Source organism: Dasypus novemcinctus, chromosome 4 (genome assembly GCF_030445035.2).
Source record: "Dasypus novemcinctus isolate mDasNov1 chromosome 4, mDasNov1.1.hap2, whole genome shotgun sequence".
Taxonomy (NCBI): Eukaryota; Metazoa; Chordata; class Mammalia; order Cingulata; family Dasypodidae; genus Dasypus; species Dasypus novemcinctus.
In genome coordinates this window covers 92,743,875-93,032,232 of record NC_080676.1, presented here as the reverse complement: position 1 = coordinate 93,032,232, position 288,358 = coordinate 92,743,875, and the positions used below count along the sequence as shown (strand labels likewise).

Sequence of the window (288,358 nt, the reverse complement as noted above, 5' to 3'; positions counted from 1 at the left end):
AGCAGTTAGTCAGCAGTTGAGGTTGGGGTAAGAATAAGCATCTAGATCTGGTTTTCAGTCCAATGCTCTTCTATCAAGCAATTCTGCCTCTCTAATAATTTTCTCAGTGTTGTTATTCATCCCACTGATGAAACTTGGTGCTGTATTATCTGGGTTTAATCTGAAAGCACAATTTTGCCTACCTAAAGTTGTCCTAGAAACTAACTCGAAGTATTGAAAAACCTATTCCCTGTCCACACAGTTTTAATGATTCAGATTTCTTCTGCAAGCATAAGACCCTGGCTTGGTTTTAAATGTCAGAACTCTTCTGTATTTCATTTTCATTTTTAAAGGTTATTCTATTATAAGTGGGAGGAGAGAGAAAGCAGAGCAGCCTCTCTCTAGTAGTCATATTGTTTCTTTAATGCACTACCTCTTCCTCTAGGCCTCTTTATTTGCCATGCAGTCATATATTCAATTCTAAACAAACCCTAGTTTCTCATCTTACTGCATGATATTTATATCTACACATTTCCAAAAGAAAAGTGAAGGAAAAACTTGCCTCACCTAAACTATTCTCCTGCCCCCAAAGACTACCTTTCTGCTTGAAATAGCAATTCTAATGCGATAGACACTTTAATAGATAAAATGTCCTTTGTCCTTGCCAGAAAGGAACAGTCGGTCCCTGACCACTAGCTTATGGGGAAGGAAGAGAAATCAAATTTGAGTTCAGTCCTCATCTTGGACCAGCTGCCACTCATCCCAGTCCATCCTCCCTTTTCTCTTCTCTCTGGTTTTCTTCCTTCATATTTTGGGTCAAAGAATCAGGCCATTTCCTTACCGGCACATCTTCAGCTATATAGAGGGATGAGAGTAATATGGTTTAGCCTTTTTTAGGAGCAGAGTATTATTTTTATAAAGGTAAAAATCATTAGACCCTTTACTCTCTCCCCATTCATCTTTCTCTATTTTTAAAATACAAAGTGTCTCTTCCCTTCAAAGCATAAAGGAATTGTAGAGAAAAGGAAACTACGTTGAAGATCTAGGTTCCCGTTAGATGGCTGCATAACTCTGACTAGGCCACTGCTCTTTGGTAAATGGGAGTGATGGTCTCAGAAATTGAGGTTTTCAAGGTTCTTCACATACCACTTATGGAATCCCTTCATTGAAATTTTACTGTAAAACCATTAGGGGAAAACATGGAATTCTGATTGTATACAATGTAACTGTGATATTATGAAACAGCCATTGGGCAGTAGGCACTGCTTAAAGTTGATTATCTGAAGGAGGAAGAAACTTACTTTAAAATATCTAGATCTTTAAAATAATATAGCATGACAAGTATATTAGGGCTATTTCCTTGGGCTCAGTATCATGATGCTAAATTGCAGAGAAAAGCATGAAGAAGGAACAGGACCTTGAGGGAATTTGGACTTAAAAGATGGAGACTTAAGAGAAAGAATATTGTTCTTTTTTTCCCATCTCACCTAACCATAAAATAACCTAAATTCCTTTGCACTTGAATTTTAGACTCATCTCCTTCCCAGGACCACCCTTAGCAAAACTACAAAGTGTATATTATTTTATCATTTGCTTTTTTATATGAGAAGCAATTAGAATCTTGACATTTAACTTACCCACGAATTCATTTTCCTAAGAAGCCCATCAGTATGCATTTTGGAGACCTGGCTGCCCTCTGTACTGATTAGACCAAGCTTTTCTTTGGAAAGGACAGTGAGTGCCCCTTTTACCTCTCTGTGAGCACTGGGGTCAGCTTATGAGGAAGTGGACCTAGAGTGTAGCTCAGAAATCCAAGACGCAGCACCAGGGAAAACCTGAAACCAAATCTGGGCAAGCTACACAAATTAGTCATGAGTCCAAAGGCCATGGGCAGAGAAAGAGAACCCAAGTGTGAAGCAAAAGGGCAACTGGAACCTGGGGAAGCTAGATAAGAACTACAGGGCTCAAAGCATAAATAGTGCTGGGGTGAAGCATCTCTGGCTGGCATATTGCCTTCTCCATCTGTGCTAGTACTAATGCTCAGCTCCAAATCCATCCTTCCACATTCTGCTCTGTGATGTGGACCTACTGACTAAGTGTCTACTTTGCCAGCTGACTCCTTGCTGGGCTCAGCCTATAGATCATGCTAGAGTGAAACTGCAAGGCAGGAGGAGGGAGAAGGGGCATGTTCTTCCCACTACCTGCCAGCCTTGCCTCGACAATGGCCCTACCTACCATTTTTCTTACATTCCTCACATCAGCTTCATCATGCCTCTTCTGAGGCACCTGGTGTCCTTTCCACAGAAAACAGGGTTCCAGCTCCTTTTCCCAAGCTTCTAAATTCTAATAATCCCAACCTTTTCCCTTTGTTCCCCCAGCCTAGGGATGGCAGCTGCCTCTGCAGTTACTATTTCTGTATTACTTCAGTGTACGCTCTTGGCTTTTTTCAGTTCTCCAATATCTTTTTAGACAAATTCCTTACATTAAAATTCTCTCTGTTAAAATTCCTAGCATGACTTGGTTTTGCTGCCTGGACCCTGATTGAGACTGCAGCCTGATTGACTGTAGGGTTAATCTGTTTAGGATGATGTTATGGACAGAAATTGTTCCCCCAAGTGATTTGTTGATATTCTAATCTCTGCTACATCAGGACGTGAGCTTACTTGAAAAATGGTCATTACAGACGGAATTAAGCCATTTAAAATGAGTTCATACCAGAGTAGGATGTGCCCTTAATCCATACTGCCCTTAATCCAGTATACCTGATGTCCTTATGAGAAGAATTCATTTGGACACAGACAGAGGAGAGAAGGCCCTGTAACCGTGGTCGCAGAGAACTCTGTGGCTTCCTGGCAAGCTACCGCCAGAAGACGAAGAGAGGCATGGAACAGATTTGTACCTACCGTGCCCCATGGGTACCTCGATCGCAGACTTCTGGCCTCCAGAACTAGGAATTGAAGACAGGTGGGGAACCTACATTCCTCCCGTCCCTAACATGGACTGAGTGCCTACTCTGGAATTGAGCTGGAGGTGCTCATTTAATCCTAAGAGCCCAGTGATGTGGCCATTATCCCCACCTGACTTCTGGTAACTGAGATTCAAAGAAGTTATACCGTTTTCTGGGAGTCATGGTAGAACCCAATTTTAATTTAGATATGCTTGACCTTTAAAGCTCTTTGCCTTTCAACTTGCTGCCTGCTCTTCCTGCCTATTCCTGGCTTCCCTCCTTCCATTCTTCCTTCATCTATTCCTCCTTTCTCTGGGTTGGGAGTGGGGAGGTAGAAGAGTCCAGGGTAGCTAAAGAAGGGTTCTGTGATAAGCCCTGAGTTCCAGGTAAGAATGGACAAAAGATAGGATATAATGTTTGAGGTGAAAATGATTCCCTCCACAGTGAAAATAGCCAGGCCAGTTGTGCAGTTAGAGCTTCAATTTTAGCTCTTTCTTTTCTATTAATGTGAGCATTAAGGGCTATAAATTTCCCTTTCAGCACTGCTTTTATGGCAGGTGTTCATAACCAGGGATCCGTGAGCTTGAATTGAAATTCAAAACAACATTATTCTTGTGGGGACATGTTGGTGTGGGTGTGATATATTTATTAAATAATACACAGTATAGTGTGTATTTAGGAAGGGGTCCATGGTTTTCACCTGACTGGCAAAGTGGTCTGTGGAACAAAAAAGGGTTAAGAACCTCTGCCCTAGCATGAAGAAAGGTCAGGCATCAAGGAAAATTAGTTATCTTTAGTGTTACTAATACCCTGTATATGTAAGTACTTTAAAATGCACAGAACACTTCACAGTTTAAAAGCATTCTGTCATCTGATAAAATAACTCTGCAGGGTCATTTTCTGTGCTGACATTCAAGGCCTTGAAATTATGTTTCACTTTTCACTTCTCTTGCTGGGAAGCAGAGTCCATTGGTAGTCCACCTTTAGCAAGTGAGTTAGGACTTTGTGCCATCACAGCTGCAACTATTTTTCTTACTTTATCTGTGATTTTATTTCAACATATTTTATCTTACATCGTGTACATCTTTACAAATGTCCTCAAAACCTTTTGGGAAGAAGACAATATTTCTACCGCCTCCTCTACTTCCATATCTACTTTCATCTATAGCTCCATTTATACCTCAAGTACACTTTAATCTTTTAACCTATAATTTTATCCACATCTGTAAGGTAAAAGTGGGTAATCTAACCCTATTTTTGTAGTGTTCTGGTTGTGTGTTTGTAACCCAAATTTGCATATGAAAGCATAATTAGAAAGCCTTTAACATAAGACATTCACATCTGCTCTTCACTGACCACTGTGCTTCCATGAGAAAGCCTTGCCTTGCCAGACATACTCATGGACCTGTGATATAGAACCCAAAACTTAAAAAGTTATAACCCATCAAGAAAGCCCATTCATCACTTCGTTTTTTGGAAAGAAAATAAAAAAGTGAAATGTCAGAGTTATAATGTCAGGGCTGTTCAAAATGTCAAGTGTTTGTTGTTACACAGCCTGGCTGTCTGCTGTTCTGATCAAGCCTCCAACTGGTATAATAATTAAAGATGATGCATCACATTTTTGTGCACAACTGGACTCAGATCTATAACAAATCAGATGGAAACATTCTCATTGCCTAAGCTGAAATGTTCTCCTTTTACTACATAGTTTAAGACATCCTTCGGAGCAGAACATATTATTAATTCATGACAGAAGTCAGGGTAAGAAAGGAGAAAACAAGGGCAGATAAAAAAAGTTTCTCAAATAGACAAGAATGTAGTCATTTATAATATACAGATGTAACAAGAGTCAAAAGGCAGCAAACACATTTACCAAAGGCATGTTTAATCTAAGTAGAATGCTAAATGTGGAGATGATAACATCCCTGATCATTCAATTCTATTGCAGGTATGCAAGGAAATATACATGTAAGCTTTATTTTGAACTGATGGATATGAGAGCAAATCCTTTAGTTGAATCAACATGTTCTAATCTGCAGAGAGACGACTGATGTCCAGACAGAAAAGCAACACACAACTGCTTAGAGTTTCTATGGAAGTTCTGCTGGCTTTAAGATAAGTGCTGTGTTCATAAATCTATTCCAAGTATTTAAAAAACCTGCCATCAACAGCATGTCCATGGGGAAAATATCATTTCTTCTGTCCTGAAATTATGTGCTCCCTGAAAGCTGGGAACGGCATCCTCACAGGCACTTCATTTTCACCTTCCCTAGACCAGCCTTGCTGGTGCCTCTTCCAGCACCAGCTGCTTCCCATTAGAACTTAACTTTCAGTACATCGGAAAGGTCGAAGCTCTTGGTAACAAACTCTAGAAGACCCTGATCATTTCCTATGCCATTGATAAAGTGTCCTAAAATCAATTCTCAAGAATAATAAATGAACAATCAACAAAGGGCTCCTTCCATAATACTCACTGGCATTTACAATATTTTTTATGGATATTCTTCTTGTATATCCTTTCACCTCAAGCAGACTCTAAATTCTTTTAAGATCATTATGTCAAAAAGCATTCCGTGGTGGGTGACAGTGCCTACAAAGATGTTGAATATAGTCTTCTTTTTATTTTTAGTTGATAATTAGGACTTCCTTAAATTAATGGACCTGATATTCATACATACATTTACATCTCTATACAGTATTGTTTAGTTAAACTTTAAGTTTTAAACTATGGCCAAGGCATAGGAGCATAACAAGTCACCAGTTTCTGAGATCAGGAAGAAATGACAGTTTGCAAGGCTGTTTTCAATATTCTTCTTTCTGAGAAAATAATTCCAGAGACTGTTCAAAACTATGAGGAATCTACATCTATTCATTCCACATGTATTTGTCATTTGTTCTCCTCTCCTTTCACTGTTTTTGATCTCCAGATTTTGTCACCTTAACTTAGGCCTCGGGCCTATGCTGACCAGCCCAGTGCTATAAAACCATCACCTTATTCCCTAGTTACTGGCAGCCAGGCTTCCTCACTACCCTCATCTCACAACACAATTTTTCATCATCTTTGGTTTTTATAATAAATACACTTTATTGAAGGTTGTACTATTTTCAGGGGGAGGGGGATGGTTCTCTGTTGACTTAGTTGAACTGTAATGATAGGTGTGTTTAATTTAAGGGGCACAAATGCAGTTTCAGATGTCAAAAAGATTGTACACAGAAGGGTTTGTGGCTGGGGGAAAGTCAGCCAAAGTCGAGTACAGTCAATAGCTGGAGAAAGTGCACCCAAGGCAGAATGTCAGAGGTGACTAAAAGCAGGTGTTATTCCATTGCTGTACTTTTTAGTGAATAAAGACATGTGTCTAAAACACCACAACAAAGATGCAAATGAAAATAACATCATCTTCATATTCTCATAAGATATCTCCCTTGAACACCACAACAGTGATGCAAATGAAAATAACATCATCATCATATTCTCATAAGGTATCTCCCTTTTGGTTTCAACAGTTTTGGTGGTTTGGAGCTGTATGTACCCCAGGAAAATATATTTTTTAAAAAACAAACAATTTAATTCATTCTTGTGGTGTGCACCCATTGTAAGTAGAACTTTTGGTGAGGTTACTTCAGTTCAGGTGTGGCCCACCTCAGCCAGGATGGGCCTTGATCCTATTACTGGAGTCCGTTATAAGCAGAATGAAATGCAGACACAGAGAAAGCCATGGAGGATGCAGTCAGAAGCTGAACATTAACAGAACCTGGAAGAGAAGAGAGGCCAGGAGACATTTTCATGTTTCTTGCCATGTCACAAGGTACGAACAAGGACCACAGGCAGCCAGTCTCAGAAGGCCACCATTTTGGGGAAGAATGCATCATCTTGATGTTGCCTTGATTTGAATTTTCTCTTAGCCTCAAAACCATGAGCAAATCAATTCCCATATTTCAAGCCAAACTATTGCATGGTATTTGCTTCAACAGCCTAAGAAACTAAAACAATGGCAAAATACTAAAATACATCTTTCAGAAGTAAGTCTAAACCTTCTTCCTTATTTTTTCCCTTATGCCAGAGAAACCTGTACAAAACACCAGCTAACAGCAGGTTAGGAACAGAATCCCCTACATACCACAGGGAAAGTACAACCATGGAGTAAACTAAAGTAAGGAAGAATAAAAATAAAAAGTATGTGTGGGTCATACCTGGTGCGGGTGGTGTGGGGGATTAAATGACAAAAGTGTGACGGCCCTTTGCTAAATTTCCATCCCAAAAGATGTCTTCAAATGTCCAAGGGCTTGGAATGAGAAAAAGAGAGGTGGGGGTGGAAATGTGGGAGCTGAAGTCTATTTTGGCTGCCTAGTCATAACTGTTCCTTTATCGTTGGTGGTGATGAAATAAGCTCTATCAAAAGATGCTAGGGTGTGGCCACCATGAGAGTTGAAAAGCAACTCAGGATACTGTTTTGGAATAGAATAAAAAGATGGAATTCTTCCTATTTTTAATACTTTTCTCAAAATATTTGTGAATTCATGATTTTTTTCATGTTACACTATTTACTGTTAAAAAAAAAAATCTTTTCCAAATCAAGTCATTCTGTACCTACAGTAACCTAGAATTTTGCTTTTTCTAACTAGTCTGCTTCTTTTGACATTCCCTTACTCTTTTCCCTCTAGTGCTTAGTTTTCATTCATTTATTCGTGAAACACTTATTAAGCCCTAACTACATTTGCACTCCCACCACTGCCATGACCACTGTGGTGGGTACTCAGTAAACACATACTGACAAATTGCTTTCCTTCATCTGAAGTTCTTTAACATTGCTTCCTAATGCTTTTTAATTTGACTTTGGATTTTTGCCCAAACAAATTGAAAGGATGGTTTCTAGGTCTCCCTAGAAGGTATCACCTGAAAAGCTCCAGAAGCTTCCCATCAAAGAATCTACGACAAAGAGTGATGGCCAGTAAGAGATGCTTGAGCTAGGGCTCATGAGACTCAGAAGGGCTTAAAGTCATTGTTGAGCTTTAATTATTTTATTTTATATTTTTATATTTTTATTTAAATTTATATTTAAAGACATTTCTTTTTTTTAAGGCATAATTCAGGAATTTCACAATTTTATTTTCATATATTGAAATATCCATATATACACAATTTGTATCTATGTTATTTAAGGTTGTTTGCTGGGCTGACAGACATTCTCTACTCCTGGGGATCATGCAGTTTAGCATAACAGACACTCTTCCATCACTACTAATTTCAGCAGTTTCATGGGTGATAGGACAGCTACTCATGAATATTTCTCTAGTCTTGCTTTTGCATTCTAGTTATCCTGTTGATATTCCTGGATCATCCATTTCTTCCTACTAATATCTTATATATCCTTTAAAGTAAAGCAAAACATCCCCCACTCCCCACCCCCCCCCCAAAAAAAAACCCCACAAAATTTATTGCTCATGCCCATATTTGCATTGTGGCTCTTAAAAAAGGGAGCACAGTTTTAAAAGAAATCAGCTGATATAAAGGACATTTTTTCCCTCCCAGTTCTTCTAATTCTTCTTCATTAAAATTTCATGAAAATTTGTGCTGGGGCTGGGAAATTAGCAAAGATAGGGTAGGGGAGACTCAAATGAGCATGTTTGCACAGATGCTGGCAAGTAAAGGTTTTAAACAACACAGGTTTTGTATTCATGAGCAAGGTGGCACTAGAGACATTTAGCAGAATTTTACAGCAGAGTTTTAAAGCTCAGCCATTTCCTCCCTCATTTAGGGAAATGTGGTTCCCTCTTCTCTCAGGTAATTCCCAGTTTGATTTGGTGGGACCCTCTTGACTTTCCATAATGTTCGGGTCTAAAACCCTGGCCTTTTTTTTAGCCACTCAATAAAACACCTTCCTTGATGTTCTATTCTGTTTTACTAGAAATATCTTTTTGATAATCAGCCTCTTTCATTTCCTTTTTGGCCTCATTCTGTCTCTTTTTGCTTTTGTGGCTTATTATTAGGAGCTACTTAAGTCTTCCTTGTCCCAGTGGTATTTGGCTCTATGTTAAACTTATCTGCACACTTTCTACACTTGATGCTATGAACAGTATTTTATAAATCTTTCCAGATCATGTCAAGAACTACTTCTACCAGTGCACAGTAGAATGCAGATTGCTATTCCTTCAATAGTAAAGGCTGCAGAATCCCCTGCTTAATTATTTATCCTGACTTGTCTTCTTGTCCTCTCTGGTTTCATTTTTCAATAATATTGGATGTTTTGCTTCAGTTTTCTGTCTTTCTGATTCTCTTCAAGCTCTCCTTCCTTGATGTCCATTTTCATATGAAAAAACAACTAATTTGTCAAGTTGTAAAAATAATATATGCTTATGGTAAAAAAAAAATCAAACATTACATAAATGTATTATGTATGGAAAGAACACACCTCTGATGTCTGATGTCTCTGCCCACACCCCTCCACCCCGCCAATTCCATCTTCCGTAGATAATTAACTACTTAACTATTGCAAACAGATCTGTGTTTATAGTTCACGGAGTTCTCAATGAATATGTTTTTATATATGTGTATTTATACATATATTTTTATATATGTGTATTTATACATATATTTAAAGTATATGTATAAATTATATTAATTATAAATATAAATTAAATATAAATAATAAATTAAATATAAATATATGTTTAGTTTTCAAATTGTTTTCCTAAATGCCTTTCTTCCTACAGATAGCATTGCATCTTGTTCTTATTTCATCTTTCTTTTCTTCCTTTGCTTTTCTTAAGATACCTTCTTATAAGACACTTATTCACTTTACAGCTATTTATGGAGTACCTACTGTGTGCTAGAATGTGTAAGGGCATAGGAATATCAAAGTACATAAATCAAAAATAGTTCTTGTACTCGTGGAGCTTACAGCATTTTCATCTCATCTTTTTTTCATTTTAGCATCAACCCTATACCTCTCTTTCAATTAATCTTTTAACTTTGATTTGTTAACTACTATGGCCTGTGCACAGAGAACACTTCATAACTATTAGGTGTTATCCTGCCCCAACGGATTTGCAAACAATTTACTAAGTCAAACTAAGATTTTTATATATGTTCTAGAAGTTTCTCCAGTTGTATCTGTGTGTGCTGTGACCATCTTGATCTTTGGTTTCAATGTTTATTCGATGATAAGCTGTTTGCTTTTTATTTTGAGGTTTTTTATTTTTTAAACTGACATATAACCATGTTTCTGATAGATTTTAATCACATAGTTCTATATCTACCAACACTGATGTTTTTATAACAATGATAACCAATTAAAAATTGCATTAGAAGTATAGACAGGATTGTAAAAATGTGAATAGTCATTCTCCTTTGCTAATTTCTCCTTTACGCACAAATGAAACACTTTAGCCTTCTCTGTCAAATATTGGCAAAACCCTTTTGCACTTCTGCAAATATCAACCTCCTAAGTCTTTATTATTTTTTTCTTCTTTGTCTTCTGGTGCACTGGGCTTCTCTTTCCAACAGTACAATTTTTAGCAAGACTTTTTCTTCATACATGGAATGATTCAGCTGTCTCTTGATGAGATGGTATAACAGCATCCAATTACTTTTGTTTAAAAGCAAATTTCATCAGTTTTAGCTCTGTGTATACATTTGCTAAGCAGCAGTGATTCTTGTTATTCCAAAGTGCAAGTTATATATATTCAATTTACTTTGGTAAAAACCAATGATATGTTTACCTTATTTTTTTACTTCAAAATACAAGTTTTAATAAAAGGAAACAATTAGTGTGTCTAGTCTTATAAGAGATTCCAGAGAATATAATGGTCCCCCTTTATTCTGTTGCTGACATATCTTTCCAGGCCAAGGTACCACTTTCCCTAATTCCAGGTAACCTCAGGTATTTTCTGAGCACAGCAACTTCTCTCTTCAAATTCACATCTCTTCAACCCAACTCTTTATTTCTAGGTCCCTCCCAGCCACATCCCATATTTTATTGATTACTTATAATTTGCCATGGGAAAATTCTTTAGGTAGTAACTAAAAGTCCTGCATAATTTTCTTGTTTCCTGGAGCACATAATCTTGTCAAATCAGTAGAAACTTAGAATTTTCTTAAGAATACCATAATCCTCCTACTTCTCCAAGAGAGGTCGCTATTCTCCCACTTCCAGAAAGAGGAGAAGGTCCATGGATATTTCAAACATTCTTGACTTGCACTTTTGAAATTCGCTGAATAGACTTACGTCTTAAACATACATAGTCCCCATCTACTTCCAGAATACTCATCCTCTTACATCATTGATTTTATCCCTGGTTGAAATGGCTTATCTTCTCTGTTCTCATCTGACATCCCGAGGCACCTCTAAGATTAAAAAATGAAATATGAAAGCAAGTCTATTGCATTTCTCCTGTTTGATCATCACCTTTATCAGTTGCATATCCCAAATAAGGTTTTCATTGTCGTCATCATGCCCTCTACTCTCCCATTTCTCTGTTTCTTACAAGCTTTCAGATGAATTGAATTATTTCACTGTAGATCCAAATTTGAGTGACTACCCCAAATGGCTTTGATCTCATTGAACTAGTAAGTGAGCATACTGACTGGGTTCTTAAGTAAAGAGAAAGTTTAAAGCTATTGATAACATCTTCAAATTGTGTTTCTCGGAATTATTCTCTTGTCCAGTCCTTTGGTGTATTCATAAAGGTGACTTCATTTGAACTTACGAGACTCCTTTCCATTCCATCTTGCCACACTCAATATGGTTCTCTACTGACCTCTAGTGACACTTTAAGGACTGTCCCACACAGCTGGCAGGTTGATTCCTTGAAAGGTGTAATCTTTGATATTAACCATGGCTAGGATCCCAATGCCTCTCATTCTTTTTATCTTTATTAAATCATTTATTCACATCTTATTTCCCACAGTTTCTAACTTCCTGTCTTTCAAAGACCAATACTATATACACTGACTCAGTCTCAAGCCGGTTTGCTCATTGAGTAGTTTGCTGAGATCAAAACTCTCACTTCTCTTTGCTCCATCTTAGAATGTCTGTGCCTTCATCTTCAATTCTCTCTCTGAAGAAAAAGTGCACATACTCTAGGCTAAAGAGAGATCCATATTTTAGGGTATAAAGAGTAGATGGAGAAATGAGCAGAAAGAATAGAAATGTTGAAAAGAAAGAGACAATATGGAGGCAAGCCTAGACTATTACCAGAAATTTGTAGCAAAGGAAAGGGAAAAAAAAATCTGATACTATAAGAAGATAACCTATAATTGAAGAAAGGATTTCTATTGTAGAGAAAACTTGAGTTTATTTGTGAGTTATGGGAAACCTCAGGAAGAGAAGAAATGATTAATACAGCATGTCTCAGAGTAACAGCAGAAAGCCCTTCAACACATATTCCTCTCATTTTTCTTTCTTTGCATCTCTCCCTCCTCTTCATATATCCCAAAGTGCTAAACACCTGCATTGAATATAATTATGGTCAAAATATTTACTCAATTGAATTTTCCTGACTAGAGAACACTGGCCTGAACAAATTACGAAGCTCAAAATAATGTCACAAATAGGATTCTCTTGAAAGTTTCCTGCTTTCATCCAGATGGCACTCCCCACCAGCACCACCACCAAATTCTACTTTGTAAGAAAAGTGAGCTTGAAGAGAGTAGCTGCTTTACCATCACTGTTTATATCGATCTAAGGAAACACCATAGAACTCAAAGTTTGCCAGCTATTGAAGACTTGCACAGGCTGTAAAGAAAAATAAGAAAGTAAGTTTGGTGACATTTCTGCCTCAATTGTGAAAGAATTTTAGGATATGTTTAATGACATTTTTGCTATCTAACCTGTTCCATTTGTTAAAAATACATAAAGAGAAAAGATATATATCAGCTCTGGTTAATGAGTCTTAGAAATTAAATTAATTGAATACAGTCTAAAGCCCTATTTTATACAGCATAAAAGGATCCATTAAACACATTAGATAAAAGATACAAAGAGAACACTGCAGAAAAAAATTTTAACAGTCACAGTCATAAGAAGGATGGATGCAGACAACAAACAATTATCTCAATTTCAAATCAATTATTTTGGCTTTCATAGAGAACATAAAAGGATGACCATGGCTCTGTAAACACTTAATGCTTCCTTTTTGGCTTTTGCCACTGGCACTTCTGGTTCTTTGTGCCCTTTAGTAAAAATGATTGACTCGGAAGACAGATATGTTTAAAAGGACACTATATTTCTCTCACACACTCTGCCAGCATCTTTTCATTATTGAAATTGTTAGGGGACTCAGGGCAAATGACATTTCCAGACTTCCTAGAGGGAAGACTTACCTACCCCACCCCAAAGTGATTAAATTAAATGATACTGGGGGAGTCAGGGACAGGCTTAGGGGCCTCCTCCCAGATCTCACTTACCCTCTTCCTTTTCTTTTGTATGCAGATGTTTCAATATTTTTCCATTTCATAGCCTAGGAGACCTTTAAGTTTAATGGAATGACCTGAGGTCTGAAAATACCTTGAACCCCAAACCAGAAACAAGCAGTCCCAGCTGCTTACCAGGGCAGGAACTCTGCACAAAAGTTGCTTGATAGGGAAACAGATGTGGCTCAACCAATTGGGCTCCCATCTACCATGTAGGAGGTCCAGAGTTCAGTGCCCAGGGCCTCCTGGTGAGGGCAAGTTGGCCCACGCAGTGAACTGGCCCAGAGTGCCTGACCACGCTGGAATGCTGCCCTGTGCAGGAGTGGCCCCTGCTTGGGAATGCCACCCAGTGTGGGAAAGTCACCCCGTGCAGAAATGCCAGCCAATGCTGAGAGCCGACGCAGCAAGATGACTATATTAGTCAGCCAAAGGGGTGCTGATGCAAAATACCAGAAATTGGTTGGTTTTTATAAAGGGTACTTATTTGGGGTAGGAACTTACAGATAACAGGTCATAAAGCATAAGATACTTCCCTCACCAAAGTTTATTTTCACATGTTGGAGCAAGATGGCTGCCAACATCTGTGAGGGTTCAGGCTTCCTGGGTTCCTCTGGGCTCAGCTCCTCTGTTTCCTCCACAAGTCAGCTGTAGACTATGAGGCTCTTTAGGCTTTGCCTCGCTCCACAAGGTCAACTGTAGACTATCAGGCAAATGGCTCTGTCTCTTTCCCCAGGGCTCCAGCTTAAGACTTCAGCATCAAACTCCAGTATCAAAACTCCAGCATTAAGAACCCTCACCTCTGTCCTTTGCCATGCCTTTTATCTGTGAGTCCCCACCCACCAAGGGACATGGCCCAGTCAAAGCCCTAATCATAACTTAATCATGCCCAGGTACAGACCAGATTACAAACATAACCCAATATCTATTTTTGGAATTCATAACCATATCAAACTGTGACAATGATGCAACAAGAGACACAGAGGAGAGAAAACAAGAAGACATAGCAGAACAGGGAGTTGAGGTGGCACAAGAGAATAATCACCTCTCTCCCACTCTGGAAGGTCCCAGGATCAGTTCCCAGCTGCCTAATGAGAAGACAAGTAGACACAAAAGCTACACACAGCAAATGGACATAAAGAGCAGACAATGGGGGGAACAGAGGGCAGGGGAGAAACAAATAAAATAAAGCTTAAGAAAAAGAAAGTTGCTTGATATATGCTTTTTGCTCGGTGGCAGGGCCCCTTCCCCTTGGGTTATGAATACCCACTCTGGTAGTACAGGGTTTTTTGTGTGTGTTTTTGTGGGGTTTTTTTGCACCCTGTCCAATGCAAAGTGGGGCATGCAGAACTGCCATCTACCTACCCCCTGACCTAAGCAGTGGCCTCCCTGGGAGACTGGACATAATGAGCTCTCTTCCCCTACTCAATTGGACCCTATGTGCTGTGTAAGTAATAAAGCCACCATTTGTTGAATATTTCTGTTGTGCCTGAGCCAGGGTGCCCATGATGCATCATATAGCAATTTGCTCTACAAATGATCCAAATTTGACATAGAAATTCATAGTAAAGAGAGAGAGAGAATTAGTTATTTGAGAATTTGACATAACTATCTTGACTGAACCTGATGGGATCTTCAGAAAAACTGCTGGAAACATATTTCAATGATCTTAACTAAAAAGACAATTTGTCTGGCTTGTTCTCAAGCATTACTCTTCCTAAATTTAAGAATAATCATAATGCACATTGGCAAAGAATCACTCTTAATCTCAGCAGGTCCAGAGAAATATAGAGAAACACAGTAATAGTGACATATACATAAAGCAAATTTTCAGGGTTTTACAGTGCTTTGGCAGAGGCCCTAAAGACCTAGAAAATTTGGTAAAGCATCTAGTAGGCTGACACCCTACAGAGAGTGCTAGACCACACCTATAAATCCTAACAAAGATGTGAAATCTCTAGGATTTGTCCATCACTCTGTTCAGGAAAGCCAAGTGAAAGTGGAGGATTGACTGGAAGCTTGATGAAGACTGAGAGGGTAATATTTTTGGAAAGAGTTGTCAGTATACTCTCTGTTTTCCTTCTTTTAATAGGAGAAGGTCAGTGGTAGATGTACTGGAGGAAAGGTACAGATTCTTACTTCTCTATTTATTTATTTATTTATTTATTTATTTATTATATCTACTCTTTCTCCTCCATTTTGCTAATTCCAGTCTCTGATCACTCTGAGTAGAGCACAGGAAGGAAGGACATAAAAGGGAGCTGGAGATATTTATGTATATTCATACATATATGAATACATAATATGAATTATTTCAAGTCTATAAGACAGTAGCAAAAATAATACACCTCCCCCTCAGCTACCCAGATCCACCAATTTTAACATTTTGCCACATTTTCCATATCATTCTGACTATAATTTATCAATCAGTCCATCTATCATCTATTTTTGCACCATTTGAGAGCAGGTTTTATATATCCTGCTCCTTGAATACATAATACTTCCATATAGATTTCCTAAGAAAAGGGCATTCAATTATATAATCACCTTATGTACAGTTATCAAGTTCAAGAAATTTAACATTGATATAAAGCTTACTGCTTCTATTCCAGTTTCTTCATGACCCAATTATGCTTCTTTGAAACTTTTCTGCTCCATTATTAGATCTAATCCAAGATAAAGTATTGCATTTCATTGTCATTGTCATTTTCATTGCTCTCTCTTTTTTAATTGCAGAAACATACATTCAGCGTAAGTTTTCCCATATCAACCATTCCCAAGTATACCATTCAGTGTGATTAATCACATTCATGATGCTGTGCAACTTTCATCCATTACCAGAACTTTTCCATCACCTTCCAACAGAAACCCTATATCATTGTGCATTAACATCTCATTCTTCCTAATTTCACCTCTAATAATCTGTACTCTACCTTTGTGTCTATGAATTTGCATATTCTTGCTTTTTTAGACATTCTGTTCAAGTAGAATTATCAGTATCTGTCTCTTTGTGTCTGACTTATTTCACTCAACATGAAACCTTCAAGTTTCATCCATGTAGTGACATATATCAGAACTTCACTCCTTTTAAAGGTTGAGTAATATTCCATTGTGCACCATTGTCTTTACCCATTCACCTGCTGAAGAACACTTGGGTTACTTCCACCTTTTGGCTATTGTGAATAATGCTGCTGTGAACATTGGTGTTTTAGTTTGCCAAGGGGTTGCTGATGCAAAGTATCAGAAATGGTTGGCTTTTATAAAGGGATTTATTTGCAGTCAAAGCTTGTGGTTTTGAGGTCATGAAATATTCAAACTAAAGCACCATCAGAGGTGCCCTCTCTCCAAAGTATGCTACTTTGGATCCTGTTGTCCAGCCATGTGGCATATCAAGATAGCCACCAATCTCTGCTGAGGTCTCTTCCTCCCCTTCCAGACTCACATCTAAGTCCAGCTTCCGCAGCTCATCTGTGAGCAACCAGGCAAGGGCTTCTCTCTTTCTGGGCCTCCTCTAACAGTCTCAGCTGCTCCACTTTCTTCCTAAGTTCAGATACAAACTACCAGACATATGGCTCATCTCTCTCTGGGCCTTAGCTTTTTGAGCCTCTGGAGGCTTCTCTCCTTGCAGCTCAGCTGTGGGCAAAACTGGAGCACAGAGCAGGATCCAACATGGTGGCTTCCTTTTTCTGTGTCTCCATTTTTGTCAGTCCCAGCAAGAGGGCGGAGACTCAACCTGAGTCACACCTCACTGGAATAGTCCAATTGAAAGGGTCTCACATCCACAAGAATGGATTAGTTCACAAACAATCTCTTTTTGAGATTCATAAAATAGTTTAAACTGCCACAATTGGTATACAATTATCTGTCCAAATCTTATTTTCAATTATTTGGGGTATATACCTAGAAGTGGAATTGCTGGATCATATGGTAATCCTATGTTTAATTTCTGAGAAACTGCCACACTGTTTTCCACAGCAGCTATTCCATTTTACATTCCCACAATCAATGCACAAGGATTCCTATTTCTCTGCTTCCTTGACAGCACTTGTTACTTTCCTTTTTTTTTCCTCTGATAATAGCCATTCTGGTGGGTGTGAGATGGTATGTCATTGTGATTTTTATTGCAGTTCCCTAATGACTAATAATGTTAAGGATCTTTTCATAGACTTATTGGTCATTTGTGTATCTTCTTTAGAGAAAGGTCTACTTAAATCTTTCCCCCATTTTTTAATTGACTTGTTTTTCTGTTGGTGAGCTGTACCAGTTCCTTATATAATCTGGATACTAAACCCTTATCAGATATATGGTTAGCAATTATTTTCTCCCATTCCATTAGTTGTCTTTGCTAAATGTCCTTAGTGGCATAAAATTTTTTAATTTTTATGAAATCCAATTTATCTGTTTTTCTTGTGTTGCTTGTGCTTTCAGTATAAGTAAAAACCCATTGCCTAATATGACATCCTGAAGATAGTTTCCTTTGTTTTCTTCTATAAGTTATATACTTTTAGCTTTTATTATTCCACTTTGAGTTAATTTTTTCAATATGGTATGAGGCAGGGGTCCACTTTCATTCTTTTACATGTGGATATCCAATTTTCTCAGCAACTTTAATTGAAGAGTCTGTTCTTTCCACATTGAGTGGACTTGGCATCCTTGTTAAAACTCATTTGGCCATAGATGTATGCATTTGTTTCAGTGCTCTGAATTACATTCCATTGGTCAATATGTCTATCCTTATGCCAGTACTGTACTGTTTTTTTAATTACTATAGTTTTGAAATAAGTTTTAAAGTTGGGACATGGGAGTCCTCCAATTTTGTTCTTTTACAAAATAGTTTTGGCTATGTGGGTCCCTTCCCTTTCTATCTGAATTTGATGTTTAATTTTTTCATTTCTGCAAAGAAGGCCATTGGTGTTTTGATTGGGATTGCATTGAATCTGTAGGTTACTTTGGGTAGTGTTGCTATCTTAATGATATTATGTCTTTCAATTTATGAGCACAGAAGAATAACTTTTCATTTATTAAAGTTGTCTTTAGTTTCTCTCATTAATGATATGTAATTTTTGTGTACAAATCCTTTCCCTCCTTGCTTAAATTTATTTCCATTTGATTATTTTAATTGCTATTGTAAATGGAATTGTTTTCTTGACTTCCTCTTTTGGATGGTTCATTGCTGGTGTATAGAAACTCCACTGATTTTTGCATAGTGCTTTTACTCTGTCATTTTGCTGAATTCACTTATCAGTTCTAGGAGATTTATTATAGATTCTTCTGGATTTTCTATATATTGGATGCCATCTATGAATAAGGAAAGTTTTACTTCTTATTTTCCAATTTTGATGACTTTTATTTCTTTTTCTTGCCTAATTATTCTGGCTAACATTTCTATTACAATGTTTAATAGCAATGGCAATAAGAGGCATCTTTTTCTTGTTCCTGATCCTAGTGGAAAAGCTTTCACCATCGAGTATGATGTTAGCTATGGGTTTTCCACACACGCTATTTATCATCTTGATAAAGTTCCCTCTTATCCCTATATTTCTGAGTGTTTTTATTAAGAAAGAGTGCTAGATTTTGTGAAATGCCTTTTCTGTGTCAATTGAGATAATAATATAAGATTCTTTTTCTTTCATTCTGCTAACATGATGTATTACATTGATTTTCTCATGTTGAACTATGTTTGCAGTCTTGGATTAAAAACAGGAGAGCTCTTACATGGCAGGTATGTATGTTTATCTAGTGTCAGTACTCTCTGGACTGGTAGATGTTTAAGTCCACTCTTTCTCTGAGACCTCCATCTCTCCATTACTGAGACTCTTCCTCCTGCAATTTCCTAGGGATTGGTGAATTATCTCTGGAGACTCCTTCTATAGGCTCCACATCAGGTTGTCTCAAGAGAGGGACTATTGACATTTTGGACCAGACATTTCTTTTTTATGTAGAGCTGTCTAGTGCATTGTATGTAGCATGTTTGGCAGCATCCCTGGCCTCTGTGCCCTAGATGCTACTGGCACCACACTCCAGGTTTTGACAACCAAAACTTTCTCCAGACGACGGAGAACCACTGTCTCCATCTCTCTTCTTCTGAGGTTCTTTTAATGCTCATATTCACAAGATGTAAGACAGCACAACGTCACCTTTTTCTCAAAGCTGGTCCATACTGGATGCATGGAAAACACCCTAACACCATTTGTCTCAACAAATTCATATACTTCCAGAAGTATATCCCTCTACTCTGTTGCCAGAGTCTGTTTCTTTAGATTTCTCAGGCATGATGTCAACCCCATTCCATTGTGTTCCTCTTACTGCAAAGATATACTCATCTCAGTGGTCTCCTTAAATTGCCATATTGTTGAATTGAGGGCTCTCATCCAAGAAATCTTCTTCAAATATCCTCTCAAAAAACCAACTCTTGAACCTTTTATAGACTTGACATGAGATTAAGATTCTTATAAATGCCTCTCAAATTCTGCCAATATTTTAGTACTTTCCTTATAAATACTTGGATTCCTGGGCTGAGAATTTCATTTTAACATTCTGTTATATGTAGAAAGAAATTAGATTATTCAGTATGTACTATTCTTTACCCTATTGTTTTTTCATTTACAATTGCTTAGTAAGAATATTCACAGGCCACTAATTTTTAAATAAGTAGATATTCAATTTCATTAATTTATTTAAATATTTCTCCTTTTTTGAATATTCAGGTAGTTTCTTATTTTCCACTATTTTTAAAATATATGTTTTTGTTAGAAAAGTTGTAGGTTTACAGAAATATCATGGATAAAATACATAAATATAGAGTTCCCATATACCACCCTTTTACTAGCTTGCATTAGTGTGGGATATTTGTTATAATTCATGAAAGAACATTTTAATAATTGTGCAATTAACTATAGTCCATAGTTTACAATAGGGGTTCACTATGTTGTACAGTCCTGTATTGCTGCTTTTTCACATTTTTTTCTAGTAACATACATATGACCTAAAATTTCCCTATTTAACCACATTAACTTATAAGTCAGTGCTATTAATTATGGTCACAGTGTGTGCTACCATCACAAACATCCATTACCAAAACTTTACAATCAACCTAAACAGAAATTCTGAACAATTTAAGCATTAACTCCCCATTTCCTACCTCTAACCCAGCCACTGGTAACCTACATTCTAGATTCTGACTCCATGAGTTTATGTTAATTATTTCATATCAGTGAGATGATACAATATTTGTCCTTTTGTGTCTGGCTATTTCACTCAACATGATATCTTCAAGGTTCATCCATGTTGTCACTTCATCCTTTTTAATCCTTTTTTCATATATGTACAAAATTGCATTTACCCATTCATTGGTTGATTGACACTTGGGTTGCTTCCATCTTTTGGTGATTGTGAACAATGCTGCTATGAACATTGGTGTGAAAATACCTATTTGATTCCCTGCTTTCAGTTCTTTTAGGTATATACCTAGTAGTTTGATTGCCAGGTCATAAGGTAATTCTATATTTAGCTTTCTGAGAAACTGTCAAACTGTCTTCCACAATGACTGCACAATTTTACATTGCCACCAGCATTGAATGGCTATTTCTATTTCTCCACATCCTCTCCAACATTTGTAAGTTTCTGGGGTTTTCTTCTTTTTTTACTAGTAGCCCTTCTAGTGGGTGTGAAATAGGATCTTAATGTGGTTTTGATTTGCAGTTCCCTAATAGCGAATGATATTGAGCATCTTTTCATGTGCTTTTTTAGCCATTTGTATATCTTCTTTGGAGAAATGCCTATTCAAGTCATTTGTCCATTTTTTTTTAATTGGCTTGTTTGTATTTTCACTGTTGAGTTGTAGGATTTCGTTATATGTTCTGTATATTAAACCCTTATTGGACATGGTTTCCAAATATTTTCTCTCATTGAGTAGACTGTCTTTTCATGCTCATGACAAACTTCTTTGATACACAAAAACTTTTAATTTTGATAAGGTTCCATCAATCTACTATTTCTTTTGTTGCTTGTGATTTGGCTGTAAAGTCTAAGAAACCATTGCTAACATAAGATATATATATATTTAAAGATCTTTATTATTTATTTATTTCTCCCCACCCCCTTGTTGTTTGCACTTGCTGTGTCTGTTCATTTTCCTTGTTTCTTTAGGAGGCACTGGGAACCAAACCCAGGACCTCTGATGTGGGACAGAGGCACCTAATCACTTGAGCCACCTTCATTCCCTACTTTGTTGGGTCTCTCATTATGTTTTTCTTCTTGTGTCTCTTGGTATGTCATCTTGTTTCATCAGCTTGCCAGGCCTGCCCATCGCATCAACTTGCTATCTTCTTTAGAAGGCACTAGAACCGAACTAGGGACCTCCCATGTGGTAGGCAGGAGCTCAATCTGCTTCACCTAACACAAGATCTTGAAGATGCTTCCCTATGTTTTCTTCTAGGAGTTTTATAGTCCTGCAAAAGATATTTTACTACTTCACTTACCATGAGTAAGTAAGGAACTCACTCACCGTGAGTTCCTTTTAGTGAACAGAACCACTTTCATTAGCATTGTATAGCTTAAAATACTATTTTAATTTTTGCCCCATTTTTCCTCATACAACCAGAGTTATACAGCAATAAACCCAATAAACCCCTGAAAGTCAATAAATCCATACTATGGAAAGCAAGGTGGAAAGGGAAAACAAATACTAAAAAGAACAGATTTGTGGGTTTTTTTTTTTAACTCATCATTCATGGATATTTAAAAGCAATTTAATGCAACGTCTAAGTTTCAGCATAGAATTTTCCCTGGTGTTTCATTTTTTTAAAACAAACGTGTATAGATACAAGTATCTTTAATTTTATAGTTAAGTGCTTTCTTAGATAAAATATCTGTTTTTATTTTTGCTAATGATACACTTCAGGAATGCTGTGACAGAAGGCTGAGTCCTCAGCGCTGAGTCCCCAACAGTGGTTCTCTTCTTCTGAACATTGTTAGATGTCTCTTCACAGAGAGAATACCAGGTACCAGTTTTTAATGGAAGGGAAATATACCAAATAGATATATTATGCATTCATTTTTAGAAGGCCTAGTTGATCTTTTTGGTCTGCTAAACTCCAGGATTCCTGTTAAGTATGAGTCAAGTTTTATGAGCCTTTTTAAAATAAAGCTTTTGTTCTATTAGTTAATCTTGGAAAAGAATGTTTAAGGGTTGTGAACTTAGGTAGTTCCCTTTAACTATTTTCAATTGCTAAAATATTCAGTTGAAACAGAAAATTGTCTGTGACAATCTTAAGAATCATAACATCTCAAACCTTTCACGGCCAAATGTTCAGCTATCTTAAGAGTGGTGACCAGAATTGGGGAGGTGTGTGGTCCACTGTCTGCTATTTTCCCAAGTGAATTTAGATGCTGATGGTAACATATCCAGCCCAGGAAAATGTGCTGTCAACTGCCTTCTCTTTGGAATACTTGGTGATGTCAAATCCTATTTATAAAGCAGGATGCGACAAAATATTACTCTCCCTTAGAAATGAAGGGGTTTAGATGTATTGGTCTCTAAAGTACTATGTGATTGCTTTGGGTCTCAAGTTTTTGTGTCTTGTTCCACAAGTTTATAGGAAAAGTAACTGAGAAATTACCAGTAGGACTGGAGTATGAAGAAGAGCCTGTTTGGCTGGTTAGTGACTTTTTTAAAAAGAAGGGTTTTTTGGTTTTGTTTTGTTTTGTTTTTAATAAGAACCACAACCACTTGGATGTTGGAAGCTCATGTACTAATCATTATAGCATTGTCTTCAACATGTTACAGGTTGTTGTTGTGTTTTTTTCCTACAATGCAGATATTTTACTTCTATAATAAGAAAAAATATAACAAAACATTAAAAATTATTTGAATACATTTGGATACTATACCTTGTATGTTTAACAATTTCAGCAACTTTATCCTATTGGAAACTTTAATACTTCTTATAAGAGATAAAACTTCTGCTAACAGATGGAGAACTAGTTGCATCAGTCTCCTTTTAAGAAATTTGCCCAAGTATATAAAATATAACTGGCTTTACCTTTTTTCCCCATATGCTTTTCCTACTGCTCCATGATTTTTTTTACCTTCTTAGTCCCTAATAGATCTATGGCTGAAGTAAGAGTAGTATGTCATCATAGAGTGAAAAATTATTAAAATGACATCAAAGATATCACATATCCTGATTTGACAAGACAGAACCACTATTCTTCAGAAAAGGGATGGTCAGATGGGGTAGACAATAGCCAACCAGGGTCAATTCTGTTCCCAGGGCCTCCTCCTGGGTTTTTTTTTTTTTCCTCTCTTTATTTTATTTTGCATTAAAAAATATGAGGTCCCCATTAACCCCCACCCCCCTCACCCCACTCCTCCCACATCAACAACCTCTTTCATCATCATGGGACATTCCTTGCATTTGGTGAACACATTTTGGAGCACTGCGGCACCACATGGATAATGGTTTACATTGTAGTTTACATTCTCCCTGGTCTACCCAGTGGGCCATGGCAGGACACACAATGTCAAGCATCTGTCCCTGCAGCACCACCCAGGACAACTCCAAGTCCCGAAAATGCCCCAACATCACATCTCTTCTTCCCTCTCCCAACCCTCAGCAACTACCATGGCCACTTTCTCCACATCAAGGCTACAATTTCTTCCATTACTAATCACACTAGTTCCATAATAGAATCAGTAAGTGCACTCTAATCCATACTCTATTCCTCCATCCTGTGGACCCTGGGATGGTGATGTCCACTCTCCCTCTATATTGAGAGAGGGCTTAGATTCCATATGGATGATGGATGAAATTCTCCTGCTTGCAGTTGTAGGCATTCTTGGCTCCCTGGTGTGGTGGCTGACCTTCACCTCCCTGTTAGCTGGCCAGGGTAAGACCAATAAGCCAGAGGGTAGGATTTGAAAGTCTGCTCAGGCTCAAGGCCTGGCTGTCACATGGACAGCCCAGAGATTCAGGTCTCCTGAGTATACACCAACCCCAGCACCAACCACAGATCTGGTAAAAGTAACAAAAGAGGCATGTGTAGAAAGGTCACATCTGAGTCCAACTCCATCACACTTAGGAACACAAACTCCTAAGTAGGGCTAACTGACATGGCACTGAACTCCAGAGCTATCTGCCATGACCATAGAATCTGTGGGTCTCTGTAGCCCTCAGGAGAACCAAGCTCTTCCTGAGTTTTTAGTCCTGACCCAAACAATACAACTGTCCATTGAGTTACTGTTGATGTTTACCAAAGCATCAGAAAAGCACTCTCTCTCTGAAGACTGAGCTGGCTTGCTATGAAGTTGATCCTCCAGAGTATCCATAACAACCTTTCATTTGATGATGGTTTGTTTCATTTTATTGGTTCCATTTTAGTGATCACAGTTTTCGGTTTTACCTGCATGATGAATGACAGCTGACTAGATTGAGTAGTGTTGCTGTTAGAATATTTATTATTTTATGATTAGGTACAGTGAGTGGGTAGCCCTGAAGTGTTCCATTCCAGGCTCTGAAATCTATGCATAAACGCTACCAGGAGATGAGATTAAATATTTTCATTTTAAGGTTTTAAAATGGGCAACCCAGTTAATCTGCAGCCAAAGCCAATTATGGGTGAGGAAACCATTCTACCCAGACAAGTGTGACCTCTTTGAAAAGCTTCTGCAAAGAAAACATTTCCTGTTTAATTGCAGCTATCATAATTATGTAGTCAGGCAAATTAATCCTTACACTTCTCAGCCAACTCTTCTATTATCTTTTAAGATTTTATAGAAATTTTCATTGGAAAGGACTCAGGTATATGTGATTTAATAGCTTGTATTAATATTGGAGAGAGCTTTAGGTACCTGCTCAATTCTGTAAATCAGAAGAAAATATCAATCATTGTCTTCAGTTAATCTATAACTATCAAGGGCAGGAGAAGGGGAGAAGAATCATTGAGAAGCTAAGGAGATGTCCCTGACATGTTCGTGACTAGGAAGGGTACAACAGAAAAAGTACAAGGGATTTTCTTAGGGATGATATAGGAGAGTGCTGTTAATTTATGCTCCCCAGTGCAATAGAGTTAGACTCATTTATAGGTTCTCGATACATGGCTCTTCTGCCCCTTTTATTTGAACCTATAAATAGCATTATACTTGATAAATATATGTTCCAGAGACTTCAATCTTTGGTCCGTCCATGTGCCAATTTTGCCCTGAATTTCAGCAGAGTTGCAGCACCTACTCTCCAGTTCACTGGACTCACCCAGGACAACTAACAAGAAGATGATGATGGACAACACCCATCCCAAGGAATAGTGTCTGCAACTGCAAGCAAGATCGTTCCATCCATCTGCTCCATGGGATCAAGCCCCTCTCAACTAGAAGCAGAGTGGCCATCACCATCCCAAATGGACTAAAGTAGACTTATTATTATTCTACTATAGAGTTGTTATTATTCTAGCAATGGAAGAGCCCTTCTCATTGATATAAAGGCAGTGGCCACCAGAGTTTCTGAGGGATAGGAGAGGGAAGAATCAGTGTCATATGGTGGCAAAATAGAGACTCCTATTTCTATAGTTGAGTTACAGCTGCCCCTCCCTGAGGCACACAGAAATTTCTAGAGATGTCTGATATCTATTGACCTTGAGCCACAGTGAGGTTCCTGGACTAACTGCATCAGAATCATGAGGGTAATGAAACATGCAGATTCCTAGCCTCCCACCTCAAACACATTCAAAACCATAGGGGGTGGAACCCAAGGGTCTGCAGTATAATATGCTCCATAGATGCGTCTAATGTATACCAAGATTTGAGAACAACAGAGCTAGACTGTTTTTCTTATTCATGCCTTTCTTTATAGGCAGCTTTATCACATGGCCACCCCACTAAGTGATTTTGTAATTGTGATACATTCCAATTGAAGTTATGTAACTTCATGACTGATGAGAAAAACAATAACCTACATAGTTCAGTCTCAGATTATTGGCAGAATTATATGAATACGGTCCAGCAATCAAAATTAATTTCAAGATAATTGAATGTATTTACTTTACTTACATTTCTGGAACAAACCTAAGTTTCAAAAAATGTATAGATTACTTCATGACACCCCTTTCTCCTTCTATCTGCTTCTTCAAAGACACCTTGCAACTAAATCTTCATTAGTCTATATCCTACAGTTCCTTCAATGCCAGCCCTAGCAGAAAACATTTTATCCCCCTATCCCACCATCTTTATTTCATAATTTTGCATTATGGAATCCTATGGAATTAGTCTGACAATGACAGATTTCTCCTTTGAAACTGAGAGGAAAGACATAGAGCATGCAAAATCAGAACCCATTCTAGTGAGCCCCAGGGGAGGGGAGTTTGGAAGTTTGCATTCAAAATTAAGTTTAATCCCAATGCACTTACAGATTTATATTTCATATTCTAAAATGCAGTCAGTTATAGGGAAGAGTTAAACTGGAGTCAGAATAGATGCATGACAGCTTCCCAAGTTCTTAAAGGAGTTTGCCTCAAAAAATAGTCTATGAATCATTTTAAAGGGGGGAAAAAAGAGAGAGGAGAAAAGGAAATCTATAAAGGCCTCAAAGTTAAGCTTTCTCATGACCTCTCAAATGTATGACACTATACTGTACCTGGATCTTGTCTAGGTTCTTGACTATGCTGCAGAAATTAATTTCAAGAGCACGCTGTGTTAGTTAGGCTAGTAATTTATTAAAGTAGAGAGGGAAGAGAAATGGTAGAAAATAACAGAGCATGGGTCCCAGGTAGAGAGGAAGGGGCTGAAAAGTGATAAAGTGGGCTGATTTACAGACTACAATTTTCCATTAGAGATTATTATTTTTTTTACCTTTTTTTTTTATTGACTCTGTAATAATATTACATTAAAAATATATATATGGGAAACGGACTTTGGCCCAGTGGTTAGGGCGTCCGTCTACCACATGGGAGGTCCGCGGTTCAAGCCCCGGGCCTCCTTGACCCGTGTGGAGCTGGCCCATGCGCAGTGCTGATTCGCGCAAGGAGTGCCATGCTACACAGGGGTGTCCCCCGCGTAGGGGAGCCCCACGCGCAAGGAGTGCACCCATAGGGAGAGCCGCCCAGCGCGAAGGAGGGAGCAGCCTGCCGAGGAATGGCACCGCCCACACTTGCCGTGCCGCTGACGACAACAGAAGCGGACAAAGAAACAAGACGCAGCAAAAAGACACAGAAAACAGACAACCGGGGGAGAGGAGGGGAATTAAATAAATAAAAAATAAATCTTTAAAAAAAAAAAAAAAAAAATATATATATATATATGAGGTCCCATTCAACCCCACCACCCCCACCCCACCTCTCCCCCCCCCCAGCAACACTCATTCCCATCATCATGACACATCCATTGCATTTGGTAAGTACATCTTTGGGCACCTCTGCACCTCATGGTCAATGGTCCACATCATGGCCCATACTCTCCCCCATTCCATCCAGTGGGCCCTGTGAGGATTTACAATGTCCAGTGATTGCCCCTGAAGCACCATCCAGGGCAGCTCCATGTCCCAAAGACGCCTCCACCTCTCATCTCTTCCTGCCTTTCCCCATACCCATCAGCCACCATGTCCACTTTTCCCAATCCAATGCCACCTTTTCTATGTGGACATTGGATTGGTTGTGTCCATTGCACCTCTATGTCAAGAGGAGGCTCAGATTCCACATGGATGCTGGATGCAATCCTCCCACTTTCAGTTGTAATCACTCTAGGCTCCATGGTGTGGTGGTTGTCCTTCTTCAACTCCATCTTAGCTGAGTGTGGTGAGTCCAATAAATCAGATTGTAGATTATAACATTATAAATGCCCAGGTTTTACTTGCATGGCCATCATGGCAGGGGGGAAAATGATGAGAGCAGGGAGTGGAAGGCAGGAACAGGCATCAGGACAGGGCAAATGCAAGAGAGAGCAAGGAATTTTTTACTTTTGCTTTTTAAACCATTACTTATTCCATCCTTTTGCTAATGGCATGGGAGGAGTCCCAGCTGTTTGCTTCTTTGATTGATTACCCCACCCATCAATCCCCCAGGAGGGCCCAATTATAGTCGTTGGGGAATATCTTGGGCTTCTCTTGGCTTCCAGAGGAAATCTCATTCTGAAAAGCAGATTCTTGTGAGAGTGTTCCAGCAGCCATCTTGTGGGGGGCACCAAATGACACATGGACTTTTTGCTAGGTTCCAGATCCATCTACTGATTCCCTATTTTACTAGCCTGCTTCATTCCCTCTTCAGAGAGTTTACACCTTTATTCATTAAAGGTGTGCTGAAGGGAGATGGTCATTCTTCTGTAGCTACTTCCTGCTGGTTATGAGCAATCGGACCTACCTGACAAGGTGTAAAACCCTCCTGCTATTCTATCACAGTTGGAGGAAGATGAATCTGGCATCCTGGATGAAGATGGATGAAATCCGCATATGGCTAACAAGATGTCGCTTCTGGAAGTAATATACTTGATTAGAATTTTGAGCATATATGGCCCCACTAAGAGGATACTGGACCTCAAAAGTAGAAAAGACCAGGTGCCTGCAAAAGCTGCATTTTCCTGAAGTTGGTAGGAAACAGTATTTTTCCTTTAGTCATTTTATGCTATTGGTTAACTCTAGGGAGAGATTGCAATAGACAATGGGACTAGGTTTAAATTGCCAATCCCAGTTCCTAGGGTAGAGGAGAGGAATGAAAAGAAGAATTGGCCTTTTAGTTAAGCTACAAGAGAAGAAAACAGACAAGATTTTTAAAAGGGGTGTCTGGTTTGCCCTCTCCCTAGCAATAGGCATTTGGGCTAAAGTTAGAGGAACAACTGACTTTGACACAGACACTGCTTAGCTTTTTCTCTTGAAGGGGGATTTTAGGCCATCCAGTGACTGGCACATATATATCTCATCAGACGCATCTGGTGAGTCAGTACTTTCTTGGGTAGCTGTCTTCACTCTGGATAAGTGCACCAAGCTGGAAATTCCTTTATTTTAACAGTTGAGGGAGCGATCAGAACTACAGAGTAAAGGCTCTTCTATTTTGGCTCTTATTGAGAGTGAGGCTTGTTTTCTTGTCAACTTTTGATCAGAACCTGGTTTCCAGGTCCAAGGTGAGGAAAGGTTATCCATGGGCCATCTCAAAGGGGCTAAGCTGAAGTGGGTCTTAGCCACCTCATTTGCCATTTCCCTTATTGTGAGAAAATGCTTAGGCCTGGTAGGATGGCATATGGGTCTGTCAGTCCTCCCCAGGATGTGAGAGGGACAGGTTCTGGAACAAGGGTTAGGAGGGAGACCTGGGCTAAGCATGTTCAATAACTACTTAGAAAATGAACTTTACAAGAATTTTAACATGTTCAATATTTCTCTGCATTTGGTCTAGAATACAAAAGATATCACCATAATCATCAAGCAAATATCTACAATAGGATATAGGTACAGTACTTAATGCTAATTAATGCACTACTCAATGCATACGTTTTTCTTTGAGCTGCAATTAATAGATTTAAGTTCTAGGTTTGTAGTGCCTTACATGTTACCTCTCCATGGGACCAAGTCACAATGCCAATTGTGTTTAAGTTCTTCTCATAGTACTCTGGCCATCAATGTTCTACTTGGTATGTCCTTCACACAGCCAGCAAGCTGCAGCACCACTGACCTAGAGAGAAGCTAGGAAGATAGTTTCCAGTATTCCACCGGCCAGGTGCATAGTGCCCTTTGGCACTATGAAACAGTGCCAGTCTGGGGGGAGGATAGCCATTATACATTTGGCTATATTGAGCCATTGCTGGCTGCTACAAGAATTTGAAACTGCAATGTAGTTGCCACGAACTTAAGGAGCACAACCAGAAATGTAGTAGATACCTTTATTGTTTTAGGGCTCAGTGACCAACCTACCCATAATTCATATGGAGAGGCAATCTGCAGTATATTGAAGACCTGATTTGGATGTACAAGAGAGTTTGACAATGCTGAAGTTCATCTCTTGATTTTATACACTTTTTAAACACTTCCAATGCAATGTATAATATAATTTCAGTTATTATTCTTCCACTGTTTTATAATATAAAGGCATCTATAAATGATCTTAACTCTTAATTACAGTTTCTAGTAAGTTTTTACTTTAAGGCAAATTGGGTACCTTAATTAACTAAGCCAAAAGAATTTTACCAGTAACAACTTTGTGAAGTTTCTCTGCTTTTCTAGTAGTTGAATCAATTCCACTTGTGATTTATACATAAAACCCATGTGCAAGATAGTATTGAATAGAGGGTATATAAATATGTTTGGATGTTTGTTGGGTATTGACGTGGTGGGTAGAGTTTCACATGACAACTGAGGGAGTGCTGAGTTCCCATCCTGGGGAGCTCTGCCACACCCCCCAATGGAACAGCCCCCCAAATACAAGGGCAAAGACCAGTGAAGAAGGATGGTCCAATGTTGGGCCCTTGATATTGATAACTATGCTTATGAGCCTGTGTGCTTGAAATTTCAGTTTGGCCTAGAGCTGCAGGGTGCCTAAGAGTTACCTCCTAGGAGCCACCAAATTGTTCAAATGTGGCCACTGTCTAAGCCAAACTCAGCATATAAATGCATTACCTACCCCCCCCCCCAAGTGTGGGACAGGACTCCCAGGATGAGCATCCCTGATGCCAAGGGACTACTACCAAGCACCAGATTCTTGGTGATGCAACTAGAAAAAGACATTGAATAAAAGGGAGAAATGATAAAGACAAATGAGTTTATATGGCTAAGAGACTTCAAAATGAGTGGGAGGTCATCAGAGGGGTTGCACTTACACACATCTCAACAGGATCTCAGACAGCCAAAGTTGATACAACCCCAGATAGTGGTGTTCCTGAGGGCTATGGAGACACTCAGATTCTACACTTATGACAGATGGCTCTGGAGTTAAGTGCCTTGACAATGGGCCCTATTTTAGAATTTGTGCTCCTGAATGTGATGGAACTGGACTCAGATGTGACTTCTCTACACATGCTTCTTCTGTCACTTTTACTGAAACTGTGGTTGGCACTGGGGTTGGTATATGCTCAGGAGACTTGAATCTCTGGACTTCCCATATGCTATCTGGGCCCTGAGCCTCAACAGATTTGCAACACCTAATCTCTGGTTCGTTTGACTTACCCAGGTCAGTTAACAGGGAGGTGAGGACGGGTCAACCACTGCACCAAAGAACTAAGAGAGGCTACAGCTGCAAGCAGGAGAATCCCATCCATCAGCCATGTGGGATCTAATCCCCCTCTCAATTTAGAGGTGGAATGGGCATCACCATCCCACGGTCCTTAGGATAGAGGAATAAAATATGAATTAGAGTAGACTTACTGGTATTCCACTATAGAATTATTGTGACTCTAGCAATAGAAGAAATTATATCATTGATGAGGAGACAGAGGCCATGGGAGTTGCTGAAGGCAGGGAGAGGGTAAAAGAGGTGTGATATGGAGGCATTTTCAGGCCTTGGAGTTGTCCTGAATGATATTGCAGGGACAGATGCAGAACATTATATATCCTGCCATAATCCACTGAATGGACTAGAGAGAGTGTAAACTACAATGTAAACAATAATCCATGCTGTGTAGCAGTGCCCCAAGATGTATTCATCAAGTGCAATGAATGTACCACACTAATGCAAGAAGTTGTTGATGTGAGAGGAATGGAGAGTGTGAGGAGTGGGGTATATGGGAACCCATATTTTTTAATGTAACATTTTGTATGATCTATGTATCTTTAAATAAAAAAAGATGGTATTGACATTTAAAGGCTCATTTTTAGGTTACCTTTCACCATTATCCAATTTGTAACAGATGAACCCCAAATCTGATTTCCTAGCACAAGAAAACTGACAAAGTTAAACACAGATTTCAAAGTTGAACACAAAGTTCAGCACAGATTAAAATAAAAGAGAGAATTTGATACGCTTAGCATTTCTAGGAATTCTTTGATATTAATTGCTGGGATATGAGGTTTAGTAACCAGTCTGGATCTTGATTATCTTAAGCAACTGAGTTTAAGATAATGGAAGTTTGAGGGGTATTTCCTCATTTCTCTAAAGAGACATGATATGAGGTTTCTAGGCCCCAGATTTATCTATCCTCCTCTTTTACACAGGTTAAACTGGAATTCAGGGTCCTATACAGAGGCTGCTCCCAGCTATACTGTGGCTACATGGACCAGTAGGCAGAATTTCTTGATCTCTCAGAAGACACTCCTATGGGGACCATGCCCATTATTCTAGAAAGAACAAAGAAGCATTTTTTAGTTGACAGACCTGGCATTCCAGAGTCCAGATCTAACTAAAATGTTCACCACTCCAAATAATTTGGAGCTGATGCTTTGGTCTCAGCATCCTAAGAATTTAATCCAGAGCCCTGCCAATGGGTATTCCTGTGGCTGACCTAGGTCTTGGGGGATGCCTGAAAACTCCAAAGTTCAGACCAAAGTGCCCAAGATGGATTGGTGGGAGACATTGGAACAGTCATGCCAAATCAAAGCACCTGAGAAAAGTCTCAGGGGACATTTAGCTGCCCTCTGAATGGAAGAGCCCACAGCATGGGGGCCATTAAGAGTTTACTGCTCTGGTTCTCAGCACCTCTGCATTCCAGGGTCTGAGACTGACTGCTCTCTGAATCAAAGCACCCAAGGCTTCCTAGGTCTTGGGGGACATTAACAGTTACTTCTCTGGTTCCCACCATGCTGGGAATCATAGAGACCTTACCGCTGGGCGTTTCCAGATCCATTATGGACTTGGAAGACAGACTGAATACTTTGGATGGCTTCCAAGCCAAACACTGCTCCTTCTTAGAGAAGGGGCAGAAAATACTTCTTCCTATTCTTTCAGAGGTCTTAAGAGCACTCTTAGTTTCAGGACTTTACTGTCTGGTAGTTTCCCAGTTAGACCAGCCATCAAAAGGCCATTAAGTAATTAGAGACCAATTGTTCTAGTTAACAGGCCTTGGGGCCCTGAGGCAGTAACTTCCTTACTAGCAAAGGTATTTTCAGTTTTACAGTTTCTAAGACATTCCAAAGCATTTTAACACAAACCTGTAAAGAGAAATCCAGTAGCAAGAAGTAGGAAGGTAAGACATGGGTCATAGTTTAATTATGAAGGGAGCCCTGGCCTATGACTCTCCTAGGAAAGGGAACTTCCATGGCATCCATCTTTGGCCCTTCCCACTGCCGCCTTCCCACCCTGTCCCAGACCAGGTAGCTGAGTGTGGTCAATAGGAAGGCGGGACTGAAAAGGTGTGGACGTGTGGAGAGGTGCAAGCCCTGGGGTCTGAGTCATTCCCCAGGAGAGAGGGTAGGAGAAGGCAATGGTAGCTGGGCCTGAGGGCAAAGTCAATGGCTGCTAAATTGGCCTGAAAAAGCAGCTTTGCTGGGCCCAGAGTAAGGCCGGGGAACGAATGTCTTGGCAGGGCTCTGCTTTGAGTCCCTGCCTTGTGCCCCTGCCCTCCTGGCTGGGATCAGATCTCACAAGTCTCGACACACGGACCGGATGCAGAGTTCCCATGCCCCAGCCTCTTCACTCCCAGAATTACATCCTGTGGGGGCTTGTAGGTGAACCTGTTTAAAATGGATAAACAAAAGAGGGCATTAAACAGGCTGGAGGTCATAGTTTCACTCACCAATAACCTCCTGGGTGGCAGTGCCAAATATGTAACCCAATGTTGCCTAAGTTCTTGACTATGCTGCAGAAATGAATTTCAAGAGCATGTCAGGTTAGTTAAGCCAGTAATTTATTAAGGTAGGGAGGAAAGAAAAATGGGAGAAAATAACAGATCATGGGTCCCAGGTAGAGAGGAACGGGCTGAAAAGTGATAAAGCGAGCTGATTTACAGACTACAGTTTCCCATTTTAGATTATAAATGCCCAAGTTTTACTTTCATGGCCATCATGGCAGGGGAAAAAATGGCAAGAGCAGGGTATAGAAGGCAGGAACAGGCAAGAGAGCTTCACATTTGTTTTTTAAACCATTAATTATTCCGTCCTTTTGCTAATGGTATGGGAGGAGTCTCAGCTGTTTGCTGTTTTGACTGATTCCCCACCCACCAATTCCTCACCAATTCCTCAGGAGGGCCCAATGTTAAGGTCCTTGGGGAATATTCTGGAGGAAATCTCATTCTGAATGGCAGAATCTTGTGAGGGTCTTGGGCAGGGGGGCGGGGGGGTGGTGACCAATGACACGTGGCACGTGGACTTCCTGCCAGGGTCCAGATCCATCTATTGATTCCCTCTCTTCCTAGCCTACTTCAATATGGCACACCTTTTGCCTTTATAAGGATAGGATAAGAAGATGGAAACATATGAGGTTGATTTTTTATATCATTAAAGACATGAGACTTCAGAGGTCTAATATAATCCAAAATAAGGAAAACAAGATCCTGACCTGCCTCTGTCCAACAAACAAGTCCTAGGTGGGATAAATGGTCTCCAGGGAATGGTCTCCATGGTCTGCCATAAAAAACAATTGTTTTCAGGAATGACCAATTTGAAGTATAAGTAGAGAGTTAAATTATGTAGCTTATTATGTATATGAAATTAATTTCTTAATAAATTTGAAAAACTACCATTTTTTAAAATAATTAAAATTTAAATTTTTGTAAAATTAAAAGCTACCATTTTTTTAAAGGGTGGTAGGTGGGAAAAGTACTTTGCTAGTCCTTTTCCATGCATTATTTCTAAACCTAACTGTATCCCTGCAGGTAGCCTTATTATAATTTTACAAATGAGAAAATTAAGTTCAGAGAGGTTAAAAAAACTAAAGTAAACAAAACTAGGGTGAGGGTGAATCCAGGATTTAAACCTAGCCAGCCTAGCTCTAAGAATTTTATTCTTTGTACCATTCAACATTGCCTTCAAAACTTGTTACAACTGAATTCTTTCTAGAAGAGGCACCATCAACTTGAATAGACACATTAAATGCAAGTGTTATTTTGGATTCCTGTTTGTCAACTATTTGATAATAGGCACAATTGCATAAAATCAGGTAACTCAGGGTGCCTGAAGACTCCACCATGGAGCCCGCACACCAGTCATACCTGGTGCTGCCTGAGAAAATCTGGCTGGTGTACTCTAAGCTGCTTAGCTTCAGAAAGACTCAGGAGGCCCCCTGGAACCCACCCACACTCTACCCCCAAGCCATCTGGCTTAGTGGCAGGAAAGGTGTTCTTTCCCCACTTTCCTCTCCTGCTTCCTGGTGTCATTGATGACCACTTCCGCTATCAATCTTGAAATCCTTGGTCTACCCAGGCTGTGTGTGTGTGTCAGACTGAACAATCCTTGCATCCCTGCTTCCCTCTTTCCCTATCTCCTTACCCAGGAATTAGCCTCAAATGCCCATATATATAACAGTCCTTTCCCACCTAGAGTTTCTTCGCAACACTTACCCAGTTGTGCCTTCAAGACCTCATGCATCTCTCTTGGTCCTGCTTCAGCTGATTCTGGTCTGTCTCTCCACCCACACTCTTGACTAGAAATCCATAGGCTGCCTTGGCTGTGCAGCCTGACCGTACCTTGGTTCAACCTCACCACCTCCTGAGAACCTCACACTTGCATTATATTCGGTCCTGGCTCACTGTAGATATCACCTGATATGCTCAATATGACCCCACCAATGGTCCCTCTCTGTTTAACTGAGTGACCCCCAAGAAAACAGACACTGAAAGGTTATCTCCTAATATTTCAGAGACATCTGCTTTAGGGTTTTGTCTCACTGATGGAGTCATGAATTTATAAACTGGTTAATGACACTAGGGCAACTTGGTTTCATTTTCTAAATGAGAAATTGACTTTAACTGGTAGTAATCACAGTTGTAACAATAATTTTATTTATAGTGAGAACTGTTAGTATTGATGTAATACTTGATATACATATAAAGGTAAGCTTTGTACTTTACACTTACAAACTTGATTATTCTTATAACTGTCCTACACAGTATTTATCTGGAACCACAGCATTCGAGATTCTAGTAACATTAAGACAATAGAAATAGAGATGATTTTTACAACTAGTGATAAAGCTCTATTTGTTCTTGAGTATTACAGGCAAATAAAAAAATATTATTCCAGCAAAAATTCACCAAACTATAGGCCCAGATTAAAACTATTTCCTCACACAACACTAACTTTGGGAGACCTATCTGTGAAAAATTCACGAAGACATTTATTTGGTGTCTTCCTCCTTTTATATGTGACACTTTGCAATGACATTTACCAGCTCTGTAACGTATGAATTGAAATGTCTGTCTGAAAATGGTTGCTCATAAGGCAGAAATAAGGAAATTCAGAGACTTAGTATAAGCACATTATATGACTAACCAAAACTTGTCAGTGATGTTTAGTCTATATTTTAGAAACTGCAAATAAAATAGTCAATAAAGGGGCTGCCCCTGTCATGTAAAAACATAGCAATCTCTGGTAAAATTTGAAAATCTGTAAGGGTGTTGTGGAATTTAAGAGAAGTTCAATTAATTGTGTATAGAGAGGCCAGGACTCAGGAATGATTTTGAGAAGGAAAAAATGGTTTATTGACGGCCGGCCGGACTCGGGAGCTTTCTGTTTGAATCCCGAGCCCGGAACAAGATTTTCAAACGTCTTTTATACAGAGAGGAAAGGCCAAATCGTCCCTTTGTTTCAGTTCTCAATAGGCTTCAATTAGCATATATCTCTTCCACATCTTAGGTAAGCTTTTAGCAAGGACTCCAGACATTTTAGATAAGCCTTGGTTTTTGCATTTCCCCTAAATACTTAAAGTTTATAGCCCTTGCTTTGTTAAACATTTCCTGGGACTGGAGCCTGCTGGTCCCTAAGAGCAGGACTGCAGCCTCTTACCTTTTCACACCCACAAGTCAAACAACTTCGTTATCTCTGAAGAGACAAAGAGCCTTCCACCCATAGCCCACATCATTCCCCCCCTTTGTCAAAGTTTACTTGCTAAGCTTTGGCATAATTATTGTTGTAGCTATGAGGTGGATGACTGTTTGTTGTCTTGACTGATTATTTATCAGTCTTTAGTACAGCATCAAGGACCGTTTTTAGAAGTTTAGAACTTTTCATTCTGGACAGCAGAATCTTGGGCAGGGGCCTCCCGCAGTTATTCTGCTGCCACTGGCACTCACGTGGATTTCCAGTCAGGTTCCAGATCCATCTATTACTTTTATTTTACTCTTAAAGAGTTTACACCTTTAATTTAAAAGGGGTGCTGAAGGGAGACGATCTCTTTTCTGTAACTGCTTCCTGCTGGCCATGGGCTGTAGTCATTGCCTAATAAGGTGTAAAAACTCTTTAATTTATTCTAACTGGAGGAAGATGGATCTGGCATTCTGTACGAAGTTGGATGAAGTTTTCATATGGTTAATAAGATGTTCACTCTGAAAGAAACAAACTTAATTAAAAATTTGGAATACCCGTTTTTAAAAGAGGACACATTGGATTACAGAGATAGACAAGATTAGATGCCTATAAAGATGGCATTCCTTAAAAGCTGGTGGGAACAGCATATATATTCTTTTTTAAGTTATCCATCTTTAGAGAGAAATTGCAACAGACACTTAGCTTTGTCTGAAGACACATTCCAAGCTGTTCAATGATTGACACTCATTCGCTCTGTCAGATGCTCCTGGTGAACTGGCACTCCTTGGGCAACTGGCTTCACTCAGGATTAGAACACTAATTTGGAAATACTCTTAGTTTTCACCTGTGGGAGTGATCAGAACTACAGAATAAAGATTTTTACACCTTGGTTTTCATTGTACAATTTCTAGCAATTTTGACTTGTTCAATAGGTGACTCACCATCAGCAAGCAAGCCTCACTTTTGCTAACTGAGACTGGCTGAGACTGCCACCTTATTCTATAGACATGTTATTAACTGTTTAGAAAATGATTTTACCAGGAATTTAACATGTCTAATATACTTCTGCACTTGATCCAAAATAGAAAAGATAACATTACAATTATTAGGCATATATTTAGTACAGGATAAAAGTACAGCACTTAATATTAACTAATGTATTACTTAATGCATAAGGATTCAGAGTTGCCATTATTAGTTTTGAGTTTCAGGTTTGTAATACTTTACATGTTATCTCTCCATGAGAGCAGGCCATAATGCCAATTGTGTTTAAGTTTTACTTACAGTCTCCTGGTATCATGGCTCCACTTAGCATGTTCTTCAACGCAGTGAGCAAGTTGCAGCATCCTTCCAGTATTCCAGAGATTTTCCAGTATTCCACTAGCCTGGTGCATAGTGCTCTCTGGCACCATGGAACAGTGCCAGTCTGGAGGCGATATCCATTGTACACTTGGCTGTACCGAGTCATTATTGGCTGCAGGAGCTTGAAACTGCAATATAGTTTCCATCGACTTCAGGAGCAGAACCAGAGACTGATATAGCACATATTTTTAATTGAGGGGTCAGTGACCAGCCTAGCCAATAACTCACATGGAGAGGCCACCTGTAATGTATACAAGGCCTGGTTCGAATGCACAAGAGTTTGACAATGTTAAAGTTTATTCCTTGTTTTATATATATTTTAAACAACTTAACGCAATACATATATCAAATGACTATTTACTTACACAATTTTACTATGAAGATAACAGTAGGTGCTTTACTTTAGTAATAGAGGAAAAATATTATTTTTCATTGTTAGAATGAAAACAATTTTTCCAATAGAATCAAGACATTTTTATTATCATTTACTTAAATGTGTATTTTGCAGTGGCCTTCAGACAGGTTTATTATCATGGAGTTATTTCTGCTACCAATACCAATCTAAGTTTCTTTAGTTAACAATGACTTCTACAACTAGAACTATTTAAACATTTTCAGTTTGGAAGATGTTTTACAAACTCTTTATAATTGACTATAACCGCATTGACTAGACACCTCATGTTTAAATAAACTTACTAAATTACAATTACCAATGAAAGAAATTTACTCTCTATTTAAGAGAGCATATCTACAATCTTTTCCCTTTAGCCTAATTTCACCAATGTGAACTTACAATTTTCACTTACAATTTTCATTACTGTAAAGATTTTGTACATATGTTAATTTAGTTTATAAATTAACTATGGGAGATTACACTCAAGTTAAATAAAATTGAAACCATAATAGTTTATGCAAGGAATGTTCTCTTTTTCCCTTACAGGAAGCTAAAAACTTCTTTTCCTTAAGTTATGAAAATTATTAATTTAAAAGCATAACTGACTACCAGGTTTTAAAACACATGCATACTGACTTCCAGGTTTCAAAACACATTACACAATTACTTAATTTTTTAAAATCATAACCCAGGAAAGATCTCTCCATAGTTTTTATGGACTTTCCTTTACTTACTGAAATTTGTTAATAGAGCCACTAATTACCTTATTTTGTTGGAAAGAAATCTTCTGGAAGAAAATAAGGCTCACCAGATTGTGGAGAAGAAAATACTTTATTCTCAATCTTGCAAGAAGGGGCGCAGAGCCAGATATGGCTGGTGCCCCGAACAAAGAAAAATGACACAATTTATACCCCTAAGCCTAGCATGCAAGCTCTTCCTGTTTTTCCATAGATTGGATACTTCAGAAGTTACAGCTGAGATTTAACTTTCCCACGCAAAAGTTTGATTTAACTGCTTCTTCTATCACATTCCAACCATTTTAGTTTTTACCTGCTCCCCCCCTTTGTCAAATAAGGAATAGAATTTAGTGCTGAAATGGCACTGACTTAGCTCCTTCTTGGGCATCCTTCCACTGCCCATAGGACTGGCCTAAACTGGTCTCCTCCACTGCTGTCCAACCCGGGAGTGGGAGACTGAGGCAGCAGGCCGCCAGGTTACATCAACATTTTTCTTCTGTGAAAATTAACCTAATCTTTGTTTTGTTTTTTTCCAATTTATGGCTGACAAAGGTTTAAACTGGGAAATTACCAGGCAAACTGATTCTTAATTCCCTAGCCTAGTAGATAGGTTTAATCTGCCACACCTAGTCTTGCCTTAAAAGCTCTTGCAAAGAGGAGGCCCTTTCCCAATTGTTTCCATAATCAGATTTCTATGACTTTTTCATCCTGCTTAGTTCAATTTGGGCTTTAAGAATATTTATAAATATAACTGCATATTTAATTTTTAACAATTTGAGCAAATAGGCAGACATGAATAGTTTGACACAACAACATGACTTTAGTTACTTTAAACTTTTCAAAGACTTTTGAAACTCTTCTTAATTTGCACTATGACCATGCAGTTTACCACAAGAATTTTCTTTCTTACTAATGGATTGTAATAACCAAAATGTTCTCAATGCCTTAGCACCATTTTGTTTTAGAACTTTATATTTTACCTTGAAATTAGCAGAATTTTGGATAAGCAACAAGATTAGTTTTATATATATTTACTGAGGCTATTTGAAGCCTCAGGGAGACAGACTGCTTTCTCTCATGAATTGCCACTCTTAGAACACTGACCGTCAAGGCAGGAGACTTCTCCCCCTCCACCCCCCTTTTGGTTTTGGAGATAATAAAACTCCAGTGGTCATTTAACCTTATTCTATCAGGCAGCAATTTATTTAGTTTACACTTGAATTCATGAGAGAAAGGGTTACTAATACCAGAAGAGGAGACAGTGATGTCCCAGCTCTTCTCAATTATGAAATAACCACAGGCAAAGGCAAAGGGCGAGGTTAGGCCTGAAGCAACCATAAACAAAGGAAAGGTTAGTGTAGAATTTACACTTAAATAATAGTTTCAGGCTAAATTCACCCAGCTATAATCTCAGTTATTGTCTTTCCACTGTTTTACAATATAAATGCATTTATAAATGATTTTAACTCTTAGTTACAGTTTTTATTAATTTTTTTTAAAACCTATTAATTTTATAACACCTTTAAATACCTTTCATTCAACTTATAACATATTAAATGAACTTAACCATTACTTTAATTTTTCCTTTAAAGTGAAAGAATAAATCTCTTGCAGTTAGTTTGAAATAAAAGGCTACTTTTCAGGATTTGATTTCTAGAACATAAAATGTTCTTTTAAAAGAGGTAAGACTCTTCTTCAAACATTGAGGATATGATGAGGTTAAAGCACAAGAAGCTATTGATAAATGATTTTCTTTATATATTGATCTTACTCAATTTAATCATAAAAATTTCCCTTCCACAAACCTTCTACACTTTCAGTATTCATTCAGGTTCTGTCCCACACTCTACTCTTTCCAATAATCAATCATTTTATCTTAGGACAAAATCATCTTCTGTTGCCTTAACAATAAAAACACACTCCATATATCCCACATACTAAGTTACCAGGCAAACTTCTTGCAACATATAATTGCCATTAATACTAAACAAGTTTGTTAAAATAATGAACTTTTCTTCACTTTAAATACTTAGTAGCATGTAATACCAGAAACAGTTTTTTTGGAAGTAAGTTGGCAGGGGAGATTGGCTGCCGAATAAGTTTGTTATAAAATTGCCTTTTATTATTATTATTATCAATTCAGTTTTGTTAAATAATGACTTTCTGCAATTAGCCACTTAAATACCTTAAACAATGCTTTGTAAAACTTTTATAATTATTTATACCCTTAATACAAAGTTTACCTTCACAGAACACATTCTCTTACTTAAGGTTACTACAATACCTTCTAAGAACCTGAGCAGAATGCAAACGTATTTTGGCTTTGACACCCTAAGGAGGGAACTTTACTGCATTTATTCTGATTCTGCTTTTCACCTCCTTCACTTCCCCCCCTTCCAGGCAGTCGGGTGCACAACAAACAGGAATGCGGCTTATGAATAGAAGGGTGGACTCACTGGAAAGGGGCAAGCCGCTCCCCCCTTTCCAGCTTTCAGCCAAAATGGGCAGACAGAACCTACTCAAATTTGGCAACTCTCCCAGGGACCCAGCCACCCTGACTGGGACATTCCCAACAGACTTGGGTGCTTGGCTCGGACACAGATGGCCTCCAAGCCCCGGCAAAGGGCCAGACCAGAGACAAGACACCAGAACATGCACAAACATCTAGACTCCGCAAACATCCAGACTCCTCAGCTTTTGCCCCAGAATCATTTCACCCCCTTGCCAATGGCAAGGGAGGGCTCCAGCTCAGCTGTAATTCTACTTTACATAAGGACACAACTCCGACACTAACATTGAGCTGACACAGACAGAAGCACAAAGGTCACTAATCTGACCCACAAGTTATATATTTATTTTCACCACGGCTGCCCCCACAGCCATCACAAACCTCAGAACACTTAACATTTGGTATAAAGCAAATTCATTCACAAATTAGCACCATAACAAAAGATTTCAGCTAGACTTTTCCACTGTTTAAACTTTACACCCAGACCAAGCTCCACCAGAAAAGCCAATCCATTTTCCTGTAACCAAGTTTTGTTTTCCTTAATCTAGACCAATTTCCAGGATATTAGGACTCGAACCTATAAATACCCTTCCTATTAAAATCGAGACTCCACTCCTTTAGTGGATATAAGACCAGTACCAGATTCTAACATGCAGTTAGACAAACCCAAAACACCAGGGCTTTTCCCCGGTTTTCCTCCTTTTCCCAAGCCTAGAGAGAACGGCTTCCCCCCAGCCTTCTGGGGCTACTAGGGTTCTCTCGGGAGGTGATCAGCCTCCCCTTCCTAGCAATTAAAGCTAGGGCCTTCCAGACTGTGCTCACCCGGGGAGTCTTACCTTCTTCCCTGTTCGGAGCTCTTTTTCGTTCCCAGAATCTTTCTCTTCAGACCTTCCATTGCCCCTTGATTTTGTCGGGAAGATTCTGGTGGAGCCCACATCTTTTCTGGATTAAATTTAATCCAGGGGCGCCCAGATTTGGGGTTCACCCGAGTCCTCCCGGCTTCCTCGGGGATTTGGAAGGGGCAGCAAAATGCTACCGTCTCTGGCCTTCATTTATTGTCCCTTCGTGGTCGCCATTAATGTTGTGGAATTTAAGAGAAGTTCAATTAATTGTGTATAGAGAGGCCAGGACTCAGGAATGATTTTGAGAAGGAAAAAATGGTTTATTGACGGCCGGCCGGACTCGGGAGCTTTCTGTTTGAATCCCGAGCCCGGAACAAGATTTTCAAACGTCTTTTATACAGAGAGGAAAGGCCAAATCGTCCCTTTGTTTCAGTTCTCAATAGGCTTCAATTAGCATATATCTCTTCCACATCTTAGGTAAGCTTTTAGCAAGGACTCCAGACATTTTAGATAAGCCTTGGTTTTTGCATTTCCCCTAAATACTTAAAGTTTATAGCCCTTGCTTTGTTAAACATTTCCTGGGACTGGAGCCTGCTGGTCCCTAAGAGCAGGACTGCAGCCTCTTACCGTTTCACACCCACAAGTCAAACAACTTCGTTATCTCTGAAGAGACAAAGAGCCTTCCACCCATAGCCCACATCAAGGGTAATGTTGTATTAAAGAATTTTGACCTATCCCATTTTCACTTACAAATACATTTGCAGCCAACAGTCTCTATCAGGCGTGGAATTGCTGAAATGTCCTGAGAAGACTTGCCTCTGTAAGATTAGAAAGGTACTAGTGGTTTGGTAAATTGGTTCTTTAATATGATCTTAAGGCAGATCAGACACAGCTGTTCTTGACCGTGTCTGTACAAAATTTGGAGGTTAAGACAAAGTGCTTCTCATAATATTTACCAAACAAGCTCCTGCTTATTAACAGGTTTCCCTAACCATCTACCCCTAGAATGCAGCTAGCTCAGCAAGTATTCAGCCCCACTGTGAATTAGAAGCCAGTCTCATTTGAGTTTGCCTAAGGCTAGGTAATTGTCCAAGTTTGATCATTTCTGAAGGAGCTAACTACTGAAAACCTGGGGCAACTTGGCAGCTTATTGCAAGGAGCTTCCTGAAGTAACTAATGTGGGCTTCTCTTGTAAGCAACTGTTTCTGCAAATTGATATTACAATGGATAAAATAAAACCCAAGCTTACTAAATTCAGCCAGGCTGTCTACTAAAAATATTTTATTCTCATGTAAAAGCCCATATTCTTGTTCAACTGTGGAAGCAGAGAGATTCATTGATCACGTATTGAAAGCCAGGACTCAGGAATATTCTTTTTTTTTTTTTAAAGATTTTTCTCCCCCTTCCCCCACCTCCCATTGTCTGCTCTCTGTGTCCACTCACTGTGTGTTCTGTGTCTGCTTGCACCCTCCATGGCACCAGGAAACTGTGTCTCTTTTTTGTTGCATCATCTTGCTGCATCAGCTGTGTGTGTGTGTGTGGTGCCGCTCCTGGGCAGGCTGCACTTTTTTCACATGGGTGGCTTCCCTTGCAGGGCACGATCCTTGCATGTGGGGCATGGCACTCCTTGCTTGTGGCAGTGCTGTGTGTGGGCCAGCTTAACACACGGGTCAGGAGGCCCTGGGTATGGAACCCTGGACCCTCCCATATGATAGGTGGATGCTCTATCAGTTGAGCCATGTCAGCTTCCCAGGAATATTTTTGAGAAGGGAAAAAGATTTATTATGACCAGCTGGGTTCTAGAACTCCTGTTCAAAAACCCAAGCTCCCCACCTAACTTGTAGGTTGTTTTTATACAGAGAGCATGGGGGGTGGAGTTAGGGAGTGTTTGGCATGAAAAGTTAGGTTTTGGTTTCAGTTTTCAGAGCTTGGCTTTCCGGGAACTAGGCAGACTGGAGGGGTTGGCATGGTTACGAGAGGCAGGGCTGTAGTTCTTATTGTTTGCATGCACACATGGCTTATTCTGGAATTTTAAGTTTAGCAAGCTTACACACACAGGTCAGGTTATTCATGAAGAAACACATAGCCCACACACAGCCCATATCAGTTCCTTAATGAATAGATGAGGAGGTAGAAACTGGCAGAATTGATGAATAGATATAACTACATTACTTGCTTCACTGCTGTATTTTTAAAAAATAAGATTGTAATCGAAATGAGTACTTTGGGACCTAGAATCTCCTTTCTATTAATATATGTACCCATGTACATCGCTGTTTGGTGGGACCTAGAACCCAGTTTTCTGCCACTTACCCTGTGGTCTTTCTGGCATAGCATTGGTCTCAAATCCAGTTGCATATTAGTTCTACCTGGCAACTTAAAAAAAATAGTAAATTTTTTTTGATTCAGTTACCCTGAGGGGGAGGGAACCCAGCCACAGGTCTTTTTAATTGTGCCCTCAGGTACTTCTCCTGTGTAACCAGAATTGAGAATCATGCTACTCCGACACATTTTGTTAAATACATGAGCTTTAACAACTTAAGTTTAAGTATATGTGAGCAGGTGAATCTGAACAGTCTTTATCAGGTGAAGTGCTTTGAAAGGCTCAGCCAAAATGCTGATGCTTGATGGTATGTATGAAAATGCTTTGTAAATGATAAAATGCCAAACAAATGTGAGGTGTTTTATCACCACCAACAAATGCTTCCTGAGAGTTTCTTTGCTAGAAGCTCTGAGGTTACTAGCCTTGGTTTTTATCCTGAAGGGATTGCAGCTTAATGGTTTGCAATCTAATAGATCATCCTTTGTTTCCAGTAAATGTGTCCTGCAAGTAGCAACAGTAATTGCGGTCACCTTGTAGGCCAGATATCCTGACACAGTGTTAAAGGCTGCAGGGCAGTCAGGGGGTTAACAAACAGCAGCAATTAAGGTTCAAGTTAAAAGCCAGGTTGCCTGCTCAAATTTCTAAGGGCTCTCACACAAAGACAAGCTAAAGGAAGCAGATAACAAACAAAAGGTCACTTCTGAATTTCAAGCAAAACTGCCTATCCCTATATTCCCCCACCCACCCCACATGTGTCCTGGGTTAGACTAAAATGACAGTCAAAACTCTGAGATGATTCCCATTTAATTAATTTCATTCTGTGACTCACAACCTTTGCAAGGGACAAATATTGCCCCAAACAGCAAAAATGAATATCTAAAGCACTGGGATAAATTAAAGATGAGATGATGCAGAAAAGCAATTCCTGTAGGCACACCTTTTTATCAGGAGATATAATTAAAGCTTGGTAAAAAGTGTAATTGATCTTCACTGTTATCAAACCTGTGGGAACTGAGGTCAGAGAGTTCTTTCACCTACATTATATCATACCAGCTCAATGACAATGTAGGCAGCAAGGGTCTTCTTGTCCCAGTTTTGGAAATGAAGAATTTGAGACACAGAGAGGTTAAGGGAGCCTTGTCTAAGATTACTCACAGCAAATAAGGGTCAGAACGGGGACAGGAGCCCAGTTCTTCTGATTTCTCGTGAGGTCCTATTGATGGCTATAATTCACATTATGAAGAGGTTTACCAAAGAACTTTCTGAAAAATAGTAAGGAGTCCTGGTACATACAAATTTGATTTAAAAACAGATTTATAGCTAACCTACTGTCATATACATTGTGGTAGTTAGTCAAATCCCAGCACCTGGCACTTACTCTTACCATTTTTCCTACAAACAGGTTAAATATCCATGTTTCTGTGAGTTCAATCATCATTCCCTTGCTCATGATATTCCCAGAATTTATCTGAGGCTGCTCATTTGAAAGATAATGTTGCTTTAGCTGTTTAATTTCAGTGTTCAGTTGCATCCTAGTACTTAAATGACAACTGCTCTTCCCACTTACACTGTCACTCCACTTGTGGTTTGAATTCCAAATCCATAATCAGAGAAATCATTTTACTGTCCTTGATAAGACCTTGTAAGAGGCAAATCTTTAGACCTGTCTTGAAGACCCATTCCTTTTCCTCCGTTCCTCTTGCCATTGGTAATCCGACTTCTATTACTCTATTTCTGCCTCATTCCAGCCTTTTTGCATCTGACCAATGACTATTCTTAGAGCACTTTGGTCCAGTTTTAAGAGCTGACAAGGATGCTCTGAATGATGTCTAGTTGTGGCCTTGAGGAACATTCATTTCCCTTCACACCTATGATAGCAGCAAGAATATCAACCCAGAATGGGAGAGACCCAGGGCTGACTTTCTGCTCAGTCTCTCCAGGCCAGTTGCTGCAACTGGAAACCTCTGTGCTCTGAATACCTCATTTCTCAGCTATGATATGAGCTAAAACGAAATCCCAACAACAGGCTGGTTATCTTATGGAGAAGATATAGGTGAGGTATCTAAACCGTAGCCCCTAGTTATGATCCAGAGTAACCCCTTTCCAAAGAATAACCAGTTCCTCCTGGGCCCTACATGCCCACCTCTCCCCTACCTCCGTACATTAATTTCAGCTATTCTCTTCATTGAAATTCTACTTATCTTAAAGGTACAGGGTGCAACAGTTGGAGTCGGACTGCCAGAGTTCATATTCTGCTGTTGAGATCCACTGGAGTGATTTTAGGCAAATTTACTAAACCTCTGTTACTGAATTTTATTTAGATTCTTGGCTATGATGCAGAAATGAATTTCAAGAGCATACCAGGTGAGTTAGGCCCGTAATTTATTCAAGCAGGGAGGAATGAGAAATGGGAGAGATTATAAATGCCCAGGTTTACTTGCATGGCCATGTGGCAAAGGAAAAATAGCAAGAGTGGTGTGCAGAGGACAGGAATGGGCCCAGAGATGAGAGAGAAGGAGAGCAAGAGGGTTTAGGCCTAGCCATCTGCTATATAATTTATTATTCCACCCCTTTGCTAATGGCAAGGGAGGGGTTCCAGGCGTTTGCTGTTTTGATTGATTACCCCACCCATCAATTCCTCATGAGGGCTCAATGATAAAGTTATTGGGGAATATCCAGGAATTCTCTTGGCTTCCAGAAGTTTTTGTTCTGAATGGCAGGATCTTGGGGTTGGGGGGGTCTTCCAGCAGCCATCTTGGGGATTATTGATGTCCACGTGGACTCTCTGTCAGGTTCCAGATCCATCTACTGATTCCCTATCTTACTAGCCTGCTTCACCTCCCTGCCTTAGTTTCCTCATCTGTAAAATGGGAATGACAAAAATAACACCTACTCTATCATATTGTTGTGGAGAGTCTATGAGATAATAAATGTAAAGTACTTTCTGTAACTGGTTCAGAAGTGCTTGAAGAATGTTAGTTTTACTGGTAATAATCCAAATTCTTCACTTCTTTTAATACCCTAAAGTGCCTCAACTTCCCCAGAAAGCATTTCCCAACTAACTCCACCACTTAATTTTCTCTGCATCTTCTGATCCTGTCAATGTTTCTTGTATATATATAGCATAATCCTACCATAGTCTCTTATTTATACTGCCTTGTATTATTTTTGGTTATTTAATCTTGGCATAACTTTTCTTCTGAACGAGATTGTAAACTTGCTGGCAACACAGCAAATTTTTTTCTTCTACTTACAGATCTCCCCCTCTTCAACCCCACATACTCCTAAAATTTGAGTATGATTTTTCTGCCATTAACTCCTCTGCTGGGATGGGATTGAGAAGTTCTCCTGGTCACAACATCCAGCCTGCCTGTCTAGAAAGAGGCTGGACCATCAATCTCATTATAGGGACAGGGTTTTAAATCAGCTCTATAAACAATCTAGAGACTAGAGAATTAGTACAGTGCTTGTCCTCTCTTGATCTTTGATTTTTTATTTACTACTACTTATTTTTTCAGGACATATATAGCCATATGAGATTGCAAGCTCCTTGGAGGACAGGGATGAATTTCTACTCATTTTTGTTTCTACTTTCCTTCCACCATGCCTCCAGGTGCTCAATAAAAGTTTGCAAAACCAGCAGGATAATAATAGGTTGTGTTAATCATATACCTTGCTCCTGGTAATCCTTTCTATCCCCTACCTTCCCCACATTCAGTAAAGACATTCATTGCCTGAGAGATAAGTCACTGTAGGAGTAAAGTGGAAGTTCAGGGATCATTCCTAGCTCTTGAATTTCAATAGTTTAAGCCATTTAGGATTCAAAGCATAAAATTTATGCCAAAAACACAAGATTTGGAAGAATACACAATGAAGCCAATTTCTCCTGGTTACTCTCAAACTAGACAAAGTTTCTTCTAATGGGAAGTATGGAATAGGGGAAGGAAGAGAGAGTTGCAAGACATTTGGGGTGATGGGGCACTGCTTTGTGGGGGCCAAGAATCATTTGGAGGGATGGATAGTAGGAACTCCAAAGGAGGTTGGGCAGATGTAAGCAGAAACTCACCGAGTTCCCCTCTCCCTAGCATAGCTTGGGAGAAAAGTCTGTAAAGAGTACTTGGCCAGGCCAGACTGAGCCAGCCTAAGAAGCTCCCTAGCCTAAGAGTATAAAGAAGCTGAAAGGGAAACTGACACAGGAGGCTTCACTCTGCAGGGACAACCAAATCCTGACATAGGGTTCCTCACAGATGGGAGTAGCTTTGTTCAAGGCAGTGACCAGTGAGTGGGATATGCTGTGGTGACCTCTGAAACCACAGTGGAGGCCCAGCATTTCCCAGATAAAACCTCAGCACAAAACACCAAACTCATTGCCCTCATTTGAGCCCTACAACTTGTGCCTGAAACCAAGGTTAACATCTACACAGACTCCAAATATGCTTTCCTTACCCTGCACATGCATGGAGCGCTACACAAACAAAATGGACTCATTAACTTGGGAGGAAAGAATATTGAATATGGAACACAGATTCTAGAACTACTAGAAGCAGTTTGGGAGCCCATCAAAGTGGCCGTGATGCACTGCAAGGGACACCAGACAAGCCACAGCCCCAGCACTCAAGGAAATCAGAGAGCAGACACTGAAGAAAAAGAGTGGCACGGGATGGATCCCTATCTGAGGGCCTGACCGCTGCCCTCATTCCCCAACCTCCTAATTATCAGAAACTCCAGTATGCACTGCCTGCTCTCATCCCACAGCCTCTGAATCACCAGGAGCTGCAATATACTCTAGCCAACAGAGAGTGGATACTCTCTGAGAGTGGAACACAAGGAGCAAATGGGTGGTGGACACTGCCTGATAACAGAATAGTCATACTTCAAATATCAGCCTCACCTTTAGTTCAGGACTATCATGAAAACACACACTTGGGAAAAACCCATCTTAAAGAAGTGTTAGATTCTTCTACATCCCAAGTCTAGGCACTATCACGAGTGCCATATGCCAGTGGTGCATGACATGTGCAAAGAATAACCATGTCCAGAGACCCACAGGAACCCCAGGAGGCAATAGGCCTTTCAAGATCTAGTAGTTGATTTCACTGAAATGCCATGATCTGGAAACTACAAATACCTCCTGGTCCTCGTTCATACCTTTTCCAGCTGGATGGAAGCCTTCCCCACTCAGGCTGAAGAAGTAGCCAAAGTTCTGCTTAGGGAAATCATTCCTCAATGTGGGCTATCCATCTCAATTGGCTCTGACAACAGACCCGCCTTCATCTCTGAAATCACTCAAAGATTGCCAAAGCACTGTGCATCCTATGGAAACTGCACACCGCTTACCATCCTCAAAGCTCAGGGAAAGTAGAGTGTTCATTCAAAACTTGTTTGGTACTCAGACAAATACTTAAAACTCAAAAAACTAACAAAGACATTCCTTTTTGCATAAAAGCACCATTTGGCTCCCCACTCTTAAATCTTCTGTATAAAAAGGACCCAAAAATCCTATTCCAGGCTTGGCTTTTTGCACAGGAGTCCACCAGGCCCAGCCGGTCAAAAGAAATCTTCCTTCTCAGAGTTTTCTCTGTCCTGGCCTTCAATACCATGAATCACCTGACTTCTCTCTGCCACAACACTATACACTTATTGTTTATGTATGTTCATGTATGAATGATATACTTCAATAACATTTTATTTTTAAAAAGTGTGAGTGCTAAAATTGTCACTTCCTTTATTTTATTAATTCATTTAGTAAATATTTGTTCAATATCTACCACACATGCTCTGCACCGGGTGTCAGGTCTGGGGAAGCAAGTGGGATTCAAAGGGACCGTTAATCTTTTTATTCTCCCTATTTCTGCACTGTCAAATTTTCCACAAGGGTGTATTAATATACCACTTACAATAAAGGCAGATGTAAAGCAAACTGAGGATCTAAAAGAGGGGACTTGAATGCGAAGAGAGTGAGAGATGACTAGCAGTCCTGGGGTGCTCCTCTGCTCATGTCCACTCTGATTTGCCTGGATGTCAGCAGAGTGGACATAAGTCCAATTTTGTGCAATTTCTATGAGTAGAGCCCAGCTATAGGCTCATCATTAAATACAGGAAGCAAGCTAGGTTTTAAATATTTGGTAGTTTAATTTGGCTAAGGTGGGAGTATTTACACTATGGAAATCAAAAGTTACCAGGCCTTTTTTTTTTTCCACCAGAGAACCTGTTGTTAAACATGTTGTTAAGCATTTACTAGCACATCACAGTTTTTCCTTCATACTCCCACAACTGTAGGTTAAAACAAAAGTCAGAGTTTCATTTTAATGATAATGATAAACTTGTTTTCTGTATAACAACTGGTAACCAAACTTACTGACTTCCTTGTTTTTATGCATTTAGGAATTGTCTTATTATTATTGGGCTGACACCACTGAAAGAAAATACACTAAAAGTGAGACAATTAGACATTATATGCCTATGAAGTTTTTTGCCAAACAAAACCTGAGTCTGATCAAGCATTTGCTGCTACATATAGATGACATGAAGCCAGTTAAATAACACCCCAAGAAAACAATCAGCCAAATCTACAATAGAAGATATTCTACAGAACCAATGATCCACTTTTCCTAACAATAAGGAAAATTTGTCTGTAGACTTGGTATTAGATGTCATTAGGAATTATTGTTACTTTTCTTAGGTATGAAAGTATCATAGTATTTATGCTTTAAAAGTGTCCTTTTAACTAAATTGCTTAAAATATTTATTTAAGTAAGAAATGAAGTATTTCCAGGAGAAATGACATAATATCTGAGGCTCTTTTTCTGTGAAAAAAAAATTCCAGAAAAAACGTAGAGGGACATACAAAACAAAAATGGCCAAATTATGATAACTGTTGGCTAAAAAGGGTATATGAAACTTCATTAAACTATTTACTTTTACATACATGTGTAATTGTCATAATAAAATTAAGTTGTCTTAAATTCCAATAGTTTCCCTTTTTTTCCAAATGCTCCATCAGATTAGTTAACTCAGTTGATATTGTTTTCAAAATGCTAATGCATAACAGATAATCTATCAATATCTTTTTATTTTTTTAGATCTTCCTCCCAGAGTCCCTTCTTCCTTTCCAATCTGGATTAGCAGCTCATTGGACTCTTTAGCCTGTCCTTCCATGTGATGCTGGGACTGCTCTTTTCAGTTTTCCTTTTTGGATTCACTCTCTCCCTCTTTTTTGAATATATCCCCTCATTTTGCTGGAGTACCTGCTTCAGTAATTTTTTAGTTTGCCAAAGGCTGCCAATGCAATATACCAGAAATATGTCAGCTTTTAAAAATCAATTTTATTGATACATATTAAAAAGCATAAATATATCCAAAGTATACAATCAATGATATTTGGTATAATGTGATTACATTGTGTATTTATCAGTTCAATCATTATTAAAGCATTTTCATTATTCCAGCAATAATAATAAAAACAGCAAACAAACTCATTACCTTTCAATCTTTCTATGCTTCCCATGTCATACATAACTGCTATTCTGTTTCTGTCTCTTTAGTTTATTTGTATTTATATTTTGTAAAAACAGTCTTGTGTATGAAATATTACCCATATTTGTGTCTCACATGATGTTTCACAATGTTTTACAGCCCCATGTTACAGTTGTTTGTTTTCCTTTGAGTCATATGCATGTTCTTAAACTTTCCTTTCAACCACCATCATACCCATGTAATAGCTCTGCTAATTATAAACACTATGATATGCTTTCACCATTTCTATTTATTTCCAGAGATTTACATACAACCTTTTTACCAATTCTGCACAGATTAAACCTCTGCTTTCCATTCTCTACCCTCATTCTATGTTTTGGTTACCTAAATTCTAATTATTAACTCCATGAGTTTATACAATATATTTAGTTCATAATAACACAATCAAAAAATATTTGCCCTTTTGTGTACTTCAGGCTTATTCATGTTGTCATATGCTTCATGACTTCCTTTCCTGTTACAGCTGCATAATATTCCATCATGTGAATGCACCACATATTTTTTGTCCATTACTGGTTGGCAGACATCTGGGTTGTTTTCACCTTTTGTCAATTGTGGATAATGCTGCTATGAACATAGGCGTGCAAATTTCTGTTAATGTCCCTGCTTTCAGTTCTTCTGAGCAAATACGTAGGAGTGGGATTGTCAGATTATAAGGCAGACCTATATCTAACTTCCTGCGGAACTGCCAAACCGATTTCCATAGCATCCGCACCATTCTACATTCCTACCAACAGTGAATAAGCATTCCTATCACTGCACATCCTTTGCAACACTTGTAGTTTTCTGACTTTTTAATAGCGGCAGACTAATAGGTGTGAAATGGTATCTCACTGTGGTTTTTATTTGCATTTCCCTAATCGCTAGTGATGTTGAACATTTTTCATGTGGTTTTTCACCATTTGTATTTCTTGTATTTTTTCTTTGGACAATTGTCTATTCAAATCTTTTGTCCATTCCTTAATCAAGTAGTTTGTCTTTTTATTGTTGAGTTGTAGTATATTTTTATATATCATGGGTATTAAACCTTTATCAGATATGTAATTGCTAAATATTTTCTCCTATTGAGTTAGCTGCTCTTTCACCCTTTTGACAAAGACCTTTGAGGTGCAAAAGTGTTTAATCTGAGGATGTCACATTTTTCTATTTTTTCTTTTGTTTCTCATGCTTCATATACAAGGTTTAAGAAACTGTCATCTACCACAAGATCTTGAAGATGTTTTCCTATATTTTCTTCTAGAAGTTTTACAGTTATCACTTTTATATTTAGGCCCTTGATTCATCTTGACTTAATTTTTGTATAAAGTATGAGATAGGGGTCTTTCTTTTGGATACGGATATCAAGTTCTCCCAGCGCCATTTGTTAAATGAATTCTTCTGGCTCAGCTGGGTAGGCTTGAAAGCCTTGTCAAAAATCACTTGACCATAGATGTGAGGGTCTATTTCTGAGTTGTCAATTCAGTTCCATTGGTCATTCTGCCTGTCTTTATGCTGATACCATGCTATGCCACTGTAGCTAAGTAATATGGTTTAAAGTCAGAAAATGAGAGTCCTCCAACTTTGTTTTTTATTTTCTTTATTTTTTAAATATTACATTAAAAAAATGTGAGGTCCCCATATACCCTCCACCCCCCTCACCCCACACCTCCCCCCATAACAACATTCTCCTCCATCATCATGAGACATTCATTGCATTTGGTGACTCCATCTCCGAGCACCGCTGCATCTCATGGTCAATGGTCCACATCATAGCCCTCACTCTCCCACAGTCCACCCAGTGGGCCATGGGAGGACATACAGTGTCCGATAACTGTCCCTGCAGCACTACTTTGTTCTTTTTTAAGACATTTTTGGTTATTCTGGGCCCCTTACCTTTCCAAAAAATTTAATAATTGGCTTTTCCACTTCTGCACAAAAAAGCCTATTGTGATTTTTGAATCACAGATTGCACTGACTCTGTAAATCAGTTTGAGTAGAATTGACATTGTAGCAATATTTAGTCTTCCAATATTGAACATGGATTGCCCTTCCATTTATTTAAGTTTCTTTTAGCAATGTTTTGTAGTTTTATAAATACACGTCCTTTATGTCCTTGGTTAAGTTTATTCCTAAATATCTGATATTTTTAGTTACCATTAAAAATGAATTTTTTTCCTGATTTCCACCTCAGATTGTTCATCAGTAGTGTATAAAAACGCTATTGATTTTTGTATATTAATCTTTTATGCCACAAATTTGCTGAGCTTTTAGTAACTCTGTTGTGGCTTTTTCATGATTTTTTTAATATAAGATCATATCAGGGAATAGTTAAAGATTTATTTTTTTCTTTCCTATGTGGGTGCCTTATTTCTTTATGTAGCCTATTTGCTCTAGCTAGAAGTACTAGTACAATATTGAATAACAGTGGTGACAGTGGACATCCTTGTCTTGTTCCTGATCTCAGCAGGAAAGCTTCCAGGATTTTCACCATTGAGTACAATCCTAGCTGTAGGGTTTTCAAATATGCACTTTAACATATTGAGAAAGTGTCCTTCTATTCCTATATTTTGGAGTGTTTCATTTAAGAAAGTATACTTATTTTGTCAAATGCCTTTTCTGCATCAATTGACAGAATCATTTTATTTTTCTTCTTCAATTTATTGTGACTTATTACTCTAATTGATTTATCTTACGTTAAACCACCCTCATATACCTGGAATAAAAACCATTAGGTCATAGTTATCATTTTTTTAATGTGATTTTGGATTCAATATGCATGTATTTTATTAAGGATTTTTGCATCTATATTCACTAGAAATATTGGTCTGTAGTTTTCTGTTTTCATGGAATCTCTATCTGGTTTTAGTATTAGGGTGATGTTAGATTCGCAGAGTGAAATTGGTAGCAGTCTTTCCTGTTCAACTGTTTGAAAGAGCTTGAGCAAGACTGATACTAGATAATCTTTGAGTGATTGGTAGAATTTACTTCTAAAGCCATCTCTGGTCCTGGGCTTTTCATCTTCCAGTGGTATTTGATGACGGTTTCAATCTCCTTTCTTGTGATTGGTTTGTTGAGGTCTTCTATTTCTTCTAGGGTCAGTATACGTTGTTCATGTGTTTCGAGGAATTTGACTCCATTCCTTTGTCTAGGATTTTGGTATGCAGTTGTTCATAGTATCCTTTTATGGTCTCTCTTATATATGTGGGGTCAGTAATAATACTCCCTTCTCATTTATGATTTTATTTATTTGCATGTTTTTCTTTCTTTGTCAGTCTAGGTCAGGGGTTGTCAATTTTGTTGATCCTCTCAAAGAACCAACTTTTCATTTTGTTGATTCTATTAGTTTTTTGTTGTTGTTTTTTTTTTGTCTTTGATTTCATTTATTTCTGCTCTGTTCTCTATTTCTTCCCTTTGGCCTGGTTTGGGATTAGTTTGTTATTCTTTTTCTAGTTCCTTCAGGTGTGCAGTTAGATCTTCAATTTTAGTTCTTTCTTCTTTTTTAATGTAAGCATTAAGGGCTATAAATTTCCCTTTTGGCACTGCCTTTAAGGCAGGTGTTCTTAACCAGGGATCTCTGAGCTTGAATTGAAATTTTAAAAAAACTAAACATTATTCTTGTGGGAACATGTTGGTGCAGGTGTGATATATTTATGAAATAATACACACTATAGTGTGGACTTAGTAAGGGGTCTTTGGTTTTCACATGACTGGCAAAGTGGTCCATGGAACAAAAAGTTTAAGAACACCTGCTTTATGGTTCCCATCGGATTTGATATGTTGTGTTCTCATTTTCATTCATCTCAAGATGTTTCCTGATTTCTCTTGCTGTTTCTGCTTTGACCCACTGATTATTTAAGAGTGTGTTATTTAATCATATATTTATGAATTTTCTCTATTTCTGTCCATTATTGATTTCCAGTTTCATTCTGTTAGGATCAGAGAATGTGTTTTGTATATTCTGTCTTTTTACTTTTATTGAGACTTATTTTGTTACCCAACATATGTTCTCTCCAGGAGGAGGATCCCTGAGTATTTGAGAAGTTGTTCTGGGGTGTAATCCTCTATAAATGTCTATTCAGTCTAGTTCATTTAACTTATTATTCACACTCTCTGTTTAATTATTTATTCTCTTTCCAGATGTTTGATTCAATGCTGAGAGTTGCATATCAATGTCTCCAACTAATACTGTAGAGATGTCTATTTCTCCCTACGGTTTTGCCAGTGTGTACCTCATGTATCTTTTTTTTAAAATATAATAAATTTTATGTTCAAAGTGGTTTTAGATACAGAAAAGTTACATCCTTATCCCACATCATCCCCTATTTTTTTAAGTGTAGCATTATAATTTATTATGATGTATCTGTAAAATCCACTCATTTAAAAAATGCACGTTTTCAAAATGACTCACTTGTGGTAAGGACTAACCCACCTACAACAATAATTTGAAAAATAAAGCCATCATTGAGACATTTATCAGTACTTCACACATCTAACAAATACTAAAGGAGGAAACTACCATTATTATAACTTCATTAAAGCCAAAAACTTAAGCACAAATCAGAATTAAGAGAAACTTCAGAATGTTCACATTTGCATGCATTTTTGGCTGAACTTTCAAAGATTCCACATATAACAAAACCATAACTTTGAATCAAAATGAATATTAAAAACATTTAAGTCTTGTGACAAACTTACTCTACAGAAGCAAGGAAAACGGAGTGAATAGTAATAGCAGTATATTTCCAGGAGAGAAAGCAATCACTTATTTCCTTTATCATAAAACAAAAGTCAATGGGTCCACATTTTAGTAATACTGATCAAGTTATTTACTATTGAAGAATTTGCTTTTCAGCATAAGTCTTTAAAATGTATCCATCCATATAACTGAATTAAATTAAATTTATACATAAAAAATATTTTGCTCTGAATTCTAATCTTAAGTATAAACCATAACTTATCAAAGCACAGCCCAAACACTATACAATAATGCTACCATTTAGATATATATGCTTCATCTAAAAATCTTATCTTACAAACAGGAGTTTTGCTCTGTTACTCCAGAATAAATGTCCCTATGTTGAAAAGTTTAAATGATAATCAAAAAAGACAGATTCAAATAATTCATGCTATGCACTTTCTTTCATTGGGCTTTGATAAAAGCAGAGCCATCTGGTGTTGGAGCACCATCTACCTTCTCCATTATAGTCTCTACAGTCCCAGAAGCAGACACAATAACCAAGATTTAATTTGTTGAATCTGTCTTTTATTCTCAGCAGTAGCTGCACAAATAGCAACAATCTTATCACTTTCAAAGTCATAGCTAGGAATTGATTTTGGTGAGAAATCTGTTGCTTCTGGTGATGATTCACTCTTTTTAATCCTCTGAGCCATTTTCTGCTGTTCCTGGAGTGTTCTTGCCCAAGATAAATCTTCTTTCCATATTTCAGGGCTCACTGGATAGATGTTAAGGATTACTTGATAATTTCAAATTGGTATATCCATTTGTTCTTCAGCTCTCTGCTGTCAAATTCTTCAATTGTCTGTCTTCTTATCCTTTAGTTTACTCTTCCTAATAATCTTCATTTCTAAACTCATCACCAATCTCTCACCCCCTTTTTTTCCTTTCAGGTTGCAGCACCCCCTTTAGTATTTCCTGCAAATCTGGTCTTTTGATAACATATTCTATCAGTTTTTGTCTGTGAAGACTTTGAACTTACCCTCATTTTGGAAGAATAGCTTTGCCAGATACAGAATTCTTGGTTGGCAGTTTTTCTCTTTCAGTACCTTAAATATATCTCACCACCCTGGTTTACGTAGAGAGGTGGACATTTAATCTTATTGAGGTTCCCTTTTATGTAATACTTTGCTTTTCTCACTACTTTCAGAATCCTTTCTTTACTTCTGATATCATCATTCTGAATAGATGTCTTGGAATAGGTCCATTAAGATTTACTCTGTTTGTGGACATTTATGTTTTTCATAAGGATTAGGAAGTGTTCAGCCATTATTTACTCAAATATTCTTTTTCTTCCTCTTCTCCATTCTCTTCTCCTTTTGGGACACCAATAACACAGTTGTTTTGTGCCTTGTGTTTTGTGTTGTAATTCAGTTGGCTGAGACTGTGTTTCATTTTTTCCATTCTTTTCTCTTTCTGTTCTCCCGTGTTTTCCAGTTCAGAATCACTAATTCTGGCTTTAAGTAATTCAAAGCAAAAGCCACCCATCTCCCCTCCCTTTTCCCTTATAACACCTGACAGGAAGGAAGACGTCTGTTCCCCTCTCAGTCAGCTGCTGTGAGCCAGGTGTTTTACCCCACTTTAATATCTTGGGAGTGGGGGAGGGAAGCCATTCCTGGTTTGGTTACTCACATTTGTTATTTTGTATTCTCCTCTCTGTCCCTCACTCTCCTGGAAATTGTGCGGCTTTGCCCTATTTGTTGTTTTGTATTCTCCTCTGTCCCTCATTCTCCTGGAAATTGTGCAGCTCTGTCCTATTTGCTGACCCCCAAAGCAGGTCCATTGGAAAGATTTTGGCCCTTTCTGTATTGTTTTTGTGAGCTGGTTGAGCCATGCCTACCTACTCTGATGCCATCCTCTTGGAACCTCCAGTTCAGCTTTTATAATGGAAATTCATTAACACAAAACCTTATAGTTCCAAGGCTGTGACTATGTCCAAATTAAGACATCATCAAAAGATGTTTTCTCACCAAGTTGCACCTGTGGGTGATTTGGCACATGGTGATGTCATCTAAAGATGCTTTCCTTCAAAGCAGAGCCATGGGCAATCAAGCACAGGACAGGGCATAATGGCGTTCATCTTTCTCCTCTCCTCCAGGCCTGTGGCTAGTTCTGCTTAGGGCTGCTCCATCTTTGGCTTCTCTTTGTCATTGCAGCTTATTCTGTGAATATGGTTTTAGAGACCTCTGTTTATAAAGGACTCCAGTACGGGGATTAAGACCACCGTGAATGAGGTGGGCCACATCTTAAGTTAAGGTCCTAGTTACTAAAAGATCCTACTGACAATGAATCCACAACCACAGGGATAGATTAACTTTAAGAACATACCTCTCTGGGGTCCATACAGCTTCAAATCATCTCCAGTATTTCCCTAAGATAAAAGTGAATTAAAATTTTTTAATGTTTACATGTCTTTATTCTTTCCTCAGCTTTTATTTAACTTGGTACTATGTTCCTCAGAATTTTGGAGTCATCACTCCATTTACTTTATAGCTGCCAGTTTAGCTGCTAACAAGCTCAATGTAATTCTTATTCCCATTCTTTGATATGTTTCATATTATTTTTCCATTCTTGAAAATTTTAGGAACTTCCCTTTACCCCACTGTTATAAAATTCTTCAGAATGTGCCTATCTTGATCTATTACTGGTCATTGCACTGGGCGCCTGTAAGTGAGACTACAGTCTTTTAGCTCTGGCAAATTTTTTTCTAGTTAATTTTTTTTTTTTTTTTACATTGTTGTGGAACTTGTTTCTCTGGTTTACTTTGTTATAATCTTATAATTTCTCTGATCTCCTTTCTGAGGTTCTTATTAATAAGATATTAGACCTTTTAATCCAAGTACAAGGATTTTATTTGGAGAAACAACTGTATAATTGAATTACAAAAGGAATCAGGAAAAGCAGGCAAGCTGTCAGACCAGATGCAAGTCTTCACCTAGGTGAAGGTGAAACGGAAAAGGTTGGGTGAAAGTGTCTTAGACTCTCTTGCAATCTAAGGAATATTTGCAAAAGCCTCCAGGGAATCCTTAAGCTAAACTTGGCGGGCAAATGAGTCACCAATCTCTTAGGAATGAATCTGTCTTAATTTTTCTGGGGCTTTCTATCAGGGGAAGTTCAAGCCTTGGCAGCATGTACTCAGAGCAAACACAGGGATAGATTTTGTCAATTATGTTCCCAGGAGGTCTGAGAGTTGCATTCGTCATGACCTGCACATCCTTAAAGTAGGTTCTATCAATTATCACTGTAATAAATGGATGTGTTAATATACAAAAGGTATCTAAAGCAGCATCAGGCCCAAGAAGCACTCCCCAAGTGTTAGCTTTCATTTCTGAGTGCCAAGGAGAAGCCAACACAGGTGTGTGATTAGCCAAAGGAATTGCTATAAATTTTATACAATAAATTTCAGGATCTATTTACTTTTACTTTAGGTACTGTTCTAAAAGGCTTGATTAACTTGAGCACAAGTCAAAACTAGGTTAGAAATGGCTAATTAAAAAGAGACTGAAAGATTATTAGAATTAAATATCAGAAATCTGTGAAATGTGAGTTTAACAGCAGGGTAAGGGAAAGAGAAAAAAAAGCAATCACAATTACAAAAGTACATATTTTCAGGGTTTTTAACATTAGGAAACTTAGCCCCAGCAACTCCAATGGGGTATGGGTGTCTCATGGTATTTAATAAATGCTACAACTGATGTTTATAATGACTCAGATATTTTAAGAAAATGTTTAACTGATACTTTGAGGAGGCAGGAAACTATGAAATGCATTTTAGAATGATTTCTATCCAGAATAGTTATAAAGAAATTGCAGAAGAACTCCACAGAAAGAGTAAACTGCAGGGATTCTAAACAGCTGATGCTAGACAGTGCCTAATTCATGCTTGAAAACAAAGAACAATTGACAATAATACCCTAATAGAAATCCTTTCCCTACATTGCTAAGGGGATTAAAAATAGCTGTTAATTTTTTACAGGTTCAATTTTCCCAAGATCCAGGAAAACCAAATGCTTATTTTGGTTTTGGAAAAAGGTTTAAAGGACTGTACTAAATCCCATATATTCTGATGAACACCCAGTTGTTTGTAATTATGTTCAACTAATTATCCCTTCTTTCCCTTATACAATTTCCTACCCAGTTTTCTAAAGTCATCTATTTTCTATCTGCAGTATTTTTGCTCTTTCCTTCCCTTCTGGTCAATGTTTGCACATTTTGAAATATCCAGATGATCTACACAAAAAATAAGGTAAATATACAAGAAAAAAGCAGACAGAACTTGGACCTCACATTTCAGGTTATTTTTTGTCTTTTCTCTATTCCATCACATCCTCTTTTCTCCTCTCATCTTTATTGTTTGTTTTTTTTTCAAGAAATGAAATTAAATGCACTGCATCTTCTAAAGAAAAAGTAAATTCAAAACAAAGATGAATAACAATCTTTGGAAATTAACATTTATCTGAATTTAAAACTCTAAATTGTTTTGGTTTCCCCCAAACTAAGTTGGTCAAGTACAGAAAAAAAATATTATGAAGCATTCCAACTTTTGAGTTGAGTACAGGAAGCATGTTGGCAGCTTTGTATTGATTCTATCTGCCAATTTAGACACAATCACACTTTTAAAAGCAGATTCTTGTTAATTTGCTTTCCTATAAAATGTCACGAATGCATTAAATACTTTGAAAACAGTTTTTGTAAATCAATCTGCTCTTATCAGATTTATTTAAATGATAGCATTAGAATTCCATGCCGAGATTTAATATGTTTTTAAAAGAACTCCCTACATGCAGAACATTTCCAAGGCCTGAGAGGCTAGTTACCAATTATTTTCATGCCATCAGTGCCAAATGTATTTAATGATTTACTTCCCTGCAAGCTGCGGGTTCTCTGAAGACCTCCCCATTCAGTGTTTCATGTTTTACCTCAGGCTACTTTATAGGCAAAAATTGGGAAAAAATCCCAAACCTTAGCCAAATGAAAAATAAAAGGTCTTACTTTGTTCATGTCAAAGGCATCACAAACTTGATCAACATAGTACTGGCCTGTTGAATCAGACCTTGCAGACCAAGAGTGCCTTACATTCATGCAATTGTTTACAGACTGAGTGGATATCCCATCATAAATTTTCTGTACCACATGTAAATCTCTTTAGTAGGAATTGTTAGTGTGAAATAATTTTGTTTTGAGTGCACCAATGCAGATTTTTCAATATGCAATTTCCATTTCATAATTAAGAGTTAAATGATAGATATTTAATAAGGTCATAGGGAAAAAGTTAGAACTCATCTATTTATAAATATTACTTGAAACCATTAGAGCTGATGAGATTTCTTAAGCAGCATAAAAGAAAGAAGATGAAATAGAGAAGACTTGGCCCTGGGGATATTCACTTAGGAAATATGAGGCAAATTCATTAGAATCTTCAAAAAGCATTATATGGGAAATCCCTCTTCAGATCATTTTAAATATTAGCTAGAAGTATGCTCAGAAATATTGACTTCCTACCACCCTTAACAATTATTAATCACCAATTCTTAGATTTAAGGAAGAATGGAGACTGGCAGTGGCAAGGGAAGATAATGAATGTTTTCAAGAGGGCAAAAAATCCCCCGTAGAAGGGAAACCTTGGATAGATCAAGAATATAAGGATAAGCAATCCAGAAACTTTCTTCATTTATATTATGCTTTCTAAAAATTTGCATAATATTGCAAAGTTGCAGTGGTTAAAATGGCATGGTACTGGTGTAACAATAGACATATTGATCAAAGGAATCAAATTGAGAGTTCAGAAATAGACTCTCATGTCTATGGTCAATTGATTTTTGACAAGGTTGCCAAGTCCACCCAACTGGGACAGAAGAGTCTCCTCACCAAATAGTGCTGGGAGAACTGGATACCCATAGCTAAAAGAATGAGAACCCCTATCTCACACCTTATACAAAAATTAGCTTGAAATGGATTAAAGGGCTAAATATATTTGAACCAGGACCATAGCCCCTAGAAAAAAAATGTAGGGAAACAACTTCAAGATCTTTTGGTTGGTGGTGATTTCTGAGACCTTAAACCCAAAGCAAGAACAATGCAAGGAAAAATAAATAAATGTGATCTCTTTAAAATTGAATTATTTTGTGCTTCAAAGGACTTTGTCGACATGATGAAAAGACAGCCTAGTCAAGGGGAGAAAATATTTGGAAACCATATATCTGATAAAGAGCTTCTACAACTTAACAATAAAAAGACAAAAAACTGATTTAAAAAATTAGCAAAAGATTAAAAAATAACCAATCTGGAACTAAAAATGCCCAAAAATCACACTAAAAAATTTTCAACATCACTAGCTATTAGGGAATTGTAAATCAAAATTACAATGAGGTACTATTTTATACTTACTAGAATGTCCACCACTATAAAATAAAAAGAAAATTTCAAGTGTTGGATAGACAGTTTGGCAGGTCATCAGGGAGCTAAATATAGATCCCTCATGTGCTCTGGCAATGAGGTATATATTCCACTGCTAGGTATTTATGCAGAAGAATTGAAATCAGGAATGCAAACAGACATTTGCACATTGATTTTCATAGTCCATTATTCAAAATTGCCAAAAGATTCAAACAACCCAAGTATCCAACAACAGATGAATGGATAAACAAAATATTCATATGATGGAATATTATTTAGCTATAAGACGATATGAAGTCATGAATCACATGACAACAATCTTTCACAGTGACTGTACCATTCTACATTCCCACCAACAGTAAATAAGCATTCCTATCTCTCCACCTCTCTCCAACATTTACAGTTTTCTGACTTTTTATTAGTGGCCAGTCTAAAAGATGTGAAATGATATCTTACTGTAGTTTTGATTTACATTGCACTATTCACTAGTGATGTTGAACATTTTTTCATGTCTTTCTTAGTTGTTTGTGATTCTTCTTTGTCTTTTCAAGTCTTTCCCCCATTTTTTAATTGGATACTTTTTATTGTTGAGTTATATGATTTCTATATATCATGGATATTAAACTCTTATTGGATATGTGATTGACAATTATTTTCTTCCATTGACTTGGCTGCCTTTTCACCCTTTGGACAAAGTCCTTTGAGGTGCAAAAGTGTTGAATTTTGAGGAGGTCCCATTTATCTTTTTCTTTTTTTTTCTTTTTTTTGCTCATGCTTTGGGTGTAAATTTTAAGAAACTACTGCCTACCACCAGATCTTGAAGATGTTTTCCTACATTTTCTTCTAGGAGTTTTATGGTTGACACTTTTATACTTAGGTCTTTTTTTTAAATAGATTTTGTAAAAATATTACATTAAAAAAATATGAGGTCCCATTCAACCCCACCACCCCCACCGCACCCCTCCCCCCCCCTCCCCCCCCGAGCAACACTCACTCCCATCATCATGACACATCCATTGCATTTGGTAAATACATCTCTGGGTATCTCTGCACCTCATGGTCATTGGTCCACATCATGGCCCACACTCTCCCCCATTCCATCCAGTGAGCCCTGGGAGGATTTACAATGTCCAGTGATTGCCCCTGAAGCACCATCCAGGGCAACTCTAAGTCCCAAAGGCGCCTCCACATCTCATCTCTTCCTGCCATTCCCCATACTCATCAGCCACCATGTCCACTTTTCCCACTCCAATGCCACCTTTTCTCTGTGGTCCTTGGATTGGTTGTGTCCATTGCACCTCTATGTCAAGATGAGGCTCAGATTCCACATGGTTACTGGATGCAATCCTCCTGCTTTCAGTTGTAGGCACTCTAGGCTCCATGGTGTGGTGGTTGTCCTTCTTCAACTCCATCTAAGCTGAGTGAGGTGAGTCCAATAAATCAGATTGTAGGAGCTGGAGTCTGTTGAGGCTCAGGGCCTGGCTATCATATTGTCAGTAAAAAGATTCAATCCCCTAAATATATCTTAAACCCCAATACCAACTACAATTCCAGTAAAGTAGCATGATAGTCTTATGAAAAGAGATCCCCTCTGGGTCCAGTTTCATCACGCAGAAACACCAGCTCCAAAGAAGGGCCATCTGACATGGCAGTGAACCCTATCTGCCATGACCATAGAACCCATGGGTCCCTTTAGCCCTCAAAGGAACCAATACCTGGGGATTGTATCTACTTTATCTGTCTCTTAGACTCTGCTCAGTTGTGCATAAGGGCAATCCTTCTGACAGCCTCCAGACTCTTTTTTTTTTTGTAGAGACTCATAGCCATATAAACTAATTTCTCCTTTCTATTTCCCCCTTACATTAGATCAAACAGCATTTTAAAGTCATATTATTCTATGTAGACAGGGATATTCTACTGATCCACATCGAACCTTCAATTCAAGGTCATTTTCCAGTTGCATTATCAGTTGTTAGTTGATAGTGATCCCTCAGTGCCAGGGAGGCTCATCCCCGGGTGTCATGTCCCACGCTGGGGGGAAGGCATTGCATTTAGATGCTGAGTTAGGCTTCGAGACTGGCCACATTTGAGTAACATGAAGGCTGTCAGGAGGAAATTCCCAGGCACAGTGCTGCTCTAGGCCTTGTTCTTATTTCAGGCATATAGGCTCACAAGCATAGTCATTAGTATCAGGGGCTCACTGTTGGACCCTCATTCCTTCTCGGTCCTTGCCGCTGCACTTGGGTTTTTTTTTTTGTTGTTTTTTTTTTTATTGATATACTTAGGTCTTGATCCATTTTGAGTAAATTTTTGTATAAGGTATGACATAGGGGTCCTCTTTCTTTCTTTTGGATATGGCTATACACCAGTTGTTGAATAGACTGTTCTGGCCCAGTTGGGTAGGCAGGACAGCCTTGTCAAAAATCATTTGACAGTAGATGTGAAGGTCTATTTCTGAGTTGTCAATTTGGTTCCATTGGTCTGTCTGTCTTTATGCTATTTCCATGTTGTTTTTGCCACTGTAGCTAAGTAATATGCCTTAAAGTTAGAAAGTGAGGGTCCTCCAACTTCATTCTTTTCTGAAGACAGCTTTGGATATTTGGAGCCCCTTACCCTTCCAAATATATTTTGATTATTGGCTTTTCCATTTCTACAAAAAAAAGGGTACTGGGATTTTTATTGGGATTGCTTTGAATCTGTAAGTCAGTTTGGGTAAAATTTACATTATAATGATATTTAGTCTTCCAAATGATGAACAGGAAATGTTCTTCCTTTTACGGTAAGTCTTCTTCAGTTTCTTTGAGCAATATTTTTGTGGTTTTCTTTTTTTTTTTAAACTTATTTTTTATTTCTCTCCACTTTCCTGCCCATCTCCTCTCTCCCCCTCAGTTGTCTGCTCTCTATGTCCATTTACTGTGTGTTCTTCTGCATCCATTTGTATTCTTGTCAGTAGCACTGGGAATCTGTGTCTCTTTTTGTTGAGTCATCTTGCTGCATCAGCTCTGTGTGTGTATGGTGCCACTCCTGGGCAGGCTGCACTTTTTTCACACTGGGCGACTCTCCTTATGGGGTGCACTCCTTGCATGTGGGGTTCCCCTACTCAGGGGACATCCCTACATAGTATGGCACTCCTCGCATGCCTCAGCACTGTTTGTGGGCTATCTCATTACATGGGTCGGGAAGCCCTGGGTTTGAACCCTAGACCTCCCATGTGGTAGGCAGCTGCTCTATCCATTGAGTCAAATCCACTTCCCAGCCAAATCCACTTCCCTATTTTGTGGTTTTCTGAATACAGGTCCTTTATTCCATGTTTAAGTTTATTTCTAATGATTTGATTTTTTTAGTTTCTATAATAGAATTTTTTTCTGATTTCTTCCTCAGATTGCACATAGGTAGTGTATAAAAATGCTATGGATGCTTGCATATTAATCTTGTATCCCACCACTTAGATGAACTCATCTATTAGTTCTAGTAGCTTTGTTGTGAATTTTTCAGGATTTTCTAAATTTAGGATCATATATCAGTAAAAATGAAGATTTTTACCTTTTCCTTTCCTATTTGCTGGCCTTATTTCTTTAACTAGCCTAATTGCCCTAGCTGGAACTACTAGCACAATATTGAATAATGATGGTGAGCGGGTATCCTTCTCTTATTCCTGATTTCAGCAAGAAAGCTTTCCATCTTTCACCATTGAGTTGTAAATGCTAACTGTAGGTTTTTCATATATGCAATTTCCCATAGAGAGAAAGGTTCATTTGATTCTTGTCTTTTGGAGTGTTTTTTTTTTTTTTCAATCAAGACATGGTGCTATATTTTGTCAAATGCCTTTTCTGCATCAATCCAGAGGAGTGTGTGATTTTTCTTCTTCAATATATTAATATGGTTTATTACACTAACTTATTTTCTTGTGTTGAACCATCCTTGCATACCTGGGATAAAACCCACTTGATCATGGTGTATAATAATTTTAATGTGCTTTTGGATTCAGTTTGCAAGTATTTTGTTGAAGAATTTTGCATCTATATTCATTAGAAATATTGGACTATAATTTTCTTTTTTTTTTTAGTATCTTTATCTGGTCTTGGTATTAGGGTGATGTAAGCTTCATAAAATGATTTTGGTAACATTTTTTCCCATTCAATCCTTTGGAAGAGCTTGAGCAAGATTGGTAGAATTTATCTGTGAAGGTACATCACCTTTGGGAAGTTTTTGATGACTGTTTCAATCTCTTCCCTTGTGAATGGTTTGTTGAGGTCTTCTATTTTTCTTGGGTCAGTGTAGGTGGTTCATGTGTTTCTAGGAGTTTGTCCATCTCACCTACATTGTTTAGCTTTTTGGCATAAGATTATTCATAGAATCCTCTTATGATCTCTCTTATTTCTGAGGGGCCAGTAGTAAACTCCCCCCATCATTTATGATTTTATTTGCATCTTCTATCTTTTTTTCTTAGTCAATCTAGCTGAGGGTTTGTCAATTTTGGTGATCTTCTCAAAGAAACAACTTTTGTGTTTTTTAATTCTCTCTACTGTCTTTATTGTTCTAAATTTAATTTATTTCTGCATTGATCTTCACTATTTCTTTCTTTTTGCTTAGTTTGGGATTAGTTTGCTATTCTTTTTCTAGTTCCTCCAGTGTGCAGTTAGATCTTCAATTAGCTACCTTTGGGGTGTCCCATAAATTTTGATACATTGTGTTCTTATTTTCATTTGTCTCAAGATATTAGCTGGATTCTCTTGCTATTTCTTCAATGATTCACTGATTATTTAAGAGTGTGTTGTTTAATCTCCTTATATTTATGAATTTTCCTTTTTCTGTCCATTTTTTATTTCCAGCTTTATTCTGTTATCAGAGAAAGTGTTATATATAATTGCAGTCTTTTTAAATTTATTGAGACTTGTCTTGTGACCCAACATGTGGTCTCTCTTGGAGAAGGATCATAGGCACTTGAAAAAAAGAGTATATCCAGCTGTTTTGGGGTGCAATGCTCTATAGAAGTCTGTTAGGCCTAGTTCACTTATTATATTAGTCAAGCTCTGTTTATTTACCCTCTGTCCAGATGTTCTATCAAATACAGAGTATGGTGAATTATAGTCTCCAACTATCATTGTAGCGACATCTATTTTGCTCTTCAGCTTTGCCAGTGTGTGTCTTGTGTATCTTGGGACACTCAGGTTAAGTGCATGTGGTAGTTCGGTTTTGCTTATGAATTCCGAAAATAGATATCAGATTGTGTTTATAAACTGGTCTGTTCCTCTGTATTACATTGCATTAGATTAAAAGGTTTCATGTTAACTTTATTAAATCAAGATTAGGGGTTTCATTTGACCATGTCATTTGACATGGTTTCAGTCCCCACCATCCCCCATTGTGGGCTATATAAGTGGATACTCATCCAAAGACAGGGAAGTAAATACACAGAGAAGGAAAACACAGGGAATTTAATTTTGGATGCTGGAGCCCCAGGAAGAGAGCCTGATAGTTTGCAGCTGAAGAGACCAGAGCCCTGAACAGCTGAGAAAACTTGAAAAGAAACAAGCCCCCTGGAGAGAAATGAGGCTTACATCAGCCTACATATGAAATCAGAAGAAGCAGGGACCATGGAACCTTAGGAGGAAGAGGAAGGCTGAATCCTCATAGAGACCAGCAGCAATCTTGCTCGAAACATGGCAACAAACTTTGTGAAGGAAGTAAGTTACTCTTTATGCCCTTGTGACTGTAAGCTTCTACCCAAATAAATACCCTTTATAAAATCCAAAATATTTCTGGTATTTTGCTTTGGCATCCCTTTGACTGACTAATACAGTGTACAAATATTTAGTACAGTTATTTCTTCTTGGTGAATTGCCCCTTTCATTAATATATAGTGACCTTCTTCCCTTATAATAGTTTTGCATTTAAAATCTATTTTATCCAATATTAGTATTGCTCTTTTTTTATTATTATTTGCATGGAATATCTTTTCCAACCTTCCTTTTTAACCTGGTTGTGTCCTTACTTTTGAGGTGAGTCTCTTGTAGAGAGCATATAGAAGGCTCATACTTTTTTTTATCCATTCTATCAGTCTATGTTTTTTGGAGAGTTCAAGCTAGTAAGATGCAATGTTATTACTATAAAGATATTACTTCATCCATTTTGTCCTTTGGCTTTCTGGTGTAATATTGTACTATTGTCTGTCTTTTTACCCTTTAGTTTACCCTTTTTATTAATCTTCATTTCCAAACTCCTTTCCAAGTCTCCTGCCATTTAATGCCTTTCAAGCTGCAGCACTCCATTTAGGGTCTCTTGTAATGCTGGTCTTTTGGAACATTCTATTATTTTTTGTTTGTATGTGAAGACTTTGAATTTACCCTCATTCTTGAGGGACAGCTTTGCTGGATACAGAATTCTTGGCTGGCAGTTTTTCTCCTTCAATACCTTAAATACATCATATCACTTTCTTCTCTTCTCCATGGTTTCTGATGAGAGGTCAACAATTAATCTTTCTGAGGTTCCCTTGTATGTGATGCTTTGCTTTTCTCTTGCTGCTTTCAGAATCCTCTCTTTATCTCTGATTTTTGTCATTCTGAATAGATCTCACAGTAAGTTTATTTGGATTTATTCTGTTGGCATATGTTTTGTTTCTTCATTTTTGATGATGTTTATGTCTTTCACATGGGTTGTGAAGTTTTTGGTCATTATTTTCTCAAATATTCTATCTGCTCCTTTCCCATTCTCTTCTCCTTCTGGGACACAGTTAATGTGTATGTTTGTGCATTTGGCATTGTTATTCAATTCCCTGAGACTCTGTTCCATTTTATCCATTCTCTTCTCTTTCTATTTCCGTCTTTTCCAGTTCAGATGTTCTGTCTTTGAAATCATTAATTCTGTCTTCAAGTAACTCAAATCTGCTCTTACATGCCTCTAATGTACCTTTTTAGCTATTTATTTATTCCCCCCTTTAAGGCTTGCTCTTTTACTTTTGTTGCCTCTCTCTGTATCCATTTGCTGCACGTTTTTTCTGTATCTGCTTGTCTCCCTTTTGTTGTGTCATCTTGCTGTACCAGCTCTCCGTGGCACACAGGCCATTAGCTCTCCACAGTGCACAGGCCAGCTTTTGCCTTCACAAGGAGGCCCTGGGACATGAACCCAGAGCCTCCCATATGGCAGACAGGAGCCCAACTAATTGAGTCACAGCCACTTCCCTCAATGTACTTTTAAGCTCATCCATTCTTTCATTATCATATGGTCTGTTACTTTTCTTCGCAGGCTTTCAAACTGATCTTTATGCTCACCTAGTGGCTTCCTTTTTTTTTTTTTTTAAAAGATTTATTTATTTCTCTCCCCTTCTGCCCCCACCCCCGTTGTCTGCTCTCTGTGTCTATTTGCTGCGTCTTCTTTGTCCGCTTCTGTTGTTGTGAGTGGCACGGGAATCTGTTTTTGTTGCGTCATCTTGTTGTGTCAGCTCTCTGTGTGTGCGGCACCATTCCTGGGTAGGCTGCACTTTCTTTCGCGCTGGGCGGCTCTCCTTACGGGACGCACTCCTTTTGCTTGGGGCTCCTTTTGCTTGGGGCTCCCCTGCGTGGCAGGGCACTCCTTGCACACATCAGCACTGCGCATGGGCCAGCACCACACGGGTCAAGGAGGCCCAGGGTTTGAACCGCGGACCTCCCATGTGGTAGACAGACGCCCTAACCACTGGGCCAAGTCTGCCACCCCAGTGGCTTCTTAATATCCTTTTTTTCTTTAGTCATATTTTCTTTCAATTCATTGAATTGATTTAGGAGATTTGTGTGATTATTATTGATTGTCTTAAATCCTCTCTCTTCAGGGTATTTGGTTTGTTACTTTGGCTGGGCCACCTCTTCCTGTTTTCTAGTATGACTTGTAATATTTTGTTGATGCCTAGGTATCTGAATATGGTGATCTATTTACTCTGATGGCTAATCTCTCTCTTTTGCCTATTGTTGTTTTCCACAGCTCTTCTTTGATATTTGGTTTAATTTATTCTGTCTTTAAAACTGCCCAGCTTAAGTTATCAAAATCATGCAAAGACTCACTAATGTATGCAGATTTTCTCCCAGGAATAGGGACCAGAAAGGACCAAAAGCAGTTTTTCCGTGCAATTTCCAGACTGGCCAGCAGATTGTGCTTGGGTCTCATCAGCACACCTTTCCATAGAGGTGTTTCAAGCTTCATTTTCCTGTGTTTGGCCAGAGCCAAGATTCAAAGCAGACTCTGCTGGCAAAATTCACTAAAGAATAGCTCCCCAACTCCCCCTCCCTTTTCCTCTATAACAGCTGACAGGGAGGAAGATGCCTGTTCCCCTCTCAGTCAGCTGCAGTGTGCCAGGGGTTTTACCCCAGTTTAATATCTTGGGGGTGAGGAAGGAGAGCCCTTCCTGGCCACTATGGGGGTTTGGTTACTCACTTTTGTAGGTTTGGATTCTTCGTCTTTCTGTCTCTCAACATTCTGAGAGCTGTGAAGCACTGTCCTAATCTGCTGACAGCCAAAGCAAGTCCCTTGGATAGCTTTTGGCTTTCTCTGTTGTTTTTGTAAGAGTTGAGCCTTGCCTGCCTAATCTGATTCCATCTTCCCACAATCTAGAATCAATTTTAACAAATGTTCCACACCAATGCAAGGTGTTGGTGATGGTATCTTGTATGGGAATCCGGTACTTTATGCATGATTGTTCTGTAAACCCACAACTTCTCTAATAAAAAAATAAAAAATATTTTAAAATCTGCCTAATGATTACTTGTTGATGCAGGAGAAACTTTAAAATTATTACAAACAGTATGAAGATACTAATATTGGATACAATGCTGATACCCACAAATCAGAAGTTTTGCTATAAAAAACATTAACCAGTCATAAGATAATGGATAAGATGAATAAATCTAATTACAGTAAATATCAACAGAATTTTAGGATTTAGAACAAGACAAAGAATAAATCTAATTACAATAAAAATTATGTTTTAAGATGCATCTGAAGAAAATTTTAAAATGTTACTAAATAACAAATGGAGAGTTGAACATATGGAAAGGCATATGTTGATCATGGGGAGAAAGGCTATAAAAAATGTTAATTCTCTCTGTATTAAACTATAATGTCACCACATACCCAACCTAATCCAAATAAAGTTGGGGGGGCGAATAGAAAAATAACTCTAAGTTTGAATGAGATGTAATCATGCAAGGATAAAGAAGGAAATTCTGAAAACATGTAATTATTAAGTAATTATTAAGTATTAAACAACAAGGTCTGGCATGAGAAAAAATGGAACAATGTATGAAACAAAATAGAGATTTTTCAAATTAGACCTCAATACTGATAATTTAACATACAATAAAGGTGGCATTCAGATCAGTGGGGAAAATGTTGATTATTCTATTAATGATACTGGGCCAATACCATGGTTACCTGGCTAGACACTTACACACACAGTTGGGTTCCTAACCTATTTCTTACATAAAAATAAATTCTACATGGATTAAAAGTTTAACAATATAATTATTAAAATTATAAGAAACAAGGAAAATTTGCTTTATAGCTTTGGCATTGGAAAAGTCTCTCTAAATATGACTACAAAACCCAGAAGCCATAAAAGAAACAAAGTTAAATCAAAAAATTTCCACATGGCTCAAATCATAAAACAATGAAAATTATGATAAAATATTTGCAATACATTTCATATAAAAGGGATAATGACCCTAAAGTGAAAACAGTTCCTATAGATCATTAAGAAATATGCCCAGCATTGAAAAGAAAAATGGGCAAAGACAAAATTTTAAAATTCAAATATCGTTTAAACGTATGAAAAGATGCTTAATCTTATTCATAATAAAGGAATGCACATTTAAACTACAGGGATATATCACTTTTTACCTATTTGACCAGCAAAGAAATGAAGCCCTGGGTATGTGAGGTGTGAGGGAACAAGCAGTCTCATATATTGCTGTGCAAGTATATATTAAAAAAAAAAGATTTTATGGAGTGCTATTAGGCAGTAACTATTAACAATAAAATGTATACACCCTATGACTTGGCAATTCACCTGAAATTTATTCTAAAGATATTATTGCATATGTGTGAAATAGACATATTTACAAAAATATTCACTCTTCTATGTGTTAATACTCAAAAAGGTAGGGAAAACCAAATGCCCATTGATAAGGGGATGGTTAAATAATTTTTTTTTATTTTTATGGAATGGAAAAATAAGGAAGAATTAAAAATAATGTGGAAGTACTACATGTACTAACACTGAACTGGAATGATCTTCAAGGTATACTGGATATTTTTTTAAAAAGCAACAGTTTCTTTTGGATACTGATACATCCATATCTATACCTATACATTGATTTGTATGTTTTTATTTTCATTTGTCATTTTTAGATGGGTTCATAAGTAGTAAAAGTATGCAAGCACTCTTGGCCAGGGATGGGGGGTGGGGGGAGTAATTCAATGGTTAAAATACAAGAATGGGATTGAAGACTTACTTTTCACCATATTGTTTCACAGGTTCTGAATTTTGTGCTATGTACAGGACCATAAATTAAAATCACACAATTCTACAAACAAATACTAAATGTTTTATTGTTTTTGTCAAAAGTTGCAGACATTTCTAAATAAACAAAACACTTATCAAGAACAATGTGAAAATTATCTCACCCTAAAAGCCACATTTAAAACTAGAAACTTTAAATAATGTTATTTGAAAAAATAAAAAATAGAACACACCTTCTTATATAGATATATGTATATACATTTTTCTGGAGAGATTTGTTCTTTTTTATCATAACTCAGTAGCATAATTATCATGTAACCTGTATCTCAAAAAGTTTTTTCAGGATTTTTCTGCTTTACTCAGTATTGGCTGGAGTGGATAAAGGACAAGATATCTTTCAATGTATTACTTTATCAGTTCAAGTTTTAAGAAGAGATTATTCTGGAGCCTTTCCTATATTAATTTGGGAAACCACTGTTTTCAAGTTTTTACAATCTTTTAAGTAAAAACACAGTTTAGATGTCAATAATGTTTTCCTTTCCTTAGCAGTTCACACGTGAACTAGAGAACTCTAGAAAGTTTTTAAAAGAACAGGAAAATTTAGGAAATAGGATGGAAATATGTACATTGTAAACCAGTCTCCATTTCTAAAGTTTACAATTTTCTTAGTGTTAAACAGGATAAACTTTACAATAAAAAGGGAATTTTTTAAAAAAAATGAATCTTCCAATTTTCTTATTAGCATACTTTGAAAGGAAATGCCTTTTTCTTATTTAAATTTCAAGATACACCTTATTTTTTTTCTAAAGGGAGATTATGTCCCAGATCTATAGTCACTTTATTTAAAGTGTTCTGAAAAAGGAGATTATCTTCTTTAAGCAAAGCTTCTAAATAACTGTCAATCTCCTCCAGTTCACTTGCTGGACTACCCTGAAAAAGAGAAGCAAGAGTCATATCAGAGGAAGATACTACTGGTCTTTCTCATGTAATCTTGATTCATGCAGCAACAAAACCCACCCAGCATTTAAACAATGCTTTTAACCTTTCAAAATATTTTCACGTTTAATCTCATTTTATGTACCTAACAAGTGGTTAGAATCTTGGATCATTATTCTCTTTTCACTTCAGCATCTCCCATAACCCTTGGCCTGCTGCCCTCATCTATCCCCGGCTGTCAATTCTCCCTTTCCTCTTCTCCCCAGTTCCCTTCTGAGTTAATTCATAAATTTCCCCTGGGATTCTTGATCCTTGCAACAGCTATACATATGCTCCTTCTTAACTGATCTAAAGCTCACTTTCTCCGTCCCAACCAGAGCTCTCCAACTGAGCTGATGGTCATTAAATTTTAGGAAAGACCTTTCAGAAATAATCCCACCTTTATTATTATTGTTCCCAGTAAGTGTCTGACATCCATTACTAGCCTTTCCATCTCTTATCTTTTTCCATTAAATGTGCTTCGGCCTTGCTCCCTCAACCCCAGATTTGCTCTTGCCAGTCCTGTTCTATGGTGGTTTGAAACTATGTTCCCCAGAAAACCATGTTCTCAAAGCTAATCCATTCCTGTGGACATAAACCTATTTTAAGTAGGGCCTTTTGATTAAGTTACTTCAGTTAAGGCATGGTCCATGGTGGGTCTTAATCCTTTTACAGGTGTCCTTTATAAATGGGGTGAATAGAGAGAGAGAGATAAAGCTAAGGAAGCAAGAAGCTGAAGGCAGCAAAACCCGGAAGAGAAGGGAGAGACCAGCAGACTCCACCATGTGCCTTGCCATGTGACAGAGGAGCCCAGGGTCGCCAGCAACCAGTCTTCAGAGATAAAATATTACCTGGCAATGCCTTGATTTGGACATTTTTCTTAGCCTCAAAACTGGAATCTTGGAAGCTAATAAATTCTCATTATTAAGAGTCAACCCATTTATGGGAAATGGATGTGGCTCAAGCAACTACCACATAGGAGGTCCAGGGTTTGATGCCCAGGGCCTCCTGGTAAGGGCAAGCTGGCTCACAAGGCAAGCTGGCCCATGTGGAGTGCTGGCCCACACAGGAATGCGGCCCCGTGCAGGAGAGCCATCCTGTGTGGGAACGCCACCCAGTGTGGGAAAGTTGCCCAGCACGGGAAAGCCAGCTGATGCTGAGAGCTGGTGCAGCAAGATGACACAACAAGAGAAACAGAAGAGAGAAAATAAGAAGATGTAGCAGAACAGGGGAGCTGAGGTGGTGCAAGAGAGTAATCGCCTCTCTCCCCTCCAGAAAGTCCCAGGACTGGTTCCCGGAGCCACCTGAGAATCAAGCAGACACAGAGGAACACACAGTGAATGGACACAGAGAGCAGACAATGTGGGGGATGGGGGAAATAAATAAAATCTTTAAAAGAAATAAAAATAACAAGTCAACCCATTTTATTGTAGCTGCTTTTGGCAGCTGAGTAAAATAAACCATGTACCAAGACTGAAGCTTTTTACCTAGTCTCAGCTTTGTGAGTGGAGCTCTGTCAGGTTTCCACAATGTTGATATCTACCTGGATTTACAATGTTCACTGGCCCTCCCTGATGCTAGCTGCTTCTCAATCTGATCATACAGACTAATGCTCTAGCTATTACTCTCTGCCTGCCAGGCCAGACTTCCTCCTAGGACTTAAGGCTGATTCCATTCTCAGCTTCTTCAAGGGCCTACCCCACCCCATACGCTTCTGTTCCATCACATCTCACATCTCTGAGCTATTCCACTGCAGTTGCTCAGGCAATCAGCCAGTGGAAATGGGAATTTCAGATTGGGGGTAAGAGTAAATATACTTGAGCAACAGCCCTTAGAGTACCTCACCAGGGATACTACATAACAAAGAGCTCCATACTCTGCTCCCAAAGCCCTTCATCTTCCTACCAAACTCTGTGAATAAAGCAGATTAAACTAGTAAAATTACTCCAGTTACTATGGGGAAACCCAGGAATTTTACATAGAAGGAATAGTAAGTTATTTCATTTTAATTCTAGCCATACACAGACCATTTGTTGGGAGAGTCAATGTTTTTTATGATCTTTCTTGACAGTCTGCAGTATTCAGTTTCTCTGATACAGAATTTTTTATTTTCTTGTTGTTCTTGTTAGTGAAACACTTGTCATTGAAACTCTGCTATGTTCAGGCACCATTCAAGAACTTTTATACATAAAAATATTTGCCAACCTTTAGAGACACAAGAACCAAAAGGAACCCTGCATAAATACCACTCTTACAGCAATGAATAAACTAGAAATGGTATTGTAGATAGAAACACAAATAAAACCATTATTATGAAAATACTATGCCAACAGCACAAAGAATCTGATTTAAGATAAAAAAGAATAAAAGATTTAAAATATTCTTATATATACTTCAAAAGTTCATTTATTTTATTATTCCAATATCCTTATATGGAGAGTAAAGGCTAGGTTAAGTGACTTGTCCAAGGTTAATAAGTAAATGTTGATGTTAGGCTAGAAGGCAGCTGAGTTTTCTCTCCTATTACTACTCAAAGAAAATTTCATCACTCACCAGCTGAAACTTCTGTAGCACTAGAGTTAGTTTTACACGAAGATTCTTCAGTTTATCTTCAATACTTTTTCTCTTTTCTTCACATTGCCCCAGATAAATTTTGCAAACCGCTTCTTTTCTATTTGCATCAAAGGTAATTGACTGCATTTTTCTTTTTAGTCTTTTTTCATATTGGACCATATAAACATTCTGGATCTGGGAATGTTTTTAAAAGCAGTTTCAATCAATTTTTTTAAAAATATTACTTTTCCCTCTTAGAATCATAATGCAATTTCATTTCCCAATTCTCCTCATACATACCAAGTGACAAATCTGTTGTATAAGTTTAAGACATGTTAATACCCTGAAGGAAATTACAATTTGATGACAGGGAAAGAGAGAGGACTAAAATGTACAATATTCCAGTAACTATAATACAAGAAAGAGAGGAAGAGAGAGAGAGACACCAAGGTAGAATCGAAGGCTTTTACTTTGGAGTGAGGAATGAATCCAATAGAGGTTGAATTTATTCTCTCACAAGCGATACCAAATTAGAGCATAAAGGAGGCAGATGCCTGTGACCCTCTCTCCAGAGTACCAGTAGGTATGGTTTTTACTGGCAGATGATGTAGCATTATCTGTAATTCAAGTCTTGAGCATCTGGAAAGTACAGAGGCTACCATAAGAGAAAGCCCTATTCCTGTCACCTTCCACAGGTTCCTCATCTTGATGTAGAGAATATGGACAGTTGGGCACATAATTCTTGCTAAATCAAGGTTTCTGATTCCTGTCCAAGAGCTCATGCTGTGCCTGGGGCAAACCAATATTAGAAAGAGGCAATAGAGACGACAAATGCTTCCATCTCAAAATGACACAAACTACTTGTATCAACATTTCCAAAGGGTCAGGAGATTTCTGAGAAAAGAGATTCAGGGCAAATTCACCATTATAAGAATTTGCATGTTTGTGTCATAAGGAGGCTTCTGTGTTCTAATGTGACTGAGCAACCAGAAAAATTGTAAAGGGGTTTCATTTGCCTTCTGTGCCCACCCCATCCACTACCTTCAGCATACTCATTAAAGTGAGCAGGTCCTTCCCAGATTTTGCTCACTGTACTGACTTAATAAATTTCTCCTTTCTATGAAATCTTTCAGGGAAACAAACAAAATATCTTACACATAAGCAGCTCTGTTTAATAAGTATTCACTAGGTACTTCCTAAATTCAAGGCATGGAATTTAACTATAGGTTAACGATAAATGAATTACAGTCTTTGCCTTCAAGGAGCTTTTAGTCTACAGAAGGAGATAGTGCAAGGGTGCATATATTACATCCTACAAGAGAAAGTGTTTTGTGACCCCAAAGCAAGCCAGAAATATTGTGAGAGTTTAGAGGAGGTTGCTGATTCTCCTTTAAAATAAAGAACATTAAAACTCTGACTTACAGTGCTTGACTTGGATTTATATCAATGCTTGCCCTCCAATTATTTATGCTCTTAGTGTAATTTTGGGAGTATGTGGGAGGAGGGACCCAAATAGTACTTGATAGTGGCAAACACTGACTCCGTATAATAAATAATGTAGTCTATAAAAGTGAGACTATTGTAGGGTATATAGTTTGCCAAATAAAGAAATCGTCAATCTTTAGTCTTAAACTACCTAGAAGCATGAATGATACTCCAAGAATTAAGAGACTGAATTTTTGAACTGGCTCTGCCATTATCTCCTTAGTTCTAGGCCTTATTCAACTCTAGACTCGCTGGTCTTTGAGGAATACACCAAGGCCATTTCTGCCCAGGCCCTTTGCATTTGCTGCCTTCTCTGCTTGGTGAGCTTATCACCCAAATCTGCACAAAGCTCTCTTTGCCTCAGATCTCTGTCGCGGCAACACCTCTCTAGATATTCCTAGCCCATATAATCTGAAATAGCCTCCCTCTTCCCCAATACACACGCTGGTCTTGCATAATTATTTTATGGCACATCTCATTACATAGTTATATACATATTTATTTTTTATCATTATGTGATTTATGTGTTTTTCATCTTTTTCCCCCTCTAGAATGTAAAGTCCATGTGAGCAAGAATTTGGTCTTGCTGTATTTCCAAGACCTGGCACAGAATTAGCACTAAATAGTGGGGAGTTAGGAGAACAGATATGCAGATTCACAGCAAGGTGGATTCAAATCTAGGGGGAAATCAGTGAAATCCAGGCTACATTCTGAGTTCTTAAAGGGAAATCTACTTTTTTGTTGTTGTTGCTATTAATTAGAGAAGTTGTGAGTTTACAAAACAATCATGCGTACCATACAGGACTCCCATATGTCACCTCACCATCACTTTCATTTTTGTGGAACATTTTTTTACAAATGATGAAAGAACTTCGTCAAAATAGCACTGCTAATTACAGCTCATATCTTTCATTTGGCGCATTTTTCCCACAAACCACCCTATTCTTAACACCATGTATTAGTATTGTATGTTTGTTATAGTTCATGAGAGAACATCCTCATATTTGTACTCTTAACCACAGTCCATCATCCACCAAAGGGTTCACTATGTTATATGGTCCTATGCCTTGTACATTCTATCCAAAGCATACGCTCAGTGGCTCTCAATTTCATCACAGAGTTGTGCTGACATCACCTCAGTCATTTTCGAACATTTTCATTAGTTCAAAAACACACTCTTCCTCTCTTCTTGACCCTTAGAATTGATATAGTGTCTTCTCTGCCATTGCTGCAAAAATATTACAATATTACTCTGTAGGGGGAATCTACTTTTGAACCTCCTCAATTCGGCCTACAGGAAGTTGATGACTTACAGTTGAGGTAACACCCACTTCCTATAGGAAGCTTCTCAGATGTTTCCTATGGAGGCTTTAGTCACACCCAGGGAGTGACAGCTCCTAGGCCTTGGTGGTGGAGTACGGCAAATAATTCAACTCCTCTGGAATAAGGAAGACAGGTCACAGATACCTTGGATGCCAAGAGCCTCTTAATTTCAGAGCTCTAGAATTTTACAACTTTTTTATTATCCTGAATAATTGCCAGGAAACACTTTTTTAATGAATAATAACAAAAATAAAACCAACCCAAACAGATAAAATTAAGAAGAAATCAAACCATTCTAAAATACTTCAAAGAACATTGGGAAAAAACAGTACTGTCCACCAGCAATAAAAAGGAACGCATTATTGATATACTTGAATGGATCTCAAGGGCATTGTGCTGAATGAAAAAAAGTCTATCTCAATAGGACACACAATTTTTATTTTATTTTTCAACTTCAAATTTTCCTTTATTCTTTTTTTTTTTACAGTTTAATGATTATTTTATTTTTTATTTTTTCCTTTATTTTATTTTAATGTTACATTAAAAAAATATGAGGTTCCCATATGCCCCCCATCCCCCTCACCCCACTCCTCCCACATCAACAACCTCTTTCATCATTGTGGCATATTCATTGCATTTGGTGAATACATTTTGGAGCACTGCTGCACCATATGGGTAATGGTTTACATTGTAATTTACACTCTCCCCCAGTCCACCCAGTGGGCCATGGCAGGACATACAATGTCCAGCATCTGTCCCTGCAGTACCACCCAGAACAAACTCCAAGTCCTAAAAGTGCCCCCACAACATATCTCTTCTTCCCTCTTCCTACCCTCAGCAGCTACTGTGACCACTTTCTCCACATCAATGCTACAATTTCTTCCATTACTAATCACAATAGTTTCATGATAGAATACCAGTAAGTCTATTCTAATCCATACTCTATTCCTCCATCCTGTGGACCCAAGGGTGGTTATGTCCACTCCACCTCTATATCGAGAGGGGGCTTAGATTCCACATGGATATTGGATGCAATTCTCCTGCTTGCAGTTGTAGGCACTCTTGGCTCCCTGGTGTGGTGGTTGACCTTCTCTTGAAACAACATAATGATGGAAATGGTGAACAGATTCATGGTTGCCAGGAGTAAGGTGTATGTGGGTAGAGGGTGAGAGTTACTATAAAAGGGTAGCACGAGGAAGATCTTTGTGTTGAAGAGTGTTTTTTGTTTTGATTTTAGCAGTAATTACACAAATATGCATATGTGATAAAATGGTAGAACTGAACATGTGCATTTTACCAATTTTACTCTATGCTTTCTTTATATCATACTATAATTATGTAAGCTGTAAAAACTAAGAGCATTTGGGTGATAGGGATACAAGATCCCTACTATTTTTGGAACTTCCTTGAATCTAAAATTGCTTCAAAATTCAATTATTTTAATTAAAAAACATTGTTAATATAGTATGATACTAAGAATGTTTATCTAGCACACTACATTGAAAGTCACATTCTCTCAAAGTGCACCATTTCGTAACTAGTAAAATATATTTCCTTTAAACACTACCTGCTAGTTTCCTGGTTAGCCTTTCTTTCTCAGGCTAACATCTTCAGGGGGTTTCTTTAAAAGGCAGCAATTTTGACAACTTTTAAAGCTCAATGAAAAAGGACTTATACTTGCATTAACATTTTAATTAAGGGAAAGAGAGAACTGTAACAAGATGAGAGGCTTAGTTCTGCTGTTTAAACCTACTCTTATAAAGGTATTTGTGACAGATCAAAAATGGAAATCTTTCCAAACTCCATTAATTCAGAATGGAATTGTGGAATTAGGATTTGAAAGAATGTATAGTTAATGGAGATTTTAATTTTCTGCCTTGAATTATAAAAATCAGAGATGAGAAGCTTTGGAGTGCCAAAATTCTAACAAGTTTACAGAGTATAAAGAACGAACAGCAAGGTCTGTAGATTTTGTACCATACAAACAGGGGTGTGCATGTGTGTCTTTATGTGGGCAGGCACAAGAGCAGAAGCTAGCAACTTTGATTCAATGCACAAATATTAAGGCCCAGAGGAATTCATAGGGATACAAAAATTGATAAAGGAATATTCCTAACTATGGAGCCCATAATCTAGTTGGAGAGCAAATAAAATACAAGAAACCAATGTAATACATGGCAGAAAATTTAATAAATGCTAAAAGTTTTAAAGTTCTCTTGTAACATAGAGATGCCAAGATTAATTTTACATGGAGAGAGTGAGAAGGGCTTCATGTAGCATTGACCAGGCTCTGTATAGGATGGACAGGATTTCAAGAGGCCACTTGTAGGCTGAGTAAGGGGATAAAAGGGTATTTTGTAAGACTGCATGAACAAAGGTCCAGAAGCAGGCCAGCGTAGGCAGATTTGAGGAACTCTGGGAGGTCCATTTTGGATAGGGGAGACGACTTGTTAGAGAAAAGAATTAAATGTGGTGGTTGGATTCAGATGATGCAGGACCATCAAGTTGTCATGAATCATTTTGATAATATGATATAATGTTTACATAAATGCTAATGAGGTTGGGTAAGTAGTGCGTTGCTCTGTGCCTCCCCACAAGATGTTCAAGTGTGGGGAGCCACCCGCTGTGAGGTCTGTTTACAGCCTCCAACTACATGACGGAGTTCACAAATCTGCCCTGTCATTTCCTTATTCTTCTCCTCCCTGCTTCTTTGTTCTTCCCCTCCTGCCACTACTCAGGTGACCACAGCAATACGCATGTGCAAGGCGTGAAACTCCGCAGACCCGGTGCCAACTGTCGGCCAATCCCTTCCTTGGACGTCTGCCACCCACAAGACCAGCCTATCACCTATGTATACGTTCCCTTCCCTCTCTATATATCCCCGCGTTTTACTCCCCCAAAACGAGGCTTGATCAGAACCCTGTTTTGCCTCCATTCTTCTCTCAACTCCTGCCCCACCCCGCTTCTTCCCACAGGTCCCTGGACTTGCCCCCGCCGGCTCCGGCATTCAAGTACTAACATCCAGTACCTGTGAATGTGATCTTATTTGGAAACAAGGTCTTTGCAGATTTGATTAGTTAAGGATCATGAGATGAAATCATGCTGGATTTAGTGTGACCTCTAATTCCAATAACTAGCTCCTTCACAAGAGAAAGGAAAGGGAGATTAAGACACAGGAAGGGGAGAGGAGCAAGTGAAGATGAAGGCAGAGATTAAAGTTATGCTGCCACAAAGAGCCACCAGAAGCTGGAAGAGGCAAGGAAGGGTTTTCCACCAGAGCCCATGGAGTGAGTATGGCCCTGAGACACCTTGAATTTAGACTTCCACCTCCAAAACTATGAGAGAATATAATACTGCAGTCTTAAGCCACCCTGTTTGTGGTATTTTGTTATGGCATCCCTAGGAAACTTATAGAGTGACTAGAGAAGTCTATAATTTATTTAGGACCCTCTTGTGTTTTAAGTTATTAAAATACACACCTTAAAGCAAGTTAAATATATTTTCTTCTACACAGATTTCAGGAAAAACCATATATCAAAAGCTACCAACCATTCAGAACATCCTTAGGAGTAAGGCAGTTCCACTGTTAGGAATGTTGTGATTCCAAAGGGTCTTTGTTTTGCTGCAACATCTCAGTTCCAAGAGTAACTTACAGTCTCTTGACTATTTATCTTGCTTTGGTTTTTTGAAGTCTCCAAGCCCTGAACATTAAGAGGATTCTACTCTTCATCTATGCTAAGACTGTTCACACCAAATAAAATTGTGTCACTGATGTGGAGACAGTGGCCATGGGAGTCACTGAGGGCAGGGAGAGAGAAGAGGAGGTATGATACATGGGCATTTTGGAGACTTGCAGTTGTTCTGAATGATATTGCAGGGACAGATGCAGGACATTATAAATATCCTGCCATAACCCACTGAATGGTCTGGGGACAGTGTAAAATACAATGTAAATTATAGTTCATGCAGAGCAGCAGTCCTCTAAAACATATTCATCAAAAGCAATGAATGTGCCACACTGATGAAAGAGGTTGTTGATGTGGGAGAAGGGGGGTAGGATGGGAAGTGGGGAATAAGGGAACCTCTTATATTTTTTAATGTAATATTTTGTGTGATCTATGTATCTTTTTTTAAAAAAAAAGATGAAACATTGGAAAAAACAACAACAACAACAAAGCACTTATCTTATTTGGTCTGGCCTCCAAGATACAATATCCTAGCTCCATTACTTATGGTGTAGACATTGAGAAACTATCTTTTAGTTTATTCTTTAGTTTCCTTTTAGCTGACAGTTAAGTCTACAGACTACCCCTTTCAACCACAATAATCTAGTGTGTAACAGTGACTTCATGGTGAATGAAGATTGTGGCTAATAGTATAAATATAAGAATGTTCTTCTTTTACAAAGTGTTAAGAATATGGTGATATACAGGAAAATTACAGCTAAGTAACTTATGGATGATAACTAACAATAAATATTTTTGCAGCAATGGCAAAGAAGATATTATATCAATTTTAAGAGACAATTATAGGGGAGGAATAAAGGAAAATGGAATTTTTCCTTCTGGAGTAATGAAACATTCTAAAATTGACTGAGATGATGACAGCACAACTCTGTGATGGAAATGAGAGCCACTTAGTGTACACTCTGAATGGACTGTACAAAACATGGGGCTGCAAAACACAGGGAATCCAGCTGTGGAAGCTGGACGGTGGTTAACAGGACAAATATAAGAATGTTCTCTCGTGAACTATAACAAATGTATAATAATAATACAAGGTATTAATAGTTGGTTGGTTGGGGAAAATGTACCAAATGTAAGATATGGGCTATAATTAATAGCAATATTTTGATGATGCTATTTCATAGTTTGTAACAATTGTTTCACAACAATGCGAGGTGTTGGAGTGTGTGGGGGTAATATGTAGGAACCCTCTAGGATGATATGCATGCTTTTTTGTAAGTTCACAACTTTTACTATACACTTATTGTTTATGTGTGTTCATGTATGAATGATACACCTCAGTCAAATTTTATTTAAAAAAAGAAAAAAGTAAAAACTATCTTTTAGAAAAGGTTATGACAGTATGTGTACAAGCTCTTAGCATATTTTCAAGTTTTATAGTATATGGCTGGAAGTAGTGTTCCCTAGACAGTAAAGATCTGTAGAAGATTCAGGAGCCTTTCTAGCATTTCTTCAAGGGCTACCACAGACTTTCAGTTAGGATAATTCCTGAAGAACAGTACCCACTTTCCACATACACAGCCCACATAAAGATTCCACTGTCACTATCTCTCCTGCATACTCTTATCAAGTAATCTGAAGAGCTCTAACAGTAAAAAATAATTCTACACCAACAGGCTGAGAAGCTGTAGTACACCTCTTGCAAGGAATATGTGCAAACACTATGACAAGAATGAATCATTAATGTCTGGATAAGAATAAGATGGAAGACCACTGTGTAGTGCAAAGAGCTTTGGAGTGAGTGAGACAAATCTGGATTCCAATTCTGAATCTGCTACTTACTTGCAGTATGTCATGGCAATATAATCTTTCTGACTTTCCATTTCTTCATTACTAAAACAGAGATAGTGGAACTACCTCCCAAAGTTGTGAGAGTTAAATGAAGTAACATATATAAAAAACCTCATTTAATGCCTTTTTCCAATGGTTATCAATCCAAGATGAATTTCAATTCAGCTTTGCATTGGTTTACATTAATTTTATACTAATGAATTTACATCAACATCATTAATTGATGAAAATACTATTAGTGCTAGAAAAGGGTCAAAAATACATTCAAAGTAAACTTTGTCTTTTATTCCAGTTAGGAAATGCTGACAGATAAGGTCTTAAAGCTGAGACCATTCAATAAATGCTTTTCCAATAAAGCATTTTTCAGAAGACAAATAAATGCACTTTTCAGTTGAACAGTGATGGGAAACTAAGACATACAACTCCTTCATTTCCAGTTGCTTATACAGTCCAATAGGCACTCAGTCAGAAACATCAGAGGCAAACATATCAGCAAGTGTTTATAAATTTAGGCGCACCCTATAATTTGTATACTTGGTCATACAGCCTTTGGAAGAAACACTATGGTTTAGGTTCTAGTTTTCATCCCAAGTTTGCCTAGTGATGTGTCTTTTGAACATTTCCTTCACCATTCTATTTCAACTATACAACAAACATTCAAATTACTCCATTAATTACAAAAGATATGAGGCATTGCCCCTGATTACAGTTGTGTAAGTTGTGCTTTGCACAACTCCAGGGGGTGCAATTCACCTTCCAGTCATTATAAATTTGTATGTTATTTTGGTAATTTTCCAGAAGATGACAGTAATCATATGGAAAAAGATGCTAGTATGTGCGTTAATGATGGAGGTTTGAGAAAATGTGGGGAAAGTATCAACAAAGATCTAATATCTTATTATCCATCCTGGTGCCATGAAGAGTACTAGGCTCTATAATGAGTCTATGAACCTCAGTGGCTGTCCTGGCTCCAACACTAATTCCCTCTATCAGCTTGACCAAGTTCTTATCTTCTAACCTCAGTTCCCTTGAGTGTGAGATAAGCGAGTTGAGGGCATATGATTTGATATAGATGTTTCTCTAGTAAGACTGAAGGACACAATGGATGCTTTTTTTCCTAGGAAATCTTTAAGAACCAAATATACAGTATTATTTTATGACTGCTAAAAAAATCTATACAAAGGGAGAAAGGGGGACAATACCATTGTAATGAAATACTCCAAAATATTAATAGTGGTGATCTCGGGATGGCTTGGGACCATGGATGTTTTTTTAAATTACTTTTACTTTCTTATATTAACATTAAATACCTTATGATTACTTTTATAATTGAAAATTTATAAACTTAAAAGACTGTTGCTAGGATGCAAAAACAAAAACAAAAAACAAACCAGATGTATCAAATTATCTGAAATAATGTGAGATTTTAATCTACAAATAATTTTTGGTTTAGTCCAGTGTCTCAAGGATTCAGTGACTCTATTTATTAAAGATTTAAACATTCTGAATCTAAATGTTTCCTGTTCATAATATAGCCTTACTCTAAGCATTTCATAAGCTTTATATGAGAGAAGTATTTGCATTTTAAAAATCAAAAAGATATTGCTTTATGACACCTGATATGCAACACATTATTCTAAGTCTTGATAAATGAATGCAAATTTGATTCCCTTCCAAACCTAACATTTGGAAATATATATTATTTCTCCTTTGGAACACAGGATCATTTGGAATATAAATGACTACACTGAAAAGCAGCTTACCTGGTTGGAACACATTTTCAGATTTTTGTTTGTCTGCTCTGGGCATTGCTCCAACTGTTTTTGTAAGGATAATAAACAGGTTGTTAACTTTTAGAAAATGAGCTGTCTACAACATAGTTATAGCATGTAAGTATCTAGTATAGGAAAGCACCAATAGCCTAGAACTAGCCAACATTAGTCCTGCAGGTCTTTTAAGCCAGGGTTTAATTAAATTAATTAACTAAATTTTACCATACTGCATTCCAGAAATGATTAAGGCAGTTTACACAAATACATACAACATGTTTTTTGTTTTTTTTTAATCCACAGATGAAAATAAGGGGTGGGAGAAGGAAAATTAAATGGTAAAATACTAAACATTCAAGGAGAGATGATGTCAAAAAGGCAGCTGGAATCTGAATTTGTGGGACAGCAACGCCAGAGAAACAGACTGGGTGTAGTTGGCATATGGGATAGTGTTCAAAGACACAGCCCAGATGAGGTCTCCTAGAAACATCACTAAATAGAAGAGAGTGGTCCAGCAGCAAGTACTTAGACCTGCCATCATTTAGCAGCCAAACAGAAAAGGAGTTGACAGCAAAGAAGACAGAGAAAGAAGGGAAAGAAACAGGAAGTTGAGAAGAGGGGTATCATGAACACAACACAGAGAAAGTCCTTCAAGAAGCAGAAAGCAGTCGTTTGTGTTGAAGACTTCTGAGAGGTCAGATTAAGAACTATCAACAAGATATGTCAACATAGAGGTCACGGGAATCTTGACAAGAGCCGTCCCATTTAAGTAGTAGAGTGAGACTGGAGAGAAGGGATGAGGTGAAAAAGCAGGAGCCATGATTACTGATTAGAAAATATAAGCATTCACCTCAGATCAGACTGAGGAATATGGCACCTCTGTCAGGTTAATAATTTCGTGCTCTTTTCACTCTTTGCATGCTCTTTTCACTCTTTGCTCTTTGCATGTTTATCCCTCATTTCCACAGGAAACACCGAGCACGGGGGCAAAGAAGGATCAGTCCTGGGCTCCTGCCATCATGACAGGCTCTTCTCCACCATTATGAGCAGCTCTCTTGGCCTCAGGCCCGCCCACCTCACTCAGCTTTGTTACAGCCCTGCCCCCCGACGGTTGATCAACGTTTTTCTTCCAATCACATACAGTATTGTCCTTGAAAAAAGATTCAGTAAATACAATTTTCTTCACCTTTCCCAGTCAAGTTTTAAAGATTCTTAGAAGACTAGTACTCTGGGCACCTAAAGTGATCTACCAACTCCTCACTTCAGGGCCTCATAAAAGGAAATGTATCAAAAGTGGTATATCTAAGAAATAGAAGTTTTGTTTTTGGTGAGGGAAGGGAAGTCAGGGACTACATTCAGTTTCGTCTGATCTCTGAAAAGTTTATGTAAACCTTGGCCACAATGGTATCAAATGCATCTATATTCTGAGTCATCCATTTGGTACAAAGATCCCCATCGTCACTCACTTAAGCCATTCTAGGTCCTCTTAACAATAACACTTTCATTTTTCTTCACTGAAGATTAAATCTGTGCTATTGTCATTCCCTCAGAGTTCCAGAAAAGTCAGTTTACCTCACAACTTGCCACAAGTTGCTCCAGAGATGTATAGCCAAATTCTGATGGTAGCTGATACTCAGGAAAAAAATACAGAAGAATCTCCCTAGGAATATAAGCACAACAGAAATGGGGTTATTCTGGGACAAAAGCCATGGCATTTACCTGTCAGAACTGATGCCATCTCCTGAGTATTAAACAACCTGACAAAGATCAACACTCATGCTCCCAAATACTTTGTAATAGAAATAAATAGAAAGCTTAGACTGGGAGGACAGCATGGGGTATAGCTATAAAGGGGCAAAAGGCAAATCTTTGTGGTGGAAATGTTCTGTTTCTTGACTGTTATCAATGTCAATATCCTGTTGTGATACTGTTCTACAGTTTTACAAGATGTTACAATTGGGAGAAACTGGGTAAAAGATACATGGGATTTCTCTGAATGATTCCTTATAACTGGATATAAATGCATAAATTTCAAAATAAAAAGTTTAAGTAAAAAACAAGAAAGCATGGGCTCACAAGTTCCAGCAATCCATAGCAAGAAGTCCAGGGAAACCCTGAACCTAGTTGGGTGTTCTTCTGTGGAGAAGCCCTCTGCAGAGAACTCAGCCATTGCAACATTCACTGGGGGGAAACTGGCTAGCTACGAGTTTACTGACTTTTTTTCTGAAGAAAATCAAAGAGCTTATGCTCCAGAGTAACTCCTTTTATCAGTTCCTCCATGACTACTCTGAGAAATTATTCACATATCCTACTCTTTAAACAGCAGTGGCCACTGCTCTTACCAGTGCTTTATTTTGCCCAAAGACAGCAGTGGATCACCCCTCTACTATGACAACTTTCTCTAGGATTAATCACTTAAATGACACATATTTCATAACTGGAGGAATATAAAATCTAGATATTTATAACTACCACATCTTAAAAGTATACAGAGTGCTTTCGAGTTGAAATATTTCATGAACCTCATATTCTCCAAGTGACTTCAAAAATTTTTCCATTGTAAAATAATGTAGTACACCAAAGATAACACAGGTGTTTCTTATACAGTTATATTCCTAGTATTTTCAGTTTATTACAGTATTTTATCTGTATTAATATTTGATAGAGTTTCAAGAAGTTTCAAACCAAAATCTTAAAAATTCTCAGCATTGCACAAATATCAAAAATTTTAATCACCTTTCTTCTCTTCCCCACCCTCCCACAGATCTTGGAATTATTTGCCTGTCTAATAAGATGAGAGGACTGGAAGATTGGGGAGAAAGGGGCTTCCAGGTTTATGAGATGAGCAAAAATCAGAAGGTACAGAAAGAAAAGTTGCAACTGGAGTCCCTGGGAATGAAGGCCTGTGGTCAATCTTATGGCTGGTTTGGTGGGGCAAAAGTAGTGAGGGGTCTTTTACACAAACCACTTATTTCTCCCTACACCAAACTCCCCATCCCCCACCACGGAGTTGAAACCTTGCTGAGCATTGGTTCCTTCCGTGGAAGTCATACATTCTTTTGTGTTTAGATTTGGAGGAAATCAGCAATCCCTTAAGAATCTACTCCTAGAAAAACAATTAGGAAGGGGTGGCATTTGGTGGGGAGTGGGAGAGGGTGAAGGGGCAGATGAAGAGAGAACAAGTCTTAGCTTAGTTTAGATTATTCTCAATCTGTGGAATTTGTATTTCAAAATTTATACCAGACATTTCTCTAATCTGAATGTTCCACATTTTCATTTCCAAAAAGACAGAGATAGATAGATAGATATAGATAGAAAGATAGATAGATAGATAGATAGATAGATAGATATAGATAGACAGTACAGAGGGATAGGCAGATAAATACTATTTTAAAATTAAACGTAGTTTCATGTAAAGGTGTTGTTGAAATTGCAGTAGCTTTTTACCATTTTCTATTTTCTCAATAAACCCAATTTCATTAATTCTACAGGTATTCCTTCAACCCCTACTAAAATAGAGTCTTTACCTCATGGCACCTACAGCTTGCCATTGTGCCTCCATGCTAGGAACTCAATACATTCATATACATTAGGGAATTGAGTATTTTCCCGTGGCATGAGCCTTCTGGGTCAGATTCAACTACCCTTTATAAAATGCTGGAAATGTGCCAAGCACTGGTATTTGCTTTATGTTCTGAATTACATGTAATTCTCAAGGCAACTCTTCTATTGAGGAGTTAGTTCTATTTTAAATGTGTTCTCCTGATTCTTAAAGACCCCATGCCAACCATTAGGCCAAAGCAGGTTTACTGTGTCCTTTGTCTCTCTCTCTCAAAGACCTCAAGTATTGAGCCTTTTAGTGTACTTTCCTTAGAATTACTGATAAATGGTTTCTCCCTTGGGGATCCTGTCCCACAAGACTAATTAGAGTAAAGACAAATTATTCAGCTCCTTGCAATTTCCAAACACAAATGAAAAGGCCTCTAGATTAGATCCTCTAATTCATAAAGGGCCTTTCAAGGAGGTGAACAGGAAGCACTCAGGGCAAAACTATAGGGATAAACCAGTGTGCACTCACTGTATCCATTGAATCAAGTAGATACTGTGCTTTTGGGGGGAATCCCAACCAGTTTCAATGGAACTCTTAACTTGCCTAGGAATAGCCCTTCCATTCGAGCATTTAGTCACTACTCTATATCCTGGTTTGAAAATAAAATCAGGATTTTGTCTTTGTTTAATATTGTCTCTCTACTGAATAATTCAAGAAGTGAATATCCTAAACATCTTCCAGAGCTATTACCGGCATCCAGGTTGTAGGCCCTTGACTATTATGTCCCTTTAAACTGAATTCCTATAGAGTCCATGTCCATAGTTGCAAGTTTGAATTGGAAGTGTTTATAGATTCAGTGAGGTGAGCTAAAACACTAAATAAGCACTTTCTCTATAAATGATGGCCAAGATTTGGAAAATTCTAGATATGGACGATTTCCTTTCTACTCTATAGTCATATTTCTTTCTCAACAGGTATTTTTCACTGAGACAAATCACTTACTTGCCAGATGGGGCAAGAGTACATAGAGGTATGTGGTCATCCAGCTGTTCTTTTTACATAGTCACCTAATCAGTTAGTGCAGTACTATGAAAAGAGAAAAGAAAGCTTCCAATTTGAGATAGAACCAAACTTCCTTCTTCAATCCAGTGAAAGGGAAAGACTAGGATGAAATGGAAATGGCATGGTTCTGCTTTCTAAAACCAGGAATCAGCTAATGGTTTCTGAAAGACCTCAATTAATAGTATGTTTATTTTTGTGACTTTTTCTTTTGCTTCATCAACTGGCAACAACCTGAAAAAAGCTTACTTTCTTTTTGTTTGGTCATTCCTCAGAAAGTTAAATATGGAATTACCATATGATTCAGAAATTCTATTTCAAGGTATCTACCCAAAAGAATTGAAAGCAAGGATTCGAGCATATGTTTATAAACTAATGCTCATAGCAACATTATTCACAATAGTTAAAAGGCAGAAGCAGCACAAGTGTCCATTAAGAGATGAATGCATAAACATATGAGGTGCATGTCTGTGTGTATTTACACACACGCAATGAATATTATTCAACTGTAAATAAAAGAATATTACTGCTACATGCAACAACATTGATGAACCTTAAAGACAAAAGACTGTGTGAAATAAATCAGACAAAAAAGGACAAATGGGGGGGTGTGGGGAGTGGAGTATATGGGAACCTCTTATATTTTTTAATGTAACATTTTGTTTCATCTATGTATCTTTTAAAAAAAAGATAATAATGAAGTAAAATAAAAGGACAAATATAACATGATATTTATATGAAATAACTAGAATATGTAAATGCATGGATAGACAGTGGATTACACTTTACCAAAGGTGATGTGGGGAGGGAATAGGGAGTTACTGCTTGATGGGTATAGAGATTCTGTTTGCGGTGATAAAAATTTTTGGTAATGTATGGTTGTGATGGGAGCACACTACTTTGAATGTGATTAATATTACTGAATTGTACACATGAAAGTAGCTAAAAATGGGAGATTTTTTTGTTGTTTATATGCTACCGCAATAATTTTTTAAAAAATGACTTTCCTTTCAAAGATTATTTTTGTGTTTTTTTTAATGTAAGAAAACACAAAGCACTTACTTGTAGAGCTGAAATAAAAGAAGTTTGCCTTACTACGAAGTTTCCATATACAATAATAAACTGAAACAAGCTATTACATAGGTGGTTAAGAGCATGGACTGGGATGCCAGACTTCCAGGGTTCAAATCCTCGTTCTACTATTTAGACTGATGTAATGTTGGATAAACTATTTAACTTCTATGGGCCTCAGTTTTCTGGGGATAATAAGAATATCTATTTATAGGGTTGTTGTAAGATATAAGTGGATTAAATTAGGGATAATTCTTAATAAATATTTATTACTATTTTATTTTCATTATCGAAAGTGATTTAAATTTGACAATACTCCAATATTTAGGACCATCTGAAAAAGTTTAATAGTCCAGATACAGGTTTAGCTTACTTACCCTTTTACTTAACACAGTATGTGAAAATATTACACAACATTCAGCAATACTACTCACTGCTTTTTACATTAATCTCTTTCAATTTAAAGTATTCTTTCAATGTCTACTAACATATTTTAGATACAGTTTGAGAAACCCAATCTATTTTTAATGAAGTTACTATATTTAGGGAGTAAATAAATAAATGCACATAAAACAAAAAAATAGTATTAAGAGGGGAAGATGCTAAACTGAACATAATCAGGTAATTAAAATGGACAGTAAAAAGTACCTTTTCAATTAATTTATTCAATTAACATTAACTAAACAGACGTGGCCTGACCCTCCCTTGGCAATGTAAAAAGGGATAAGGGCTCTGTAATGTCCAAAGTACACAAAGTAGAGGGAATAATCTAAACATTTATAAGATCTTTCATCTCTTTACCATGTAATTACCAAGGTAAATATAGCTAACAATTCTGAATATAAAGAACAGTGTGCCCTTCATATTACACACAGCCAGCCACAACCCTTCCTTATGCCTTCAAGAATTTAAAGTCCAATAAGCACAAGGAATAACATGTGCAACAGATATAATAATATAGTGCAATATAGGAAGAAAAACATTATAATGAATATAAGAAATTTGTTTTCACTGGTGAAATGTGAGAAAACATATTACTTGTTGCTAAGGCAAAAGAGAAAACTGGTAAAATGAGGAGCATATTTTTTTTTGTTAAAGCCTTGTGTTCTACACAATTCTTTTGCCACTGAGTGAAAAATCACCACCACAAAAAATTCAAGGTGGCATAAAAAAGAGCTGATATATTAGTACATTCAATTTTCAGAGTCCTAAACTGATAATAATATAATGATTTCAAGCACTTAAGATTCCATGTGCTTATTAGGGAAATGGTTTCTGGGAAATTTGAATTTGCTCTTAGTGACTAATAATGAGAGTAGATGTACTTTAAAGTCTTAGTACACTCAATAAGATTATTCTTTATCAATCACATGTAACTAATTAAAATTAATAGAAATGTTACACTAAGAAGTAGAACAAAAATTAGCCACATAAAAATAAGGAAAATGGTGAACCTGAAAAGGAAAGTTTATTTAACTGGAAAAGAAGCTAAGTTATCTGTGCATCCAAATTCTGCTATAACATGCTCAGACAGGTCTCTCCAGCTTTTGCTAGCGTGGAGACTAAAGAAATATATAGATTTTGGTGGTTAAGAACATGGGATTCCAAATCAGGGAGCCTGGGCTTAAATCCCAGCCCTGACTTTAGTAGCTGCGCAACTGTCTATGTGACTTTCATAGTGTTACTTAGTTTCCCTAAGCTTCAGTTTCCTCATCTAAAAAATAAGGATGAGAATAACATAAACCTCATAAATTTTGTGGGAGTAAGGAACTAATATAAACAAAGACCTGAATGAATGCTTAAAATATAATGAAGGCTAAAAAGTGTTGGCTATTATTATCAAGAAGTACTGGCTCACTTGCAGCAATATCCCAATCACTGGAAACTTGTAGTCATACCCATGCATTTTTAATGATATTCACACATTTATTCAGATGTGTACAGGCACATACATATCTAATTTATTGCCTACTTCCATGTCTTAGTGACCAAGTAACTTGCCCAAGTCACAGAAACTGTTAAATACCAGGATTCCAATTTAAGGTCACCTGACTTCAAAACTGAGGACTTGAAATATGACACCCACCCAGATCACTGTGCTACTGGTCTTTTTCAATCTCATGATATCTGTACAACACTGAGGTATGACCTACTCTGTCCCACTCCCAGGCTAGAGTTTGATGAGACTTTCTACAAAGCACTGTTACTGAATTGATTACAGCTTTGGAAATATTTTGATGGAATGAACATATTTTGCATATAGAAAGAACATGTTTTTTGGGGGTCCAGAAGGTAAAATATGGAAAACATGTTCTAAAATCTAATCCACTCCTGTGGGTGTTAACTTATTGATGAGGCTATTTCAGTTAGAGTATAACCTATCTCATTCAGGATAGGACTTAAGTCTATTACTGGAGTCCTTTTTCTTTTATCTGGAGGTACTGGGGATTGAATCCAGAACCTCGTATGTGGAAAGCAGATACTCAAACACTGAGCTGCATCTGTTCCTACTGGAGTCCTTTATAAATGAAATGAATAGAGAGAGAGAGAAATGCCACAGAAGCAAGAAGCTGCAATTAACAAAACCTGGAAGAGAAGGAAGAAATTACCAGATGCTGCCATGTGCCTTGCTGTGTGCCTTGTCATGTGGCAAGCCAAGGATCACTAGAAGCCAGTCTTCAGGAAGAAAACATCATCTTCATGATGCTTTGATTTGTACATTTGGTCTCAAACCTTGAGCTAATAAATTCCCATTGTTTAAGCCAACCCATTTCATCGTATCTGCTTTAAAGCAGCCTAGGAAATCAAAACATGGATTTTTTTCCCCTTACAAAGACTCTCAGGACATTTTTATGAACTTTGAAAAGATCTCTTTCTGTAGTTTTAGATACAGAACTTATTGAGGGAAACCGAGTATTACCATTTTGTTGAGTGTAGAATGTTAACATTGTGGATATGGTTATCTGGAGAATTTAAACGTTTGGGACTGAAGTTTGGGGTCTGTAGCAGTTTGGCATTGTTTATGAATTTCAAAAAGTTATTGGATTATGTTTGTAAACTGGTCTGTCAGAGGTATCACTTTTAATTGATTATGATTAGGACTTTGATTGGGCCCTTGGGCAGGGATTCACAGACAAAAGACCTGGCAAAAGACAGAGTTGGGAGTTTTGATCTAGAGCCCGGGAAGTGAACCCACAAAAGAACACAGAGGAATAGCGATGGCTCCTTAGTCACAGCAGAAGCCCTGGGGAAAGAGACAGAGCTATTCATCTGATAGCTTACAGCTGGCCTTATGGAGTGAGCACAGCAGCTGAAACCAGAGAGAAAGAGAGCCCTGGGAAGAGAGAAACCCAAGAAGCTTAATACAGGGTCTCTAAATCACCTTCAGGTTCAGTGATTAGAAAGACCCTCGGAACTCAGTGAAGTTGTTATACTCACTGTATTAGTCAGCCAAAGGGGTGCTGATGCAAAATACCAGATATCTGTTGGCTTTTTAAAGGGTATTTATTTGGGGTAGAAGCTTACAGTTACCAGGCCATAAAATGTAAGTTACTTTCCTCACCAAAGTCTGTTGCCACATGTTGGAGCAAGATGGCTGCAAGATCTGCAAGGGTTCAGGCTTCCCAGGTTCCTCTCTTCCTGGGGCTCTTTTCTCTTCAGGCTCAGCTGCTCTGCTTTCTCCACAAGGCCAGCTGTAGACTATCAGGCAAACATCTCTGTCTCTCTCCCAGGGGCAAGATTCTCTCTGGGCTCAGTGGCTCTACTCTCTTCCATGTGTCTATTTCCTGGGCTTCCAGCTCAAAAACTCCAACCTCTCTTTTCTGTGGTGCAGTTTTTCTGTGAGTCCCCATCCACCAAATGGGTAGGGACTCAACATCCTACTGACATGGCCCAATCAAAGCCTTAATTATTATTTAATCAAGTAAAAGTGAAACTTCTGAATCCAATATAATCTAATATGCCCAGAGGAGTGGACCAGTTTACAAACATAATCCAATATATATTTTTGGAATTCATAAACAATATCAAACTGCTATACTCACTGTTATAGTTTATTACAGACAAAGATATAAATTAAAATTAGCAGTGGACATATTCCAGGAGGGACCAGCCATGAGTTTCCAGTTGTTCTTTCCTTTTCTTTGAAATGTACAGAAGGTGGATAAACTAGACTTGCTAAGTTGCTCTTTTACTGAATAGCAGCCCAGTTCTGAAAGGATGGAAGCAGGGAGGAGAAAAAGCCCAGGATTCAAGGACTTTCCAAAGAGGGACTGATGTGAGTAGGGGAAGTCATTTGGGCCCAAGCCAAAGAATTTGGTTTAGTGAAGAGTATTTTAAAATCAGTTCCATATCAGGGGGCAGGATTAATATAACCAGTTGGTTTTGTTGGGGTTCACAGACCATAGAATGATGGGCTTTGGGCCAAGTATGCCTCAACTGGAAGAGTATTTTCTCTTAGGACAGTCACTTTGACTTTCTGATCAGTGACTGACAAAATTTTCTGAAGAACAGAGTTGGCAAAGAAATTCCACCCTCATCAAGCATTAGGGTAATAACCAGACCCTCCACAATTCCCAGGGTATCTGAGAAAACTGGGGTGGTAGCACTTTTCCTGAACATGGGGTGGAAGGTCTACCCTCTCCAAGTGCTACGGCAGACTCAACCTTTCAACACATATGGGTGGGCCTGCTCTCTTGGCCAAAAATAATGTCATCCATCAATACCTCAGCTTCCATGGTTCAGACCTGGAAGTGCTTTTTCCTTCAGTCATCCCTTTTCTGTCCCTTTAAGTCCAGGTTGGCAATGGTTCTATTCATATAGATCTCTCTCTCTCTCTCTCTCTCTCTCTCTCTCTCTCTCTCTCTCTCTCTCTCTCTCTCTCTCTCACACACACACATACACACACACAAACTTGTCAGTTTTGCATGTAGTACACAGAGGTTCAAGCCATCAGACAGTAGGATTTTCCATAGATCCTTCTTGGACAATTGTACTTCCAGTCCTGGCTTGCACTGAAATGGCTGACTGGATCCATGTTCAGTTAAACCCTCAAATCCAACACTATTTTCTGGGGACTTGCTTTATGAAAGCTCAGAATTTTCGAAACCATCAATTCCTTGTTTCTTTATGCCCAGGAGTTCAGTTCTCAGCTTATCCCTTTCCTCTCACATTTACTATAAGCTGCAAGAAGCCAGGCCACACTTCACACTTTCCACATTTAGCTTGAAAATCTCCTCAACTAAATACCCGAGCTTATTACTTTCAAATTCTGCTTTCCATCTGATATCAAGAATCAATTTTACCAAGTTCTCTACCACTTTAAAACATGATGTGGACCATTGACCATGAGGTGCAGAGGTGCCCAAAGATGTACTTACCAAATGCAATGGATGTGTCATGATGATGGGAATGAGTGTTGCTGGGGGGGGGGAGAGGTGGGGTGGGGGTGGTGGGGTTGAATGGGACCTCATATATATATATTTTTAATGTAATATTATTACAAAGTCAATAAAAAATAAAAAAAATAAAAAAAAAAACAAGGGTCACCTTTCTTCGAGTTTGCAATCACACATTCATCATTTCTAAGGCCTCATAGGAAGCACCTTTAGCATCCATATTTCTACCAACAGTCTCTCCAAAGCAATTTAGGCCTTTCTTATCAAATAGCTCACCATTTTTCCAGTCTCTAACCATTAATAAATTCCCAAGCCATTTCCACATATTTGGTATTTGCAATAGCAGCACCCCACTCTCGTCATATCAAAATCTGTTTTGGTTTCCCATGCTGCTGAAAGCAGGTAGCCTGAAATGAGCTGACTTAAATGATGGGATCTTATCAGCTTACAGTTTAAGGCTGAGAAGATGCTCAAGTCAAGGATAATCAAGGTGATACTTGCTTCACAAAGACCAGCTGCCAAGGATCCTTGGCTCCTCCAACACATAACAAGGCAAAATGCGGTGTGTGCTGGTCTCTCCTCTCTCTAACAGGTTTCTTTGATTGCAGCTTCTTGCTTCTCTGGCTTTTCTCTCTCTCTGCATTCATTCTCTTTATAAAAGACTCCAGTAATAGGGTTAAGTCACACCATAAATAAAACCTCATCCAAAGATCCTACTTAAAATGGGTTTATACCCACTGGAATGGATGAGATTTAAGAGCATGTTTTTCAGGGTACATACAGCTCAAACCACAACAGCCTAAGTCATTAAGAATTTAGGATAAGACTAACATCCACCATATTGCTTGGTAATGAAACAATAGACTGTTTTATTTCATGGAGCATGTAACCCATGGTGATATCTAAATCAGTGTACTTAGGAAACATGTCAAAACATAATCCCACTGAATTTTTTCAATAATGTTACCACTCAACTAAGAGTTGTCCCTGCTTAGAAAGTTCAACAAAGCATGTGGAAATATGTTAGTAAATAGCTTTACCTTAAGTTAGACATCAATTTTCTCACTGTGTCCGCAACAGATGGGCTATGAGAAGACTTTGTCAGAGGAGAAACAACTTCACAATCTTCATTCACAGAAAAATTGACTTTGTGTCCAGAACTTGGATTTAAATCTTCCACAGGTACACTGGGCAAAAACAAACCAAGTTTTATAATTTTCAAGTAAGAATCACATCAGTTACTAATAAATTCAGAAATGTTACTATATATCAAATTCAAGTATAGGAAATAAACTTAATGTTGAAAATTGCTATTTATTCAGTTATCTAAAACCAATTTTCAACTAAAGGAAGTACTATACAGCCCTGAAAAACCTTGTTTCAAGTTCTTTGGGTGCTGCAATTAAAAAGAACTGATGAGAAAAGATTCTTAACAATAGTGGTCATGCACCATGCCTCTTATTTTCTAGAAGAAGCTCTTTATCTATTTTAGCATGGGAGAAGATATGTACAGAAATAAAATACAGAGCGGAAAAAAAATAAAATAAAATACAGAAGGGACAAACTCAATGTGCAGGAATATTTACTCAAGCTATAGAGGAAGGAAGGAGAGTGTTCTAGGTCAAGTATAATGATCCTGCAGTGGAATCAAGCTAGGACTGTTCAAAGAAAAATGAGAAGGCCAGAGCTGTTGGGGGTGGAGTGTGAGAGGAAAATAGGAAGAGAGATGTGAGAGAGGTGGGGTCATGGACCTTATGGCAAAGGGGAAGGGGAAGGAATAAACTGAGATTTATTCTAAGTAGAACAAGCATCACTATTGATGAGTTCAAATGGGAGCGAGGTGATCTGACAAACGTTTTTGAAGATGAACTGGCTACAGCATGAAAAATAATTCAAAATGAGGAGGCATAAAACAGTGGAGTATGTTATATGTTAAGGAGACCCAAAGTTTTCAGTGGCGGGTACAAAAAAACAAACAACAAAAAAAAACCCCAAGGAGGCTGGAAGGAGTATCAATATGGGATATGGAGTTGAGCAGATAGGGAGGAGTCAGTTCATGCAGGGCTTTATTTATGAAGTAATAAGCAGATTTTTGTAATCCTTTTATGTTGATATCCATAAATTAAGACCATAGTTCTAGAGAGTTGTATATGTTTATACCATTGGGCTTTTAAAAATTAGATAATATTTTACATCTAATTAAATGTGCTTCTACTGTTAACAATTATTTGGCATTATACTGTCTAAACTTCAGCCGAGGTTTATAAGATTAAGAACATTATATAAACTAATGATTGTCTCTTAAATATATCTGTACAATGCCGAAAGCTCATTATGTTTTTTGTGATGAAAATTTTTCAAGGAAGTTCTCCTTCTTCTAGTTCTTCTTCTCCTTTTCCTTCTTCTTTTGCCATATTAGGAATGCTGGAAGTCCATGCTGGGGTGGGGGGGCGGAGGATAAAATGCAATTCAGCAGAGTGCAAGAGATTCCTCCCTGAAACTGTTTCTTCTTCTGCCAATAATAACAGTGCCTACCTCACAGAGTTGCGCTGAAGATTAAATGAGATAGCCAAAACTTATCTCAATGCCTAGGATAAGTGCTCAGTAAAGACTACCTAATTATTAATGTTACTATGATCTTCTTTTTCACCACTGCCATTAGCAATGAATTTTTTTTAGGCTGTATGTAGTTGAATGTTAATTTTCATAAGAAACTACCAAACTGTTTTCCAAGAGAGTGTACCATTTTACATTCCCACCAGCAATGTATAAGGGATCCAGTTTCTCTGTATCCTTCTCAGTGTTTGGTGTTGTCACTAATTTTTATTTTTGCTATTCTAATAGGTGTGTATAGTGATATTTCATTTTGATCTAATTTGCATTTCCCTAATGTCTAATGATGTTGAACATTTTTTCATGTGCTTATTTGCCATTTATATATCCGTCTTCACTGAAATGTCACTTCATGCCTTTGCCCATATTTTTATTTTTATTTTTTAATTCACTTTTTAAAATATTACATTCAAAAAATATGAGGTCCCCATATACACCCCACCTCCCCCTCACCTCACTACTCCCCCCATAGCAACATTCTCCTCCATCATCATGACACACTCATTGCATTTGGTGAGTACATATCTGAGCATCATTGCACCTCATGGTCAATGGTCCACATCATAGCCCACCCTCTCCCACGTTCCATCCAGTGGGCCATGGGAGGACCTACAATGTCTGGTAATTGTCCCTGAAGCACCACCCAGGACAACTCCAAGTCCTGAAAATGCCTCCACATCTCATCTCTTCCTCCCATTCCCCACATCCAGCAGCCACCATGGCCACTTTCTCCACACCAATGCCATATTTTCTTCAATTACTAATCACAATAGTTCATGAATAGAATATCAGTAAGTCCACTCTAATCCATATTCTATTCCTCCATCCTGTGGACTTTGGATTGGTTGTGTCCATTCACATCTATGTCAAGAGGGGGCTTAGAATCCACATGGATGCTAGATGCAATCCTCCTGCTTTCAGTTGTAGGCACTCTTGGCTCATGGTGTGGTGGTTGACCTTCTTCAACTCCATGTTAGCTGAGTGGGGTAAGTCCAATAAACCAGAGTGTAGGAGCTGAAGTCTGTTGAGGCTTGGGGCCTGGCTATCATATGGTCAGTCCAGAGATTCAGATGCCCATTTTCTAATTGAAATTTTTTTTACTGTTTAGAGGATTTTTATATTAAAAATATTAGTCCTTTGATGGATATGTAGTTTGCAAATTTTTTTTCCCATCCATAGCTTGTCTTTTCATCCTCTTCACAATGTCTTTAAGCAAAGATTTTAGTTTCGATGACATTCAATTTATCCATATTTACTTTCATGGATTGTGCATTTGGTGTTAAATCTAAGCACTCTTTGCCCTACTTCTCCAAGATTTTCTCCTGTGTTTTCCCTAAAACTGATAGCTTTATGTTTTCCATTGAAGTCTGTGATCTATTTTATGTTGTGTATAAGGTGTGAGGTTTTGATTGAATTCATTGTTTTGCCTATGGATGTCCAAAAGGCTATACTTCTTCCATTGAATTGCATTTGTCAAACATAAGTTGGACATTGTGGTGGTTTGAAATTAATCCCAAAAAGAGAAGGACTGTGTTTTAAAAATTAATCTATTTCTGTGGGTCTGAGACTTTTTGATTGCATTACATTTAGTTGAAGGTCCTTAGGTTAGATTACTTGAAAAGATCACTTTAGGGCTTTTGATTGGGCTATGTTAGTGGGGCATGATTAAGATTGTCTCTACCCTCCTGCTGGGTCTGACACAGAGAGACAGACACCCAGACAGACACAGGTAAAGGAAGCTGCCATTTTTTATCTTGCCATGTGAGAGCAGACTAAGGGTCACTTAAGCATGAAGCCCCCAAGAGGCTGGACCCATAAAGCACCTCACAAAGAGATGGTGAGCCCAGAGGGGAAGGCTGAGACATTGGCAGAGATCAGTGTCCATCTTGCTTTGTCACATGCCCAGAAAACAGAATCAACAGTAGCTGACTTTGGTGAGAAAGCATCTCTTATGGTGCTCAATTTGGAGTTTTCATGGCCTTGGAAATGTAAGCTTTTACCCCAAATAAATCCCCTTTATAAAAGCCAACCCATTTCTGATACTTTGAATCAGCAGCCCTTTGGCAAACTAAAAGAGGCATATTTGTGTTTCTGGGTGTTCCTGGGTCTATTTCTGGGTTCTCTATTCTGGTCCATTGATCTACGTGTCTATCCATCTGCCAATATCACACTATCTTAATTACTGAAGCTATACAGTAGGCCTTAATATTGGGTAGAGTGGTTCTTCTCACTTTACTCTTCTTTTTCAAGATTGTTTTTAACTATTCTAGGTCCTCAAGTCTTTTCACATAAATTTTATTTATATTTATATTTTGTATAAAACAGTCATATATGTAATATCACCCATATTCATATTTTGCCTGAAGTTTCACTGTTATACAATCCCATGTTGCATTTTTTAGCTTTCTTTCTAGTAATATACATGCCCTTAGACTCCCTTTCAACCAATGTCATACCCATGTAATAGTTCTGCTAGTTTCAAACATTATGCTGTGCTGTCGCATTTCTATTCATTTACAAAGATTTACAAACAACCAATTCTGCACAGATTAAACTTCAGCTTTCTATTTTCTACCCGCATTCTATTTTCTGGTGACCTCCATTCTAATTATCAACTCCATGAATTTATACAATGTGGTTAGGTCATAATAGTGAATCATACAGTATTTTTCCTTTTGTGTCTGGCTTGCTTCACTCAACATAATGTCCACCAGGTTAATCCATGTTGTCATATGCTTCAGACTTCATTTCTGCTTATAGCTGCATTATATTCCATCATGTGTATACACCACAATTTGTTTATTCATTCATCAGTTGATGGAAACCTGGGCTGTTTCCATCTTTTAGTAGTTATGAATAATGCTACTATGAACATCAGTGTGCAGATGTCTGTTCATGTTACTGCTCTCTGTTCTTCTGGGTATATATATAGTATTGGTATTGCCCCATCAGATGCCAAATCTATATTCAACTTCTTAGGAATTGCCAAACAGTCCTCCACAGTGGCTGTACAAAGTACCATTCTACATTTCCACCTACAGTAAATAAGTACTCCAATCTTTGCACATCTTCTCTAACACTTGTATTTTTCCAACTGTTTAACAGTGCCCACACTAATAGGTGTGAAATGCTATCTCACAATTTTGATTTGCACTTCCCTAATTGCTAGTGATGTTGAACAATTTTTCATGTGTTTTTTTCACCACTTGTATTTCTTCTTTGGATGAATGCCCATTCAAGTCTTGTCCATTTTTTAATCAGGCCATTAGTCCTTTTATTGTTGACTTGGAGTATCTCTGTATATATCACAGATATTATACCCTATCATATATGTGATTTCCAAAATTTTTTTCCCATTGATTTGACTGTCTTTTCACCCTTCTGACAAAGTCCTTTGAGGTACAAAAGTGTTTAATTTTGAGGAGGTTCCATTTATCTATTTTTTTGTTTCTTGTGCTTTGAGTGAAAGGTTTAAGAAATGACTACCTACCACACAATCTTGAAGATATTTTCCTACATTTTCTTCTAGGAGGTTTATGCTGTTGCTTTTATATTTAGGTCTTTGTCCATTTTCAGTTAACTTTTGTATAAGGTGTGAGATAAGGGTCCTCTTTCTTTCCTTTAGGTATTTGGATATTCAGTTATCCCCACACCATTTGTTGAATGGACTGTTCTGGTCCAGCTGGCAGGGCTTGACCACCTTGTCAAAAATCACTTGATGGTAGAGGGTCCATTTCTGAATTCTTGATTCAGTTCCATTGGTCAGTCTATCTTTATGCCATTTCCATGCTGTTTTTACAGCATGGAAATGCGTTAAAATAAAAGTAATATGTTTTAAAGTCAAGAAATGGGAGTCCTCCAACATCATTCTTTTTTTTAAAGATGTTTTTGGCTATTCATGTCCCCTTACCCTTCCAAATCAATTTTACAACTGGCTTTTCCATTTCTGCAAATAAGAATTTGGGGATTTTTATTGGCATTGCATTGAATCTGTAAATCAGTGTGGGTAGAATTGACTTCATAATGATATTTAGTCTTCTGGCCAATGAACACAGAATATCATTCCATTTATTTAAGTCATCTTTGGTTTCTTTTAGCAATGCTTTGTAGTTTTCTGAATACAGGTCCTTTATGTCCCTGGCTAAGTATATTTCTAAATATTTGATTCATTTAGTTGCTATTGTAAATGGAATTCTTTTTCTTATTTACTCCTTAGAATGCTCAGTATATATAGAAAAGCTATTGATTTTTGTGTATTAATCTGAATTCAAATTTTTTGCTGAACTCATCTATTAGTTCTAGTAGTTTGCTGCTGATTTTTCTGGATTTTCTAGGTATAAATCGTATCATCATAGAACACTGAAAGTTTTACTTCTTTCTTTCCTATGGGGGTGTCTTTAATTTCTTTATCTAGCTTAACTGCTCTAGCTAGGACTCCTAGCACAGTATTGAACAATGATGACAGTGGACATCTTGGGCTCAGCAGGAAAGTTTTCAGTTTTTCACCATTGAGTCCAATGCTAGCTGTAGGTTTTTCAATTAGTACTTTACCATATTGAAAAAGTTTCCTTCCATCCCTATCTTTTGGATTGTTTTTAATCAAGAAAGAATGCTATATTTGGTCAAACATCTTTTCTGCATCTATCAAGAGTATCATGTGATTTTTCTTCTTCAATTTATTAATGCAATTTATTACACTAATTGATTTTCTTGTGTTGAACCACCTTTGCATACCTGGGATAAAACCCACTTGATCATGGTGTATAATTCTTTTAATGTGCCTGTGAATTCAGTTTGCACATATTTAACTGAGTATTTCTGCATCTACATTCATTAGAGATATTGGTCTGTAAATTTCTTTTTTACATAGTTTATCTGGTTTGGTATGAGGATGATGTTGGCATTATAGAATGAGTTTGATAGCGTTCTTTCCTGTTCAACTTTTTTGGAAGAGTTTGAGCAAGATTGGTATTAGATTGTCTCTGAATGACTGGTAGAATTCACCAGTGAAGCCATATTGTTTCAGGCTTTTCATCCTTGAGAGGTTTTTGAAGACTGTTTCTATCTCCTTTCTTGTGATCATTTTGTTGAAGTTTTCTATTTCTTCTATGTTTAATGTAGATTGTGTGTTTCTAAGAATTTGTCCATCTTGTTTCCATTGTCTACTTTTTTGTTGTACAGTTGTTCATAGTATACTCTTACGATCACACTTTGTTTCTGTGGTGTCAATAGTAATGATCCCCTCCCATTTTTTATTTTTTAAATTTGCATCTTCTCTCATTTTTTTCTTTTTCAGTCTAATAGGTTGCCAATTTTGTTGATTTCTCTAAGAATCAACTTTTGGTTTTGCTGGTTCTACTGTTTTTCTTTTCTCCATTTCATTTATTTCTGCTCTGATTTTTACCATTTCTTTCCTTCAACTTGGTTTGGATTAGTTTGCTGTTCTTTTCCTAGTTACTCCATGTATGCAGTTTGATCTTCAATCTTAGCTTTCTTCTGCTTTAATATAAGTATCGAGGACTAAAAGTTTCCCTCTGAGCATTGTCTTTGGGTATCCCATATGTTTTGATACGCTGTGTCCTCACCTTCATTTTTCTCAGGGTATTTACTGAATTGTTTTGCAATTTCTTCTTTGACCCACTGATTACTTAGGAGTGTGCTGTTTAATCGCCATATATTTATGATTTTCCCTTTTTCTGTCCAATACTGATTTCTAGATTTATTCCATTATGATCAGAGAAAGTGTTTTGTATAATTTCCACCTTACTAAATTTATTGAGACCTGTCTTGTGAAACAACATATGGTCTATCCTGGAGAAGGATACAAGAGCACTTGAAAAGAATGCATATCCTACTATTTGGGGGTATAATTCTCTATAAATGTCTCTTAAGTCTAGTGCATTTATCATATTATTCAAGCTGTTTCTTTACTTATGCTCTTCCCCAATGTTCTATCCAATACTGAGAGTGGTGTTGACATTTCCAGGTATTATTGTAGAGACATCTATTTCTCCCTTTAATTTTGCCAGTGTGTGTCTCATGTATTTTTAGGCACCCAGGTAAGATGCATAAATATTGATTATAGCTATTTCTTCATGGTGAAATGGTCCTTTTATTAATATACAATGACCTTCTTCATCCCTTATAACAATTTTGCATTTAAAATTTATTTTGTCCGATATTAGAATTGCTATTCCAGCTTTTTTTTTTTTTATGTGTGTGGAATATCTTGTTTTAACCTTTCACTTTAAACTTGGTTGTGTTCTTATGTCTAAGATGAGTCTGTTGTAGACAGCATACTGAGGCTCATATTTTTTTTAATCCATTCTATCATTCAATGTCTTTTGACTGGGAAGTTAAAGTCATTAACATTCAATGTTGTTACTGTAAAGGCATTATTTAATTTGTCCATTTTATCCTTTGGCTTTCTGTTGTCATATCTTACTACTGTCTGTCTTTTTACCCTTGTAGGGTACCCTTCATAATAATCTTCATTTCTATACTCTTCTCCATGTCTCTCACCCTTGTTTTTTTTTCCTTTTATGCTACAGCACCCTCTTTAGTATCTCTTGTAATTCTGGTCTTTTGTTCACATACTCTCTCAGTTTTTGTCTGTCTCTGAAGACTTTAAACTTATCCTCATATTTGAAGGATAATTTTGCCAGATACAGTGTTCTTGTATTTTGGCAGTTTTTCTCTTTCAGTATCTTAAATACATTATACCACTTTCTTCTCACCTCCATGGTCTCTGGTGACAGGTTGGCACATACTGAGCTTCCCTTATATGTGATGCTTTGATTTTCTCTTGCTGCTTTCAGAATCCTCTCTTTATCTCTGATAGTTGTCATTCTGAATAGTAGAGATTTTGGAGTAGGTCTACTCAGAATTATTCTGTTTGGGGTGCCTTGTCCTTCTTGTATATTGATATTTATGTCTTTCATCAGTGTTGTGAAGTTTTCAGTCATTATTTTCTAAAATATTCTCTCTGCCATTTGTCCATTCTCTTTTTCTGGGACACCAGTAACACATATGTTTGTGCATTTCGTGTGTCATTCATTTCCCTGAGACCCTGATCCATTTTTTTCCCATTCTTTTCTCTTTCTCCTCTCCTATCTTTTCCAGTTCAGATGTTCTGTCCTTGAAATGACTAATACTGTCTTCAAGCAATTCAAATCTGTTATGTACCTCTAATGTATTTTTAATCTCGTCCATTGTGTCTTTCATTCCCATAAGCTCTATTCCTATTTTTTTTGCAGGCTTTCAAAATGTTATTTATGCTCACCCAGTGTCATCTTAATATTCTTTATCTATTTAGTCATATTATCCTTCAATTCTTCTAACTGATTTATGAAATTTGTGTAGTTATTATTGATAAGTTGTCTTAAATCCTGTATCTCATCAGGATATTTGGTTTGTTCCTTTGGCCGAGTAATCTCTTCCTGTTTCCTAGTATGGCTTACACTTTTTGCTGGTCTCCTGGCATCTGATATGTTGGTAAATGTACTGTGATGATCAATTTCTTTGTCTTGCTTAATGAATTTGTTTGTTTTTTTTCATGGCTCTTCTTTGATTTTTGGTTCAACTTATTCTGAGTCTTTAAAAAAGTGCCCAGCTTAAAACTGGACCAGGGACTCACAAGTGGGGCACAGACTTTCTCCTGGATGTTGAGGCCAAAGAGAGACCTAAAAGCAGCTTTTCCCGTTTCAGTTTTCTGTATGGCCAGCAGAGGGCGCTGATCAGCAAACCTTTCCACCCAGGTGTTTCTGTCAACCTCTGCTTGCTGGTGTTTCTGCCAGAGATTCAAAGCAGGCTCTGTTGCCTGAATTCACTGAAGAGACACCACTCTCTGCCCTCTTCTCTTGCAATGGCTTTTAGGGAGGAAGACAGCTGTTCCCCTCTCCGTGACTGTAATAAGACAGGGCTTTTATCCAGGCTTAATGTCTTGAGGGTAGGGGATGGGAGCACTTTCCAGGTGCCATGGGGGTTTAGTTAACTCACATTTTTTATTTCGGGTTCTTCCTCTCTGTATTTTTCACCCTCCTGGGGGTTCCGCAGCACTGTCCTGGTCTGCTAACCCCCAAAGCTGGTTCCATGGACAGCTTTTGGCCCTTTCTCTCTATTTTTGTGAGAGAGTTGAGCCCTGCCTGCATTCTCCAATGCCTTCTTTCTAGAACTACAGTATTGAATTCGACAAGCTCTTCAGTTGGACCGTAGTTCTGACATATGAATTGTATTTATGGGCAGCAGTGATTAAAACACACACACATAAACACATAGTTCATAAAGACCTAAAAGTAAAAGGTGAAATATGGGGTTGAATGGGACCTCACATATATATTTTTAATGTAATATTATTACAAAGTCAATAAAAAATAAAAAAATAAAAAAAAAAAAAGGTGAAATAATCCATGCAAAAAAAAAAAGTGCTTTTAATTACTTTTTGGATGGATTTCAAATTTTAGCTTGAGTTAATAAATAACTCAAGGTTAAAGCATTTTCCATATGAAGGAAAAATTACATTATTCTTTTAATCATTCAGCTATGAGTCAAATGGCATGTGGACAGAGGGGACACAGGGGAGAACAAAACATTCCCTGCCTTCACGGAGTGAGTTACCTTCTGGTGGGAAATACAAAAAATACACAGCTAGAATGTAGCATAGTAAAAGAAATAGAGAAGTGAATGAGATGATTTCAAATATAGTAAGTGCCCTAAAAAAAAAAAAAAACTAAACTAAAACGGATAATTCTATATTGTTACTTGCTCAGAAGAAGGGTGAGGTACTTTGTATAGAGTGGTCAGGGAATTCCTTTCTGAGGCTGAGAAGTATGAAGAAGAAGAGATCTGCCACCTGGCCTTAACAAGCTTACATTCCCTGGGTGTACTGATATTCAAACAGACCACTCCACTTGACTCTGAAATGCTGCTTACCCATGTATCACTGAGACCCTATGCAATGTTGGAAAGCAGTCGACATTAAAAAAATAATCATTGAAGCTGAATGAATTACAGTGCAATCTGATCACTGCAAAATGGCTCGGTAAATATCAGAGTTTGCCTGGAGAACCCCGAAAAAGGAAAACCTGAACTGAGATCTGAAGAATGAAGAGATTTTAGACTGGTGTAGTACAACCTGTAGAAGGCATTCAAGCAAAGAGAGCAGTATAGACCAAAAGTTGGAAATACGTGATTAAGTGGAACTATGAGTAATTTGGAAACTCTGGCAAAGTGGGGGCTAAAGTGGGAGAGGCAGGAGGTAGATTGGGATGGGGTCCCATGCCATGCCCACTAGTTTGCAATTTACTTGAAAAGATTTTGTATCCAGAATATATATATGACTCCGACAACACAATAACAAAAAGACAAACAGCCCAATTAAAAAATGGGTCAAGTATTTGAATAGACATTTCTCCAAAGAAGATACACAAATGGCCAACAAGCCTATGAATTGATGCTCAACATCAATTGCCATTACAGAAATACAAATCAAAACTACAATTAGATACCACTTCACACCCACTAGGGTGACTGTTATTTAAAAAAAAAAAAGACAAGTGTTGACAAGGATGCAGAGAAATAGGAATGCTCTTACATTGCTTGGAGGAAGATGAAATGGTGTAGCCACTGTGGAACACAGTTGGGCAGTTCTCAGAAAGTGAAACAGAATTACCATATGACTCAGCAATCCCACTTATAGGTATATACTCAAAAGAACTGAAAGCAGGAACTCACACAGATATTTGTACACCAATGTTCATCGCACCATTATTCACAATAGCCAAAGGTAGAAGGAACCCAAGTGTCCATCAACAAATAAATGGATTTTTTAAAAAGTGGTATATTCATACAATGGAATATTATCTGGCCATAAAAAGAAATGAAGTGCTGATACATGCTGCAACATGGTAGACTTTGAAGACATCATCTGGAGTGAAATATGCCAGATACAAAAGGACAACGATTGTATGGAATCTTTAATATGAAATACTTAAAATAAGCAAATTCATGGAGACAGAAAACAGAAGAGTGCTTACCAGGGGTGTGGGATAGGGGAATGAGGAGTTTTGCTTAATGGATATGAGTCTTTGTTTGGGATGATGAAAATGTTCTGGCAATAGATAGTGATGAAAGTTACATAATATTGTCAATAAATTAATGTCACAGAACTGTTCACTGAAAAACAGTTAAAATTACTTTTACATTATGTATATTTTACCAATAATTTTTAAAATGTGAACACAAAGTGATGGGAGCTATGAATGACTCCCATCCTTTTGATTTGAAGGATGAAAGCGTTAGATTTGGTTGTTGTGACTATTCTGACAGCAAGTGTGGGGAAATAAAACTCTTCCTTGCGCTTAATTCAGCACACTCCTTTGTAAAGGGTAGAGTACTTGGATTCAGAGACGCTGGGACTGAATTCCTTGACAGAAGCTTAGGTAGGCTTATGAGTAGGAATAAGAGTTTGCTTCCCTAAAAACATTCTTTTAATTTTATTGAGTATCCAAAATAGTTGACTGATTTTATCTTTAAAATTATAAAAGTTTTATGTCAAGAAACTTCTACCATGTAATGATTATTACAATTGCATATACATAAGATAATGAGCCACACAGAACAACTGGTTCATGATTTCATAGTCACACCTATGTAGGAGACATTTTCAGTTCTTTGACTATATTACAGTAATTTGAATTAGTTACTTGCTATGTGTAGGAAGTTAAACCTGCTGCAGTTCATTATCCCAACATCCCCACAAAAGAAAATGAAACATTTGGCAAAAAAAGATAAGAAATATAGTGTATTCTATTCTTACTTGTCTCCTTTATGAAATTCAGTTCCATTCTTAATCGCCTTTGTTACTATTTTCTTTCTTCTTGTATTTAAACATTGATAATTATTTTCAACAGTATAATTGCACTCACTTGGAATTTGTATAATTGTGGTACACTCACCTTTCCCAGTTAAATAATGAAGAGTTTCTCTTTATTTCAGGAGCAACATTGCACAGCTCCTGTTTTTCTTCAAAAGAATGCAAACAAAATGAAGACAATAACATTCTGATGATCAGACAATACTGAACAGAATTCTTAACAGTTCATTAACTAGCTGTATGTAATTCATCTCTGAATTCACATTTGTAAAATTGCACTGATATGTTCATAATAAAACTTATAATCATCTTTTTGAAAAATGTATAACCCACGACCCTGTAACTGATATTGTTTTTTTTAACTGATGTTTATTGCCTGCTATTAGTACATACAGAATGATTGCTCAGGACTAAGATTCCCTACTCTCCTGGCTTCTACCCTGACAACCACCTGTATTCTCCCTAATATCCCACCCATTTCCATTTGACACTTTGGTTCAAAGACATTCTGACAGGTCCCAATCAAAACTGTATCTCCAGTTGACAATTGAACCTTAAAAAGGAAGAGACTTGGAGTCATCTAGTAGGTCATCTCACTCAGTGAATCTCAGAACTCTAGGTTCAGGGAGGTTAGTGATTTGTTTAAGGTCACACAGTGAAGCAGAAATTCTTTGATCCCCTTGGATGGTGTTAAGAGTGTCTTGGGGGCAGCAGAAGCAATGAGTCAACGGGTCCTTTTTCCATCTCTCTCTAGAATTATTTTTGATATCTGTCCAAATATCTTGTTCCACCAAGTAAATCTTTGGCAATAAGTTTAAGTCACTGAAGGTCAGGTGGAAAGGACAGTGGCAAGGAAAGTTTTAGCTGGTGGGCAAAGGGCTGAGGGGCTGCCTTGTACCTTTAGGGAAACAGAAAAGAGAATGGACAGAAAGAGGTTTTCCAAGAACCCTGCCTGTACCATTGGTTTACCTCACTGACAGGAATACAAAGTTAAATTTTTTACCCAATAACCCACTAATCTGTAAGCAAAGTAATTTGAAAATATTTCACAATTTATTCCTTCCAAGCCCAGGAAGAGGATTTGAAACTCAGTATTACTTTTAGGATCAAAATTGCATTAATTTTTTTAAATTACAATTTGAAAATCCAACCCAGACTAGATTTGAAGGCACAATTAATAGTTCGAAATTGGTCAAGGATTGACTTTAAAATTAACACTCTTAGAAAAGCAACATTCATTGCAGAATTGCAAATTATCCTAAGATGGAAAATAAAAAAGTATAATTTCTTAAGGACCTTTCTAGTGGACTGAAATATAAATTTGTGAATAATTGTTAGGTTACCTAAACAACTAAGTATGACAGAAGAATGAGTTTATAACTAAGAGTGAACACAAAATGGTGGCCAAAATAAGCTAAGACTTACTAAGGAGAGTAAGACTTTAAAAATTACTTTAAAACAAGAAGATAACAAAGAAAATATTGACTTGTTGCTTGAGTCCAATGGTATAACAGTAAAATATAAAATAATAATTACATATAACAAAAAATTAGAGTAATGACAGTAAATGGACATCAAAAAAATAAAATCCTCTGAGCCCAATTTGTTTCCAGCTTCTCTATCCAGGGAAATTGTCTTTGGATTGAATATTATAAGATGGCAGCTTTATAATTTAAAAAAGTTCAAGTCTCTCACCTGAGACAAATTACATCCCGTGAACATGAAGGAACTAATAAATGAATTTGATCTCAGAGGAATCATGAATAGCGAGAAAGGGACTAAAACATTGAAAATAAGGGAATGTCCTTATGATTTTCATAAGAGATTCTAAAAATTATAGACCTGATATCAGTCCTTGGCAAATTTCTGAAAGAGAATTCAATGTGGAGGGTGGCATAACTCTACTATTGGGAATTTTGGGCAGCGTGGCAGTTCCTATTCGCAGGCAGGAAGTGTCTTTCTGCTGCTTCAAAACACAGGAGATTGGCAGCCACCCTCTACCCACTCCTCTCTCACCTCTGGAAAACAAATTTATTCATTTTTAAATCTAAATTGCTGATGAACTTCTGCTCTATATCTCAAGCTATGTGAGCCTTATAGAAGAACCATAAATAATACAGCTAATATAGGTAAACTGAATTATATTTCTTTTTTACCTTTGTTCATGAGAGGAACTTCCTTTTTCTCTTCTTTCAATGAAACACCAGAGTTGCTGTTATCTGAAACCTAAAAAACAAGCTTTTTCTTTAAAGCTGTACAAAAACCTAGGGAATATTAGGGTGGAAAAAAGACCTTGAACAGCAGTGGTCCCATCAGATGAGAGAAATTTTAACAGCAATAAAGTCTGTGTGCATGTTAAGAAGGGAGAACGTTTGCAAATGTAGAAAATGGTATTTGGAACGCACCTCAAGGATGATTGTCATATTCATTTCTATTGTTTCTTTAAAGGGATGTTTACATTTCCACAAACATTTTAAAAATCTATATCTTGCCTCGTATTAGTCTACCAAAGGAGTGCTGATACAAAGTACTACAAATCTGTTGGTTTTTATCAAAGGTATTTAGTTGGGGTAAAAGCTTACAGGTAAAAGGCCCTGAAGAGTCCAACTCAAGGTTGCTTTCTCACCAGAGTCAGGTGCCGTGAGTTGAAGCCAAGTGGTTGCTGATCCCTGTGAGGGTTCAGCTTCCCTTTCCCCACCCCGGGCTTCCTCTCTCTCAGCTGCAGGCTGGCACAGGGCTTCTCCTCTCTCCTGGCGTAGGGCTTGTTTCTTTCTGGGCCTTCTCAGCTGTCCTGTTCTCTTCCCAAGGTCAGCTGCAAATTATCAGGTGAATGGCTCATCTCTCCCCGGGGTCCCAGGATCAAAAATGGCACAGCTCTTTCTCTTCCCAGTGTCTTCTTGAGTGTCTGTTTTACGTCAGCCCACCAAGGGGATAAGGACTCAACCTGAGTTATGCCTTACTAATAAACCCTAATAACAACAGGTAATTTAGTCAAGGGACCCTCAATTGAATCCAATATAATCAAGGGGTATCACACCCAGAATAGATTACAAGCATAATCTTTCTCTTTTTGGGATTCATAAAAATAACCTCGAACTGTCACATACCTGGATGTAACAATGTTTCTAACAAATGAGTCAAGTATTTGATTCACCAGGAGCAATCATCAAGCCTCCATTGTTTTGCTTATCTCACCCCTGTTGGCTGCACAGCCAACAGAGTATACAAACTCAGCCTCAGTTCAATTAAAACCTTGGGAAGGTTGTGGCCTGGGGCCCAAAGCATGAATTTAAGAATATGGGGATTGGACTGGGATGTTCACCTGTTGGATGGGAGTGTTGGGGGATGGGACAGTTGATCTGAAAACAATCCTAGAGAAGCTGCTGAAACGGGCTGCAGAGCCTCAGTGTGTTGAATGCAGGAACCAGGACGTTGGTGGCATCTCAAAGTGTGGGGATTTGTGTGTGATGCTGAGTCGGTGGATGCAGAAGTGGGAGAGTGGGATGTGCCGTTCGGAAGCCATGTCTGTCATCGTTTTGGGAATCTAGTAGGATCCATTTTACAAGGCTCACATGAAACAAATTTATATTTTGGGAATTGGCTTTTTCAGATTTAAGACTGTGTGTGTGTCCAAGAAAGCAGGACCAGAATGTCCTATGTATTTTTAAGTCAGTGAGGAGGTGGGGAAACAGGCAATACAAATAGAAAAATGGAGAAGCTAGGGTTAATGCAAAAGGTCCTGCCTGCTTCCTTGGTCTGTAGACGCTGAACACACACTGGAACCCAACTATGCCCCCCACCCCCTTTATAACCTGCAGAGCCGGTGGTTTCTGAAGCTTACCAATTGTGTATCCTCCGCTTTCCATGCCCTCTCTAACCTGCTAAACAAACATGGTATGGAGAGGAGATCAACCTTCCTTCCCCTGTCCCACAGGAAACAAAGGTGTATTTTTACGTGGTATTCTGGTAAAATAGCACCCTGTGAGGAGGCAGGTTAAATGAGCACACATGTAACCTAGCAACAAAATAACTGTGTGGCTATTCCTCATTGCCATTTTCTATTTTATCCAAATCAAAAGAAATAGAAACTTTGTGGTTAGGGAAAATGAATTACAACTAATTCTAAGTTACTTCTGTCCATTTCAAAATTTGTGTATACTTCTATTGTAAATAAGTGAATGCTCTTAGAAGTGGCCGAAACGCACATATTTTTTAATTTTTCAGTTTGAAAAACTCCTGAAAATGACTTTAAAATGTGTTCCTTATTTATCTCTGCAGTAATAAAATTTAGTTTTCTTCTGATGTGCTGACATATAAGGAAAATCCACATGATACTTTGTTATTAAGTGTCTCCAGCCTTGGACTAAGACTAAATACTTTTTTGATCAGTTTATGAGCAGCATAGACTATTTCCCAAGACAGTTAACAGCAACCACAAAATAAGCTTATGAGATGAACAATTTAATGCACTTAGTTACAACCACTTTGTTTTAATCTGTGATGATACTACTCAGGATGTGCTAATTTTCTTTGGTAGCTATTCTTTATAATGAATATCAAACAAGATGAAAGTATCCAAGATTAACAAAATGACAACACTCCCAGCAGAGAATGTCTGTCATTATTAACGCAGCCTTATGATATTAACTACTTTTGCATTTTATTGCTTAGCTATCTGCTTTGAGCTCTGCCTTACCAGGGCTATTTCTTTTAGAATTGGATATGCCCACCAAAACCCCAAAATGTTACTTATACAGGCTTTAGCATTTCTATTGCAGGAGAGATTCCTTTTTCCTTTTTCTTTATTGTTTAGATTGAAAGCAGAGAAATGTTTAAAAGATTTTGGATAAACAATTTGCAGTCTTAAATTTTTTAAAGGAAATAACTCCTTTTAAAGAAAATTGTCTAAATATCTGATTTTATAGGATGCTGCCTTCCATTACAATATAGTTGTAGCTTTAAGAGGTCTGAATTTTTTTCAAACCAAGACAAGAAGCCATACAGTTGTCCTGTCAATTACATGATCTGTATATTTTGATACTACCTACAAAGATCTTTCACATACATTAATTCATTTCATTTTAGAAATGTTTTCATTTACTTAAGCTTAGCTGTGTTTCATAGCATGCAGTTTGGGGATATTTCTTTTCTAAGTTTTCACCCAAGTCAGGAAACAGGTAACTCGTATACAGTGAATTAAGTTTTAACATGGGGCTTAAGGCACCTTAATTAAAACTATGTTAACAATGAATAGGGTGGAATTTGTTAGTTATCCCAGGGCTTCAATGGACCAACATAACAACTCATGCTCAGTTTTGTAAAGTTATCTACTTAAGAGGATAAATAAATCATAAATAAGTTAGAGAGGAAAAAAAGAACATACCATAGGCAGCTATATAATACCTACCTAGTTCAAGTATTTTTGAGTAAGCTTAAGACCTGGATGATATAACTTTATTTGGTTTCTTTCCTTCCATTCCTGCCCCTCCTCCCCAACTCCAAGCCCTTATTAATATCACAGACCCCTAAAGGCTAAACCAGTAAATACCTTCATGCAAAATGCAAGGGCCCTCTCTGTTTTCACTCTGCCATAGTTAACACCACGGACTTGGCCTCCCCTTCACTAATTTATTCAGTAAAATGACTGAGTTCCTACGGTAGGCCAGGCACTGTTAGGATGAACAATACCAAGTCCCTGCCTTTATGGAACTTATTTTCTAGTAAGGGAGGGAAGGGTATAAAATAAATAGAAAGGTAAATATAATAACATAATATCATGTAACAAATTCTTTGAAGGAAAATAACACAAGAGAAAGAACCACATAAATTCCTGTATAATCAGACTCCAAAACTTCCATTTCTCCTCTCCAACTACTTTTCCATGAACAAACTAGCCAGTCATCCTAGCTCTAGAGCTTCTGGGCTTGCTGTTCACTGCTTGATTTGTTCCCCCAACTTTCCAGTCTTCCTTGAACCTCACCTATATTGGCCACTCTTCAAAATATTGCAGCTCATCTCCACCAACCCACACACCCACACTGGCATCATTTCTGTCCCCTGCTTTATTTTTCTCCTTAGCACTTACCAAATTTAAAAATATACGACTAATTTTCCATATTTTTCTGCTTATTGTCTGATTCCCCATCCTCGTAGAAACACCATGAGGGCAAGGAGTATTATCTATTTCTTCCCTGCTGTATCCTCAAGCAGAAACTGACACTCAATGAAGACTAACAGAATGAGGAAAAGAAAGTGAAAAGCAAGGCATGAAACTATGTGTGCAGGTGTCAGCCAGGAGTCCAGGCAGTGGAAACAACAAAGGAGGAGGCTGTGAAGCAAAAACAAAACCCAGGAAGGTCAGGGTGACTAGAGTGGAGTGAGAAAAAGGCTGAGTGGTGGGGATGAGGTCTCAAAGGAGGCCAGGTGAGGTCATCCAGGCTTTGAAGGCCTCAACAAGGACAACGAATTTTGTCCTAAGTGGAGACAAAACCATTGGAGGGTCTTTGAGTAGCAGAATGACATCATCTGATGTCTCTTAAGAGGAATACATGGAGAAGGGGAAGCAGTGAAATGATTTATAAGGCACTGCTATAGCTCTGGTGAGAAAGGTTGGTGAGTTAGCCAGGGTGGTAGGTGGTAGGGAATATGTTTAAAGGTTGATTCAGCAATTTTGGCTGATTGATTGGGTGTGGGATACAGAAGGAGAGGAATCCAAATGACCTGAGTAACTGTGACTGGGGGTGTCATTTATTGAGAAGCAAAGCAAGAAGTTATTCTTCTTTAAATGCTTTGCTCCCCTGCTTTCTAGAAACTTCTTTGCCACAATTCTTTTTCTTGGTCATTTACACTTTTACTGTCTACTCGCAATGTCTTCATATGCCTTTTAAAATGTCAAGGGTTAAAATACTCCTTTTATGCAAATAATGACTGTGTCAACATCATCAACACTACCTTTTCACCTTTCAACATTTCCAGTTGACTTCAGGACACTCATTCTTGAGTATTGTTTTAGTTTGCCAAAAGGCTGCCAATGCAAAGTATCAGAAATGGGTTGACTTTTATAGGGGGGATGTATTTGGGATAAAAAGCTTATAGTTCCAAGTCCATGGCAAGTTCAAAGAGAGGCACAATTAGAGATGCTTTCTCACCAAAGTCAGCTGGCATGTGTTGAAACAAGATGGCCACCACTATCTGCTGAGGCTTAAGCTCATCTGAGGGCAACCAGGTATTGGATTTGTCTCTTTCCAGACCTCTTATATCAGTCTTGGCTATTCTGCTTTCTTCCTCAGTGTAGGTGTAAGCTATCAGGCAGGACTCGTCTCCTCTTGAACTACTCCATGGGCCCAGCCTCTTGGTGCTTCATGCTTAAAGAATCCTCTAGTCCTCTCTCTTACGTGGCAGCTTCCTTTTCCTGTGCCTGTCTGAGCCTGTCTCTCTCTGTCTTTCTGTTTGTATCAGATCCAGCAAGGGGACAGAGACTCAACCTGAGTTATGCCTCACGAATGTAGTCCATTTAGAAGCCCTAAATTGATCCTATCAACTAATCTAATCAAAGGACCCTCAACTGAATTTAATGCAATCAAAGGGTATCACACCCACAGGAATAAACTAGTTCAAAAACATAATTTTCCTCTTTTGGGAATTTCATAACACAATTTCAAATGGCCACAAGTATATTCCTGAAACTACCAGTACTCTGTCCAATCTTTACTACCTTTTTAATGACTCTTCTAGACAACTCTTCTGTTTCTGCTACCATTTTTGTTCCAGGTTGCCATCTCAAAACTTTTTTTATCATTTAGTCTCCCATCATCCTTACCAAGACTTTCTTTTCTCCTTAAAAATGTTTCAAGTTTTCTTTACCTTTTTATATTCCAGTCCTTATTCAGAACCATCCAATTTGGTTTTCTTGTCTTTAGTTTCTTCTTTTTCCAGTCCAACTCCTTTATCATCCAATTAAATTTTTTAAATGAAATCTCTGTGATTAAACAGTCCTTCTCAAAACCTTCCCATAGGTTCTTGAGAGCTTATTGCCTCAATTACATACTCTTTGTATCTGGCTTACAGAGCTCTTCTTCCTGCAATTCTAAATTATCTAGACATAATTTTAGCATTTCCTATCCAACATCTGCTGTTAAAATCAAATAGATCTCTTTGGAATGCCCTGTCAGCACCGTTTACACTCTGGCTCTAGATCTTTGCCCATGCAATTCTCTCTATTTGGAATGCCCTCTCTGCTCCTCTCCTTTCTTAGGTTTTACCCTTTTTAAAGGCAAGCATAAGTTGAATTCCTTCTAAAACACACTTTTTAATTACTCTAATTCATACTGATTTTTTCCTTCCTCTGAACAACTATTAATAGTAAGTTATATAGAGGTTTTTAATCATAACAGCCAAGTACCTTATTTATGTAACCCAGATAAGACTGTAGCAGCCATGATTCTTGTGACATTTCAAAGTATTATTCAGAACCAAGATCTATCTCTCAAAAACAAATGTGATTCTACAAAGCATTAATAAATAATACAGATTTTGCTGAAGATTGTATTGGAAAATGGAGGAAATAGTTACATATAGTAAAAACTCAATTTTAAATTATCATTAAAATTTTCTATTTTCACTTCTTTAGCTGCCAGCTGCCTCTTCCCATTGCATGCTTTCCCCATCCAATCTCTCCAATCCTGCAGCTTCAGCCTTTTTGGCTTCTAGGATAGTCACTCACTATCCCTTTTCTTCCATAAAGCAATTTCACTTTGTAGATTTTCATTCTTTACTCGCATGTCCATTATTTCTCCTAACAACTTCGAGCATAGGTTCCATTATTATCCTCATTTTATAGATAAGAAAATAGAAGATCGATAGTTGATACAAGTAATGAATAGCATATAGGTTTATATTTGAACCTGGGCCTCTTGGTCTGAGCCTGTCTTTTTTTCACCACACGATAGCTTATGGTTTTATAAAGTTGTGTTCCAACTGTCCTTCTCCTTCAGGAAAAAGATCATGTATTTCCTTTGCTTTGATATCCCTTAAAATTGCTAATATGGTAATATTCAATGAATTTGCCTTGAGTAATTGGTGCCTGGTTATTCATAGCACACACACTGGCACTTGGACATCGAGATTCATTTTAAGGCCCCATGGGATTTTCCTTTAAGTCAGAGACTGAACATCATTTTTGTGTCAATCTGTAAACCTGTTGGTGAGCTGACAAATGATGCTGCAGATGTGGTTAGAGACAATTTCTCCTCCAGAGCCCTTAGATCTGCTCTGCCTTTATTTTAGTTTGTTTTGAGCAAAGGGGTAGGCTCTAGCCATGAAATTTCTGGTACTAATAACAATCACAGTGTTATAACAGGCTCATATAGAGTCAATGATAGCATCAAAGCCAGGAAAGTTACCTGAGAAATTGCCTGCTTTTGAAATTAAGGCAACTTCAATAATTTGAAGCATGTTACTGCAATACCAATGCAATTGCCCATAAAAACTTCTGTTAGGAGTTAGAAAAAGTTATGTATATTTAGGTTGAATACTGGTTAATTTAGGGACTTGCTGTCTAGTTTATTTGGTTTTCTTCTTTTTGCATGCTTTTGATTATTGAATTGCCTTTCACTCTCACTGTCACATAGAATTGATGCTAAAATATGTACTTGTTTTGTTTTGCCCCAACAAGCTAATGAGGTCTAACTGGTAAAAGGACTTTGCTTCATTCTGAGACAGGGAGATGGTTCCACCCACTCATTCCTTTATTCATGCATCTCTCTCGAGCCCCAGAAAGTGTCACACTCTGTGCTGGGCACTAGAGATTACATTGCTGATAACAAATACTAGAGACTCTATTGCCAAACTCGTAAAATACATCTGTCAGTGATGATGTGGCTCTATGGTGTTTTAAAATGTCTGCAGATAGGGAACATGAAATGAATCCATCTGCCAGTCTGCTCTCGAGGCCAGCTGCAAGCTAAAACAAAAAGACCTAAATAATCACACAGTGGACAAAAGAGCTAACACTAATCTTATCAAAAATGAAGTGTTTTGGTTTCCTAGCAGCTAAAAAAAAAAAAATACCATAAATGGATTGGCTTAAATGATGGGAATTTATTGGCTCATGATTTTGAGGTTAGATGTCCAAAATCATGGCATCAACAAGGTGATGCTTTCTTCCCCAAAACTGGAATTCTGGGGCTGGCTACAGGTGATCCTTGGTCCTATAATTTTCATTTACATGGTAATGCATGTGGTGGCCTCTCCTGGCTTCTTTCTCCATTTTTCACTCTGCCTATAAAGGACTCCAGTAATCCATACTAAAGCCCAACCTGATTAAGTGGGGTCATACCATAACTGAAATAACATCATAAGGATATCTTATAAACAGTGGGTCCACACCCACCAGAATGGAGACCAAGACCAAGAACATATCCAAACTGAGCATACAATTCAATCCACCACAAGAAGTATGATTCCTGGATAATAAACATGCAGGTCTAACCTAACTTTAATACAAGCACACAACGATATTCTTTCAATCTTTTAGAAATCTAGAACTGTCACTGATGATCAGATCAATAACTGAAAGAAGATTATTATAAAATATGTAGAAATAAGGATCAGTATGTAGGAAATATGTAAATTTGTTTTATATTAGAGTTAGAAACTTTGCACAATGACAATTTGGAATATGTGCTCCACCAAGGTGAACAAAAGCATGTGTTGTAATTACATTTATGCATGTAATAAAACTTAGTACTTTTGTCACTTTTATTTGAGTCCCGGCAATTATTCTTACCCAGCTTCACTAACTTAATGTTGGCATTGGTAGTTTTATTTCTTTGGTGTTCCTTTAATTTGCAGCTTTCTTCAAAATGATCACTTGCTTTCTAACAATCTCTTGCTGTCTGGCTACCTAATTTTCCTAGTCTCCAATCCCCTAGGAAGTCTAATCTATATATTCACTCTTGAATATTCTTTAGTGACATAACTTGGACTATTTACCTCTTCGAGAGGATGCTTAATCATCTAGTCCCATTACTTAATTTTTATTTTTGTGTTTCTATTGAGCATAGTGTAGGGACAAGTGATCAGAAAGCATCACTTCTGAGGGGCACTCATGTCACCAAACCCATTTCCACTCTAAGGTGGCATGGAGCTCACTTCAAATTTTTGCCTGTCGTAAAGTTTACCTACATGTTTATCACATAGAAGTGTACAACAATTTTGAAAGGAACTTAGATCAACTGTTAATTTTAACAGTAATACAGGGCACTGCTCCAGGTACAGCCAAACTGTGTCAACTTTTACTCACACATTGATACTCCTGACAGAGGCTGGCACATCTGTAAGAGATACTATATACAATGTCATGTCATCTGCAATAGAGAGACCTTCACTTTTCCTTTCCAGTTTGGAGGCCTTTTATTTCTTTCTCTTGCCTAATTGCTCTAGCTAGACCTTCCAGCACAATTGCGACGGCTTGCTCGGTCGGTAGAGGTGGGGTCTGGCTGCAGACGAGGGGTCGGTCCAGCTCTGGATGAGGGGTCGGTCCCACTTGGGACGAGGGGTCGGTCCCACTTGGGACGAGGGGTAGGTCCGGCAGCAGACGAGGGATCGGTCTCACAAGGGGTTGCGCGGTTCGGCTGACGGGGTCGCCTGGCGAAGCCGGCGACGAAGGGGTCGCCCGGAGAAGCAGGCGACGAAGGGGTTGCCCGGAGAAGCAGGCGACGAACTGGGGACAAGGGAGGCCAGGCCCTTGTCGGGGGCTCTCAGGACTGGAGGGCGCACAGCAGAAGAACTACCACGGAGAGAAGGTAAACATGCAAGTCCTCTTTATTGAGGGAGAGGCAACAGTTTTATAGGGGCTGGGGAAGGCTGATTGGTCGAAGCCACGCCCTGTTCTGATTGATTGCCGGCAAAAGGTCAGTGGGCGGTACTGGATGGGGGAGGGGTGGTGGTTAGGGATTGGCTGTCGCTGTTGCTGGGGGAAGGGGCAGGGTTTAGGGATTGGTGGCTGCTGTTGCTGGGGTGGAGGGCAGACTGGAGTTTCCCGCCCACGCCTGGCTGTTGCTGCTGTCGGGGGAGGGGAAAAGGGCAGACTGGATTTTTCCGCCCTGCGCCTGCGCAGGGAGAAAGAAGAAGAAGGGTGCCGCCCCACAGGCATCGTGTGGCACCATCCGGGAGGAGGGGCGGCCGCGGAAGCATGGCTGCCGAGAAGGGGAGACCCGAGGGCACTCTGCGCCCATGCCGAGCTTCCTTCAGGGGTGGCAGTGGGCCCGACCAACCACCCTATTATGGGGGCAGCGGAATTAGGCCTACCGCGGCTGCTCCCCTCGCCAGGCCAGCAAACCACACTTCAGCCCGAGGGGTGACCGCACACAATGATGAATAACAGTTAGTAGTCAGTGAATGACATTGGGCATCCTTGTCTTGTTCCTCATCAAAGCTTTCAGTCTTTCATCGCTGAGTATGATGTTAGCTGAACGTTTTTCACATATGCTCTTTATCATGTTGAGGAGGGTCCCTTCCATTTCTAGTTTTCTAAGTATTATTTAATCAAGATGGGAAGCTGAATTTTATCAAATGCTTTTTATGCATCAATCGAGATGATCGTGTAGCTTTTTCCTTTGTTCTATTAATGTGGAGTATTACATTAATTAATTTTCTTCTGTTGAACCAACCTTTCATACCTGAGCATTCTGGTGTAGAAATCTTAGGATATGCGATTAGATTTGGTTTGTTAGTATTTTGATGAGGATTTATATTCATAAGTGATATAGGTCTGTAGTTTTCTTTTCTTGTTGTATTATTATCTGGCTTTAGTATAAGGGTGATTTTGGCCTTGTAGAATAAATTAGGGGAGTGTTCCCTTGTCTTCAAATTTTTGGAAGAGTTTCAGCCAGACTGGTTTGATGGTTAAGTTCATGTATCATCTTGGCCAGGTTTTGCTGTCCAGTTGTTTGATCAAGTAAACACTGGTCTGATCATTACTGTGAGGGCATTTCATGAACTTAAACCACAAGTAAATTGATTGCATCTATAGCTGATTACATTTACAATCAATTGAGGAGATTGCTTTCAACAATGAGAGAAGTCTTGTTCAATCAGTTTAAGGCTTTAATAGGAGAAGTAATCATTCCAGCAGACAGAAGAAAGACCTCCCATCTCTCCTACAGCCAGCCAGCTTCTCCTGGGGAATTCATCAGAAACCTTTACTGGAGTTCCCAGCTTGCAGCCTGCCCTATGGAATTTGTACTTGTGCATCCCCACCCATCATGTGCGACGATTCTTATAAAAATCTTATAATATTTACTTATATCTCCTGATGGTTCGTTTTCCTAGAGAACCCTGACAAACAAAGCTTTGGTACTGGGTGTTGTTCTCCAGGAACAGAATATTAAGCATGGATTTCTGAATTGCTTCTCTAATCTGATTAGATTCAAAGGCACTAATGACTCTATTTCCAGTAATCAAATGGCACTGATAGTCCATGGCTTGAAATCACAATAGAGATATACAAAATATCACCACTGGATACAACTATTCAAATGCTAATAAGGGGCAAGACTCTGGATGAGAGTGTTTTTAATACCTTCACAGAATTTTGCAGAGTGAAAAGCTATTATAATAGTGACTGTTTGTCCTAAATATGCTAGATACAGTTGCAAAAGAAAGGAATGAGCTCGAAGTTTCAAATTTAGATTCTGCTGAAATTTTTCCCAGACAAACCCATAATGGTAAGCCCTGAGGAAACTGCCATCCAACCTCTGCTTTGCTTAATAAACTTATAAACATCTCCCCTAAGGAAAGAGCCTTCACTCATATGTCTGAAATCCTGTTACACAGCAGGAAACTGCAATGGAATACTCTGAGGTAACTGGCTTGCAAGACTCTAATTCTTTTCCTGAAACACCCCCACCAACTCTCTTATCTTCTAGACCTATATCTAGACTGAGGACTGAAAAGGTGAGGTACAAAGTATAACACATGAGAAGCTGTGTTATATTTCAAAGTAACTGCATGATTTTTCTAATTTATATAGACAGAAATCAGGAAAATGTGTGAAAATGGATATTAAGAACGTGTGATAATGGTGGAAGGAATAAAGAGTTGGATCAGCCTGAATTTATGGAGATGGACTCACACAGCAAAGATTCTTGATTCAGTTTTGTAGCTTGAGGGGTTAGAAAGGGCTCTAACAGTTTGTTAAGGTGTTTGGCTGAAAAATTGGTGAAAAGGTGGCCTACATTACCTGAGGTCAAATAGCCTGTGCTGTCCTAGTTTAATGTAGATGAGGGGATCAAAAAATTAAAGAGATTCAAATTTTACAGTGAATTTATCATGTAAAAACTCACCTATCCCAATAATTTCCACAGGACACACCCTTCAGCAGGACTGTGAGGAAAATATTTGTGAGACCAACTCCATTATTCTTAAAGACTTGTGTGGTTGTTCCTCTGTAGGTCAGATATTACTGTAGGAACTGTTATCATTGTGCTTGGGTCCTTAAATGCAATGGGGATGATTTGACCCTGGGTTGGTAGAAGCCAAATGGCAGCACTTAATTGCCAAAGACAAGATGGGCATGGTAACCACAATGAACAGCAGACTCAAAGCAGCAACCAAAACAGTCTGACTTACAGAGACCTATGGCATTGGCTAGCAGATTATGTGGTACCTAGAGGTAAAATACATGGACAATCTACTAAATTTTTACTTGATCTGTATAAGCAGTAGAGTTCTAGATCAAGTGAACAAGCTCTAATTGGATTTACAAAAACAGGAGACATGGTCCATTAATCAATTCCCAGACTTGAGAGAGTTTCTGGACCTAGTGTCCTGTGAATGAACGGAAGGCATGCTCCCCTTTGCAAAGAACCCTGTTATACTGACAAAGATACATAATGCTAATGTTCATCCTAACCTTCCCCAAATAGACCTATGACCTTTTACCAGGGTAACTGTGCACTGGAGAAAAGGAAATGATCAGATAGACAGAAGTGTCTAATTCCAGGAAACCCAAAACATCATTGTGGTCTACCACTCTGAAGAGGGGGTCAAGTGATCAATGGGCCTTTAGCTCATATCTGTCTCACAGTGGGTCCTGTGGTTACTTAGCCGCATTCTGTGGTTTTTTCCCTGTTTCTGGAATGCATAATTGGAGTAGACATACTTAACAACTGGCAGAATCCCCATATTGGTTCCCTGACACGTGGAATAAGGGCTATTATCGTAGGAAACAGTGGAAGTCACAAGAATAATCCCTACATAACAAAATAGTAAACCAAAAGCAATACTGGATTCCTGGAGGGTGGCAGAGATTAGTGCTACCATCAAGGACTAGAAGGATGCAGGGTGGTGATTCTCACCACATCCCCATACAACTCTCCTATTTGGCCTGTGGAGAAAACAAATGGATCTTGGTAGATGACAGTGGATTACAACTGCAGCTGCTGTCCCAGATGTAATATCATTGCTGGAGCAAATAAACACATTCCCTGGTGCCTAGTATGCAGCTATTTATCTGGCAAATGTTTTTTTCTCAATTGCTGTTAGTGAAGACCTCCAGCAATAGTTTGCTTTCAGTTGGCAAGGTCAGAAATTTGCCATCCCTGTCCTTCCTCAGGGTTGTATCAACTCTCCAGCCCTATGTCATAATCTAGTCCTCCGGAACCTTGATCATCTCTCCCTCCCAAAAAGACATCATGCTGGTCCATTATATTGATATTACGTTGACTGGACCTAGTGAGCAAGAAATAGCAAAGAATCTAAACTTATGGTTAAAGCATTGAGTGTCAGATGATGGGAGAAAATTCCAACAAAAATACAGAGGTCTTCCACCTCTGAAATTTTAGGTATCTAGTGGTGTGGGGTATGTCAAGATATCCCTTCCAAGGAGAAGGATAAGCTGTTGCATCTGGTCCTGCCGATGACTAAAAAAGAGGCAAGCACCTCAGCTGACCATGGTTCTTTTCCTGGTAGAGTGACCGAAACCTTCATTCTTTTGTTAGTCCTGCCTGGATTGGGTGGTTGCAGTTTTCCATTGACTTTAATCAGGGGCATGGTAGTACTAAAAACACTCTATGGGATCTCCTGTATTCCAGGAAAACTCTTCTTTACCCTTAATAGTGTAGTTGCAGTCCTGCTTCCCCTTGATAGGATCATTCACCCCAGCCAGTATAGTAATTTCCTTCTGTGCCTGTTGATTAAGAGGTAAGAAGAGCAGAAAGTGGCCAGGTGGCAGTATTTCAATTCAGTAGAATCTTTGCTGTCTCCTGGTGGAAGCACTTCTCCTTTTGGAACTAAGACCTGTAGACCCAGCATAGCTTATGGTTATAGGGACAGGGAGCAAACATTTTTCTAGTGGATCACTATGATTAATAGCAGGAATGCCATTCCCATTTCCACTCCTTGATTCATGGAATCATGTATCCTGGCTATGGGAAACCAGCACCATAGAGTGGACACTGATTCAGAACAACACAGCCTCCTGGAGAACATTGCTCCAGCCCTGCAAGGCACTGCCACCTACTTGGCATCAAAATTGAGTTCTCAAAAGGCCATTCCACCATTCTATTAATCTAGCTTCAGTGTTTTCTTTTTAAAGATTTATTTATTTCTCTCCCCTTCCCCTCGGCCCCAGCCGTTCTCTGTTCTATTTGTTCACAGCTGTTCTCTGTGTCTATTTGCTGCGTGTTCTTCTTTGTCCACTTCTTTGTCAGTGGCACAGGATTCTGTGTTTCTTTTTGTTGTGTCATCTTGTTGTGTCAGCTCTCCATGTATGCGGCACCATTCTTAGGCAGGCTGCACTTTCATTTGTGCTGGCTCTCCTTACGGGGCACACTCCTTGCACTTGGGGCTCCCTACGCGGGGACACCCCTGCATGGTAGGGCACTCCTTGCGCACACCAGCACTGCGCGTGGACCAGCTCCACATGGGTCAAGGAGGCCCGGGGTTTGAACTGCGGACCTCCCATGTGGTAGACAGACGCTCTAACCACTGGACCAAGTTCACTTCCCAACTACTTCCCTCTAGCTTCAATTTAATGAGAGGTGCTGGCTGGGGGTAAAGGGAATGTGGAGTGCGTAGTAGAAGAAGGTAGTTATAAAAATGAGCTATGTCCATGTAATTAGATACAAAAGCAAGGAATATGATTATGAATATTTTTCCTTGTTTTGTTATGAGTATGTTCATATAATACATGAAGCAAATATCTTTGTTTCCTTCCCTATCTTATCCCCTTATTATATGACATGAGTTATATTAACTTCATTTCATAGTATTTAAGTTATAGAATATTCAGAGAGAATATTCAAAAAGGAAAAATTCCATACCATTTTATACCACCCATCATTGATACTTAGCATTTGCAAACATTCTGAGACAGAGTGAGCTGATGACAACACAACTCTGTGATGAAACTGAGAGCCACTGAGTGTACACTTTGGATGTATTGTAAAAAGTGGGGGCCATATAACACAGTGGACCCCTGGTGAGTGATAAACTGCAGGGAACAGTACAAATATGAGGATGCTCTCTCGTGAACTATAACAAACATAATTCTAATACACGGTGTTAATAATCAGATGGTTTGTGGGAAAATGTATACCAAATATAAAGTATGGACTATAGATAGCAGTAATATTATGATGATATTCTTTCATCATTTATAACAATGTAAGGTACTGGTAATGGGATGATGTATGGGAATCCTGTTTGGTATTCAGGATTGTTTTGTTAACTCACAACTTCTCAAATAAAAAAAGAAATAAAAATTACTGATTACCCATGGACTTGCACTCTAATCTGGGTAGAGTTAGTGTGTCAATGTAGGACAGTTGAGTATTTTTAGGCCAAAAATGACTGTTACTGTTTATATCTAGATATTAACTAACTGTACTTTAAGAAAAATGTGTATGGCTGCCAAGTTCACAAGGGCTGGACTGTTACAATTAAATTCATCTGTCAACTTGGCCAGGTTTTGCTGTCCAGTTGTTTGGTCAAGCATGCACTGGCCTGACTGTACTGGTGATTCATGGATTTAAATCACCAGTAAGTTTACTGCATCTATAGCTGATTACATCTATAATCAATCAAGATTGCCTTCAACAATGAGAGAAGTCTTGTCAATCAGACTTCTCCTAAAAGGAGAAGTGATGATTTCAGCAATCAGAAGGAATTTCCATCTCTACTGCAGTCAGAAAAACTTCTCCGAGAGAATTGATCAAAAACATTCATTGGAGTTACCAGCTTGCACCCTGCCCTATGGAATTTGAACTGGTGTATTCCCACCATCATGTGAGGTAATTCTTATAAATATTTCATAATATTCACAGATATCTTCTGTCAGTTCTGTTTTCCTAGAGAACCCTAACTAATACAATTGGTGTTACTTCTTGGAACATTTGGTAAAATTCCACTATGAAGCTGTCTGGTCCTGGTCTTTAATTATTGGGAAGTTTTTGATTACTGATTCAATCTGTTTACTAGCTCATTAATGGTCTGTTGAGATCTATTCCTTCTTCAGCCAGTGTAGGTAGTTTGTTTATAAGAATTTGTCCACTTTATTTAGGTTATATAATTTGTTGGCATACCCTTGTTCAAGGTGTCCACTTCAAGGAAGTGTGGCCTGACCAAGTTTTATTTTCCTCATTCTTTAAAATGAGGATGAAAAAGTATGTAAATCTCAGGTTACTAAAAGGACTAGAGGAGATGATGCATTTGAAGTACACTACCTGAACGTCATCATGGCTGCATAGAAAGAGGAAAGGCTAACACCATTAACACACACACACACACACACACACTAGAATTTCAGCACAATTAAGTTTTACAGGATGAGAAATAATAAGTCTGGATCACACCCATTACCCTAGAATAGTGAAGAGAATTGTAGCCTTGGTAATACAGTTGTGAAAAATAATGAAAGAAGTTTTTGCTGCAGTCTAGATTGATAGTCCCATACCAAATGTCTCCAAAAGTCCAACTGGGAGACAACTTAGGGCATTTTGAAAGTGATCAAGATGTCCTTTAAAAAGCTCCATATTATTTTCATGACAGTTTTTTAATCTCTAGAAAATGCCTGGAGCTTTAGCTGAATCCCAGTTGGAAACTTCCACAGCTCCAAATGACATGCAAGGTCTTACCAAGAACACTCTCATTGCATGGATTTGGAAAATGGATGGCTAGCACTGACTAAAAGGTCAAGCATAAATTAATATCAAAAAGGAAAAATGCCATGTGGGTCAGCAACTCCAACAAAGCATATGATTAGAAGCAACTAGAAACAAAGAAAATGAAGCCTAATGCCATATGAGTGATTTGGGAGCATGTTAAATATGATACACTGTGCAGAACAAAGAGACACACATTAAAATCACTGGAAAAATCAGGATTACCCCACTGGGAAAAAGAGGAAACAGCAGAAAAATATGGTTTGAAAAATAGCTTCAAAGGATCATAGGCCTTACCCAAAAAGGAGGAAGAAGGAGTTAGAAGGTAGGAGTTAGGAGTTAGGAGTTAGTTTCTTCAAACTAAACTGTTACAGCACTGAGCCACTGCAGATAAGGTGATAATCCTGGGGATTGGTAACATAAAGTTGAAAAGTAATATGATTAGCATTTCACTTGAAATTGTGCAATTATCAACACAGGAGCTAGAGTGAGGTGTCCCCCAAAACTTGGAAAAGAGAAAAATCAAGTGCCCTAGAATGAAAAATCTTTTAGAAAGGCAGAAAATGCTTAGAGGTTGACTGATAGATATTATTAGCATAGCAAAAAAAAAAAATGCTAATGAAAATGGGGTTGTTCTCCACGCAACGGTGGAAAAAAATAACATGGGCACAGAGACCCAGGGCAAGGATGCTCCACCATGACCCTGCCTGGGTTATGGAGCATTGGGAACATCAGCCCTTGCCTCGCTTTTGGGGAGGTGAACCTACAGGGTTGTATTAGCTTCATGCCATTTAAGTATTCAGGTGCCTAGCTCAGCAGCGACTGTCAGATTGTAATTGGTTGGTCCATGCAGATTGGCATAATGAGAAAGAATTCACGGCTCAAGCCACTATGTGTATTCCAGCAGGGCTAAGGCTGAATTTATCTTTTAAATGACTAAACTGCCATGATGACTTTATACAACCTTCTTATGAGTTTGGATAATGTGAAATCATAAGAATAAATAAATAAAATCATATGCCTTTATTTGGTGTGCTGAAGGTATATTTCTGAGCCTATTAAAAATAAAACTAATGCTCTGGGCCCCAGTAAATTTACCAAATTTATAAATAACACCTTGTGGGGGGGTGAGGTGTTCTGTGTGGGAGTCAAATGTTCTTCAAGTGACAACATAATGCATTACTGTTAAAGCCCTTTCTTCTTTAAATTTGACAGGCAAAGAAAGGGTCAGAATTAAAACACAAACACATTAAGTTGGAAGATAAATAGGAAGGAACACAAGGGTTAAGATGACTTTTTTTCAAATTTCTGAGTTGATGTACAGACAGACAAGGATTCAGTAACAATTATTTCCTATTTGAATTATTGCAACTATAGCCAAACAGATAAATTAATGTGCATCTCAGATAATGCATATTTATCCAAATTACTTAGAAAAAATGACTTTGAAAACAGATTCTACTGGGATCACAAGGACAAAAATAAATCATACCACACAATATACACACAAATAACATAAGAACTTGAGAAATATTACATAAAAAGACAACAATTTCAATATACATGTCATATCTGATTCATGGAAAAGCATTTGCTAAAAATTTTATGCAAAGCTTTGAGAAGTGATAAAATGATGTCTACATGAAAAAGACTAAAATAATCTGCAGAGCAAGTAGTGACTATACCGCTATCACATTTTGCTTTGAAGAAGTAAATGGAGGTGGCATTATTTACAACACTAGTTGCAGTTTGTCTTCCTTTCCAGTCTCTGATTAAATTTTGACCCCTTAATTTTTAAAAAATACTTTGGTGTTTCCTTTATTCAGGTCCTGAATTTAGTTGTTCTTTATTGTTGATGTTAAGGTTTTTTCCTCACACTCATTCACAAATCACTCCTAGACCTTTAAACCACCATTCAAATGGCTTCTTAAGACTTAATTATAATTTACAGATGAAATGACATGATGACTGGGAATAATGAAGCAGGGAAGGGGATATGGATGGAACAAGACTGGCTATGAGTTGATAATTGTTGAAGGTGGGAAATAGGTACATAAGAGATGATGGCGTGCTCGCTTCAGCAGCACATATACTAAAATTGGAACGATACAGAGAAGATTAGCATGGCCCCTGCACAAGGATGACATGCAAATTCGTGAAGCGTTCCATATTTTTTGAGATATTAAAAAAAAAAAGATGATGGCACTAGTCTACTTTTTGAATGTTTTAAAATTTCCATAATGAAAAATTAAAAGACAAAACATTATATCATGTGCCTTGTGACTTTCTAGTGAAAGTCACATAAATAAGGCTAACATCAGAAGACACTATACCTTTTTACAACCTTATTCATAATTTAAACCTAATCTATAATTTCAAATAGATTTTGTGCTACTTTACCTAAAGACATGTACAATGAAGTCTGGTCCTTTTTTAAATTCTAACTTGTACTATCAGTCAAAAGTTACCAACCATCTAAGATTATCATATTCTTATTTAGAATAAAATTTAGCTATAAGTTTCTTGACAATCAAGGTAAAGAGAGAACTGAGTGGACTTATTGGTGTTCTGCTGGGGCACTATTGTGATTAGTAAGGGAAGAAATTATAGTATTGATGGGGAGAAAGTGGCCATGGTAGCTGCTAGAGGTAGGGAGAGGGAAGAAGAGGTGTGATGTGGGGGCATTTTCAGGATTTGGAGTTGTCCTGGGTGGTGCTGCAGGGAGAGATGCTGGACATTTTGTGTTCTGCCATGGCCCACTGGGTGGACTGGGGGAGAATGTAGACTACAATGTGGACCACTGTCCATGTGGTGTGGCAGTGCTCCAAAGTGTATTCACCAGGTGCAGTGAATGTGCCACAGTGATGGAAGAAGTTGTTGAAGTAGGAGGAGTGGGGGGGGGGGTATATGTGGACCTCATATTTTTTTAATGTAACATTTAAAAGAAAATGAAGGGGGAAAAAGGGATAAATTAGAAATTTTGTTTAAAAAAATTGATACTCTGACAAAAGAATGCACCAGAAAGATTTTTACCTCATATGAAATTCTAAAACTTTTAAATTTATAATACAAAGGGCACTATAAATCACAAAATGGGCAATGTCTTTAACATAGCTTCACAGGTGAAGTAGTTCTCACATGTCTAATCCTTGAATCAATTCTTTCTAAAAACTAAGGCTTTTACATTTGGTTCAATGAAAGCAAAGCAACTTTGCTGATGGCTATGGTAGAGTAGCCAGATTTGCATTTCTAGATATCAACTATCAAATTAGAATCATGGATACATTATCTAGAGAAGTCACTGGAAAGCATGTCCATATGTCTTGAGTAAACATCTCTCAGAAAGTCTTGTGGCAGAAGCCAATTTTAAGTCAATTCATAGTTACATTCTTGCAAGAGTCCATGCTACAAATTGCAAAATGGATTTGGGTATAGAGGTTTCTGGGGTGACCTTCAAGTAAAGAAGCCTAAATACATTCTTCTCTAGTTAGAAGCGCTCTCCACTTCCACACAGAAATGAGTCACAAGAGAGCCTGGGGTAAGTGCCAATATTCTACCCAAATAATTTTGAATCTGCTTCACTTACTGACAAAGTGTTTGACTGAGACTTCCTAAGAGCTTGACAATCTTTTAACCAGCAGAAATTTGAAACATGTGTGAGCAGTTGTCCACTAGGATAATGGAGAACCCCATGCTCCTTTAGAGGAAACTAATTTTAAGCATCACTGACTCCTAATAAATTAGCAGCAAAACATAAATCCCAAGATAAGTGAACTAATTAGCTTATTAGTGTTGTTTGATAATGATGTTTAAACTTTATAGAATATATTGCCAAAGAATATTTTAGCTTTGGCACAGGAAATACCCAATGATTTTGTTGATAGAAATTAGGCAACAGGACCAATTATTTCCTGGGGCCACTTCTGGTATGACAATAAAAGCATGTTCAGTCTGTAGTGCTATTTTGAAAATTTGTTATCTTGTGCACTGATGCTTGATCTGGGTAATAAACCATTTCTAGTGTTATGCAGAGCTGAATTCCAAATTATAAATTCAAATTAATAGGCACAGAATGATTATCCATTAGACTTCAGTTGGGAACTGTGCTTTATTCACCTTATTCAGTTTTGTAACCCTAGAACTAATGATGTACTTGCCATCTTCTACAAGGAATCGGCATCATACAATTTAAGAGCTACAAGGGGCTTTAGTGGTCTTCTAATCTAAATTTTCTTTTTCACAAATGAAAATAAATGTATAAATCACTTAGTTTATTGTTCTATCATCCTATCAACTAAGGTAGACAAGGAGGTGTAAGTTCCAGTTCCAGCTCTCCTAGGTGTATAGCCCTGGCAAGAAACCTTAATTTTTCTGAGTTACTTCATCTAAAAATTGGCTTGTTCAACTAAATGATATTTAATTATTTCCTGGCACTAATGTGTTATGACTCTTGGATCCCTTTAATTTTTTTGACTATGAATAAATCTCAAGGTGTCATTTAGACAGAAAAGTTTGTCTTACCCAGATTATATCTGGATCATTGTTACTGTTGCCAACTTCAATCAATGCTGTACATTCCTGCACAAGGTTTTGACTCTTCTTCCTTTTCATTTTCCGAGAAGATGCCTATAGCATGGTGTTAACAACAAATATATACAAGGATCAGTAGCAATCAATGATACTAAGCTTCATTACCTCCTTCCTTCAGACTCTATTAACTACAGAGTTCTGTATGGTATACAGAGAAAATTCAATTTATCTTTTCCCTTAAGAAGTGTATGATTCAGATCAGCACATGTAAAGGTTAAATAATGATACTCACAATAAAAAGGAATATCACAAGGAAAATTAAGTATGAAATGAGTGGTGTAGACTAGGGTGCTCAACTGTGAACCAAAAAGTCTGCAGGGTTTTGTAAAGAATCTACACCAATTACTGTCCATATACTAAATAAATAATGGGTCACATGAATATATACATTGTTCTTAAATTTTATGTGGATGTTGCTGGTGGGAAAAAGATAAAATTCATTTCAAAATATCTATGATGGCTTTCTCTTATGCTGCTCTTAAATCAATGGATACTAGGTATGAAATGTCTGCAGTTATGTTTTGACAATGAATACGAGTCCTTATATTTTAAGAAGTGGGAAACCACTTGAATGAAAAATTGACAATGCAGGGCAAAGCCCTTCTTGGCTGGAATGACTGGCTGGAGGTAGATTCTTAGTTTCTTGAGGGCAGATACTGTGTCTTATCCATCTGTTAGTCTCTAGCACATGGCCCAGAGTAAATGCTTAATATATGGTTATTGAGTGAAATTAATACACAAATGTCATTGGGGGGAAAGTCGAAGTAATTAAAAGCTGCAGGTGTAGGAAACAAGTAGATTATTTTTATTGGAAGCCCTGTTTTTAGGAATTAGGGAAGGAAAGTTGTTAGGAAAAAGAAAAGCAAACCTTCTGAGAAAAGCAATTGTACGAAAAAAATTCTTTAGCAAGAATAACTAGTTATTTAATTACCTGTATTGATAGAGCTGGACTCTGGTACATATGACCTAAATAATTAGATAATTTCTTCATTTCAGAGCCATTTTTACCAAGCTTCAGAAGCACATAAGATTTACTCAGAGCCTATATGCCATCCTAATTCCATGTTGCTTAGGCTAATATTAAAATTAATTACATTTCCTGCAACTCCATTCTCTGTCAGTGGTAATGCCTAGTGTCATGCTTACTGGATAAAAGATAGGAAATTTGCTGCAAATAATCCTCAGATAATCAAAGCTGTTTTAAATGCAGTTTAAGACCTAATTAAATTCACCTTTCAAATGCTTATAAAGCATTTCAGTCTCCTGACCTATCCACCTCATTTGTGGGTTTTCTGAAGTGAAGGATATTTTCTAAAGTGAATAAACTTTACCTTTCCAAGAGTTGCTTCATAATCTGTCTTAAGTATCATCACCTTCCACTCACTAATTAATCCATTCTTGTCCTCTTCACTCCAACAAAAAATTTTCTTACTTAGATCATCCCTATAACCTCTAAATCACGAGATCAATGGACACTTATTTTAGTTTTTTTTATTTTTAATTTGAGAAGTTGTGATTTAACAAAACAATCATGCATCCCATACAGGAAGGATTTCAGCACATCGCCCCACTACCAACATCCTACATTGTTGTAACACATTTGTGATAAATAATGAAAGAACATTGTCGTATTTTCATAATTTTTTTTTTAAGATTTATTATTTATTTATTTCTCTCCACATTCCCCCCGGTTGTCTGCTCTCTGTGCCCATTCACTGCTTGTTCTTCTGTGTCCGCCTGCATTCTTGTCAGCAGCACCGGCAATCTGAGTCTCTTTTTGTTATTGTTCTGTCATCTTGCTGTGTCAGCTCTCCATGTGTGCGGCGCCACTCCTGGGCACGGTAATGCTTTTTTTGTGTGGGGTGGCTCTCCTTGAGGGGCACACTCCTTGCATGTAGGGCTCCCCTACACAGGGGACACCCCTACATGGCATGGAACTCCTTGCGGGCATCAGCACTGCACATGGGCTGGCTCACCACATGGGTCAAGAGGCTCTGGGTTTGAACCTTGGACCTCCTATGTGGTAGGTGGACACTCTATCAGTTGAGCCACATCTCCTTCCCATGTCATAATATTATTGCTATCTGTAGCAATAATCTGTAGCTTATATTTGGTCTATATTCCCACAAACCATCCTATTATTAAACTCATGGATTAGTACTGTATATTTGTTATAGTTTGTGAGAGAACATTTTCATGTGTCCTGTTACCCACAGTTCATCATTCACCACAGGGTTCACTGTTTATGTGGTCCCCTGCCTTGTACCAATCCATCCCAAGTGTATAGTCAATAACTTAGTTTCATCACAGAGTTGTGTTGTCATTAGCTCAGTCCATTTCAGACTGTTTCATTACTCCAAAAGGAAAAATTTCATACCTTCTTACACCCCTCTTATTGATCCATAGCATTGATATAGTATCTTCCTTGACATTGCTAGAAAAATATAACAATGTTACTGTTAACTATAGTCTATACGTTACATCAGTTAAATTTTTCCCATATATCTCCATATTCCTAAAACCCTGGAATAGAGGATCATTCTTGTACTTGTACTATTAGCCACAATCATCATCCACCCTGAAATCACTAGGTTATCCAATCCCTAGATTATCCTCTAGCTGTTTTTCAATTGACATTCACCTCCCTAGACTACATCTTTCAGTCACAATCACATTTATAAATCAGCAGTGTTGATAATACTCACTATAATATCTTACCATCACCTAGAACCGTTTCCCCACATTTACAATCTCCCTTATTAAACATTCTACGGACATTCTGCATGAGTTTCCTCTTCTCAACCCACATTCTACCTCCTAGTAACCTATACTATAGTTTAAATCCATCAGTTTAGTCATTGTATTTAGCTCATTATTAGTGAGACCATACAATATTTGTCCTTTTGCGTCTGGCTTATTTCACTCAACATAATGTCCTCAAGATTCATCTATGTTGTCATATGAATCTTAAGTTGATTTCTTCTTTTGGTTGAACAGTATTCCATCATATGTAAATATCACATTTTGTTTATCCACTCATCAGGTGATAGACACTTGGGTTGTTTACATATTTCTGCAATTGTGAATAATGCTGCAATGATCATCAGTGTACAAATATTTGTTTGCATCCTTGCTTTCAGTTTTTCTGAATATATTCCTAGCAGCCAGATTGTCAGATCATATGGCAGTTCTATATTTAGCTTCCTGAGGAACCGCCAAATTATTCTCCACAGAGGCTGCACTACTTTACATTTCAGTCAACAGTGAAGGAGTATTCCCATGTCTCCGCATCCTCTCCAGCACTTGTAGATTTTTGTGCCTTTATAATAATGGCCATTTTGTAAAGTGTGAAATGTTATCTCATAATTTTGATCGGCATTTCCCTAACTGCTAGTGAGGTTAAGCATCTTTTCATGTACTTTTTGGCCATTTGTAGTTTTTCTTTGGAAATATTTTTGTTCAAGTCTTTTGCTTATCTTTTTTAAATTGGGTTGCTTATCTCTTTATCCTTAAGTAGTATGATATCTTCATATAACATGGAGATCAAACCTTTATCTGATATGTAGTTTCCAAAAATTTTCCCCAATGAATAGGATGCCTTTTCATCTTATCAAACTCATTTGAAGCATGAAGTGTTTAATTCTGAGGTCACATTTAGCTATTTTTTTGCTTGTACTTTGGGTGTAAGGGCTAAGAAAACACTACCTACCACAAGAACTTGAAGATGTTTCTCTACATTTTCTTCTAGTTTTATGGTTCTGTTTTTTATATATAAGTCCTTGATCCATTTTGACCTAACATTTGTATTAAGTGTAATATAGAGCGACCTCCTTCTTTCTTTTAGCTATGGATATCCATTTCTCCTAACACCATTTGTTGAATAGATTGTTTGGACACAGCTGGGTGGGTTTGTTAGCCTTGTCTAAAATCACTTGACTGTAGATGTGAGAGTCAATTTCTGAATTTTTTATTTGGTTCCATTAGCCAATTTGTCTATATTTATGCCAGTACCATGTTGTTGTTTTTATTTTTACCACTGTAGTTAAGTAATATGCTTTAAAGTCAGGAAGTGAGAATCCTCTAAATTCGTTCTACTCTTTAAAGACATTTTTGGCTATTCAGGGCCCCATACTTTTTCAAAAATTTGATAATTAGCTTTTCCATTTCTGTAAAAACAGCTGTTGGGATATTTATTTGGATTGTATGGAATCTATAAATCAATTTGGGTAGAACTGACATCTTAACCATATTTAATATTCTAATCCATAAACACAGAATGTCCTTCTATTTATTTAGGTCTTCTTTGGTTTCATTTAGCAATGTTTTGCAGTTTTCTGAATATAAGTCCTTCATGTTCTTGGTTAAGTTTTTTCCTAATTATTTGATTCTTTTAGTTGCTATTGTAAATGGAATTTTTTCTGACATCCTCCCCAGATTGCTCACTATTAGTGTATAGAAACATTACTGATTTATGCATATTAATCTTGTATCCCACCACTTTCCTCAACTCATCTCTTAGTTCTAGTAGTTTTGTTGTGGATTTTTTGAGATTTTCTAGGTATAGGGTCACATCATCAGTACAAGTTTTATTTCTTCCTTTACTATTTGGTTACCTTTTATTTCTTTTTCTTGCCTAATTGCTCTAGCTAGGACTTCTAGCTCAGTATTGAATAACTAGTAAGAGTGGGCATCCTTGTCTTGCTCCCAGGTGTAGCAGGAAAGCTTTCAGTCTTTCACCATTCAGTAAAATGTCGGCTGCGGGTTTTACATATATGTACTTTGCCATATAATGTTTCCTTCCATTCCTATTTTTTTGGAGTGTTTTTTTTTATCAAGAAATTATGCTGGATTTTGTCAAATGCCTTTTCTACATCAATTAAGATTATCATGTGATTTTTCTTCAATTTATTAATGTGGTGTATTACAATAATTGCTGTTCTTGTGTTGAACCACCCTTGCATACTTGGGATAAAACTCACTGATCATGGTGTATAATTCTTTTAATGTGCTTTTGGGATTTGCAAGTATTTTGTTGAGTATTTTTGCATTTACATTCATCAGAGAAATTTGTTTGTAATTTACTTTTTTCATCATACCTTTGTCTGGCTTTGGTATTAAGGTGATGTTGGCTTTATAGAATGAGTTTGGTAGCACTCTTTCCTGTTCAATTTTTTTTAAGAGCTTGAGCAGGATCAGTATTACATCAGCTTTGAATTGGTAGAATTCACCTATGAGCCTTCTGGTCCTGGGCTTTTCATCTTTGGGAGGTTTTTGATGACTGCTTCAATCTCCTTACTTGTGATTGCTTTTTTTGAGGTCTTCTATTTCTTCTAGAGTCAGTGGATTGTTCATGTGTTTTTAGGAATTTGTTCATTTATGTTGTCTGGTTTGTTGGCATACATTTGTTCATAGTATCCTCTTATGATTTCTTTTATTATGTGGGGTCAGCAGTAATGTCCCCTCTCTCAGTTCTGATTTTATTTATTTGCATCTTTTCTCTTTTTTTGTCAGTCTAGCTAAGGGTTTGTCAATTTTGTTGTTCTTCTCAAAGAACCAACTTTTGGTTTTATTGATTCTACTGTTTTTTGTTTTGTTTTGTTGTTGTTGTTCTCAATTTCATTTATCTCTCCTCTAATCTGTTGTTTCTTTCCTTCTGCTTCTTTGGGAATGATTTGCTGTTCTGTTTCTAGTTCCTCCAAGCATGCAGTTAGGTCTTCAATTTTAGCTCTTTGTTCTGTTTTAAACAAATACGAAATTTATAGCCCTCAGTGCTGACACTGAAACAGAAGAAAGTGCAACCTGCCCAGGATGGCGCCGCACACACGGAGAGCTGACACAACAAGATGACACAATGAAAAGAGACACCGATTCTGGTGCCATTGACAACAGACGAGGACAAAGAAGACACAGCAAACAGACACAGAGAACAGACAACCAGGGTGGGGGGCGGAGATAAATAAATAAATCTTTAAAAAATAAGAACCTTCTATACATCATACCTCTGTCTCCCTTGCCTCCATAGTTTCTGATTCTTATCAGATTGGCACATAGTCTTTTTGATCTTTCCCTGTATGTGATGCATTGATTTTCTCTTGCTGCTTTCTCAGATTTCTCTCTATCTCTGGCATTTGCTATTCTGAATAGTGGGGGTCTTGTAGGAGGTCTATAGGAGGCCTATTTTATTTTTTTCTGTTTGGGGTTTGTTGTCTTTCTTGGATATTGATATTTATGTCTTTCATAAGGGTTTAGAAGTTTTTGGTTATTATTTCCTCAAATATTACTTCTGCCCCTTTTCCACACTCTTCTCTTTCTTAGACACCTATAATGTGTTTCATTTTGTGTTTGTGTTACACGTTGTCATTCAATTTCCTGAATCCCTATTCCATTTTTTTTATTTCTTTTCTCTTTCTGTTCCCTTGTGTTTTCAAGTTCAGATACCCGGTCCTCAAATTCACTAATTCTGTCCTCCACCAATTCAAATTTGCTGTTACATGTCTCTAATGTATTTTTTATCTCATCCACTGTGTCTCACATTCACAAAAGCACTACTACTTTTATTTGTAGTCTTTTGAATTTTTCTTTATGCTCGCACAGTGTCTTTGTAATATCTTTTATATCTAGCCATATTTTCCTTCAACTCCTTGAATTTATTTAGGAGATCTGTGTGAACATCTTTGATTAGTTGTCTTAAATCCTGTGTCTTGTCAGGACTTTTTATTTAATCCTTTGTCTGCACCATATCTTCCTGTTTCTTAGTATGGCTTTTAATTTTTTGCTGACATCTAGGCATCTGACTGTGTTCATTAATTTACCCTGACAGTCACTTTTTCTCTCTTGCCTAGTCATTTTGTTTCAGAGCTGTTTGATTTTTGGTTTGACTTATTCTAAATCTTTAAGACTGCCCAGGTTAAATAATCAAAACAGGGACAGGGACCCACTAATTGGATGCAGACCAGATTCAAGAGTTCCTGGACATGAGTGATGCCAAAAAGCTTATTTATTGCAGTTTCCCATACTGCCAGCAGATGGCACTCCTCTCTTTCAACCTATTTCTTGCTAGTGATTCAGGTCTGGCCAGAGCCAAGATTCAAAATGGGCTCCAGTGACCAAACTCACCAAAAAGAAATCACTCTCCACCTTCTGCCATAACCTCACTTCTCCCAGGGAGGAATGTAACTGTTCCTCTCTCATTCTGCCACAGTGAGCCACAGTCCTTACCTAGGCTGTCTGACCTGAGGGTAGAGGATGGGTACTGTTCCCAGCCACGGGGTCTAGTAACTCATAGTAACTCTGGCTTCCTCATCTCTGTCCATCTCTCCCATGGACAGTATTCTCCTGGTGTTTACACCCCCAAAGCATCTCCCTCAGACAGCTTTATGCCTGTCCTCCACTGTTTTTCAAAGGATATTTTTTAGGCCTTTTTTTTTTTTGTCTCTCAGGAGAATCTAGCCTCTCTGTCCAGGCTCCTCTTTCTTTCCTCTTGGCTTTAATGATAAAACAAACTCCTGGTTTCTCCTCTGCTGCTCTGGCTGTAACTTCACAATTGCCTGTTACTCTTATCCTGTAACAACTGACGATAAAATGCTGGAATTCCTCAAATTTCTGTCTAATCCTTTTCTTCTTACCCTTCAACCTCATTCATATTCGGCTTTAATACCCACCTATATGCTAATACACCACAAGTTTATGTCTCCAATTTAAATCTAGCCTCTGAAATCCAGGCTTATATATCTGACTCCTTACTTGACTTGTTCTCTTGGAGGCCTCAGACTACCTAAGCTGAGCTCATGCTCCTCCCCACCAACCCAGTCAACTTCGAGGATTATCAATTTCAGTGAACAGAATCACTATCCAACAAGGTGCAAAGTCAGAAACTCAGTAGTCATTCTTGACTCTTCCCTCTCCTTCACCCTCTGTATTGAAAACAGCATCAAGAACAGTCACTGTTGCCTCTTAAGAACAAACACAAAAGGAACAAATGGATCTACTTTTCATTTCCACCATCATTGCCCTGGCCCATATTACTATTATTTCTCAACCACACCATTGTAATAGCTTCCTTTTGACTCTGCCCACAATCATTCACTCTGTCTCTACTAACATTTTTCCATGCTCCACCTAAGCAAGCTTTTCTAAAAGACAATCTGTTCATGCTACCTCCCAGCTTGAAGTCCTTCAATAGCTTCCCATTGCTTTTAGTATACATGTAAAACCCTTCAACAAGACCTATAGGACATACATGGTTCTGGCTGCCCCTTACTCATCACCTACCACGGTCTGTTTTGATCTCTTTGCCCTGCAAATCTTAACTGTCTTCTTGGTACTTTGTACTCACATGTTCCTACTTCAGCAAATGCTGTTTGCATTGATTGGAAATGCTCTTCCTCTCCCTTTACCAATTTAATTGGAATTCAATCCTAAGAGCTCAATCATCACTTTTGCAGGGAAGCCTCCCCTGTCTTCCCTGACAGAGTCAAATCCTCTATCCTAACTGCTCATGCTATGTGTAGGTCTCTTTCATTAAAACTGCCAAAGTAGCAGTTTACATATTTGTCTCTGTAATTATATATCAGTCTTCCTCACCAGACTGTATGTTGCATGAGGGCAGGGACTGTAAGTGGTTTTGCTCAAAAACTGAATCCACTGTACTTAGTATACTAGTGTATTGAATGGTAGATATTAGATACTCAATATATAATATATGAGAGAGAGAGAATAAAGGCTAACCAAGCAAATCTCTATATTTAAAGTCAAAAATGTGTTTTTCTAACATTTGGGCACATTCTCAACTTCTAAATCACTTGCATTTATTTCCAGAATGCAGTGCCTCTGCAAAGTAAAACACCACCAAATCTTGCTCAGCTAATGAGTTTTTCTGAAAAACAGGGCTAGAAGAGATATGACTCCAAAGTGATAAAAAAAACTACTTTTTAGTATTACAAACATGCAGTACTTTGAATATATCAAGTGTTTTGTAAATACATGTGGATTATATGAACTTGCACATTCAAATATGATACACTATTTAAAGTTATAGAAAATAAAAACTGTATAGTAATTGTAGGCAGATTTAGCTTCATTTAAATTGTTTCAAGGAAAGATTTAGTGACAAAATACCAAAATTATGGGGAAAGAGATTTTAAATATTTTAAGAGGGAGCATCAGCTACCTAAAAATGGAATGAGTAAAGGCTACCTTTAGAGTTAGCCAGTTCACGAATAAAGATTTCCAAGAAAAGGATTACACCATTTGCCAGAGATATTATAAAGGAATGTGTGAGATATTTCTGTAATGTAACCATTGTTCCAAATAAATCCTTTTGAAAGATCATGCTTAAAATATCATGCCTCCCACCATGCCTAACACAGTCTTACACAGGGCAGAAGCTCAATATATATTTGCTGATCAAACTAGTTTATAGTTTTCAGACCCTACGGTAATCCAAATGAATATTTTCCGTAATAGCTCACATTCACACTTCAAGGGTGAATTTAAGTTTTGGAAATAGTAAAAAAAAAAAAAAGAGTATTAGAAGTAAAATTTAATGAACTAGACAATCATGTTTTTTGCCTACAAAAGGTATAAAACAGTAGGTAGTTTAATGTCTGTAAACATTTAGTACTGTATCCAGCACATGGGAAATGCTTACTCAGTTTTAGGTATTACTATTATTATGAACTGAACCTGAAGGCAAATTCTCAAAAGGGAATTAAATAAGCATAACATTGTAAGAATAAATACGTAGTGATTCTTTTAAACAAAGCAAACACATTTGAATGCATGAAAATTCAAGGTGGTAAATTTGTTACTATCAGTCTCCAATGCTTTGCTACATATCATTATATCCCATTTTCCAGTACCTTGAATATAGAGTAACCACCTATGTATAATTTGGCTAAGGAATTTTCTCCTAAATAACATTGGAATGCAAAATTCTTAACATTAAAGGTTTATCATAAATGAGTATTTCTCTCTTAAAAACACATTTAAAATACATTTCCCAGCCATACATTTTTCAAGGGGCCTTTCCTTTGGTTTGAGCTCTCCACACACTGTGCTGAGATTAGATAACTGACTTTCCTCCAAAAGAGAAAATACAGAAAAAAACTGGGACCTTGTCTAGGAAACACAGTCTGCAATTTGTATTCTATAATTAGAGTGCTTTCAAGATGTGAAAATGAAGCAAAACCTTTACCAAAAGTTGATTCCAGAACAATTGAATAACTATACATTTTGCAAAGGTAAAAAAGAAACCCACCTGGGATAGCTCAACTACTTTGTCACTTTCTGCTGGGACTGCTGGACATTTATGCTGTAGAGGTTTCACTTTCTTCTGTGCAGGCTTCCTCATAATTTTTGTCTCTGAAATGCACTCTATATCAGAGTCTGACCCTTCTGTGTTTCTTTTTTGGCCTCTATAGGTGACCGAGAGTTCAGAGGATGAAAGAGACTCATGCTTCAACTTATCATATGAAGAAGACCTGATTTTCTGACTTTTGTTATATTCCTTAAATGACAAATAACATGTTCATATATTTTGGTAGCCAGCTTATTTATAGTGAATTACCTCCTCCCTCATAACCTTATGTCAGCTGATAATTATTATTGTTAATAAATTTTCAAAATCAGAAGTTTAGGAAACAGACCTTAGTAAATGTACAACCCTGTATTGGTTTATTGAGAATTTGACTCAGGAATAGCTGCAGAGCTGTCCTGAGTCAAGAAATCTGGTTTTAAAATGCAACTTGAGGAAGTGGATGTGGCACAAGCAGTTGGGCGTCTCCTTCCCACATGAGATGGTCCCGGGTTCAGTTTCTGATGCCTCCTTAAAAAACTAAAACCAGACAACAAGCAACAAAAGAAAACACCAACTCAGGTGAGCTGATGTGGCTCAATGGTTGAGCACTGGCTTTCCACATATGACGTCTGAGGTTCAATCCTCAGCCCTGGTACTTAAATAAATAAATAATGCAATTTCATATTCCCTTCTAAATTTCCAAATTTAGGTAATAATGGACATCTGAGTTATAAAATGAAACATAACATTTTATAAATGCATACAACATATAACATATTTCTAAGCAGATAAGCACCCACAGATTCTCTCACACACACATTCTTTTTCTCTCACCATAGGAAATACTGGGGAAAAATGCATTAAAGTATTTTTAAATGGTCATCATCTCCAGGCAATAAGGCAATGAGTAATTTAAATTTTCTTATTTATATTTTATTTTCAAAGTTTTTTTCCTTATAAACATGTATTACTCTTGTAAGATATAAAATGATGGGCATTAAGAAAAACTATTGGTGCTTCACTTTCTGAACCTCATAAACCTTGAGGACATTTGGCCCTTGATAAAGTTTATCCTTTACCTGTGAAACATAACACAAAGACTCAATGACACTTTAATTTCTCACCTTGGGAGCTGAAGTTCGACAGGTGGTAGGGAACTCAGTGATCTTAGTTGCTGGTATAAATTGGAGCTTCTTTGGGGAAAAAAAAAATCATTAGGCAAGTGTAAGTAAAAATAATTTCCAAATGGCATATTATAATAATTTGATATTCTTCATTTCTTAAAGAAGTCTCTAGATAGCATATGTTCACAGTAATTGTTTAGGGATTCAATTTAAGTTTAGATAAACTGCAACACTTTGCTGTTTAGTAACGAAGGCATAGTGGCAAGAGACTCCATTGGTTTGTAGAAACTTTATGCATTAAACGTCTTATGAGCAACTTCAGTGTGTCACTGGTTCCCAGACTTCACAGCCCTTTTCCTCCTCTCATACAACCCTGTGTTCCCTACCTGTAGGTCTCAAAGTATGAGTTGAATCCTGGTCTTTAGCAGCAGCTAGCTCTAGTTGAAAGCTTTGGGCCTCAGCTTCAATGAACACTCCATGAACAGACTGGTCCTAACTGTCCCACTCCTAGTAACTGAGATGCCACCTTGTCCTCAAATCCAGCTCTTATCTTGTACTCTGAGGCATATTTAGGGAGGGGACGAGGAGCTGCTGCTCTCCCTGAACACTCCCTTCAAAGGAAACACCTGTAAAGCTAATATGTTTAATTGTGACAGATGTGGTAATTGTTAAACTGTAAGGATGAGATGTTAAATGAAACACAGGGAGAAGAAAAAGGTACGGGTGTTGCAGGCCCTGCAACCCTGGCTAAATTCACTTCCCTTGGGGTGAGACCCTGGTTAGGCATCTGCTTGTACTTCCTTTTGCGGTTGCACCTGTTATCCTTATGGTGCCACGGCTGCCATCATGGTATCCTGCTCAGCTTCCAGATTCTCTAGAACAGAAAATTTACCTTGCTCTTATAAGAAATCAGAGTTCTGACTGATTAAGGATTGGATCTGTTCTCTGCTGAAAAATTTTTTCAATGCAGATGGCCTGTCTGGATTTTGAAATGGTGCCAGTTTATGTGGGATCCAACTAGCTCTTGGCAGCATCATCAAGGCAATACTTCTAAAACTGAATTCATTGTTTCACCTCTTCACCCATGCCCAATCAGGACTTCCTAGTGTATTTCCTACCTTAGTTCATGACATCACCAAACACCCAGGCATCCAAGCTAGGAGCTTCAGTTATCCTTGACTCACCATCACGCTCAACACTCTCCACACCTGATGAATAATTAAGCCTTGCTGGTTTCTCTGTTTAAATCTCTCTCATTTAAAACTTTGCCCTTGTATCAAGTCAAGACCTTTTAAAAGGACATTTTCCATCTTTTGTTTGAACTTGCCTTCTAATCCTGAGCCTTTTCTAAACCCATGCCACAAGTACATTCTAAGCCGTATTATTTGCTTTGTAAAAACAGAAACGAGAAGAGAAGGCAAGGAGACTCCAGCACCTACAATCTGATTTATTGGACTCACCTCACTCAGCTAAGATGGAGTTGAAGAAGGACAACCACCACAACATGGAGCCTAGAGTGCCTACAACTGAAAGAGAGGATTGCATCCAGTATCCATGAGGAATCTGAGCCTCCTCTTGACATAGAGATGCAATGGACACAACCAATCCAAAGTCCACAGAGAAAAGGTGGCACTGGAGTGGGAAAAGTGGACATGGTGGCTAATGGGTATGGGGAATGGCAGGAAGAGACGAGATGTGGAGGCATCTTAGGGACTTGGAGCTGCCCTGGATGGTGCTTCAGGGGCAATCACTGGACATTGTAAATCCTCACAGGGCCCACTGGAAGGAATGGGGGAGAGTATGGGCCATGATGTGGACCATTGACCATGAGGTGCAGAGGTGCCCAGAGACGTACTTACCAAATGCAATGGATGTGTCATGATGATGGGAATGAGTGTTGCTGGGGGGGGAGTGGTGGGGTGGGGGTGGTGGGGTTGAAGGGGTCCTCATATATTTTTTAAATGTAATATTTTTACAAAATCAATTTAAAAAATTAAAAATAAAATTAAAAAAAAAAAAGAAGGCAAGGAGAGAAGTTGGGGGAGGGGCGTGAGGCAGAAAAGAGGGAGAGTTTTCTCAAAATTGGAAGCACATTATTAGAACCTGGCATTAGTATTTTTAAAAAAAGATCTTCAAGTGATTCTAATGTACATTCGGGGTTGAGAACCACTATCCTAGAAGACAAAGTCTACTATCTGCAGCACCTACACATGGATTGGCACATAGCAAACATTCAATTTACGTTTCTTGAATGGAACCGAACAGCACTTAGCATAACATACAAGTGCCTTTCAACTGATGACACCTAAACGTTTGTTCTCAGTACACTTTTGCCATGTCCCATCCTCTGACATACCCTGTTGCCTCAGACACTCGACGACCAATTAGGTTTACAGTTCGCCAGGTTCACTTTGTTTTCATGCCTTTGTATAGCTCATTTCCTTTACCTGGAATGGACATTTCAACCTTGTGCATTTTTCAAATTCTACTATCCTTCATGTCTCTGTTCAAATATTACCCATCCAAAGGCATCCCAAATACCTTTCCCAATTCCCCAAGAGAGAATTAATTTTGTATCTCGTATGCTCCCAGGACATTTTAAAAAATTATTTATTTAGATGTTTATATAGGTATTATATTTATGTGGGTCAACATACTTAAAAAACAAGGATATTTTTAAAAAGTGTCCTTACCACTCCAGTCTCCATTTGCCAGCTCATATTTCATGGAGTAACCACTGCTACTACTTTCTTGTTTCTCTTTCCAGAGGTTTGTTTCTATACCATCTCAAGTATATCTTATTGTGGTAGGGGAAAATAGTATATTTTATGCACAGTCTTCGTCTTCATTTTTCACTTAATGATATAACCTGAACAATCTTTATGTATCAGTACATAAAGAACTTCTTTATTCTGTTTTAAGGCTGCATTATATTCTAATGTATTGTTCTACCCCACCCCCCATTATTTAACCAGACCTTTTGACAGACATTTAGGACTTCAACAAAATGAAGAGGAAATTTCACATTTGTGTGAGTGTGTCTACTTAATCAATTCCTCAAATTTAAATTGTCCCCACCAGATTTTTTGGTAGCCTGGCATATAATCACTCTTGTGAATCTTCCAAGATCACTTGAAAAGTGTATCCCTATTTTCAGAGTAGAGAGTCTAATATATAGCAATTATATATGTGATTATGTTTTTTAGGTACTTCATATCTCTTATTTGTACACTTGGTCTACATTAGGTTAAAAGTAAACTAAAGTTTCCTATTACTAGTGTGATTATCTCTTTTTTCATGTATTTCTTACAGATTTTCTTTTGTATTAGGTCATATGTAGATATTTGTAATTTTTATATATCTTTATTGTGACCTAAACCCTTTAGCCTAATGAAGTGCCTTTCTTTGTACTGTTTAATGCTTTTTCTCTTTAATTCCAACTTGTCTAATATTAGGCGGTACCCCTATTTTCTTTGTGTGCATTTTTCTGAAACATTTTCAAACTTTCTGAATATTTTAGATGTGTGTCTTGTATACAACAGTGTGCTCTGTGATTCACATCATCTAAATTTATTGATATATATATTTGGTTTTAATTTACATTATTTTATCTTCTATTTGGTGAATTCTTTTAAGGTTTTTAACTATATGTTCTTTTTTAATTCTTTGTTCTGTGTGGGTATGTCTTCTGACACTTGTGTAGGTTTTTTGAACTAGTGATCATCATTATAATAATTTCATATAATACCCTTAGTCCTCTATAGCCTTAAATTGTATGTAATAAGTTTCTTATTCTGTACAGTGACCATTTATTTTTCTTTCCCCTCTTCTTCCACTGTCTGATATTTATTGACATTATCTTTCCCAGTACCCTTGAAGCTTGAGCTCTCATAATTTCTTCAAAAAGAGATCATGAGAACAATATTTCCTGAGCTTTACCTTATATTTTCAAAAGTATTTACTACAGCCTTTTTTATTTGAAAAGTAGTTTGGCTTATAATTTGTTTCCTTGAGAATCTTGTAGTTATTACTTCAGAGTGTCCTGGAGCTTGTTGTAGAGAAGTCTGAAGTCAATCTGAATTGTTTTCTCCCTTTAAGTGGTTCTACCTTTCTGCCTGCTGACCAAAGGAATCAATCTTTCTCTTCACAGTCGAATAACTTTATTATACCATGTCCTTTTGTTGGCCAGACTGGGATAGTACCATTTTGAATAGTTATTCAAGTTTTTTGTTTTTTTTTTCCTGTAAAGTTTTTTTTTTAATTTATATCTATAAAATTCTGTTCTTCCATTACTTTGTTTCCTTTGCGTGTTCAAATTATGCAAATACTGATCTCCTTTGCCTATCTTCTCTTATTATCATTTTCTCTGCAACTTTAAGCAATTCTTTCCTAACTCTATTTCATTTTTTCTTTCTTTTTTTCACCTTTATCCTCTACATCGCAAACTTTTTCTGTAAAGGGCTAGATACTTAAGACTTTGCAGTATACACATAGTATAGGATGCATATTCTTTTATTTCAACCATCTAAAAATGTAAAAATAATTTTTACTTTGAGGGACTTACAAGAAGAGATATTTGGCTCATGGGACAACAGCGTTAATTTGACCTGATATTCTTTCCAACTGAATGGTGTATTAGGGTTCTCCAGAGAAACAGAACTGGCAGGATATACATAATGAAATTTATTATAGGAATTTGCTTACGTGACCATGAGTTATCAGCAAGTCCAAATTCCATAGGGCATGCTGCAAGTTGAGAATTCTGATGAAGTCTTCAATGAATTCTCTAGGAGAACTGGCTGGCTGACTGAAGTAAAGATAGAAATCTTTCCTTCTAACTTATGCAATGATCAGAAATTCCTTTAAGGCCTTTGGCTGACTGGATGAGAACTCTCTCATTGATGAAGACAATCGCCTTTGTTGATTGCAATCAACTAATAATTTAAATCTATGAAATACTCTCACAGCACAATTAGACCAGTGCTTACTTGGTCAAACAAGTGGACACCATACCTAGTCATGTTGACACAATGAAATTAACCATCACATAAGTGTTGGACCCCATTCCCTCTAATCATTTTCCTTAATTTTTATCACAAACTTCCCTTCCCTGAGTAATTCTAGAGATTGTTCAAGTTCAGTCAACATACATCAATTTTTTCATCTCTTAAAAGTTATCCATCTCTGAAATCCTTTTTATCTTCCTTATAATTTACATTTCTAATTCTCATAGTATATTATCAACACTCTTCATAGCCATTGAAACTTCTAGTCCCCCAGTTCCTCTCTTTTCTCTCAGCTCATCATACTCTCTCTTGACTTCCCTTCCTTTCTGATTTGCCTGAGAAATGCAGGTCATCACTTCAGCCATGCTCTGCCAAATCCATTCTGACAATCCCAAGCCTTGGATCAATCAGATCATTGCTCATTTTCCCTCTCTGCTAAAAAACGCCTAACAGTGGATTCCACACTACACACAGAAACACAAATGCATGGTTTTCATTCTCTCTGGACAATCTTTTTAATTGTTCCTAGTTAGTTTCCATTTCTCAGCCCTACAAAGGCTGCTCTTAATCTTCATTAAACCCTCTGCACAAAGACTGACTCTTTCACTGTCAGCAGATGGCCTTGCCTCCTCAGTAGAGAAGAAAAAACAAAACTGAGATTATTACGTGTGTGTGAATGCCCTTAACTTCTTTCCCACAATATCAGAGGGAAAAAATGTCCTTCTTGTTGCCCTAAATTAAACCTTGCACCTGGGTCCCATCAGCTCTACCTTCCTGCCTATGCTGGTATTTTTTCTACATCAATCAAACACCATTTCTCCCTTGTGTTAAATTTCTCCAACTTTACCAGGCCCTTTCTCTGAGTCCAGAAACACTGTCAAATCTCTCTCAACCACAGACAAGTTTACTGCAACCCTAGCTAATCTTTTAACTACAACTCTATCTTTCTCTGCCCCTTCAGTACAAAATTTCATCAAAGTAGTTTATTACCCATGGCTTCTGCTTCTTTACATTCCATTCATCCCTTAACCAACCTGCCTTCCTCCCTGAAACATCTTGCTGAAGTTACCAATGATCTCTAAATCATAACACTCAACATACTTAGCACAATGCCTGGATCATAATGGAGTCAGAGGAGATATCTGTTTACTCAATTTAGTAATCCAGCAGAATTGAAGGGAAAAGGGCCAAAGGAAAACACTAAAAAATGGCATTAGAATAATAAACTCATATAAGAAATGTCTTCTAGAGCATTAAGACAAATAGCTGAGGGAAGTGGACGTGACTCAACTGATAGAGCATCCATCTACCATATGGAGGGTCCAGGGTTTAATCCCCAGGGCCTCTTGACCCATGTGATGAGCTGGCCCACACACAGTGCTGCCACACACAAGGAGTGCCATGCCATGCAGAGGCGCCCCTGCATAGGGGAGCTCCACACGCAAGGAGTGCGCCCTGCAAGGAGAGCAACCCTGCATGAAAAAAGCACAGCCCACCCAGGAGTGGCATCACACACAGGAAGGCCTGATGCAGCAAGATGATGCAACAAAAAAGAGACAGTTTCCCAGTGATGCCAGGATAATGCAAGGGGACACAGAAGAACACACAGCGAATGGACACAGAGAGCAGACAATGGAGGAGAAGGGGAGAGAAAGAAATAAAATAAATCTTAAAAAAAAAAAAAGACAAATGGCTGAATGTTTTTCTGTTTATACATATAATTAGGACACTGAAATAAATTTCTACATAGTAAGTATGCTAAATAAAGCTGATCTCAAAAGTTTTCCTTCTTATACTTTTAGAGAAAAAAATTATATTAATAAATACATTTCTGCTAATAGATGAAGCTATGCAATTTTCAGCAGTGGTTTTCTGGGTAGCCTATGTTTAAAAAAATTTTTTTTAAACACATATGCTTTTTTAAATTTGAGAAATGCATTTTTTACACAAATCAATTTTATTGGTACATATTAATAAATGATAAATCCATCCAAAATGTACTATCAGTGGTATTCGATGTAATCACATATTTGTGCATTCACCACTTTAATCATTCTTAGAGCACTTTCATTATTCCCATAATAATAATAAACAAAAAAACAAACAAAACTGATCACCTTTCAGTCTCTCTGCTTCCCCTGCTGTACATAGCTGCTATTCTGCTTCCTTCTCTCCAGTATATTTGTATATTTATTTTGTAAAAACAGTCTCATATATTCAACATCACCCATATTCGTATTTTACATTAGGTTTTACTATCTTATACAGTCGCATGTTACATTTTTTAGCTTTCCTTCAAGTAATATACATGACCTTACACTTTCCCTTTCAATCACTGTCACACCCATACAATAGCACTGCTAGTTACAAATACCACGATACGATTTAACGTTTTTTCCAAAGACTTACAACCTTTTTACCAATTCTGCACAGATTAACCATCAGCTTTCCATTCTCTACTCTCTTATTTTCTGGTAACATATTCTAATTATAACTCCATGAGTTTACACAATATACTTAATTCATAATGGCACAATCATACAGTATTTGTCTTTTGTGTCTGACTTGCTTTACTCAACATAATGTCCTCCAGGTTAATCAATGTTGTCATATGCTTCATCACTTATTTTTTCTTACAGCTGCATAATATACCATAGTGTGCATATACCGCATTTTGTTTATCCATTCATCAGTTGATAGACACATGGGTTGTTTCAACTTTTGGCAATGTGAATAATGCCGCTATGAACATCGGTGTGCAGATGTCTGTTTATGTCTCTGCTCTCAGTCCTTCTGAGTATATACCTAGTAATGGTATTGCTGGGTCCCAGGGCAAGTCTATATTCAATTTCCTTAGGAACTGCCAAACAGTTCTCCACAGTGGCCGTACCATTCTACAATTCCACCAAGAATGAATAAGCATTCTTATCTCTCCACATTCTCTCCAACATTTTCAGTTTTCCAACTTTTTAATAGCAGCCAGCCCAATAGGTGGGAAATGATATTTCATTGCAGTTTTGATTTGCAGGAGAAATGAATTTTTGCACCTTTGATTACACCTTTCGTAAAACAGAAATGTGGATGTGACAGGTAACCTGCTTCAAAATCTGTCTCGGTTACTTACTGAGTAGCTCTCTACTTACTAAATCGTCTTTTTCTCATTAGCATTATCTTTGCAGATTTCAGATAAAAATCATCACCTTAGAAGGTTTGCTAATATCAGTTTGTATTTTTCAATGATAATGATTAACTCTGAGTGAGATTATTGTTTCTTTACATCTCAGGAAAGTCCTGCAAATCACAGATTGAATCAATGAAAGCCACATGAAAAGAAGTGTGTCTGCAAGCAAGAAAAGTACAGGAATTCTTGAACCAGGCAGTAAGGACAGAATATTGAGGGCGCAGAAGAATCAATGCACCCTAGACCCAGAGATTCTAGTCCAGTCTTTCTGGTGTTGATTATAGGAATCTGCATTTCTACAAACACATGAGGCTGTTGTCATATAGCTAGTTCAATAATCATAGACTAACAGCCTTGGAAAGCAGGGAATTCTCCCTTCTAATTTTATATCAATACTTTGTAGGCCTACAGAGAAAATATTTTTATATTTCTGCACAGTTAGGGCTTTCTGGGAAAATTTTACTGAAACTTGGAACCTAGGCTAAAAGGACAATACTGTACGTTAATTTATGATTTATTATTACTGAGAGAGCCTCTAAAGAGATTTACATCCTAAGGGATTTATTTCCTGGAAGAATATGTTTACATTTCAAGGGAGGAATGACATCTGGAACCACAGAGACCTCCCCTGGATTGTAAACCTGGAGAAGCTAGTCTTGTCTTCCTCCTGGAGAGAGATGTTTGTATTCCACAGGTAAGAATAAGAATCCAGAGCAAAGAACTGGGAACAAGAAAAGCTGTTCTCTCACCTATATGAACATCCAGATTCATTTTTTAAAAAGAGTTCCTTGCCCATAGTACATACTGCTGGCTACGCAGGATGACATCTGCTCTGGCTCTAATTGAATCCATTTCCCCAGAGCTAAGAATTGGGCAAAAGGAAAGCAGTGCAATTATTTCCTGTAAGTAAAAAATAATCTTCTTTACTCTGGTAACCTTGTGTTTGCATTCAGAATAATATTAATAAATGTAGAAATTTAAGATTTACTAGCTTATAATAGAAGATAGGTGTATTAGTCAGTCAAGTGGGTGCTGATGCAAAGTACCAAAACTCTGCTAGTTTTTATAAAAGGTATTTATTTGGGTAGAAGCTTACAGTCACAAAGCCATAAAGCATAAGTTTCTTCCTTCACCAAAGTCTGCTACCACATGTTAGAGCAAGATGGTTGCAGACATCTAGAAGGGTTCAGCCTTCCTTCTCCCTCTTAAGGCTCCATGGGTCCAGCTTCTTCCAACCTCAGCTGTAGGCTACTATATGGCTCATCTCTCTCCCTGGGGCTCATTTCTTTCCAGGCTCAGCTGCTCAGTTCTCTTCACAAGGTCAGCTGTAGATTATCAGACTCAACTCTCTTCCTAGGTCCTCTACAGTCTAATGAGCTGTATCTCTTCCTCTGTGTTCTTCTTCCCTGTGTATTTACTTCCTGCGGCTCCAGGATCAAAACTCAAACTCTTTCCTCTGCCATGTCATTTTCTCTGTGAGTCCCTGTTCTACCAAGGGGGCAGGGACTCAACATCTTACTGATAGGGCTGAATTAAAGCCCTAATTATAATTTAATCAAGTAAAAGCGAAAGCCTCTGAATTTAGTACAATCGCACATGCCCAGAGGAACAGACCGTTTTGCAAACACAATCTAGTATCTATTTTTGGAATTCATAAACAATACCAAACTGCCACAATGGGCAACTAATACTCATAGGCTACAAAATTTGGAGGAAATAAGCCAATTCATAGAGTCAGAACTAGAACACATATTACAAGGGGTCAGGATGGGAGTAGGCAATGGGAGTTAATGCTTGAATTATACAGAGTTTCTGTTTGGGTGGATGGAAAAGTTTTGGTAATAGTGATAGAAGCACAACACTGTGAACATAATTATACATTTGAATGTGGTTAAAAGCGGGAAAAGGTGTTATATATATATATCACTAGAATAAAAATGTTTCAAAAACATAGGACTATACAATACAGTGAACCCTACTGAAAGCAATGGTCTATAATTGTATTAGTCAGCCAAAGGGGTGCTAATGCAAAATGCCAGAAATCTGTTGGCTTATATAAAGGGTATTTATTTGGGTAGAAGCTTACAGTTACCAGACCATAAAGCATGAGTTACTTTCCTCACCAACATCTATTGTCATGTGTTGGGGCAAGAGGGCTGCTGACATCTGCCAAGAGTTCAGGCTTCTGGGGTTCCTCTTCCCAGTGCTCCATTTCTCTCCAGGCTCAGCTGCTATGCTCTCTCCACAAGGGCAGCTGTAGACTATCAGGTGAACAGCTCTGTCTCTCTCCCCAGGGCTTTTGCCATGTCTAAGGAGCCATTTCTATTCCTCTGTATTCTTGTTCTATGTGTTCACTTCCCCAGCTCCAGCTTAAAACTCAAAACTCCCTCTCTGGGGTGCAGTTTCTCTGTGAGTCCCTGCTCACCAGGAGGCAGGGCCTCTACATCCTACTGATGTGGCCCAATCAAATCCTTAATCATTATTTAATCAAGTAAAAGTAAAACCTATGATTCCAGTGAATTCTAATATACCCAGAGGAAAAGACCAGTTTACAAACATAATAAATATTTCTTTTTGGAATTCACCAATAATATCAAACTGCTACAATTATTAACAGTACAATTATAAAAATGTCCTTTCAGGAGTGGAATGTGGTATGTGGGAACTCTGTATCTTACACATGACTTTTCTGAATATATGCAATTTCTCTCATTAAAAAAAGAGTGTATGGTTAAAATACAACAGCAACAATAAAAATTTGGATGGGACCTTTATAAACATTTAGCCTAATCTTTTCACTGGCTAGAGGAGTACTAAGGTTGAGGACTAAAGAGATCAACAGACCTGAGTCATTCTGTTTATAAACAGCAGAGTTGGGACTTATCAGGGATCTTGACACCAAGTCAGAACTGTCTTCACCATATTCTGCTGCCTCCACCCTCTTCTTTAAACTATTCCTAAATATCTATCCTATATAGTTTTCCAAACCCATGACTTTACCTTCTATATCTGCTTAATGTAGCTGAAGCTCATCCTTAAGAAAAACTATCATTTTATTAACAATTTCTCAATTTCTCTCACCTAGTAGAGCCAAGTGGGGTAGCAGAGTGGTTTAAAGAGCTCTTAACCTAAGATTTTTTAGATCCAGATCTATTCCTACCTTGTTTGAGTGACCTTAGCCAGAGAGGAAATACAGAACAAGAGATCAGAAGCCAAACTGCCTTGGTTAATATAACAGATCTGCAGCTTCCTAATTCCAATCTTGGCAAGTTACTTCTCTGTGCCTCGGTTTCCTCATTTATAAAATAGAAAACATAACAAGATATATCTTTTAGGCTTGTCATGAGGATTAAAGAAGTCAGTACATTTAAAGCACTTCTAATAGGAACACAATTTAAGGGCTATTATCATCTAATCCTTTCATTCATCCTCATTTGAACTTTCTTACCTATGTAATATGTACAGTTTTTATGTGGTAGAGGGTTATGGAAATCTTAAGAGAAGGGAATTGGAAATATGAAACACTTTTACTAAAAAACACCTGTGACAGCTTGTAGGAAGAATGAATTGGAGTAGGTCAGAAGAGCTCAGCTCTCTTACAAAAACTGTCCAGGAGAGCTGCTTTTGGGATCTGCAGATCAGGAGAACGCTGTGTGCATTGTCCAGGAAGGAGAGGGACAGAGATGAAAAAGCCAAAAGGAAAACTATGAGTTACTCTTCAGTGCTGCTGGGAAGTACTACACCCATCACCCACTCTCAAGGCAAACAGCCATGGCTGACATGACCAATTGAGAGGAGAATGGGTGTTTTCCTCCTTCGAAGAGGAAGGGTGTGGCAGAGGGCTAAGGATGGTTTCTCTTCAGTTGAGTTTAGACAGCAAGGTCCCACATTAAATCATGGTTCTAGCAGGTCCAGAAACACAAGCCAGTAGAGGCTGAGTCACCTCCATGGAAAGGTTACCAAAGAGTGTCATCTGCTGACAGGCTGGGAAAGCAAAAGAAAAAAAAAAAAAAAAAAAGCCTTTTGGACCTTTTGGAGCTTCATGTCCCTAATCCCAGATCCCCTTGGATCTGTTCTGTGCCTCATTAGTGGGTCCCTGGTCCTGTTTTGATAACTTAAGCAGGCAATTTTAAAGATTTATAATAAGTTGAACTCCAAATAAAAAAAGAGCTCTGAAGCAAAACCACGAGGCAAGAGAGAAATTGGCCATCAGAGAAAATTCGCCAACATAGTCAGATACTTAGACATCAGCAAAATACTGCAAGACATACTAAGAAACAGGAAGATACAACCCATCCAAAGAAACAACTTAAAAATCCTAATGAGACACAGAATTTAAAACAACTAATCAATGGTGTTCACACAAATCTCCTGAATCTATTCAAGGAGTTGAAGGAATATATGGATAAAGGATACTTAGAAGACACTGGCTAAGCATAAAGACAACTTTGAAAACTTACAAAGAAAAGTAACAGAGCTTCTGGGAATTAAAGACACAGTGGATGAGATTTAAAATACAATAAATACATCTTTGTGTCTTTTAAAAAATAAAGTGAAAGATAAATAAAATAATTAATTAAATAAATAAATAAAATACATTAGAGAATATAATAGCAGATTTGAAATGGCCAAGGAATGAATAAGTGAAATGGAGTAGAAGGGATATGAACTTGAAAAGACAGGAGAACAGACAGAGAAAAGAACAGGAAACATTGAACAAGGTCTCAGGGAATTAAATGACAGTGTGAAACATACAAATATATGCTTTATGGGTATACTGGAAGAAGAAGAGAACAGAAAAGGGGCAGAAAGAATATTTGAGGAAACAATGGTCAAAAATTTTCCAACCCTTCTGTAAAACATAAATCTCAATATCCAAAAGGACAACAGACTCCAAAGAACAAATACAAATAGACCAATTCTAGAACACCTATTCAGAATGTAAAATTCCAGAGATACAGAGAGAACCCTGAAAGCAGCAAGAGAAAAGCAATTCATCTGACAAGGGATGCCAAATAAGACTAAGTGCTGATCTCTCATCAGAAACCATGGAAGTGAGAAGGCAGTGGTTTGATATATTAAAGATACTAAAAGGAAAAAACTGCCAGCCAAGAATTCTTTATCTGGTAAAACTGTCCTTCAAAACTGAGGGTGAATTTGAAGTCTTCAAAGATAAACAGAAACTGATTTTGTCACCAAGAGATTGGACTTACAAGAAATTCTAAAGGCAGTACTGCAGCCAGATAGGAAGAAACAGGAAGAAAGGCTTGGAGAAGAGTATAGATAATAAAGATGTTTAGGAAGGAAAACTAAAAGGGTAAAAAGGCTGACAGTAGTATGATAGGACAACGGAAAGTCTAAGGATAAAATGGGCAAAGTAAGTCATGCTTTACAGTAAAAATATTTAATGTACAGTAAAAATACTGAACTCCACAGTCAAAAGACATAGAAAGGCAGAATGGACCAAAAATATGACAAAATATGGATAAAAATATACACTGTATAAAGGAGACTCAATTTAGATATAAGGACACAGATTGGCTGGAAGTGAAAAGTGAAAAATAATATTCCATGCAAATAGTAATGGGAAAAGATCTGGAGTAGCTATACTAATATCTGACTAAATAGATTTTAAGTGAAAAATGTTATAAGAGCTTACCATTATTACATAATAATAAAAGGGGCAATTCAGCAAGAAGAAATAACAATAATAAATATTAATAAAAAATTAGGTAGCCTGGGTGCCCCATAATACATGAGGCAAATACAGTCAAAACTGAAGGGGTAAATAAAGAACTCTATAATAATAGAGACTTCAATACACTACTCTCATCATTGGACAGAAAATTTGGACAGAGAAGATCAATAAAGAAACAGAGAGCTTGAATAACGTGTTATATGGACTAGACCTAATATACATATATAAAACATTACACTCCAAAATATCAGGATATACATTCTTCTCAAGTGGTCATGGATCTTTCTCCAGGATAGACCATAAGTTAGGTGAGAAAACATATCTCAATAAATGTAAAAAGATTGAAATTATATAATGTACCTTCTCTGATCATAATTAAATGAAGCTAGAAATCAAAAACAAGCAGAAAAAGGGAAAATTCACAAATATGTGGAGATTAAACAGCGCACTCAAACAATCAGTGGGTCAAAGAAGAAACTGCAAGAGAAATTAGTAAATATCTTCAGACTAATGAAAACAAGAAAACAATATATCACAACCTATGGGATCCTGGGTAGTGCTGCGGGGACAGTTACTGGACATTGTCTGTCCTACCATGGCCCACTGGGTGGACTGTGGGAAAGTGTGGACTATGATGTGGACCACTGACCGTGAGGTGCAGCTGTGCTCAGAGATGTATTCACCAAGTGCAATGAATGTCTCATGATGATGGAGGAGATTGTTGTTATGGGGGGAGGAGTAGGTGAAGGAGGTGGGGGGGTATATGGGGACCTCATATTTTTGTTACACTAAATTCATTTAATATTTAATTATGTAACATTTAATGTTACATTAAAAAAATAAAGACAAAAAAAAAAAACCTATGGGATCCAGTGAAGGCAGCACTGAGAAGGAAATTATAGCTCTCAATGCTTAACTATAAAAGAGTAAAGGGCTAAAATCAAAGACCTAACTGCACACAGAGAGGAACTAGAAAAAGAATAATAATGTAATCCCAAAAACAAGAGAAATTCAAAAAACCAAAAGTTGGTTCTTTGAGAAGATCAGCAAAATCTACAAACCCTTAGCTAGACTGACAAAGAGAGAGCGACACAAATAATTAAAATCAGAAATGGGGAGGCGTTACCACTGATACTGTGATATGAGAGATCATAAAAGGATACTATGAACAACTGTACACCAACAAATTATGCAACGCAGATGAAGTAGACAAATTCCTAGAAACACATGAACAACCTACACTGACCCAAAAAGAAACAGAAGATGTCAACAATACAATGGTAAAGAGATAGAAACAGTTATCTAAAACCTCCCCAAAATGAAAAGCCCAAGACCAGATGGCTTCACAGGTGAATTCTATCACTCATTCAAAGACAAGCTAATACCAGTCTTGCTCAAGCTCTTCCAAAAAAGTGAACAGGAGGGAATACTACCAAACTCTTTCTATGAAGCCAATATTACCCTAATACCAAAACCAGATAAAGATGCTATGAAAAAAGAAAATTACACCAGTATCTCTAATGAATATAGATGAAAAAACCCTCAACAAAATACTTACTAATCAAATCCAAAAACACATTAAAAGAACTATAGATCACAATCAGGTGGATTTTATCCCAGGTATGCAAGGGTGGTTCAACACAAGAAAATCAGTCAGTGTAATACACCACATTAATAAATGAAGAAGAAAAATCACATGATCCTCTTAATTGATGCAGAAAAGGCATTTGACAAAATTCAGCATCCTTTCTTGATAAAAACACTCCAAAAGATATGGATAGAACTCACCTTTCTCAACATGATAAGTGCATATATGAAAACCCACAGCTAACATTGTACTCAATGTTAAAAGACAGAAAGCTTTCCCAATGACAATGATGCCCACTGTCACCACTGTCACCAGTTATTCAGTATTTTCCTAGAAGTTCTAGCTAATGCATTATGGCAAGAAAAACAAATAAAAGACACCCAAATAGTAAAGCAAGAAGTAAAATGTTCACTATTTGCTGATGGTGTGATCCTATACCTAGAAAATTCCAAAAACTTCATAATAAAACTACTAGAACTAAAAACCAAGTTCAGCAAAGTGGTGGGATACAAAATTAATACGTAAAAATTGGTAGTGTTTCTATACACTAGTGAGCAATTTGAGGAACAAGTGATGGGAAAATTCCATTTACAATAGACTCTTTAGGAATAAACCAAGGATATAAAGAACCTGTATTCATAAAACTACAAAACACTGCTAAAATAAATTGAAGAAGATCTAAGTAAAGGGAAAGACAAGCCATGTTCATGAATTGGAAGACTAAATATGGTTAAGATGTCAATCGACTTACAGATTCAATATAATTCCAATAAAACTTCCAACAGCTTTTTTTTTTTGTCAAAATAGAAAAGCTAATTATCAAATTTATTTGAAATGGTAAGGGTCCTCAAATAGCTAAAATCTCTTTTAAAAAAAGAATGAGTTGGAGAACTCTTTCTTCCTGTCTTTAAAGCATATAACTTAGCTACAGTGGTAAAAACATTTAGACATATGCTACTGGCATTTAGACATATTGACCAATGGAATTAAATTAAGAGTTCAAAAATTACCCCTCACATATTTGTTCAAGAGATTTTTAACAAGGTTGTTATACCCACCCAGCTGGATCAGAACATTCTATTGAATTAATGGTGCTGGGAGAACTGGATATTCATAGTCCAAGGAAAGAACGAGGCTCCTTATCTTACCACCTTATACAAAAAATAACTCAAAACGGATCAAAGACCTCAGTATAAAAGCTAGAACCATAAAAACTCCTAGAAGAAAATAAGGAATCATCTTCAAGATCTTGTGGTGGGTGATGGTTTCTTAAAACTTACACCCAAAGCATGAGCAATGAAAGGAAAAATAGATAAATGAGACTTACTCAAAATTAAACACTTTCGCGCTTCAAATAACTTTGTTGAGAAGTTGAAAAAACAGCCTAGGCAATGGGAGATAATATTTGGAAACCATTTAAGAGTTTGATTTCTAAGCTATATAAAGAGATCATACAATTCAACAATAAAAAGACAAGTCACCCAATCAAAAAATGGGCAAAAGTCCTGAATAGACATTTTTGCAAAGAGGAAATACAAATGCCAAATAAGCACATGAAAAAAATGTTCAACATCACTAGCTATTAAGGAAACGTGGATCAAAACTAAAATAAGATGTCATTTCATACTTTCTAAAATGGCCATCATTAAAAATAAACACACACAGAAAACTACAAGTGTTGGAGAGGATGTGGAAAAATAGGAATACTAATTCATCATTGGTGGGAATGTAGAATGATACAGCCACAGTGGAGGGTGATATAAATCTACCTTATAATCTGACAATCCTGCTACTAGGAATATACTCAGAAGACCAGAATGCAGGGATGCAAATAGATATTTCCACACTGACATTCAAAGCAGCATTATTCACAATAGCTAAAAAGATGGAAACAACCCTATAGTGCCCATCAATTCATGAATGAATAAACAAAATGTAGTATATACATATTATGGAATACTATTCAGCTGTAGGAAAAAATTAAGTCAGGGTGCGTAGGACAACATAGATGAACCTTGAAGACATATGTTGAGTGAAATAAGCCAGAACAAAAGGACAAATATTGAATAGTCTCACTAATATGAATTAAATATGAGTAACTCATAAACTATAGAGTATAAGTTACTAGGAAATAGAATGAGGTTGAGAAGGAGGAGGCGATGTTTAATGGATGCAGAATTTTTAATAAGGTTGACTGTAAATATGTGGAAATGGATAAAGTTGATAACACAGTATAATACTGCTGATTTATACATGTGACTGTGGCTGAAAGGGATAGTCTAGGGATGTAAATGTCAATTGAAAGAAATCTTGAGAGGATAATCTAGGGACTGTTTAACAGTGAACTTGGTAATGGAGGATGATTGTTTTAATAATACCAATACAAGAATGTTCTTCTATGAACTAGAACAAATGTACGTCTCTATTAGGTGTTGAGACTATGGTGATACATTGGGAAAACACAACTCATATAACTTATGGATTATATTAATAGTAATGTGGTAATATTTTTGCATCAATAGCAATGAAGTTATTATATCAATGCTAAGGGTCAATAATAGGAGGGTATAAGAGGGTTTGGTTTTCCTTCTGGAGTAATGAAAATGATCTGAAATGTACCAAGGTGATAACAGTACAATGCCATGATGAAACTGAGATCCACTGAGTGCACACTTTGGATGGATTGTGCAAGGAATGGGACTGTATAACACAGTGTACTCCACGGTGGATGATGAACTGTGGTTAACAGTACATATATGAGAATGTTCTCTCATGAACTATAACAAATATGCAATACTAACATAGAGTGTTGACAATAGGGTGGTTTATGGAAAAAATACACCAAATGCAAGATATGGACTATAATTAGCAGTAATATTTTGATGATGTTCTTTCATCATTTGTAACAAATGTTCCATATCAATGCTAGGTATTGGTGTATGGGAATCCTGAAAATTATGCATGATTATTTTGTAAATTCACAACTTCTCCAATAAAAAATAAGTAAATAAAAACACCTGTGACAATCAATCGGGATAGTCTATGCTGAAACAGAGGTGGATTCGCCATGAATGTAGGGAAGCTTAAACGTCAGGACCCCTTCCCCTTACACAGGCTCCTTCCAAGGCCCTGTGCAGAACTTTATATTTATAATTGGTATATTTTTTAATTGAGGGTGCTCACATTGTATAAACCTCAGACTAAAAAAAACAAAACCAAACAACAAAAAACACCCTAAATCTCTTCCTATTCAGAAGCATTTTGAATATTATTTAGTTCTTTTTGAATGCCAAGAATTATTATTAGCAGTATTGACTCCAGTCTAGCAGATCTTGAAATTTGGAGGGCCCCCTGCATAGAAGTGAAGTTTATGAACTAATGTAGTTCTGTAGGAATGTGTCAGGAGATCCCACACCCTTCATTAGAAGACTGAGACTGCTCAGTCAAGGATTGAAGGAATAGGGAATGGGGAGGTTAAAACATAGTATGGTAGAATATGAGGTTAAAAAAAATAACCAAAATGTTATTAAGTTTCAATATTTGCATTTTAATTTTACTTGAGCTTATAGAGAGTTGGGACAGAGCAAAGAACCAGATTCATGTCAAGAATACAATCAGATGGTCAAGGCTAAATCAAGGGAATGAGATATGCAATGGGAGTACAGTCAGGGCAAGAATCAAGAGGATCAATTCCCTAAACTGTATTTAAAATGTAAAGCTGGGTCCTGAGTAAGAAGATTCATTAAGTCAAATAAGAGAAGAGATAGGATTTCAGCTCAGAGGAGAGGACTTACACATGCTGGCACTCAGAGATACAGGCTTGGAGAAACAGACTTCCTTCAGAGAGAAGCAGTGAGTAGCCTCCTTTGGAAGGAAGCCAAATACCTTTGCCTTACTCGGAAGAGTCAGGGAGTAGGTCCTGAAGTGCATCTAGGATACCTCCAGTAGACCCTGATTAGCATGCACACTAATTGAGAACTGGTTGTACATACAGTTCAGATGCTTAAGGAGCTTTTAAAGGACAGAGATCAAATAATATATTTGCATTAAAACCCAAATTAGTATTCCTTCCAGCGAAAACCATTTCAGGAAACTCACCTGAACCTCCCCTTTCTCACTCTCTCTGCTGATATGAATAGGAGCAAATGGTTAGCAAGCAAAGAGAGGTATGTAAAATGGCAAGACTGCCTGTCGCTGTCAAAACTACTTCTATACTCAGGGGAAGACTCTGAAACTCATACTGGCCCTTGGCAGCAGCATTTGGGCACTTCTGTGAAGGAGACCACAATGGATGATATTCCTCAGTCCCATTCCCCAAGGCAGAACAGCACAACTTACGAAGGCAGGCTTTGGGCACATTCTGGCTGCCTGTACCACTGTAGCCTGAAGCCAGGCTATGCTGATTCTCCTGTAACTGCTGTTTCTGTCCCAGTTTGTTTAGTAAACCAAGAACACTGTTCTTCCTGAAGTGAGACATCAGTTCTTCAAGAAGGGATGAGTAAGAAAATAATGTGGAAAATCAATTCAATTTAAAAGCTGGATACCTTCTCCTAAACATCTAATGTGCCCAATGCTGAGCCAGGTATGGTAGTGGGAGGCACAAAGAAGAAAAAGAGCACATGACCCGCCTCCAAGGAACTTCTAGACCAGTTAGCCATAAGCAATTTGCTTAATATCTCATTTGGGAGGCTGTGAACATAGGACCCACAAGTGTGAATATATTATGTATTATCACTTTTGGAACAGCAATGCATCACCATAGAGAAATGAGATCTGTGTAGCAAGAGTAATAAAGTAAAATATTTCAATTACAGTGATATAATAGCCTCCTATTAAACAAAGGTCTTTAGGTATCATAAATTTTAGATCATGGTGGCTTATGTAAGGAAGCTGAAAATGAATAAACATATTTTCTAAGGCATTTGTCTTTAGATACACAGATTTAAAATCCCAGCATCCTACGCAATGATGACACATTGAAAAAATTAAATTCTAAATAGGAAAATGCATTCACATTCTTCATTACAAAGTTGTACTCAGACATGCCATTTCAATTTGAAAAACACAGCTAAAAGTTCTGCAAGCCTTCTTTTGTTCTACATTTACTGCTAAAACAACCAGCGTGGGAATTGCCAGATTATACTATTTCATTTTTTGCATCCACATAAGCACTGCAAAAGAATAGAATGCTATTGCTGGAGTTCTTTTTCAACAGGCATGAAACTTTACAAAGGCTGTTCATTCAATGTGAAGACTATGAACATACTAATGAAACTTAAATGCAGTCACTGTACATTTTATTTTGACTGGCATAAACACATTGTGCTTATGTATGCAGACGGTATTGAAGATAATCATTGTAGAGTCAACCAATCCAATCAAATAAAAATATTTATTTTTTGTCTATTTGTGATGTGTTTTGTATCCATCAAATCATTCCTTTAATCCTTCATTCATTATTTGGTGAACGCCTATTATGCGAAAGGTCCAGGTCAAGGGCATAGGTACTGTTAGAAATGCAAAAATGTAGAAATGATCCCTTCTTTCCAAAAGCTTATATTCCAAAAGAGGAGACAAGTGAGATACACAAGTAACTATCACACCAGGCAGAAAGTAAATGTGCTCTGAGAGACATGCATCAAAGACAAAGGGAATTGGGAAGAAAGAGATGTTTTTATAGGTAGAGAAATGAGAGAAGACTTCCTACAGGTAGTCTAGAAATGTCAAGGACTGGAAAAGGTGCAGAAGCCACTCCACACAAGAATGGCAGAAACAAAGGCACTGTGAGCAGCAAGAAAGTGGATAACACATATAAGGAATATGGAACAGCTCAGTGAGAGCACCAGGGAGAATGGAAGGAACTAAAAACAACCAGAGTCAAATTATAGAAAGCTTGGACTATAGGCTAAGAAATTAATATCAGAAAATATTAAATCAGAAGGACTTAGAGGATACATAAACAACAGGGCATACATCGCACAATCGTTCTGATGAGACAAATATTCTATTCTACTCATTGTTTACATACAAATGGGTAAATATGGAGTAGGCTTAATTCAGGGAATAAAGTTATGGTCTATTTTATCATGATTAAGGGTACTAAGTGGATTTAAAGTGGCACCAAAAACCCTGGATGAAATGTAACTAAAGTTATATTCTATGTGCACAATAATGACAGAGTCATCTTTGTCATATAATAGAAGACAGAAGAAAAATCTAAGTTGTGTGTTAAAACGTTAAAAGAGGCAGAGTCACAACTGGAAAGTTCTCAAATCCAGAGGAATTGATTTTGTATAAATATCCTTCAAGGTTTAAAATTATTGTCTGTGGCTGATGAAGAAAACAGAATAACAATTATCCAGATAATATGATAATTAGCAGCGGAGCAATCAAGAGGGTAACAATCATAATGAAAGTGTGTCAGAGTTCCACCAGCAGGCGGCACTTGTCACTCAGTATGGAAAACAGTAGGGCCTGAGAAAGGAGGATGAAACAGGGAGTTAGGAGCAGGTTACTCATGCAGCTATTCAAAAGAAGAAAGTGGAATGGGCTGTTTCTGAAGTACAGATTTTTAAGAGGGTATTGGCTTGTTGGTTTAGCTCATCAATCAAATGGAGGGCAAGCCTTTATTCTATAAAAAGCACGAACCAAGGGTGACAGATCTTGAATTAGAGCTCCCCTATTAGGTTTGCTGAATTTAGGTATTGCCCTTAACACACAAGGTTTGAAGTATATCAGTTTGTGCGTTTGTAAATGTTATGTCCTTTCAGTCCATATTTACCCTATGAGACAGTGAGTGAATGGTACTGGAAAGAGGCAAAAAGGAAACAAATTCAACTATATTTAAAGATGTGTGACTTGATTTAAGTTATTTATCTTCTTTAGACTTTACTCCCCTCTTCTATTAAAATAGATATAATAGCTGGAGTGCTGTGGGGATTAAATAAGACACCATATGTGGAAATGACAGTTCTGGCCCTTGCTAGTCTTCCTCTCCTAGAGGACAAGATCTAATCACTGGGATACTTCTATTACCAAAAGAGTTTCCTGGCTCATTGCGGGTGAGTCTAACCAGGCCATCTAGTGGATGGTGCATCTGAAAAGTTAGACTTGGTCATTGTACACAGAAGCAGAATGAGTGTGGGATGAGGGGAAGGCTGTGTAACTGCTGGTTTCAGATGCTAGTAACTTTACCCCTCCTGGTTGTCAGAGACCCAGAACCACAGAGCCTAAGATACAGAAACATCTTTGGTTTATCTAGCCAGTCCCTATTTTTCCAGATTAAGCTGCCCTATTGAAAGGAAAGAGAGGTAGTAGGATATATAGATTGAGGTCATTTCTGTATTTATGCTCCAGCTCTGTTTACTAGATAAGTGGGCTTTGGTAGTATGAGGCAGGATGAGAGACTAGACTAGGAGACGGAAAAAGCACCAGTACACTGCATGTATCTTATAATTTCCTGATCTTAAAGGAATGGGTAGCACCACTGAAAGAATGGGCAACACTAATCAATGGAACATAGTGAATCATGGTGATACACTAGCCAAGTCTTGAGTTTCTAGGGATGTCTACCCCACACATGACTCCTGAATTTTGTCTATACTGTACCTGAATGGTCCCAACACCCTGTTTGTTCTAGATTTCCTACCCTTGCCTATGTCACATTCTAAGCACTTTTTCTAAAATGCCGACAGGAAGAGAACAAACTCACACTAAAATTTGGATGGTTTGAATCTTGTTTCTGACATCAGGCAGATATCACCAAAAAATAGTTTTTAACATTTACATTGTTTATTTTTGTGAAAAAGGGAATTGAAGCCACCTTTCAGAATTCCTTTATGCAGCAATTACCATATTTTATAATGGGTTGTGCAGCTTTTAAAATCCAAATGTGTCCCACATATGCTAAGTTTCTTTTTAAAAATAAATAAGCTTATCATATAATTTAAAAGGTTGGTTCCATGAAGGAGCAAGTCAGTGCTTGTCTCCAGCTCATTTACATCATTCTTCTTACCTGAAATGCTCTTTCCTTTTCCTTCTATTTACCCTAAATAGACTTCAAGCCCCAAGTTAAGACCCACTTACTCCCTAAAACTTTCTTTAACTGAAGTTGCTTTCATTATTTTTTGCCAATGACCTTCAATTGCACTTTAGAGTATGATCAGACAATTAAGTATTGAATCAATGTTGTCTTAGAATTGTTGCTAAGTTTTTTTAAAAATACACCTAGGTTTTTACACAAAGGGACTACTTATCATCCAAGGGCATGTTTTATTTATTGATTTAACAACTATCCATTGAGAACCAAGGATGTGCCATACACTGTTTTATTTTTTTTTAAGTTTGAAATGGAATTTTATTCACCTTCTTTTATATTACCCGAGTCTCAAACGAAGCTATGAAATGTGCTAACTTCTTAGCTTAGTTTGCTTCTCTGGGATGGGCTGGTTTGCTCGGCTCACTGTTGATTGCTTTTGTCTACAACATGAATAGTTGATCTCAACTTTCTGCCTAATTTGTCTTACCAGAATAATTTTCTGTGCTTTATATTAGCTTTATTATGTCCTTAATCTTTGAAGGGGAAAAATTATTAAGAGCAAAGTTTTCTCAGCTCAGAAAGAGCTAAGGTTCTTTACTATCATGTTATTTTCTGCACTTATTTTCAAATGATTCATTGTCACGTTCGTTAACTAGATACCATGTGTTTTTTCTCAGGCACCCAACAGCCTTTTTTTTCTCACTTTTTTTTTTAAAGATACATGGGTCACACAAAATGTTACATTAAAAATATAAGAGGTTCCTATATAACCCACTCCCCACCCCACCCCCACTCCTCCCACATCAACCTCTTTTATCAGTGTGACACATTCACTGAATTTGATGAATACATTTTGGAGCACTGCTACACAGCCTGGGTTATAGTTTACATTGTAGTTTACTCTCTCCCTCAGCCCACTCAGTGGGTTATGGCAGGATATATGATGTCCTGCATCTTTCCCTGCAATATCATTCAGGACAACTCCAAGTCCTGAAAATGCCTCCATATCACACCTCTTTTACCCTCTCCCTGCCCTCAGCAACTCCCATGGCCCCTGTCTCCACATCAATGATACAGTTTCTTCCATTGCTAGAGTCACAATAATTCTATGGAATACTAGTAAGTCCACTCGAATCCATATTTTATCCTCCACCAAGGACCCTGGGATGGCGATGTCCACTCCACCTAGAAACTGCAAGGTAGCTTAGATCCCACATGGCTGATGGATGTGACTCTCCTGCTTGTACTCATTGACTCTTTTGGTTCCCTGGTGTGGTGGTTGACCATCCTCATCTCTCTGTTAGCTGACTTGGGTAAGTCCAACAAACTGGAGAGCAGGTGTTGCAATTCTGCTGAGGCTCAGGGCCCAGTTGGCACATGGACAGTCCAGAGATTCAAGTTTCCTGTGCATACATCATCTCCAGTGCCAGCCACAGGTTCAGTAAAAGTGACAGAAGAGGCATGTGTAGAGAGGTCACATCTGAGTCCAACTCCATCACATTCAGGAGCACAAGTTCCAAAGTAGGGCCCACTGGCAAGGCACTGAACTCCAGAACCTTCTGTCATAACTGTAGGACCTGGGTGTCTCCATAGCCTTCAGGAGCACCACTACCTGGGGTTGAACCTACTTTGGCTATCTCTGAGATCCTACTGAGACATTCGTAAGTATGACCCCCCTGATGACTTCCCAACTCATTCTGAAGTCTCTTAGCCATATAAACTCATTTGTCTTTACCATTTCCCCCTTTCACTCAAGGTCTTTTTCTAGTTGCATCACCACCTGGTGCTTGGTAGTAATCCCTTGGCAACAGGGAGTCCCATCCCCAGGAGTCATATCCCACACTGGGGGGAAGGTAATGCATTTTCATGCTAAGTTTGGCTTAGAGAGTGGCCACATTTGAGCAACATGGAGGCTCTCAGGAGGTAACTCTTAGGTACCCTACAGCTCTAGGCCAGGTTGAAATTTCAAGCACACAGGCTCATAAGCATAGTCATCAATATCAAGGGTCCATCATCAGATCATCCTTCTTCACTGGTATTTGCCTGTGCTCTTGGAGGATCATTGCTGCTCCACTGGGGAGTGCAACAGAGTTCCCCAGAATGGGAACTCAGCACTCCCTCAGTTGTCATGTGAAACTCTACCCACTATGTCAATACCCAACCAACATCTGACCATATCTACATACCCTATATGCATGCCCTGGAGAACTCCCTCCCACCCATGCATCCCCATCAATGATACCCCTTATCAGTACTCCTGCCTTGCCATAGTTGAACCCCTCTGTGATCCAAAACTTCTTCAAAAATGAAGCCTAATATTGCCAAATTCAATTAATAGGAAAATGAAATAGTAATAATAGGCTTAAAGATTATAAATAGAATACATAATAATTTAGAAAAACTAAAGTAAAAAATAAATTGAGGTATTAAAAAATGAAAAATATCACAAAAATTTTTTTTGATGTTTTGCCTTTCACCACTGTGAAAGGTGTTGCCCTGTATGTACAGCAATGCACTGTTTTGGGAATGCAGATTCACAGTGAGCAAACCTGAGACTATCTCTCCTCTCATGGTTCTTTCATTCTGGTATTAACGGTTATTCTGTATTCCCCCACAATGCCTAGCAGGGAAAAGAGACAAGTGCAAGTATGTGCTCAATGAATATCTGAAAATTAACTGATTGTCCATGGTTGGGTACACTCCAATCCAAAGGTTTTCCTTTATCACCATCAAAACAGGGTCAGTTAAGAGTACTGAGTACCTGAAAGTTTAAAGATGCTAGGATTATTTTCACAAAAGAAGAGGATAGTAAAGATTACTTTGTCCTTTGAACTGAAGGAAGTAGATTCCTATATAAGTCCTATTAAACTTTTCTGTTTGTATTTGAAACAAACTGAATCTATGGACAAATCAGCTACCAAGAAAGAATAAGCAGAGCTGGATGGCCTAATTATGTTACTTCATCAAATACATCAAAATCTCTTCCTCAGTGATGAATAAAACATCCACTGCTAAACAAACAAGAACAAGCTAATTCAGACTTTATGATTGACACTATTAATATCCAAGGGTTAGCGGTGACATCTATAAAAAGAAGAAAAAAAAACATCCAGAGTTGGCAAAAAAGTTAAAATCAATTCATGATGTGTGTGTCAAATGCCTTACAAAGGGCAAGAAGTGGGAAACAAAATTAAAAACACACAATTACAACATCTGTCATCATGAATATCTGACATTACCTAGTTGCTTATTTATTAAAATAACCACTGGCTGTGATAACTTTACTTTTAACCTCTGTTATCAAACCCATAAATGGAGGCTCTAAGAAGCATATCAAAAATGAGCTGCTTTCGGGGGGTGGGGATTGCTTAGGAAAATGTTTCTAAAATGACTCTCAGTATCTTCCCAAGGAAGACCCTGGGACTCCAGGCTAAAGAGGCAGGGCAGGTTTCTTTGGTTGTGATGGTAGCAGACTTGCCAGATTTCTAGCAAGATGGTTAGAGGATGAAATTAGGGCAGAGAACATTTATCTGCTAAGGCCCAGAAATACATAAAACAAGGTGTAAAGGTCAGGACGCACCTTCCTCCACCCCTCCATATAGGGATTTTCTAATTCAAATGATGATTTTATTTTCTGACATACAGAAGAAACAACACATTTATACATATGGGGCTGACCTCCTCAGGTGCTATTTGAGGAAGTTGACAGGCTGCACAATGAAGGTGCTAAATCTATAAACTAAAGAGTCAGAGATCTAATTACTTTATTAGTTAAGAAATTAAAACAATAGTTCTACTTGCTACTTTTTCTTTCACTTGAAATTGTTTTGTTACCCACTTTTTAGTGGTTTTATTTTATTTTTTAATCAAATTATTTTGATTCTCTGTATTAATAGGCTAATATTTTAAAAGAGCAAATCCTTACCTCAAAAATCAGCCAAGAAGCCTAATAAAATTAAGAGTCTAACCTTTGGAGTCCTACAGAGTTGACCCCCCATCTTGCCCACATGTCCTTGGACAAGCTTGTTAACCTCTACAAATTCTATATTCATCTGTAGAGTACACTGATAAATACATGACCTTAGATGTGACATGTACAGTACTTCATAAAGATTCCCCTTCCTCCATTCTTTGGACCCCAAAAACATTTGCTTTCATCTTCAGAATGGTTCTTCATTCCAAAATTGAAAGGAGGTGACCAAAAAGTATAGAAAAAGAAGCTAAAGAATTTACTTTGGTAAACGACATTAGTCAGTTTGCACACATGAAACCAGCTAACTAAAAGAGTTAATATATATTTCTGAAGAATTAAAAACAGTTCACCTGTGGCTGCATTTCTTCCAATCTATTTTGATATCTCTGGATGGACTCTCTAAGTTGCTTCTCTTTCTCATTTTTTGATGGTGACACTGTGCTCATCGTGCCCAGGGGAATGGATGGTAGATGTTCTGTCTGATGACAACTTCACAACCAAAAAGTATAAAACATGACAGCAGGAGCAAATAGAAACTACTTGAACAAGAAGTTACTCTTTGTTATCTTACATCCAAAATTCAAACACAAAGGAAGAACCATGCATAGTTAGCTTTAGGTGACCCATGGCCTTACATCTCCAGTTTGCATGGAGAAGGACTTAATGGAAAATGTGGAGGGTAGCACAAGGATTCATTATTTTGCTAATGCTTCACTTATCTTGCATTATCGGAAATGAAGCTTTTTGCAAAAATATGCTTTCTAGATAATTGGAGCTTATCTCATTAAGTGATATTTTTCTCCAAAATGAATGTCTAAAATATGTAAAATGATTTTGGCTCTGAAACAGAACACACTGACCACATGGATCCTTTGTTTGATAACTCAGGATTACCACGCAGATCCATGACAAGTGTTACATAATGCAGTACTCAGTGATGCTGAGTACTACTAAGCTGCACAGAGACCCATCACCAAATAGCCCTGTTGATCACAACTGCCACATCCTTCCCAACTTCCCTGATGCTGTCAGCATATCTGCTGTTGGCAATCACTCTGCTTCCCAGCCTTACTGATGTACTATATCTTCTTATTAGTGGGTCAATAAGTATATTAAAGAATCATGTAGAATTGTGTGTAAATGAACAATAATCAGGCTGTGGAAAAAGGCTTCTCTTGTTATAAAAATTACTCTGACTTTTGAGACACGTATTTGGAAAGTTTGAGGTTTTCTTTTTTTCTTACTTTTGGTTTCACGCCTCATTCTGGGGAGCTGTGTTAGCCAAACTGTTGAAAAAGTAAGATATCTTTCACCTTAGTCTTAAACCCTGATATAGATAAGAAGTTCAACTCTCAGTGCATATAGCTCTGAGTCACAGCATTGCTGGGAATTGAAGTAGTGGGACAAAAAATTGAGAACAGTTTTTAGAGCCTGCTCTAGGACAAGGAGTTTTCTGTTATTGATGGGTGGGAGGATGTTCCACTCAATTGCTCTAAAGAATAGGATGGGATGATATTTGTAGAAAACTAATGTGTTAAGCTAGAAGGGACTGAATGAGGAAGTTGAGACTAGAGAGAGGGCCTTCTCCCAACATAATCAGTGAGGGGAAACTGAAAGCAAATCAAACCCCCTAATTCTTGGTTGATCAGGGCTGCAGGCTGTATTTTTCTTGCTTCCTACTAACAGAAAAGAGCAACTACAATCAAATTCAGGTACCACTGTGAAAGAGACACTTAATTCCATCCACATATGGTATTTGTTATTGTTACTATTTTCAAAGAAAGGTGGAACAAATCCAGGGTATAACTACTATATATATAGCCCATTTGCGGTGTTGAATCTTCTGGAAATATTATTGATTTTTAATACGGAAAAGATAAACCTCAAGTAGTCTATTAAAATTCCATCTATTTAATTATTATCATTTAAAGACTTTTGGAAATGCATTATATCTCAATACACAATACAAACTGTAGATGTTTTTTAACATCCTTTTCAAAATTCAGAATTGTTTCAGTCAAGTGCTAAGGCATCACTTTTCTCCTGCTGTTGATCCCTGTTTTCAATGCAGATAAATGCATAGCATGAATGTAGTGGAAGCATACTGATATATATTTCTCACATACTGTGGCAAAAATGTATGGTCTTCTCTATTCTTAAAGTGAAAAATAAACAGGTTGATTTCAGTGTTCTGAAAATGAATGGCTCCATTTTATGCTGTCCAAATTGCTAGCCCTAAATACTACCACTATCTCTTTGAAGGAGAAGAGCATATTTGTAAAATGATACATTTTGGCACGAAAAAATATTTGGATAGAATTAGGCTTTCCCAAAATGTAAAAGGAAGGCTTTGGAGAGATGTTGTGGTAGAACAGGTTTTGCCTGAGCTTGCTCTGACATCAAGTTTCAGCTCTTTCTAGGAATGCTGGGAAAGTCACTGAACCTCTCTTAGTCTCTCTATTTTCTGCTCTGAGAAATGGAGAAAATTCATAGGACTATTGTAAAGATTGAATGAGGTAACATACGCTATGTAAAAGAAAGCATTATTATGCTTCTTGCCCAAGGCCAGGTTACACAGACATTGTTCATTCAAATACTGTTTGCTGGCATTAACTCTGCTCACAGAAACTATACTTCACTGTAAATATAGACCATGCCACTCTTCACCCTATTGTCTTATCCCTCTACTCACGGCATGTTGCCTCGTAAAGAACTATACTTCATTTTTCAACACTTTAACCCACTTGTTTCATGTGATTCTAGCCAAATCCAATAGCAGATGTATTCCAGGTTTTGCCTAACAATAATCTATTTCACGTCATATTCTGAAGACACGCACTGTCTATTCCACCATTGTGAGTAGGAGGACTGAGAAGAGTTATCAGTTTCTCTTCTGCTGGGAGTCGTCATAGCTACATTTAGTGATCTCCCATAAAGGGTTGCCATCTCTTGATCAACTACCCTTGCACGTAATCAAGAGTTTTTCTCTACATCTCACTTAAATCTCTTGCTAGCACTTTAAGCATTTTTTTCCTCATAATCTTTTAAGTGGAAGTGAAATACAGATGATCAATACTATGTCAGTATGTTTAAAGAATCAAGGACTAAAGAAAAGTATAAATATTAGAAGACTTTGCAATTTAGGATTTTAAGGTCCATCATTTTCCTGTCAACATGGCTAAATTTAACTTGTTTCTCATCACGAGTAGCACTATTTGGATGTGCAAAGGATACAAAATTAATTCAGCTATGGATCAAATTTTACAAAGCTCTGTAATGGTATCACCACCTTCCAAAGAGAAAAGGGTAAAAGTGGGCCAGTTCGAGGACAATAAGTTGAAGATAAGGAAGCTGTAAAAGACAACTTCCCAGTTCTGTGGGTCTGACAATGTCCATGACAAGTTTAAGAAATCATAGGTATATCATTAAATCTGTAGGGATGGCCTAAAGTTTGGTGGTGTATTATAAAGGGGTCCCAAGGGACCAGGGAGTTTCAGCAGATTGTTCTTACAGGAGGCTTAGCTGGACCCAAAAATAATGTATCAAGGCAGTATTATAATATCACATTCTAGGAAATGAAAAGCTGAGTTAAAGAGAGGCTGTATCATTTGTCCAAGGTTTCACAGCTAGGGGATCCAGGACCAGGGACCCCGGCAGTCTTCCTCTAGAGTATGGACTCTGAACACTCTCCTACACTGTAGAAAAAGTTTTTAGATCACAGTAAGGGATCAATACGATTAACCATTGTTAACACTAAAACCGAGCCAACACTCTGTTCCTATTTGACAGATATTTAATTCTAAATTAGGACCAGAATCAGTTAGGAGTCAGAAAACTTTGGTTTGTGACTTCATGAACAAATTTTTTGGCCCCTTTTTTGGGCTTCAATTTTGTCTTCTCTAAAATGAGGAACAGAGACTAAATCAGTGCTTTGTCATAATGGTCCATAGAACTCTAAACTTTTCTCAGAGTGTGAGAAATAGGAAGTATGTTTGGTTCCCAGGTTCTCAGCCTCCCATTCAAACAGGATAGTACTGCCTGCATCTATTTTATATAGTTGGATGTGAGATAGATTTTACTGGGGAGGTGAGGGAGTAGAATTCTGCTGCAAACAGAAAGGGGGCATTTTAAAACCCCTGGGCCATGTGAAATCTAAGTGCCCTTGCCTTCTCTGATATTTTTCTTCTGTTTCTAAACATAATTAACCTGGGCACTCCAGGTGAAAGGGATTTTAGCAGTTTCTGAATGCTTTCTTCTTTTTTTTTTCTGTTTTGATTTTTGCTCTTTTTTTCAAGACTAGATAAAAATAACTAAATAGGAGCTATTACTCTCATGTCTATATTTGCAATATTGATCCACTTGTCCTGGCAAAAAGGCTTCGAACAGACTCCATGGAAAAGCAATGCTTGACATAGGTGTGTCTTTGTTAAATATTAGTTCTGACTCTTTATTCCTCAGGGAAATAATGTTAGTTCCAAAGGACTTGTTGACATCCATCAATATTGAATTGGTCTTTTTTCTGTTTTGATCTGAACTTCTTTCTCTAAGAGCACAAAGCAATGAAAGTCAATATATGACTTAAATTGGAAAAGCATAACGTCTAATAGTTTAATGCCCCAGGGAGACACCCTTTGTGTAACATTCCTGCAGGATAAGGTTGTTTATAGTGTGAAAATGTACTGGAAGGCAGAACTCTTAAACACTGGGTTATGTTCTTCTGCCACAGAAGTGCAGAGCTTTTATACCCCAATGTCTACAAATAGCTACATCCTGGTCTATGTTGATGGAAAATCACACTAACGGAATATCTTTCCATAGGTGGCAAGGGGCCTGAAAGAGTTTGAAGAGATGGCAGATACTACACTAAAATCTTCCTACAGTTGTTATTTTCCAATTTCACACATGTGGATTTGAGGAATTAATGGGTAAAGGGTTTTAGAAAATTCTATCAAAAGCTACCTGTTTTCCAAGGGGTTAGGATTATTTGCACAAATCCAGATGTCAAGAAATTCTTCTTCCTGATAATGAACAGAGGAAGGCAAGACTCTCCATTTAAGGCAAAGATCTAATAATCAAAACAAAATCACATACAAAAGAGACCACAAGCAGAAATTATGTCAGTTTACATATACCAAAGAGTATGAGGTGCTTCTTGATCCAAAGAATAGAGAAGACTTGCTCAAAAACCACCATACTTGATGCTACAACTATTCTAGGATTCTTTGAGCAAACCCAGGATTCTGCCAATAAATTATCATCATTATTATTAAATAAGTTCCTTCCTGTTGGTTCTGCTACTTTTTACTTTTAAATAACATGAACTAATAGCTCTCACTCCACCTCTTCTATTTATTTATTTATTTATTTATTTATTTATTTATTTATTTATTTATTTATTTATTTATTTATTTATTTATTTATTTATTTATTTATTTATTTATTTATTTATTTGAGGTACTGGGGCCAGGACATTGTAAGTGAGGAGCTGGTACTCAAACCACTGAACCACATCAGCTTCCCTAAGTTGGTTTTTTTCACTTGATTTCTTGTTGTTTGCCTTTTGTTTTTAGGAGGCCCTGGAAACCAAACCCAGAACCTCTCATGTGGGAAGCAGGTGCTTAACTGCTTGAACCACATTCGCTCCCCTCTACCTCTTCTTAAACCACATTAAGACCTCCAGTGATTTGACACTCTCATTTTTTCCACTCTATTATTCCTCTGCTGCGCAATACCACTTTCCACCTCAAACCATATAACTAAAGAAGATAAATCAATCTCAGAACCATTTACACATCTTCTTGTTCTGCACTTTTTTCTGTTCTTAGCCTTCTCTTCTTTATGATTTCTCTGTCCACTTCCCTCTGTCAGCTCCTCCTTCCCTTTAGGCGCAAGGCATGCTATTCTCTCTAGGCCATGCTTTTTTATAATGTAGGAAAAATACACTACCGCTCAACCTCTTCTGAAAACTCCTGTTTTACTATAGCATGTCATAGATGTCTTCCTGCTCCTAAAAGAATGAAGAACAGACATTGCCACAAGCAACCTACTTAATTTTAATCCTGGGTTCCCTCCAAACATCCTCCATCCAAGATGGAGGCAGAGAGCACAGCTCCACCCCTTACGACCTTTTTGATACTGGACAAATTATGTAACTTTTTATGTTTGAGGCCCATCATCTGTAAAAGGAGAATAATAGTATTTACCTCAAAAGCTTATTGAGAGGATTAAATGACAACAATATTAATAATAAATGCCAGCATTTCTAGGCACTGTCCTAAGTATTTTACACATTATTTTATTCTCACATAGTAGTATGCTGTGGCTACAAATAAGTATTAACCTCATTTTATAAATGAGGAAACCAAGGTTTAGAAATGTTGGCCAACTTCCTACAGCACTCAGGTACTAGAGATTGGATTTGAATAGTATCTGGCACACATTAAATACACAGTTAATTTTTAGCTATTATTGTTATTACCATCATCAAATAGATTATCACATACTGCCATCAATTCCCTCAACTACATCTATCACTTATTTTCCTCATAAATCTCTCTGCCACACCTCAATTCAGACATTTGTTATTTCTCACCTGGATCCTGGATTACAGGAGTAGTTTCCTTAGAGGTTCAACCCAGCCCTTTGTTCTAAACTGTCTTCCAAATCACCCTTCACTGAGCTGCCAGAGTGCTTTATTGCAAGTTACATCTGACCAGTCAGGCCCAAGGCCCAGGCAATGTGTGACTCCTTCTATAGCATTTTACACAAGTTAGTGTGCTTTTTTTGGTTTACGTATCTTTCTTCTCCATTGGACTTCAAGTTCTTGAGGATAGCCAGGATTATCTTTTAATTCTCTAATCTTTTGCATAGGGACTTATTAAATGTCAAAGACTCAATGATGTTATTCTCCTACTGAAAAACTTCTAATGTCTCCCTATCTTTTATGAAAGTGAAAACTCCTTGTCCTGTCATTCAAGGTCCTCTCGCATGTTTACCCAACCTAATATTATTGTCTTTTATTATTCATTGTTCATTAATTCCGTAGTCAATACAAAAGTACCTACTATGTATTAGACACAATGCTATGTACTAAAAATGAATGACTTTCTATTATTCCAACCCAAAATTTTATCTGAAGTGTCTCCCTGACAATAGCACATACTTCAATCTCGATGTATTAGCTTTCTGTCCAGAATATTCTCTATGCTACATCTCTGCCTATCAAAATTCTGTTTTAAAGGTCATTGCAAAGGCTACCATAGACATGAAACCTTACCTCAATTCCTCTCTCCTCCCTTTCTTTGGACTCACAAAGAACTCTGTGCCTCTTTTGCATCATTTATCTTATTTTCCCCTCTATTAACTGTGTTCATGCATATCTTAACCTCTCTCCTAAACTGCAACTTCCTTGAAAGTTGGCCCCATGCCCTGACCCCTTCTTAACACAATACCTTGCATATTTAGGAGCGTGCTAATGTTTGCTAATTAGATTGGGATCCAACACTCACCACACTGAATTATGAAGGGAATGGCCATGGCTTGTCTTCTTTGATGCTGAACAGAATCTGAAGATTTCTCCATACCCTTATTATTCTGATATCCAAATTCATTCCAAAATGAAGTTAGATTTCTATTACCTTGAAAAAGAAAGTAGATGAAGAATAATGAAAGAAAACAAAATCAACAAGATCAAGATGTTTAGCAAAGGAAAGTTTGGATATGAATGCATGTATATACAATATGATCTCAACTATGTAAAAACCAATACATATAAAAAATAGATTTAAATAGTTATGTTGGTTAACACTGTGTAGAGATAGTATGGGTGAAATTTACTTTCTACTTTGTATTTTCTTATATTTTACAAATTAAATAGAATAAAAGCATGATAACTTTATAATAAAAATAAACACAATAGCTGTTAACTTTTAAAAACATACCCTTTGTACTGCTGAAACAAAACACGTTGACATTTTAAAACATTTTTCCTAAACATCCCAAAGAGGGATTGTGCAGATTAATTTAAAGGCCCTTAAAATTATTGATACACCTATCTATCATTCCTCTCTCACAGCTAGAGTTTCTTTATCCTTATTTTATCACCAGTTCCTTTTCCTTCTGGTCTTTATTGTTTATGCCCTACTCTAGCCCCAGGTTTTGCACTCCTTCCTCACCAAGAAACAGTACTTATCATGGAGGACCATTAGGGAATCCACTTTATAAGGCTACTGTCCTATGCTTTGATCAAGCAATTGCACTGCTAGTTATTTTACTGACAGAAATAAAAAAAAAAAAAGGCCCTGTATTCAAGTAGCAAAAAAAAGAAAGGAAACCACCTAAAAACCTATGAATAAGAAACTGACGAAATTCCATTCCCAAAAAATGGGACACTAGGCAATATTTTAAAAGAGATAGAAAGAGACAGAGATAAATATGTGGTTGTGTCAAAATTTCATATATATAAAAATATATATATTTATATATTAACATATATTTTTTTCATGGTACCAGGACCTGGGAATGAGCCTGGGACCTCGTATGTGGGAAGCCATCACTCAACCACAAAGACTCCCGTGGGTTGGTTTCTTTCATTTGGTTTTTTGCTTGTTGTTTGCTTTTAGGAAGCATGGGTGACTGAACCCATGTGGAAGGCAGGCCCTGAACCCTTGAGGCACATCCACTTCCCAATATGTCTTTATTAGTGGATACTTTTGGAGAAAGGAACAGATTGGGAGAAAGGCAGGGGCTGATACTGTTTTCATTTTTACCTTTCAGAACATTTAAATAATTTTGCCTATGAATGTATCACTTTTTTTTTCTTTGTTCCTATACATTTTAAACCTTAATGTCTCATTCCCTATCTCCACCCCATCTCCTGGTAAACTATATTCTAGATTCTGACCCTATAACTTCGCTTATTCTGTTTCAAAACAGTGAGATCAAACAATATTGCAGGGATTAGTTCCACCACCTCAGCAAGGGCACGGTTAAATGATTTATAAAAGGTCATCTGTTCTTGCTTCAGAGCAAAAATAGCTCTGTCCTTGCTTATCTCTGCACAAGCTATATCTTTTAGTTTAAAGTTTGAAAACGGCTTCTCCTTGCATTTCTGCTGCTAGATAGGCTATGAGTCTAGGGGCAAGGTTTCTTCTTCCAAGACAAAATATCCTTGAGAAATTTAACTTTAACCACAGCCCTTGGTCGAATCCAAAAATACATGATATATAAGCAAGAGAAATAAAGCAGACCAGGCCCTCCCTGCATATGAGTTTTTGGTGTGCGAGTCTTTCATTCCCACGGCACAATATTAGTCCTTCAATGTCTGATTTATATCACTCAACACGATGTCTTCTAGGTTCACCCATGTTGTTGCATGTGTCAGAAAGTCATTCCTTTTTACTGCTGAATAATATTCCATTGTATGTATACACATTTTACTTATCCATTTGATTAATGGACACTTGGTTTGCTTCCATCTTTTGGCAATTGTGAATCATGATACTATGAACACTGGTGTGCAAATATGTGTTCAAAATTCTGCTGTCAATTCTTTTGTGCGTATACCTAGCAGCAGGATTGCATTACTCAGTTCTATTATGAGCTTTCTGAGGAACCATCAAACTATCTTCCACAGTAGCTGCACCATTTTAAATTTTAAGTTGAAAGATTTCTAAAATATATATTGGCTATTAATCCTTTATCAAATATGTGGTTTCCAAATATTTTCTCCCCTTGTGTAGGCTGTCCTTTTACTTTCATGATAAAGTTCTTTGAGGAAAAAAGTTTATTAATTTTGATGAGGTACCATTGATCTATTTTCACATTAACTACTCTGTGCTTGGTATGCTAAGGCAGGTAGTGTTTTAGATAAAAAAATCACCTGGGTTCAAGTACTGGCTGTGCCACTTATTAATTATATAATTCTGAGCAAGATACTAAGTCTTCTAATCTATAAAATGAGTAGTTACATTAACTTGCCTTACAGGGTTATCATATAGATTAAATGTGAAGACGGACACCTGCAGAAATTTAAATTACTGCTGTACTGTATTTGTTCTCTCTAGTTTTAAATGTTCTTTCTCCAAGAAGACCATGCCTTTTCAAAGGAGGAACTGTGCTTAAAACTTAACATATCCTCAACAAGAATCTCAGCATCCTGTACCCAGCAAGCCCTCAAAAAAATGTTGCTGCTACTCCTTAACGTGCTGTTTGGGATAAAATGAAGGTGAAACTCTTGCCGGATTTTCTCTAGATTCTTGGCTATGTTAATCTTAAGTACAGGCAAGTTCAGTTAGGCTAGTAGTTTATTAAGAAAATGAGAGACAAGAAATGGGAGAAAATAACAGATTATGGGTCCCAGGTAGAAAGAGGAAAAGGGCTAAAAAGGGGTTAAAAAAAAAAAAAGACTGATTTACAGACTGTAAGATCCCATTATAGATTACAAATCCCCAAACCTACTTGCATGCTAATCCAGGCAAAAACAGGGCAAAACAGGGCTGGTTTGGCATTCACGCTTGTTTTTTTAAATGTGCCATGTGATCCATGGGCGTGTTTTTCTGCCAGGTTCTAGATCCGTCTCTTTATTCCCTAATCTAGCCTGCCTCAAAATAATGTATCTCTCTGCAAACATTAATCCGCCCAGCTAATTTACAAGATGTATATCAACTGTGATCCCCAGGACAAACAATTTAAGAGTGGGAATACTACTAGATTGTGAAAAATATAAGCACACACCCCTCAAGGGGGAAGTGATTCTGTCCCTCCCTGCTCTGTGGTCACACCATTTTATAACACACATTACATTTTAGTTCATTTTATACCTATTTTCCCCTTTGGATAGTGAATTCCTTGAAGATAGTGGCTGCATTTAGGATCTCGATTCAAGTCTCCTAGTCTACTTATGGAAATAATTCTAAAGAATCATGTGGCAGTTTGAGATTATTTATGAAACCAAAAAAAGATAATGTTTGTAAACTGGTCTGTTCCTCTGGGCATGATCCCCTTTGATTGTATTAGATTCAGCTAAGATGTCTTTAAATTATATCAAAGGGGTACAACTCAGGGTTGATTTCCAACCCCCTTGGTGGCTATATAAATGGACATTAGGGAGTAGACATGGAAGAGGAGAGCACTTGGTCATTTTGGTCCTGCCATATGACAGAAAGGAGAAGGCTCAAATAGCTAAAGCCCTGGGAAGAGCTCAGTCATTCACCTGATAGTTTGCAGCTGAAGAGATCAGAGCCCTAAGCAGCTGAAAGGCCCAGAAAGAAAAGATCCCTCCAGCCTGCAGCTGAGATTGGAAAAAGCTAGAATCACAGAGCCTTAAGAGGAAGAAGGAAGGCTGAACCCTTGTAAACATCTTGCTTCAACATGTGGCAACAGGCTTTGGTGAGAAAATACCTCTTAAAGAACCCTGAGTTGGACTTTCAGGGCTTTGTAAATTTTTACCCCAAACAAATACCCTTTATAAAGGCCAATAGATTTCTGGTACTTCACATCAGCACCCTTTTGGCTGACTAATACAAATCACTAGCTACTGAAGACAGAAGTGAGAAAATTCACTAGCCCAAACATCTAAAAACCAGTTTTTGATAGAAGACAGTATAACACACAAGGCAGATATATCGAGGCAAAATAATCCATCAGGTACTTTCATTTGGGTGGTCAGAAATTACTTTATCTGACTGCCTCTGGAACCTCAACTATTTTCCTTTATATAGAAGCTTATTACAATATGCACAATTTGCATTTGTGCTTGTGGTGTTGTTAAAACAAATTTTCCATGGAGTGGAGCCTGAAAACCAGTTATTATAGAAGCTTCAGGAAACTGTTAGGTAAGAAGGCCAGGGGTATAGAAGAGAAAGAAAGTATATCACATTATTTTCTGTTCATTTTATGTATTAGTATATAAATATTTATCCAACTACCCTAAAAAAAACTTTACTTTTCCTTCAAAATCCACTTATCCCAAAATGATAATGAAAACTGACATTGGAAGGTCCATATCTACTGACTTTTCTCAAACTAAATCTGCAGGAAACTAGAGAGTTTGTATTCAAAACTTCTTGTCTATCTAGGAAACTGAATTTAATAACAATAATAATAGTTTAGGTTGGCCTTCATAAATGAAGAGGTGAATAATTATGGGTATTTTTAATATATGGCTTTAATAACTAATAATTTAATTAATTAAAATACAGTAGTACTGTATCTTAATGAACATTTTTAAATTGTCTTCGCATCCAGAAGTGAATTAAGAACAGAGTGAAGAAGTGGATGTGGCTCAACTGATAGAGCATCCGCCTACCACATGGGAGGTCCAGGGTTCAAACACTGAGCCTCCTGGCCCATGTGGTGAGCTGGCACACATGCAGCACTGCCAAGTGCAAGGAGTGCTGTGCCATGCAGGGGTGTCCCCCACGTAGGGGAGCCCCATACGCAAGGAGTACGCCCTGCACTGAGCTGCCCTGTGTGAAAAAAGTGCAGCCTGCCCAGGAGTGGCGCTGCACACACGGAGAGCTGACGTAGCAAGATGCCACAACAAAAGGAGACACAGATTCCCGGTGCCACTGAGAATGCAAGCAGACACAGAGGAACACACAGTGAGTGCACACAGAGTAGACAACTGGGGTGGTAGGGGAAGGAGAGACAAACAAATAAATCTTAAAAAAAAAAAAAAAAAAAAAAACAGAGTGAAATTTCCAAACATAAAAACATAATTTGTTTTAAAAAAACACATCTTAAATATTTCTATCCACCAATAAAAAAAGTCATGCAGATAACCCCACACTTATTAATTCCAAAATCATATTATTATTTAAACATCCTCAAGGCATTGATTTAAAAATTTGTTTTCAACTGTAAAGAGTATATGGCTGCAAGTGTGCAGCTAATATTTAAAATTATAAAAGAACACATCTTTTGAGAATTTTGTTTGAAGAATCAACAAGCTCACTAAATTCATGATATAATCTGAGATTATTGAGTAACAGTATTAACTTCTTAATTTCTAGAACAAGTGTCTGTGAGAAAAATTGTGGAAGGCTAATTTACTCTTAACTATGTATAGAATACTTTATTCAGAAGACTCCTAATGCTTAAATTAATCTGATTAATTTTTCAGGCGCCACTTAAAACCAGGAAATTAATGAGAAACACTACAATAATTTACTAAAACTTTGCCCCAAACCAGAAACTAATAGAGCAGTTCACAGTTAAATTTTGTTTCTTGAAAGTAGGAGAATGCAGCATCTTCCTAAATGTCAGTTTCTTATCTGCTCATAGAATGTACAATGATATCCAAGGAACCAATCAGCCAAGGGGAAAAACAATGAAATTCAGTAATAAAGTACCAAAGCAAACTTTTGATGGTCTCAATTAAAATAAGAAAGTCTAAAACAATTTATGAATTCAAAGCAACAAGAAAATTCCTCATCCATCTTAAGGATTTTTTGTGTGGCTTGAGGAGGTCATTCTACTACTCAAGAAGGTGAGTATCAAAATACATAATGACCAGAAACAAATATGAATTTAATAACACTTTTGAGTGACTTTATATTTTATTACCCACAAGTATATCTAACCATATTTGAAAAACTGTACATATGTATCTAAGAGGCATAATTCCATCTTTAGACAATTATTGGTAGATGTGGGGATTTGAGAGCTCATTACCATAATTCTGAGGACCTCTAGGGTATCTTGGCTCCCAGTTGAGAACCACATCATTCTATGCACAAAATAGTATAGAAGGGAGAGCATTAGAGTTATGGCAAACCTTCAAAACAACACTGAGGAAAAAACTGATTCTTTCCTCAGGAAGAAATAACTCCAAGTCTTTTTATCTTATGTTTCTATTTAGTCATTGTTTCTCTAATTCTCTTTAAAACATAGAAATCAAAACTAGACCTAACAATCTAAAGCACATTCATAAAAATTTCTGTGTTCTCCTGGGTAAGGCTCTGGTCAGCCATCTATATCTTCCCAATATCTAAATTAGAATAGTTTATCTTTTTAACAAGAACTCCCCTTAAGTACTCTCCTCAGATATCCACAAAGCCAAATGACCAACTTATCTATTATTTTTAGAGTCTATAGACTCATTTTTTAATTTTTCAATAATACAATTTATATTTAATTTATATTATTTTCAAATTCCAAGACATTAAATATAACTTACTGTTCTTTACTAAGGTACACATTAACTAGGCTGATGATGAAAGTTTTGAGGTCTTGGTCAAGGTACAGCAGGGAAAAGTCAAATTATAAGAATCAAAGAGAATAAATTCCACATTAAAAATATTTTAGGTAAAATATGGCTAAATTCCTCTGAGCTATTTTATAAAGGAATATAATTATACATGTAAAAATGTTATTGTCACTATAACAAAAGAAGTACAGTCAGAAAGAAAAAGCAGCTTAAGTGTTGTCAATGGTGATAACTTCAATTATCAGGTATGATGGTTTGAACTTGATGTACCCCCGAAAAAAAATATATGTTCTTAAATTTACTCCATTCCTGTGAATGTAAATCCATTGTATATAAGACAAGGGTCTTAATCCTATTACTGGAGTGCTTTATAAATGGAATGAATTCAGACATGAGAGAAAGCAAGCCATGGAAGCAAGAATCTGAAATAAACAAAACCTTTAAAAGAAGGGAGAGACCAACAGATGCCACCATGTGCTCTGCCATGGGGCAGAGGTGGCAAGGATTGTTGGTAGCCTTCTTCAGGAAAAGCATTGCCTTGATGATGCCTTGATTTGGACATTTTCTCAGGCTTAAAACTGTACATCTTATAAATTTCCATTGTTCAGACCAAACCATTTCATGATATTTGCTTTAAACAGCTTGGTAATTAAAACACCAGATGAAAGCAATGTAAATGAATGAAATGTAAGAACAGATTTTTTTTTAACAAAGGTCAACACAACAAATTCCTAAACTATCCATAAAGAGTGGCATGAAGTAATGACTTTAAACATAGTGTGTGACTCAGACATGACTTCTCTACACATGTCTCTTCTGTCCCTTTTATTGAACCTGTGGTTGGGGCTGGGGTTGGTGGGTGTATGTCCAGGAAACTTGAATCTCTGGGCTGTCCATGTGCCAGCTGGGCCCTGAGCCTCAGCGAAGTTGCAACACCTACTCTCCAGTTTGTTGAATTATTGTGATACTAGCAATGGAAGAAATTATATCATTGATTTGGAGACAGTGGTCACTGGAGTTACTGAAGGCAGGGAGAGGGAAAAAGAGGTGTAATATGGTGCCATTTTTGGGACTTGGAATTGTCCTGAATGATACTGCAGGGGCAGATGCAGGATATTATATATTCTGCCATAAACTACAAATGGACTAAGAGAGAGTGTAAACTACAATGTAAACTATAATCCATGCTGTGTAGCAGTGCTCCAAATTGTGTTCATCAATTGCAATGAATGTACCACACTAAAGAAAGAGGTTGTTGTGGGAAAAGAGGGGGGTGTGGGGAGTGGGGCATATGGAAATCCCCTATGTTTTTTTAATATAACATTTTGTGTGATTCAAGTATCTTTTAAAAATAAATTAAAAATATATTTTTTAAAAAGTGTGTGTGTATATACATGCCATATAAATCAAGTAGTTAGAATATATATGTGTTAATGTTTTAATTGTGTCTCTAATCCCACTCAGATCCAGCACACTCTTAGAAGTATAGAGTTCTACTGTTATTTTTATCAAATAGTAAAATTACCGGTGAAGATGCTACCTAAAATTCATAACTTTGCATAATTAAATCATAGAAGGAAGTTTTTCTTTATACAAGTGTTAGGGCTAATAAAGAAAGAAAAATAGAATTAGAATATAATTTTTCAACCCATAAGCAACTGAGCATTGGTTAACTACTAATATCACTAAGAGTGAGACAATCAGACAATATGTGTCTCCTGATGGAAGAACACATTACCACCTATAAAGTCTCATGGCAAAAAATCCACCTGCATCTGAACAAGCTGCTAGTGTAGATCAGGGGTTCTTAATATTTTGTTGCACAGGCTCCTTTGCTTTTTGGGTGAAAACCATGGACCCCATATTAAGTCCACACTTTACTGTGTATTATTTAATAAATATATCACACCTGTACCAACACGTCTCCACAAGAACAATGTTTTTTTTTTTATTTCAGTTCAAGCTTATGGACCCCTCATTAAGAATCCCTGGTCTAGATCCTACTAGTCTACAAAAATAAAAACAGAATAGAAGAACAAGGTAAACTATACCCAATGATACAGTGGACAAAATCTAAACTGTAAAAAACCTGCAGAACAACCAGCACAGTTCCTACAAATCAATTGCAGGGAAAAATGAGAGAAGGGGAAAAAAGGAAGAGAAAGAGATATAGACCCTGGGAGTCGGAATCCTATTGATAATAAAAGACTTAAGAGTGTTAAGACTTAAGAGCAAAACAGGTGTGTAGCTCAGTGGTTAAACACCTGTTTTGCATGTACAGGATCCCAGGTTTAATCCATGGTAACTCCTTTAAAAAAAAACTTGAGACATGTCAGCCAGTTACCATGTGTGGACCTTTGTTGGGTCCTGATTAAGATAAACTGTAAAAAAATTATGACAGGAGAGAATTAGAAATGGGAACAATTGACTGGATATTTTATTTTCTAAGCAAGTATTGATAATTATTTAGGCTTGCTACATCTACTATGATTGTTTTTAAGCAGAGTTCTTACTTTTAAAAATATATATTAAACTACTTTTGGATATAATTATATAATGTCAGAATTTCCTTCATAATTCAGTGGTAGGGAAGTAGGTAAGAGTACTGAGGAAACCAGTTTGGCCAGGAATTGATAATTGCTGAGTTAGGTGAGGTTTATTATAATATTCTCTTTAATTCTACATCATTTCTAAATTTCCCATAATAAAAAGTTTTAAAAATAAAATTAAAATACCATATTTTATGATAGCTAGGCCCTGAGCCTCAAAAGACTTCAACTCCTACACTCTGATTTATTGGACTTACCTCACTCAGCTAACATGGAGTTGAAGAATGTCAACCACCACACCATGGAGCCTAGAGTGCCTACAACTGAAAGCAGGAGGATTGCATCCAGTATCCATGTGGAATCTAAGCCTCCTCTTGACATAGATGCGCAATGGACACAACCAACCCAGGTCCACAGAGAAAATGTGGCATTGGTGTGGGAAAAGTGGCCATGGTGGCTGCTGGGTGCAGGGAATGGGAGGAAGAGATGAGATGTGGAGGCATTTTTGGGGCTTGGAGTTGTCCTGAGTGGTGCTTCAGGGACAATTACCAGACATTGTAAATCCTCCCAGGGCCCACTGGATGGAACGTAGGAGAGTATGGGCTATGATGTGGACCATTGACCATGAGGTGCAGCGATGCCCAGAGATATACTTATCAAATGCAATGGATGTGTCATGATGATGGGAGAGAGTGTTGCTGTGGGGGGAGTGGTGGGGTGGGGGCAGTGGGGTTGAATGGGACCTCATATTTTTTGAATGAAATATTTTTAAAAAATGAATAAAAATTTAAAAAAAATAAAATAAAATAAAATACCATATTTAAAATATTTACATTTACTTTAAAATAAATACAATACATTAAATTCATAGTTAAAAGCTGAAAAAATAATATAAATATATAAATTGTTTCTCAGCCTCAATCTACAAATAAATGTGTCTCACAGTTTCACCTTTCAATATTTGCATAGGGTTCCTCACTCAGTGTTTATTCCCAGCAGAGATGTTGTATTTCATTTTCCTTGTAGTGCCTTTCTGAGATCTCAGAGACTAAAGTGCATCATAAGGGAAACAAAATGTTGCTGTGGGCAGTTGGCTATATCTAGTTACTAGAGCATCATCTATATTTAAGGGATTGTTCATTTAATAAGTATTACTCCTCACCTTCAAAATTATGCAGGATCTGGGAAACTGATATGACTTAGGTGATAGTATCCTTAGGAATATTTGTAATTGTTTACTTGTTCTCACTCAGCGTGGTCAATGTGCCCATTTCTGAGTAGAAGTCATTAGTGGAGGGCCACAGTACTCAATTTCCCTGTCCTGTGCAACATGATTTAAATGAAGTCATAGAGAAAATACTGTGCAGACTTAACATACAGCTAGAAAGTAAACACATTCGTCAGAAGTCAGTGTTAGACTCCCAAAGAGGTTCTGACAGGCTGAAGGAATGAGCCTAATAAGGTGATGAAACTTAATAAGATACTTATTGTTAAATGTTTAGTCCAAACATTTACTGAAAAAATATAAGTAAAAAGAGGCTTATCAAGGACATATACTAAAAAGTTTATTACAAAATTTAATTGGTAATAGAGGCACCAAAGTACAAAATATGCTTACCAAGAGTTAACAATTTAGGCTGTATCAACATCTTGAAAGAAAGAGATGATAATGCTAATTCATTCAAGGCAGTTCAGGGATATCATCTGGAATGTTTTGTTTCTAGATGATGCATTGTCCTGAATGACATTGCAATGATGGATACAGGCCATTATATTTTGTCATAACTTGCGCGAGACAGAGAGGGTAAATTGTAATGTAAACTATAATCCACTTTTAGTGGCAATGCCCCAATATGTGTTCATCATTGTAACAAATGTACTACACTAATGAAGGAGGTTGTTAATGTGGAAAAGTGAGGTGGGGGGCGCATATGAGAATCCCCTATATTTTTTATGTAACATTTGTGTAATTTAAAGTATTTACAAAATAAAATTTTTTTTAAGTATTTAAAACAAGCATAATGCGAGAATGGTGAATATACTTAATACTACGTCAAATGAAGAACAGCAATAGAACTTGAAAATGTTGTCTGGATAAAGCAAGATTGAAGAGTGACATAACGCTTTGTCTTCAAATATCTAGAGGGCTATCATTTGGAAAAGGTTTTAGGCCTATCCCCCATTGCCCCAAGAGTGAAAAATTAGGTTGTCCTGCTAACTCCTCCTCATTCTTCAGGAAATATCACTTCCTCAGGGAGAAATTCCCTGGCCCCAGACTGTGAGTTTCCTGTACCAGATTCTAAAGCACTCACCCTTCTCAGATGCATAAAATCCAACTTCTAATTGTCAAACTGTGTTATTCCTGCTAGATTGTAAATTCCTGGAGAGGATGGACATGCTTGGTTTGTTACTGTTAATCACCTTGTGCCTAGCACAGATGAATGAATGAAAGAAACAATGAGAAATAGATTTGAATTCAATTTCAAATGAGGCTGCATTTTCTAACAGAGTTTTTCAGAGATTCATGACCTGCCTCAAGATGTAGCACTTTTTCTTTCATGGGAAGCCTTCACTCATGCATCAGTTGCCTCTCAAAGTGGTGGGTGCAGTAGAGGAGATGAATGAATCAGATTGGTGACTAAATGACTTTTAGTTTTTTTCTAATTTGAAAGCCCATGATTTGAATTCAACTGGGAAAAATTACACCACAGACTTAAGTTTCATTATCAGCTATATTCTGATCCATTTTGGAAACCTTTTGTAATGAATTTCTACATAATTACTTCTGTTCAAACCCAAATTTCTCTTGGTATTTCTCCCCATCTCTTTCTTCTCTCTTCTCTCCCTACTCCACAAAGCCAATGATTACTATTTCCTTTTTTCTTATTATTTTCTTTTAAATGTTACATTAAAAAAATATGAGGTCCCCATATACCCCCCATCCCACCCACCTCACCCCTCCCACATTAACAACCTCTTCCATCATCGCGGCACATCCATTGCACCTGGCGAATACATTCTGGAGCACCACTGCCCCACATGAACAGTGGTCCATATTGTAGTCCACACTCTTCCCAAGTCCACCTAGTGGGCCACGCAGGACACACAATATCTAGCATCCGTCCCTGCAGCACCACCCAGGACAACTCCAAATCCTGAAAATGCTGCCACACCATATCTCTTCTTCCATCTCCCTACCATCAGCAGCCACCGTGGCCACCCTCTCCACATCACTACTACAATTTCTTCCCTTACTAATCACAATAGTTCCCCAGCAGAACACCAGTAAGTCCACTCAATTCCTCCATCCTGTGGACCCTAGGATGATTATGTTCAGTCCCTCTCTACATCAAGAGGGAGATAGATTCCACATGGATGACAGATGCAATTCTCCCACTTGCAGCTGTAGGCATACCTGGCTCCCTGGTGTGGTGGTTGACCCTCTTCACCTCCCTGACAGCTGGCCAGGGTAAGTCCAACAAACCAGAGGGTAGGAGCCGGAAGTCTGCTGAGGCCCAGGGCCTGACCATCACGTGGACAGTCCAAAGATTCAGGTCTCCTGAGTATATGCCAACCCAAAGGCCAACCACAGGTCCGGTAAAAGTAACATACTATTTCCTTTTTATTGTAAGGATATATACAAATTCAGAAAACACAGTAGCAGACTGTGAGCTGAGGTCAGACTAAGAGACCAGAAAAATAGTTCTGAGATTCTTAGCATCAACTGTGCCAAAAGTAAATGCAGATTTGATAAGTGACACAAAGTCATTACCTCTCCATTTCCCTTTCTGCTGATTCGATTTTTACAAGGACCCAATTTTCTATAGAAACAGATCAGATTTCCAGAAAATACAAAGATTACATCTTTTATTTATAAGGCAAAAAATCCACCCAAACACTTTTCATTAAAATTGTGTGCCCTGTAATACTGGCTTTCAGAGTAATATTCAAGCATTACATAACTTTGGTTATTCCTGTGGGATTAATGAACAAAGACCTTGAAGGTCAATCTCCTCAGAACAGTTATTGAAACTCAGAACTCTGACCTTGACTATTTGATTCAGTTGGATAATGAAGTCTGGGAATGAAGTTGTGAGATGTATGAACAAACACAAGCTTGCTATCCTTCCTCCAAGCTCTACTTTCCTTTAGAACAGGGCTTCTTAACCTTTTTGGTTCCACGGACCCCTTTGCTAGTCAGGTGAAAACCCCAGACACCTTCTCAGAATGTAGCGGCAGAAAGTTTTATGACATACCCACACCAACATGTCCCCACAAGAATGTTTTTTTAAATTTTCAATTCAAGCTCACAGACCCCCTGAAATCTCTCCACGGACCCTTTGGGGGTCTATGAAGCCCTGGTTAAGAGTCCCTGTTCTAGAAGAACATCTTTTGTGGGAATATCCTCTAGCTCTAGACAGCTATGAAATTAGGGAATCAAAGACAGTTATGGAACTAGGGAAAAAATATGTTATTAACCATCAATAATAAACATGCAAAAATATAACTTACTTATTTTGACTCCTGCTACATCCATTGAGAAGGTTTTCAGACAATTAGGTAGGTAGGGTAGGTATGGTAGGCTGGCAAGTGATACACCAGAGCTGAGAGAGCAACTGTGTGGAGAGTACCCATACACCAGACAAAGGGATAAAATAGAGCACTACCCACAAGCAGGATGGTATAAGATTCTCCTGAATAAGTGTGGGCAAGATGGAGATAATTCCTATCACCTTGAAATTTAATGTCTAGCTCTTTCTGATGACTTAATTCCTTATTCTAATGATGAGGAAGACAAGGGTAGGATTATGGATAAGCTATGAGAACACACAATCTTCAAATGCTTAATATTTTCCTTTTGCACCATTCATGACAGTATTTAAAGACCAAAGAAAGGGCGGCAGACTTGGCCCAGTGGTTAGGGCGTCCGTCTACCACGATTGAAACCCCGGGCCTCCTTGACCCGTGTGGAGCTGGCCCATGCGCAGTGCTGATGCACGCAAGGAGTGCCGTGACACGCAGGGGTGTCCCCTGTGTAGGGGAGCCCCACGCGCAAGGAGTGCGCCCCGTAAGAAGAGTCACCCAGCGCGAAATAAAGTGCAGCCTGCCCAGGAATGGTGCCGCACACCCGGAGAGCTAACACGGAAAGATGATGCAACAAAAAAAGAAACACAGATTCCTGTGCAGCTGACAACAACAGAAGCGGGTAAAGAAGACACAGCAAATAGACACAGAGAGCAGACAATCGGGGTAGAGAGGGGAGGGGAAATAAATAAATAAATAAAATATCTTTAAAAAAATAATAAAAGCCAAAGAAGGGGGTTGGGGGTATATGGGGACCTCATATTTTTTTAATGTAATATTTTTTTTAAAATAAAGAGGAAAAAGAGAAAAAAACTATAATAAGGCATACAGAATTATTTCTGTCTAATCAATACTTTTTAAATTATACTTTTATAAGATATATCATTGCCTTAAAACATTAAAGACAGTGTTAAACAGATTTTTAAAAAGAGTTTAATCCTCCTTTTTAGGAATATAATTGATATATCTATGCAAGGACTCCATAAAAATTAGCAGTTATGTGTTAGCACTAGATAGCACCACTGATAACAGTATATATGATATAAATAAAATTCATAGGAGAAAAACTCTTACAAAAGACAAAATCCATAATAAACTAACAGGCTATATTTTAAAAGCTGGATACCTTTGTAGTTAGAAAGCATGTAATTATTTATAATTATGATTAAAGAATAAAATAAAATTTATTTTTATAGAAATAAATAAAAGCTCAAAGAACAGATGCCTGATTTATACCTCTGTGTATATGACTATGTTTCCTATAGCTTAAAGCAAACCCTGTCAGAAAGTGTAGTCATTCCGATGTTTAACTCCAAAAATGTCTCTGAAAAAAATATATACATCTGAAAAAAGTATGCCTATCCTAAACAAAAATTATATGGATGTACTCTCTAAAGCAGTGCTTCTCAAACTTTAATGTCCATACAAATTGCCTGGGAATCTTGTTAAAATGCAGATTCTACTTCAGTAAAGTTTGGGTGGGGCCTGAGATTCTGCATTCAAACAAGTTCTCAGAAGATGCTGCTGGTCCACAGACATACTCTGAGCAGGAAACATTGACATGAAGATCCAGGTTTGGCAGGAAATCCATCCTCTCATTCCCACAAACACTTTTTTTTTTTTTTTCCCAGACTCTCTATACTCTTTCCTCTTCTTTTAGTCTGCCAGGGCTGCTATAACAAATACCATATAATGGGTTGGCTTGAACAATTGGAATTTATGGTCTTAAAGTATTAGAGGCTAGATGTGCAAAATCAAGATCTCAGCAGGCCATGCTTTCTCTCCCCAGTGTTTTGCTGCTGGCTTGGGGTTTCCTGGCTTGCATCTCTGCCTCATCACATGGCTTCTCCTTCGGGCTTCCACCTCTGCTCAGTCATAGCATCTGTCCAGATTTCCTCTCCTTATAAGGACTTCATCAACCCTGATTCAATTTCACCTCATCGAAATATGATCTTCAAAGATCCCATTCACAAGTGAGTCCACACCTTAACTAATAATAGCATCCTCAAAGGTCCTATTTACAAATGACTCCATGTCTACATGATTAAACTTGAACATGCCTTTGGTGGGGGATAGTGTATTTAATCTCCAACAATCTTTCCACTATTATGAGAAAAATTTAGGCCCAAGTAGGGAGAGCACAAAAGAAAATATTCCAAAATTATAGCTTCAAGTGTAGTCATAATAAAATTTAAATTGTTGCAAAAGTAGAGACATTTTTTTATATGTATGAATTATACAATACTTTCTGCAAAGCATTGAGTAAATACACAGTGGCCAGTCTAGTTCTTTCCATAAACGAAGCTCTATGTCTATATAACTTAAAGGGATTTTATTTAATTAATGCATTGTGGGGCCTGAGATTCTGAAGTATCTCACGTATCTCTGAGAAGTGAGGTGATCTATATAAGTCCAATTTTCCAGATAGCTGAAGTTTATCTTACTAAGTTTCCAAACATATTTATTTTAGCCATTTTTAATTGAAATCTTTCTAGATTAGCATAATGAAGACTTGCTAGACAGTACAAAGTTGAATGTATCTACAATTATCCAGGATCCATCATTGTTCCATGTCATGATATAATCCAGGAGATCCCACAGTCTATGTGATGAAATGAGCTCCTACACAGGAAACTCTCAAAGTTGTCCTTTCAGGATTTCTTGGACTGTTTGGAGCAACCTCTGCCTCCTCCCTCCATAACAGCTGCCATTTCACACTACTGTCTGATTACCCTTCTCTTACAGTTTCTAATCTGCTGCTTTATTTTTTAACATAATATTCTGGGAAAGATTCTGAGTCTGGCTCCCTTCTCACTTCTCCTAAGAAATCACATGAGAAATTTAAATATCTCTCAACATGACTATGGGATACTCACTGATTCCAGTGTCCTTACAGTACTGGACCAGGTACTGTCCCATGACTCTGAGTAGATGGTTATACTCTCGGACGTTGAGAAATTCCTGTTTATTATGAGATGGTTCCATGATCTCCAACGGTACGTTAACAATTCCAACCACGCCTGCACCAAGTCTGGGGGAATAAATCCATAAATAAAATTTTGTGACATTTAGGAAAGGAAAATGCAAAAGCAAATATATTCTGGTCTTTTCAAATCAAATTATTCAAAAATAAATCCAACAATTTGGTCTGGGCCATATCAAAGTTTAGCAAGCTGATAACTGTATTTTGTTACACAAATCTGTAGCGATCCCAGGTGCATTTGTTCCCATAATACAAAGCCACTTTAACAAATCATTACTGAATTAATCTAACTCCTTTTCCAAACCTACCACATTACATGGGGGTCAGGATGGTTTGGGAGGGAAGGCCAGTAACCCTGCCTTGCTACACTAAGCTAGCATGATCTTCCTAAAGATACTAGCCAGAGAGTCAGTTTTTTCATCCTTATTTCATTGATCACATTGGATTTCTTTTCATTGCAGACATCCATAAAGTTCTTAGTTAATTCTACTAAGGGAACGTAGGGCTGGATTATCCCAGAGGGTAATAGGCATCTGCCTATGAGCCTGATGAATAAACTTGATTTTTGCACATTTTTAAGGGTCATATGATATGCATAACTAGGTCCTACAATTCCTGGATATTCTGCTTGGGGACATAACCTGTTTTCGGAAAGAGGAGCATCCAGCAGCCTAACCCTTCAAGGGTCCCTCCACTGGCCTTTTTATAACACACAGAATAAACTTTCCTAATACGGGACCCCCACTTGCCACTCCCATCGTATTTCTCACCACCTTCCCCTTCTACCCTACTCTTCATTGGTCAGTCTTAAGCCTGTATTTGGGCAGAACCTCTTCCAGAAAGCCTGACTTGATTTCCCCAGTTTGATGTAGCTGCCTCTCCTAAATTCCCTTTTTTTTTTTTTTTTTAACTTTTGCTCACATAGTATCCATCCATTCAAACTGAGCACCTGCTTTGTTCTAGGAACTGGGAATACAGTGATGAACAAAAAGACAGGGTCCCTGGTAATGAAGTTTCTCTTCTACTGGAGAGGAACAGGCATGAAAGCAGTAAACAGGTAAATGAACAAGATCATTTCAGTTAGTGATAAGTGATATGAGGGAAATACAGCAGGTGCCATGGTATGTGAAAGAGTGACAGGTGGAGGGGGATGAGATGATAGCAGGGGCCTATTTTAATTAGACAGTCAAGAAGGATCTTCCTGTGGAGGGGATTTACAGCTGTCACTTGAATAAATAATATGCTAGGCCCAGCCTGAGAAGAGCTGGAGACAAAAATTCAAGGCAGAGGGAATTACAAATGCCAAGGTCCTAGGGTAGGAGTGGACTTAGGTGACTGAGAACCAGGGAGCCTGCTGGTGGGAAGGGAAGCAGAAGAGAGGATGAGGCATGCGGGAGGGGTTTGGTCACAGAGCCACGCAAGGCCAGATCGCTGGAAGACCATGATAAGCAGTTCTGTTCCAAAGGCAATGGAGTTTCAAGCAAGACAGTATCTAGTTTATGTTTTAAAAGATCATTCTTGCTATTACATAAAATTTTTAAAATGTGCATTTACACATTAGTCCCTTTCACCGGACTATAAATTCCTTTTACAAGGTCTTCACCATTTTGTCTGCAGGCTTAGCACAATACCTGGCACAAGATACTGCAAAATAAGTACCTGGTGAATGAACAAATGAATATTTAATTGCTAATTCCTTGAGCGAGAGGAAGCAAAATGAAAAGTGTTCCCCGGAGTCACAGTTATCTTGTCTGACTCTTTGTGCTTTTCTATGGTCTCTCTTCAGGATTCTACATAATTCATGAAAGAAGCTTGTGGAGTTTCAGACCATTGGGAAAGCACCAGAATGTATTACACTAGAATCCAAATCAGCTGAAGAGTGTTAATAATATGCATCCAGGCAGGTAACTGGCAAGAACTCATGTAAGTAGAGGTTGCACAAAATTCTAACAGGGTTGCTTTACAAGACTATGGGTTTTTCTTTTCTTTCTCTTGTAGAATTTCTGTAATAGGCTTGTATTGTTTTTAAATTGCTGAAATGTTAAAATCCTGATCAGAAAAGGTCGTACAAGGAATGATAAAACATCAAGTTACTCAGGAAATGTGTTGAAAAAACATTCCAAAAGTCTGCTTTTCTCTTAGAGCATGCATGAAGCTCCACCGATATAAATTAGGCAGATTAATGCCAGTGCATTGACAGGACGGGTGAACAGAGAAAATGACACCTGCTTCCATTACGATTAATCAGTCATCTAATTCCACAGACTCTTACTGACATCTCCCTCCTCTTGCCTGTGCATCTAAAAACAAAAACATACTTACAAGGACTTCAGTTTCAGCTGTGGGCCCACTTTTTCATGCATTTTGATCAAGCGACTATTACTGTAAATGAACATTCCAGCTTGGTTTCGGTTTTTGATGTTCACTCCAAAGAACAGGGAAAGTGTTTTTGCTTTTTTTAATTCTCTACAGTTGTATATAGAAAAGTTTTAAACAACAGGTTTTTATTAAAGAAAAAGGTGTCATTTACAAAGCTACTGATAATTAATCTCAGAAGGTAAACATCAAGGCAATGATACATAAAAACCCAGGCATTTAGCAATATTTGATAGTTATAGTCAGAATCTCTGTATAATAAAGTGTTTTAGTATAGTTATTGTATGATGGCCAAAAACTATACCATTCAAACAAAAGCACTCACAGATTTAAAAACAAGTTTGCCAATTTAAATTTATAAGAACCAGAAAACGTCAAGAGTTCTGAAATGCAAACCGGCTATTTTGAAATAAAATTATTTCTAAGACTAGATGTGATCTCGAACTTTCAGTGTTTTTCTCAAGCTTCCAAATATCCTATAGGACTCAAAATGTGCCTATATATATATTTTTTTCTCTCTCTCTCTAACCTTTACCAAATTCAAAGATAAATAAGAGTTAATAAAGCAAGTTTATAAAGACAACGGATATGAGCTCCTTTGACTCTGTCCTGCTATACTAGGTTATGTGTGACTTTTCTATTAAGAGTGTAAAAATAGAAATTGAGAAATCACAAAATATGATGGAAGCAACCATAGTAACCGGAGAGGCTGCCTGGAGCTGTGAAAAGTGCCTCCATGTAAGAACCAGGCAGACAGACCTGGCTCCATTTATAAGCTCAGTAACAGCTGTGTGACCACGGATAAGTCTCATTGGAAAAATGTGAATAATATCTACCTAACCACTTGGGATGTTGTGATGACTAAAAAATATAATGTTAAGCATAAACCTGGAACAAATTAGATGCTCAACAACTACCCTCTCGCCCCCACCACTGAACTTCCCCCACAGAACCCCATGAACCAGGTTCATGACCACGTGCTATTACAAATGACATAATACACTAATCTGAATTAAGTGCATCTATTATTAAAAGATAATGATAAAGTTCAACGGTCCTTTGATGTGGATAGGATGTACAGACTACATCACACTTTCTGAGGAAGTGATTGGCATGGGTTAACGAATTAGATTTATTAACTGCCACCTGCATCTAGGGATAATTATATATGGGTTAAACTTTTCCTCAAAAATATCTTCTCAATAATTATATCCCAGCTGTTTAACAAAACGGAGTATTCATAAGGGACCCAAAACAAAGTTTTATGGGAGATGCCATAGTCATTCTGTGATAATAACTAGCATATTGATTGTTTCCAATTATTTTTTAAAATAAAGCATTTTGCTTTAAAAGTAAGTTCATGCCAACTGGCATGATTATTAATAAAATATAGGTTGGTCATTACTCATGAATATCAATGTAGTTGTAAACAAGTCATCTACAAGATTTTCTTTCTGTAAACTCCACAGAGTTCTTTATTTTTCAATTAAAATTTATATGACATTTACTTAACATTTATTTTGTTAAATGCATAATTAACACTTCAAATTTAAGTTTTGAAGAAAGTTATGACTATATGGCATTCCATAGTTAATAAAAGTAATATTGAAATCTTATCGCATTTCTCTTAAAAACAGATTCTCAAAGTGATTTATCACCAAGTTTTCAAAGTCTGACCTTATTTGGACAGCAGTGATTATTATCAGTTTAACTTGTTTAACACCTGGGTTGGCAAACAAATCAATCTTACAAATGTAAATATTTTATTTTATAAGACAGGTTTATTCTTTTTGTTAACTATATATAATTGATATATTTACTTGGGGCATTATTTTCTTTCTTAAATTTTAAGTTACTAGAAGTAGAAAGAAACTGAAATAAACTCTCCAGGTTTAAATGGCAAAGGAAATTAAGGGAAAGTGAAGTTGTAGCTGATTCCCTGGACATTTTACTTCAACCAGACCAAAGAGTCAGATGCTAAACTAATTTTTCACTTTGTATTTAGAAATTTAAACATTATGTAGATTTACATGTGTATATGCAAATACATATTCATAAAAAGTTTACTTTGATTATATTGGTTTGTGGGCTCTGACCACCCTATGCTTAATATCAAAAGATATGTCAGGCTGAGAAAAAGAAATTGTCACAATAACTACCAAATCTGTGTATTCAAAAATAAGAATTTAACATAATGTAGAAACCAAAAACCTTACTTCTTACCTCCGTTTCTCTTTAAGATTCCTACGTTTTGCTTCCAAATCTTCTAAAGCTTTTGGTAATGCATCCTGGATAAGTATAGTGGGTTGGAAGAGAACATAACACCATTAAATTAATGAAAGCCAAGCTGATATTTATTACTTATTACCCAAATATTTCAACAATAACAATAAGATGTCACATTGCCTAAAACAATTCTACCACAGCAGGTGCTCAAAACTTTTTGATAATTAAGTTCCAATGGCTAAGAAAATAAATCAAGTCTTAGCCACTGTCCTCTCTAAGCCTTTCAGTGAGAAAGCCTCTACTCCTGGTAATGGCACAATGGCTTTGAAACAAACTACATGAAAGTTTGGGGAAGTCATTCAATGTACCTAGGCTCTGGTTCTTGTCTTCAAGAACAAGAAAGGCTGAATTACGTGATCACTTAAGTTTCCTGCAGGGGAAAAAAATGTAATTAAAAAATTGGTAGTAATCAAAGGAAAATTTCTCCTTCCATATCAAGTTCTGGATACCTCTGACCAGTTGTTCCCAAACTTTCCCTGTATAGCACATCCCATTCGTAGGCTTCCTCCCCTTCAAAATGCCCAATACCTGAATCTCAACAGATATGCAACACCTACTCTCCAGTTCACTGGACTTACCCAGGACAAGTAACAAGGAGATGATGATGGACAACAACCATCTCAAGGAACAGAGAGAGCCTGCAACTGCAAGCAAGACAGTGCCATCCATCTGCAGCATGGGATCTAAGCCCTCTCTCAATTAGTGGCAGAGTGGGTACCACCATCCCAGAATCAGGATTGGGGAATGAACAATGGACTAGGGTAGACTTACTGGGATTCTACTATAGACTTACTGGGATTCTAGCAATGGAAGAACTTTTATCATTGATGTAGAGGCAGTGACCACTGGAGGTTCTGAGGCAAGGGAAAGGGGAAAATAGCTGTAACTTGTGGGCATTTTCAGGACTTGGGAATTATCCTGAATGACATTGCAATGACAGATACAAGCCATTATATATTTTGTAATAACTTACGAAAATGCAGGAAACAATGTAAACTACAATGAAACTATAATCCATGCTTAGTGGCAATGCTCCAAAATGTATTCTTCAATTGTAACAAATGTACCACACTAATGAAGGATGTTAATGTGGGAAAATGTGGAAGGGATAGGAAGCAGGGCATATGGGAATCCCCTATATTTTTTATGTAACATTTATGTAATCTAAGTATCTTTTTAAAAAATTAAATAAAAAAGCATATTTTTTAAAAAGGGGAAAAAATGCTCAATACCAATGCCCAGTTGTCTTTCTAATCTGCTCTTTTGATGTGCTATACTGGTTCATTCATTATCTCTAGTACATTCCCTCTAACCAGGCAGAAAGAAAATAATTCATTATTGTTATTCTCAGATATAAGGTTAGATTTTTTTTTTTTAAGATTTATTTATCTCTCCCCTCCCCCCGCACCCTGGTTGTCTCTTCTCTCTGTCTATTTGCAGCAACTTCTTTGTCCACTTCTGTTGTTGTCAGCAGCACGGGAATCTGTGTTGCATCATCTTGTTGTGTCAGTTCTCCATGTGTGCAGCACCATTCCTGGGCAGGCTGCACTTTCTTTCACGCTGGGCAACTATCCTTACAGGGCGCACTCCTTGCGCATGGGGCTCCTCTATGCGGGGGACACCCCTGCGTGGCAGGGCACTCCTTGCGCGCATCAGCACTGCACATGGGCCAGCTGCACACGGGTCAAGGAGGCCCCAGGTTTGAACTGCGGACCTCCCATGTGGTAGACGAACGCCCTAACCATTGGGCCAAGTTGGCTGCCTAAGGTTAGATTTTAACATGTTCCATCTGCCTGTGTAAAGGTGGGCATCTCTTTTGATCGATATGTCACTGATTGAATGATTGAAGACTATATTCATTGACTTTATTTTTTTTTAATTGATTTTGTAAAAATATTACATTAAAAAAATATATATGAGGACCCCTTCAACCCTACCACCCCCATCCCACCATTCCCGCCCCGGCAACACTCATTCCCATCATCATGACACATCCATTGCATTTGGTAAGTACATCTCTGGGCACCTCTGCACCTCATGGTCAATGGTCCACATCATGGCCCATATATTCATTGACTTTAAAGTTAACAAAAGTGGTAAATGGTGGGTAAGTTTTGAGCTTCAAATTAAATCATTCAACTGCCTTGAGGAATTTAAGATGTCAAAAGCCAGGTTCAGAGAAACTGATGTGGCTCAAGCAGTTGGGTTCCTGTTTACCATATAGAAGGTCCAGGATTTGATGCCCAGGGCCTCCTGCTGAAGGTAAGTTGGCTTGTGCAGCGAGCTGGCCCATACAGCGTACCAACCCATGTGGGAATGCTGCCCCACACAGACGTGCCAGCCAACACAGAGAGCTGGTGCAGCAAGATGATGCAACAAGAGACACAGAGGAGAGACAGTAAGAGATGCAGCAGAACAGGGGGCTGAGGTGGAGCAAGAGAATGATCACCTCTCTCCCACTCTGGAAGGTCCCAGGATCAGTTCCCGGAGCTGCCTAAGGAGAATACAAACAGACACAGAAGAACACACAGCAAATGGACACAGAGAGGAGACAATGGTGGGGGGCGGGGGAAGGATTAGGGAATAAATAAATACATATTTAAAAAAAAAAAGAGTCAAGGTCATTCTGCTTTGCTGCCTTCTCTGTGTTAAAGAAACCAGTATGCATTGGAGTAACAAAGCAAACTGGTCAAAGATTTCCTCACACTTCCTGCCAGTGAACGCAACACAGAGCAAAGAGGCAGTGAGACTTAACAGGTTAAGACAAGAAGAAAGTAAGGTCCTGACCTTTTAGAGAGAATGTTTCTCTTTTATCTCAAATACATAAAGTAAAGGGAATTGATATCTCAGAGATAAAAATTTTTTAAAAGAAAAGCTTAAACCATTTAAAAAAATCAATAAAAATTATATATTTCATCTTTAATGTGAAAAAAAAGGAAAAGAAAAAAGTGAGAGATTTCAGGAAAGCTGTGGACAAATTTAGTTTTGGGCCATTAGTACCATATGCTACTCTTTAATTTTATCATCTACTCATTACCAATAGATATTAGAGCTCTTTACTAGACATAGCCCTTGTCCTTCAAAGTTTAAGGACAAAGCACTGAAAGGACTCATATATTCAGAATGTAGAAGAGGACAAAAGAAAGGTGAAGTGAAGAATTTTTTCTTCATATCCCTGTTTATCCTTTTTTATGCAGACAAATAAATACGTTGCTTAATAATTCACCATGGTAGGAAGTTTTATACTATATTTTTGGTCTACATTAGCAAACTTAAAATACATGCCCTGCAGTAAAATTCAGTTTTTCTTAGTAGCAATGCATTATAATTAATAATCATAGTTCTTTATAACCTATCTTACCCATGGGAATATTGCAAGGATTACAGAGAATGTTTATGAACTGTGTGAAGGAACTCATAAGAAAAGAGCTTTGTAAGCTGGAAGCATTGTTATTAATATTCATAATTATAGTATATAATTCCTTGCACTAGAAAGAAGGATTGTTTATTAGTCATCTCCTAGCTTTCCCATTTATTTGGGTCTATGGAGAGATATAATTTGAATAGATATTTTCAAGGAGACTTGATAGGCTGGTTTTTCTGTTTGCTTTTTATTAATTTCCTCTTTTCTCACATTATAGTTCTTTCCCTTTTAAGCAAATTAGTTGAGATCCTCTCTTCCACTGTTCCAAACTCACACACTATTGTATTCGCCTTTGCTCTCAGTCTCTGCCTTCCCCATCTGTGGGGTTCTCCCCTTTCTCTGCCCTCATATTCAAGTTTATTTATGGTAATATCAACTTAACCTTCTGAGCTCATCTGTGGTTAAAAGTTTAGAAAGTAAATTATGAGAGACAACTTTGTTCACAAAAAAACAAATGACAATGTTTGCCTTTAAAAAATACTACTCTTTATACATCGTACCTTAGCAGGAAATGATGTTCTGTCAGGGTTGTTTACTTCACTTTGGGCTTCTTTCAGTCTAAAATCAGCTGGAAGGAGGAGCAAGAAATACAGTAGTTACAATAAAGTCGGATTCTCTCAAGCAATTTTAGATAAGCATTTTCTATGGATTAGCTATGACCATAGGAATCATAATCTCAGAAAACGCTATATTCCTTTCACAGTTCTTACAAAGTCCAAGTCTAGGTAGCCATGCTGGGCCCCTTCTTGGTCATCATGACAATTTTATAGGGTATAAATACACATATACAAATTCTATAGTCATGCATGAACCTGTTCTTGGCTCTCTGAAACTCTCTAAAATACATGTAATAAGGATGTAAAGCTACTTATCACTCCTGAATCACTGGAGAAGGATGGTTTTTTCCCTACCATGGGAAAAATGAATATGTAGAATATTTCCTCTAAAAATAGGTGCAATGCTGGTCTCCAAAATGACCTAACTCAGCATCATAACAGCTGGAATTTCTAATACCAATCTAGTCCCACCTGTGTGCAGGATCATACTTAAAATAATAAATAATATCATAATTAAACAAAACCAGAGAGGCAAAGAAGTGTTATGACGTTCCTTAGAGGCAGGAATAATGCCTGATTAATTGTGGTAGTTCCTACATTGCCTAGAACAGGATATAGCTCAGAATAAGTCCTCAACTGCTGAATGAATGAAAAATAAAAAAAGATGACGCAGACTCTAGGCAATAACGTACCAATCCTCACTGCTTCTTCTGCCTTTTTAACTTCATTTTTAAATGTTCCTTTAAAAGATGATGTAACATATAAATACTTTCTGGAATGAAAAAAAGATAGAACATAATCAAACTAGACTATCGTTTTAAAGCACATAATACAAAAATATTCTTTAATAAGACCATATACTCCAGAGATATGTTAATTATTGATTTATTATGTACATTTCATCCAACTGGTAAATTAAAAAAAACTTTTACCCAAGAAGAAATTCCTAGCTTTTAAAACTTGGCAAGTTTGATTTTGTAATGGAACTTCAGGAAAGAGAAGAGAAAATCTCAGCCCACACAAATGTTCATTTATACATGTAAAACAGGATAAATTTCTTAAAAAGAAAAATTTCTGAACAACTACTTCATTATCAAAACTTCTGGTTAATATGCATATCCCGCTTACTCAAATCATCATTGACACGGGATTAACAGCTTCTCCTGGTCCCCAAACAATTATCTCTAACTGAAATGCTCAGAGCGCACACATTAGTATATCATTTTAAACTATTAAAAACACACTTTCTACTTTACTGCTCAAGAAGCATTATTCCAACAAGATCACACATACACATATATATTAATATGTAAAGTCAAAGAGAACAATTTATAGGTGAGAAAGGCTTTGTAGGACAGAGGTTCCTTGAATGCAGCTGAAATTACATGTATCTGTTAGGGAGGATTCTTGGAATCCAGGATTCTTAAGTGTTGGCTTAAATCATCATGAAGAGAAAAATTCCAGAATGATATTTGGTTTGAGAATACTGAAAGCACTGCACAGCTCATTTTAAAACTTTTGTTTCATACTTCTATATTTATCTCAGGAGCACACCATTCTCTGTCTTCTTACGTATTTAGAAAGATAGAGCATTTTCAGCAAGAGGTAGGTAGATACCTGTAAAACAGCTCTTGAAATCAAAATGTTGTAAGACATAAAAGAAAAAAAAAAGCTTTTGCTCAGGTGGAGAGGCAGGGTCTAAATCTGTAAGTCTCAATAAATTTATCCCAGAAATACGCAAAATACAGCTCATGGGCCAAATTGGGCCTGCAGCTTATTTGGGTTTTGTTGTTGTTGTTGTTGTTGTTGTTGTTGTTGTTTGGGTGTTTTTTTTTTAATAGCCTGAAAGCTGAAAATTATTTTTCCATTTTTAAAGGGGTTGTGAAAAATAAAGGAAGGAAGGAGAGAGGGAGGGTGGGAGGGAGGAATACACAGTTCTGTTAGGGTATCTTAGTTTCCCATTTCATTTCCAGAAGTTTATTGGAATTTGGGTGGCCACATGGTCAGAGTATTTACTCATTTTTTAATATCCTTTAAATGCCTCTACTTTGTTCAAATAGGATCATTTCCAATTCTTAATCTGTTCCAATGCAGCCAGTGAGTTTGTGCTTTTAGGAAAGAAAAAATGTAGGGGATATCCTACTTAGGGTGGGATAAGAAGGAAGAAAACCTCACATATTTCTTACACAAAATTTTGACCATCAGAAAACATGTGAGGAAAGTAAACACATCAAGTACATATGGGAAAAGAATGAGAAAAAAGCACACAGGTATATACTGATACGGAAAAATAAATTGGCTATAGATGCCAGATACCAGATTTAACAGAGTTTATCAGAGCTCCCCATATGGAACTTGGCAAAGGCTTGAGTCTCCTTAAATACCCTTTAGGGAACAAAATGCATATTTAAATTATATCCACTTCTTGGCAATATACACCTAAGAATTTCACTTTGGCAGGTGAATAAAAAATATACTAGGATGGGCAATAGCTATTACTTGATAGGTGGATAAAATACAATTCCTCTAAGAAAATAGAGACAAATCCACCTTTTCCATTGGCTTATACCATTTTTTACCTAAACTAAGGGAAGAGCAATTTAATTTTAAATGATCAAATGCACTGAGTGATTTAGGAGACCCTTGTACTTCCTAGAATAAGACTAATGAAAAAAGAAACATCACTTAGCTATTTATTAGGGAAAAAAACAGATTCATAGAGAAATTCTCAGGCTTAGTATATTTTCAAAATATGAACTTCACTATCACCTGAAGTCTTAAAGTAAAGCTTTTAGGAATCTACTGGTGTGCAGTCAGGATATTATAAGAAACATATCTAATTAATATCCATGAAAATAATTACAAGACTTAAGACAGCAATGGCATTTTCATTAAAATGACATGACAAATGTAGGACTATTACAAAGAGTTGATGTGGTGTAAGGGAAGGGGAATGCAATTTGGAGAGGCAAGGAATTTTTACCAGAGGATTTGAATTCCTGACCAGTTTTGATATTTTCTTTTTCTAAAATGGTGATGATAAAACCTAACCTGCAAAGTCATTGCAAAAATTAAATGAAATAATATATGTAAAAATACACTTACGTAGACACTGTACAAATATTAAATATTTCTCCCAGTAGATATTAAGCTAATTGAAACTGGACTCATTGTTTTTTTGGTTTTTTTTTATTAGAGAACCTTGGGTTTATGGAAAAACCATGCATAAAATGCAGGGTTCCCATGTACACCTCTATTATTAACACCTTATATTAGAGTAATACTTTTGCTACAATTGATGAAAGCACATTTTTATAACTGCACTGTTAACTATAGTCCATGTGAACCTAAGGGTTCACTGTGTTGTAGAATTCTACTATTAACATATATACAATCTAAAATTTCCCCTTTAACCATATTCAAATACATAAATCCTTGCTGTTAATTATGTTAACAATATTGTGCTACCATCACAGCAATCTATTACCAAAACGTGTCCATCATCCCAAATAGAAACTCTGTACAATTTAAGTGTTAACTCCCATTTGCCTAACCCCTTTATGCCCTGGTAACTTATAGATTCTGATTCTATGGGTTTGCTTATTATAGTCATTTCATATCAGTGAGATAATACAGTATTTTTCATTTTCTGTTTGGCTTATATCACTCAATATGATGTCTTCAGGGTTTATTCATGTTGCCTAATATATCAGAACTTCATTCCTTTTTTTGGTGGAATAATATCCCATTTATGTCTATCACACATATTGTTTACTCATTCATCAGTTGAGGGATACGTCAGTTGTCTCCATCTTTTGGCAACTGTGAATAATGAATGCCGCAACAAACATTAGTGGGCAAATATCTGTTTGAGTCCTGCTTTCAATTCTTTGAGATATATACCTGGAAGTGTGACTGGCAAGTCACATTGTAATTCTGTACTAACATTCTGAGGAACTGCCAAACTGTGTTCCACGGTGACTGAACCATTTTACATTCCCATGAACACTGAATGAGCATTCCTATTTCTCCACATCCTTTCCAAAATTGTAACTTTCTATTTTGTAATAGCAGCCATTCTAGTAGATTTGAAATGGTATCTCATGATTTTGATTTGTGTTTCCCTAATGGCTAATGATGGGGAACATCTGTTCATGTACTTTTTGGCTATTTGTGTATCTTTTTTGAAGAAATGTCTATTCAAGTTTTTTGCCCATATTTTAATTGGGATATTTGTCTTTTTGTTATTGAGTTGCAGGATCTCTTTATTTAAAGAGATTTTGGATATTAAATCCTAATATGGCTTCCACGTATTTTCTCCCATTGTGTAGGTTCTTATTTTGCTTTCATGAGAAAGTCCTTTGATGTGGAAAAGCTTTTGAATTTGATGAGATCCCACTGATGTATCTTATCTTTTATTGCTTATGCTTTGGGTATATAACACAAGGTACTGAATATGCTTCTCCATAATTTGTTCTAGGAACTTTAAAATTAATTTAATTTTGAGTTTATTTTTGTGTGTGGTGTGAGGTAGAGTTCCACCTTCATTCTTTTGCATATGGAAGTCCAGTTTTCCCAGTACCATTTGTTGAAAAAACTATTCATTCCCAATTAAGTAATCTTCCCCCCTTGTCAAAAATCATTTGGCCAAAAATGTGAGGGTTGATTTATGAACTCTCAATTTGATTCCATAGGTCTATATTTTTGTACTTCAGCCATCACTGTACTGTTTTGAATATTGTGGACTTGTACGAAGTTGTTTTTTTTTTTCTTTTTTTTTATTGACTTTGTAATAATATTACATTAAAAATATATATGTGAGGTCCCATTCAACCCCACCCCTCGCACCCCACCTCTCCCCCCCCCAGCAACACTCATTCCCATCATCATGACACATCCATTGGATTTGGTAAGTACATCTTTGGGCACCTCTGCACCTCATAGTCAATGGTCCACATCATGGCCCATACTCTCCCCCATTCCATCCAGTGGGCCCTGTGAGGATTTACAATGTCCGGTGATTGCCTCTGAAGCACCATCCAGGGCAGCTCCATGTCCCAAAGACGCCTCCACCTCTCATCTCTTCCTGCCTTTGCCCATACCCATCAGCCACCATGTCCACTTTTCCCAATCCAATGCCACCTCTTCTACGTGGACATTGGATTGGCTGTGTCCATTGCACCTCTATGTCAAGAGGAGGCTCAGATTCCACATGGATGCTGGATGCAATCCTCCCACTTTCAGTTGTAATCACTCTAGGCTCCATTGTGTGGTGGTTGTCCTTCTTCAACTCCATCTTAGCTGAGTGTGGTACGTCCAATAAATCAGATTGTAGGTGCTGGAGTCTGTTGAGGCTCAGGACCTGGCTATCACATTGTCAGTCCAGAGATTCAAATCCCCTAAATATATCTTAAACCCCAACATTAACTGTACCTCCAGCACATTAGCATGAAAGTCTTATGAAGGGAGATCCCATCTGAGCCCAGATTCATCACACATAAACACCATTTCCAAAGAGGGGCCATCTGACCTGGTAGTTAACCCCATCGGCCATGACCATAACTCCCATGGGTCTCTTTAGCCCTCAAAGGAACCAATATCTGGGGGTTGTATCTGCTTTATCTGTCTCTCTGACTCTGCTCAGTTGTGCATAAGGGCAATCCTTCTGCCAGCCTCCAGACTCTTTTTTAGAAACTCGTAGCCATATAAACTCATTTCTCCTTTCCATTTCCCCCTTACTTTAGGTCAAACAGCATTTTAAAGTCATGTTATTTTATTGTACAAAGTTTTAAGATCTTGAAGTATGAGTCCACTAACATTGTTCATTTTCAGAATGGCTTGGACTATGTAGGATCCCTTACCCTTTCATAAAATTTTATGATTGTTCCATTTTTGCAAATAAGGCTATTAGAACTATGATTGAGAATGTATTGAATCTGTAAATCACTTTGGGTAGAAATGATATCATAAAAATTTTTAGTCTTCTAATCCATGTACATGGAATGTCCTTCCATTTAAGTCTTCCTTGATTTTTTAGCAATGTTTTGTAGTTTTTCTGTGTACAAGTTCTTTATATACTTGGTTAGATTTTTTCCTAGATATTTGAGTCTTTTCATTGTTATTGTAAATGGAAACTTTCTTGATTACTTCTTCCAATTGTTCATTACTAGTGTATAGTCACACTACTGGTTTTGGGGAGTCAATCTTAGCCCTGCCATTTTGCTACTTTATTAGCTCTAAGAACTTTGTGGTAGATTTTTCTGGATTTTCTTTGGTATAGATTCTGTCTTTTGCCTGCTAAAATGTGGTATTGAAACTCTCCTGGAAAATTTTCATTTCAATTATTGTGATCTTCAACTCTAGTAGTTCAGTTTGGTTCCTTTTTAAAATTTCTTACTGAAATATTCATATTGTTCATTTATTGTTTTCCTGGTATCTTCATTCTTACTCTGTATTTTCATTCATCTCCTTAAGCACATTGAAGATGTTTTTTTTTTTTTTCCTCAGTCTCTATCCAGTATTACCAAGGATGGTCTTCTTTGTTGATGTTTTCTTGATTTTTATCTTCCTCCTTTGGATGAACCATTATTTCTTTTTTTGTTTGTCTGATACTCTTTTTTCACAGTGTACATTTTTATATATTAAAATATTAACTCTGGGATTTATTCCCTAAGACGTCTGTTTCTTAAGTGATGTGACTGAGTGTCAGAAGCTAACAAAACCAAGCAAACCTACGCAAAAAACACCTTTCATAGTCTTTGCAAGTTGGCTGGTGCACTCCTTCACAATTCAGCCCACCTATCAAGAAGGTCATATCAATGTGAAAGCAAAGTACAGGGTCTTCCTTGTCTTTTCTTGGCCTGTGTCTTACCAGCTTGTGCTTGCTAGTGGCCTTAGGAGTTCCCTGTTTACAGGAATTTGAATGCCTCCACCTCCCCAGGAAACAGACCTTCTCCCTTTCCTGTGTGTTCCTCTGCAGGACTTAAAGCAGGTGAGCCCTTGCCCCAGGCTGCCTGAGTCAATCTTTCTTACTCAGCTTTCCCTGTTTTAAGTTGCTTTTGCCTGGCGGGCAAATTGTAGGAGGGAGGACACTCTGGAAAGGAGTTTCCCAAATCAGTCTTTCCTAGCAGAAACAATGCCTGGGATGAATCCACAGAGACTCTTCTGGACTCCTAATTGCCCTAGTGAGGTATAAGGAAGGACCTGGAAGGCTACCAGGAGATTTCTCCATGGCTTCCCAAAACTGATTTCCTTGCCTCAGCACCTGCTCAGCAAATTCAGCTCTTTAACTGTCCTCTGAAGCTCTGAGGAGGCGTACCATCTTTAAAGTCTCCTACACTGCTTGTGTCCAGGACAAGGTAGAACAATGGCTACCTGTGTCCCCAAAGACCTGAAGTAGCTAATCAAAAGCAGTGATGGCTGCTCAGATGTAAACCCCCAGATCTCAGGGAACTGGGTCTTTTTGTCCCACACTGGCACCAGCAAGCTGTACCAGTGCCTTACTTCTGCATGCTATGAGTTGGGATGATGGACAATGGCTGCTGCCATGTGGAGAGTGCAGATCACTGGTATTCACAGCAACGTACCAGCCTCTTCCTCCCAATCTTTTCTGGATGCTGCACAGTGTTCTACTGGACTCTAGAGTTTCAAAATAGTTGATTCAGGCAATCCCTGCAGTTTAATAGTCGTTCCAATGGAGGGATGATTCCTGGAGCTTCCTACCCTGCTTCTGCACACCTAATATTATTGTTTTTATGCTTTGTACCTACCTAGTATAATTTCAGACTCACAGAAAATTCCACTAAATGTTTGGTGAATAAACGAACTACCATCTAGAAACCACAACATAAATAACTGTTCCGACTACATGTGTAGCTGGGCAAGACAGGTTTTACAATATGCATATGTAAGCTTAAAAAACTCTATGCTAAGGATGTGGATGTAGCTCAGTGGTTGAGTGCCTGCTTCCCATGTACGAGGTCCTGAGTTCAATCAAAGAAAAAACCGTCTATGCTAAAATATAATAAATTTTTAAAAATAAATGAACCAGATATATTTATATAAATATGTTCACTCCATGTAAATAATGTACATGAATATATATGTATATGGTTTATTAGTTCAAATATATTGTGTGAACAGAGGATGTTAGCGAACTGTGATCTTTTAATGAATCCTGTCACAATCAAGGCACCTGAGACTCGCTGAGGTGAAAAACAAATTCCTACTCTGGGTGTTGATCGAACTTAGGATGTTCACTGCAGTGTGTTGTTATTACTGCCAAATATTTGTCACACATGATTACTCTTTAGATTGTTCCTGAGTGAAGTTTGAATTTTGTTTACAATACAAAAATCTTACTTACAAAGTCAATGTCCTCACCTTGAGAACTTTTCCAGGCATATCAGTTTTATAAATATTAACTCTGTGAAGATAATTGATGAAAGACAAGTTACCTGGGTTTGTAGAGGCAATAGCATAAGTGTCTTGTTTTAACTTTTCTGGCTTGAATGAATATTCTCATCCAAGGATCAAAATACAGAACAGATGTGTAGGCCCTGAATGACCATCTCTCTGGAAAACTGAAACAGAAAATAACAAAGGCCACAATGTACAGGACACAACAAGAAGATCTTTTTGAGAAAAAATATACTGTCACTTTACAACTAGAATTTTCAGGGACTTTTCTTCTAAAGTTAACAGATATTTAGTTGATTAATGATACCACAAATACCAGGAAATATTAAAACACATACATCATTAAGTCAGTCTCTAAATACAATGGCCTACATATTAAAAAAAAAAAATACTTAACATTTTTATTAGCACTGTGGGCAACCAACCGATTCTAAGTAAACTTTTATCAGTAAATGAAAATATATTTCCACTAAAGCTACTGAACCAGGAGGACAAAATCATATAGAATAAACAAAACATTCCCTCTGCTCAAAACATAATAGAAAGAATCTAGGCCCAGATGAATAAAAAGCATGTATAAAAAAAAATACAATAAAAATGTTTCAGCTACTCTTAAAATTATAAATAAATAAGAAGTATAAAACTATATTCTGTAGGTCCAATAAACATTCAAAATAATTATTTATAGCTAGCTGAGGGGAGGAGCCTGGGAACTAATGAGAAGCTAAAGAGAAGAGAGAAAAATAAAAGATGGGAAGGCAATAAAATGTGAATAGAAATATTTTAAATAGCCTGTAAAGAAAATTACCCTTTCAAAACTGCATATTGCTGGGAAATCAATATATATATCTGTGTAATACATAAATGTCTTATAGTCCATTTATGAACTGAATATCCTCTAATTAAACAAGAAATAAAGATCAAAATCAAGACCAGCCATGCTTAAGAAATGGTGCTCTTTATCCACTATGCCCCAGAAAAGGCTCCTATGAAGGGCTACAAGGTCAATTAGAGAGCAAGGAGCAATGAAACCATCACAGACATTTTATAATTCTACCTCAGTTCAGAGTGGGACAAAGATGACAGAAAGGAAATACAAGGCCTGTCAAAGAGGTGCTTCTCAACAGGGTTACACTAGTGCCAGTTACTTGGTAAGAACAGACAGACTCCAGGGAATTTACAAGGAATTTCAGAGCTGAAAGGATGAAAATGAAGCTCATAAGAAATCCAAGGGTTTTCTGACTGGTTATAAATTCCTTAAGGCAGTATCTGAAACTTACTAAGAAAGTCAGAATTTCTTTCAGTTGTTAAAGAAGAAATTCATTTAAAGTAAGTCTTGAGTAGAATTTTCCCAATATAAATTATATAAATGTATTTAGTTCATGACTATTAGTCTATAAATACTAATGCATTTTTAATATAACAAGAGAGGTTTAGTATACCAGAAGCTGCACAATCAAGTCCTCATCTGTTAAAAGAAAAAAAGTCACCTTGTGACTCTATAAACATTCTGAGACATTTGCCATTGTTCAAAGACTTTCTGGATCTCTTGATTCAGAACTGCCCTTAGAGCTGTTAGCTCTTTTTTTTTTAACTCTTCTCAAAGCTGACATATCTCTGTCATTTGAAGTCAGGAATCAAAGGAATTCAGAAAATTTGAGAAATACAATGAGAGATCAAACCGGGGAAAACAAGTTTTGGTTAAAAAAAAAAAAAATCAACAAGATGCAAATAGAAAAAAAGAGAGAGAGAAAGATACCAATATTTCTTCCTTCTCATAGTTCAATGTTTCCACTCCTTTAATAAATATTTATTGGTACATGTTCACGGCATGTTCTGTTGAGGTCGCCAAGACTGCACTTATGTCCAGAGATCAGCTAGAAGGACACACAAGATTTAATATGTGGTTGTAACTCACTGCTAAGATTTATTACAGGGATGAGTAAGGATATACAGCTTTCATAAGGGAAAAAAGATGTAGGCAGACTGGAGAATTCCCTATGCAGGCTTCCTAATACTCCCTCTTTCCTGTGGGGTTACACAAGAGTGCATGCTCCACTATGCCACATAAATGCAGCTACACAGGTGCCATGTTTTTGCCCTGGCAGCCCATTCGAGACTCAGCGCTCATGATTTTCATTGGGGGCTGGTCACAAAGGCACCCTCTGCCTAGTGCATACCAAAATTCCAGACTCCCAGAAGGAAAGTAGGTATTTGGCATAAACCACACTGTTGGCACAGTCTAAGACAGTGAACCACCCTTCTCAGTTAGGAATAGCTAAGTATCCACATAGGGATCTGTTTATCAACCAAGTTCACAGAAGCCTGCCAAGGAATCACTGTGATGTATGTGACAGAAAGGAGAGAGAACAGGCTAAATAAAGAACTATTTCTTGTGTATGAAATGAGCATTCCCAAGCAAAGTTCAAATGTCTTTATATGATGCATAAGACTGTTCATGAGCAGGTTCCTACTTAATTCTGTAGCCTCATTTATTGCTAGTTTCATTCTAGCCATTTAGGACTATTCTCAGTTCTCCAGACATGAGGTCATGTGCTCATATTTTCAAGCCCTTGGCACATTCAATTCTTAGGTCACTATCGGGTAGATCCTTACACTCTTCATGGAGCTTAGGATATACTTCCTCTTTAAGTCTTCCTTGCTCCTCAAGGCAGGGCGAAGCACTCTCTGTGCTCCCCTTCTTCCAAACCTCCCTTCTCACAGCACTCACCACTCAGTGCTGTCATGCCTCTTTATCTGTATCCTCATCAGATGATAATTTTCATGAGGGCAGCATCTTCATCAATAAGTAGTTGCTTAATGAATTATTCTTTTTTTTTCAGAACATCATTGGCTTAATTTAGAATGAACAGAAGATTCCCTATAATATCCCTCCTAAGGACATTTTAATGGAAGATCATCTACAATGACGATGCTTTCAGTCTCTATAACTAATGCCATTCTCTTTGGGAAATGAGATACAAATGTGCTAAGCAGTAAGGAAACCTCATTAGATCTAAGAAAAAAAAAATACTATTATTCTCCACACTCCAAGGACTGTTTTCCATATAGTCTTCACAGATTTTTTTCTCCTCTTGCTCCCTCCTAAATGTTTCTCTCATCCATCCCATCATACTTTGCCAGCAGTGGCCATATCTCTAAGTCTTTCTTTCTCATGATAAGGAACTGAAGAAAGGAAGAGAGAGAGAGATCAAATCCCTCAACACTCACTCACTCATTTCACTCACTGGATATACAAAGAGTATCAAATGAGTGCAAAGAGATTACTTTAGGACAGAAACTGACTTTGTAGATTGAGAGGTGGGGATGCATTAGAATCTTTGCTTCTGTCTCATAAATAGCATTTGATCTTCTAAAAATTTTCTAGTTCAGCCTCCAACTAAGTCTGTGACCTCTGCATGGCCTTTTTTTTTCTCTAAATCATTCCATGTTGTTCTGCTACTGTTGTAAATGTTGCATGTTAAGCTACACAGCATAACACATAACTGATGTGTTATGGTCACCAAATTGTGGTAAGGGCAGGAATTGGGCTAGAAAAAAGTGGTCCCATGTCCAAGGTCATGTCCCTTGCACCTACTGATTCAGATTTTCTGTGGGTAAAGTCTGGGGTTGTGACTTTCTTTTTGAAGTTACTCAGGTGATTATTTTAACTCTGCCAAGTTTGGCAACCATTGCTTGATAGACCTAGTGGACAGGGTGGTATCTAAGGCAGACTGCCAGACAGAGGAGAGCAAAACAATGTCTCAAGGGTAGCTGGACCAAGCAAACCAGCCAAGGAATGCACTCCCTGCATTTACCCACCCTGGGCACACAGGCAACAGACTCGCATTCAGCCAACATCCAAGCTATCGCTGTAAGTTCCATGACTGAGAAAACAACTCACAACTTCAGATACTGGATTAAATAGGTCTCTTCTGGAATATTTCAGAAGTGTCATGTTTTTATTCATAAAGTACAATATATTGTAACCATAATTGTTTTCTAAATGTATGGGTAAAGTCCATGCATAATCTCTGAAGACATCCTGAAGTTGAAATTTAAAAAGGTCTATGTTATCTTGAATACAAAAGAAGGGCATGAAGATTTCAAACTAGTTTAAATTCTGAACTTTAAAGGGGCAAGCCAAATTTAATCTTAGGGTAGATTATACCTAAGAGAAATGTCAAACCAAAGAGATAATTTAAAAGTTATAATCCAAGTAAAGTAATGAAAGTGCTTCTTGTGTCATAACCATGATATGGCAAGCAGCACTTTATAACAATTTGAAAATGTAACTTTTGATGTGTTCTCAGTCAGCTCAGTTAAGACAAACTAGAGACATTATGGAATGTTGCACAATGGCTGTCGATTTCAAAACACACTGGCAACATAGCATCTAATTTCAAAACATTTCTTGGAACAAAATTTCAACTCCATTACTCTGTATTATATCATTATTCTCAGAACTGTGTTTTAGATGGGTTTCTCTAGCTGCCTGAATGTATGTTAGGAACTCCATGACATTCATTTTTCACTAGGGCCTGTGCTATCTTCCAATTTCTCACAAAGTTGCATACCTATAATATTTATAATATTACGAAGATAGTGAGTTATTGAAAGGAATTAAAAGGAACATGGGAACAAGTCACATGCATAGCTAACCAGGTGAAAGGGACAAATGATCCTGAATTTCAGGAAAGGAATAAAAAATATATATATATTGTAGGGGTGGTCAAGCCTTCACAGTTTGGAACTCCAAAGAGATTTGAAAGGTAACAAAAACACTTTACAAAATTTCCTAAAACTTCTTCCTTCACCATAGTAAATATCCCCAATGATCTTCAGGGATAGAGGGACATGGAATCTACCACAAAGGGTCCCTGTACCTTCCAATGGAAGTATTTGCCATATACTTAGAAAATTATTTAGACTTTGGCATTCTATTCAGTTTACCTGAATTCATTTGTCTCTTGCAATGAACCATGCAGTGAGTTAGTAGCAAGGTATTACGGTAAGTGCTAGAAAGCTATGGTACAGAGAAAAGTAAAATGGAAGGGGGAAGAAATGCACTAAGAACTTCCATGTGAAAGTGGTTATGATTTCAAACATTGTTATATATAATTAATGCCACTGAACTGTACACTTAAAATTAGTTAAAATGGCAAAATTTATGTCAATAAATTTAAAATAAATTAAAAAACAAACAAGTTAGCAACTTTCATATGTTCCATCTCTGAGCCTATTCTATTTCTATAGCATTCATATGAAGGTGCGCTGGTCCCATTTTACAGGTGAGGACATCAAACTTCAGATCCTATAAATAACTTGTCACTAGAATAAAATCTCTTCCATAAGAAGTCAAGCCCCTTAAGGCAAAAAGTATTTATCTGCTTTGGTCCATGATAGAACCCAGCTCCTTAAACAGGGCCTGACACAATAAATATTCACTGAATGAGTGAACATAAAATCAACCCATCTACAATCAGACAGTGAAGTGGATAAACCAGGATTTGAAACAGTTCTAAGTAACTACAAAGTCCACTCTTTTTAAAATATATCACACTATGTGTTTGTCTTAGTTTGCCAAAGGGCTGCCAATGCAAAATACCAGAAATGGGTTGGCTTTTGTAATGGGAATTTTATTAGGGTAAAATCTTACAGTTCTGAGGCCATGAAATGTCCAAATTAAGGCACCATCTCAGATGCTTTCTCACCTAAATCAGTTACTAGTGATCCTAGTCTCCTGTCCCATGGTGAGGCAAGATGGCAGCCAATCTCTCACTTGAAGTCCCTGTCTTCCCCTCTAGAATCTACTGTCTCCTGGAGCTCAGTTGTGGGTTATGAGGTGTATGGCTCATCTCTTCAGCCTTGAGCTGCTCCATAACCCCTGCCCCTTGAGGGCTTCATTCTTCAGCTTCAGCTGCTAGAGATCCTTGAGTCTTCTCTCACACATATTAGAGTAAAAATGGGAGCTCTCTATCTCTTTGTGTCCCTTCTCTGTGTCTCCATTTATATAATACTCCAGTAAGAGTCATGCCTCACTAATGTAGTCCAATCAAAAGTGACCTAACTGGGAAGTGGCTGGGGCTCAATCAATTGGGCTCCTGTCTACCATATGTGAAGGCAAGCTGGCCTGCACCTGTGGAGAGCTGATAGCCCACACCTGCAGAGAGCTAATGGCCTGTGCCCAGGAGAGCGGGTGCAGCAAGATGATGCAACAAAGGGAGACAAACAGACACAGAAGAATGCACAGTGAATGGACACAGAGAGCACAGCAAGCAAGCTGCAAGCAGGGAGGATAAATAAATAAATGCTTTTTTTAAAAAGTGACCTAATCAAATTATCTAATCAAGATTCCTTAACCAATCTAATGCAATCAAAGGAGCTCACACTCACAGGAATGGATTAGTTCAAAAACAATCTTTTTTGGGATTCACCAAATTCAATCTGTTACACTCTGCTTCCAAAGTTGGTTAGTTTGAAGAACAGCAATGCAATGTAACTTGTATTAGTGAGAGTTTCCAAATGGGCTCAGGAAAGCCACATTCTCCAGAGAGTCTACCTGCATATAAAGCCTAGGGTTCTGGTCCCTTCAACTTGCTTTCGCAGAAGAGCTCTCACTAATTTTAAGGATCTTGTGCCCACATTTTCAAATTCTGTATGTACCTCACTATACACGGAATAAATTAATACGGCATTACAGAAGAGCTCTCACTAATTTTAAGGATTTCGTTAACACATTTTCAAATTCTGTATGTACCTCACTATACACGGAATAAATTAATATGGCATTAGACTGTCCCCAGTCATCCAACTGATCCTAAAGTTTCTACTGACAGAACATGGTGTTATGTAAAGGAATTTTTTTTAAATAAAAGAAACATATAGAATCCGATTGTCAGACTAAGCACACTTATCAGTCTCCTGCTGAAGTCCCAGTAAGAATAACAAGAGGCTTATGTGCTTAGAAAGGAGTAAGAGTGAAGAAGAGATTAGAGACACAATGGGTAACCATATCATGCAACATGTAAAAAACTATAAAGACTTTGGCTTTCTCTTTGAGTAAAAGGAATAGTGAGAGAATTTTTAATAAAAGAGTTTTTAAAAGATTGTCTGCTATAGATGGGTAAGAGTTGGGTCATTTTTTAGAGGGCCAATATTGGAAGCAGGGAGATCAGTGAGAGATGTTGCAATAATCCAGGTGAGACATGATGGTGGCTTGGATCAGGGTAGTATCAGTAGAAGATATAAGTGTTTGGATCTGGATGTCTTTTGAAGATAGAACCAATATGAAATAAGCAAGTTAGAAAAGTCTTCCATCAGCTGAGGATGAAGGGTTAGAAAGAGATAACATCCATGGATAGACATTGTATGAATTATTACACACATATAGCAAAATCTGGAAATATAAAAATCATGGACATACCCATAGACATTGCAGGAGATACTAACATAGTACTCTCAGAAGTCAAAGAATCAAAAACAGGAGAATAACTTAATAACTTATTTGAATAACTTAATAAAAAGCCTGATATAACAGAAAAGAAATAAACTCTACTCCTAACAGAGATTCCTATTTTGTCAATGTTTAAATCATTAGGCCACCAAAAAAAATCAATTTCAAAAGGCAGATGTAAAACAGGCTACATTCTCTGTTTACTATACAATAAAATTAGAACAAAAATAAAAGGATATTCCATCTCCTGCCCCCAAAAAGATACAAGCTAAATGCTTACATATTTTTCTTAATAGTGCAGTTTTTTTTTTTTGATGAGTTTTAGTCCAGAACACAAAGCAAGGGGCTAGCTGTTGTCTCAAATATTAATACAATTTTAAGTCATGGCTTTTTTGCTATAAAGGTAAAACAGAAGTGTTATCAGTTTGATAGGATGCGATCCTATTGTAAATGAAGGGCTATAGTCAATAGTATAACTATAAGAAAGTTCTTTCATGAATTATAACAAATGTACAATACTAATACAAGGTGGTACCAATAGGGTGGTGTGACAGTTTGATACTATTTATGAATTCAAAAAGAGATACTGATTATATTTGTAAACTGATCTGTTTCTTTGAGTGTGATACCCTTTGACTGTATTAGATTCAGCTGAGATATCTGTATATTATGTTAAGATTAGGGCTTTGATTCAACTACATCATTAGAGTGCAACTCAGCATTGTTTAGTCCCAATCCTCTTGGGTTGATAAAACAGACTCTCACATGTAAGTAAACACACAGGGAAGAACAACACAGAGGAACAGGGAGCTAATTAGATATGGCAAAGGCCTCAGGAAGAGGGATGAACCTGATAGTCTACAGCTGACCTTCTGAAGAGACCAGAGCACTTAACCCAGAAAGAAATGAACCCCAGGGAGAGAGAAGAACCTTATGCAGCCTACAGCTGAGATAGGAAGAAGCTGGGACCATAGAGCCTCAAGAGGAAGAAGGAAGGCTGAAAACTCACAGACATTGCCCACCATCTTGCTTCAAAATGTAGCAAATGACTTTGGATGAGAAAATATCTTTTATGGTATTTTTATTTGGACCCTTTAGGGCCTTGTGACTGTAAGTTTCTACCCTGAATAAATACCCTTTTAAAAAGTTAACAGAGTTCTGGTACTTTGCATCAGCACCTCTTTGACTTACTATTAATAAAATAGAATCAAGGAAGGGGAAGGCTGAAACCTCACAGAGACCGGCAGCCATCTAGCACCAACACATGGTGAGGAAAGTAACTTACTCTTTAAAGCCTTGTGACTGTAAGCGTCTACCCCAAATAAACACCCTTTGTAAAAGCCAACAGATTCCTGGTACTTTGCATCAGCACCCCTTTGGCTGACTAATACAGGTATTATATGGGAAAAGTACACTTAATGTAAACCATGAATGATAGTTAAAAGTCCTATTTTAATAACATTTCACCAGTTTTGAAAAGGTAACTACTGTTAAAAAATAGTACAAATGAAGAGTGGATGTGGCTCAGGTGGTAGAGTACCGGCTTCCCACGAGAGGTCCCAGTTTGGGTTCCTGCTGCCTGCTAAGAACAAAAAAACAAATAAACAACAAGCAAACAAATGAAAAAACAACTCAGGAGAGCCAATGTGGCTCAGAGGTTGAGTGCCGGCTTCCCACAAAAAGGTCCCAGGTTAAATTTCTGTACCTCAAAAAAAAAAAAGTACAATCACAAGAAGCATTATCATCAGTTTTAGCAAATGTCCCACATAAATACAAGGGGTTGGTGGTGGGACTGTGTATGGGAATCCTGCATTTTATGCACAATTAATCTGCAAATCCACAACTTCTCTAATAAAAAAAATACATATATCAGAAAAATCCACTGTAAAAATTTTTAAATAAATATACCTAGCAGACTTAATAACTGTTTCATTTTTTAAAAACAACTGAAACAATTAAACCTCTCTGGACAAGAGAAAGAGATGGCAATAAATACATCATATAAGAAGTAAAAACAGATACAAACACAGGATTAAAAAGAACAGAATTTTTTTTTAAAACTTTAAAGCACATGTTAACAAATTTGAAAATCTGAATAAAAGTAATGTTTAATAAGAAATTATACACCAGATGCAATGGATGTGTCATGATGATGTGGGAAAGTGTTACTGTGGGGGGAATGGTGGGGGGGGCGGTAGGGGTGAATGGGGACCTCATATTTTTTGAATGTAATATTTTTTAAAAAAATGAATAAGTTAAGTAGAATTTGGAGAAAAAAAAGAAATTATAAATGAAAAGTTTGCCCATAAAGAATTAAAAAATCTGAATGGAGTGATAGTCCTAGAACAATTGAAAAATAATGCAAGTAATGAAAAAAAAGTATTAAGACCACAAGATTTGCAAGGAATTTTGATCAAATCTTCAGGCAAACAGAAAGCTTATTTTATATAAACTCTTCCATGTCATATAAAAGGATGGGAAAGGTTCTAACTCATCTATGAAGCTGCCATAACATATATACTAATATAAATAAGATAAAGATAATATAAACACAATTATAGCCAATCTCACATGTAAACATAAAGGTGAAATAATTAAATACAATACTAGAAAAATGAATATGGTGATGTGAAAGTAATATATCATCTAGTAGGATCATCTAAGGAATGCAAGGATGGTTCAACAGATACACTTTTATAATAAACTATTTGAACAAACTAAAAGAGAAAAACTGAACTAAATCACCTCAACAGATGCCAAAAAGCATTGACTAAAACTTAACACCCATTATCTCATTTTAAAAAATAATACAATAAAATAATTCAATAAACTAGAAATAAAATAAGTTTCTCAGTTTGACAAAAGACATTGATTAAAAATAATCATAACTGGAATAAATATCATACCTAGTAATCAAACATCAAACATAATCAAACATAAAAATATTCCATTAAGGCAAAAACAAAACAAAGAAGGATATCTGCAATTACCACTGTGATTTAACTAGTCAATGAATTTTAAAAATTAATTAATATGACCAATAATAAGGAAGTCATGAAACTGTGACTGCACATGATATAATAATATATAGAAAATCTAACTGAAAAGCTATTAGAATAAGAGATTTCAGTAAGTGGTCAGCTAGAAAATCAACAGGCAAAACTCAAGGGCTTTCCTATCTATAATAATAAATATTTAGAAAAAGCAGTGGAGAAAAATCTTACCTGAATACCAAGGAGAACTATAAAATATCTATAAATAAAACTAACAAGAAATGTAGGATATAATAATAGCTAACAATTCCTCAGTACAAACTCTGCCAGATAGTACTCTAAGCACTTTCACGTAGTATACCACTTAATCTTCACAACAACCTTATAATATTATCCTATTACTGTTCTTAACCATTTTCAGATAAGTAAATGGAGGCATTGTGAGGTTAAGTAACTTCCCCATAATAACACAGTTTGTGGAACTATAAATTGACCCTAGATAGTCCAACTCTCAGAGAACTCTGTTCTTAATTACTGTGATATACTATGAGGTTATAAAATTCCACTTAACTATACAAAAGAAGAATTGAATAACAACCAAAACGTGTGTCATTTCTCCCCCAACCTATCTATAAACGCAATGGCCTGCCAATCAAAATCCCAAGAGCAATTTTATGATGAAAGTTGAAAAACTGATTTTTAAAATTCATGTGAATAGCATCTGTAAGATAACCAATAACATTTTTAAGAAAAGAGAAGGAGTATTTGTCCTGCCAAATTTCAAAATCAATTGTAAAGGCTATAGTAATTAAAAAGTTTTAATGGGGCAGGAATAGACAAATTTACCAATAAAAGGGAACAGAATGTTCAGAAACAGATCCATGTATAATTGGAATTTAGTTGATATTAATGAGGCATTTGAAATAAGCAGGAATGGCTGAACTATTTCATAAATGCTATATTAGGAAAAAATTAATCTGTTCCTCCATACACACACATTTCACAATACCTACAAAAACAAATTGCAGATAGATTAAAAGTCTCTACAGAAATAACTACAAATATTAAAAGAAGTTATAAGAAAATTATTTAAATCACAGCTAAGGAAGGCCTTTCTGAGTTTAGAAATGGAAAATACAGATGCAAATAAAGGGAAATATTAATAGATTTGACCTCAAAATATCAAAAATTTCAATAAGACAAAGGGCAATATTAACAGTATTAAAAGTTAAGTTGGGGCAGCAGGGAAGAAGGTGGATGTGGTTGTAAAGGACAAAAGGAAGGATCCTTGTGATAATGCAACCATTCAGTGTTTTGACTGTCCTGGTGGATACATGAACCTATGTGTGATTTTTTAAAAAACTATATAGAACTAAACGAACACACACACAAATGAGTACAAGTAAAACTGGGGAAATGTAAGATTGGTGGATTGTATCAATGCCAATATCGTGGCTGTGAAACTATACTATAATTTTATAAGTCGCCATTGGGGAAACTGGGTAAAGGGTACATGGGCTTTCTCTGTATTATTTCTTATAAATGCATGAAAATCTATGATTATCTCTATAAGGATTTCATTGAAAAAGGCAACTGTCAGATTGGAGAAAACTATTTTCATCACACTTAACAACCAAAGTATATGAATAACTAGACTAAATAAAAGCTCCTTAACATCAACAAGAAAAACTACTCAACAGAAATATGGGCAAAAGACACAAGCAAATTATGGAAGTCATATAAGTGCCCAGTAAACATAAAATATATTCATTGTTGGCAATAATCAGGAAAAAAAAAACAATTAAAATACTAAGAAGTATTTCATCTACCTGGAAAAATTTTCAAGGATTGATTATATCAGATTTTGGTGAGAATGGGGGCATTGAGAAAACTCAGATCACTGGTTGGGTGCATAGACAGGTAGAGTTTTTTGGACAATAATTATCACTATATATTTCAATTTAAAACATTTAATCCAGCAATTTTATTTCTGAGAATCTATATTATGGAAATATTTGTGTATGTGCCCCAAATTTTAAGTACAAAGACAGGTATTATTTAAAATAGTGAAAAAGTGAAATCAATCTAAATACCAGTAAACAGTGGAGTATTGCTGTATAATATAATACAACAATGTATAATAATTGAATATTATAGAAAAAGTGATTACTATACAATGAATGTATAGTAATTGATTACACAACCTTATTTTTTAAAATGAGGTATACCATTTCAGAGTCATTTAAAAAATGAGGTAAAACATTATTCAAATAAAAAGAACCAGGGTTCCCTGGAGAAACGGCTGATCCCAGGATTAGGACAGGCAAAGTACATGATGAGCCTAGGACATTTTGTGATACCAGGAAGTAAAAAATTGGTCAAAAAATTATGGCAACACAAGAGCCAACTTGAGAAAGTTCCCACTTGCCAAATCTAGCTACAAATTTATTATTGATAGTAATGGATTATAACACTTAGAATAAAATGAATCATGGACCCAAACCGTACATAAGGATATAAGGAAGGGAGAAGGTGAATGATAAAGTAAGTGTGGCAAAATATCAACATTTGGGGAGTCTGGATGACAGGTATATGAGAATCTTCGTATTATCTTGACAATTCCTTTGAAAGCTGAAAATTGTTTCAAAATAAAATACTGAAAAATCTGTAAGATAGATTTAAAAACTCAAGTTGCAAAATAATTCCTATAGTAGTGAAGAACTAGAGCAGCAAAGGAGAATGAGAATGCCCTTTTATATTGTTTTATATATTTAGGCATGTTTGAATATTTTTCAATGAATAAATATTTGTAAACTACTTGAAATGCCCCCAACACTGTCCCCAAAATTCATGCCCCTAGAACATGAGCTTGATCATCAGGTAACAAGCAAGAGTGAAGTCAAGGAGAGAATACAGAAAACTCAAGCATGGATCTATGATTCAGTGCCATATTTTACTTGAAATTTCAAAATCTAAATTTATGAAATTATAATTCTGTACTGGTATCCACATAAAGAATTCTCTGTCATATAATGAAATTAAATCCTCAAATTATAGAATTGTAATTCCATATCTGGTAGCTAGATCAACACTCTGTGCATGCAATGCCAAAACAGAACCACCACCCTATCCGTTTTTCTGGATGCCAGTTCCTACTAACCACACAGGAGGTCATCACGGTCACTGGCTCGTTTTAAAGCCCTCCACCAGCCTGTCATCTTCCATTGCTCAGTCCTCCTGCACTCAGTCAACACAGGACCTTTCAAAATGACTCTAAATTTTAATCACCTGTATGACTGTGACTGAAGGTTATTAACAGCTACTAGGAAGAAAGCGAGAAAAAACAACCTAAACATTTTGTTTTGCACAAACTACTTCAAAGAAAAGAAAATACAAGTTGGTAGGGAAAAAAATCCACAAAGGTTTGAGATGTGACACTCTATCCCAATTTCCAAAATTACCACAATGCAAATTAACAAACAAATATAGACTATGTCCAGTCCTGAAGAAACATCTTCTTTTGTTATTTTTATTTTCTTCAGTATTCAGCATTCTCAGGTCTTGTCTCCCTCTTTGTTCTAAACGCTTGATTTTTTCAAAATTTCTTAAAAGGTTATTTTTCATGCCTTCTCTTCCCTTTCAGGGAACTGTGTCTAAGTTTAACATGAAAGTTAATTTAACATGATTCTTTCCCTACAGATACAACCCACTTTCCAAATTTTACCCTGAAACCTATGTATCATTTGCTGACACATTTGTACAATTGTGAAATGTGATTTGATATATTACATGTAAAAGGTGAACTTCTGCATTATCGGCATTCTGAAATTCTGAGTTGACTGTTACCTATCCATACTATTTTAATAACTTAAATGGAAACAGGTCATCTTTAGATGAATGTTGCCAAAAAGTTGCCAAAGCATATGACATCACTGACCATATGCTTGAACAGCACTGCTCATAAAATTCCCAGGAGGCTATCATCATCTTGAAACAAGGCCTTGCCGCTGATCTGACTACTGCTATATAGTCACAACCCAAAGCAGAATGATTTGATTCCTAAGTTTAAAAGTTAAACTTAGGGTTTTGATTCCTAAGTTTAAAATTGATGCCAAATGTTCACAAGAACTATATGAAAGTTCAGGCACTAGGACCCAGTAATCTCTTCCTGGGAATTTGTCTTAGTAAATAATTAAAACAAAAAATCCAACTGAACGAATATGTTTCTTTCAACACTATCCCTAAATAGCATGAAACATTAAGACCACTACGACTATCCAAAAATAGAGGAACAGTTATGTAAAGTATCATGACTCAACTTAATGAAATAAATGAGGCCACTGCAATGTGACTTATCAAGACTACATAGCAACATAAAATAAAGTTTTTAAATCAATTGGAGGCCTTAAGAGCAGAAAATGATGTTTCCAGAAAACTCAGTAGTTGAAACTGAGATGTGCTGATAGGTGAAACATACAATGAATTTCAAAGACTTAAGAATTAACAAAGAATGTAAATATAGCCATTTAACATTGTTTATGGATTTCAAAATTAGATGTTGGATTATGTTTGCAAACTGGTCTGTTCCTCTGGGCATATTCCTCTTTGACTGTTTTAAGTTCAGAGGTTTCACTTTTACTTGATAAGATTAAAATCAGGGCTTTGGTTTGGCCATGTCAGTAGGATGTTGGTGGGCAGGGACTCACAGAGAAAACAATATGGCAGAGGAGAGAGTTGTGAGTTTTGATGCTGGAGGTCTGGGCAGTAAATATAGAGAAGAAGAACACAAAGGAAGAAAGAGCTCTATAGCAGGCAGAGGCCCTGACAAGAGGGATGAGCCGTTCGCCTGAGAGTTTACACTGGCCTTGTGGAGAGAGCAGAGCAGCAGAGACCGGAGAGAAACAAGCCCTAGGGAGAGAGAGGGGCCCTTTGCCAGCCTATAGCTGAGATCAGAAGAAGTTGGGACCATGGAGCCATAGTAAGGAGAGGAAGACTCGCAGAGACCAACAGCCATCTTGATCCAACACATGGCAAGAAGACTTTGGTAAGGGAAGTAATTATGCTTTATGGCCTTGTGAATGTAAGCCTCTACCCCAAATAAATACCCTTTATAAAAGCCAACAGAGTTCTGGTACTTTGCATCAGTACCCCTTTGGCTAACTAATATAGTATGGTATCTCATTAACATTTTTATATTGAAATTGAGGTGATACTATTTTTATATATTAGATTAAATACAATGAATTATTTTAAATAATTTAATAAAATGCATTTTATTATTAGATATTTATATAAGTAAATAAATTAAATTTACCTTTTTACATTCCTTAACATGGCTACTAGAAAATTTGAAATTAAATATGTGGCTCATATTTATGGCTCTTGTCATATTTCTATTGGATGACACTGGTATATAATATAAATTAAATTGTATTACATTACCTTAAAAATTCCTTCTGTCTTTAGCATTGATACTAGGAAATGCAGACTCAAGCAAATAATATACATTTTAAATGCACAACTACGTTAGACATACCTAGGTTTGGTTGCCATTTCATTATTCCTCCATGGTTTTTCACCCATAATCTTCAGTGCTATTTCACTGCTTCCTATGGATCCCTAACAGCCAGGAATACTAAATGTGTCTCTTTATTTATTTATTTCTTATTTATTATAAACTGTACATGTGCAGTAATAGGGCCATTATTCTATACAAAAAAAAAACACCATTTGATCATATTCCTTTTGCTTCACATTATACTGATATCCATGTTTCAGTAACGAAAAATGAACTGTATGTTTTTCAGTTTAATATCCATAGAATAGTAGTAATAGAATCAGAGAACTTCACAGGGTTTGTATCCCAGTGGTTTCCAAACATGCTGCCACCACTGAACCATCTGGGGAGCATTTGAAAAATATTGTTTCCAATGCTAGATACCTGGAAATTCTGATTCAGTAGATCTTGGATTAGCCTGGGATCTTGTACTTCTTAAAAAGCTATCCAGGTCACTCTGGGGCTCTGCCAGGTTTGGGAACCACTGATCTACTCTAATTTAGTTCATCTATAACAAAGATGAAATGACTTATCCCACTGCTAAGGCCCAGTAGCCTTAGACCTGGAACCAGGATGGAGGGCTCCCAACTTCAGCTGAATGCTGCTGTTGAGATGCATTCTATCAAACACACGTTACTCACTCCTCAAGAGCTCCAGTTGTCAGAATATCTTCTCTGTCAGTTTTAATATCCAACTCTGGTTCTCCATTAAGCAGAAGCTTCAAGTTATAAATAACCAGCAAAGTGCCTGGTAGAAAAGTAGATATTTGATTTGTCAATATTTTAAATGCACTAAATGCTAGTCATTGTGTTATCATTTCTTTTATGGCATTGAGCCTGTGATAGATCAAATTTCTTTTTATATGTCAGTAAATAATATGCTTGGCTAAATTCCAAGATGCATGTATCTAATAGTTCCACTCTCTACCGAAGAGTATTAAAATGAGTTTCTAGAGTATGGTGCCTCTTTTACAATTCAATTCATTATGACTCTTTCGATGTGGAATCCTAAACTTTGGCACTCTTTTCATAATTTGTATCATGAAAACTGTTAGGTGCCTGAGCCAGATTTGCATTATGGGTAGAGCTCCCACACTGAACTGAAATTAATGCATGTAAGAACAAAGATGAAATGAAAATATTGCTACAAATATGAAGTGATGTTTTCAGATTCTATAGCCTGGATTGGAAAATTTTTTCTGTAAAAGGCCATATGGTAAATATTTTAGGTTTTGATAATGATACAGTCTTTGACATAACTACTCACAGCTCAAACTCTGCCATTGTAGCATGAAAGCAGCCACAGAGAATACGTAAATGTATAAATGTGGTTGCATCACAATATAACTTTATTTACAAAAGCAGGTGATAGAGGGAAGCAAATATGGCTCAACTTATAGAGTATCTGCCTACCACATGGGAGGTCCAGAGTTCAAACCCAGGGCCTCCTGAACTGTGTAGTGAGCTGGCCCATGGGCAGTGCTGATGCATGCAAGGAGTGCTGTGCCACAAAGGGTTGTCCCCTGCCTAGGGGAGCCCCATGCCCAAGGAGCGCGCCCCATAAGGAGACCTGCACTGAAAAAAGTGCAGCCTGCCCAGGAGTGGCACCGCACATGGAGAACTGATGCAGCAAGATGATGCAACAAAAAAAGAGACACAGATTCCCAGTGCCACTGATAAGAATACAAGTGGACACAGAAGAACACACAACAAATGGACACAGAGAACAGACAAGACAACTGGGGGCAGGGGAAAGGGGAGAGAAATAAATAAAAAATAAATCTTAAAAAAAAAATAGGTCATGCATCCGATTTGGCCCACAGGCCATAATTTGCTGACTCCCACTCTAAAGGATTGTTATAAAAAAGTCCAAATTCTTTTCAAATTTGACTACAATATGAAGACAAACAGAACTGCCAGAGAAATTTTTTAAAACTACCAATTCTTTTTTTGGTAGTTCTTAAACACAAGGGGGAACAGCATTTGCTGAGATTATGGACTCTGGAGTCATGCTGTGTCCAAACCATGGATCTTTTATTAATGTAGTGACCTCAGGTAAATTTCCTAACCTCTCAGTGCCTAATTTTTCTCAGCTATAAAATGAAGCTCATGGGCACCTATCTCATTTAGGTTCTGAGGATTAAATGAGTCCATTTTTATAAAGCATTCAGAAAATTATCAAGCAAATAGTAAGCCCTTCATTAGTATTAGTGGGTGTATTTCACAGAAGTCAACTAAGAGATTACATCAACTGCTATTAAAAATATATCATGTATAAATTAATAAAATCTATATATTTTTTCTCTGTGAGAAAGAAAAAGTCACTTTCAAAACAAACAGTAACTTTCAAACAAAACGTCACAGGTTAGAGAAGGAATTTTGAAGGTAAAAGGAGCCAAATCAAAACCAAAATTTCTCAGAATTTAATCACAAATATTATATGAATGAAGGAGTCGCAAAAAAGCCAATGCACATAGCTTTCTCTAGAGTAGGGTTCCTTTTGCTCCTAGATATGCGAAGTGGTAGAAAAAAGTCTACAGAAACATTGGCACTGTAAATTGTCAAAAGAGATCACTCTACATGTTGAGCAGAAATATGGTAGAAGCAAAAAAGATTAATTTGGAAAAGAACATCTACAGAGCTTTAGCTAACTCTGCCACAGAAACCTGGATTAGTTTATAAATTGCTAACTCTTTTGTAAACCTGGACTCACCTTATGTCAGATACAGCAATAAGTGTCTCCTAACTCTGCTATGTTGTACAAGGGACTGTGGAATCCCTGCATTCATAGCCTGTATCATCCTCTTTCCATCAGATTTTCTAGGCTCATGTAAGTACAAACCTTTTTTCTAGTATCAGGGACTTGCAGCTATTTATGGTAGTATTCTCTTTACACATAACTCCATGTGGATTATAAAGACAAAATATATGAAAACATATTATAGTGTCTTTCATAAGATATGAAAACAAATAAATCCATCAGAACTTCAGTGTTCTCATGATCTTACCACATTTTCCATAGATCACATCAAATTGCTGCATCAATTCTGCTTCAGTTTTAAATGGGGAATACTTATAAATTATAGATAATTCCATTGAAAATTTTTGGGGATCATCCATAACAGATTCTCTGGTTCTTGTTAACCATGAAGGTATAGGAACCACAACCTAGAAAAAACATAATTTATTATGAAATATGCATATAAAAACCATCATCCCTTTTGTCTGATCCTAATTCATTATACTCTTCACGCAGCTGGATTAAAAAATGTAAAGTCTAAATTTGTTTTTTCCCCCTGTATGCCAGTTTTTAAGGAAGAGACATATAACAAATACATATGTATACTCAGGGTTTGATTTTTAAATGATCTATTGTGGAATGTGGGAATAGACTCTCAAATATAGGTAGAATGGCAGAGAAAACAACAATGTCAAAATTTTAGAGCTGCTGAGGCTTTTCTCAAAGCACATGCAACCAGCTGCAGGTCAAAGCTTCATCTTCATTAAAAAAAGAACTTTACTAGAGAAACTCTGCTGAGCCCTAAAATGCAACAGATATGTGACCAAATCCTACTCTCCAGTTCTTTGGGCCTGCCCTGGATAAATAACAAAATGATGATGATAGCCCAGTCCCACCCGAAAAACAAGCATCTTCAACTGCAAGCAAAACAATTCCATTCCTTTTCCCCAAAATACCTACATCTCTTTGCAGACTTAAGCAGTCAGCGTGGACATTGTCCCAAAGTCCTCAACATTGAGGAATGGACAAAAATAAGGGGGTGGGGGGGGGGGGGGAGTGTAAGTGCTGACTAAACCAGATTTATTGTTATTGTAGTTATTATCTTGCTTTGAGTAATCTGTAACATTGATATAAAAATAATTTTTTTAATTTAAAAGAATTAGAGCTGAAAAGCAGATGACATAGCATATCAAAGAAAACTGAGTTCAAAACCCCCATTAGAAAAGAGAAGAGAAGGCTTGATTTACAACCTACAATTTACAATTCAAAAAGACTCAGGGACTGCTGGTTTCCTCTAGAGATGGTATAATGGCAGAAAAGATCTAGTAGTAGTAGCTAGATCCTCAACGGGCAGCAACTTTTCCCAACTCCCACAGAAAATGGAAGCTTTTTCTCTGGAAGAGTGGAATAAAGCATTTCTGGACTAGAGGGCATACCAAGCACCATTGTTGGGGTACTTCACTGAGATTAGATGGATTAGGGGAATGTGTATATATATTGGATGTTAAGAATCCCAAATCTCTTTGGCCATTTGGTTCCCAGAATGCTAGCAGCCAGAGAAAATCTGACCAGCCCAGAAGGAAAGACATAAAGAAAATTATTTTATGTTGAGGACTCTCTATTAAAACAGTATCAGGCAGATAACATTATCGGACACACTCATATCTACACAGCCCTACTGACACTCTCAGAGCTTTCTATCAGCATTTTAGTGGAATAATCTTTCAGGATTAGTGGCCATCTTTTTTTTTTAAGAGATAAAAAAGCTCTAATATGACAACAATCAAAACATCAACAAAGGAAGTCAGTGGAAACAGAACCCAAAATAGCATATGAAAATTTCAGGGAAAAAAATCAGTTAATATCTTCAGAGCTAAGAGAAAATGATATACCCATGAAATAAGAAGTAGTGGTCTTTTATAAAAAGAATATTGAGAAAACGAGATATCTTGGAAATTAAAAAAATATAATTACAGAAGTAAAATTTTTTAAAAGGGTTGGAAGATAAATGTTATAAAATATCCCCAAAACAAAAATTAAGACGACAGAAAATAGGAGGTAAAAGATAAAATTAGTAAAACAGTTCAAGAAGCCCAAGAGCTGAAAAGTAAGCATTCAGAAGGAGAGATAAGAAAATACAGATGGAAGAAAATCATCAAATACTATAGAAAAATCTCTCAGAATTGAAGGACATGAGTTTCCAGATTGGCAAGGTCCAAAAATGCCCATTATAGCAAAAGACTTAAAAAGTCAATTGTCCAAAGAAACACAAATGGCAAAGAAACCCATGAAAAATTGTTCAACATCACTAGTGATTAGAGAAATGCAAATCAAAACTACAATGAAATATCATTTTCCCTATTAGACTGGCTGCTATTAAAAAGTCGGAAAACTGTATATGTTGGAGAGGATGTAAGAGATAGGAACACTTATTCACTGTTGGTGGGAATGTAGAATGGTACAGCCACTGTGGAGGACTGCTTGGCTGTTCCTAAGGAAGTTGACTATAGATTTGCCAGGTGACCCGGCAATACCATTACTAGATATATACCCAGAAGAACTGAGAGCAGTGACACAAATAAACATCTTCACACTGATGTTCATAGTGGCGTTATTCATGTTAGCCAAAAGTTCGAAGCAACCCAGATGTCCATCAACTGGTGAATGAATAAACTGTGGTGTATATAAACAACGGAATATTATGGAGCTGTAAGAAGAAATGAAGTTGTGAAGCATATGACAACATTATATTGACTGACGCAAGCCAAACATAAAAGGACAATTACTGTATGATTGTGCTATTATTAACTAAATATACTATATTAACTCATGGAATTAATAATTAGAATATAGGTCACCAGAAAACAGAATGAAGGTAGAGAATGCTGATAGTTAATCTGTACAGAATTAGCAGAATTGGATTGTTTGTAAATATTTGGAAATGAATGGAAATAGTGAGAGCACATCATGCTTTTTGTGACTAGAGCTATTATGACAGTGATTGAATGGAAAAGCCTAAAGACATTTTTATTACTAGAAGAAACACTTAAATATGTAACATGGGACCGTATAACATAGTGAAAGCTCATAAAATATGAATATGAGTGATATTGCATATAAGACTGTTTTTATAAAATGTAAGTAAACCAGAGAGAAGGAAACAGAATTGCAGCTTTGTATGGCAAAGACAGATTGAGAGGTGATGAGCTTTGTTTGATTGGTTTACTATTATTATTACTGGAATAATGAAAATGCTCTAAAAATGAATGCAGTGATGAATGCACAACTATGTGATTATACTCAATACCACTGATTGTATACTTTGGATGGATTTATGCATTAATATGCATCAACAAAATTTGTTTAAAAAATATGTCCATCATAATGGTACATAGGCCAATAGGAAGGCAAAATATGGCAATCAGAACAATGGAATGAAGATTCTATTCACCTTCAAAACGTGAAGAGGGAAAATAATAGATCACATAGAAAAGTCAAGAAGTTAAAATGGCTTCAGACCTCTTAAAAGCAACAATAATAAATAGCAATGCCTTCAAAATGCTGAAGGAAAATGAATTCCTACCTTGAAATAATGCTGAGCCATCCTATCAAGTGTGAAGGTAGAATAAAAACATTTTCTTGCATGCGATGTCCCAAAATATTTTACTTCTCATGCACTATCATTGCTGATAAAGCTACTGAAGGATGTGCTACTGAAGGATGAAAGATGAGATTTAGAATCTAAGATGTGACATAGGAGAGAGGTGAAGAGAATCACCAGTATGATGGTAAGGGCTGAGCTCATGATAACAGCTGAGCGCCAAGCATAAGAAAGCAGAAGAGGAAATATAATACATCAGAAGACTCCAGATCAGAGTCTTCAGGAAGTTAGAAATTATAGGAGGGGAGATTGAGACTAGGGTTAACATACTGAAAAAAAACAGAAGCCTAAGCAAATATTTAATGATAGTGATAAAGGCACAGAAAACTAATCAGATAATTATTAACTCTAGGGAAAATAAAAAGTTGTGCAGGAAAGGGAGAAATAATAATTTATGATGTGGTATAATTGTGAATAGTGTTTATATAGTCATCTAAAGCAAATACTGGATAGCGGCAGAACCAAAATTACAACTTTGTTGAAAGTGAGATGTTTCGAAGGGTTCACATGTGTGATGAGAGCAGAGAAAAGGGATAAATACTCCTCTTTTATAGTGTTAATACATAACATCAAAATCAAATTTAAAAGAGCAATATATACATGTAACTTAGATATATATAGGTAAATATCAAAAGATCAGCTAAATAGTTGAAAGAGGTTTTCCCTTTGGAAGTGTTAATGGAAAGGGGTTGCTGTTCTTATATGTTTTCAAAAAGGATGTCCTATTCTAGAAAAGCTAAATTCTCACATAATATCTGCTTTAGTCCAATTTCACACACTCTTTAAATATATAAAGTACTTAAAGATACATAAATGCTTAAAGCATCACTTTCCACATATTAGTCTTCTGCTCAGTTACTCCTGAATGTTAACAGACTTCTCCTGTTATTCAGCCCCATTCCACTACTCCCCGGTGGGAACTCTAGGCTCCTGGTGAATTGACTCCCTGCCTCCAAATCCCATACTCATGTTCAGGTCCGAGGCTTGCTGCATGATATTTCTCTCCATATACCACCTTTTACAGCTTCAAGTTGTACCTCTCACTATAAAACCTACATTGATCACTTGAAGGTTCTTTAATCTCTCCATCCATACCATTGTTTTTGACAATTTTATAATAGTGTAACACATTTATTTTTAAACACCCTCATTTTATTATTTATCTAATTCATATGTGTATGTCTGCCTTATTTTGTCAACAAGGCTATAAACTCTTGGATGGGTGCATGATCTTCTGCTTGTTTTTTACCTTCCACAGTGCTTATCCCTCTGCTAGGCAGACAAGAGTTACTCAACATGTACTTGTTGAAATGTCATTTAACCAATCTGCTCATTTATCATTCTGAACACTGGAGAAACAATTAAGTTTGTTTATAGGATTAAATATAATAAATGTACCTGGACAGAATTTTTTAAAGTAATGCATTCATAATTTGTTAAGCTGCCTTTTGCCTATTATTTTATTTTTTGAAGTTGAAATAAAGCTTACTTTAAAATTTTTTCTTAAAAATTTATATTTTTCAGGGCCCACTGGATGGAATGGAGGAGAGTATGGGCCATGATGTGGACCATTGTCTATGAGGTGCAGAGGTGCCCAAAGATGTACTTACCAAATCCAATGGATGTGTCATGATGATGGGAACGAGAGTTGTTGGGGGGGGAGGGGGGGAGAGGGGGGGGTGGGGGGGTGGGGTTGAATGGGACTTCACATATATATTTTTAATGTAATATTATTACAAAGTCAATAAAAAAAAATTTATATTTTGCATTCAATTTCTTTAGATTTTGTATTCCACATCTGTGAATTGAGTATTCCCTTATTTTTAAAAAAATGACTTTTTATGGCACAAGTGGTAGAAATATTTTGCAGTCTTCTTCCAAAAAATCTCATTGTGTCAAAGAAAGCCTTTGGTTCTTGAAGATTTGGTCATATGAACAGTGCAGACAAAGCTTTGAAAATTGCCTAGAAGTTAAACACCCACTCAGAGAAGGGTCAATAGGACAGACCTCCAAAGATGTGAAATGTCCAGACACGCTCTCTCTCCTTTCATTTCTGAAATATATACCCAAATTTCTAAATCATAAAGGAAAGGAATTCACAGCCTTTACCTGCTGCATGGTAAATTAAAACAGTACTATGACCATGGGAACTATAGGAAACTGGCAAACCTTACCTCACTAAGACCTTCTTTTTCACAAAATGTCTGAGAGAAAAACACACAGGTCATCGTTTCTTCCTTCTTTGTAAAAAGGATAAAGTCTTTTCCAATTCTCATGGACCCACTATGTTAAAAATGAAGAAAATAATGGTTTACACATTTCGAACACTAAAAGAAGGAAATGGGGGCTGGAGTGCATGGTACTGCATACTGTAACAGGATGTTCTTTTCATAGAAGGAGCTCCACTGTTTTTGCTGACGCATAACCCAGGTGGCACAAATATAATTTTTTCTCAAATTAGAGGGGATGGATTTCAACTGATTCAGACATACCCTCTTGCTTGGGACATGTATGCAGGGACAAACTTCCATCTGGGGTATAAAAAAAGAACAGTCATCTGGCCCTGGCATGAGTCACACTGGTAATAGTAGCTCCATGTTCTCACTTTTCAATGAGGCACACTAAAAAATTAAGCTGCAGATACATATAACACCTAGGCTAAAACGTGCTTTGAAAGACAATAGAACATAGAGATGCAGTGAAGTTCCAAAGTACAGGGGTGCTACTTCAGTAATCTCTCAAAGAAGATTCATTTTCTTGTATTTAATAATTGATAAAGAAAATGTTATAAAGATCAAAGTCAGTGATGTATATGAAGATTCCAAGGGTACACCTTCACCACTTAGATAGCCTTATATGCTATCTTAACTTTTATAATATTAGATCATGCTGGATAATACCATCTTCAAATACTGTTACCCATATCAACAGTAAATGCTTTGCTTTAAGGGGAAAAATTACTCACCTTTTAAGACCATTGCCATACTGCCCAATGAACTTCATGGTGGATAACCGTTTCTTGGACGCTCCAAAATAAATTATGTCTGAAGCTTCCTCTGTAATTGACAAAGACTTTTTTTAAGTACTTAGGAATTATGAGAGATTGACACTTACCTGAGGTCTAATCCTCAAGACCTCAGACTGATCTCAGAGTATTAGGGCAAATCCATACCCCCTGGGTCAAACTGGAGACAATGTTTCTTGTCAGGTCCCATAACCTCTGATCTTAGCTGTATTCTATTGAAGGAGGTAAGAGGGATTCATAGTCAGACAAACCTATCCATGGAGCCTTAGGTAAAAAGTTTAAAACTCTGAGTCTTAATTTCTCCATCTCTAAAAGAGACTATTAATACTTATATTACAAAGTTGTTAGTAAAGATAAAAGAAATGATTAAGAGAGGTGATATATTTGTAAAATTCTGAACATAATACTTAATACTTAGTAAAAACTAATGAATTATACATGTTGTAATTATTTGTACCATCAATAATTTTCCCATGGATTTGGCCCTTATCCACGCCCACCTGTTACTAAGAAGGGCAGACTGACCCCTGGTTTCCTGAGGAAAAAAGGTTCAGTGTTCAGACTTTCAGAGTTATTTTCCTGTTCTCTCCAGGAAATTCTGAGGTTCTATAGAGAAATCCTCTGGATTTTAGAATATACTTATCCCCAGATATGGGAGTATTCCTAGGAAGACAGGAAAAAGACACAAATGGATTTTCTAATTGGCCTAACTGAATCCATGCTTTAGAAAGGCCTGAGGACACTTTGTCAGCCTGGGTGAAGACACTCTGCAATTTAGTGTCACTGAGTGTGGGGTACGTAAAAGTTACCAGGCACCCTATTTATCTGCAGATGATTGGACAGTTTATCGCATATTCCTTTAAGAGGTTCCAATTTTAAATGAGGGTATACATAATGACAATAGCTACCATTTATTTAGTGTTTAGGATATGTTACATGTTATCTATTTTATATGCATTGTCTATTTAATATTTACAACAAACCTACAAGGAAGATATTAATATGATCTGGATATGACTGATGAGGGAATTGAAGGAGTTTGAGCAGTCTGTCCAAGGTCACACGCTGATAATGTTACAGCAAGGATTACAGCCCAGTGTTTTCAGAGACCAAATCTCATTGTTTTCATCACTACACCACAGGAAATCCATGCCTGATGGCCCAAGTTCTTAGCATGGGGACAGAACACTGAACAGGACAGGCATGACCCCTATCGTCAAACTTTATGTCCCAGAAGGAGAAACAGATGGAAAGAAGTAGAGAAACAAGATCTTAGCTGAGAATATTAAGTAAAGGGGAAAAAATATAATGTGATAAGAAAATACTATGAGTGTGGATTGCAGATCAGGAGTGGCCTCTTTGAGAAGGTGACATCTGAGGTGAGATTCAAATGAGGAGGGACTAGCAAGTGTGACTGGAGTGTTGTATGCAAGGGAGTGTGTGACACAAGAAAAGGTCTGAAAGGTTGACAGGGGTCAAATAATGCAACTGTATTCTAAAAATAATTGAAAACTATTGGAGGCTACAGGCAGGGAAATGATACAAGATGTACATGAAAAGCAATAAACCCACCTGGGATGTTGTATAAAGAATGGGCTGTCCCACTCTCAACTGAGAGATAGAACGGGCACCACCATGCCTGAGTCCTCAGGATTGGGGAATAAAATATGGATTAGAGTGGACTTACTGGTATTCTATTATAGAATCATTGTGTCTCTAGCAATGAAAGAAATTATGTCATTGATGTGGAGACAGTGGCCACAGGAGTTGCTGAAGGCAGGGAGAGGGAAAAGGAGGTGTGACATGGCGCCCATTTTCAGGACTTGGAGTTGTCCTGAATGATATTGTCAGGACAGATGCAGGACATTATCTATCCTGTCATGACCCACTGAATGGACTGGGAAAGAGTGTAAACTACAACATAAATGATAATCCATGCAATGTAGAAGTACTCCAAAATGTATTAATCAGTTGCAATGAATGTACCACACCAATGAAAGAAGTTGTTGATGTGGGAAAAGTGGGGGTTGTGGGGAGTGGGGCATATGGGAACCTCCTATATTTTTTAATGTTAACATTTTGTGTGTTCTATATATCTTTTAAAACAAATAAAAAATGTATTTAAAAAAAAAGAAAAAGAATGGGCTGTAGTGGGACAAGCTGGAGGCAAGAGACCAGTTTAGAAATTACTATGATCCTCTTTCATGGGTCAACATTGACCTAGCCTCATTTGGTCAACAGGTGTATTCCATTTTCAGTTATAAGACAAATGCTTCCTTTTAACTTATTACTTTATTTCCAAAGTTAATGAAGCCTTTGCTCTTTCAACTAGTGGTTTATTTTTGTGTTGTTGTTTTTTTAATTACTGTATCAACTAAAGTATGTGTTTCTTCTGGAATTCGGAATATTTGTCACATGTCTGTAATTTGATCATTTTGCTTGTAGATCATATAAAAGAAATTCCCTTAGAATATATAACTTTTATTTTGTCATTAAGTCTAAGAATTCAGGAAAATGAATTTGACATTCAGGCTAAGAGCAAAAACATGGAGCTGTTCCATCAGAATGGTTTTATCACAAATTCTGCTTTTTCTCACATTTAGTTAAACACTAAAGACCAATAATACTTTTAATCAAAATGACATGAAAATTGATGTAGAAATGGCATTTGACAAATTCAGTACCTCTTCTTGATAAAAAAAAAAAAAAGTCACATAGAAAACCAGGAATATAATGAACATTCTTCAACATCAAAAAGGGCATATATGAAAAACTCACAGCTAACACCATATTCAATGGTGAAAGACAGTTTTTCCTCTAAGATAAGGAACAAAACAAGGATACTCACTGTCACCAGTCTTATTCAACATTGTCTGGGATTTATAGTCAGAGCAATTAGACAAGTAAAAGAAATAAAAGGCATGCAATTGGAAAGGAATAAGTAAAGCTTTGTTTGCAGATGACATGATCCTATATGCAGAAAATCCTGAGAAACACAAAACAAAGCTACTAGAGCCAATAAGCAAATTTAGCAAAGTGACAAGGTATAAGATCAATATGCAAAAAAAAAAAAGGTACAACATAGTAGTCTTTCTACAGACTAGTAATGAAACACCTGGAGAGAATACCTTTTAAAATTCCATTTACAATAGCAACTAAAAGAATCAAATAAATTTTGATTAATAAATTTAAGAAAGGATGTAAAGGACTTAGACACAGAAAACTACAAAACGTTTAGAAAAGAAATCAAAGACCTAAATAAATGGAAGGACAGTCCATCATGGATAAGAAGATCAAACATCATTTTGATGTCATCTCAACCCAAAATGATATAAAGATTCAACACAGTCTCAGTAAAAATTCAAACAACCTTCTTTACAGAGATAGAAAACTCAATCATCAGATTTATATGGAGGGTAAGTGTCCCCAAATAGCCAAAACCATCTTGAAGAAGAAGAATGAAGTTGGGGGAGTATCACCACCTGATTTTAATACTTATTACAAAGCTTCTGTAATCAAAATGGCATGGTAGTGACACAGACAGACAGACAGAACAGATGAATAGAAATGAGAGCTCAGAAATAAACCCTCACTTTTACGGACACTTAATTTTTGACAAGTGTGCCAAGCCCACTCAAGGGGGCAAGAATAGTCCTTCAGCAAATGGTGCTGGGAAAATGGGATCTCCATTTGCAAGAGAATGAAGATGGATACTTACCTCCTACCATATACAAAAATTAACTCAAAATGGATCAAAGACATAAATATGAGAGCCAAAACCATAAAGTTAGAAGAAAAGTTAGGGAAGAAAGTTCAAGACACTGTGTTAGACAATAGTTTCTTAGACTTTACACCAAAAACACAAACAGTAAAAGAAAAAATAAATGAATGGGACTTCTTCAAAATTAAAAACTTTTGTGCATCAAAGTACTGGATCATGAAAGTAAAAAAAAAAAAAAACCTATACATGGAAAGAAAATATTTGGAAATCACATACCTGATAAGAGTTTAACATACAGAATATATAAAGAAATCCCACACTTCAACAACAAAAAGACAAAACTTCCAATGAAAAAACAAGAAAAAGACTTGAACAGACATCTCTCCAAAGACGATATACAAATGGCCAGAAAGTACATGAAAAGATGTTCAACATCATTAGCTATTAGGGAAATGCAAATGAAAACCACAATGGGATACCATTTTACACCCTTAGAAGGCAATTATGGAAAAAATGTAAAATAACAAGTGTTGGAGAGGATGCTGAGAAAAAGAAACTCATTCAGTGCTAATGGCAATATAAAATGGTTCAGCAGCTGTGGAAGACAGTTTTGAAGTTCCCTAGGAAGCTAAGTGTAGAATTAACACATGATTCAGCAATCCTGCTACTAGGGACATGCATGAAGAATTGAAAGCAGGGACTTGAACAGATATTGCACACTGATGTTCATAACAGCATTATTCATTATTGCCAAAAGTTGGAAGCAACCCAAGTGTCTATCAACTAATGAATAAACAAAACGTGGTAAAAATTTGAATGAAGTTCTGACACATGTGACCACATGGCTAAACCTTTAAGGCATTATGTTGAATGAAACAAGCCAGACACAAAAGGACAAATGTCTAGTCTCACTTATATGAAATAATTAGAATAAGCAAATTCATAGAGTCAGAAATTAGAACACTGGTTACCATGGGTCAATGTGGGGTAAAGGAATGGGGAATTACTGCCTAAGAGGTGCAAAGTTTCTATTTGGAGTGATGGAAAAGTTTTGGTAATGAATGATGGTGTTTGTGGCACAACGTTGTAAATGTAATTAACCCCACTGAATTATATATTAGAATGTGATTAAGAGGGAAAATTTTAGGTTGCATATGTGTTACTAGAATAAAAATTAAAAAAAATAAGACTGTACAACATAAACAGTAAAACTTAATGTAAACTATGGACTATAGTTGCTAGTATAATTACAATATTGTTACATCAATTGGTAACAAAGCTAGCACAATAATGCAAAGAAGAAAATAATTGCTTTATCTTGCATTTTTAGCATATGTTAGCGATGATAATCATCATTTCATCTAGTGTATCACTGACCAGATCAGTGCCATTATTATTTGAACACCCCTGCCATTTTTTAAACCTAGTGATCATAAACTGTGGCTTATGGGACATAAACAAGTTTTATAAGAGTTAAGGAATAAGAAATCCCAAATAGCTCAAAGCTCTTAAAGGAGAGAATAATATTTCAATTCCACAGCAAAAAGGTGCTATTCACCTACTACCTGCCGGACGTTGTGCTAGCCTTAAAGATACAAAGTTAAGTCATGCAATACATTGTAGATGGATTTGTTACAATGGGAACAATCAAGGGAAGCAACTAAATCTTTGAACATGTAAAGAAACTGGGAAAATACAAGGAGAGGCAATTTCTACCTCAAGATTAACAGAAAATTAAAAACAGCCTTTAGGCACTGGAAACTGCCTTAGGGTTCTTGAAAGCAATATGATAAGATTGGGCTAAAAACAATTTCTGAATCCATCTGTTCAGGTACTGTTTGTTTTCCACTCATTCCCAGATGCATTTTCCTATAAGCAATCTATACCTTTGCTTTGCATTTGACTGAATGTTTATTTACATTCATTTTTTGTTTTGGTTTAGATGGCTACAATGCATTTACTCTGTCAGCTGGAATATTTAAACCTAAAAAGTTCAACAATAAGTTAAGTTCCCTAATAGGTCCATACCTGTTTTTGCAAAGAGAACTCAATTTATTTTTATTTATTTTATGGGTTTTCAGACTGTTTCCTTTAACAGCCAGTTTAGTCTCTAGATAATTAACTTACCAGGGCTCATGCCACATCCATCATCCAGGAAGCACAACATGAATCCACCCTGCAGTCTTTCATTATCCACTGTAAGAGAAAGCAGTTATTACTAATAAATATTGGGCTTAATTTGTTCATCAGAAAGTCATGCTGCTCACATAATTATTCTTCCTTTTCGGATGTAGCCATGGAGTGACAGAGTTATGGCACAATGATGGAGCTCAGTATAGAGTCTTGGTTACAGCATCACAAGAAAGCACAGGGGCAAAACAATCATGCAACAAAAAGCGTTTAAATTAGCATAAAATATCTACACATTAATAAATTATGTATACAGCATGATAGTCTATGCTCTGGAATTGGACTGGTCCTTTAAACATTAGGTGTTTCCTCCCTAGAGAAAAGAATAAAGGCAGATGATCCTGTGATCCCAAGGGTCCCTCTATCAAACTGATCAACCTTTAGGCCTTTCCAACATAGCACTAATTTTAAAACAAATCGAGGCCATTCTGATTAAATTTATCAGACTCCCTTCCAAACAGTAAATTCCCATATAAGCCAGTTTTTTAGTGTTTTTCAGTAGCAACAAATATTTGCCTCTTGAAGATATATTTGAAGTTTGAAAACAGCTTAATTAGTTAGAATCAATTTTGATGATTAAGACATACTATTACATTAATATAATCTCCATTTTGAAAAAAAAAATGAGGTGCAACTAAAACTAATGAGACTAATTTTAATGTGCAGTGTAAACTGGCTCTGGAAGTAATTTCAATATTTGGATATATGAGTTTATCATATTTCTTTAAAAAAATAACAGCTTTATTGAGGAATAATTTACACACAACAAACTGGACATGTTAAAAGTGTACAATCTGATGAGTTTTGACATACGTGTGCACCTGTGAAACTATCACCACAATCAAGTTAGCAAACATATTCATCACCCCAGAGGTTTCCTGTGTCCCTTTTGCAATCCCTCCCTCCTGCTCCCTCCACGTTCTAAACCCACCCCCCAATCCCACTCAACCCTTGATCTGCTGCTTTCTGTCCTTACAAATTAACTTCTAACACATTTGTTAAGGCAACCGCTGTGTTACCTTATATTCACCTTTTATAGTCACATTTTAAACACTAAATATGAGTGAGATAATTCATATATAAACAACTAAAAGACACACCTAACCTTTCTGGGTTAATAATTTTGTGGTCAGGTGTCCACATCTAATGTCCTGTCCTCTCTCTAATTCACCTCTTTGTTAGTAAATCTGTCAGATCTACCTGCCCTACCATCTCATTTTCCCACTTATTTCCCTCTGTCTGGTCCTCTGGTCTGCTTACCTCAACTTGTGTGTCAAAATATTCCTTCCAGAACCTCTGGAAGGAGTTTATGTTCAGCCATCCCCCTGGATAGGGCTGAAGTATCTCCACTGTTTAACCAGGGATATCCAACTCTAGTGGAGTTGTTTGCATGTTGTCGTAGCTCTCAACCTTGGATATACATTAGAATCATCTGGAGATGTTCTGACTTATTGGTCTTGGATGGGATTCAGGAATTGGTTTTTTGGTTATCTTAGTGTCCATCCAGGGGACGGGGAACCTCCTGATCCAAGGACAGGCTTGGCCTCAGACAGCTCTGCACGGTAGCTCCAGAAGCAAAACTGATTTACAACAGTTGGCATAGATTCTCTAGGAAGCTGTTTGTAGGAAAAGGGGCATTCCTCCAGTGAATTCATGGGAAAGACCCAGAGTTTCTAGGAGACATACACAGTACCTACTTTTACAGTGAATCCCACTCAGCAATTGTACACCAGCAATCATCGCCTCAAAATTTAATATTCCCTTCTATGAATCCTGAAGAAGCTTGGTCTTGTTTATTTCAATTCCTTAAAACTAAGAATATCAGATAGATTTCTATTACCTGGTCATGATCCCTATGCCAAACAAAACACATCTACTCCCTCACCAGACTTACTCCTTCTGCTGGCATTTCCTGTTCAATAAACAGCATCACACTGCCATTAGTCTTCAGATGCCATCAGGTCGAACTCAAAACCTGGAATCATCACTGAGCCCTCCATCTCTTCAGCCCACATTAAATCAATTATCAGGTCCTCTCAATCCCACTTCCTTAATGTCTTAAGTTCTTTCTCCACCCCCTCTGCACTGCTTAGTTCAGGCAACTATTGTCTCTCTTCTGGATTATAGCACAGCAAAAGCTCCCTCACTCCTTGCTCCCCCTAAAAACAAAGGATGCAGTTGGTTACCATTTTGAATAGCCAGTTGTACATTTCATTACTTTCCTGCTTACAGCCCTTCTGAGTTTCCCACTGTAATCTGGATAAAATCCAATCCATCAGTATGTCTTTTTTTTTCCCTCCTCCCCTCCATCCTGCTGTTTTTGCTGTCTATGTCCATTGGCTGTGTGATCTTCTGTGTTCTTTTTGTCTTCTCTTTTCATTTTCTCCTCTAGGCTTCACCAGGATCCTGGGGACCTCCCATGTGGGAGAGAAGTTCCCTGTCGCTTTCGCTACCTCAGTTCCTGGTTTCTTTTGCATCTCATCTTGACTCTCCCCTGTGTCTCTCTTTTGTTGCATCATCATCTTGCTGTGTAGCTCGCCACACAGGCACATCTTTACCAGGAGACCTGGGATTTGAACCCGGGTCCTCACATATGGTAGGTGGAAGCTCAATCACTTGAGTCACATCTACTTCCCAATATATCTTGCCTATCCTTCACGACCTATTATCTTCCAACCTCATCTTCTGTCATCCCCTCCCCTACCTTCCACTCCCACACATACAATCCCCTCGAACACCTTAAACATTTTTGCAATTCCATCAGTGTTACATGTTCTTTCCAGATTCAAGCCACTGCATGTACTGCTCTTGTGCCCTTTCTGTCCCTGACTCACCAGGTTAATGGTCATGTTCCTTTCAGGTCTTAGTTCCTGTAAGACACCTTCTAGGAAGCCTTCTTGTCCCTTCCATGTCATCAGGTGTCCATACTGAGTGTTCTATTCATAATCTTTCATGTTATACCAAAATATCTGTTCATGCATCAATTTCTCTCACAAGCCACTGGTTCTTACACTTTTTTGAGAATAAAGTTACCTTCAATATATGATGAAAGCAATGGGCCCTCTACCCATAAAAGTGCAGACAAATGCATACCACATTTTCCACAGACGCCACGTGAGGATGCCAATTCCTTAAAAGCAAGCGCTGTGTATACTCAGCATTTAGCCCAGTGCCAGGTAAGTGCCAAAAAATTATTTATTGAACACGCATCAATGTTTACTTGAACTAATATAAACTGACAAAACACTCATGGCTCTTCCCAAGTTACTTTAGAAAACGAGTAAAATAGGAGAGTACTTCATGGACTCTGTAAATAATATGAAAATATCCCAAAACTTAGATTAACTCGATCCCTAGACCAATTTTATTTATTGGTACATAAGACCTAGTCTTGGCTTTTTATTTTTAAGAAAAATTAATTCTGCTAGATTGGTAGTCATACTATGGTTTGCTATAATTAAAAAATAAGATATAACATGAAAAAGTAATGTGGTCATTTATTTTTTCACACAAAAATTGATAAGCACAAATTTTATCAGATGTTTTGCTCACAGCTCTATCCCTAGCACCTAGAACAGTTGCCTGACTTGTTCTTAGTAGACACTCAAGTTACTGCTATTGAATAAATGGATGACTCTCTGAACTAGTCTACCTCCATTCTTTTTCTCATAATTCCTCAAACAAGAATATTTTTTCTTCCTACACTACCTGAAAAAATCCCAACCATATTTCAAGCCCTAGGTCCTTAAGATGAAGCACAATGTCTTCTTTCTCTGTATTCCCATTATTCTTTGAGTCTCTTCTAGTCAAGACATAAAAAAAATACATAAATCATATATTACTTTATATAATTGGGTATGTAAGGAAAGAACACTTTTTACACACTACTGCCATTTCTTTCTATGAAGAATGGAATTCAATTAATAGTAAAGGGGCCAGCCAGTCTCTGCTACCTTCCTAACTCCTCCTGTGAGCTGGCATCTGGTTGGTAAATTTAGGAAGATAAACTGGAAGGGTTCAGGTCATAAACTATTTTCCCTCTTGGGACAGAGTTGTTCTCAGAGAGCATGCGTTCTGATCCACTCTCCCAGGATAGACCAGGTTTGAGGGGAAGCCTGACTCAACTGGGTGGGGAAGTCCACCTGGTGCAGGGGTTTGATCAGCAAGTCCATTTGGCTTTCACACTAAACTACATATTCTAATCTAGCACCTATCAGTAAAAAAGACTAACTCTATTGTTTTATTTCTCAAACTTTTCAGAACCTAGAGAGTGGAAGGGAAGGAGGAGTCTCACCACACTTTCAATTGTGACCAATAGCCTATGTTTCCAGGACAGCTGACATAATCAGGGTGGGGGAAGAGTGTCAACATGATGGGTGATTTTTCTTGGAAGAGGTAACTACAGGACTGGATCAGAGACCCTAATTTCATTAGCATCAGATTCTTATGAAAGGAACTAATTAAGTGCAAGGTAGCAGTGTAATATTGTTTATGAACTCCAAAAATAGATATTGGATTATGTCTGCAAACTTGTCTATTCCTCTGAGCATATTAGATTGTAATAGATTCAGAAGTTTCATTTTACTTGATTAAATTATGATCAAGGCTCTGATTTCAGCCACATCAGTAGGACATTGGGAGTGGGGACTCACAGAGAAAATGACAGGGCAGAGGAGAGAGTTGGAGTTTTGATGCTGGAGACCTGGGAAGTAAATACATAGGAGAAGAACACAGAGGACTAGAAATGGCTTCATAGACAAGGCAGAGACCCCAGGGAAAGAGAGAGCCTGAAAGTCTACAGCTGACCTTGTGGAGAGAAAAGAGAGCTGAGCTTGGGAAGAAATGAGCCTGAGAGAGAGAGAGATGAGCCTTATACCAGCTGAGACCAGAAGAAGCCGGGACAACAGAGCCTGACAAGGAAGGCTGAACCCTTGCAGAGACCAGCAGCCATCTTCTCCAACATGTGGCAACACACTATGGTGAGGGAAGTAATTTATTCTTTATGGCCTTATGACTGTAAGCTTCTACCCCAAATAAATACCCTTTATAAAAACCAACTGATTTCTGGTATTTCGCATCAGCACCCTTTGGCTGACTAATATATGCAAAAAATACTTGGTGACCAAAAATTAAGTCAACAAAGAAAATATATTTAGTCTGAATTATATTACTCTCAAACACTCATAATGTACATATATTATACTTACACACTTTTAAATTTTAACAAAAATTGTAAATGATGTTTGCTTAATTCTGAATAACAATTAAATTAATATGCTTTAAACTATTTTCTCATGTCAGACAAACTGCTCCAAATCACTCTGATGCTTACACAAAACCCTGGAAGATCTAATTTCATAAATGGATCTTCTAACAAGTGAGCAATTTAATTCTCAAAATGTACTTCTCTCAACCTGGCTCCCCATAGGGTCACAGTAGTCACAAAGCACTTACATTACATTAAAAACCTATAGAATATGGTTTGATCTCATGACATTTAAAAACAGCACAATAACTACAGTCTTTCCATTAAAAGGAAAAAAATAAGAAAGCAAATCTGCTCACCTGAAAACACATCAAGTCTTGCAGCTCCTGCATCTCTGAAAAAATACAAAAATATAATTTCTTCAATATGAAATTATGTTTGAAACTTGCATTAATCTGAATTGCTTATGTGAAGTATAACCTTTTGTCACAGATCAAACAATAGAAAAACCCACTTAAATTGCTTCAAAAACAATTACTAAAATGTTTCACTGTGAGTTTATATACTAAGACCTATGATCACTCATAATTTGAGACTGTTTCAAAATCTGAAACTTAGAAATTTAGAAGATGAGATGGAATTTAGTGCTAGTCACACAAAAGGCTCAACAATACAGAGGTGACTATTTTTTTTTTAATTGCTGGAGAAAAATCTAGACACCATAGAAAGAAATTCATGAAATATTTTAGCTTTTTAAAAAGATGAAAAGAAAAACAGATTACTAAGATACACTATATGTTCACATTCTAAAAACACATGTGATATACATGTGTACACCTAAAAGGAAAGGAATCAAAATGTGAATAGTGGTTTTAGGATTCTCTATGTCAGCAGATGATAAACTACAGTTCTTGGACCAAATATGGCCCACCAGTTTATTTATTTTTCTTAGAGGTATAATTTTATTAAAAATTTCTTTAAAGAAATCAATCCAATTGATACACATCAATAAAACATACAATTTATCCAAAGTGTACAATCAATGGCTTTTGCCACATACATGCACCTGTGTGTTCACCACTTCAATTACCATTAGAGCTTTTTCATCACTCCAATATTAACAATTTGAAAAAGCAGACAAACTAGGTTATTTTTTTTTCTCAGGCTTTGATGTTTTATTGCAGCAAAATTTCAATGACAGGTAGCTTTTATTCACAGAATTTAACATGTAGGGAGACAGTCCAACACACTTGGATACAAGTGAGGATACTTTTAAGCCTGTTAATGTATTTTCTTATTTTTAATTTGCATATAAAAAGCAATCTGCTTCACTTTCATAAAAATCCAAATATTATAAATGAAAAATAAACCCTCCCATACCCATCCCTTAATTAAATATACAGACAGCTTAGAAACAAAACAATTTAGATCGGTTTAATCTTGAAGTGCAATCCAATAAGGCTGAAAACTAAACATTTCAGGTCCTGTACCAAATAGTAAAATACTCAAAGGCCTTCAGGATCCTTTGACTGATTTACATCAATAAGAGAACCTATTTTTGACGTGGTAAAAGAAATGTGTTCCTCTCCAATTACAATTTCAAGCTCCTGTCTTCCAACCCTGTCAGGGGGAGGCCACAAAGCATCATCTTCTTTTGTAATTTCACTGTCATCAATAATTCTCTTCAGTTCTTCCATTACACTCTTATGTACATACGCCTCTTTTCTGATCATGACATCATTTTTGTAATTGCTGCTGTTGGCATATCTAAGCTTTCCATCCGGACGAAACTTGAACTCCAGAAACTCGTGTCCAAATTTGCCCTTGTGCCCTACATAGTAGCGCAGGTAGAAATCGCTGGCCATAGACATCTTTGTTCCCGGAAAGGCCGCCGCAGGCCCAGGCAACGTGCCGCTCGGCGCCTGGCAGTCTAGGTTATTTTTAATAGACTATTTTTAGAGCAGATTTAGATTTACAGAAAAACTGTGCAGAAAATACAGTTTCCATGTATCCTGTCATCAGCTCCTGCACAGTGTCTATTATTATTTGTTATAATTGAGGAATCAGTATTAGTGCATAACAATGCATCATTTATAGAGTAGTTAATAATGCCTAGGCAATAAGATTTCCATTTGTTACAAATGAACCAATATTGATGCGTAATAATGTGTCACTTACTTAATAATTATTTAATCAATAGTATTATTTAGTTAATCATTAACTAAAGTCCACTGTTTATACTCAGGTTCACTCTTTGTGTTGTAGAGTTTTATGGTTTTGAAGCATGCATGTCATATATCCACCATTATAGTATCATACAGAACCATTTCACTGCCCTAAAAGTACCTGGTACTCCACCAATTCAACCCCCCCTGCTTTCTTCTGAACCCCTGGAAGCCAACAACCATTTTTACTATCTCTATAGTTTTGCCATTCCCAGAATGCCATGTAGTGAGAATCATACAATATTTGTAGCCTTTTCAGGCTGGCTTCCTTCATTTAGCAATATGCATTTAATATATCTTTTCATAGCATGATAGCTTATTTCTTCATACTGCTGAAAAACATACTAATTTCTCTTTACTGATGGATAATATACTTCATTGTATAAATGTACCACAAAGTTTTTGTCTATTCACCTTTATAAATAAAGTTTTACTGGAACACAATCAAGCTCATTAATTTATGTATTGCCTATTGGCTGCTTTCATACTACAAAGGCAGAGTTAACTGAGCAGTTTCACCAGAGACCACATGACCCACAAAAAGTATGCTGATTGGAAAGTGGACATGGCTCAACTGATAGAGCATCTGCCTACCATATGGAGGGTCCAGGGTTCGATACCCAGGACCTCCTGACCCATGTGGTGAGCTGGCCCATGCACAGTGCTGCCACACACAAGGAGTGCTGTGACATGCAGGGGCGCCCCCATGCAGGGGTGCCCACGCGCAAGGAGTGCACCCCACAAGGAAAGTTGCCCTGTGTGAAAAAAGCTCAGCCCTCCCAGGAGTGGCACCGTACACATGGAGAGCTGACACAGCAAGGTGATACAACAACAACAAAAAACGATGCAGTTTCCCAGCGCCACCTGACAATGCAGGCGGATGCAAAAAACACAGTGAATGGACACAGAAGACAATGTGGGGGTGAGGGGGAAAGGGGAGAGAAATAAATAAATCTAAAAAAAAAGTATGGTAACACTATTACAGTATGGTAATATTATTGCACGTGAGTTTTCTATTTTTTTCTTCTTTCTTTTCCTTTCATTTCCTTTCTTTTTGTCTTATTGTCTCCATTTCCTACAATTCACAGATATTATTTTTGTATTTTTTTAAATTATCCTTTAAAAAAAATCATTAGCCATACTGTCATTTGATGATTAAAAATAGGTGTTTTGCCTATCTTTTTTGTTTTTTATTAGAGAAGTTGTGGGTTTACAGAACAGCCATGCATAAAGTACAGGATTCCCATATGCAACCAATTATTAACACCTTGCATTGGTGTGTTCCCTTTGTTACAAATGAAGAAAGCACATTAAAAATTATTTTTAAAGTAAAACTGTAAAAACGAGAGGAGAAAGATCCAGAAGACCCTGGATTCAATATCATAAATATGAAGGAAAGGACAAAGACAGTGAGAAATTAGGACTTAAATGATAAGGAGAAAGCGATGTTAAGTGAGGGAGGTGTCTTTAAAAAAAGCTCAGTGTGGTAACAACCAGTGGGATTCTGACTGGGGAAACTTGAGTCTCTCCCACATTTCCACCAACCACAACCCCAAACTGCTCCAAATAAATCTGAGTAGGTATAGTACACTTGTTTTATAATCTTAGTTTTAAAGTTAGTCCCTTAGCTCCTTCCTCTAGTCAGTTGTTTCCCCTAAGCCCCTCCTATATAGAAATTCTGGAGTAACTACTGTCATTTCCTAAGATAGTCTATGTGTCAAAAAAGCACAGAATAAAGCATTTTTGAACCTTTTCTCCTAATCCTCACAACAAACTCATGCCAGATAGGTACCGTTATCTCTAATTTACATATGCGTAAGTTGTCCAAGATCACACAGTGACTGAAGAGGCTTCACACTTAAAGAAGCAGAGTTCTAACTTTGACTCTAGCCCTCTTTTTTTTTTTTCCTCTTTTTTTCTTTTTTTTTTTTTCCTAGTCCTCTTAAGCACAATGTTATACTGCTGCAGGCATGGAACAAGAAGAGGCATTATATGGTTCTGTCTACCCACAGTAGTAGTTACATATGAACAGCATGGGTCAAAGATGGCTGTTTCTGCTTTCTCCTCAAGTTGTATAGCTTTTGATAACAAGCGAAATGGATTAAAGAAATTTTCTTTCTTGATTTCTGATTTTCTAAGTCAAATTTGCTGGGTTTCTATAGTTGATGTCTACAATACTGATAAGCTACGTTTGAGGCACAAGTTTCTTCCCTCCTCACCTATGATCCATATTGCTTCTACTTTTTCCAAAGTACTCTTCTAATGTCATCAAATAAAGACCCTACAAAGCGGAAGTGATCACAAGTTAAAGAAATGAACAAGTAAAGATAAATTTTAATGCTCCAGATAAGAGGTTCCACATGGCCAGATAGAAACTCTGATAGAGATTGGGAACAAAGTACCATATAAACAATATGTGCCAAAAAAATGCCACTGTACTCTAATGTAAGTTTTTAAGGACACAGTTTCTTCCTACAGAACTTTCATGGGATAAGGCACAAAAAATAATTCACCTTTATTGAGAAATTTTATAAAAAGCTTTGTGCTTCAGCCCAGGACACTTTCTATCAGAATAGCAGTGATATTAGGCGGAGGCCCTTAACCATCCCTTCCTACAGCACCTGACTTTTTTCCTTTTCGCTCTCCAATAATCTTTCAATACATTCCAATTCTAATTTTCACCACTATAGGAAATCATCAAAATCTTTAATAAAAGGATATAAAATAATTCCTTAGAATTACACAGGCACTTTATATAAAAAATCCCATAGTAAGACCTATTGGGTGTCCTGAATAAGTCTGTTAAATTGCATCATCTGATGTTAAGCTCTAACATCTAAGCAAGGCAGGCACACTTGAGTATTCACTGAGGGCAGAATAACTGATGGGTTCAGTCAGGCCATGGGGGAATGTCGGGGATGGGGCAAACCTAAAGGTAAAGGTTGGTCCCAAAGATAACTCCCACTCGACTCCAGATCCTGGGCTCACGGAGGAATGTAGTGTTTCTGATCTTACAAAAAGAGCAGGGCATCCAGATTTTTTTCATGTGGTGCCTCCTATTTCTTAAACCTTACAAAAAATTCCTTCTTTTCTTCCCCCTTTTTTTAATAATCACTTTGCAGACCTTCACATATCAGCCAAGCAAATATAAGGCAGGCTGGCTTGGTCAGAGGGCTGCCAGTTTACAAATACTGCTCTGAAATGTTTTATTGATCACATTTCTCTCATTCCTCTGAGTCTGAAGTTAATCTTCCTTTCCAAATCATCCAATCACCCTCTAATACATAAAATCTCCCCATTGTTTTATTTCTTCTACATTCTGATTTTATCTGCCCTCTTTTGTGAAAAGTCAAATGAATGAAATAACTTCAGAGAAGAGACAATAACAAAATAGACAAATGCATTTTAAGTGGCAGAGGTCAAGACTGAGATTCGTTTTTCAGAGTTATAAATGTCAAGTTGCTGAAAATGGACTGTTCATTAGAAGGAGGGACCAATGGATACAGGATGAGCTTTGCTTCAGGGATCTGAGTGAAGCAACAGTAGCAAATCTGAACTCTAATGAAGAGACTGACCCTGAGTCTTTCTGTATCATGTACCCCAACAAAAGACATGTTCTTAATCTTAATCCATGTTCCTGTGGTTGTGAACCCAATTTGTAAGCAGGATTTTTTTAAGATATTCTTATTAATGTGTGGCCAAACTGAATCAGGGTGGGTCATAATCTATATTACTGGAGGGCTTGTAGAGAGGGAACTGGATGCAGGCAGTCACTGGAAACTGGAAACTAAGAGAAACCAGAAGTGGAAACCAGAAATCAGAGAAAACCACAGGAGGGGAGAAAGGATATTGCCATGTAACAAAGAACTGTCATCACCAGAATGCTACTGACCCTGGGAGAAAGCGTGGTCTTGCCAACATCTTGATTTTGGACTCTTAGCCTCCCAAATGGTGAACCAATAAATTCCTTTTGTTAGGCCAACCAGTGTGTAGTGCTTGTCATAGCAGCCAAGGCAAACTAAGACATGTGTTTTGTCCTGTCCCTGTTAGCTCCTTGTTAGTTGAGTTCATGACTCTTTTGACCAAATGTTTTTATTGGTTTTCTCCTTTCTTTCCTTTCTGTGATAATGATAACTCCATTCATTTTAAAGAGAGAGGGTTTCATAAAAGGAGGGGTTAGTGAGGGACCAGAGGAACGACACAGCTATGATATGCCCAGCTTCCATATGAAGGCAACCATTTTTCTTAGTCCAAAGTAGAAAGCACTCCAAATGTCCACTTTTATAAGAGCATACCATAACTTTCTTTCAGAGTTGTAGAAATTCTTATTATGATAGAGAGACTTTAGACTGCCTTACAGTAATAATGCTGACGGTGTTAAAATTACCTCAACTGCTAGAAACTTTTTAATCTATATCTTCCTACCAGACCCATGTACACTTTTCCTGGTTTATGTGATATTTCATAATTTTGCCCACTACAATCTCAGTTTCCTCACTTGTAAAATATGGATACAATGTACCTATTTTCTAGACAATCCTGAAGACTGACTGAGTAAACACTCCGATATATAGTAAGCACATCACTTTATACTGGTCATATTGTAACATTTTAGCTATATTATTGGCATCATCTGTCCAACTTTAATTTCCTTTACTTCCTAATGCTATGATTCTTAAAATGCTTTCCCCAGACTAGCAGCATCAATAACACCTGACAACTCCTTAGAGTTACAAAGTCTCAGATTCTACCCCAAACCTACTAAACCAGAAATATGGGAGTAGGGGCCAGAAATCTGTGTTCTAACAAGTCCCCTAGGTGGTTTCAATACATACTGGGGTTTGAGAATCACCCCCTAAAATATACACACTGCTCAGAGCAGAGACCTACAAATGTTACTCTCACCTCTGAGCCAGAGCTCAGGGAATTGTTCAGAATGATCAAGCTTCTCCCTCTGCCTGTCCAGATTCTGTCCTCCTTCAAGACCAAAATCTTTGCCATACCTTCTCTATTAAAGTATTGAGACTGACAATATTCACATTTTTTTTAACTTTGTCAAGTATAATTTTTAATTTCTAACGTTTAACCTAATTTCCTCATTTTGAGTTGTTGTTATTGTTTCAAGCCCTTAGGTTTTGCTTCTCCAGATTGAAGTTCATAGTCCTGAGTGTTGGGCTCTGTGTGATACTTCACCTTTCCTTTCATGTCACACTGGGAACATGGTGGTGCAGGAAGCACCTGATGGCTGGTTAGGCAACTATGTTCTGTGGTCACACTCCCAGGCATCTTCCCTGTAAGGCCCCTGTGGTGGTTTGAGACTTCTATGGACCCCCAAAAATTATGTTCTTAAATTGGTCCATTCCTGTGGACATGAACCTATTGTAGGTAGGACCCTTTGATGAGATTAGATCAGTTAAGGGTCATTTGTTTAGATTATTTCAGTAAGACACAGCCCAGAGTGGGTCTTGATCCTCTTACTAGAGTCCTTTAATAGCCAGATGAATATAAAGAGAAAACATAACCACAGATGCAAAGAGAAACTCCCAGAAGCTGAGAGAGAAGGCCCCAGAAGCCAGAAACTGAAATCAAGGGAACTCAGAAGCTGAAAGGAAGCAACTAAATTCAGAAACTGAAAGCAACAGAGCCCAGAGGGGTAGGCAGAGACCAGCAGGTGTAACCATTGCACCTTCCACGTATAAGAGGACTCCAGGATTGCTAGAGGCCAGTCTCCTGATGGTGCCTTGATTTGGACACTTTCATGGCTTTCAAACTGTAAGTTTATAAGTTAATAAATCCTCACTGTAAAAGCCAACCCATGTCTGGTATATTGCCTTGGCAACCTTAGCAAACTAAAACAGTCCCAAATGGGGGACAAATGCAAAAAGTTGAACTATAGTTACCAATCAGTGGCAGGAAATGTTAAGTCTCCCTACTGAGATCCCTGATCTAATAACTATAGACTACACCCTGGATGGACTTTCTTTTTAACCGAAACGATAGATAAAAACATCTGTTATAGAGGGAAAATACAACCATAAAATCAATCAAATGCCATATTCAATTTAATGGAAAACTGTCTACCTCACAAGCCCCCAGAACAAATACACTATTGAGTTGGCCTTGCATTGTTAGAGATTTCCCTAGACATCAATACCTCTGCCAAAGACATAGTAAAAGGAGGGAGGAATGGTCTATAGACAAACAGCCTGAATTTGAATTCTGACTTTGCCAAATATCCTTGTCTATAGAATGGAAATGATAACATTTCCCATCTCAAATGTTGCTGTAAGGATTCTTGGGTTAATACCCACATATAAAGTACTTAGAACAGGGCTTAATACATTCTAAGAGATTAACAATGGTTAGCTATTTCTCCTTAACTGTACCATTCACTTCTATGGAGACTTAAATAAATGTCCAAACCCAAATGCAAATTCTGAAGACTAGTGTACATTGATATATAACTCAACATGCATCCAAATGAATATCTACTATTATAGGATATGTAACTCAATTTATCTCCCTTCAAGTTTGATCATAAATACAAATTGAATTTGTATTTGTGATTATGATCAGCTCTTCTTTTTCCAAGAATACCTTTATCTGGTAGAAAATCATGTCACACACTCAAAAAAAAAAAAAAATCCAGGTGGGAAAAGAATTGCATCTTTTTATCTCTAAACATAACTAGATTTGACATGTCATGAAAGCTCCTCAATAATTTTTGTTCATTAATAAGCCTTACCTTGCATTGTCAAGCAATTCAGCAAGCGCTCCAAAAAGAAAGCTGTGAGTGGTGCTGATGAAGAAATAAAGGGAAAACAAAAAGTTAGACCAGCTCTGTAATCAGTGTAAAAACTTCAAGACACTTGCAGACAAAATTCTCTCTTTCTAGATGCACACCCAATTAAGGACTTACTCCAACCACAACTTTCTCAGCATGGTCAAGATTCTGAAGTAGCTGCTATCCATTGGCCAAAGGTAAACCTGTCCACTCTTAATAAAGCAAAGACTTTGAGCACCTTAAATTAATTAGAGCAAAATCTGACCTTTTAAAATTGCTTTATATGCACTCATTCAAGTTTTTCAGAGAATTATTCATTAAAAATGTAATATTTAAGGCCACATTATATCTGAAGACTATTGAATTAATAATCCTAGCTAACTAAAAGGCTCCATGTGCAGGCCCAGTAACTATCAAAAGGCTGTTGCCTGCCCCATTAATCTATGTGTCTTTGTGGAATCTTTCCACCTCTGAAAAGCCTGCATGTTAAGTCACCTCACTGATAACCTCCAGTCATTCTCTCCATAACACCTCACCCCAGGTCCTGGGTAGCAGAATGCACCAGACAACCTTCACTATTTACACGTCTGAAGGCTGATGTGCATTTTGGGGTGAAATTAGGCTATCTTTGGGAATCCAGATATGCTTTTCATTTCCTGAGATGGATATTTCAATCAGCATCCTTATCACAGCATTAAGGGAACATTTGGAAGGCAATTTTCTTTCTTTTATATATAGCAAACAGAGTTAGCAGAAGCAACAGAAGCTCAGCTGTCAAAAATCATCAGCTCCTTTGTGCAAGGACACTTGTACCAGACACCACCTTAGCTTAAAATGTATTTTAAAAAAATACATATGCAAATATATATCTATATCCTGTGGTGGCTTGGAGCTCTGTATCCCAGAATAACATGTTCTTAAATTTAATCCATTGTAAATAAATAGTTTCTTTAAGGTGTTACTTCACTTAAGGTGTGGCCAAAATGAATGAGGTTGGGCTTCAATCAGGATGACTGGAGTCTGTTATAAACAGAATGAAATTCAGAGGCAGAAAGACAGAGCCAGAGGGAGCAACCAGAAGCTGAAAATCAACAGAACCCAGAAGAGAAGGAAGAGGCCAGAAGAGGCTTCCTTGTCCATTGCCATGTGACAGAAAAGCAAAGGACTAAGTATAGCTGGCTGCCAGCCCCAGAGAGCCAGAGTCTTCTGGGAGAAGTCATTGCCTTGATAAGACCTTGACTTTGGACTTATCCTTCCCTCAAAACCATGAGCCAATCATTTCTCATTGTTTAAACCAACCCATTGCATGTTAATTGCTTTATCAACAAGGGAACTAAAACATGTCCATTTACTGGAATTTTAAACTTTAAACACAGATGCTGATGAGAGGTCTCTTGATTCAATTCAGCTTTAAAGTTTGTAATAAAAACAACACTGCTAAAAGGCTACTATTATCAAAGGTGTGCCTCACTCAAAGAAAACCAGTTTATAAGAATCTAAAATCACACAAAAGTATAGATGATATGCTTTATAAGTCAGTATTTTAAACCACAAGTGAAATCACAAACCTCCTAGTGAATTTAAAATACATGATGCAGGGAAGTGGACTTGGCCCAGTGGTTAGGGCGTCCGTCTACTACATGGGAGGTCCGCAGTTCAAACCCCAGGCCTCCTTGACCCGTGTGGAGCTGGCCCATGCACAGTGCTGATGCACACAAGGAGTGCCCTGCCACGCAGGGGTGTACCCCGTGTAGGGGAGCCCCACAGGCAAGGAGTGCACCCCGTAAGGAGAGCTGCCCAGTGCAAAAGAAAGTGCAGTCTGCCCAAGAAAGGCGCCGCACACACGGAGAGCTGACACAACAAGATGACACAACAAAAAGAAACACAGATTCCCGTGCCACTGACAACAACAGAAGCGGACAAAGAAGACGATGCCGCAAACAGACACAGAGAACAGACAACCGGGGCAGGGGAGTGGGGGGGGGGAAGGGAGATAAATAAATAAATCTTGTAAAATAAATAAACAAAAATGAAATACACGATGCAATAAATAGAAATTTAATTATAAACAATTCCTGAGGACAGCAGTTGTAATAATTCTCACATAAATGCCATGAGAATTTCTGTACTATTTCATTTGATGGATTTCTTGACTGCCTGCCACATGTGAGGCCTATGAATAGACAAGTCCTTTGCCCTCATGGAGCTCAAAGTAGTGGGGGAATATGGAAAATATACAAGTAAACAAATATTCCAGATTGCAATTAGCTGCTCTAAGAATGACAGGAAAAAGTAACTGGTGAGAGGAGGGCATGGTAGTCAGGGAAAGCCTCTAATGGCAGAAGACATTAAACTGAGCCCTGAAGGATGAAAAGGACTCAATCCCTGCAGAGACCATTTCCAACAGGAAGCAGGGGATGAAAGACCGTGCAGCAGGAAAGAGCTAAGGAGCCCAGTGTACTCAGATGAGTGAGGTGGGAAGAGGTTATAAAGAGCTTTCTACCTCATTGAAAGGTGTTCCAACTTGTTCTACACACAACTGAAATCCACTGCAGTGTTTTAAGAAGATTGACCTATCTGATTTATCTTTGTAAAAGCTCACTCTGGCAGCTTTTAGGAAAATGGGTCAAACAGGAGCTAGAATGGGAAGCAGAGTACTCAGGTAAAAAGATGTGTGAAATAGTCTAGAAGAGAGATGATGATGGTTTGGGTTAAATTGAATGATAGTGGAGATGGAAAGAAATGGATGAATTTGAGACACAGAGATGACATAAAGAAAACTTGGAGATAGATGGGATGTGAGGGTGAAGCAAAAGAAGTATTAAGGCATCATTCCTGTATCTACTGATGGAAGTTCCAAATGTGGGAGAGTTTGGCAAATTTGTATCTGATTTGTTGTTACTGTTTCAAACTCTCATGTTTGTTAAGTTACCAAAGGGCAAATTGAAAATGGGTCAGGGCAGGAAGAAGTGCAAGGGGGGCTGTGGGATGGAGGTAGGGCTGGGAAGCAATATTACATAAAACCTTGCAGATTTCTAGGGAAAATGATGGAGCAGGAAGTTCCTGGACTCAGTACTTCCACCAAAACAACTGTTAAATAACAGAACTGCCTGGAACGATTTTGAAACTCCAGAGGCCAGACAAACACTCCACAGCAGCCAGGGAAGAGGAGGAGGAAAAGGCTGATAAATTTCAGTGCTAAAATGCAAATGCATAAAAGATTATGATAAATCTAGGTTTTTGGACACACAATATACAAAAAAGTGGTAAAAAGTACAAAAAAACAGTGGGAGGACAGAGGAATATAGGATAAGTATATGTGCACTGTTAAAGTTAAGTTTTATCAAACCAAATATAATTGTTATATAGTTAGGGTAGGAAATTTTAACATTATGGTAAACACAAGGAAAACAGATGAAAAACGTATCCACAGAGAAATGAGAAGTTACTCAATACAGTACAAGAAAGCAAATAAATATAAAAGTAGGATAAGGAGAAGTGAGGCACAAAAAGGATTTAAGACTTAGAATGGCTAAATAGCAAAATGGCAGGAAAAAGACCTATATTATCAGTAATGATTTTAAATGTAAATGCATTAAACTCTTGAGTCAAAAGGCAGGCACTAGCAGAATGGATTAAAAAAAATGACTCAACAATATGCTGCCTGCAAGAGACTTACCATATGGTAAAAGATACTAGTAAGTTGAGGATAAAAGGATGGAAAAATATATATAATGCAAGTAGTAACCAAAAGAGAGCTAGGGTGGGTATACTAATATCAGACAAAATAGACTTCAAGTCAAAAATAGTTATGAGGAACAAAGATCATCATTATACACTGATAAATGGACAATATAAAAGGATGATGTTACACTCATAAATATATATGCAAATAAAAGCAGTGCCCAAAAGTATACGAAGAATATACTGACAGATTTGAAGGAAGAAATGGATGGTTCTACATTAATAATAGGTGGCTTTAACACATCACTCCCAATAATGGATAGAACATTGAGTCAGAAAATCAATAAGGAAATAAAAGGCTTGAGTGATACTATAAACAAACAGACCAAACAGACATATATAGAACACTTCATCCACCAAAAACAGAATAAACATTCTTCCGAAGTGCAAATGGATCATTCTCCAGGATAGACCAAATGCTGGGTCACAAAACATTCCTCCATAAGTTAAAAAATATTGATATCATACAATCTTTCTTCTCTGAAAACCATGCAGTGAAGTTAGAAATGAATAACAGAGGGAGAAATGGAAAATTCACAAAGATTTGGACACTAAACAACACACTCTTAAAGAACCAATGGGTTAAAGAGGAAATAAGAAGTGAAATTAGGAAATATCTTGAGGGGAATGAAAATGAAAATACAGCAAACCAAACTTATGGAACGCAATGAAGGCAGTGCCCACAGGGAAATTTAAAGCTCTAAATGCTTACATTAAAAAAGAAGAAAGTCTTTAACTTAGAGACCTAATCTCGAAACTGGAAAAACAGTAAAAGCGCAAACTAAACTCCAAGCAAGAAAGAAGGAAAGAACATAGTATAGAGCAGAGATAAAGAAAAAAAGAAATAAAAACAATAGAAAAAAATCAACAAAACCAAAAGTTGGTTCTTTGAAAAGATCAACAAAATTGACATTTCTGCTAGACTGACAATAAGGAAAAGAATGAGGTACAAATAATGAAAACTATATATGAAAAGGGGGACATTACTACCAACCCTGCTGAAATAAAAAGGACTGTAAGTGGATACAGTGAACAATTGTATACCAACAAATAAGATAAACTAGTTGAAATGGACAAATTCTTAGAAACATGCCAATTACCTACATTGACTCAAGAAGAAATAGGAGATCTCAGCAAACCAACTAGTAAAGAGATTGAATCACTGATCAAAAACCTCCCAAGAACAACAACAAATAGCCTAGTACCAGGTGGTTTCACAAGGGATTCTGCTCAAACTCTTCCAAAAAATTGAAGAAGAAGGAACACTCCTCAACTCATTCTATAAGACTAAAATCAAACCAAAGCTGGATTAGGATATGAAAAGAAAACTACAGACCAATAATTCTTATGAATATAGATGCAAAACACCTTAACAAAACACTAGCAAACTGAATCCAACAGCATATTCAAAGAATTATTATCCACCGTAATCAGGTGAGATTTATCACTGGTGTGCAAGGTTAGTTCAACATAAGAAAATCAATTAATCTAATATACCACATTAACAGAATGAAGGGAAAAAAAACACATGATCATCTCAATCAGTGCAGAAAAGACATCTGACAAAATACGGCACCCTTTCTTGATAAAAACCCTTAGAACACTAGGAATAGAAGGAAAATCCCTCAACATGATAAAACACATATATTAAGATCATTGCTGGGGAAGGGGGAAAAGGGTTTGATGTTGGGTATATGGGAGTCCCCTATAATTGTATATGTGACTTTACTGTGATCTAAAACTTTTCTGAAGACAAAATTAAAATTAAAAAAAAAAAGGATGTAGTCACTGAGAAAGGAATGGAAGAGACTGCCTTGCCACTGTACATACAGGGCAACACCTATTACACTGATCAAAGGCAAAACGTCAAAACAAAGTTTTATGATATTTTTCATTTAATACCCCAATTTATATTTTAGTTTTTCTAAATTACTATGTATTCTATTTCTAATCATTAAACCTGTCATTACTATTTCATTTTCCTAATAATTGAATTTTACAAAATATTAGGCTTCATTTTTGAAGAAGTTATGGATCACAGAGGGGTTCAACTATGGCCGGGGAGGAGCACCAGGATGGGATGTCATTGATGGGGGACACACAGTTGGGAGGGAGCTCTCCAGGGCATGTATATAGGGTATATAAGAATGTTCAACTATTCATTGGGTATTGTCATAGTAAGTAGAGTTATACAGGACAACTGAGAGAGTACTGAGTTCCTAGCCAGGGGAGCTCTGTCACATTCCTCAATGGAACAGCAACAATCCCCCGAGTGCAAGGGCAAAGACCAGTGAAGAATATTGGTCCAATGATGAGCTCTTGATACTGATGACTATGCTTATGAGCCTGTGTGCGTGAAATTTCAACTAGGCCTAGAGCTGCAGGGTGCCTAAGAGTTATCTCCTAAGAGCCTCCATGTTGCTCAAATGTGGCTACTCTCTAAGCCAAACTCAGCATGTAAATACATTAGCTTCCCCCCAGCGTGGGACATGACTCCTGGCTACGAGCCTCCCTGGTGCCAAGGGATTACTACCAGTCACCTGCTGATGATGTAACTAGGAAAAGACCCTGAATATGCGAAGCGGACTTGGTCCAGTGGTTAGGGCATCTGTCTACCACATGGGAGGTCCGCGGTTCAAACTCTGGGCCTCCTTGAGCCATGTGGAGCTGGCCCATGCACAGTGTTGATGTGCGCAAGGAGTGCCCTGCCACGCAGGGGTGTCCCCCACATAGGGGAGCCCCACGCGCAAGGTGTACACCCTGTAAGGAGAGCCGCCCAGCATGAAAGAAAGTACAGCCTGCCCAGGAATGGCACCGCACATACGGAGAGCTGACACAGCAAGATGACGCAACAAAAAGAAACAGATTCCCATGCCGCTGACAACAGAAGTGGACAAAGAAGACGATGCAGCAAATAGACACAGAGAACAGAAAACTGGGGCGGGGGGTGGGGGGGTGGGAAGAGAAATAAATAAATCTTAAAAAAAAAAAAAGACCTTGAATAAAAGGGAGAAATGGTAAAGACAAATGAGTTTATATGACTAAAAGACTTCCAAATGAGTTGGGAGGGGTCATGTTTATGCATATCTCAGCAGGATTCCAGAGACAGCCAAAGTAGATACAACCCCAGGTACTAGTGCTCCTGAAAGCTAGAGACACACAGGTTCTATGGTCATGGCAGATGGCTCTGGAGTTCAGTGCCTTGCCAGTGAGCCCTACTTTAGAATTTGTGCTCCTGAATGTGATGGAGTTGGACTCAGATGTGTCCTTTCTACATGTGCCTCTTCTGTCACTTTTATTGAATCTGTGGTTGGCACTGGTGTTGGTTTATACTCAGGAGATGTGAATCTCTGAACTGGACATGTGCCAGCTGGGCCCTGAACCTCAGCAGAGTTGCAACACCTACTCTCTGGTTCATTGGACTTACCCAGGTCAGCTAACAGGGAGGTGAGGATGGTCACTCACCACACCAGGGAACAAAGAGTGAATCACATCCATCAGCCATGTGGGATCTAAGCCCCCTCTCAATTTAGAGGCAGAATGGCCATCACCATCCCAAGGTCCACAGGATGGAGGAATAAAATATAGATTAGAGTGGACTTACTGGTATTCTACTCTAGAACTATTGTGACTCCAGCAATGGAAGAAATTGTATCATTGATGTGGAGACAGTGTCCAGGGGAGTGCTGAGGGCAGGAAGAGGAAAGAAGAAGTGTGATGTGGGTGCATTTTTGGGAGTTGTCCTGAATGATATTGCAGGGACAGATGCAGGACATTATATATTTTGCCATAACCCACTGAATGGACTGAGGGAGAGTATAAACTACAATGTAAATTATAATTCATGTGGTTTAGCAGTACTCCAAAATGTATTCACCAAATGCAATGAATGTGCCACAATGATGACAGAGGTTGTTGATGTGGGAGGAGTAGGGGTGGGATGGTGTTTAAGGGAACCTCTTATATTTTTTAATGTAACATTTTTTGTGATCTATGTATCTTTTTTAAAAAAAGACAATTAAATAAACATTTAAAAAATAAAAAACAAATGCCCATAGCTGGGAAGCAAATGTGACTCAACCAGTTGGGTATCTGCCTACCCCATGGGAGGTCCCAGGTTCAGGTCTGGTGCCTCCTAAAAACAAGCAGACATTGAACCCACTGCAATGAGCTAGCCACTGCACCCACCTCAAGGAGCAGACACCACAGCCCACAGGGAGTGGTGTGGCTCAGGCCATTGGGGATTAACCTCCCATGTGGGAGGTCCATGGTTCAGTTCCTGGTATCTCCTGGAGAAGGCAAGCAAACAATGCACAAATAGATGAGAGAACCATCTGGAGGAAGGTGGGATTTTTAAAAAAGTAAATAAATCTTATTTTTTATTTTAATTTTTTTTTTTTTATTTCTCTCCCCTTCCCCCTCCCCCCGCATTGTCTGTTCTCTGTGTCTATTTGCTGTGTCTTCTTCATTCGCTTCTGTTGTTGTCAGCGGCACGGGAATCTGTGTTTCTTTTTGTTGTGTCATCTTGTTGTGTCAGCTCTCCATGTGTGTGGCACCATTCCTGGGCAGGCTGCACTTTCTTTCGCGCTGGGCGGCTCTCCTTACAGGGAGCACTCCTTGCGCATGGGGCTCCCCTATGCGAGGGACACCCTTGCTTGGCAGGGTACTCCTTGTATGCATCAGCACTGCGCACGGGCCAGCTGCCCATGGGTCAAGGAGGCCCGGGGTTTGAACTGTGGACCTCCCATGTGGTAGACAGATGCCCTAACCACCGGGTCAAGTCTGCTGCCAATAAATCTCTTTTTGAAAAGAGGTTCACAAAGGAAATTTTTTTTAAAAGCCTACAGCTAACATCTTACTTAATGATGAAAGACTGAAAGCTTTCCCTCTAAGATCAGGAACAAGACAAGGATGCTCACTGTCACCACTGTTCCACTGTTTTACAACATTATACTTGAAGTTCTTGCCAGAGTAATTAAGGAAGAAAAAGAAACAAAAGTCATCTAAATTGGAAAGGAAGAAGTAAAACTTTCCCTATTTGTAGAGGACATGACTCCATGCACACAAAATCCTGAAAAATCCACAAAAAAGCTCCTAGATAAATTAAATGAATCTAACAAAGTAACAGGGTACAAGATCAACACCCAAAAATTAGTAGTGTTACTATACAAAATCAATGAACAATCAAAACAAGGAATCAAGAAAAGCATTCCATCCACAATAGCAACTAGAAGAATCAAATATCTGGGAATAAATTTAACCAAGAATATAAAGCAATTGTACACAGAAACTTACAAAATATTGCTAAAAGACATTAAGTAAGACTTAAATAAATGGAAGGATATTCTGTTCATGAATTCAAAGACCAAATACCATTAAGCTGCTAATACTAACCTAAGCAATTTATAGAGTCAATGCAGTCCCAAATAAAATTCCAACAATATTCTTTGAAGAATTGCAAAAGCTAATTACTAACTTTATATGGAAGAGTAAAGGGCCCTGCATAGCCAAAGCCACCTTGAAAAAGGTCTTAAACTTATTATAAAGTCACAGTAATCAAAACAGCATGGTACTGGCACAAGGGAAGACAGATAGAGCAATGGAATAAAACTGAGAATTCAGAAATCAGCTCTCAGTTTGGTGCCCTGCCAGTGGGCCCAAATTGGGAATTTATGCTCTCCAGTGTGACAGAGTTGGACTCAGTTGTGGATTCCCTACACACGCCTTTTCTGCCCTTTCTATCTGAACCTATAGTTAGTACTAGAGTGACAGGTTTATGTCTAAGAGACTTAAGTCTTTGGGAAGTCCATGTGCCAGCTGGGCCCTAAATCTCAACAGAGCTGTAGCACCAATTCTTCACTTCATTGGACTCATCCAGGACAACCAGCAACGAGAGGATGATGGACAATGACCATCCCAAAGAACAGAGAGAGTCTGAAACCCAAAGCAAGATAGTCCCATCCATCTGCCCCATGGGATCTAAGCCCCATCTCTATTAGAGGCAGAGTGAGCATCACCATCCCAGAATCCTCAGAATAAGGAAATGAACAATGGACTAGAGTAGACTTACTGGTATTCTACTATAGACTTATGGCGATTCTAGCAATGGAAGAACTTTTCATCACTGATGTGGAGGCAGTGGCCACTGGAGATTCTGAGGGGCAGGAGAGAGAAAAACAGGTGTAATACGGGGGCACTTTCAGAACTGTCCTGAATGACATAGCGATGACAGATACAGGCCATTATATATCTTGTCATAACTTACAAAATTGTGTGAAAGAGTGTAAACTACAATGTAAACTATAAGCCATGCTTAGTGGCAATGCTCCAAAATGTGTTCATCAATTTTAACTAATGTACCACACTAATGAAGGATATAGTTAATGTAGGAAAATGTGGGAGTGGTAGGGAGCAGGGCATATGAGAATCCCCTATATTTTTTATGCACTATTTATGTAATCTAAGTATCTTTTTTAAAAAATTAAAAGTATATTTAAAAAAAAGAGGACACTAGCCATGCTAGATCTCTGATAGCTTACAGCTGAAGTGGGTAGAACAACCAAAACTAATATGAGGCCTGGAAAGAGACAACCCCTGTGCCAGTTTGCAGCTGAAATCAGAAAGAAAGCACAGCAGCTGAAGCTGAAGGAGGAATCCCAGAGAGGAAGGCAGAGACATTGCAGGGATCACCTGCTATCTTGCTTCAACATATGGCAACTGACTTTGGTGAGAAATCACCTCTTGTGGTACCTCAAGTTGGAATTTTCACAGCCTTGGAACTATATACTTTTATGCCAAATAAATATCCTTTATAAAAGCCAGCACATTTCTGATACTTTGCATTGGCATCTTTTTTGGCAAACTAAAACAGTTAAGGGCCAGCTTCTATCCACCCAGGTCAGATTGCTGCCATTGTTTGGGGTCCAGCCCCACCACTGGCAGGGAGAAAGTTAAGGGGATAGACCTGTAACAGCCTCTTGGGCAAATCCAGTCACTCTTGGCCAGCATGGAGTAGATTGCTGGGCTCTCATGTGGTTACATTCTTGTCCCCAAAATGACAGGAGAGATAGTGATTCCCTCTGCCTCTCCAGGCAACTGCAGCAATTTTGGCCCACATACAGTAGACTGTTTAACACACCTGTGGCTCCATCCCTGCCCCAGACAGGGCAGGAGGGACAGTGGTCACTCAGCCTCTCCAGTCAACTGCAGTTGCTTTTGACCTGCACAGAACAGATTGTTGGGCACCTGGGTGGCTTCAACCATACATCTGGCAGGGGAAAATGAGATGGTGCTTCATCAATCTGGGCCACTGTAGTCAGTTTTCCCCCACATGACAGTTTACTACCCATACCTATGGCTCCAGCTCTACTTCAGGCAGAAGAGGAAAGGGCATGGACCTTCATCAGTCTCTATGGACAACTACAGATGGTCTTAGCCTACAGAGCTTGGATTCCAGCATATGACCATGGCCCCATCCTCACCCCTGGCAGGGGAGAAAGGTGGGAGACGTTTCATGGTTCCAGGAGCAATGCAGGCAGCAGCAGTTTCCATGGCTTACAGTACCTCAGCTCCCACTCTGCCACCAGCAAGGGAGAAAGGGCAAGGAACAGATGATAAAGAAATGAAAAAACCCAAGTTTGCTAAAAAGAGCCATTATAAAATTCCAAAATAAATTGAACCAAGTATCAAAAAAGGCTCTATAGTTGAGCCCTGAATCTCAGCAGAGTTGCAATACCTAGTCTTCAGTTCTTTGGACTTACCCAACACAACTCTCAAGGAGGTGAAGATGGGCAACACCCATCCCGAGGAGGAAAGAGTGTCTGCAACTGCAAGCAAGGTAGTTCCACCCATCTGCCCCATAGGATCGAAGCTCTCAATTAGAAATAGAATGGGCATCACCATTCCAAAATCTTCAAGATTGGGAAATGAACAGTGGACTAAAAAAAGACTTCTTGTTATTCAATTATAAACTTATTATTCTAACAATGGAAGAACTTTTACCATTGATATAAAGGTAGTGGCCACCAGAGGTTCTGAGAGGAGGGAGAGGGAAGAATAGGTGTAACATGGGGCATTTTGGGGATTTTAAAACTGTCATGCATGACTTTGCAATGACAGATACAGGTCATTATACGTTTTGTCAGAACCTATCAAATTGTGTGGGGCAGAGTATAAACCATAATGTAAACTATAGTCCATGGTTATTTGCAATGCTTCAATATGTAATTATCAACTGGAACAAATGTACCACACTAATGAAAGATGTTGTTAATGTGGAAAAATGTGGGAGGAGAAGGGGATGGGGCATATGGGAATCCCCTATATTTTTTATGTAACATTTATATAATCTAAAGCTTCTTTAAAAATGAAGATTTAAAAAACAAAATAAAACAAAAAGAAATCAATCCTCACATTTATAGCCAACTGACTTTTTTTTTTTTTTTTTTTTTTTTAGGAGGTACCAGGGATTGAACTCAGGACCTCATTCATGGAAAGCAGGTTCTCGACATCAGCTCCCCAGTGAGATCTGGACTTTTGTTTTGTTTTGTTTTGTTTTGTTTCTATGAGGTACTGGTGATTGAACCCAGGAATTCATATATGGGAAGCAGGCACTCAACCACTTAAGCTTCATCCACTCCCCCCAACTGAATTTTTTATTTTTTGGTCTTTATTTTTTTTTTTAATGTTACATTAAAAAAAACATGAGGTTCCCATATACCCCCACCCCCCTCACCCCACTCCTCCCATAACAACCATCTCCTCCATCATCATGGGACATTCCCCCCAATTGAATTTTGACAAGGTGGCAGAGTACTCAGTTGGGAAAGAATAGTCTCTTCAACAAGTGGTGCTGGAAAAACTGGACCTTGATTTCCAAAAAAAAAAAGAAGAAAGACCCTCTACCTTATATCATAAACAAAAATAAACTCAAAATGTAACAAACCTAAATATAAAAGCCATAACTATCAAACTCCTAGAAGAAAACTTAGAAAAGCATCTTCAGTATCTTGTGTTAGGCAATGGTTTCTTAGATCTTATATTCAAAGCACAAGCAACAAAAGAAAAAAGAAAACTCTTTTCCCTCAAAGACTTCATCATGATAGTAAAAAGACAATCTACATCAATATGAGGTGTTGGTGGTGGTGTGATATATAGGAATCCTGTATTTTATGGGTGATTGTTCTGAAACCTACCACTTCCCAAATGGTGGGAGAAAAAATAATCTACAAAAATGATGCTGCAGCAGAAACTATACAAGAATGAGGCTGACAATTCAATGGGAGAATTATGTGGCAATCACAAATCCAATAAGGGCTAATATCCATGGTATTCAAAAGGATCATATAACTCAACAATAAAAAAACAAACTACCCAATTTTAAAAAATGGGCAAAAGACTTGAAAAGACAACTGTTGAAAGAAGAAATAACAAATATTGAAGAAACACATGAAAAAACGTTCAACATCATTAGTGATTAGAGAAATGCAAATCAAAACAACAATGAGGAATCTTTTCACACCTATTCGACTGGCTGCTATTAAAAAGTCAGGAAACTGACAAAGTTGGGGAGGATGTGGAGAGATAGGAATGCTTATTCTCTGCTGGTAGGAATGTAGCATGATATAGGAATTGTTTGGCAGTCCCCAAGGAAGTTGAATATAGACTTGCCATGCAAGCTGACAATACCATTTCTAGATATATACCCAGAAGAACTGAGAGCAGTGCCATGAACAGACACCTGCACACGATGTTCACAGTGGCATTATTCATGAATGCCAAAAGTTGGAAACAACCCAGGTGTCCATCAACTGAACAGATAAACACATTGTGTATATACACAATGAATATTATACAGTAGTAAAAAGAAATGAAGTCGGGACCTGGAGGACATTCTGTTGAGTGAAGCAAGCCTGACACAGAAGGACAAATACTGTATGATTGTGCTATTATGAACTAAATACATTGTGTAAACTCATGGAGTTAATTATTAGAATACAGTTCAGCAGAAAACAGAAGGAGGGTAGAGAATGGAAAGCCAATGGTTAATCTGTGCAAAATGGGTAAAAAGGCTATTTGTAGATCTTTGGAAATGAATAGAAATGGAAAAGCATAATATGGTGTTTCTAACTAGCAGAGCTATTATATGGATCTGACAATGGTTGACAGGGAAAGTCTATGGTCATGTATATTACAAGAAGGGAAGCTAAAAACTGTAATGTGGGACTGTATAAGATATCAAAACCTTTGTAAAACACAAATATGGGTGATACTGCATATCAGATTGTTTTTACAAAATAAAAACACAAATGTACTAGAAAGAAGGAAAAGGAATAATACCTATGTATGGCAAGGGAAACAGAGATTGAGAGGTGACAAATTTTGCTTTTTGTTTATTATTATTGGAATAATGAAAGTGCTCTAAGAATGATTGATGTAATGAATGCACAAATATGTGATTTCACCTAATACCATTGATTTTACACTTTGGATGGATTTATGCTTTATTCATATATATCAATAAAATTGATTTGTTTTTTAAAAAAATGAGGAATTGCTCTGAGATAAAATTTGCAGTCCTTCCAGCAAGGGCTTGTCATTTTTCTTACACTCACTCAAAGCCATTTCTTCATTTGTCTTCAGCCTAAATTACCTCTTAACTATTTGCTCCACTCTTTCCAGACTGAAATAATTCTCCTTGACAGAGAAGATAAAATTATATATCTGCTGAATATTGAGAGTTTGACTCTGTTATCCATAAAAATCATGCTGTTATGTCCCAAGTAACTTCTGGCTTTTTCTACACTTACATTTTTGTGATTTCAAATCTATTATGTCCCTTATATCAATCAGTATCTTCAGTAATTCCAAATTAAGTAGACGATTCCAGCTGCTATACTTATCTGGTTTGGAAATGATAGACGAAAGAGAAAACCGCAGTCATCTGAATAGTTGACAATACCTAATGAAAGATTCTGGGCAGAGAAGAGAAGAAAAACGCCTCAAAAACTAACACATGTGAATCCTGTCCTCAGAGAAGTTAGGCCTTCCCAAACACTCAGGAAACCATGCAACTGTCTGGTCGGCAAATTTAGTCTTTAAATTGTCAATTTTGGGGGGGAAGTCTGACTAGAGGATGACAAAGTTTGTAGAATTAGCCTTCTGCTGACCTAAAATTAAATAATTTTGTTCAGTGAGAAACGGGGGTCGTCCCATCATTTCGTGTTAATTGAAGAGCATCAAATGGGCCAGATATCTTCAGCATACTTTTTCGGTTTTTTTTTTTCAGGCATAAAACTAAAATAAATTAATAGATAAATCCAGAAATCAAGAATATCAAGGTCATTTCTGTTTAAATTGCGTATTTAGCCAAGAGACGGGGAAAACTCTTTTCTCTTTTACCAAGACCCTCCCTCGCTCTGACCCCGCGGGGGCACTCACGAGTTGGCGTGGATGAAATCCAAGTGCAGCCGGGCCCGCCGCAGCGCCGCATACTTGTCACCCATGCCTGGAGCGCCAGCCGGGCCCAGGCGCCACCGCCCAGGCCGCCCGCAGAGGCTCGTCACGCCCACGCCCGCGCCCGCGCCGGGACTCGGCGCTCAGCGAGTACGCGCTGCACCTGCCGCGCAAATGCGGAGCTCACCCTGCGCCGCCGCCGGAGTGATTTGGCGAGGCTATACTTTGCTGCAGATCTTGGGTGTCCCGCTTGAGAATGATGAATTTTAGCTAGATTTTTCTTTCCGAATTGAGGTTTGCGTAACCTTCCTAGATAGCTATTCCCCCTGCCCCCCTTAATCACTCCCTAGCTGGAAAATGAGGCACAAAACTGGGATTACAGTATGATCTGAAATGTTTACGCACGTACAAGATGTGGAGAAGGAAAAGTCCTGGGATGCATTGGGAGGCTGGCGGAGTGGCGGGCGTATAGGGAAGGCAGATGGAGAGTTTCCCTTTGCTTGTGCAGCTTCTTAGCTCAGAACCAGAGATAAGGGCAATTGTGTGTTCTAACCCCGGCACTCGCTATCTTGTGTCTCTTGGCGTAATCATGTTTTCTCTATTTGAAGGAAGGCGAGAAAGAAAAGAGATCAGACAGAGGGAGAACGGAAGAGAAGGGAGGAGAGAACGAAAGGCAATGAGCAGAGAACTGGGACTTCTCTGCAATACCCCTCGGTGAGAACAACTTGTCCACACCTGAGTGGGTCATCAGTTTGTCGACTGTCTTCAGTTATATTTGATGAGCTGGCCCTGCTCAGGGAGTAAAAAATATGCATTATTGCCGAGAATAGAACTGAACAGGTGGCAGATGAAGATAGGAGGGCTATAAATGTGTGGAAGGGTTGTGTACACTAGTTGTCCAAGTGTTATTCACAAAGCACCGACTTCTCAGTCACCAAACCCTCAAGGTGAAAAAGGATCTATGGAGGATGCTGTGTGGAAAGGTCCTGGTTGAGGTGGGAAGTTAATTTACCTTGTTGATGTCTAAGGAGTGTGCAAACTGTGATTCAATGTTTAGGGCTATTTGGCTTGGAAACAGATGTAGTTCCACAGTACGTAGCAGAGATTTGGTTTTCGTTTTAAAATCAGGAATTAGGGTCTATTGAATAAAGAACTTCAGTTAATGTTTTTGTGATTTCTGAGTATCATTCAGGCAATGAGTCTGTCAGAAATGGAAAAAGTAGTCATTCTACTTTAAAAGAGGGGTGTTTATCATCTACTACATTTATAGGAATCAGGAAAAGAAGAAAGAATTTGAATGGTAACCCAAAGGAACATTATCCTCTGCTTTAATTTGAAAACTGAAAGTAAACATAAACATTTCAAGTCATTTTCCTAATTGCATTTTGGTTAACAGTGGCTGATGGGGTGATGTTTTCATAGCAAAATTCTCTTTACTAAGGAACTTGAGCTATCTTTCCAATTTTTGGTTCCATAGAACTTCATAAATATGGCATTTTATTTTCATTTTGTGGAGTGAGAAAGCTTGACGACCCTCTTCTGGATTTATTTTACTTTCCCAATTTCCCACTGCTATCTCAAAGCAGTTTCCTATTGGGAGGGCACTGGAGCCATTAGCCTGTAATTAGTAAAGCCTGTAATATCTAATTTCTAACAGAGGGAAGACTGTGATTATCACAGAATTACTCCTAATAATCTGAGCAAAGCCTTCCTACAGTAAGTGGCCTGGCGAAAGAACTAGATAGTACTGTTGGCCTGGAATGACAGCCATCTGGGGGGATCTGTGGATAGTGCTAACAAAGAGGCCTGAGACCCATTGCACAAAATCCACCAAAAGCCTTGTCCTTCTCTATTTCAGCTTGAGTCAGCCACTCTTCTGTCATAAAAGCAAACCTTGCTCCCCTTCAAGGTATACTCTTTGGGATTCTCTGACTTAGCCACCTCCCTCAAATCTACCTCAATATTATTTTACCATTATTTCATGATAAAAATACTGGGGGAGTGAGGGAAAGGACATTTAAAATAACAGCAGCTAAGCATGTTATAGTTGATCCTGATTTTAAGGAGAGTCCATTTGAAATAAAAAATGCTACAGCCCTTTATAACTAAATATTTCAAATTTGCAGTATTCAGGTCCTAGACAGAAATGATGGCTCAGCTCTTTCACATTACACCTTCCGTTCTTTTTAAATAACTATCATATGAACTAACATTTCATTACTTTTCACAAACATGTTAAAACTCAAGACAAAGTTTATAAGTATAAAAAAAAATTTGTTGTTCATACCTACCAGCCCTCCACAATGTTCATACCATTTCCTAAGAACTATAATTAAGAAATTACATTGGATTAAGAGACAACAATAGGAGGTATGGGATTTTTCTTTTTGGAGGATTGGAAACATTCTAAATTGACTGAGGTGATGACAGAACAACTCTGTGATGAAAATGAGAGCCACTGTGTGCTTTTAATAAATTGTACAAAACATGGCACAGTAGAACACAAGGAATCTAGTGGTAGATGATGAACTGTGGTTAACAGAACAAATATGAAAATGTTCTCTCCTGAACAATAACATATATATAATACTAACATAGGGTGTTAATAATTGAGTGGGTTGGGGGAAAATACACTAAATGTAAGATATGGGCTATAGTTAGTAGTAATTTTTTGACAATGCCCTCTTATAGTTTGTAACAAATATTTCACAACAATGCAAAGTGTTGGTAGTGTGGAGATATATGGGGGTCTTGTATGATAATATGCATGTTTGTTTTGTAAATTCACAAGTTTTTCTATACACATATTGTTTATGTATGCATATGTGAATGATATACTTCAATAAAACTTTATTTAAAAAGAAATTACATTGGTGTGCTATAGTAAACAGAGAGCAAATGCTGTTAAATTGACACAGTTAAAAGAGGTTAATGATCCTCAACTGATACAGTGAAATGTCTCTGAAAGTAGCACACACCTTTCTTGCCCATTTTCTTGCTTTCATGCAGAACTGAATCTGGGTTTGTTTTCATCTTTTTCTAGTCTACCCATGTTAGACAAGGGTGAGGAGACTTATTTTATCTATCCTCAATTATCCACTCTATTGGCAGTCTTTACACACCAAATGTGCATCACTGTGTTAAATACCTGGAGACTGTGGGAAACTGTGAAACTTACAGAACACTTATGATATTAGACAAATTAGAAAATATGGTAGCCATATTGGGTTGGCTAAACCACTAGCCATTCCGGACTCTCCTCTCCCTATTCTCACAGCTAAAAACTTGCTTTCCTGGACTTGCCTACAAGGGGTAGCCCTCTGATCTAGTCCTCCAATATAAGGTTCAAGCAAAATTGTGCTGAGTGGTTGTTTGTTTGTTTGTTTGTTTTCTGTGTCCTTGGACCTTCCTTTTTATCCATATAATAAACTTTATTTATAAACTTTATTTAGATTGCATAAAAGTCACATCAGAAGTATAGAGATGTCCACATAACCCACCCCCTCCCCCTCTCACATTTTCCCCTATTAATAGCCTCTTACATTAGTGTGGTACATTTGTTACAATTGATCAACAAATATTGAAATATTAAAATTAGTAGCATTGCTACTAACTGAGGTCTATAGTTTACACTATGGTTTATACTTTTCACTGCAAAGTTTTGTAGGTTTTGACAAAATGTATAATGGCCTATATCCATCATTGCAATACCATGCAGGACAATTCCAATACCCTACAAATGCCCTATATTCCACCTGTTCTTCCCTCTCCCACCCACAGAACCTCTGGTAACCACTATCTTTATATCAGTGTTATGAGTTCTTCCATTACAACAATAATAAGTCTACTTTGGTCCATGGTTGCTTTTCCCCCTTATGTTTGCTGATTCCTCAATCTTGGGATTTTGATATGGACATGCTTATTCTCTTCAGATTGAGAGGGAGCTGAGATCTTATCGGCTGAGTGTTTTTTAGGAAGACCTTTGCTCTCCTGATAAAAAAGACACAGACAGTGTTATTTTCCACCTCCCTTCTGTCTGACACAATTGGTTCATCCAATGTACTAGACATTTGTTTAGTGATAGTCAGGTCTCTACTAAATCCCAGAAATGTTATAATAAAAATGTCTTGTCCCTGTCTTTATAGGGATTGCAGAGTAATAGTGATAGACTGTATCAGGTTTCAATGTAGGAAACAAAAAAAAATCATTACAGGTATTTCAGGCAGGAAGGAATATAATATAGGAAAATGTACTTAAAAGTTACTTCAACATCCTCTGGTGGAGATAGAAGGGCCAAAGTCAGGTTCCCACAACTGGACAAGTAGATTGAGGAACACACCACGAAGCTGCCGACCAGAGGTCTGCTGATACCACTGACACAAATGTCTTCTGCTATCTTTGAGGATGGTTTCCAGATGCTGGAATGCTGAGGCTGGCCGCTTCCTCTAAACACTCATATCCTCATATCCTGAATACCAGCAGCAAGCTTAAAAAAGATAGACGTCTTTGACTTCTGACTTCTTGTAGAAAGAAGATAGTCTAGTTGATGAAAGAAAGCATTTTCACATCCAGAGTCTTGGCTGCTCAGAAGTCTAAGTGGAGTTTCTTAGTTTTCCAATCTACCTAGAGGGGTTAGAGAGAAGGCACATGGTGTTGAGGGAGGCAATATACAACATCTACCAAATGGATGGACTTCTAAAGCACCAATTAATGCATTAAAGTATTACAGGTTCTCTGAAAGATGACACTTGAATAGCATCTTGAGAGATGAGTTTATGTTTGTGCAGTGAAGAGAATTCTAAGTGGCATTCTAGGTAGACTTCTTAGGTGAGAAAAGGAAAAGTTTGAAACTTGAACATTTAAGAAGAAGCTCTTTGAGTCTGAAGTGTAGTGCACAAAGTACAGCAGGAAGGAAGAGGGTGCACGTTTAGGGGGCCTGGATAGGAAGTGGAAGCCAGATCATGGTGGTCCCTGAATGCCATGCTAAAGAATTGGGGGTTTATCCTGGAGAGAGAGGAAAACCAAAGTTAGGCATTAAGCCCTGGCATGCCATGAATAAATTTATGGTCTACAAGGATCACTCTGGGTGCAGCAGGAATAATAGATTGGAGGAGTTCAAGATTAGAGGAAGGAAGGCCAGTTAGGAAAGTATAACAGTAGAAAATGAGGAACAGACAATTGAGCTATGGAGAATCTTAATGTTAAAAAAAGTGAACTGGATATACTGATAATCTATTTAGCTAGGAAAGTCATCTCTAGGGAGCTTGCAATGAGGTAGAAAGAAGAAAATAGAGATGAGGACCAGATTGGAGAAAATGGAAAAGTGATGGCTATGAAAAGTATTGATTAGGGAAATTTGGGAGTGAACATTTACAACTTACATCAACAAATAATAGTAAATGCATTGGGAAATACAAGTTTAGGTGGCTTAGCTTAATTCTTCTGGAGTCTGAAGGAAGCAGTAAAGAAAGGAGGAACAAAAGTAACTCCATGCTTTCAAGACTGAAATCATGGCAGTTGGCAATTTCATTGACAGAATTGGGCAAGTCAAAAAATTACCAGCTTGAGATATAGAAGAGAATGAGTTCCTTTTTGTCACATTTGGATTTAGTATTACACAGCATATCCAAGTAGAGAAGATTGTTAATGAGTTTAAATAAACAAATGGTTTTCAGATCTTCAGTTAACAATGGGTTGTCACATTTCAGTAAAATATTTCTGTTATGGAAAACATTAGTGAAGTTATTGAGCCTTGTGTGCCTCTGAGTTCAGAGGCTGAGAAGTTCAAGTGGATAGGAAACCAGTTAAAGATTCAAGGAAGGTGAGAGATATATATAGGTAAATAATTGGCAAATGCAAATTTTGTGGAGCTAAATTAATGTTTTCTAAGTCTGACTGAAAAAATTATCTTAAATTTTCAGCACAGAACCCTTATTCAGACACTAATATCCATTTTCTGAATTGAGGCTGTATTTCAACTTGATTGGCTGACAAGAATTATGCACTAGCCTCTATAAGTGCCTTCCCTGAGACTTATCCTTGGAAAATGAAGGGAAAATAATGTGTTCCAGATCCCTCTCAAACTTGTTCTATCTTCTTTCAGCAAAATCCTTTTAAAAGCCATTGCAAATAGCAAGATTTGGAGCATTATTAGAATGCAAAGTGATGAAAAGAGACACATTGACCTTTGGGGCCCTCTTTAATAAAAGTCTTTTTAAAGGTTCAAAGGTGGGAAAAAACCTCACACATGTTAGGAAGACTCGTACTCTGACCTTTGAGCTCAGCACTCCGAGTCGTGCAATGAATCACTGGTGATTCAAAGGATGAGGTGAGCACATTTTTCCTGCTGTGGCAAAATGAACTACCTCTTAAAATTTCCTCTCTAACTCAAATTGCAGACCTGGGAAATGAAACAAATTGTCCTTTGTTTCCAATAGACAATTTTCAGCCTAGAGACCTTTCTTACCCATCACTCTATCATCTTCCCCTTATATCACACTAGAACAGCATTGAAAAATGCCAGATATATCCTTGGCACCCAAATAAGCTTTTATTTTTCATTTAAAATTTGCTATCTGATTTTTCATTTTGCTATTGTCATATGTCTCCTATATCAAATTGCTAGACTTCTGTCTTTTGAGGTATATTAAAGAAGGTTATAATAAAAGAATTTTACAGAAAACAACACTAATTGCATAACCAAAGCTGCACAATACCTTTAGAATAATTTTTTTTGTTTTATTTATTTTATTGTTGGATTGTTCTTGTTCCACTGTAAGTGTAGTATGACAATAAAGTAACGAAACCATCGAACAAGTGAAATAAATGAGTGTATAATGGAATATCAGGGGTCCTCTAACATTGGCCTAACATTCTACAATCTTTTTATTTGATCCCTGAAATTTCCTCAATAAAGCATAAAGTCATTTTACAAATACCACTGGGAGAAATAATAGGGTGTGATGAAGGAGAATTGCTGGATGTGGGCTGAATGTAGAAATAGCCAGTTTCAAGGTACTCAGTTGGAACACTGATGTTATCCTATTTTCTGGCTCAGAAGTGTGCCTGGAAATTCCTAGCTTGATGGTTCATTGTCTAGAACTTCTAAGACCTTATCCTGAGGGTAAGGTTAATGACAGCATCTTCCTGGGTCTCTTGGCCAATAACATGTTATTTTTTTTATTTTGACCAATAAAAAATGCCAACAGGCTTCTATATAAAGTGTGTACATGGGGACTGAGAGTCTATAACATCTCCTAGGTTTCTGAATTCCATGCCTTGTTAACCGAATTCATTCTGCTTTCTTGTGGGATCGGGAGGGGGTCATTTGCTTAGAACGTGAATTCTTTCTAAATAGGATTCCTGCCTTTAATGCATGGGGCTTTCACATCATTTTCTGTAATAGGCCTTTCAGTGTCTCTTTTCTTGAGATATCTCTTTTTCTTTAATTCTCACACTTGTCACATCCCCTCTCCTCTGAATTACCACAAAACTGGTAACTCAATTTAGTAAATTGAGTTGGTGTCTTTTTCAGAGCATCGCTCCCTTTCCCCTTCCAAAGGTCATCATCACCTTATCATCTGTGAGACCCACATTGTCACTTATGGAATCAGAACCCTCTCCAGAACAGCTAGCTGCAAAACAAAATAATAAATAGTTGATCATACACTTACCACTCTTCTCTGCCATTCACTTTCCTCTAACATGACTTCATCCACATATCTCTATCCCAATCAGACCATGAAATATCTTTTTTTAATGATCTCAGACCAAGTCCTAACGTTGCTTGTTCTTTCTGGGTTTGTACTCTGTTTCTTTTCTACATCCTCCCTTTCAGGACTAATCCTGCAATCTTTCCTCACTCAAAGCTGTTTTCCTTACAACATCATAATTCTCATCTGAAGTAGTCAAAGGATCATTAATCCTGAGGAGAAAGTCGTATAATGATGGTAGAGAACATGGAATTCCTCCAACATAAAGGAGGCTGGGGCATCTAAAGGATCTGGGATTCTATAGCCACTATGTTTCTAATCAAATTTAAACATCAACAAAATTTTGCCTAGTAACATTTTATTTGTGAAAATCACAATTTCAGGAGCCTTGGATCATGCACTAAACTTGATTATCTAGTTCTAAAGGATAAACTTCTCAGCCTTGCTTGAATAATATATCATAATGGATCCAACAACAAAAATAACTATAATAATGCGTTTAATGCCTGCTTTATGAACAGGAATAAGCCAAATAATCTAGTTTGAGGGCTCATGAGCCATTTGTGAATTCTAACTGAGTAGACTCCTAAAAATGAAACCAGTACTGCCATGGTGTCAACCCTATTAAACATCCTAATGCACTCTTTTTTTTTTTTTTTTAATTTTTATTTATTTATTTAATTCCCCCCCTCTCCGGGTTGTCTGTTCTTGGTGTCTATTTGCTGCGTCTTGTTTCTTTGTCCGCTTCTGTTGTCGTCAGCGGCACGGGAAGTGTGGGGGGCGCCATTCCTGGGCAGGCTGCTCTTTCTTTTCACGCTGGGCGGCTTTCCTCACGGGCGCACTCCTTGCGCGTGGGGCTCCCCTACGCGGGGGACACCCTTGCGTGGCACGGGGCTCCCCTACGCGGGGGACACCCTTGCGTGGCACGGGGCTCCCCTACGCGGGGGACACCCTTGCGTGGCACGGCACTCCTTGCGCGCATCAGCGCTGCGCATGGCCAGCTCCACACGGGTCAAGGAGGCCCGGGGTTTGAACCGCGGACCTCCCATATGGTAGACGGACGCCCTAACCACTGGGCCAAAGTCCGTTTCCAACTAATGCACTCTTATCCACTGACCTTCCCTAATACGTCTTCCTTCCATGGAAAAGAAATGAACCCACCAAACCGCTGATCAACCACAAAAGTGAAGGGACCTAAAATTTGAAAGTCTACATTAGTCTTAACTTGCTGGCCCTGATATGCAAATAATTTAATTCTTGAAATCCTAAAAAGGAAACTGAATCATGAAGAGGTAAGATTTTGGGAAAGCATTTCTCATCCTTTCTCAAACCTCTCTTATATCCAAAAGAGAAAGGCAATCTCACCACAGAAAAACAGATCATCCACTGACTGACAGACCATCAGTGTGGCTTTTAGCCTCCTCTAAAATTCTCAATCAACTTTCCAAACACTCCTATTTCTTATGAAGAAACAAATGTGGGAAGAAACAAAACTACCCGTTTTTAAACAGTTTTCTCCTTGCTACCCACCAAACAATAAGAGGTAACTTCTGCCCGTTCTTATCCATCCACACCAGCGTCCCTCAAATTTTCCTTTAAACCTCTTCCTCCTTCCAACCCAGGTCTCAGAATTCTCGGCTTAATCCCCCCAATTTCCCCAGGCACCCAAAGCACTTCATATTTTCATTTGTCCCCCTCCATAACCCTCTCCTGTATCTTAAGTCTCCTATCTTTTCCCCTGGGAACTAGAAATTTCAAGCAATACCCATTCTTTAAAGCTAAGCCTTTCCTTGGAGAATCTGACTGCTGTTTTTATAAGTACCAGGCTGAACACATAGACTTGCACTGGATCATGAAAAAGTCATAGTGGGGAGAGCTCAATTACAGGCTGCAGCAGAAAAAAAGCATCATTAAATAATAGAGCAGCCTTTATTTCAACTCTACACTGGATGATCAAGTTTATCTTCAAAAATTACTGGAATCATGGGAACAGATTGCTTCCCTATGGAACTAATACTAATGCCCACAGAGCTACCTGCAGAGAAAATCTGGCTCCATTCACTTCTGCAGCGAAGTTCCAGAAATGCTTTCTTTGCTTTTAGTTTAGTGAAGCATGGAAGACTTAGCAAATGACAGACTGTATTTTGATAGTGAGCCATCTGAGCAGGGTCCCTTGATAGTTCTGTGCTCTGTAAACTAGCTAGCATAGTGCTGATGCTCAATAAATGTCACATATTGTCAACTATCAATTATTTGGGGTGTAATGAGGAAAATGTCTGGACATGAGTTACCTCTAAGCTTAATTGAGAAGCTGTGCAATTTCAACACCATATCATAAAACAGATTGGCATTTTTACTTAAACTGCTAGACTGTATACATTTATTAAAGACACACCTTTAAAGTACTCCAACCTGTTTATAATGACAATCAGTAGAAATCACTGAAATCACTGAACTCCAACATTTAAGACACTTTTCTAGTAGGTCAGTACAATATTCTAAAATGTTATTATAACAGCCCCAAACAATGCCTGACTAATGTATTCTGTCATTTAAGCCCCTTTATTTTTACTTCTGCTGGAATTTTCTTCCTCTTGCAGCTTAGTTTGTCCTTATAGAAAATTCCAACTCACCTAAGGAACTTTCCCTGAAATTATCTTCTCCCACACAAGAAACAATGTTCATTATCTTTTTGTAGCTTTAATACTTGAAACAATTCACATAGTATGCTTTCAAAATAAACTGATTTTTAAAATTCTATCTAGATGCCTAAAACATAGCAAGTGCTCAATAAATATTTGTTGAATGAATGCAAAACACCAGAGAGACAAGAATACAAATTCCTCATTGTTTGTCTTCTTAAACTGCTCTGTGGTGGATGTACAAATTAGAAACTAAATTAAAAAGAGGGAAGAAGAGGAACCCCTGGTCAATATGGATTGTCACTCAAGGTGACAATGAGCATCCATGTAATGAAGAATATCCCTCTTTCCCAAACCAGATAGGATCAGTTCAGTCTTTCAAAGACTCTGATATACCCACATCTTATAAAAGGGAATTTTACAATGCAAATCCTTAGATTACATTTCCAAACCTTACTAACGAGAAAAATTTTAATTTTGCACGTCTTACACTTAAAAATGAAC

General features: G+C 37.5%; 1 protein-coding gene, 1 non-coding gene and 2 pseudogenes across 2 annotated transcripts; 1 reads left to right on the top strand and 3 right to left on the bottom strand.

Moving 5' to 3' along the window:
• Positions 1–75,289: 75,289 nt before the first annotated feature.
• MORC1 (MORC family CW-type zinc finger 1) lies at positions 75,290–253,879 on the bottom strand. Its single transcript, XM_058296459.1, has 26 exons — positions 253,866–253,879; positions 253,653–253,687; positions 248,025–248,093; positions 242,117–242,207; positions 241,326–241,434; positions 235,759–235,918; positions 233,393–233,498; positions 216,784–216,909; positions 209,020–209,099; positions 208,271–208,338; positions 204,284–204,348; positions 202,007–202,150; positions 199,578–199,732; positions 182,868–182,996; positions 180,319–180,424; positions 175,710–175,848; positions 147,876–147,941; positions 146,713–146,961; positions 136,386–136,490; positions 114,858–114,927; positions 112,784–112,850; positions 100,256–100,402; positions 89,712–89,799; positions 88,134–88,187; positions 78,026–78,220; positions 75,290–75,427 (listed from the first exon to the last, which is right to left on the bottom strand). The coding sequence occupies exons 1-26, from the start codon at positions 253,877–253,879 to the stop codon at positions 75,290–75,292; spliced, it is 2,775 nt and encodes a 924-aa protein (XP_058152442.1).
• On the top strand, positions 133,933–134,039 carry LOC111760828 (U6 spliceosomal RNA). Its single transcript, XR_002794410.2, has one exon. It is a non-coding gene; the product is annotated as a U6 spliceosomal RNA (small nuclear RNA).
• On the bottom strand, positions 181,284–181,401 carry LOC111760827 (small nucleolar RNA U109; annotated as a pseudogene).
• A 561-nt stretch (positions 253,880–254,440) lies between the features above and the next one.
• On the bottom strand, positions 254,441–255,205 carry LOC101425236 (protein mago nashi homolog 2 pseudogene; annotated as a pseudogene).
• Between the last annotated feature and the right edge of the window lie 33,153 nt (positions 255,206–288,358).

Excerpts from the sequence above, each read along its gene's own strand:
- MORC1 (XM_058296459.1), bottom strand. Across the intron at positions 136,491-146,712 it reads AAGTAGTTGAGCTATCCCAG|GCATCTTCTCGGAAAATGAA; the intron begins GTGGGTTTCTTT and ends ACCATGCTATAG. Across the intron at positions 78,221-88,133 it reads TGAAAATGTGTTCCAACCAG|ATCCAGAATGTTTATATGGT; the intron begins GTAAGCTGCTTT and ends AAACATTCCCAG.